Source organism: Podarcis melisellensis (genome assembly GCF_964234715.1).
Source record: "Podarcis melisellensis genome assembly, chromosome: 7".
NCBI lineage: Eukaryota > Metazoa > Chordata > Lepidosauria > Squamata > Lacertidae > Podarcis > Podarcis melisellensis.
The window spans coordinates 61,174,820-61,444,704 of NC_138539.1; the positions used below are offsets into that span (position 1 = coordinate 61,174,820).

The following is a 269,885-nucleotide window of genomic DNA, read 5'->3' on the forward strand; positions in this document are numbered from 1 at the left end:
CTGTTTTGTGAAAAGTTTGCCTGTTTTTCTACACAAACTGCTGTTAAAGGCATAAGAGCATCCCACACTATCCGCCCCCACCCTGGTCATTGCCAAGCCTCCTAATTCTTGACACAGAGCAAAGGTTTTGTTATTAAGAGAAGTGGGATATACAATATACAAAATACTGTGTCCCTCAACTCCTGGAATGAATCTTGTAGCGTCTATAATGAAGCTAAATCACCACCATGAAGAAAGTCCAATGCAATAGTTAAAAATATTTATTTCTTATTTCTTATATGTTTACCTTAACAGACATAAGGCATTTTCCCTAATTTCATACAGAAATACATAAGACATGCATAGACCAATATGGCCTGTTTCAATGAATATTCAACATGGTAAATATAATGTCAGTTTCATGAATATAAATACAATATATAGATTAAAAAATATGCCACATCATACAAAATTACAATCCAGACCTTATTCAGCGAATTGTCTTATAGATAAACCCACTGCTATGAACATCCACTGCTTTTTCATCTTATTTTTAAGCCACCTGCTGCCATACAGACTTTCATTTCAAGAGATCTCGCCAATGCAGCATCTACCTCTTATTAGGATATTAGTTATCTGCATCTCCACATTACACTAAATGCTGTCAGATCTCCTCTTGCATTGAGTGTTCATGCAGTTTATTGTGTTAAGCTAAACTTCATTTCTGCCAAGCTCGTGCACATCAACCCCAAGCTTGCTTATCTGAGGCTGCAATCTTGTACACACTTACCAGGGAGCAAGTCCCATTGAGCTCAATAGGAGTTGCTTCCATGTTAAGACATAGGATTGCACCGCAAAAGCAGAAAGGCAGTGAGATCTACTTCCCAGGAATCTGTGCCGTCTTTAGGATGGGGCCTGTTAGCTTCTTTCCTTTGTCAGCACAGAGTGTAGAAGACCATTTTTATCCGCAGCCTTGAAAGTTCAGAAGGAACAAAATGGCGAGCTACTGGCATTTATGAATGATTAAAAAATAAGAGGTTGTAACAGATGCTTGAAGGTCACACAAAAAAGTTATAACAATACTTTGGCAAGAGTGCAACATAAGAGCATTTGAGGTAGAGTTGTTATATATGATGTGTGTCCTGATCAAAGTAGCACAGTCATTTTCCATTTTAATTTAAGTCAAAACGATGCAAGTCTTCTCTTTCAGATCTTGACCTCTTCATTTCTGATCTGCTTGATCCCAAAAGAGCTTGCATTATATGTTAAGAGAAGCCTGCCAAACCAAATAAGATCACTGCTTCAATTTTACCCTCTCTTAAGAAATGGGGCCCAGATTTGCCCTTTCTTCATCTGACAGCCCACCGAAAAAGAAAACCAGTTGAAGGGATGCTTTCTGACCCAACCCATTCAATGGAATTCCAAGAAGATGGCAGTATTTAACTGCTTTGTCATCTGTCCAAAGGGAAGATTTATTTGGGCCCTCCTCTACTTTCAGAGAGTTAATATTTAGAACAACACTCCTTGATCTTTTCCTGGAGTGGAATGTTAAGAAGTCAAAACAGAGCTTCAGCAATGCTTTGTCAGTAATTCGTGATGACTCGAGGATTAGGGTTGGTGATCTTTCCACTAAGACGTCGTCTTCAGGCTTTCCCAAATATTTTGCTTTTGATATGTTCGGTTATGCTTCATCTGCTTTGGTTCGTGCAGCCTGCTCTTCAGTTTGGCAATATTAAAAGACGCTTTGATACTATTACCGATGGTATCCAACCTGCAGAAACAAGAAACCATTAAATAAACTGAGAGACCATACATTCTGATCTTCCTATTCACATGTAACCCAGATTGTATAGATGCTTGTACATAGCAATTCTGCTACCTTTTCCTTCCCACCTTTTGAGATGTTAAACGAAACACACATCCACATACTCCTATACCAGGGTTTCCCAAACTTGGATCTCCAGCTGTTTTTGGACTACAACTCCCATCATCCTTAGCTAGCAGGACTAGTGGTCAGGGATGGTGGGAAATGTAGTCCAAAAGCAGCTGGAGACCCATTTGGGAAAAACCTGTCCTATACTAATTCAAGTTGATTCAATAGAACCCTAAAGGTCTACCATGTTGTATGGCAGGGAGCAAAGGGATGGTAGAAGTCTCACTTGCTAAATCCCTGTGTCAGTCTGCTGTTAAAAGCAGCAGCAGTTTCAAAAAGGAAGAATGACAACTAACCCACATTGCACCTCAGTTTTTATTATGAGAATCTGCCTCCATGTACATTAAATGGTGTATATGCAGTATATTTTGGTGTCCATATGTGGAACTCTTTTTGCCGTCATCCACAGTCAGGATTTAATTTATTGTGAGGACTGCATAGGCATGATTTCTCCCCTGAAGAGACTTAGCACTTTGAAGTGCCAAACCCATTTTGGAAGCAGGATATTTACATAAATTTATTAAATGGGATTACTTTCTGCAAGATAATGCTCAACATTAATCACAAAAGTAAGAGATCAATATGCTTCAGGTAAAGTTAAAAGGGAGGGGGAACACCATTTAGGGTCACTGCCAGTCTTGTCTGTGAGAAAACTTATTTCAGGCACCATATTTGGTGCTTAATTAGATGCTTGCATATGAGCAAAGTACATCTGCCAAGTCAGCCTAAAGGCAATTCAACTGAATGCAAATCTATCCGATCCAAGGTCCTGTTCCTAACACTTCCTGGTTTCCATGAAGCAGTCTGTTCCATACAATGAAGAAACTGTGAAGGTAACAGTTGGGGAAATGTTGTGGTGCAAAGATTCTATCCCAGCTACCAAAAGGCTTCACTTTCCCCATATTTTTAAAGAACTAAACACAGCTTATACCCTCTTGCACAGACATCTCTTTCACTCAACCCTTTCCCCCACAGGGTATCAAATAACAAACTCACCTTCTCATTTTCTTGCTGTTAGCCAGTTGCCTGAACGCACATTTCAATCCAAGCCCTTTGCAACCTCTATCTTTATGAAGATTTCTCCAGCCTTTCTCTGTGGTGGACTGAGTCCTGTTTATATTTTTAAAAGGAAAGAGCGAAAGAGGTGCAGCTATGAGGATATTTGCATGATTTACATATCATGAACAATTACATTTCTTTGTTTACCCTAGCTTTTCTCCATACTTGTCAACACTCCAATTTTAACTAGACAATAACCTAACATGTATGCTGGACTAAGAGACCAAACATCACTAATGAGTTTCCATGGCTGAATGGAGATTTGAATCTTACAGTATGTGAGTCCAACACTCTATATACCACTCTGGTTCTTGAGCTACACTTAAGCTTTTTTTTAAAAAATGTGGCCTTTTACATACACACAGGTTTACTCATGTATAGTATATTTATCCTAGTACAGTAATACTTCCGTGAATGTCCGCTTCGTCTAGCATCCATTCTGGCGAATGTCCGCAGCAAACCCAGAAGTACTGGAACGGGTTACTTCTGGGTTTGCCACTCGTGCATGCGCAGAAGTGCTAAATCATGCTTCGTGCGCATGCGCAGACGCGGCACTTTACCCTGTGTCCTTTTTGGCTAGCGTCCGGAGCTCCAGAAAGGATCCCAGTCACAAAACAATGTACGACTGTATCTAATAAACTGGAACCTAGCACTCAATTCATTATAGCACAGGTGAAAGAGGACAGAACAAACCAAAACGTACCAGTGTTCCTTTCCAGTCTCGCAGAAGCTTGTGCACTTCTTGTCTTTTAGGTTAGCACACTGGCATCTTCCATGTCTTCCAAGAGGTAAATCTCCCAGTGACCGCCTTGATCGGGAAGGACTCCCAAGCCCATATGGCACAATTCGCCTATCGAAGGGAGGAGAGAGAGAGAAGAGGGAGACAACTGTTTAATTTCACTCACAGAAATAAAAGTTAGGAGCGTTGATTTAAAAGGACTCTGGCCACACCAAAGGTTGAAACTCACGTTTGCTAATGACTCCTATCACACAATTGCATAGGCTGGTGGAAAAAGCAACACCAGTTTGCATTTTAGCAAATGTTAGCTGCCACAACTGAAACTTGAGGGAACCCATATTTAGGCTTTACAAATTTCATTTTCAGGAGCACAATAGTGTGTGACCAAGACAAATTGATGTTTGCAAACGCTGGCATCAAATATGTACACTTGTCAAGGAGTTGTCCCTACTTGAAGACAAAACCCAAGTTTGCTTCTGCACACTGTGTGAAACGTGTTAAAATTCAGAATTCAGTGTGCTGTGCGAGATGTGTTAAAATTCAAGATTCATTATGCATTATCAGCATGCAATGAGCTCTCTCCCAATTCAAAATACAAATAAGTTGCACCATTCATGTCTATTTAGCAATGAAGCCCTCCTTCCAATTATTACACTATTAAGGCAACTAATTAAAATGCTATTGGTGATGTTAGTGCCAGATGGTGGTTTTTAAAGATACATTTCAGCGCACTTATTAATGGTGCTTTTAATTATACAACACAATTCTTTGGACAAGAGCATTCCTGGCCTTTCTTTGCTAATCTCTAATGGTGATTAACCATGGTCCTTCCACACATTATGCTGAGCCAGCAAGGAGCCACAGAAAGAATTTTTGACTAGATTCTGTCTTAGCGGAATGTGCTCAAGATATTCCTCCCCCTCCCTTCTTGGCTACAATCCAGTAACAAATTTCAGTCTAACGCTGCAAATTATTTTGTTTCTGGGCGAATCAACTCTTTTACCCTACCCCAATGCACACACAATCCCGAAACAGAACAATTTAACTGGCTTTAACTTTTAGCCATTAAGCAGCCTAGTACAAATTCTTTTCAGAAGAATTTAAAATTTGTTTAGGACCAGAATAGCATGAAAAGCTGGAGTTAGTAAGCATGTTTATTCATAAGCAAACCTTGTTTCATATAATGAGCCACTACTCTCTTGGAAGTAAAATGCAACCCTCAGCATTCTTCATGTTACTTCAAGTCTTCTTCTTCTGTCATTAAGAAGCGTCCTAGAATATCCTAGGATGCACCTATAAAGCTACTTAAATCCCACTGATTTCAGGGATCACAGTCGCAACCATTAGGGCTGCAATCCTACACACCTACTTGAGAGTAAGCCCTTTTGGACTATGTGAGAGTTACATCTAAATCCACTAAAGGTACTATTAGTGAAGTGATACTTTCAGAAAGCAATGCCTTGATTTGTACTTTTGTTGCACCAACATGAAATGCTTTGGTGCTTAATTGCTTTAAAAAAATTATGATTTTTTTTTTCCCCAGCTGGCGCTATGCAAAGTCTAAGATACACTTAGCCTTCTGCTTTGTACCAGACTGGTGCTGTTATTATGGCCCATAGAGAGCACCAGACAGATGAGCTGAGGAGGTTACTTTAAAGGAGGAATTAGCAGGCTAATTATGCCACAACCGCAACCTCGCCGCGATAATAATAATAATAAAACTGCATTAATGGCTTAGTTCCAAGGAGGAGGCAGTACTCACTCGGGAGTGTTGATCCAGATGATGTCCAGGTGGCAGAAATAGACACACTCCTTATCCATCAGGGAAGAGCAGGAGCACCGCTTGGACCTGCGCAGCGGCCAGGGGGCGCTCGAAGGCTGCCTTTGGGCGCTCTCGGAGGCGCCGAGCTCCGCGTCTGCAGCATCTGCAGGAGAGAGAAAGAGCAGCGCTTGAGCGGCGCTTGTGCGAAGGGGAAAGAAGCCACGAGACAGGCAGGCGCTCCTATCGGAGCTTGGCCGGGAGGGAAGGCGCGCTATTCGGAAAGGAGACGGGAGCAGCTGCCATGCCTGCAGGGCAGCGCAAGGTTTAACAGGGACACGCGGCGATCGTCGTTACCGGGCAACTTTCTCCACGTGGCTGACAATAAAGACGCAGCTTTTTTTGACTGACGTTCTTGATCCGAGCCAGCAGAGGAAGGCGAAATCTAAGGGGGACGGAGCGCAAGGGCTTTTAAACCGGAGCGCTTCTGTTTTATGGCGCCATGCAAGCAGCTGATGAGTCTTAAATCCATTTCACACGTTGTTGGAGGAACCGCAGAGCCGGAGCGGTAGTTGCCTTGGGGATGCCCTCCGAGGGGGGCCTTAGACTCTCCACTCCACTCCACCTCGCTTTCCCTCACCTCCTGATGCTGCGTGACATAGGAACCAACTCCTAGGGGCCGAGGTCCCTTCGCCTCCCCAATAAAGTATTTGAGGGGGTCGCTAGCGCCCGCCCCAGTTGATGGGCATTGCCATTCAATTGTGCGTATGGCTTCTTGTGGAGGATCCTGCGGGACAATGCTTACCTGCCCCCCCCCCCCAATATTTTATTCAAGTTGGCACCTCTGGAAAAATCGTAGCCTAGCCTACTGGGAAGCAACCCTTGTATTCAGTGGGGGCTTATTCCCCAGTCTAGGGAGGGTAGCTCGACTCCTCGAATTCATAAAATCGCAACAAGTTCCATTAAATAGGCGAATCGAGAGTCCCTGCGCTTATTCTGAAGATGCTCACTAAGAGGGAAAATGCGATCCTGAGCATCTTTCGAATAATGTTTGTGCAGGGTAGGTATAGGTATGCTGCGGAGGCTAAAACGGAGCCAGAATCAGATCAGGTAAGGCAATTTGCGATTTCTAGGCAATGGACGGGCTAGTTGTACCTTTTTATTATTATTAGGGTTTACTTCCGAGTAGGCATGGGTAGGGGCAGGCCGCTTGTAATTCTCACCGGCAGCGGGTGCCCCCCAGATGCTCCGCATGTGGAGTTTGTGGGTGTCTTTAGCGTGCCAAAGTCTGTTCAAAGGAATGGGTTTTTAGGAGCGCTTAGCTCTGCAAAGGAGTGCGGTAAAACCAGGATGCCCTTAGTCCGAAATCCCATCCAGGTTACCTCCCCGGGCTCAACGTGTCAATGCAGAATTATTCGTAGAGATTAAACGAGGTCGAGAAAATCAGCTCGAAGGGATGAGACGGGGCATATAAAAGAAAAAAAAACCCTTTAAATAATCGAACTTTCGCAACCACAAAACCAGTAGCGGCAGAATACTCGTTTACTCTGTGTGCGGTGCACATGCCACCAAACATTTATCCGCCATAAGATCGCGCTAACTCTCGGAGGAATCTGGTTAAAACCAGCCACTCCGGGTTAACGTCCTTGTGGATCGCAGCCGAGGCGCTCCTTAACACCTTGGCAGCAAGCGAAGCGAAGAAGCCAGCGCTCAGGTAAAAGATTGGAGAGAGTTTCAGGCCAGTGACCTCAGAAGCCTTATCACTCTTCCTCGGCTGGACGCAGTCTACCAGCAAAAGTACACTCTTGACCTAGGCACGCTTGCAGTGGGAACTTGGAAAAACGGGAGTGGAGGGGGTAGGAGTAGCATGCATTATCCCCCCCCGGGGGGGGTGAAAACAAGAAAGAAAGCGCAGCGGATTCCTCAGCTTACCTGTGTGGCTGATCACAAAGAGCAAGGGAAGGATCAGTCGCGTGTAATCCATTCCGACGACTCTTCTGGTAAACCCAAGGCAAGCGAATGGAACTCTCCCTTTAAACTCCGTTTGCTCCCGCAGCAGGTTGCAGGTAGTGGCCGAGCGACTGTGCTTGCTCGCCAAGGATCCAAGGAAGACGAAAGGACTCCGCAATCCGCTAGGCAGCAGTGAGGCTGGGTCTCCGTGTTGCAGCGAGGCTCCCTGCGAGCTTCTGCCCGCGCTGGCTCTGGGCGGCTCCTTTTATACCGCTCCCCTACAGAGCGGAGTAAACAGCGCTCCTACTTTATTTTATCCCGAGACAATGTTATTGTGTCATTAGTCACCGAGAGGCAACGTGCAGAGCGAGATAAGGGCAGGCTCGGGAGGAAATCGCTGCGAGCTTCTGAGGCAGACGCCGTCTGGCAAGGCAGGGGCAGGGTTGCACAGGAAAATAAATACCCGGAGCAGACCTTTCGGAAAGACCGAAATCCCGCGGGCCAAGGGCGCCTCCAGAGCGCGGCCGCCAGGGGGCGCACCGCCGCGGCCTCTGCTGCGCCTGGGGGGCTTTGGCCCGCTGCCCGTGATTAGAAACGGCAGTGGGATTGCTTTCGGTCAGGTTTTAAAAGGCGGGAGGCGGCCACGGGAAATTGCCCCCCAATATATGCAAAAGAAAGCGATGGTTTACTACCTTCAATTCTGTGCCTAAGTTAGCATTTATTCAGCGGGGGGAGGGGTTTCACTGCGGGGTCCCTCAAGATATTTCTGGACTCCCATCACCCATGACCATTGGCCATGCTGGCTGGGAGACCAGCAACACCTGGAAAGCCCACCCTTACCCCCCTGCGTTCATTAAAGGGACCCCTGACCATTAGGTCCAGTTGTGGCTGACTCTGGGGTTGTGGCGCTCATCTTGCTTTATTGGCCGAGGGAGCTGGCGTATTGTTTTCGGGTCATGTGGCTGGCCAGCATCACAAAGCCGCTTCTGGCGAACCAGAACAGCGCACGGAAATGCTGTTTACCTTCCCGCTGGAGCGGTACCTATTTATCTACTTACCTATTTATCTACTCTAGAGAGCCAGTGTGGTGTAGTGGTTAAGAGCGGTAGTCATGTAATCTGGGGAACCGGGTTCGCGTCTCCGCTCCTCCACATGCAGCTGCTGGGTGACCTTGGGCCAGTCACACTTCTGTGAAGTCTCTCAGCCCCACTCACCTCACAGAGTGTTTGTTGTGGGGGAGGAAGGGAAAGGAGATTGTTAGCCGCTTTGAGACTCCTGAAGGGGAGTGAAAGGCGGGATATCAAATCCAAACTCTTCTTACTTGCACTTTGACGTGCTTTTGAACTGCTAGGTTGGGAGGAGCAGGGACCGAGCAACGGGAGCTCACCCCGTCGCAGGGATTTGAACCGCCGACCTTCTGATCAGCAAGTCCTAGGCTCTGTGGTTTAACCCACAGCGCTACCCGCATTAACATTCGCAGCTTGCACAGCAGCCTTGAAACGGGAGGAGGGACCTGTGGCCAGTCCTGCTGCTATCATGACCAGTGGTCAGAGATTATGGGAGTTGGGCTCATTCAACCTCTGGCAAGCCACAGGTTCCCTGCATTTTTAGCTCATTTCAAGGCTCCAGGTCCACTCATTGCATGCGTGCCTGGGAGTATACAGTTGGATAGTGAAATAAGAACTTTTCATGAATAAAAAAAAATAATCTTCCCAGATCAGACAAAAGCTCCATCCAGTCTGGCGCCCTGTTTTCGTCAGTCGCCAAGCAGCTACCCTTGGAAACTCGGCAGAAGGATACAGAGAGGGAGCTATCTTGTCTTGGCTCCAGCATGTAGCAATCCGAGCGACACGGCCTCTGAGTACAGACGGCAATAGTTCCATTTTTAGCTAGCATGGCGAGGGGTGGGGTCTAATCCCTGTGGATTTGTCTAATCGCCTTTTAGCAACCAGCTACACCAGCTACCACCACTGCAGTTTGTGGTCATGAACTCGTAGAACCACAGAATTGTAGAGTTGGGAGGGACCGTGAGGGTCATCTAGTCCAACCCCCGGCAATGCAGGAATCTTGTGTTCAACGCGGGACTCGAACCCACAACCCTGAGATTAAGAGCCACCGGAGCTATCCCAGATCCATAAACTAACTATGCCTGGTTTGTGTGGCGTACTTCCTTTTGCTCATTCTACAAGCAATTTCTTTGTAAAGAAGGAATGAGATGGAGGCAGCATCTGCCCCGCTTTCGATGTGCATTCGAGACCAGAGTGTATTAAATCCAAGGCCTTTATAACAGGTGTGGTTCACCTGTGGCTCTTCAGGTGTTACTGGACTCCAGCTCCCGGCAGTCCCAGCCAGTGCTTTCAACAACCATGGGAGGTGTTGGGAGGATGGGGGGGGGAAGGTTCCCCCAGTTCTGGTATATTGCAATGGGAGAGTTTTTTTTTTATTAATGGCAAATCGGCTAAAACGTTACTAAAAATGGAACTGTACTTAAGAACATCAGGAATGTCCTGCTGGATCAGAGCAAAGGACCATTTAGCCCAGCATCCCATTTCTCACAGATGCTTGTGCGAAGCCGAGGGCTAAAGCATTCTCCCCACTTGTGAGTCACAGCAAATCAGAGGCATTCAGAAGTAGTGCATGGCCAACATTGCTATTAGCCACTGGTAGCCTTTGTTCCATGATTTTTAAAAAAATATTTCAAAAATTGGCAACACTACTGCATGAAACAAGAGTACTTCTAACCTTAATCTGTTTTCTGTGTGATAAGCATGTTTGAACTTGCCAAGTCTGTTGCTTAATGATGTGCCATATTTTTTTATGGTGTTTGGGGCTGCTTCCAAGATTTCTTATTTCAGGAAATGCATCTACAATCCAAGTGAATCATCAATGCATTTCTTTTCTTTTGGAATGCATTGGGCTTGCTGGAGGAAAGACTGTGCATTGGCAAAGGTATTTTTATTGCACAGCAGTGTATGAATATTAGACAAGGAAGGAGAAAAGGCATTTGTGGGTTTTTTATTATTATTTTGAAAAGGGTTACATTTGGATGATTATAAATATTTTGTTTTGAAACTACCAATGGGTGATGTTGGGGCAATTTGCTAGGGGCTCCAATAGCAGCAATAGAGCCCACTGCCCTAAGACCAAACCTTGAAAGAGGCAGTTAGTCGTTTCCACCAGTTACTACACTATCTACCTCTCTGTATGGCTCTAATTAAATGGCTGCAAGTTCTCTCTGGTTTATCACTGTGGTATTATTCCTCCTCCACTGTCATCCCAGCTTCACCTTTATATTATTATGTGATGTAATCAGGGCCTTTTGCAGCTGAAACTCACCAGAACTCAGCTCCATCGCCTCTCAGATGGGCGCATTGCCATTCTAAGAGGAGAAGTTTGTAGTGACCGCAGTCACTTCTTTTTCTAGAAAAATCGCACTGGATGTTCTGCATGTTACATATTATACAAACTATGGTGGAGAGAAGGCTTAAACTGCTGCTCCACACTCACTGTGCCCTCCTACCTTTAATTACATAAAAAGACCCACAAAATGCTTGAGAAGGTCACAACTAGCACTTAACTGTATAATCCAGTTTCTTACCCTCCTGCCACCTCAGTGCGCTCTGTGTGTGTGCATCCTGTAAGTTACAAGTTCTTGTGAAGCTGGGTTTTTTAAAGTATTGTTTTGATTTGCAAAGTTCTCTACTTCAGCATACATAAGGAACCCTCAAAATTTGTAGGGGCCACTACCTTCTTTTCCAATGACCGTTTTGCCTCCATAGCAATAGGGCAGGGATGGGGAAGCTCTGACCTGCAAAACTAGTCCAGTCCTCTTCATGAGCCTTGCACATCTCCCCCAAGTCATGCTTCCACCACCTGACTGGGAAGAAAGGGGAGCAACTTTAATCTTTGTCGCAGACTGGTTGAGAAAGTTTCGCCCAGGGATGGAAAACCTGTGGCAGCTTCAGGTGTGGTCAGACTCCAGTTCCCATCAGTCCCATCTAGTATGGTTAATGGTCAGGGGCGGGTGGGATGGGATATGTAGTCCTGCAGCTTCTGGAGGCTCACAGGTTCCCCACCAGAAGCCTCCTTCACTTCTAGCTCCTCTCCCAAAAGGCCATGGACAACCACCTGCCCCGCAGGAAGAATCCTTCTGACTTATTACATGTTGCTGTGGCTGTGTAGGTGTGCGTGGTGCGTGTTTTAACAAGCTCGGAAGGATTTGTATTCTGAAATACAGGATATAAATAACTGGGGGTAATAAAATGAATTGAATGCCTTGATTGTGGACTGCCCACAATGTTTGGCCACTGGGGGAAATGGGGATAAAGTGGTACCTCAGGTTAAGTACTTAATTTGTTCCAGAGGTCCGTTCTTAACCTGAAACTGTTCTTAACCTGAAGCACCACTTTAGCTAATGGGGCCTCCTGCTGCTGCTGCGCCGCCGGAGCACAATTTCTGTTCTCATCCTGAAGCAAAGTTCTTAACCTGAGGTACTATTTCTGGGTTAGCGGAGTCTGTAACCTGAAGCATATGTAACCCAAGGTACGACTGTACTGGCCTAAAGCGCCCTTTGCTCTGATTCAATGGGGCTCTTCTTTTGATCTTAGCAACTTGAACATAGTGCAATGAGAATAGTCTGGCCTGCTAATTCATGCAGAATCATAGCTGCTGTTAAAGACAGCAGCAGAGACTGATGGAAAGGCTACAGTCTTAATTACCCCTGAGCATCCTTTACTTTAAAATTGTTATCTGGTTGTCCAAAGATGGCTATTTCCCCCACACCCACCCTGCTTTTAATGAAGCTACTTCGGCCACCTCCCCCTCCCCTCTTAGCCCTTGCTCTTGTGCTTTGAACAGCAGCCTGACATTGATAGTGTAGTGTGGTGGTTAAGACTGCTGGACTAGGACCTGGGAGACCAGGGTTCAAATCCCTCCTTCGGCCATGAAGCTCACTGAGTGACCCTGGGCGGCTAGCCCACCTCACAGGGTCGTTGCGAGGATAAAAGAGGGAGGAAGAAAAATATGAAAGCCACCTTATGCCCCTGGCAGGGGGTGGGATAGAAATGCAATACTAATAATAACGATAATAAAAGATAAATTGCACGGGGGGGGGCAATGTGTAGGGGAAACGAGAAAAAGTAACCGAAGCTCTCTTGCGTGGTGGGCAAAAGCCCAAATCTATTGTGCTCCACTGCCTCCCACCCCCATTTCCAGCTGGAGATCCAGCTGCTCAAAAGCTTTGCCCATGTGGTCATTCCAAAGTGCCATAGTCTTGTCAGTTTGCATCACTTTCAGGGGGATGCTCACCGTTTGAAAGCCGGGCCGACTCCCCCCCCCCCCAAAAAAAGAAGTAGGCTGCCGTGGCCTGCTGCCATTTAAAAGCTCAGGCCCTGCAAAGGCAACGGCTGTAATTAGGTACCGAGCTCCGCAGATGTTTGAAGTTGGAAGAATACCCATGTGCGGCCTTGCTCGCGAGGGCGGGCCTGGAGCCCGGGAAGCGACTTCAAAGCCCCGCTAATCCCGCGAGTCTCCTCACGGAGGTGCTGCAAGGAGACAATAGGTGAGAGAGGAGCTTCAATTGGGGGACAATTGGCCGGGGGGGGGGGGAAAGGAAAGGACTGACTGACAGACACCCTAATTATGAGGGGATGAATGTTCCCCTGACTTGAGGGAATGAAAGAATAGAGAGTGGTTTCAAAAACACCGTGTGCATTATTTCGAGCCTTTTCAGGCAAACAAAAGGAGAGCGGGAAGCTCCAGAATTCAAAAGAAACGCAGAGATAGAAAGGGAAACCAAAAGCGGGGCTTAGCTGCGTTGCTGCATTGCACAGAGCGAGCAAAATGGCCACGGGGCGGGAGAGGTGTGGAAACAAGGGCTTATTATAGCATGTATGGTTCAGGTTTGGCTTATCCCTCTTGTCACTGTTGTAACTAAGCCTAAGTACAGGCAACTGAAGGAGTCACATGCTTCCCTCCCTCTTTCATTTCACTACTTGTTTTAGATTGTAAACCTGTTGGGGCAGGGACCTGACATACCTGATATTTGGAAGGTGCCTGTGTGTGTGTGTGTCCTCCCTACCTCTCTCTCTTATACGGGGGATAAAGAAAAAAGATAAAGGGGGAGGCTCCAAGTGGCCTGATCTCTCTTGTGAAGTGATTGCTGCTAAATTGCAAACTATTGGAAGGGTGCTTATCCAAGGCAGCCCAGGCCTCCTGAGCCTCAGAGGTCTTTTTGGTCTGCATGAAACATCTGTTTACGAGAGAGTCAAGTTCTTAGGGCCTTATCTGTCATTATATGTCAAGAGCTATTGATGGCTCTATATTAGTCTCTTTAAAAATGGGGTATAACTGCTATGATTCTGTAACCTGTAACTTGCATTTATCGCTCTCCACCTGCATACACACACACACACACACACACACACACCACACTCTGTGGAGCTCCTGTGCCTTTTAAGATTGCAGGTTGAAGCAGAAAGGGAGCTGCCGAAACCTTCCTCCATCACTGTGTTTGCCTCATTAGCTGAATACCTGCTTGTGTCACAAGTATTTAAAGGATGGGGCTTGCCAGAGAAAGGTTGGCATCACCAGAACTTAGCCAAATAAATGTATTTATGGAAATATGGAAGGGGTGGCAGGGAGTGGGGGGGGGGAGGAAATTGACACTCACTCTACTCATATACCATGTTTATCCCATGCCAGTGTGCTGATAAGGCACCATGTTGTTCTGAAGCTATCTGCTCAGCCTTTGAAAACCCCAGATGTAATACTGTGTTTCCTTGCCAGCAAGTATGTTTCTTCCCACATATGCATTCTTGGGTGATATCTCTTTAATGCTAATTGCATTCCTCCAGGACCACAGACGAAAGGATGATATACCTATTGTATAAGAACAAGACTATAACCTGCAGGATCAGGCCCCTGGCCCACCCAGTCCAACATCCTGTTCTTATAGTGGTCAGTCAGATGCCTGTGGGAAACCAACAAGGTGAACATGAGCAGAAGAGCCTTCTGCCCTCCGGTGGTTTCCAGCAACATTTTAACTGTCCTAAATATTCCAACATTCAGCTTCATTGGATGCCTATGAGTCCATGGGCGTAGCCAGGATTTATGTTGGGAGGTTTCCCTGAAACCTATCTTGGTATTTCCCCTCCACGCTCATTGGTCATGCTGCCTCTCATGCTTGCTGCAGGAAGCAAAGAGCTAGTTCTGCCCCCACAGCAGGAAGGTAGGGAAGAAAGGAGGATGGAGAGAGCAGCAGTTGAAGTTCTGGAGTGGTAGACCAGCATGCAAGAGCCGCTGTACCTTTTCTCATGGCTGTAGAGCAAGGCTGGCTCCCCAGATGCTCCTGGACTATTATTATTCATCATATACCTTTAGGCGCCAGGCAAAAACATTCCTTTTCAACCAGGCCTTGGGCTGATTAACATATACCTCTTTTAAATGTGTTTGTAGGAAGGGAGATTGTTGGTTTGTGGGTTTTGTTTTGTTTTTGCATTGTAAGGCTGCCTGTCATTATGAGCTCTCTTTTTTTAGGCCTGTGCCTGCTATTACGATATGCCTAGAAAAATCAAAAGATGCTATTCAAGAGACTCTGCTTTAGTGAATACATCAGGCCACACGGTGGCGCTTTGCTCTAAACTTTCATATTAGCAAACGGAACAGAGTCAATGCAAGCTAGAATTTGGGAGTGCATCAGCAGAGGTGGGATTTGTTTATAGCGCTTTTATTGATGGGATGTGTGGCACTGCCTTCTTGCCTTGCCCATATGTCAGAAGATGATGGGAGAGAGGATCTGATAGGTCCCTGGGTGTTTATAGCCAAGGGCTGATATCCAACGTAAAATATATTCAGAGGAGACCCACTGAAATCCAGCAACTTTGAGAGGTAGTATGGTTTGAGAGTTGGACTAGGACTGCAGACACCCATATTTAAATCCCCACTCAGCCATGAAGCTCACAGTGATTTCAGGCCAGTCACTATCCCTCTGGCTGCCCATAACACGCAGGGTTGATGTAAAACTGAAAAAGGGAAGAGCTAGTGTGTACTGTTGTGAACTCCTTGGAGGGAGGGTGCGATATAAATGCAATTAATTGTAATACTTTAGAGAAAGGCACTTTGGAGAGTGCTAAAGTACATTTAAAAGGCTTGTCACGGGGGATGGCGACATCATCCGACAAGCTGGCAGAATAATCTGCTCATTGAGCCTCCACCTCCTCTTTTAGCAGCGGTTATATGTCTTCTGGTTAATCAGTCATTTGCCACAGACGTTTTCAGACCCTGGGAAACTTCTTTAACCCAAACATGCACCTGGGGATTACCTTCTACCATAAAATTGTATGGTGCTAGTGCTGCTGTCAAATTGCACCTTAGATCAGGCTGGGAGCCTGTAGCAGACCAGTGTATGCCAGGTACAACCCAGTTATTGATGCCATACCAAACAGAAGGGAATGTTTTAAAACAGAAGCTGCCTTACCGCAAGTCATCTAGCTTGGTATTGTCCACACTGACCTGCAGCTGCTCTCCAGGATTTCAAACTGGGTTTTTCCCAGCCCTACATAGAGACGCTAGAGACCTGGGACTTTGCAAAGTAGATGCTCTACAGCTATTTGGCCACAACACATTGTTGCTGGCCACCATGCAGCTAGGTGGGTCACAAATTGCCCAGACCTGCAAGAAGATCCAGGGGACACTCTGTATTGATGGGACACATCATGGAGAGGATGATCTCCAGTGTCTGTCCATGAGGCAGGGAACGTTCTGTCCCAGAGCTAATCATCATCCAAAACAGACCAGGAATGAGCCCTCCGATTTGTCTGTCTGGTTGATCTTGTGGTAATGGCTTTGCATGGATTCTGGTTTGCTTTTCTCCTGGAGGCCTTTGACCTTCTAATCCCCCTGAAATAATCCTCCCCTTCCCCCTGTCTGTTTGTTTGTTTTTTCACTTCAGTGCATTTTGAAGAAGTTCGCAGTTCCTTCTTGGATAGCCCTAGGTGTTTATAAGCCCCCATTTTGGCTCTTTTGCTCACACTAACTGGTAGGGAGCCTGGTGGAAGGAAGCAGAGAAGGCTGTTTGAGGCTGTCTCTTGCAAAGCCGGCATGTGGTTGAAGTTCTGTACATATGTGGTTTTAAAGGGATTAATTTCCAGTGCTAGTCCTGTTCCGGCAAGTCATCTAGGAATACTGAACATAGATGTGCAGTGTGCATGTGTCAGATTACAGCAACAGCCCTTCCAAACCCCTAATCTTGTTGAAGATGTTAATAGACATTGCAGACCCTACAGGTGTATAAACTGGATGGATGCAATTAGGATCCTGTTTGTTTGTTCTGTTTTGCAGAGTCCCTGATCGCATGCGGGGACTGTTTAAAAAGCCTTCTACTGAACATATATAGGGCAGTCTGGGGTCTGCTGTCCTGATCCCAGTCTGCCCCCACCCCTCCAAGCATAGTCTTTTGTCCTTTTTCTTCTTCTTTAGAACACACTTTGAAACATAAAAAAAAGTCCAGAAGGCTTTTTATGATTGTCTGCTAATGCTGACTTGTTTATTTTGGGTGTATGCTGCCTGTTACCATCTGGTTTGTACTGATTATATTTTATTATCCTAGCTGTCAGCCACTTTATGATTTTTTTAAAAAAGAGATAAATATGTAAATAAAAAAGCAGGGCTTTTTTCTCTTCGATGCCACACCACCACCACCCCATGAAGCAATTGACTAGCCACAGGGTTCTGGCTGCTCACCGTGCATTCAGTACTGTGCCCCAAACTTGTGGTGCTCCTTCCCAACTGCTATTAGACAGGCACCCTCCATGCTGAACTTCAGGCACATGACTTCAGACCCCATGTGCATTATACGTTAAAGGCAGTATCATACCATTCCAAATAGTCATGGTTTGCCCCAAAGAATCCTGGGAGCTGTAGTACCTTGGTAAGGATGCTGAGAGTTCTTAGGAGACCTCTATTCCCCTCACAGAGCTGGTTTAATAATCCGTTCCTCTTCCCAGGTAACTCCCAGAAACCAGGGCAGATTACCACCATATCATCTCATAAAATCCAACAAAATAATTTAAAACAAATGAAAGACTGTGCGTCAGAGGTTGCCCCACAGAACTCTTTAGCTGTTAAGGACCAGGGTAGAAAGTTGCATCTTAGCAAATGACAGAAACTATTTAAGAAGGATGCTTGATGCACCTCTGTGGGGAGAGAATTCCACATTTTGGGAGCTGCCAGAGAGACTGCACTCTCTTCCATGCTGCCCAGAGTGGAGGAATTACCAGGAGGGCACCCTCTGCCCATCTTGACACCTGAAATGGTCTATAGAGAAGGAGGTGGTCCTTCACAAAGGACCAGACTGATGCAGAAGCTGGGGAAGGCCAGTGGAGTGTAGGAGCGGGGGGGGGGGGGAGGATTCAAATTTTCTGTTTCTCATTTTTCCAGTCTTAAATGTGGTTTTCCACATCAGTTTGTGATGTATTTTTTAAGTCAGTGAAAATCCATCTACATTTGAGTGTGGATACTTCCTAATATGCACATTTTATATGCAACTTTGCCAAATAGAGTTTTACAAAGTAATTCCCCCCTCAATAAGACTGGAGAACTGCACTGCAAAAATTTGGAGCAGTGTGGAATTGTGAAGGATGGCTGCGTTTCAGTTCATGTCTTGTTTTGGAAAAGAGCAAATTAAGTAAGTTCACCTTTAAAGGTGACCTGAAGCAAATTTCTCCCCCATCCCTAGTAGAAGATTTCTACTATTACCACTAAATTGTGCCATGAAAAACAGACAAAAAGCAACAATGCCACCATATTAACTGGTTTCTCCAAATTTGAGAGATGGGGGAAAGACGCACATGTATTCCAGACTGTATCTCCAGCTTTAGACTTAAACTAATTTTTCTGGCTTGGATGCTTTCTGGAGCTTTGTGTTTTGAAAGTTTTAAAAATAATTCTCCCCCAAATGTTCACTCAAGCCTGCAACTCCATGAATGAATTTAGAAGGAACCTCTGCTCCCCAAGCAGCTGCTCATTTCTTGAGTGCTGCAGGGGATCTTATTAAAAAAGAGTACATTTACATGAGAGCTGCTACTGCGGTGCTTCTTTAAAGGTTTGCGGGGGAAGAGGTCTGTGCTGAGCTTTTTTGACTGACCAATTATTTCAGAGGCTCAGCTCTAAGAATGACTGCCTCTGGATCCAAACCTCTAATGATATTTGAGATCAGCAGATGGGGTCGGGAATATAAGAAACACCAAAGAAACATATACTTTTGATCTCACACCATCTGAATTGATCGGGTCTCATGTTTCTCAAGCCAGTCATGTCTTATTGGTAAAATAAGTTGACCCAAAAAAATGAGTTGACAAATTATGAATGGAGAAAAAATTCCTAACATATAGACACGAAGAAGTGAGGAACAAGATGCTCCCAGAAGGGAGTTAGATTCACAAGGCCTGAATCATAAACTACCACATTTTGCTGTCTGTGGGTTGTATTCAATGTTGCACCAAGTCACTGGTTCTATAAGTGCAGTTTTCCCCGATCCGGAGCATATGTGTGTGGGTGATGCACAGGGTGCATCAGTGGGAGGGGGTGATGGTCCTATTGCTCTAACATAACTATTTAGGCAGATCCTATGTCCATTAATATTCTAGGATCAAACACCCTTCCGTTTAATACTCCTATCACATTCAAAGTTAAGAATCGTCTGGATTTACTTGTGCTCCCAAATGTTAAGAAAATCATAAGCTAAGGATTTGGCCTTCACTTTGGCACTACTAGGATACGTCCTGTTCCACCTCCCAAATTATGCTCCCTTGCAGATTAGGCTCCATGCATGCACACTTTCTGCCCTGCCTTTCCATAGAAAATGCCTAAGAAAATGAAACTGCACAATAAAAAGTTACCAATCAAGATAACAACAAACACAATATGCAATAATACAGCAAAAGCAAGGTAACAACTAGGAGAGCAGCAGCTAAAACGTCAAGCTGTTTGCTCAATCCCTCCAGAATTGCAATCTTCCTTTTTATTTGAGGTGTTTCTCCATCTGCCCTGAGGGAGGTCCAGAGGGTGGCAGCACGAAAGTAGGCCTTTTCGGTGGTGGCTCCCTGGTTCTAGAATGTTCTCTTTAGGGAGTCATTGGCTACTGTTAGATGCTAAGCAAAAACATCTCTTTTCAGTCAGGCTTTAGGCCTTTAACTTGGAGAGTTTAGATATTGTGGCTTCTTTTAGTGGACGGGATATGCTAGATTGCTTTTATTTATTAAAAAATGTTTTTAGCTTTTGCTTTGTTTTAGCTTGATACTGCTTTTAATATTTGTAGTATATTGTAAGTCGCTTTACATTTTGTAAAAAGAAGCAACATGCAAGTAAAATTAATAATAAAAACGGTAAGTCATTATGACAAAAGCAGCACCTTCTTGTGATACAAGTGACTTCGTACAAACTAAGGTTACTTATCTCTTTGCAGCAGCGGTGAATCAAACAAGCCTTAACATTTGACCTTCTTGACCAAAACAAACCTTGTATTACAAAATCAAGCTAAGCATGCCTGGCTAATGAACTCATCTTGAGATAGGCTTTTCCTTCCCTGAGTGAACTTTAGGAATGCAGCATCTTTTCCCTTTTTCGCTTCAGAGGGAATCACTGTGTGAATATTTCTACACTCAGCTGCATCAGAGTTATTCACAACTTGCTGGCCAAACCTTGCTGTCTGCCCCCAGACAGACCCATATTAGTGTAATCCTGGGAAATTAGTGGTGGTTCTTTTTAAAAATCTAAACATCTGGTAAGAGTCCAGAGCATCCAGATAAAAGGCAGTTCCACTGGATTTTTGAAGTTAGATGATTCACACAGGTAGGGGTAGATGAGTTCCTTATTTCTCCAACCTAAAATTTGTTGCCCCACATTTCGAAAGCAATTCCTGATTTTTGAAAGAAACCATCATGAAAAGTAGTCAGCATTTTAGTGCAAATTTCTCCCAGTAAACACGTTTTTATATGCAGTTTTAACTAATATAGCAATATATCCATTAAAAGGTGATTTTTCACAATTGTAATGCATTTTGTTTGTTATTTACACAAATATATGCATTTTACTGCCCCTAGTCTCTGTATTTTTGTGCACATTGTTTGGCTGGAGAACTACATCACAAAATTGGGAGAAGTGTGGATTTCAAAGGATTGGTTTGAGAAGTGGCTTCTCATTAAAATGCAAGCACAGTCACATTTCTCTACCATCTTTCTTCCTCCTCCCTTACTTTGAAGATGGGGGTTTCCTACATATTTTAAGCACTGCAAGTAATGCATGACTGCTGGAGCTATGGGAATAGAATTAAGCTAGGGACCAAAGGCTGCATGCATGAAACTAAACCCATGCAAGAGAGAGAAATTCTTCTGTTTCAATGTTCAACAAGTGCTGGAATGGGTTCACTCCTAAAAAAGAATGATCACACATTGGGGGCACCCTTCGACTGGTCTTAGACCTGCATTTTCAGACCTCAGTTGCAGCCAGGCACCACTTTCTTTCATGTGTGTAATTAGCCTGCATCTTATGGCCTCAACTGTGATACATTTTTGGTGAAAAGTGTTGCTGCTGTTGCTCTTCATGAAATTTCCAACTTTATTTCACAAAGGCGAGAGGCTGTAACTGCAGTTTCTAGGATAATCAAAGATTAGGCATTAGTGGCAGATTTCCCTTATCATCTTTAGCAATTCACAAAGGTTATGTAATATATGATATAGAAAGACTCCCCCCCCCCACACACACACCTGCAGTCTACAAATCTATGTGATGACTATTCACTGTCTGCTCCTTCTGGGATAAAAAGTTGGTGGGACTACATGCTTCCTACTGACTTGCATCGCTGAATGAAATAAAAAGTGCTTTCAAAAAGGAAATACATTCTTATTGTCTAAAATATTCACCTGTGAAAGGCTCTTTGGAAACTACAGGGGGATCTTGAGAAGATTAGCAACTGGGGAAAAAAGGCTGCAGCAACATGGTTTTCATTTACTCTTGTGAATGAAAAAAGTGAGACACAAAAGCTGTTCTTTTCTTTCTAAACCATATTTTAATTTAATAAAACATGGCTTTATGCTTCTGTTTGACAGCAAACATAAGAAAAATAACACGAAGTTTTTTTCATAGTCACAAATGTAAATATGCTTTCTTGTGACTGGCAGGCTTCAATTAAAAATAGCTTTAATTTTACTTAAAGAACCAGTACCTCGAATATGAAAATTAGGAGACTTATGTCCCTTACAAGAAAAGGAACACTTGTTCCTTGTGAATGTTTTTTTTTTAAAAAAAAAAGGTGGAAAGAAGGAAAAATGCCGCTACTGAAACCACTGCTAATAGACAGTTCATCCATTTTCTAAAGCTTTTAAATAACCTAATGGTGGGGGGCGGCTCTAAGTGGGAAGTTGATTTTTTCTTGCTGGCTCACTTGTGTGAAGAAGGCACAACTTGAGCAGTGATAAAGTCAGTAAACAAAAATTTTACTGAAATAATTCAATAACACAGATACGGGAGTTTGTTTTTAAGTGTAAAGCTAAAGTCATACACAAGAAAGATGGACAGACCCTTTCCCCAAGACTAATATGGATACAATAAATATGGAGTTGTACATACTCAAATCTGTACACACAAACTTCGCCCCACAGCCATAAAAATTTACATTTAACAGTGCAACATATAATTTAATCATTTATTTCATCCGACGTAAGATTTTTTTATTTATTTTGTTTTACTTACGAAACACAAGTAACTACTTGGTTTTAATATACATATAATATATATATAATTTTGACAATCTGTACAGTATTCTAAACATAAAACTCCAAAAAAAGGCACAATTATCTATACAACATGTACAAAAATGGCCGGAGCTGACAAGAAACAACAATTATTGGTCAAAAATTCATGATTGCACAAAGATTAGTAATGAGTTTGTGTCAGAAAAAAAATGTGCTTTAAGTAAAAGGGAGGTTTGCAAGAAAACCTGTAAGTGTTACTTTAAAAAACAAACGAAAAACAAACACGCACACACACACACAACCCAACGTAAATCCAAAAAACCCTAGGTTTCTATTATAAGTCTGTCCTCATCGTCGCTGCTGCCGTCACTAAACTCCACAGTATTTTGCCTCTCGGGCAACCCTTTCCGCCTATGCGCTTGTCTATCTAGAGAGACAGTCCTATGTCTGGGGCAATTGGGTAAAACGTCAGAATTCACCTTCATAGGAGGCTCTGAAACAGAAGCCTGTTCGACCTGAACAGAATTGATATTGCACTTTGGTTTCGTATGACTCTGTGAGTCAGGCTTTTCAGTGTCCAGTTTACCCGGGCTATCGTGCCGTTGGTACCCGCTTGAAGGATCAGCCTCCAAATGACTTTCAATGCTGTACTGCTGGTCGGCGGGTCCCACCTGAGATGATGTAGCACTGGTGACTGGAGCAGCAGCAGCATCGCCAGCGACACTCGCAGGACCCTGATGTGGAGGAGTTTTGGAGGCCTTGCTACTAGAAGCTGGTGTTTCTGGAATGCCCTGCCCATCTGCAGTCACAGGGCTGACCGAAGGGATTAAAGTCGGCAGTGCTATGTTTAATATTTGCAGACCTGGAATGTGCGTCTGAGGGCTTGAGTTGCTCTGAGGGGAAGGGTTTGCAGTCAACACTTGTAGGCCTACGGCATTCAGCGTTAATCCCGAAGGGTGTATTTGCGGAGTGATGTTGGTGTTCGTCAGGCCTAAGATGTTCACCGTCTCCATGCTCAACGACGGAAGAGGCTGCAGGGTTGGTGCGCTCAGGCTCTGGATTCCCGGTACATTGATCTGGCCTATTGGGATGCAAGGAACAACGCTGTTCACTTCAGCAACGCTGAGATGATTTGCAGTGCCGGACATTGCACATGCTGGGTCGCCAAGTGCACTTGTAGTTCTGTGGATCACGCTAACGGCGGGAATAGTGAGCTGTACCGGCCCAGCCTGAATGGGGAGGAAAGTCGAGTATGTGGCCAAGCCAGCAGGTACCACATGGATTCCCCCCACTGGAATCATCCCGTAAGGGGTCTTGGTTTGTTGCTGCGAGTGCAAAGGGAGGTGGCTAAACAGGTGAGTCTGAGGAGGTGCTGATTTCATGATCTGTTGCTGATGCTCCTCAGGCTTCTGCGGTTGCATCTCTGGGAAAGGCGAGGCCATTGAAGGAACAACCGTGGAGGTTTGTGTACTCCGGTCAACGGGTGGAGAAGGAAGTCTTGTAGAAGTTGTGCTCTAGTGTAACAAAAAGAATAATATTTTAAAAACCATCAATAAGAAGATACAGCCAGTTCAACATTGTCTAGCTTTATTTCTTAAAATGTGAAAGCAGCCAACCACAGGAGAGTTGGGCATCCGCTAAAAAACACACCTCCCTAAGTGCTGCGTGTTGATTATTTTTGACAGAGTCTGCTGGGTATCCTGTGTTTTAGTTCCATTTGTGGCTCTTCTGCTTTGAACATTTGGAGCATTCTTTGCCCTTGGCAGCCCAGATTGCTTCCTCTATTGGCTAAAGTAGAGCCACCTTTGTTTCAAGTTAAATACAAAAAGGCCCAAACCATTCTCTCCCTTCCTCCATCCCAACGCAGCTCAAAAACCTCTTCTCTAAAAGAAATAAGTTTGCTAATATTCTACTATTGTTAAAAAAATTACAAGTCAGAAGGTGCTACTTCAGTGCATTTGATTTCCAAAGAGTCACCTAGGTCATGCAGATATAGAGCAGCTTTAAAAGTACTTCTATATGGTATAGTTTTGCATGCTCGTGGTTCTTTGCATTGCTAGCTACGACAAAATTCAGACTCTTTCCCCTTATATTGCTGGCAATGGGGAAGCTCTGGTTCCAAGCATGGGTCAAGCCTGGCTGAATAGTAGTTTCTGAGTATTTATACATATATATATATATATATATATATATATATATATATGCAGGTTTTGGTGTCCTCGGGTGTCTTCCCGTGTAAAAGTTGGGGTGTCTAGGCGACGTTTCGACGAGGTCTCACTCGTCATCTTCAGGCTGGTGCTTTCGGCTTCTTGTTACTGGAACAGAGCAGGATCTCAGTGTTTGAGTTCCTATAAATACTGTTGAGGGGGTGTGGTGTATAGCCTCCAATGTTCTGGGCAGAGAGGAAGTTCCCAGGCTAGTGTGCCTTTTCTTCTTTTGTTCCTTAATTACTTGAGGGATATCTTGAGTGATTTCTTGAGTGATATCCTGAGTACCACTTAGGTGGGTCATTAGGTGTGGATTAGTTGCTAAAGTCTTTGTGTCTTGACCTCTTGAACTTTGTGAAGAGTTTTTCTGAGAAGATGGCTGTACTGCACTTAGTTGTGCTCTGGCTTGGCTTCGTGTATAGGGGCGAGCTGTGGTTTTGTGGCCTGTGTCAGCCAGATCTGTGTAGGGATTGCAGGGGGGTGCAGCATCCGGACCCAAACCCAGACCCTCACCAGACCCAAACCCAGAACCACACCAGACCCAAACCCAGACCCTCTCCACAGATAAATTACAGACACCATCCAGTAGCCAAACCATGGTGGCACCTCCGGATGCTGCACCCCCCTGCAATCCCTACACAGATCTGGCTGACACAGGCCACAAAACCACAGCTCGCCCCTATACACGAAGCCAAGCCAGAGCACAACTAAGTGCAGTACAGCCATCTTCTCAGAAAAACTCTTCACAAAGTTCAAGAGGTCAAGACACAAAGACTTTAGCAACTAATCCACACCTAATGACCCACCTAAGTGGTACTCAGGATATCACTCAAGAAATCACTCAAGATATCCCTCAAATAATTAAGGAACAAAAGAAGAAAAGGCACACTAGCCTGGGAACTTCCTCTCTGCCCAGAACATTGGAGGCTATACACCACACCCCCTCAACAGTATTTATAGGAACTCAAACACTGAGATCCTGCTCTGTTCCAGTAACAAGAAGCCGAAAGCACCAGCCTGAAGATGACGAGTGAGACCTCGTCGAAACGTCGCCTAGACACCCCAACTTTTACACGGGAAGACACCCGAGGACACCAAAACCTGCATTCCTGTACCCGTGAAAATCTACGAAAGCATATATATATATATATATATATATGTATATATATATGTATAAATACCATTAAAGACTAAATACCATTAAATTCACTGTGCCAACGGTCCATGGCTAATGCACAGAAGAAATTGAATCGTGCAGCCCATTTTCACTGAAATCCTTCTAGGCCAATGTACTTAACAGACAAGAACACGGCTAGCATTATTTGCCTCCCAGCAATGAACTTGGAAGTGTGTGTGTTAATCTGCTACATGTGCATTACTCTACCAATGGCTACTAGCCATGATGGCTATGTTCTGTCCACTGTTGGAGGTGGTATGTCTCCGAATACCAGTTTCTGAGGATCAGCTGTAAGGAGAGCCCTGTTGTGCTCATGTTCTGCTTGTGAACATCCCATATGGGCATCTGGTTGGGTCTTTTGCAGGGTTCGAGTTAATTCTATACTTTGTGCAATTGGTGTACAGATTACAGCTAACACAAGTGAACTAAATTATCTGCTCACCTTGGAAGTTACTGTCGTAACAGTAGGAGCAATAGCAGAACTTCCCAATGCTTCTTCTGGGTAGTCCACGTACATCTGATGGCATGGAGACTTGGGAACTGTCTCAGAGGAGACAGCAGGATCTGTGCTTGTTGCTCTGTCTTGCACATTTCCTTCGTTTGCTTCTCCGGGGACAGCTGTAACCAGTGGCCCTGAGCTCCTGCAGTCCGACTGCACTGTACTAAGTACCGTCATCTTTGTGAGAAGTGCTTTGGGCAGCCCATCCATAGAGTCTGTGTGAACACCAGCAAAGCAATCTGCAATTCTGATTTCTTCATCAGCGCTTGAGATCTCCTGAGAAACATTTCTAGATGGATGGTGTTGTGGGCTGGCTGAAACGGAGGGAGTGGCAGATAAAACTGATTCAGCTTGGCTGTCTTCGTCGTCATCTTCGTTATCATTGTCGTCGTCATCTGGCCCTTCTGAATCCTCTGCATCAAATCCGGACCGATCATAACCCAGCCGCTGCTTTTCACCTATGAGAGGGCAAAATTAAATGCACACATTTAGAGCCTAGTACTGTAATGTTTGAAAATTATAACAAGAGGATGTAGTTTTTTTCATTTCCCAAATTAACTGCATGTTATTGCTCTTACACCATTAGTCACCCCATTCAGTAGAAGCTCATCTGCTATTAGACCCCTTAAAAAAATAATTAAAAGTGCCCAGCACAAAACCCCTGAACCTAATTGTCTATAATCTGACAGGCTTTGCCAACCTTGGAGAAGCTACTTTGACTGCAAATTTCATTCATGTCTGCCAAAAGGAAAACAGTCATCTTTTTTCAAATTATTATTTCCCAGTAACAAATTGGAGGGGGGCAGAGAGGAGAGGGCAAAGCCTTGTTTCCCCAGGGACAGACTCTGGATCAAACAACCCAACAGTGCCTTGGACTGAGATGGGCTGTTTCCCAAAGTACTGAGCAGGGGTTCAAACTCTGTGGTCTGTGCACACCCCTAACAGGTTTGCACTCATGCATTTGTGAATATAATTTCTGCACATCATGTTTTAGCTCCCTTATATGCATGAGCTGGAACAAGCCCAAGAAAAGCCCCCTTTCTTGGTCTTCCTCCTCCTGGGTGGTTGGAAAAAAGGCTTCTATGGTGATCAGCTTCACTTTCCATAAGCCATGGCCTATCGTAATGTATGAATGAGAGATCATGGTTTACAACAAAGTCTGGTTGGTTAAAAAACCCAGCTTCATATCCCATGTTTTTCTAACTTTCTTTTTTTTTTCCGCTGAACTACCTGAAATGTAAAGAACTATTGCTGTTAACAGAAAAGTTACTAAGGAAAGCAGACTGAGAACTTTGCTCACACAGCAGAAATGCTTTCACAACCAAAGGCCAGGAACTTATAGATTTCAAGTAGGAAGCGAATTAAGCACAGGTTTCAATGTTTACTTTTCTCCCCTACAGCTTTTAAAATTTAAACCTCACTTTACCAAGAAAGAAAGAAACCCCAAACACCTTAATTTGTAAGTTTTTATAGTTCCCAGGTGCTCAAGCTCATTGTATACAGGAACCACTCACAAATCTATTCTAGTGACTTTTAAGAGACCATAAAATATGGATTTGTAAATGATGGGAGGGTTGTGATTTTCTACAGGTGTTGCAAATTACAACCCAGAACAAGAAGTTTTATTTAAATTGCTTGTCCTCCACAGTGTAACATGTGACTGCATTCAACTGACAATCAACACATTAAGTACAGCAACAGTCTACATGGTTGCTTGGAGAAAACAAGAAGGAATGATAAAATATTTCAATTTGAATTAGCTAGGAGGGAAGTTAAATTACAACAGCTGGGGGAAAAGACACATGGATCCTGCACAATTGAGAAATGGCTACTTACTGCTCACAAACCTAATTCTAAATCATCTGAAATGATGAAATGACCTTTACGTATACTGCTACTTGTATCTGCCATGACAATTCTGAAAATAAGAATAATCCTTTAAATGCAGCACTGTTGGGCAGCAGTAAGTTGTGAAGCTCTCTTCTTGCTGCAGGTGTTTCCACTGATGTCTATAATAAGCTGCTAATAATGGTGTTGGAAGACTTTGAAGCCTTTTCTTCCCTTCCCACTGCCAAAGCAATCCTTACAGCAGAGCTAAAAGCATTCTGCTTAAAATTATCAGCAAAACATTAACGGCTTCTGTTAAGCATTAGCAAAGATTGACAAACACACTTGTGTTCAAGATATGGTACGTATACAAATGGATAAAGCAAATGGTGTAATATAGTACTCATGTCTCTTACATTTTTCAACTATTTTGATAAAGCTCGCAAAGCTTTATTCTGTATTAAGACTCTTTGCAAACCTCAGTAAATTGTGGCATGCTATTTTTTTAATTAAAAAACCCCATGGAAGTGGAATCAAAACTTTTAAAACACTGTTACCCTCATTTTATATAGCCATTAAAACATAAAATTACCTACAGAATATCAAAATAAAGGTGTACAGCTACCAAGAACTATTTCATTCTGTATTAGTAAAAAACACGTCCACTGCAAAACACTTGACTGAACAGCAAAAGAGCCGTGAACAAGACAAAAGAAGGATCAGGCGATGGAAAAGTAAAAAATGGCAGCCCTATGTTTAATCCTGACATACCCAGCCAAATACAACTGGCCGGTCAAGGAACATCACAAAGCGTATTCTCTCCCTCCCTGCTCTTTCAGTAGTTGTGGCTATATTATTTAGACCCAACATAGTGCCCTCCATAAGTTGCTGGACTCCAATTCACAATCAGCATGCTCAAGATCATGAGCTTATGGATAAGGGTAAGGTTTTTACTTATGTTTAGTATAAAATATACATTTTTAAATAAGGGGCAATGATGACAAACTTCCAGAAGAATAAGTCAAAGAAACTTATTAGGCAGCAGCAGTCACACTAGCACCAGCAACAACGGCACCAATTTTGGAACTATCCTTTGAGGAGATAGAACTGGACATGGTGTAACACCCAATTTAGCTGATTGTAAATAAGTTGGTATGTCTTCATATCCTCTAGTATAAACAACATCTACTGTCATGGAAAGATCTTCTCATCCATTGTTTTAGGCTTTCAAAGCAGGCCTTTTGGAATCTCAGAATGGATACTTTGGCAGCCATGTCTATTCTAGAGACTGGTTTTGGTAATACAGGAGTCTTTTCTTTCATACACATTATTGAATATACCTAACCACTCAAGATTACACTTACTTTTAAAGCCTACTGACCAAATTATTTATTTTGATATTATTATCTTTATTGCATCACAGACTTGTACTGACATCTGCTGGGGAAGCCCAGACTGGAAAAACCTAAAAGCCCCTGATGATTAATAGGCTTTGATGTTCGCCTTGAAATGATAATAAATAAAGGGCTTGATAGCTGCAGAAACACTTTTTCATAAAAAGGAGTTTAAAGAGTTGTTTGAATGACTCCCTACTGATTGCTCTGTGCAGGCCTGCATTAAACAACCCAAGCCCTTAGTCTCCTCCACCGCTGTCTGAGCACCTGGCAGATACAGATCTCCCTACATAACTGTCTTGGTGGGGAATTGCAGCATACCCCTTATCCATAGCATAGGCTATTGCTGAAGCTACAAATAGGGTTATCTACAATGGTACCTCGGGTTAAGAACTTTTAAAAAAACCTGGTCAGAGGGTTTTGTTTAACTGCCAAAGTCCTTTTGTTAATTTATTGCTGCTACCTCTAGATGCCAGTAGCTCATCCTCTAGGATGCACCCACTGGCAACTCTAATAAGTTGAACCCCCTTCTCATAATGTCACTGATTGCCTTCCCAAATGCATTTACATGCAAAATACAGCTGCCTTCATATCCTGCCAGCCATATGTTTCCATTATTCAGTTCTCCTCCATTGGCCTCATCCTTCCTTTTTGGCCAAAATGCAAGAAAATGGCTGATTCCACACTCCTGCGCTGACAATTTTAGGGGGTGGCGGCAATGTTGAGGTATGATGTAGCAGCAGCTCTTTGAAGGTCAGACCATTTCCCCTAGCTTCCTAACCCTGCAATAAATCTATAAAAGTCTTGTGGGCCACAATAGGGACACTAAAAGGGCCTGCTAAGTCTCCTGGGCCTTAGGTTTGACAGCTCTGCCCTAAACATTAGGAAATCAGTTTCCCTGATAAGCGTCTTTAAGCTGTGATCCTTAACATACTTACATTGAAGAATGTCAAGTTCTACCAAACAGGACATTCCCCCTCAAAAATGTACATAGGATTGGGGCGTTAATCACCTAATTTAGAGGAACACATAATGAAAACTTGGGCCAGCACTGTGAAAACTGATATCCCTAAGCTGAAGTATGTCACACTGAATGGTTCACCTGGTCTGACAGCATAGTTCAGAAGCCAGCATTCCAAACATAGTAGCCCTGTATTTTGGGCGTAAAGGGCATTCTTTGGATTAGGAGATGAAAGATGCAAGAGTGATTTGGAACATAAAAGGTGAAACTAAGTGGTATTCACCAATACCCAAATGGTGGCAAATCCAAAAACAAACAAAGAACACCGCCACAATCCACCCAGCCCAGTTGCCATAAATCCCCAATTCATATAGTGCTGAGAAGCTTCGTGGAAAATAAATGGAATCGGTAGAAGTGTTGTTAAAAGAGCTTCACATAAATGCTCTCCACAAGCTATATTTGGCCCCTTCTGCCAACTGTCTCTGGCAAACTCACATTCAAATTCTGTGCAACCTACCAAGTTTAGAATTAAAGCTATTACACTACACTGCCTTTGGCAGTGAAAATCAAACAACAGAAATCCGAGTGTGTTGGAGGCAAGTTGATACGGTTGTTTTAATTTCTATTATGGTTTTAACTGCAGTCTGTTCCAGTCAACCCAATATTTTGCTACTGGGTTAGAACTCGAGAAAGGAGATACTCAAGAGTTTTATGTATCAGTGTATATTAATAAAGCAAAATTATTAACATTTTCATCCACTATGATGATGAAGTATTGCAGGAAGTCTAAAAGCTTCCAGGATACTTTAAACTATAATTGCCTCAATAAAAATACTGGCAGCAATTCAGAGAATTGCATGTGCAGCAGAATCAGATGGTTGGCTGCGAACAAAGAACTTTGAGAGCAAAAAGCCATTCCATAGCTTACAGTGGGAAAGCTCTAACTATGATCAAGATCCTCATCTTGTCAAATTGTGACCATTGCAAGCCCTCCAATATCTAACACAGCAAACTTGAGAAGGAAGCTAGTATTTTTTGCCTTTAAGGTAGAGGTCTTCTTGCGGAGTCATGAAAGTGCCTAGTGGGATACTTTTCAGAATGCACTGCTTCTATGGTTTGCCCACTTGTTTTAAACTACAGGTATCGTAGTGACACTGTAGCCGAGGAGGAACAGCTGCTTGCACCTGACACCTTGGGATACATGCACAGGTATTTCCCCCCAAATCTCACAGGAAGTCCCCAAACCATTAAAAAAGATATGGAGAGTTAAACAGCAGTCTCATAGTTCTGTAGCACAACTGTCTACTGCATCAAGTGGAGAAGAAGAAGAAGAAGAAGAAGAAGAAGAAGAAGAAGAAGAAGAAGAAGAAGAAGAAGAAGAAGAAGAAGAAAGCCTAATGATCAATACAGCAGAAATCCAATGGGCCCAGTGGAAGTTTTAAAATATATGGAAAGTATTATTTTATGGCCCTTCACCTTTTTGTCTGCAACCTGGGAATCAGAAAGATGTTGAAAGTGACAAACATTAATGTAAACAATGTATTGCTGTTCCTGAGCATAGGAGTATCCATCGTTGGTTGGGTGTCTCCTCTTTCACCGCCTGATCTATTGTGTTGTACCCTCTCTTCTTTCCTCTCTGAGTTCTCCATTTCACACACACACTCCACCCTCCCAGTTACCTGCTATTGTTGCTGCCTTATTTGTGCTGAACCTCGTAACTGAAGGGCCTATAAATTAATTGTCAAATTACAAAGCATGACTGCTGCCCTATTACTTCTATCAATAAAACAAAGTTCCATTTGCACTGTAAAAAGGTAAAAATTGCTGAGTGCACTAAGAAGTTATGCCAATCGAGAGAACACCTCTCCTACATCTTTAAGAACCGAATTCACATCGATTCATAGTACTCTGCTATTGGCTGCCAAGAAAGACCAAGTACATTAATTTTTTACCCCTTCTACCTCTTTCAAATCACATACACCACTCCACAATAAACTATTTAACACAAATCAGAAAAATACTTTAAAGGTGGGGATACCCCCCCAGAACAGAAGCAAAGGTACCATATATCATACTGACAAAAGCACACACCAAACTAACTATACACTGTACCCATGGTTTGTTCTTGGTTTATTGTCCAGGAGACCTAAACCACAAGCCTGGATTCAGATGACACTCTAAAGGCATGGCTTATCTCAGCACAGTGCAATAGCAAGACAACTAAGGAGGAACAGAGTGGTCAAAGTCCCCACCTTGGAGGCCTAAACATTTACAAATTGTGCTAAGCCATACCTTGGTTGAAAGTTGGGTTAGAATGCAAACCTAATTTTAATGTCCTTATTTTATTTATTAAATTTCAAAAAGGTCAATAAAATAATGCAGGTCTGAGCATCTTTTATTACAACCATGTAATAATACCCCATTGTTATGACAATATAATTTATTTGAATGAATTAGAATGCTTTTTTCACAGATAGGAACTGTGTCGTTTATATAACCACCCAAACAAAAATGTGATGCGACATGTATCCTCTTACATACTCTATTCTTCTCCAGCATTCTGGGGATTGTGCCAGTTCTCCAATTAAAATTCAGTGCACAGTAAATCCTACAGAAATCATTGCAGATGAAGAGTGCCTGGTCTACATGAAGTGGAAGAGTAGACCATACAACTCAAGACTTGAGGTGGACAATGCAATTTTTGAATGCTCCCCTAAGAAAGAAAGAAAATCTACTACCTTGGAGATTGAGACTTATCCTTTCTATGCTAGTTCTTTACTAGTAAGGAAATTAAAAACAACAACAACAAACCCACAAAGGATAATTCAAAATCAGTATCCCCTCCCTCCTCTCCATCTCCTAAAAGCAAACAAATCTGCAGCCAGAAACATCTAAGCCCATTCAATTCTGTTAACTGAGAATTCCACCACCTTATTTGGGGCTTGTGAATAAATAAGATAATTATCTGCAAATCTGGCTAATGTATTCCTCTAGAGTTTTACATGGATGTAATCAGACTACCCGCACTAAAAGGCTGAGGCCCAGTATAATGAGCCAATTGATACACATATTCCATAGTGCATAGTCCCTCTAATATGTTGTGGGGACACGATCCATTTGTATCTGCTCCAATAACTGAACAGTAAGTGAAATGCATAGGATCTGTTCAGATGTTAATTCTACTCCCTTCCCTTTGAATCTCTGTACATGGCGACATTATTAAGTGTAGAATATATTGGCTGAATTGAGAGATAATGAACATGAGTTCTGTTGTGATTCAAATGAAATCGGGCTTCAGAGGAATCTCATACACATACATATGTAGGATCTCCTGGTACCGACACTACAGTATATGCGCATAGGGACTGAGAGGACAGTGGGATCCCAAATATCTTCTAGAACCTTATCATACAGGGGAAGTTAGTAGGTGAGTGATAACTGATAGGGCCTGTTCTGTGAAAGCAATTTAATAAAAGGTTTGAACAGAGGAAGGAAAATATTTAGAAAAGAAAAGCAAATACATGAAAAGTTCTAAATATAAAAAACTGAATTTTTTTACCGTATTCTTCTACATCCTGATCATCTATTGATCCTATTGAGACTCCCAGATCCATGCATTTTTTGCTATGTGCCTTGGACTTCATATGTTTTGTCAAGTTTCCTTAAGAAAAATCAAACAATGCACATTTTTACCAAAACCACATGACCGTAACATTCACCATGTCACTTTCTGCAGCCAATGACACTTGGGCCATTATTTATCTATTATTTTATTTAAAAGGTTAACACAAAGCTTTTACAAAGCTTCCAGAGCAGTCTGTATCAACATAGTTTATACACATAAAATATATAATAGCATGTTAAAAATCATTAAATGCATTTGAAAATTGGGAGAATAAAAAATGGCCTTGGGTTGTATCCAGCTAAGTTATTGTACGAGCAGAACAATTTCCGCTCATGTGGTGGAAATTCCCTTCTCACTCCTCCTCCTGGGTGGCCCTGCAACCCCCAAATCTGTTCTGGGTCCCTCCCCCAACCCTCTGGAGCAGATGGGGGGAGGAGTGCGAGGAGGGGAAGAGAGGGAGGGGAAGTTCCATTGTGTGAATGGAAGACCTGCTTGTGCAATGACTTCGTTGGGTTCATCCCTTTGGCTTTTAAATAAAGTTAATTTAGATTCAGCTTGGCTTTGAGGATGGAACTAAGTGCAGTGGTAGACAACATGTCTTAACACTGAAGGCTATAACAGAGAAGGTTGCCTGGTCAAACTATTGTATACATTCCTAAGAACGATTGCATTAACTCTTCTTTAAATGAGGATTTTCAAGATGTAATATAATTTAGGAAAACAAGTTCCAATTTGCATTAATAAATAGCTTCAACAGATGTTCTGCTATTTTCAACAAAAGGCAACATTGTAAGAGTCCACAATGATCTAAGAGACAAATAGTGGTAAAATACTTGCTAGGCACATTCTCTTCTGACATTCTGCTGCTGAATGAACATATACTAAAATGGCAGAAGATGGATGTGGTAAGAACTGATGTAATGGTGTGTCTTGTTTCTCCCATGGATACAAATAGAAGCTCTAAAAGAGTTAATATATTTGATATCTTGTTTGGTGACTTAACAATGAATGACAGTATTGTTCAGAAAGTCAGAAAATGGCTTTTGCCCGATGGCTGCAACGTCCATTTTGTTAAGTACATACATAAACAGTAAGTTTGAGCTTGGCCAGAATTTAACCAGGAAGCTAGTAAAGGAAGGCAGCAAAGGCTACATACAAACCATTTTTGTGGCACTTCTCTTTTGGAATAGTTTCATTAGATTGTACTGAGAATGGCAGTGTAATAATTCTAAGAACAAATCTTACAGTGATATGGATATTAAATATTACAGTGATATTAATCTACAATCGTATGAAATGTACAGTTTATATTATATTTATGTTACTTATATGCCAATCTTTATTATTAATATTGACATGAGGAAAACGTCATTATGTTGAAGCCCTGATATCTATTTCATCAAAATTAAATCATTTTAATTTATTTTTTAATATTTAGGCTTACAGTTGAGCATATGCACACAAGCATGCCATTAACACCAGTGCCTGCTAAATCTGCTCACAGGATAATCCATGAGTAGAGGCAGAATGATTTAATACTGAGTTCCTAGTATACAGAAGAGTTGTACAATATTCGTGACCTTTTATTTATAAACATCTTAGTAAGGTCAGCTCAATGAAAACTAAGAAACAAGGTAAACAGTGGCTTTTCCAAGCCTGAAATAATGAGTATGTGACAAATCTAGAATCTGAACCTATTTGCATAAAAATGGTATCTCAAAACCATTTCTGTAGGTATGTCTGCTTAGCAGCTGTACATGCTGCCAATTAAAACACAATGTGTCCTTGAAAAAGACAAACTTTCTCTCTTCTGGGACACATCCTTGTCCCAACAACTGGTGATGCAAACTTCACAGCCTTCATTGGCCTCATAACTATCTGGGTACTTGGGCAAGGCATCATCAGTCAGGAAGGAAAAGAGAAGTCAGTCAAATTCACAGCAGTATGAAACTCAAAGGCGGGAAATGTTAAAATGCCTTCCTGTGGGATGTACTGTATGCATCTACTACCTTCCCTGCAAAAGGGCTTTTGACTACTCACTCCCCCCCGCCACGTCCTACCTCCCACCTTGCCCAATCTGATCTAATGAAGAGTTCTGGAGAACTTGAAAGCTTGCATTTGAAAGTGTTACATTTTATCTGGTCTAAAAAGGATATTGCCCCTACTCTAGGTTTTGGAATATTTCTTATAAGCCAACCCGGCTCTCCTTTTATTTTTGCAATTTATTTAAGTTCCCACAGCTTTATTTCATACTTCCAACACGCTTATTGGAAAAGCAATTGTCAGCAGGTGAAAAAGAAAATCTGTGAGTCATGACAAGGTCACTTACCTTTAGTTTTGAAGGAAAAATTGCAATAGTTGCAGTGATAGGGACGGACGTCTGTGTGCGTGCGAATATGTTTCTTCAACATACTGGGCTTTTTACAGCGTATTCCACATTCTTCACATATATATTTTCCTCTTCCTCTCCCACGAACATAGACATATTCTTCATTTGACTTGTATCTAATTTAATCAAAACATACCAAACTATTGCAAACGACAGTGCATTACAGGTCAGGACAGGTTACACACCTAATTTCGGGACACAGGAACCACCCACCCACAGCACTTCTGTCTTAACAGGATTCAGCCTTTCACAGCCTACAGACCAGGGGTCAGCAAACCTTTTCAGCAGGGGGCTGGTCCACTGTCCCTCAGACCTTGTGGGGGGCCAGACTATATTTTGGAGGGGGGGGGGGGATGAACGAATTGCTATGTTCCACAAATAACCCAGAGATGCATTTTAAGTTAAAGCACACATTCTACTCATGTAAAAACACCAGGCAGGCCCCACAAATAACACAGAGATGCATTTTAAATAAAAGAACACATTCTACTCATGTAAAAACACGCTGATTCCCTGACCATGTGTGGGCCAGATTTAGAAGGTGATTGGGCCGGATCCAGCCTCCGGGCCTTAGTTTGCCTACCCAATGCTACAGACAGTCCAACACCTTAACAGCCTCTTCTGATTCCAATAGAATGGTGAGAGGGAGCCACATATCATCAATGTTTTGATGGCGTCATCCTCCAAATCCCTGGATGGCAGCTCCCAGAGGTTTTATATAGACGTTAATTAGCACAGGTAGCTGAATGGACCCATGTGAAATCACACATTCTAAAAGCCGAGCAACAATATCCTAGTACTAGTTTCTGGTAGAGATCCTGGTAAGAGCAGAAACCACAGTTACGGTTTGCAGGTCCTGTTTTCTAATCACAATGCGTTCCCAGGAAATTGTTCATTAGGTGAGCATTCACAAAACAAGCTGACAATTTCCGTTACAGTGGTACCTCGGGTTAAGTACTTAATTCGTTCCGGAGGTCAGTTCTTAACCTGAAACTGTTTTTAACCTGAAGCACCACTTTAGCTAATGGGACCTCCTGCTGCCGCTGGAGCACGATTTCTGTTCTCATGCTGAAGCAAGGTTCTTAACCTGAAGCACTATTTCTGGGTTAGCGGAGTCTGTAACCTGAAGCGTATGTAACCTGAAGCGTATGTAACCCGAGGTACCACTGTATTTCCAATGGGAACATTTCTAATCTATGATCTCTCTCCCCTCCCCCATCATGGTTTCGTCCTAAAATGGCTGCAGCCAACCAGCAAAAAAGAGGGGGAAACTTATTTGCCTGCACTCTCCTACTCCTTGATGTGTCTGTTCTCTCTCCCACATCCCTCTCTCCATGGTTTCTGCTTGAAAATGTTGGAGATAAGCAGTGTCCAGTGCACAGCGGAATGATGAGAAGTATGAGCCAACATGCTCTATACTACTTTATTTACAGTTCAAAGCTGGTAAGTTACAGAAAAACATCTTCCCTCTGCCGGAGCAGAGAAAGCGTCATCTCTCCTCAAAAAGCACGGAGAGAATCACAAACTGAAACTGCAAAGAACAGTGAAAAACAGGAAACCAGTGTACGTCACATCCAGTCTCCCATTCCCGTGGGAAAACCTCCAACAGTACAGACTCTGTGGAATGTAAACATTGTCTTGTGACAAGCCCTTCGCTGCACAGAGAAGAAAGCAGAAACCAACATCCTCCCCCTTTCTGTGAACATCTCTGGGCAGCGTGTTCGTACAATATCAGTACAAACCCAACTTCTGCACATAGGTACAGTGTTGATCCCTTGATACAATCTTGGACAATACATCAGCAGGAATTTCATTACCTGGCATATAGGACACCGTTACGAGTCCCTTCTGAATACGTTCCCTAGCATGTTGCAACTTCAATTGCAAGTGCTTCGTGCTTTGCTTACAACCTTCAGAATTTAGCAAAGCCAAACATGCTTTGTTGTCCTGGTAAACCTGGATTGGACATTTGACAGGAATTTTCATGTCTTTGCACAATTGTAACAACCATTCACAATCCTTAAGTGAATAAGACAGTGCATTCAGTTCAGCTTCACAAGTACTTAAGCTAACTGTTGTTTGCTTCTTGCATGACCAATCAAAAAGACTCTGATTGTACTTATAGCAAACTCCAGACGTACTTTTCCTGTCTGTAGTGTCACTTCCAAAACTTGCATCTGCAAATATCTCAAGACCACCAGACTTCTGATTGTTAAATCTCAGTCTGTAATGCATAGTGCCTTTCAAATACCGCGCTATGCGTTTCAGAGCTTTCCAATCCTTAACAGTAGGATTGTTGACTTGTCTGCTTAGCAAATTACAGCTAACAGCAATGTCTGGTCTTGAACATCTGGCAATGAAGTTTAGCTTGCCTAGCACACTTCTGTACAGTGTAGTGTCAGAAAATGCTTCTTCAGTGTCATCTACCTGATAACCTGTTATCATCGGTGTGTCTACAGGGTTAGCATCCATCAGGTTTAGTTTGCTTAACACATCAGCAATTTTCTGTGACTGGTGTACTAGAATGTTACCATCTTGATCTCTCTCTATTTCCAGAGATAGGTAGTTGTTTACCTCACCAAGATCTTTCATGTCAAAGTGCTCTTTCAGTTGAGCTAGGGCGTTATTGTACATTGTGACATCTTTCCAAAAGAATAAAAGATCATCAACATAAAACAAACAATACAGTTTCTTTTGCCCCTCCTCTTTGACAAATACACATGGATCAGATTTCCCTTGCTTAAAACCTAGAGAAAACAATACTTCAGTGAGTTTTGTGTGCCAACACCGAGCACTTTGTTTGAGACCATAAAGGGACTTTTTCAGAGCACAAACAAATCCCTGTTTTACCTGTACGCCATCAGGTGGAAGCATATAAAGTGATTCATTTAGAGATCCGTACAGAAAAGCTGTATTTACATCATGGTGACTAATGTGTAGATTTTCCTCTGCAGCTAGCTTGAGCATAAGCCTAATGCTCTCATACCTCACTGTGGGTGAGTAGGTCTCGTGATAGTCTTCACCTGGTACCTGTGCAAAACCTCTGGCTACCAACCTGGCTTTGTGTCTGACTATCTTGCCATTTTGATCAGTCTTCGCTTTGAAGACCCATTTGCTTCCAAGCAATTTCATTCCTGGAACTATTGGAACTAGTTCCCATGTTTTGTTCCTTTCCAAGGAATCAAGCTCAGCCTTCATGGCATTTAACCATGGCTCAGCTTCCTTTGAATCCAAATCCTGGATTTCTTGGAAACTTGAAGGTTCAAAAACCTTCTTGGAGCTTTTAACAGCTGTTACTGCTATCTTAGCAAACTCATCAGCAAATCTCTTTGGAGGTCTGCCTTTTGTGGCTCTCTGTGACCTACGAATTAACCTTAAGTCTTCAACACTCTCCTCTTCCTTCTTAGGAGAAAAGTGACCTATTGTGAAGAATGGTTCCTCCAATTCTTGATCAGAGCTTTCAGAGGGTCGCATAGAGGCTTTCGCACTCTTGAAATCCTCTGAATCATCTGATTCAGTTTCAGACTCAGAATCAGAACCTTCATCAGTGGGTGTGGGTTGTTGTGGTTGCTTTTGACTATCCTCAGTCTCATCACTGTCATCAGGATAACATTGGAAAATTCCCACATTCTCCCCCCACTTGGCATTGTACTCAACACTTCTTGTGAGCTTAATTTCCTTTGAGTCAGTCATCATTATTCTGTAAGACCCTTTCTGATAACCTAGAAAGATACCATGCAATCCACGCTTGTCTAACTTGGAGTTTTGTGGTGAGTGAACCCACATGTCAGAACCAAAAATTTTCATGTGTTTGATGTATGGCTTCTTGCCAAACATCTTCTCATAGGGGGTACAACCAATCGCTGAAGATAACCTGCGATTATAACTGTAAGTGAAACATGAGAGAGCTTCGGCCCAATAACTCTCTGGAAGATTTGCATCATGCAGCAAGGTTTTTAACCCTTGAAGCAATGTTTGATTTGCTCGTTCCGCAAGTCCATTCTGCCATGGCGAGCGAGGACTAGACAAATCGTGTTGAATTCCTTTCTCAGCCAGAAAAGCTTCAAACTGCTGAGAAGTGAATTCTCCCCCCCGGTCAGTGAAAAGAATCTCTATCTTCTTACCATGCACATTTCCCAACCAAGCACAGAATTCCTTGAACCTAGGAAAAGCCTCTGATTTCTGCTTGAGATTGTACACATAAATATACCTGGAAAATGCATCAAGAAGAACCATGAAGTACCTATTTCCACCCAAAGAGGGCGCTAGTGGTCCAACCAAATCAGCATGAATAATTTGGTATGGTTCTGTAGCTTGCCTACTAGACACCTTACCTTTCGCAGCCATTTTTACCTTGTTTGCTGCGCATGCCTTGCACTTCATGTGGTACCTGCAGGGTTTAATAGTCATACCTTCAACCAAGGCAGGCATTTTAGATACTGCCTCAAAATGCAAATGACCAAATTTTCGATGAAAATCGTGAATACATTCTGCATGCAAACTTTTGTTAGAACCTGCAATGCAACAAGTGTCATCTTGCACAACATCATCATAATACAAAAGAAACAAATGATCAACAAATTCAGCATACAATTGATAATCATTTTTCTTGGTGATGATGCATCTATTGTCTTCTCAATCAGCTGTCCAACGCTGAGCAGATTATGTTTCGCATCCGGCACATAAAGAACATCCTGTATCGATAAGTCCAAACTGTGAAGAACAACAGTTCCGTAGCCTTTACTGGGGATAGTGTGGTCATCCGCCTGGTGAATTGCACCTTCCTGCGGTGTAAAAGACACGAACAGTCGCTTATCGTTGCACATGTGATGCGTTGCAGCTGAATCAACAACGAAGAAAGATCTAGACGTCTTCTGGACCTCTGCAACCTTTGGAGCGTAGCGTGAGACCATTGCCTTATGCTGCGTTGTCCTGGACACCGGACCTTTGCCTTTGCTCTGGCCTTTTCCACGCGATGAGCTTCCGCTGCGCTGCTCTGTCTTGGCCCTGGGGTATTTGCATTCCCTCTTCATATGGCCTAGACGTCCACACGAGTAGCATTTCACTGCCTTCAAAGCTTTGGCGCCATCTGGTGGTTCCACTGCACTATGGGATGAGATCTGTGAAGCCTCCCCATTTCCCATGCAGCCAGCACCCCGCCGATCTGCTTCATTCTGAATCATGGCAGTATCACAAGCTACTGTGAGTTGAGCATTTGGCTGATCAGTGGTATCAAATTCCCCACTTGCTTCATCCAGCCTTCTGCAGCTAGCCATCATGACTTTGGCAATTGCCTCCTGCATCATCACTGTTGCTTTAAATCAGACTGCTTTATACATGCTGCGTCTGTGTACAGCTGCTTCAATCCAAAGGCAAATCAAAACAGCCTCTGCTTGTGAGCCTGAGCATCTTTGCTTATCTGCAGCTGCTTCAAACTGCATTCCCAAAGGCAAGTTCAATAGCGAAAGTCCCCAAGTGCTTTCTCTACTGCCCTAATTCTTGCTGCGTCATGTCTGCAGCTGCTTTGAAACTGCAGCATTTCTAAAAGTTACTTTCACTTTCCCAGCCATCCAAGCCACTACGCTTGTGCCGTGGAAAAATGGCTTTAAAAGTTCAAAGTCCAGCCTTAAAGCCATTAATTAGAAGCTGGCAGGCTGCCCGGAGCAGTAGCACATACCTTCATCAATCATTTTGACGCGCAGAGCAGATACTGTGCGATCCTTGCCTCTGCCGCTGTTCCGATGCTTTGCCGGCACTTCGTTTCTGTGCTCCTTTGTTCCTTTGCCAGGAGCCCGACGTCTGAAGTCCAACCTCAAAACACTGCATTTTTCTGGGCCCATAACCAAATGTTGGAGATAAGCAGTGTCCAGTGCACAGCGGAATGATGAGAAGTATGAGCCAACATGCTCTATACTACTTTATTTACAGTTCAAAGCTGGTAAGTTACAGAAAAACATCTTCCCTCTGCCGGAGCAGAGAAAGCGTCATCTCTCCTCAAAAAGCACGGAGAGAATCACAAACTGAAACTGCAAAGAACAGTGAAAAACAGGAAACCAGTGTACGTCACATCCAGTCTCCCATTCCCGTGGGAAAACCTCCAACAGTACAGACTCTGTGGAATGTAAACATTGTCTTGTGACAAGCCCTTCGCTGCACAGAGAAGAAAGCAGAAACCAACAGAAAATAGTTGCCATTGACCAGTACAAACAAGTAAGGAAGGGGGCAAACTCTGGTTGTTTGGATATCTGGATCAGCCATGCATGTAGCGATGTTTGGGCACAATTCTTTATGTTCAGTTAATGGAATGTGCAGATATTGAGTGTTCTGATGGTGGGAGCTGCATGCTCCTCCAACCACCACTCCCAAGTCAGTGCAGAACAACACCATTGTCAATATCATCAAAAGCCACTGAGAGGTCAAGGAGAACCAACAGGACGACACACCCTCTGTCTCTGTCTCAAACGAGCTCATAAATCAGGGCAACCAAGGCTCAGACTACAGATGGCAACTTACTGTTTTGTTCTAAATCACCTATGGCCTACAACGCAAGTAGTCATGATCTGGTTTCACCTGGTTAAATATTTGTAGGAAATTAGTTGTTCAGAGCTAAAGCTCTTGGTGTTTTGGTTTCCATTTGGGATATTTGACTCCAAGCTCACTAAAAATTCAGTTTGAAGAATTAAGTGTTAAAACACCAGGAGAGAAAAATAGCTATGTGGATGGGAGATTTGACATCACAAGTGCTGAACCAAGGCCAGGGATGGGAGGCAGGGGATACTGTGGAGCAAGTAATTTCGAACATACCAAACCATTTTGACTAGAATCTGGATCACGATCTAATCAGGTTCACAATAACACCTTTTTCTACTGAGCTACCAGGAGATAATGACTTCCATACAAAATATTAATAAAATATTGCATTACTTTTAAGGGGGATACTTACCCTCCATCAAATATTTTCACTCTTCTTGGCTCACTTTTGGCTAAGGAATTATCATTATCTTGATCAGTGCTTATTTCAGAGTTTTCTTTATTGCTGAATTCCCTTGCTGCCTTTTGTTTAACTAATGCCCGCTGAAAAAAATGTAAATTGTTACGTTTCTTATTATAAGCAGATTAAGGTATCTACTGAACTAGTATTGCTAGTGAGTATCTGGCAAAACAGGAGTTGAAGATTACCATTTTCAGGCACAGTTGTTTATGTGTTGACAATACAACTAAATTTTATTTTTGTGACAATTGCTACACCCAATTCAATATGCTCAATAGAGGGAGAACAGGAAGAGAAAGTAATTACAAAAATGTTTATATGGTTATATACTTGAAAGAACATGTGTTTATGTTTTTGCCCAGAAGTAGCTGTCTGTACATGATTTAGGAGTTACGGGGGGGGGGGGAGAAATTCCCCAATGCAGTTTTTCAAGCTTATATCTACTGCCAGAGAAAATTAGCATACCAGTTGTATAAGAAAGTAAAATATGTTTAATATACTGCATTTAGGCTATACAAATAATAATAATAATAAACAGTTTGTTCTGCATCTTTCAGTCTGTTTTACAGCTCTAGAGTTTTCAGTCTAGCATCTATCTTGGAACCCCTCCCAAGGACACCCCCCCGAACATGCTCAGTTCCAACCCTCCTCAAACACATTTGAATTGGGGCTACTAGGTAGCAACCACATAAAAGTATCTTACACTCCTTCCCCTTTTGTTTATACTGTCAACATATACCGTAATCTATATATTGGCAGTAAGAATACAGAAGGCAGTGGGAAAAACAGAACAAAAAAATAATTATTTCCTAAATACGAGACATTTGTCTAAACCCACAAATTCCCTTATTTTTATAAATGCAACCTCTCCCTGGGCTTGGGGATTCTGTCTGAATGGCATAGTGTAACTGTGAGTGTTTCTGGCTCATCCAGATTTTCTATCTCCGAGTGTGTCTCAGAGACACACCTGAAACAGTTGTACGATCTGATGCAGGGGCTGTGGACTGGCATAATCAATGTGAAGTCTTGCCCAAGGTCATTATTATCATTCCCTTGGGTGTGAGGGTGCTTTTGAAGGAGCATGACGGATAGATTGACAAGCACCACACCACTGTACTCCTGTCTCAATCTGCTAGTCTATTTCTGGCCACCACACATAAACTACATGCTAATCTCTTCATACAATGCCAGGATGGACTTACACAACAAATTCAGCACAGCAGAAATTGCGTAGTACTGGTAGTACAACTACCTGCGAGCCCAATAATATTCATCCATCCTGGATAGCCAATGACTCCCTACACTGATAGTTAGGGTGTTAATATGTGCTCTCCCCCCCCCCCCCGGTAATCCATCCATTAATTATCTTCACCCTCTAAATAACAGAGAATCTTGGCCAGTCACCCGTTTAATCTTTGCTGGATCGATCAGGCATGTGGATAGCAGTTCAACAAGAAAAATAGTTTCAGTAGGCTGAGGTACTGGCTTTGATCTATCTGGCAGTGGAAATCTGCTAAGGGGATCAGCATTACCCAGGGCTTGACCTGGCTTATATTCAAATTTGTAGTCCTATGCAGACAACGTCAAGCCCATTTCGGGATTCTAGCAGACAGCACTGGCTTGTTCTCTCCCTGCAGACCCTGAAGAGGTTTATGATTGTATGACAAAACACCTGCGATCTAGATACGAATGGGATTTCTTTTCAGCAGAAAACACTGCTAACTCTTTACATTCTAGTTGTGAATAGTTTTCTCCCCCTGCTAAGGCCAGTGACCTTGATGCAAACTAATGGAGTGTTCTGATCCAGTAGGAATTTGGTGGGCTAAAAGTGTTTCTTGAGAAGAACTGGAACCTGTTTAAGTCCTCCATGCTCCTTATTCCTTATAATGCCCACAAACAACCTCCTTTGTCTTGTGATGCTTTGCCATATGAAGTTCTTGATGGTTAATATAATGGATAAGGATAAGGATCTTGGATGACTTAAATAGGTTCCATTTTTGCCTTGTGGCCACTAGGTGGCAACCACATAGCATTCTCCTTGATTGACGCCTCCCCCCATTTCTCTTTGTACTGGACAAACTCTACACTGACAAGCATTTATCAACTGAAAACTAATCCTTATAATCCCTCCATGACTGTAAAATGGCCAATTATTTGTCATTCAACAAACCTGTTGAAATTAATAGACAAGTAATTTGAATCCATTTATTTCAATGGGTCTAGTCTGAATATCAATAACACTGGCTATCTCCCCATGGACTTGCTATGCATCCAGCATCACAAAACTGTTTATGAGACATCTAGTGACAACGTAGACAAGAAATCCTGGTTTGTTGGATTCAGCAGAATAGGTTATCATGGATTTCCATCTTCTGAACAGATAGCGGAAAGATCACAGGAAGCATAAACCTCAAGTCAATGTAGAACACAAACTTTTGATGCCTTGCAGCGAATTAGACATTAAGTGCCAACCATACTGTACACGTTGTATATTTCAATGGTATGACTTATACTGATGGGGCTAGCTGTGAACATCAACTAGGAACATGCTCTTTTTGCTGCTGCATAGCTGATGTCACATATGACATCAGGTTTGGGGGAAATGGTCTTGTGGATTAAATTAGGATCCCCATGGGCCTGAGGTTCTCCACTGTTGGATTATACCAACCAATACAGGAAATTTCATGCAGCAATATATAAGCTTTAACAACACTACTGAGACTTACACATGGTTTCAGAAAATGAAACATCACAAAAAACGAACTGTTCATGTAAAGCACCAGTAATGTTCATTTTTACAGCACCTTGTTAAGATTCAAGTAATCAGGGCAAATATTTTTAGGGGTTACTTGACCAGGCTGCAAGTGTTTTACGTTGACTATTTTGGTCAACTATTCCACATCTCAAATAAATTTGTCTTGAGCATCAATAGCTGATAACTTTTCAGGCCAATACAGAGGTGGTTATATTCCTTCCTCATCTCTTAAATACTATGAATGGGACAAAAATTAACTGAACAAATGAAGCCAGGTTTTTTTTGCTTAACAAGGATTGAAGCAAGTTACGTTAAGTGAGGAATTTAATTAATCTTCGCTTCAGCTAACATTGGCTCCAACATATCCAAAACTGCATGAGAAAAGGCTACTTCATTCAGGAGATGATATGTGTGAGCCACTCCTGATCTCAAAGATTATGTCTGAACAAGCTCTGTATACAAAATTAAGATTTTGCCCACCCCAAAATTCTCTTCTGCATTCATGGTCCATAGCTATATTTTATAACTGGTTACAATGCTAAACATTTCCCTGTTTGCATTCTGAAAAACCCTTAAATAGTTGCAATGACAACAGATGCACAGTCTTTAAATGTGCATAGTCAGAAGTGAGATCTGGAAAGCTTCGCTGCTGTTCATACGCATCAGACTACCACACTTTTTTTTCTGAGGTAGGGGAAATTTATGTTGGATGTGTACTTGAAAATCTCTCTTTAGAATCTTAAAGACATCTGCTTTTAGTCAGACAAGCTTCTACCATTTAGGGATGTTGAAAATATCTTACAAATATGAAGCTTTGAAAATGGAAGAAAAAGAATCTTACAATTATTTTTTCGCATCTCTTTATTTCGAAGCTCACATGTTAATATTAACTGATAGCTTCTAGTTTCAGCTGCTTGATATTAGCAGTACCAGTGAAACTTTGTCATCCCAGCTATCTGGAAAACATAGCTAGTGAGAAATTTGGCATGTTCCAACCAAACTTGTAAAAAATATGTTTATCTGATAGTGAAATACAACAAAGGCCCACATTCAAAGATACAGCATATGGCTCTGGCAGAAAAATTACAGGTAGTTTCTGAAAGAAGGTTTTTCTCCATTTAGAGAAGCTTCAAAACAGCATTTTTTATAGATTTATTTGAAGGAAAGCTTAAATTCTCTTCTTCCATTTTCAGACTTGCACTAGGAAATGAACTAATGATGCCCATTATCAATAACTGTGTTTTACTGCTAAGATTCACCGGCTCTTGTACTCTGGTGAACATCTAGAGCTTTGTATACGCAGGGCCTGCCCTAGTCTTTTCCAAAGTCAAGAAATACTCCAAGTGTACAATGTGAATTTCCTATTGCATTTGTAGAGCATTTCTATCTAGGCTTCTGGACCTTGTGTGAGGTCTGGTCATTCCTTCAAAATCCCTAAATGGAACATCCTACTACAAGGAAATACATAGTTTTAGATGCTACTCCTCATGTTGTAAGATCTGCAGGTGAAGTATTAGACTGGGTCAGAAAATAATAAACATAAGCGCAGAAGAGAGGCTTATTCAATGGAAGTTCCACAAGTGACAGATTACATGATGTAAATACAGTTATTGGAATATTAGATATTGGGATGAAGTAAATATAAAAGGATGGATGGGGATCATTGGATCCAGGAATTCCTTCTGTGAGTGCAAGTGAATGAATGCAGAAAGGGATTTCACTGTCCCACTAGTTTTCAAAACCTAAAAATCCAACTTTGGGGTTTTTTTTTAGGATCAGGCAGGGATTTCCATTCATCTATTCTACCAGCTTCAAAATTAATGCCCACATTTCTCTCTAAAATAAATTCTATTCAATAATACTCCCCCTAAAATCTTCTCTCTTTATACAATTTTTCTTCAAGCCAATGCAGTACAGTACTATAATAAAATGTAACCTTCATTAAGCCCCAATAATAAAATATTTTAAAGAAAAGCAGCCCATGCATGCTTTTTGTTGCACAGACTCAAAGCAGAAAGTCAATCTTGTTTTAGCTATATGCACAAAACGCCTATTGCATTTTAGTGCAACTAAAACTTTCCTCTTCTCTGAGGTTCATGTAGCTAAACCTCTTGACCCCAATGAAGTGTTCATACAGAAAACTCCTCTGCAGTTCTGACATGACAGAACACTGCTATTCCTAAAGGATCTCAGTTATGTGTCACTGTGTGTAGGCCTTGCCCTGTGGGGAAATGAGCTGTGAAGAAGTATGAGACACCTTAACATTACATTCCATGAAATTCAATAGAGAAATTTTAAAGAATAATATTAGCTCTTTTGGGAATTTCAAGTGTCCAAACAATATCCAAAAGCTCTTTGCAGAAGCACCTGGCTTTCTGCACAATTTTTAAAATTAGGATATGGCTTTCATGAGATGTGATAAACCTCTAAAATTTTAGCTAGGTAAAGATAGCTCAACATTTATATAGTGATGCAATAAAGCAGTATTAACAATGCACCAACAGAGTTCAACGAGTTTTCCTCCCAAATGCAAATAAGTTATCCTCATTTTAAAGAGCTTATATAAATACTTTAGTATAAACACTTGAATTCCCCCCCTCTTAAAATAAATGTTTTATGCATAGTACCTTAAGTAAGTTGTTCTTCCACTTGCTTGAGTAGACCAGTATGTCGGATCTGAAGTTGGTACTTATTGCTAGAGTATAAGATGGTTTTCCAGCTTTCTGTTTTGAATTCAGAAGGGAAAGAGCAAGTTTTGTCGGCAAACCAAGTGGATTGGGATTGTCAGGACTGACAGACCAAGAAGAATAAACTGAAGTCTTTTGGTCATTTTGCAACAGGTGCACAGGCTTCCTTTTTAACAAGTAACACCATGTAAAGTTTGTTGTAGTCTTTAGGCTTGGAAAAGATAATCGCTGTATATCATCCGCATTCACGACAGACAAAGCGGCTCCAGATTTTGCTTGGCTCAAAACACTGGACTGCTTATCATCATTCACTTCTGGGGACATCCTCTCTTGACTGTTATCTGGAACCTTTAGAAAGGAAGTCTGAATATTCAGTGAAGTAGATTCAGCTGACTTTCTGACTGCAAACCTTCCAGTTTCAGAGATCAATGGGTTATCATATTCTAAAGGCTCCTTTATGAGTGAAGAAGCCCCACACCGAGCAGATTCAGCTGAACCAGGCAGCAGATCTGGCGCATTACCAGCTCCAGTGCTTTTATCATCTTGATCTAATGAGAAACCTTCTAGGGGCTCAACTGTGCAGATCTGCCGCACTAAGAGTGGCTTTTTTTGCTTGTTAGATTCGCTAGCCTTTACGGTCAAAGGATGCAGTGACATAGCACCTGTAGTGCAAGCAGCTCCACTTTCATCTTTAACACGCTTCTGGTGTTTTTCCATGGCAATGTCTAAACTATTGGCTGGCGAGAGCATGCGCTTACTTGAGGCTGTGGCTTCCTGCTGAGGGAAAAGTCCACCAACTGGCACTTTCTGAATCATATTTGAGGACCCCAGGGAAGCTGAATTTTTGCTTTCCGTCTCACAAATCAGATTTTCAAACACAGATGCTGGCTGCGAACTTGGCAAACACCTCAGATGATCTTTGTGGGATTTTGGCAGCTGAGTTTGATCTTTGACTGTTGGCACTGATGCAGTGTTTATTTTACAGAGAGACTGGTTTACCTGATCCCGTGTCACCAAAATTTGAGGAAGGGGTGCAACAGCAGCCAAACCATATGATGGAATATTACTGTGAATGCGCACAGGGATGAAGGGCGCAACATGATACATTCCACCACTGCAATTATCGGGAGCAGTTCGTTGCAAGGGTGGTGCCACATATTGCTTGGACACTTTGTCGTTCAGTTTGGTATGTATTTCTAATGAAGACCCAGTCTGCTCTGTGCCAGCTGCACCTGGAAGACCTAAAGGATATTGCTTTCCTACGTGCAATGCTTTAACTTGAAGCTGATATTTGGGAGCAAAACAGTCTTCTTGCATACTATGCTGACCAGCAACCATGCTCATGCTTTTCTGAGTTCCAAGTGCTGATCCCTTGAAAGCTGATTGGGAATACTGACTGAGTGAAGCTTGCTGACCAGGATGATGTAAACTAGAGCCTAAAGACCGTTCACTAGAAGGCGGGTTAAGAGAGTTGTTGCTCTTCACTGACTGTGATTCACGCAAAGGCTTGATGTAAGTCTGGGGGTGCTGAGAACTTGAAGACAATTCCTCGGGTTTCCCAGATCCCTGCAACCTCTGCAAGGACACTGAAGAAGTATCTGCTGCAGGACTTATTTGAAAAGAAGTACTTGACATGATATCAGGCTGATTCTTTTCTGGAGCAATATTTAAAGATATTTGTCTTACAAGGGGGCCCCTTCTCCTTTCTAACAAAGGTACATGTCCACTGCCAGATGTCAGTTTAGAAGTAGAGATCTCTAGAAGTGAGGCAGGCTTGGATGGAACTGCACTTCCACAGTCAAATGACTTGCTTCTGTAATCGGCAACTTCCATGGACGGCTGGGTGCAGTTAATTTGTTCAGAAGCAGCACGCCGCATTTCTCTGAAATGAGGACCAGGCACACTAAGCGTGTTTGAACTTGTAGGAATTGTAAGAAATTCCAAGGATTTATTTGTAGGCTCTGCTTTGGAAGCACTCTCATTCTTAGATACATCATCTTTATCAAAAGAAGTTGAGAAACTAGATGCACGTGACAAGCTACTCTCCCGACTGAGACTTCTAGAAAGCGTAGATTCAAAGCTCGACTCAGCAGAAGAATGCTCCATTTCAGCCAAGCGAATTCTTTTCTTTTTTGGTGGAAGTTTTTCTGTGGGTAGCTTTGATAAGGTTTCACTACGCTGCGGCCAGTTAAATTTTTCCGTCTTGTCCTGATCACTGCATTGGCTTTCCTGATCTCTATCAGGCTCCTCTGTCACCAGTATTTCAGGAACCTGGATGTTATGCTGGCGAACAAGTCTTAGTGGTTGCATTGGTGCACTCTTTTCATTAGCAGTGACTTGACGTTCATGCAGCTGAACTCTTGAGGCTTCTGCTACTTGAGGACGGTGGGAGGCACTCAGGAGAGAATGCTTCTCCTCTTGAGCCATAATGGTACTCAAGGAATGGAGCTTCACAGCTTTGTTAGCATCCTGAAGGGAAACTGGCGATACCCTTTCAAATGAATCTGATTTTTCAAATGAACTAGGTCTGCTTAAGGAGTTTGTGTGCTGAATTACTGAAATCCCGGCCCCTTGTCTTTTCAGTTCTTTTTTTTCTGGTGCCACTGGAACAGCCTGCTTCTCCCCATGCAATGTCATCTTTGGCCCCATAGTCTGCTCTGCGCCATGAGTCTCCAGCTCATCTTGTGCCAGTTTTTGTAGGGAAATACTACGTGAATCTAAAGCAGCGGCAGTGTGTTTGGAGACACTGATTGTATTTCCGAGTTTGTTTTGACACTCTGACCCAGCCATGCTCTTTGACAAACTACTACTTGTATCATTTGTCTGCAGTTCATCATCATCATCTCCCACACTTTTCATTTTCCTCCTTTTTCTTATCTGAGATGTCTGCTCCCAGACACCGGTTGAAGTGGCAACTCGATAGTGAAGAATTTGGGGTTGTGTACTGTTCAAGACCGTCTTGTGCTCAGAATCTCGTATAGCTGCCTTGGTTTTTGGTCCATGTAACTCTGAACAATAGAACTTTTTGTGGTTTTCGAAGTTTTCCAGTTTTCTGTATCTGTTTCTGCAAGTCTCACACTCAAACATTGTCCCTCGGCCTTGCTGTGACTTTTTTTTATCCATAGTTGACCCTTGTACAAATGATTTGCTTCTTGACATTAAAAATTCACTTGATGTGTTGCATCCATAGCTTTCATCTACAGATCGTGTTTGTCCAAAAGTGTGCCCTTCACTGACCGAAGAATCTTCTATTGCTGCTTGCCGAACAAGGGTGCGAGGGTGTCCGCCTTGGAGCTGTGGAGTGGCAGGTCCTGGCACAAAGACATCATCATACAAGGAGCCAATTTTATCATCAAAAGACTGACTTCCACGTAGGGGGTGAGGGGGAGGTATTACATTTGTAGGTACAGCTGAATAACTGGTAGTTGGCATAGAATTACTTCTGGTTATAGGTAAACAGTCAAGAGTTGGTACAGACAGCAGAAAAACCTGCTTTGACTTCTCAGTAGGTGTAAAAGGAGACTTTGGTATATCAGAGCTTGAGCTAGTCCTTCTACTCATAGGCTTTAGGTCAAACTGAAATGAGTCTTTAAAAATGTAGGATTTTGGAGAATCAATACTACCTCTTCTTGAAAGGGATGTTCTCCGTGGCTTCACACTATCCAACTGTTTGTCATCCACTACAGCCTCATTATCAGATATTATCTTTGAAATGCGTTCTTCAAGCATTTTTGTGGCCAGAGGTGGTCTCATCTGGCCAGATGAAAGCAAGGTCTTGTCAGCACAAATGGTTTGCACAACAGATGCCACAGTGGTGCTCATTCGTGGCACACAACTTTTACTTGAGTCTTTTTCGGAAGAAGGCAATCCTTTCATAAATGGAGCTGGTGGACTCATGGTCTGATCTGCACTTTCTGAACGTGAAAAGTAGCCTGAATCAGTGCTACCTAAACTTCTGGGGCTCAAGAGACATTTTACTTGCTGATCCTGAGAACAATCTGTCGCCTGCTGTCTTTGTAGTTGCGCGTGTATTGCTGTCCCTACAGGGGTCCCAAGCTGTTCCTCGGAAACGCTTGTTTCAGTTTTCTGATGTTGCTTAGCATCTGATTCATTTACCAGCACATGTGTTAAATTTGGTTTCACATTTGTTACTTTCAAGTCCCCTTGTTGTTGTGTTTTAGAAAGTGTAGAGGTGGGATCTGCTACTTTGGGGCTATCTGATCTCAAAGGAGATACATTAACAGGGCAAACGATCACCTTGGGTAAAGCTGTCCTTGGTTGCACAGATGAGTCCTGAAATGAGGAGTCACCCAGCATACATTCCGGATTTCTTAAAGAAATGGGACTACCTTTGTGCAATGAGTCAGAATTGGAAGGTATTTTCACTACATGCACAGGTTCAATTTCTAATGATCCTTGGTCTTCTTGTCTTTCATCAGCTGTGCCCTCATCATCACTGTCACCACTTTCTTCCACATCTGAATGGATGCTAAGTGCTTTGTCAGATTCATGGGAGAGAAACCCACTAGAATCTGGCTGGAGGACAAGTCCAAGTTTGATAGCATGAGCATGAGACTTTTTGTGCTTATACAGATTGCTTTTGGTCTTAAATGAAAATCCACAAGTCTCACAAGGATATGGTCGTTCTCCTGTGTGGGAGCGGATGTGCTTTAGGAGAACACTGGGCTTGGCACAAGCCCTGTTACAATACTCACAGACATATTTCCCTAGTTTTTTAGGCTTCTGGACTTTTAGAAGGTTACATATTTGTTCTACACCATGGCTGACAACTGAAGCTATCTGGGCTGAGTTGTACAAGGGAGCTATAGATAACTGGGTGGTAGAGCTAGAGGGGTGAACTGACAACGGAGATTTTGCTACTAGCTGGTTTTGAGGAAAAGCCTGAGTAACAGAGGATTGGGGGCTCATTATTGAAGAGGTTACTGCTATGCTGTATATATTCTGGAGTTTGAGATTTTCCAGGTTCGGCTGTTGCACCAGAGAATTAGTGAAGCCCTGACATGGAGCAATTTGTTGGTTTTGTTGCCCAGCTTTAGCAAGAACTTGCTCTTGTGAGTGATCAACTGAGGGCATCTGTGCTTGTTCACTCTTCCCTGATGTTGCTACATGCACAGTCTGTGAAGTGCAAGGAAGAAATTGAGATCCAGCTACAAATTCTGGCTGCACCAAAGCAGCATGACTTTGGACACTCAGTGTATTGGATGTGAGACAAGAAGAGGCGCTTGCAGTTTTATTTGGTCTCAGTTTTTCTATCTGCATCCCACTGAAAGGGCACTCTTGTGCTAAGGTGTTCAGCTCAGGCTCCATAGCTTTCAGTAAGACATCGAATGCAGTATTTGTACATGAGGATGAATGACTACAATCAACAAAAGTAATACATTCATTATTGTCAGCCTTGGCTGCACTTGAGCTAGTGGAACCCTTCTTCACTGGTAAGTTTAACTGGGATGAACTGTGGTCTTCTACTGGCCATTTATTCAAGTCCAAGGATTGAGGTAACAGAGACAATTTGGGGTGCACCGAAGTCTCAGATTTGGACGTTTTAATAGCTACCTCACTGCTAAGCACCCCCTCATTTTGCTTGTTTTGTTTCCCATTCTGCGTTGCCAAACTGTGCACTTCTTTAAGGAGCTCTGAAGTATCAGGAAGGATGTTAGACAATGAAGAAGGCTCTTCTACTTTTTCTTTAGGCTTTGCCCGAGCTGGAGTTCTCAAAGGCGATTTTGGTATTTTCGTCAGGTGATTCTCAGTTACAATCTTTTTACGTTTCACACCTTTAACTGTGTCCGTGCTCCCTCTTGTAACAGCCTTGGAGATTTCTGTCAAACACAAAGAAATAAAAGTCAAATGGTAATTCTGCAAATATTATCAGCATCATTTACATAGTACTTTCAACATATTAAATGTTACCCAATCTTTACCCACACCTATTTAATGCCATTCCATTTAGCAATATAGGAACTGAGGCAGAAGATAGTAATTTGCTCGAGAGCACCTAAAGTTCGTGAGTCTGAGCCGAGTTTGAATTTAATACAGCATTTCACTGAACCACACTAGTTTTAAGTACATTCTTAATTTACAGAATTTGCTTCAGAGACCCCTCCCAAACTTATTTCAGTTCTTGTACATATTAATTATATTCCATTTTCATCATGTTTTCATTACCACTATACAAACCATTTGCTCAGTTAACTGCATTAAATATGAATGAAATTCATTAGGATGAATCTTGGTCCAACAATGTTCCCTCCTCATCTTGTCTCTGGGTGTGCTCAAGAGTAACTCCATTAAAACCAATGCTTTCCGCTCACAATTAACTTTATTGATTTCAGTGGATCTATCTTGAGTGGGTAACATAGATACTAGTTCACAGTTTGGACACTCTGGTCCTTGGTCCCCTCCAAAATCTATTATACAGGCCCTAGGGCTGGTGATATATTGATAAGATTGTCCAAAAACGGTTTGAAGTCCATATTGTGATATTGGTTTCATAATTTTTGACCTGTCAATATATTGTGAATCATGAAGTGTGTGGGTGTGGGTGTGAAAAACCGTGAAACCAGCTAATGCCTTTACATAGCTCCATACTTATTTTGGACATTGTTATATATCACAAAGTTCAGCTGGTGATATATCATAATGTTGAAAACTGTTCACCTCTACACAGTTCCATCCTTATTTCAGGCATCATGATATATTGATATATCACAATGATTAACTGGTGAAATATTGTGATGTTGAAAACCAGTTATCATTCAGCCTTAATGGGCCCATCTTCAGCACATGGGACTGTTTCTAAGCTGCTCTATTCAAATGGAATACTTCGTCAACAAGAAATACTACGGCAGAGATGGGGAACCAGTGGTTCTCCAGTGTTGCTGGACCTCCACCATCCTTGATGGCTGTGACTGCTGGGAGCTGGTGTTCAACTATATTTGGAAGGCCACATGTTCTCCATTTCTAAGAGAATACAAAACATAATTCTGCAACCAAGTCTTCATTTGAGTCAGGTGGGGAAGGCAAATATCTAAAAGTCATTCGCACTTCTGGCCTCTAGACCTTTAAAAGAGTCACTTGAAAACATTTGAATGGAAGTGTTTCTTTTGTTGAGACGTTATTGTACTCAGCAAAAATCAATGCATTTGTGTATTCTTTCTTCATATTTAAGACAGAATTGTCAGAATAGCTTTGAAAGATTAAGTGCTAAATTAAGCACACTCAGTGTGTTTTCTTCTTTATTGTCAAAACAATCCCAGCTCTGCTGGGTCTGGCACCCGTTACTGATTTACTGAGTAGATTTCAGCAGTGAGAGATTTAAAGCATATGCACTTACAAATGTTATGTTTTCTTCAAGAATCATCAGCAGAAATTAACTTCTCCATTCAGACAAGAATTTAAGAGCAATGATCTTGAATTAGAATCCTATGCAAATGGTATGCAAATGACTAAGGTACTGAATTTAGATGGGGGAAAGGCAGCTGGAACTGGATATCAAACAAGTTGCAGGAAGACATGGCCACAGTGAATACAACTGTGGACAACCCAATGCTTCTTCCTCAGGCACAATATGTTTCAGCCTAGAAAACATGTAAAGTTGAGTAGTCAAAGGAATGAGGACAGACTGAAGTGGGGCAGCAATATACAGATTCACCCAACAAGAAACAGAATGGTATGAATCATAGAATCATAGAGTTGGAAGAGACCACAAGGGCCATCGAGTCCAACCCCCTGCCAAGCAGGAAACACCATCAGAACACTCCTGACATATGGTTGTCAAGCCTCTGCTTAAAGACCTCCAAAGAAGGAGACTCCACCACACTCCTTGGCAGCAAATTCCACTGTTGAACAGCTCTTACTGTCAGGAAGTTCTTCCTAATGTTTAGGTGGAATCTTCTTTCTTGTAGTTTGGATCCATTGCTCCGTGTCCGCTTCTCTGGAGCAGCAGAAAACAAACTTTCTCCCTCCTCTATGTGACATCCTTTTATATATTTGAACATGGCTATCATATCACCCCTTAACCTCCTCTTCTCCAGGCTAAACATGCCCAGCTCCCTTAGCCGTTCCTCATAAGGTATCGTTTCCAGGCCTTTGACCATTTTGGTTGCCCTCCTCTGGACACGTTCGTTTGTCAGTGTCCTTCTTGAACTGTGGTGCCCAGAACTGGACACAGTACCAGAATGAAACCTGACTGAGACAGAAGGAACAACCAGCTTACTGTAGCCTAGTTACATTGGGAAAACTTAATACCTTTCAAGAATTTATTTTGCTTTTAAAATTAAGCTATGATCTGGGTTAGCAGAAATGGACAACAGTACATATTCATGCTTGGAGAAACCCAGTGATGTATAAAATAAAGGCTTTGATTACCTAGATACCCTTTAAAGTATTAGTTATCTTTATTGGGCCATCACTGCCAATGTGGCACTAAAATAAAGGTATTGCTGTATGTAGAGGTAGCTAAGGCTTATGTAAGTTGTGCCCTACTAAAAGTGCAAAATAATATAAGTTATTCCAGGCGATGGATTTTTATTCAGTACTAACAAAATGCTGTAAGTTATATGTATTTGGAGGGAAGGCTTATATACTGCTGGCAAATCACATTGAACTTCCTTATGCAACCCATGTCAATGAGAGCCAGGCAATCCAGTGTCAGATACAGAGAGCAGGTTTTGTGTTTAAACCTGGTAATAATTTGCAATGTAAAAGACCATAAACTAAGGGCTGATTTCACTTTTTGTGCTCTGGGACATATAACCAAATATTCAATATATGCTGGCCCTTACAAGATGTTTGGAATCAGGGGAGAATGTGTCTCTTAAATTTAAAAGCCCCGAAGCTGTAGATTGAGCCCTTTCTGGCAGCTGCCTCAAAAGGGTTTATTTGGGTATATGTGTGTTTTTAAAGAGACATATACACAATTCAATGCTAATAACCTTACGCAGTGACCTCAGGTTGGAGACCTTAGCTTCCTTCCCTTTCAGAGCTCCGCAAAAAATTCCCTGTGATGATCATTTACCAGTAACAGGTTTTTAGGACACTTGAATGAAAATGGTCAAAATTTAAATTCCAAATCAACGCCCAAGTTTCAAGATTGTTGGATGCCGATGATGGAAATACAAAATAATCAGTACAGAACATGGTAGTAACAACATCAACATATTACAAGCAGCTAAAAGTATTCCAAGCAAGTTCAAAATGACGCAAATATGGAGAGAACTTTAATAATTATTAAGCTAAGTTCTTTCAGTCCATTTAGCAAGAATACTTTGAGGATAAGGTAATAAGATTGCATCATCAACAGCTGCTTAAAATTTAGGGAAGATAAAATTATCACAGTTAGTTATTAGTCATTATAGCTAAGTGAAATCCCCATCTTCTTAGACCTTCTGCTCCTGAACAATTTCTGGTGGACAAGAACAAGGGAGGCATCTGTTGGCTACTGTGGGGAACAGGAGGTCGGACTGGGCTAGTCAACATGGTGCCCTCCAGGTGTTGTTGGATTCACATTCCCATCAGCCACAGCCAACATGTCCAATGGTCACGAATGGCTGGCCACTGTATCTGCAATGTGAGCTGATGGTGGCCTTTCATTATTAGTATTATTTGCATATCATTATTTATCATCATCATTATTATTATTATGGGATTGCTGGAGAAAGGCTGCAGGAAGAGAAACAGTGGTGTGTTTTACCTTTCTGTGAGTCTTCTGTTTCATTAAGTTCTTTTTGTGCTTCTTCAATTTTGTCTAATGAAAACAAAAAGTAAATCAGAAAAAGAGGGGAAAACATACTTTGATCACAAATGGTTTTAATTTCTTCCCTTCACTTTGTTGAATAAACACCAAAAAACCCACCACCCTCTTTTTAACATTATTGAACAGTTTACCCATCCTCATATACAATGCGAACACTGTTCGTTGGAGCTGTAAGGAAGGCAACCAAAATGATTGATGAACTGGAACAACTACCCAATGAGGAAAGTTTACAAGGCTTGGGGCTTTTTAGCTTATTATTATTATTATTATTTATTTTTATTACATTTCTATCTTGATCTCCTCCCCACCCCCCGGGCAAAGGAGCCTGGAGAGACAAAAGCATAGACAAAATGGTAAGTGGGGGGTATTGTGGAAAAAGTAGGTAAGTACATAAATGTGAAGGCCCATAAACAAACCAGGAAAATTGGTTTGCCATCTATCCACCCCAAATATTCTGGATTATTTTCCAGGCCTTCACATGTCTAGACAGGGGTATGCTTTTTCATCTCACGTAGTACTTCTTCACACAACACATAGTAAAACTATGGGATTTCCTCCCACAAGGTGTTGCGATATGTACCAACTTGGATGGCTTTAAAAGGGAATTAAGACGCGCTCATGGTGGATAAAGCTATTAATGGCTACTAGTCATGATGACTATATGTTACTTCCAGTGTCAGAAGCAGTATGCATCTGAATTCCAGCGGCTGTGAAACGTGAGGAGGAAAGGGTTATTGTGCAAACAACCTGCCTATGGGCTTCCTGTGAGAAGAGAATGCTGGACTAGATAAGCCTTTGATCTTATCTAGCAGTGCTCTTATGTTCTTAGGGAAAACCATCCTACTCCGAAAGCTTAGGCCATGCAGCCCATTTAAAACTACATTAATATTAATGTCAATTAGTGCAGCCCATTAGTGGCTATGCTTCTGGCTATAAGTGTATGTCTGAAGAAATAGGGCTTAATAATGTATCCATGAAAATACTCAGGCTGTAATAAAAATCCAGGAGGCAGGGGTTTCACGTTAAGGAATAATCACAAAGACTGATGCTATTGAAATACATAATGTGGGTGGGATTATGCGGTGCTTTCAGAGGATGTAAAAGATCAGAATGTGACAAAGGAAAATAGGTGGTTACAAATATATGTAGGGTTCAAGCAGTTTGGGATTTCAATCACTGATACTTAAACTACTGGAGTAAAATCTTCAAAGTCTTAGTCCTGAAAATAAGAGGTGTCAGAAGTTAAAGTTCCTTACATCTGGATTCTACAGGAAAATGTTACCAGATGTCAAAATTGCAAGTAAGATATAAACAGTGGGAAAAAGGAGAAAAACTTTAAAAGTTCTCTTCTGCACATCTTTGAAAATCTAAATGAACATAAGGTTTAAATCAATGCCTCTTTTTCTGAACGAAACAGCGGGAAACTCCTCAAAGAAGTCCCTGTAAATTTACTTGGAAAAGGTCAGTAAACGCTAGTATACTCAATCACATTTGTTCTGGTATTGCCCAGAGTGACCTCAATATATTAACATACTGATCTAAACCTTCACACTGGCACAGCATCCCACTTCAGGTTATGGTATCAGCATTGTTGTAAGCATGTCCTCATTGTAAGCACTTTCTGGCTTGATCCAGAACCTCATTTAATAAGAAAGTAATATTCTGACCCATCTGTGTTCACTGAATATTAACTATCTCTTTCCTGGTTCCAATTATGGCAGAGAACAGATATGATGAAAAGTGGGTTAGAAATAACAGCATCATAGAACTGTAGAGTTGGAAGGGACTCCAAGGGTCATCTAGTTCAACCCCCTGCAATGCAGGAATCTCAACCAAAGCATCCATGACAGATGCCCATCCAACCTCTGCTTAAAAACCTCCAATGAAGGAGAGTCCACAACCTCCCAAGGGAGTCCATTCCACTATAAATAATTAAAAATAAATAAATAAATAAATAAATAGCTGGCTACCATTTTTTGTTGTGTATGTTTTCCAAGTGCTTTTGCCCCCAAAGGGCTCCCTTTCTCAGTGACTTTTCAGCACTCCTTGCGAAAATGTTTAGCTTTAAAGTGCCCTCTTTCCTATTACAATAAAGTGACAGAAGCTTTGTTTTGATCCAAGCCATGGGGTTTCTAAATAGTTCAGCGAACACTTCTGAATAAACTTTATTATTCCTTATTATTTGATTTTCTAGTTGCCTTACAGTCCCTGTTCCAACTCATCCCCATGACAACCACAGAGACAGGTTGCTATCCTTTTCATATCACCTTACAGAGACCAAAGAAGACTTGTTCAAGGTCATCCACAAAATCCCTGTCTGAGCTGGGATTTGATTCAAGACCAGGCACTTTTGCTGTATATGCTGTTTATAATCTCATTTCCAGAGTATGTTGACACTTATAATTTTTATTATTTTAGATTGTGGTAGATTGCGGTAGTGGGGAAAAGACTGTTGAAGATTTGGATTTAACAATTAAAAAGTTTTATGAACTGTGAAAACAGACACACTACCTGTAGAGAAGATTATAATTTGGGATAATCCAATCCAGCAAAAGGAAACCATACCTCAAATACTGATGTCCACTGTGTTTCAATATCATTGCAGGTGTGTAGGGCAGACACAACAACATTACATATCTGTTCAAAGCTCCTTATACATCACCAATGATTTCTGATGGCAGTCGAGAGCACAACCCATTCCAAAGTGGTCGTCACTTAAAAACAATTAGGGTACGGGGGAGCCATTGTATTGTGATACCCGAAGAGAGCTAATTTTACCCTTATTAAGGAAATTACCTGGCCACTCAGAGGAAACTTATTCTAAATGCCTTCTTGCCAATAAAGATCAGGATATCATCAGGCCTGCTGCAAAATTCTGTTTTATAGCTCCAAGGACAAGACAGGCTGTGGTGACAGTGATGGCCAGCGAATGAGTACTGATTTTAATCACTGGGATACAGATTTTAGCTGAAGGAGTGTTGTTTTTAATGTAAATAAGTTTATAGGGGAATTTTAATTACATCTGCTTCTTCATGCGGATGTGGCATAAGTTGTTGTTGTTGTTATTGCTGTTAATTTGCTGTCTGGTCTTTGAACGCACTAAGGATTGATTGATTGATTGATTGATTGATCAATCAGGGGTAGGGGACCTTTTTATTGTATTTTAGTGTTTTGTTGGAAACCGCCCAGAGTGGCTGGAGAAACCCAGCCAGATGGGCGGGGTATAAATAAATAAATAAATAAATAAATAAATAAATAAATAAATAAATAAATATTATTATTATTATTATTATTATTATTATTATTATTATTATTATTATTTCAGTCTGAGGGTCACTGTCCCTTCTGTGAAATCTTTCAGGGGCCACATGCTGGTGGGCAGGCATAAACAGCAAGCAGAACAACAAGTGTAATTTTTATATATGTACAACACACTCTCTCTCTCTCCTCCATTCAAATAATCAACAAGCATTATCAGAGTTCATTCTAGCCAGGTTATGGGTTACTTCACTTGGCTTGTGAAGGAAGGTCAATGCAGGGTGTGGTCTGGGAAAAGCTCTTTTACTGTTCTTTTGAATAATGTCCAACACTTTGGTACCCTTTACCTGTATGTGTTCTAGGATAAGTATATCAACAGTAGAGCAATAATTTCACTTCACAAGTCTTAATAATGATGCTGCTGTGCTGGTATAGCCTTTGTAAGTGTCATTTTATCTCGGCATCCTTTTGTCAACTTGCTCTGAGGTTTTTATGTTGTATGTCATCTGTCTTTCTCGCAGACCGTCTGCTGCCTTGTTCGTGATTTGCCATATTATGCTTGTGAGTTCAATTTATTTATCTCAGCTGAAAGAATTTAAAATCAACAGAGGCACATCAGTACAGCTTTCCAGTTTGCTGACATCAGTTTTCTGGCTGAACCTCGAGCACTGGTTGAAATTACTTCTGAGTAGCCATTTAGAGGATTGCACCTTCCTTTTTATCCATGTAAGCTCTAGACCTAACATACACCATGATGCTAGTGTTCAAAATTTGAGTTTGTAAGTTTTTTGAGAACGACCTTTGGCAACCTGGCACCTTCCACATCTTTTGGACTACAATCTCCAACAGCCCTAGCCAGCATGGGTTGGTGAAAGCTGTCCTTGTGTTTCCAGCAGATAGAACAAATTACACTAGCAGTAAATAGGAACAGTAAATGAGCAAAACACATACAGTACCTCCAGCTTCCAGTGCCCATATCGCCTATGCCAAATTGTAAGGATGACAATTGGTAAGAAAAGGTAAAAGATGTATTGGGAACTGCACTTTCAAACTAGCAGACTAATGAGCAAAACAATTAGTCTCTAAATGCTAATTTGTACTGCTAGACAAACATTTGTTATAGTTAAGGACAGAAGCCAAGGAAAAATGTGTCCCCCCTATGTTCCGTATTTCTGCTTGTGACCTTGAATGAACTCTATACCAGAAAACATGTGGACTGCCCACATAAGAGCTAATTTGCAGCCGATAAGCATAATCATTCAGAGAGAATTTGAGAAAAGTGGACTCGAAAACTTGACTGAACTCTGAATCGGAAATGTGGAATGTTTTGGTAACATTTTTGTTGTTGAAACAATGACAGATGAAACTACAATTTCTGGGAAAGCTGAACAGCAACATTTAACAAGTAACTAGTCTCATATATACAAGTTATTTAAAGCAACAAAAACAACCTAAGCAGACCATTGGACACAGGCCAGTGACGATGATACCAATGTAACTATGCTGTCAAAAGAACTGGTCTTATATGTGATCTTGGTGACCAGAACAGTAATTGCAACTCAAGGGGAAACAGCTCAAAATATTACACTGGACGCTTGGTACCACTTACTGTACTCTGGAATAAATCTATAGTGGAGGAAACCATGCATAATCTGAGATTTTGAAAAGGACTAGACGCTCCAGACACTTTTTATTCCTTTATGACACACACACAGCAGAATCATCGTTTTCAAGACAACCCTCATCACAAGCCTGGCAAATCCGGAACCAGACTTGATGATTTGATAAAACTGATAATCTTTACATGCACTTCATATGCAACTACACACTCTACGTGCCTATTTCTTAGTTTTGTTTCTCATCTTTTAATTTCTGTCTGCTGTTAAAATAAAATGAAAAAGTTAACGAAAAAGAAAAAAAGACAAATCACTGCTCATTCTCATTGGTTTAGAAATGGAAACTGCAGCATCTCCCTGAAAGACACTGTGTCTGTGTTAATTGTTTTTTAAAATCTGAGGACAAGCAGCCATTGGGCAAACGACATGGTAGCAAAGGTCACTAGTTGAATCATTAGATTAAGACATCCATTTACAGTACACAAGTAGCATTACATAATGGCTTTACTTCTCATTACTGAGAGCAACTCTTATTTGTTTCCCAGAATAGGATTTGTTACTATATTCAGTTCAGTAAGATATTAACTGTGGCAACAAATGTTTTTAATTGATAATTTACTTTAATATTATTTCAATAATATAAACTACTCACAAAACTTCAAGGGGGGGGGGTCCACACATGATAATGTATCAATCTATCTCCTAAATGACAAGTGTTTGAGAATAATGATATCTGGATGATTCCCAGGCTATAATCATGATTCCACTTGAGCTCATAGGAGTTCTAACATTGATTACAGTAGCAATAGGAATGATTCTTTGGTGTTTAAGAATGCACAACCAGGATGTACATCTGTGCGGGTTCCTTCCTCTGCTTACATTTGCTAACTTATTTTTAATGATATAATAAATCCTATTTGTGAAACCACAGGAATGAATTTCTTGGTGACACTGTAGTCTCTCCAAAGCCAGGTAAGCTACCTGCAAAATGTGTAAACCAGCAAAGTAAAAACAAGCAATGTGACTTTTTACACGGAGCAGAAGGTATCAAAATGCACCTACAGAGGTCAGGCAGGCATCTGCACAATTTATGATGGAAAAATTCCTACACGTGTACTGGCATATTAATGATTTTGTTAAGTATACAACCTCTGTTACTAAGATGGTCTCATGTCTCTGTGCTTTAAGATTCAAGAGTCTGGTTGAGCTTGTATTCAATTAGCAAGAAGGCTGTCGTGATTTCTGGATTCAAAAGCCTTCTCTGTCCTACTGATAGCAGGTTCATCAGGCCCCACATGGATTGGTAAACTCATGATCTTCTAATTTTTCAGGGTTCTAAGTTCTGCCTTATGTCAAAGGTTCTTCTGAGAAGATGAATAGCAAAAACTTGTCTACCACTTAGGTCTTAAGTATCAACTTTTGGTACCTTAATTCTTGAAGATGTTGTCCTAAGGGAGAAAAGGATGTTGTTTTTAAGAACTGCATAAATAGCCTATCTGAAGGCTTAATTATGTTTTTGATGGTGGAGAAAATTAATTAGTACCTGTATAGTTTCATGGGAAACTGTGTTACAGTTGGCCACGATCACAGTATTATTACATGTTTTGCCCACCTTTCCTCCAGGAGCTCAAGGTGGCTTACATGATTCTCCCCCTCCCCATTTTATCCTCACAACCACCCTGTGAGACAGATTAAGCTGAGAGACAGACTGTGAATGGTCTCAAATGACAGCTGAGAGGGTGTGTGTGTGTGTGTGTTTGAATCCTGGACTCTAACCACCACACTAAACTAGATTTGAAATATTTCATACGTAATTTTACATAAAAAATAGTCCCAGTTGGTACTGGGTGGCCTTTCAGGTGGAGTTCATTTTCAAACACTAACATGCCATATAAATGTGATATTCATCCATACAGCTTCCCTTTTCCCTATAGAGAAGACAACTTTGCTTTCTAATCTGAATATATATTATGCAACCTACTTGATAACAATCAAGTGCACAGCACAGACGTATCTTACAATCCTACTAACACACATTAAAGTTACCTTGAAAACTGGTTCTCAGTTCAATTTTATTAGCATTCAAGAACATACACCAAGCAGTCTCCAACCTTTCACATATGAAAACGGGAACTCCTATATTCAAATGAATGGGGCTAGAGTCTATCAGCCCAGTTTAGGCCAATAGTAGGCTGAACACAAAAGCAGGCCAGAGAAAATCCAGGCTTAAACATGCCAAAATCATCAAGTGGGAACTAAAAGCACAGACAAGCAGGTGGTTCATTTTATTAACAAAAGTTGCAACCCATGTAATTTGGATTTCATTTGTCTCAGTGGAAACATATGTTTGGGCACCATCAGAATTATAAATATACAGTATCTCACAAATGCTTTACAGAATAGCATGGTAGGCATAGTCAGTTCCTTTGTGATGCCTGCTTCCTGGGCTTTAGCTACCATGTGTGTTTATCAGTACAAAAAAACAAAAATGATTTTAAAATCAACAGGCCCTTGGCTTGCTATAGCATCTCCAGGTGAGAAGGGTGGAGAACCACCCTGCCAAAATTAGGCAGAAAGGAGGACCGAGGACAATTGCATGTTGAAGGTGCATCACAGAGAGCCCACCTAGAGCAAGTGGAAAGAGAAGGCCTAATTCTATGAATCTCACTTATGGAATTTCTTAGGGGAAAAGCATATTTCTAAGAGGAAAGTATCAGATTCACTATGATTAAAGTGGCTACCTGGCAAAGCTAAATAGTCCAAATCAAGAATCTGCCAGCTATTCCGTACATGAAATAAAAAGGGCACTGACTATTTTGGAGCCTTTTCAGAGGAATATTTTACTACTTCAGTGTTCTCCCCCCCCCAGGGTAAAACTGTAAATATTTGTGTAAGCTTCCCAGAGCCCTTCAGAATAGCCCTATCAATTAGTCTAAACAAACAGTTGTGTGCACATAAAGCAAGCAAAGGTTTCCATTAATGACATTTACATCTATATCTTCCATCCCAAAATGTTCCAAAGACAGGACAGAGTGAAAGAAAATGGTGCATCAGGCCAATATCTGTAATTTTATTGTTGTTGTTAAGTTATTAACCACCTTAAGTGCAGTTTTTGTAGAAAGGCAGAGTATAAGTTGTAACAAATTAAGTTATGAAGGAGGAGAATTACACTGAGTACATTTCCCTATCCTACTATAAACATACATAGAAATGTTATTACTGCATTTGGTCCACCCCAGATAGGTCACTTTGGTGTTGCAAACACAGCAAAAACCACAGGGGAGGCAGCAGTTATGAGTTACCAGTCTCTGCAGCCACAGTAGGTGATATAATTCTTCATTGGTTTGACTTCACCCTCGGCTGTATGGTCGTCTCTCAAGACAGACAGATGCCAACAAAAATTTGATGCTATTCTTGGTAATCCAGCAAGGTGTCAGTGGTCTGGTTTGCACATAAACCATTGGTTAATATTATGTATGAACCTCGCCCAGCAAATTAACTTTGATTTATTAGCTATGGTTAAGGCTTGCTTGTTAATCAAGGCTTGCTGGTTGATAAACTTTCGTTACAGTTAACCGTAGCTTAGCATTTTGAGAACCCAGACGTCCTCCTTACCTATGGCTAAGGAGCTGTCACCACTCAAAAGCGATAAAAGCTGTGATGGAAGAGTGGGGGGATGATGATGATGATGATTACTACTACTACTAATTGAATTTATACACCATCCTAAACCAGGAGGTCTCAGGGCGTTTTACAGAACAAATTCAAACCACTCTCAAGGCTTGACTGCTCTGGCTGCTGTTTTTAATTATTATGTGATGTACAACCTGAGGTTTAACTCTGGTTAATATTAACTACGGCTAACGTTTACCATGGTGTTGTTATGTGTGAACCAGGCCTGAATCTGCTAGTCACCCAACCCTCCTTACTAACAGACCATCGGGAGGAGCTTTCTGGCTTAGCATTACAGGCATGTGGCTACCCCCTAGCCACAATGATAATGATATTTGCTTTAGTCAAATATGCAGGGGTTTCACATCACTGGCCACTACCTATATTTTCAGATGCTTGGTAATTGCAATCTAAACGGAGTATTTAGAATTGCACTTTTAGTGATTTGTCACAGGTTGAGGGGAAACAGATGGGCTCAAACAGATGGTGCTTCAAGAATATCTTGAAACTCTCAGACCGTCAAGATGCATAGGTTCTCTATTTTCAGCAAGTGCTCCCCCATTCAAGGGACTACATAACCATAGTAACGAGCCTGCTGACTAGGTACCACCCAAAGCCTGTCTATGCAAGTGTCCACAGAAAAAACCTCATCCCTCTATTCTTCACAATTACTTAAAACCTTGCACAATGAGCCTTTCCTTTTCTCCCCATTCATTCTAACCGGCAAATACGAATTCAAACATATTTTTTAAAGGTCCAAATGTTTGCAAAAATAACAGAAATTGTTAAGCACAAATTGTAAAGGGGGTGGGCTGGGAGAACCCTATGGCAATCATCTATTTGTTAAGACTAATGCATTTGGTGCATTAGATTTATGCCTTTTGCTTATTGTGTTTTGTATTTGAATGTCTGGAGCACACAAAGCCAACACAGTGTCCTCTAGATATGCAACTGACCATGCTAGTTGGGCCAGAGGAGACTTTGGAGTCCAATAATATCTGGAGGGCAACACATTGTCTACCCCAGGCCTAGGGATTCTTCATGCTTGCTTTAATTCTGTTTCTCCAAACAGGATTTCCTACACCATTGTGCTAGTATTTATATTTAAAAAATCAGAAGATTAGCTTCCCCCCGCCACCAGTCATACATAACACACTGACAAAACATGTTCTCTGAAGCCTAAACAAGAGATGGTTCACGTTAACCAGAATATAACTTGGATCTAAATCCAAGTGTAGTGTAGTTATTATAAATTAAGACTTCTCCCATATCTATCAAAGTATTTGAAAAAGTTGTAAACTGCATGTATAACGTGCATGTTTTACTTAAGAGCTAGGATTTAAAGGCTATATTTGTGTACAATACAGGAATTAAAGATGGTATCCAAAACAGACCTGACTGCAGAAACAAAGAAACCTGTAACACCTTAGATTTACCACTAGGAGTCAGCTTTGCACAGGTCAGAATGAGCACCAGGCTCTAATGTACCTAATACATGAAAAATAGTGAATAAGCTAATAGTACTGAGCATTTAATTAGAATTTTTTTGTACACAATTCTGTTGTCTTCCTAGTGCTCTGGAGAGATTATCAGTCTACACCCGACTGAGCTCTCTTTGCCAAGAAAACTCCTCATCTGGTAGAATTCATATGCCAATTCAGAAGCAGGTCATGTCCACAACTTAGCTTAAATCTGCTTGAGACAGAATGCACAAAGTTTGCTTTGAGACTAAGTAACTTGCCCAGTCTGGTACAGGAATAGTACTGGGGCAAAACTGGTTGTTTCAGGTGCAGAAAATTCTCTTTGCAGGGAAGAATGGGGGTGCTTAACTCTTCCCCCGTCAGGCATTAGTGCTACAGATTGGTGCTGACCTCGCAACATAGGTACAGAACTTGGGGGAGAGGCAGCATTTGGGAGAATAAAATGTGGCAGGGATTTTTTTTTTAAATCCCAACTTTTCTCTGCAATGAGAAAAGACTTTCAAGCTAATGCAGCCTTCCTCAACCTTGGCCCTCCATATGTTTTTGGCCTATGACTCCCATGATCCCTAGGTAGCAGGACCAGTGGTCAGTGATGACGGGAATTGTAGTCTCAAAACATCTGGAGGGCCGAGGTTGAGGAAGCCTGAGCTAATGATTACATCCCCAAACATTGTAATGTGTAGTTTGATTTTGTTACGAATACTGCTGCAGTTCTATTTATTTATTTATTTATTTATTTATTTATTTATACATACATACATACATACATACATACATACATACCCCGCCCATCTGGCTGGGTTTCCCCAGCCACTCTGGACGGCTCCCAACAGAATTAAAAGGCGATAAAACTACAAACATTAAAAACTTCCCCAAACAGGGCTGCCTTCAGATGTCTTCTAAAAGACAGATAGTTGTTTATTTCTTTGAAATCTGATGGGAGGGCATTCCACAGGGCAGGCGCCACCATCAAGAAGGCCCTCTGCCTGGTTACCTGTAACCTCACTTCTTGCAGTGAGGGAACTGTCAGAAGACCCTCGGAGCTGGACCTCAGGCTGAATGATGGGGGTGGAAACGCTCCTTCAGGCTGTTTAGGGCTTTAAAGGTCAGCATCAACACTTTGAATTGTGCTCAGAAACGTACTGGGAGCCAAAGTTCTTGATGGTTACATTTCACATGATGGCCAGCAAGCTGAACAAAACATTGGACCTATACTAAAACCCCAATATGCTACAAAGGAGAGGTTATTCCTAGGAAGAACACTCTTGTTCCTAAACCCATTTCCATAAGAGTCTCACTAAAGCAGTAAGTTACTTAGCAGCAGCTGTTACATGAGCACACTATGAATGTATGTGTACTAGCTCTAGCAGAATCATGGATGCAAGTACATTATCCCTCTACTGAAAGCATCTCTAGCTCTAACTGCCACCATAAGCATTACCACAGCCTCCGCAGCTCCTCCATCTATGGCTTCAAGGTTTCTCCTTTCCAGGGGCTGATGAGCTCTGGCATCATGAACAGATATCAGAACTCCAAACGTGTGCACACATACACAAGCATATATTTATAATGGAACAATAAATATAAAAAACTTTGACACAGGTGGCTGAGCCACCAAGTTTCTGAAGCTGCTCTAACCCTGATCACAGCGAGCCTGAGGAAAAGGGGAAGGAATGTAAACGTTTTTTTTAAAAAATGCCAGCAGTGTTATGCTTCTTTACACCCAAAAATAAAAATGTGGAATATCGTCTACTAAGTCTTATGAACACTTTGGGATAATGCATGTGACATCATCACTGATGTTGTCTGACATGCTTAAAAAAATGTCAAGCCTGCTAGAGTTGTTTCTTAGAATGGGTGGTTTTATTTACACATGTACAGGCAAAAGTGGGGCTCAAAAGCATGAATGGCAAGTAGTATAGTCCAGGACAACGCAAGATAAACCTAAAATTGTCACAGGCTCTTTTTTGCTTTTTTGTTGTTGTTCTTGTTGCTACTTTGCCATTTCTTTCTCAATACCAATGTTCTTTTCTATATGTACATACAAAATGGTAGCACTTCCATGCATCTGATGGGAGTGCGCAAAGTGTATGAAGAAGGGGATTCTAGTGCACAAAAGCTTTTGCAACAATCTATTTGTGTTCAACACGCCACAAGCCTTTGTTGTTTTAATATGTCATGGAGAATGCCATGCTAGAAATCTTCTCCCTACGAAGTCCAGTGTGTGTAGGGAGTCTTTTCAAATGGGAAATTGCTCAAGAATTCCAAAGTGGTAGTGAGTCTCCCAAGGACTGTACCATGCAATTTCTGTACTCAAAAGTACAGATTGTCTTTTGCCGTTGGCAGAAATGGGAAAGAGAAGGAATCGTGTTGGCACTGCATTTAATTCCAGGGGTGGAAAAGGTAATATTCTGTTGCAGTTGCCACTGAATTACCCGTGCTTCTAGAAGGCCAAGATGTAGTCACTCCCTAGGCACTCCCTTTGGCTGATTAGGTTCCCATGCCCTTTTAAATGTGTTTGTGGGAAGGGATAGGGGGGTTATTTGTGTGTGTGTGTTTGTTCTTGTTTTTATTATGTATTTTGTGTTTTTATGTTGGGAACCATCCTGAGATCTATGGATGAAGGGTGGCATATAAATTTAATAAACAAATAAATCATAAATAATAGGGTAACAATCACCAAATAGAATGTCTAGTTGCCATTTTGAGGCCAGCTGGCTCAAAAGTTGTATTTTTCAATACAACTGAAATATCCCAGATAAGATTCTAAATGATGTGTTGTTAGTGTGTGAAAACAGGAAAGAGTCAAGGATCCCCAGGCATGCACCTCCAGATGGTGGAAATGTCAGGTGCCATCCTGGCACCCGGGAATCTTCACTTGGTCACAAGTGGCCAATAGCCAGGTGCAAAATGTGTCTGGTACCTGGCAATTTTGAACAGTGTCTCAAAGTGATTGAAAATATAGTAATATAAATAAAATAGTTACAAATATAAAAACAGTTAAAACAATTGCTTTTATAAACAGACTTTGAAACAACAACAGCACACGCTTAAAATCAATTCAAATCCCAGTTGGGATAAGGATTTTAAGAGGTTTGTTGAATGAAGAATACTTTTAGCACGTGCTGAAAAGGCAATAAAAATGCATGTGTAATATGCATTACGGGGGGGGGGGGCGTGTTTCCAAAGGATAGCTGCTGCCACACTAAGGGCCTGATTCTGACATCACACGGAATATACCTCCTGAATAGGATGGTATTTGCAGAATGCCCTCTCTTGCACAAGGCAGCAATCAGTTGTGTGTGTAAGGGATGAGGTGATCTTTTAGGCAAGATGCTAGTGACAGGAGTATCATTCATCCACTAGTGGAAAGGCTCTCCTGAGAAAACATGCATTTTGACGTTTATATCCTACCTTTCTATTTAAAAAAATTAAACTCAAGGTACTTATCAAACATAGAACTAAAACTAAAAACAAATGAAACAGGAATTATTGGATAATATAGGTTAGAGGCCACCTTAGGGCTTACCCTGTGGTTGCAATGGAGGCAAAGAAATGCTCCTTCCCTGTCACCATAGTACCTACACAATTAGCCAGCAGAAGCTATTAGTTGTCCTGTGGACTTTGATAATATGATTGACTAGGAGCTCTTCTTCAGGAAGACATCTGCAAAATGTGGGGGTTGCATTTTAATCTCCTGAAAAGGTTATTTTCCCCTGTAACTGATGAAAATGTAGGTACAGAATGACCAAATTTAACTTTCATGGTTACAAAAGGAGTTAAAAGTAATTGGTAGTCCAGTATATGAAATGTGACAATAGAGTGGAAAACAGCTGGCTATGAGAGTAGATTGAAGGTGCCCATAACTTCCAACTCTTGATGGGCATTTTTATGGTCTGGTCCAAACCTGCGTGGAAGACCTCAAGGAAATGCAATTTTCTATTTGATTTCCAGATTACCAAGTAGTAATCTTTCTAATGCAACTTATAAGTGTTACCATTGAAATTTAAGCTTTAGCTGAACAAAACAAATCGCAACAGAATAAAAATATGAAGGGCAACAAAGCCCAAACTGATTGCTAAGCTGAACAGAACAAGATGCCTGCCTCTATTTAACAGTTTATGATGAGTGGGTTGTTGTTGTTTTTACTGTCACTTCATTAGCAGTGTATCTATATAATCAGCAATGTTAATTTGCATAAGCAATATATATTTCGTATTAGACTTTTTGTATATGTTCACAGCTAAAGCCAAACCATGGCCAAAGAAGATGCCAACTTTATCTGTAACAGTACATATTCGGCTTAAAAAACCCAGTTTATTACAACATATGTCTAAGTCTTTTCATTACTTTTACATCATACAATTTTTTTCACTCTTCTCCTCCAACTCATTCACCAGGCACACCCAACATGAACTAAAACAGACTGTATATGCAATAAGTATATGATGAAGTATTATTTTCAACATGGTTCATCAGATCTTAGTTTTAAAATATTTCAACCATGTTAATTGATTAAGGCGCCCTAAGCATCAAGGCATCTTAACAGCTCTCAAGGCAGTATTCCATAGAGAATGTGCATGGAATTCCCTTCAGACAAGTTTGCAGGCTGGCAAAGGATGGAGAGCACAATCTCTCCCACCTTTACCAGCCCGTGGCTTCTCTCCTGGCCTCGGAGGAAGAGAAATAGAACATCATTGGATTGGCCAAAGAGCAATGGATTGATCTGCAAGTCAGTTGTCAGCTCACTGAGCTTTTATGCTTATAAATGAAGTGGGCTACTGAGAAGGCAGGCAGTGCTCCATGATTCCTCCATATAACTTTCTCAAACTCATAACAGATGAGACATGAAATTCCTAGAAGACCCCGTTTATTAAGCTGATCGCTCATTATCTATTTGACTTTCTAAAAAATTAGGTCAACAGCCTCCCCAAATGATGATGTAATCTAGAGAAACACCTTGACCAATTACCCTTACGTGGGAGGAGATGGACAGATGGCAGGGAAAGTATGAAGTTCTTATCAACTCTGACCTGGCTGTGCTGTAATTAGACTAGGACATAAAGCATTTTCTTAATTGTCCAATCAGTACCACTCACTCATCATTCTAATGAGTGTTTTTCCTGTTCCAGGAAACAGGAGTAGTACATTTTCCACGTACTTTTTGCTTACCCTATGGGTCAGAGTATGTGATATGCCTGTATTGACTCTTCCCCACCCCTTTTCTTTTGACCAATGTAATTCTGGGTCATGAATAAACCGTTGGCATGGATAGAAATGTCAATCTTTATGAGAGATAATTTGGGCAGCAGTCAGTTGTGGCAATGCTATTTTAATTTAGGTATGCTAACCATGAGAAATTTGCAAATTTCCCTACTATGTGAAAGGCTAAATTAAAAGGACACCAAACCCCTGTGCCCCACAAGTACCTTGCAAATCAGTAGTAAGATCTCCAACAAACTGAAGTTTCACATGCCCCTATATGAATTCAAACTTTAGCAAAAGACTCAGATTTTTAACTACTAAAAATAAGTACACTTTCTTCATGTTCCACAGAATAAGAATATTTTTGGTCACATTTTTGCTTTTAATTCACAAATTCTATCAGCACTTTTTCTGAAGAGGCACTTCAGAATTTGAAACTTTGGGAGTATGTTCGGGTGTGTATGTGTGCAAGAACTAGATTTCTAGCTTCTTAAAATGGCCTAGAGAATGGCAAGTGCATTGACCCAGGATGACAATATTTGTATGGAACACTAACCAGGCACTTTTTGTTTCTAAACTATAGCAAATAAATTCTCTGTAATTATTTGTTTTTCATTAGGTCATCATGTAGTCTAGGTACAATTTGTTGTTGTTTTCTAATTAAGATGAAGTTCTAATACGTTCTGCTAGAATGCCAGAATTCACAATTTACTATTTGCTACTCAATCTCAATTAGATCTGCAGAACTACCCCTTCAAATATATAACATGGACCAAGGGCCTTCTACAAATCCATTAAGCTTCAGAGGAACTTTGGAACTAAATCAGGAGATGTGTCATGCATTGCTTCCTTTCCACAGGAAGTATTTACTGAAATCCTACACTGTCAAAGGTCACTGTCAAACAAACAATTCATTCTTTGCTTTCAGCTGCATAGGCCTGCTGCAGCCAAAAATAATTTTAAGGTCAAGTAACACAATCTTGATTTTGATCCATTTGCCAAATAACTCCCATAACCCTAGCTAATATTCAGTCAAAAATACTTAACAAGAGATGTATTCCAAGAAAAGCTAATATCAGAGAACCGTGTGTCCTTAACAAGCGTTGTAGTAGAGTATCCTGGCTTTGGAAAATGTTATATTTAAAACTTAATCTTCCAAAGGTAACAATATAAAACAGACAAACTGGAGCTGTAAAAAAGGAGCTAGTCAATAAAAATAAAGTGGTGCTATGCTTCATAGAACTACAGCACAATATCCCCCATCACATCACTGAAGCAGAACAGTTGGATATTAACCTTTAAATAGCTGGAAAGAATTACACCACCAAGCACCAACCCCCACAGTATTTAAAATGGTAATATTCCTAATACTAGTTTTATACTTGAAGATGTATCTGCAGAAGCGATAAATCTGATTGTTACTTAAGTAACTTGTTGAATGACAAGTAAAAGCATACATTCTGCTTTTAATACAATTATCTATTAATAATCTCACTCTCTTTACTGTATCATTCCACCATAACCAAACTGTTCCTTCTCTTCTCTTCCATACTACCTAGATCATGAAATATTGCATAACACTACTGCAATAAATCAAAGAGTTTGTGAGCCACCTTCTTGCTAAGATTCATGCACCTTTGTCAACATTTATTTCATCCTTTTAGAAGTATTGTATATTAAGATCTTCAATATGGCTGGAGTGGCTGGGCAAAAAGTAAAGCAACTTTGAACATTTATTTATTGTTTATTTATTGCTAGATTCTTTTTCATCTTCTTTCCAGCTATAAATACCACCTATTTTACCGAGAGAATTTCAGAAGCTACACTTGTTACTCTCCCTCGCTATATATTACATATACACACTGCACAAATTCAAATAACACTTTTGACATGGAGCACTGGAAGGTTTCGTCAGCAAGCAGCATGATACTATTTCAAAAAAATTTAGTACAATGAAGTCCTACTAGTGACTGTTTATATATAGACAGTGGATTAATCTCCACTATGCATTTCACAAAATCACACCTGCGCTGTCTACAATATATCTCAATATTTGTAGTAAGGAAAGCAAAAGCTTTCAATATCCAGGATAAACTGTCTTTCAAAGCTAATATGCTTAACCTGCAGTTTCAATCACACTGGGAAAAGATCGGGCAATTAATTGTCACCAACAGGAACAACAAGGTTATAACTAATGTACAGTAAAATGTGCTCTCAAGATTATTGCCCACTACTCCATACATTTTTTCATCCGATTGCCACCATTCCATACCATTTTTCATCTGATTGCTATAGGATTAATTTAGTGTTTTGCATTCACTTATATAGCAAATGAAAGTGGTATGAATTTGTCATATGCTTCACAGGTTATACCCAGGAATGCCCAAGCCACAAGATATGAAGAACTGATTTTGATTAACATCAAAAGAATTGAAAAACATTCCTAACTAATTTTAGATACATAAGGCCATGGTTCTGTTGTTGTTTCTACTGTTACTATTTCAAGAGATAGCTACTGGAGAAAAAGGTTACAGGGAAATAATTCCTCCAGACTCATAATAATTTTGAAGGCAAGAATTTACTCACGACTGGTGAACTCAGAGCTTTAAAAAGATCTGATTAGCAACAGCTATTCTTGTTCTAATGCCCAGCCAGAGCCCAAGTATATGACTGAAGAATTCAAAAAATGACCAGAAAAACTTACCAAAGCAGACAAAGCCTTCCTCTGTTTCTTCTTCCATTCATGCTACAAATCCCTCAATGACTAGCTCTTGGACTGACACAACATTTGCTGCACTGAGATAGTGTTTACTAACAGCCTCCACATAAATAGAGATTTATTTCAGGTTACGTGCACTTATATTACAGCATAAAACTTTCACTATAGGCAATTACCAAATGTAGCCTCTTACCAGATTGAAAACGATTAAACTATCATCGTAAAATCTGCAGATTTTAAAGTTTGACCATGTGACAACCAAATCTATAACAAGTACAAGATAGAGGCGACATAGGTGTGTTCTCCTTTTCCTTATACCCACGACAATATTGCAAACTTCTCCATTTTACCCAAGGAATGCAACATTGTTTAAGAGACACCCACCAACACAACAATTCATAATCCTCTCCCTTTTGAAACTAACTCATATCCACGCCTTTATTCCTTTCCCCATATTCTATTACAATAGAGCATTTGAACAGTCACATTACCCAACAGCTGACAGGTCATTCCCCATTATCAGTGCCATAATACACCTGAATTGCCCTGCCACATCTCATGCTATATTCGGAGAGCAATTCTAAGACGTAATCTCTCACAGGCTTAGGGATCCTAGGAATCCTCCCCCGCTATCTCTCCATGGCAACAGTAGCTACAGTAGAGACGGTCCACCTCTTACGCAAGCGAAAGGAATATGAAACACTGCCAAGAGGCCACAAATGCCAGCAGTCAAAACATTACCCTCACCCCTCCCTATTTAATTGTTGCCTTAAAGAAACAGCAGTCTATTTCTTTTTGTTTTCTTCGGAAACGCACACACAAATCTGCATTTGAGCAGAAGGAAGAAAGCATACCAAAAGATACTTGCAAATTAGGGCTGTAAGCACTTTCAAAGTAAATAAACCACGTAAAGAGGAAGAACTCTCCTCCCAAAACGCTTCCAGAAATACACTTCCCATCCTGAAAGAAACACTTGGGTACCAGGCGCTTCAAATCAAATATATTGTACCCTTTATGTGTGATTATAATATTAATGCAATCTACTATAGTGTGTTAAAAGATTTCAAAGCACAAAACCAGAAACTGCATTTATATTTTAACTTGACAGAACAACACCTACTGAATTATTATTACACTCCAGATGTTGTTGGTCTCCAGCTCCCATCAGCCCCAGTCAGTGTATCCACTGGTCAGGGAGTGGTAGAGAACATCTGGAGAGCAACAGATTTGGAAAGGTTGAACTTGCAGACATCAGATGTTCTCACAAGAATTTGCCTAAAATAGAATGTGGAGAGGGAAGTCCCAATTCACATTGTAATTTACCTACAAAAGATAGTCTGTTCATTCTCACCTGATGAAAATAAACTGCTCTCATCTGGCCACTCATTATCTGACCATACTTTTCCCTATTAGTCATGAGTATTTCGTTTATTTACCACTTTCATTTTTGTGAGGGTGGAGTTGAAGCAAGGCAGTGAAGCAGAAAGGAAAAAAACTGGAAAAAGAGAAGACAAAGTTGTCCAGTGTACAAGATCCTATATTCCCATACTTAAGTTGAAATTCTGGGAGTAAGCCCTATTGACATGCTTCTGAATAGACATCAATAGGGCTGTGGGTGCTAACCCAACAAACTGCCATGGTACTGACCCACAATAAAGGCCCTGAGGGACGCGGGTGGTGCTGTGGTCTCAACGACTGAGCCTAGGGCTTGCCGATCGGAAGGTTGGTAGTTCGAATCCCTGGGATGAGGTGAGCTCCTGTTGCTTGGTCCCAGCTCCTGCCAACCTAGCAGTTAGAAAGCACATCAAAGTGCAAGTAGATAAATAGGTACCCCTCCAGCGGGAAGGTAAACAGTGTTTCCATGCGCTGCTCTGGTTTCGCCAGAAGCGGCTTAGTCATGTTGGCCACATGACCCGGAAGCTATACGCCAGTAAAGCAAGATGAGCACCACAACCCCCGAGTCGTCTGCAACTTGCCCTAACAGTCAAGGGTCCCTTTACCTTTAAGAACGACCTTATATGGCAGAAGTGGGAAAGTGCCGCCTCATCAGCACTAACTGGGCTCACCATGTCTCGCAATTCAGTTCACAAGACAGTTTTTGACAGGCCACAGGTGCACAAATAGAAACTAAAATTTGAAGAAAACCCATGAAGGTGTTATGCATGTGGAATTGCTTGAATGTGATTTAAATTCATGTTGCCACATAATGCAAGGAGCCTTAAAAATGAAATATTTTTATGGCTTCGGTGCCAGTACTGTCAATATGCTGATGACACTCAGCAATCTCTCTGTGTGTCATCTGATTAACAAATTACATGAAGCTTAATCTAAGATCCTATTCACATTTCCAAGGGCTGATCTATATTATAGTTTACTGCAGAAAAGGATGAACATTCCTGGTTCCTCAATAATTGAATTAGTTTCTACTGCAATGGTATGCACTTCCTTGGAGTAAAACCCACTGAATATTTCTAAGTAAACTTGCATAGTCATGAGGTGGCAGTATACCTGAGAAGACATGGCCTGGCTAAACAACTGATTTGGAGAAGAATGTACAATAATTGGAAGCATGTACGTACACCATAGGTTCAGGTGAGGTCAGACTCAAAAGTCAGCTCTTTGTTCAGAAGTATTTGGCTCCTAAATGCAGTTTCCAGCAGCTGGAAAGATATTAGGATGTCGTGGAAGAAAAGTTTGCATACACCAAACCACAGGCAGACACAACATGAATTAAGCAGGTCAACTATGGCAAGCTGCATTCTACCACAAGTAAGTACATAAATATATATAAAAGAAAAACGCTTGGCTTTCAGTCTGCATCCATCTCCCAAACTACATGAATACACAAGCATGCCAAATTTTAACAGAAACCTAGAACACCACAGCAAGTTATGTTTTCCTCCATAAGTGAAAGTACAGTTTTGACACTTTCAAGACAATCCTCAACACACACACATATGTCAACACACACAGAATTTCCTAGAATCCTAGAACTGTAGCATTGGAAGGGACCCTGAGGATCATCTAGTCCTACCCCCTGCAATGCAGGAATATGTAGCTGTGCCAAATGGGGATTAAATCTGCAACCTTGGCATTATCAGCACCATGCTCTAACCAACCGAGCTTGTATGTTTAACCTAAGCATTAGGGTTTTCTTCTTCAGTTAAGAAAAATAGTTATGACTCCTGTTACTCTTCAAATTCACATTATTTCTCTTCAATACGACATTTATTCTGAATTCATCTCTTTCATATTCTGCAGTAAATGCTTAAGCCTCAGTTCTGGGGCAATTAAGTTCTTTGATCACTGCCCTCAGTTTAAACACTAAACAGAGGCTTTAAACAAACACCCATCTTTATACATGCCTCTCACAGAGATAAGGTTAACACCATTTTAATATCACAAAGGAAGTTAAAGGAATAATTTCCTAACCTGTGCTCCATTTACCCACCTAAACACTTGTTCCTTTTAACTCTGCCAGCTGTTATAACACTGTGCTGCATTTCCCCCGTTAGTGGAAAAATATAAAGAAAGCAGACAGGTATTGCAGTGTGGTTCCTGACCAGGAATTGCAACCCTGTGCTATGCTGGATACCAGATTCTCACTCCCTATCTGGCTCTCCTGCTTCAACTGTGCAGCATTTCTACATTTACTCAACCAAGGAATTGCAAGCCACTACTATGATAGCTTTGGCAATGGGTCTTTCCTTAAAATCTGAACTTGGAGGGATTAAAAAGTCAAAAAGGCTGAAGTGAAAGAATACAACCCCCATAGTACTTCAAACAACACATAAACAAAAGGGCAAGCAGGTACAGTTTACCATAGTATCTGTCAGGTCTGACATAGTATACAGATAACCACAGTATCATCTATTATTATTGCTTTGTTGAAGTCTATCTTAATGAATATTATTGTAAGGTGGAGCAATTTAGAATATTTTTTCATTGTATTGACAACTTCATGTATTGACACTGACAAGTTTTATCATCACTAAAGTTTATCACCTTATTATCGAAGATTTCAAAGCTCTCACCCACTTCTGAACATAAACTGAAAAGAGTTATGCCCTTCTATTCAGATGAATGGTCAAATCCATTAACACACTATTTACATTATCACTTATCCCAAACAGAAAGGAAGGTCATTCAACAGGGCCTAATCCTAACAGGCCAGGGACAGATGGTGCCCTCAGAACAGGAAGGCAAAAAAATCCAAACTTCTGTTGCTTCATATTCAGAGCAAAGTTTACTCATGCTGATAGAGTCTGCATACCCTTAACTATATGGGTTGGTAGCCTGCTAAAAAATAAAAAGAAATCAATGTTGGTGTTTTTACTCTACTCCCTTTATTACAAATATTAATGTGTTACTGATAAAACCTGCTTTGTTTTATTCTGCTTCTGTTGACAATTCTTGCATTTATTTGTAATAATGTTCTACTTGCAGGCTTTAAAATATTTAATATATAAAGCTTTTATAAAGTTATTTTGAGGCCATGAAACATTGTCTACTCCACACAAAGAACTAAAAAGGTTTTGTGATGCAGAATCAGCAAAGAAGGCATCTTTTACTATACCAACATTTGTTTGTTTGAAAAAAATCAGCATAGATACACAGAATTAAATGAACAATTTTAAAGTATGAAGATATACACATTCAGTCTTGCAACTTTTTTGCGCTAGGAAGAATGTTCATTCTGCCTGATGAAGAGTTTTACCCAAAGATCTTTAAATAGTTGGTTGGCCCAAAGCACTATCATTCATACAAATCATGAAGTAAATTAGGTAGAAGGAAGCAAAAAGCAGACCAGGAGGACTGCCCATTCAATAGAAGCATATTTATTAAATTAGATTACATATGTTGCCAATGCAAGTCCAAGATTCATAGCAGTTGTAGGAGTTGATGCTTTCATGAATACATAATAGGTTCTAGTCAGTGTATTGCGTTTTTGGATCACAATTCTATGCATTGCTTAATTGAAAGTAAATCCCACAGGAGTTCAATGATGCTGAATCCCAATTTTAATTATAAAGTTCAATGAGATTTACTCCCAGGTAAATGAGACTAAACACTACTGCAATCAGTGGAATTTACTTTGAGTAGACACGCATAGGATAGCACTATCTAAGATAAAATATAGGTATGTCTATGAATTTTAGCATCCCAACAACTCTACATTTTAAAGTAAGTTTTACCTTGGGCATATTAGCCAACTTAGCCAAGTCACTCCATACCAAGAGGAACTGTATAATTTTGCTAAAATTCCTTCTCAATTGTTTCCAGCAGCCTTGAAACCATATACTTTTGGTCTTTACATAACTTCTGAGAAGGAAAACAAATTTATCTTTCCTCGCTATAGCATATGATGATTCATTACAATATTACTTTGTCAAAACAGCTGTTTGGTGAAAATGCCTTCCGGTGAATTTTTGCGTTATCTGCCAATATCTTAACCATACTGGAGGTGCTCTTGTAATCTCTTGCCCAAAAGATGGCGTTAAATTTTCTGTCAATGGAGAGCTAGTATGTGGAAACATCAATTTGTCACAAACAAATTGTGGATAAAGAAGAGGAAGCTGTTACAATAGAGATGAATGAGCCAGTCCAGCAGACTTTGACTTTAGGGTTCTTGAACTTCTTCACCATAGCCACACAGCACACAGCTGTGTCCTAAAATAACCCTTAGTTTTCTGCAGATGTCCCAACAATTGCTGAATATAAGATAGTCATGGGACATTAGAAATATTATTTGGCTCCCAAGATTGAAGCTCAAGAAGATTCTTAAGAATTTGATGGAAAGAAGCAAGGCTTATGAAAGATGAGCCTAGGCTGTAAGCCTGTGCCCCTTCAATCTTGGTGCATGGAATTGTCACATATGCAGTTGGGCCCAATTTTTGATAGTCCCATGTAAATACTGTTTCCGCCTGTTATGCAAATCCTTTCTAAAACAGTCTCTCCCTGCCCCCCACAACCCGTATCTTTTAGACCTTGCTTTTATAACTAAACTTCTTTTACCCCAGAACAGCTGTACAACATTTAAGGAGTCAAGTCAATTGTTTGACAATGAGGCTGCTGTTGACTTCTAAAAATAATAGTAATAGAATCATAGAACTGCAGAATTGGAAGGGACCCTGAGGATCATCTAGTCCAACCCCCCTGCAATGCCGGAATATGCAACTGTCCCATATGGGGATCAAACCTGCAACCTTGGCATTAACAGCACCATGTTCTAACCAACTGAGCTACCCAAGCTAGGAGATACTGCATTTTAGCTATTTCCTTGAAACAGAAGCCCTCAAAAAACAAAAACTTGTTAATAAAGAATATTCAGTTTGTTATTTTTTTAAAAAACTAACCACAACCTGGTACAAAAGACAAAGTCATACCCAGAAACATCCTTTCAATCTAATATAGACACACTTAGCACTACCAGGAACAGTTGAAGCTTTAAGATACTGTTTGCTGCTATGAAAGATTTCATGCCTGCAGTACCTAACATTCTATGATTCACAATGACATTAACATTAGGGCTCCCTCAGACTCTCCTCTGAATTAGATGCTGTCAGCATCAGGCATTCCAGAAATCAATGGCTGTAACCACATTTGCAACAAGGAGCTCAACTTCAGTGCGCATCTATATAGATATATATAAAATTACTGAGTACTGTTTTCTCTTTCCCCTCCTACTCTTTATGAAAATAAAAAAGATGGTGCTCCTACTAGTATTTATTTGCAATATTTTAATGCCATTTCTACAGGTAAATCTGTCAAGGCAGTTTAAAAACTAAAAACATAAAACCACTTTATACAGTGGCAGGATAGCACTGCAGTTGGTGTCCAGGGCAATCTCTTCCCTCCAACATAATGATAGGCTTTTCTAAAGGTCAAAAGTAAATAAAAACCTGTCTGGTCAGTTAAGATCTCTACTATAGCAACAGTACATAGCAGTGGGGTGCATGAGGGGTCTTTTGAGGGGGATGAACCTTATTCTCCCCCCCCCCCCGCATCCTAGCTTCCACTGGAGTATCACTCACCCTCTTTAAAAATCAGATCCCACCCTCTACCCACTTCTCTGTCTTACATATAAAAAGGGCAGACTGGTGAACAACCAACCATGTCCACCCCAGAGTCAAATGGAATTTCAGACCCAGCTATAAGACATTTAAATTATTCAGACACAAAATACTTAAGTGTTTGAAAATTCTGGTCCACCGGCTATTAAACATCCCCAAACAGAAATACAGTATACAGAAAGAAAGAATTTGGATTCTTACATTTGTTTTCCATAGTATGGATCCAAGAACAATAATCAGAAGCTGCATGCTTAACACACTAAGCAAGTCTCTTTAAAGAATATATTACATATTTTAAATATTTCATTCTGCATTGGCCATCTTTCCTTCAATCAATACACAGAACTTCCCAAATATTTTAATCGCACCAAGCCTAGCCAATTCTTGGAACATTTGATTTGCTAGCAGCATATTTTCTTCTAAGTATAACTTTCTACTTGAAAAAAGAACTGTTCCATGCAATCAATCTTAAAATTGACACAGAACTGAACACAACAGCACTGAGCCCAACATTTTCCACAAGCTATACAAATACTTGCTTCTCAAGGCATAGGGCTGGAGACTGTTTCGCAAATTTGGTGACAAAACAAGTTATTGCTTTGCAATGCCCACAGTACTAAGAAATACATTGTAGGTGTGATTGTCTACAATTTTGCCTTTGAGAAGAGGCAAGTTACTGCTTCTAGCGTTCCTCAGTCTTTAAGTTAGTTTATATTTCCAGTGTAGTCCACATAGTTGAACAAGTTCCCCATTACTCTTCTGCATCTGGGCTGCCAAAGTTTCAGGTGCTACAAGAGAACACAGTCATGCTACTAAAAACAGCTTTCGGTTTTCACCAGCAGATGTATATGTCTGTGTGACATTATATTTTAATTGGCTGGAAGAAATGCTGCCATAAGTACTGCTCCACTACTTCATCTGGGTGACTAGTAAACACTAGTCTAATTGTGTGCTTTTGTCCTTTCGTCCAAATTCCTTGAAAACGAAAGCAGTGATGGGAAGAGGTCTATTAAATTAAGATTCCAGTAAAGCTCAAGGTACTCCTCCCACTAACTACAGAAATTAGTATGAGTAGCTTCTACCAAATACCCTCAGGCTAAAAGAACAGGAGAAATCGGTGAAACAAGCCTTGCTTTATAAAACAAGAAATACAAATGTAAGACACTCTCAAATTGCACCAAGGTGATAAATATCTAAGCAAGTGCTTTTCATAAATACCCAAGAGAAAGAGTTATCTGCTTTTTCACAGAAGCAACAGATAATGGAAATAAAGACTCTGCAAAGTGCTATGCCAAGCTCCTACAATGATGTAAAATGCAGGCTGATCCTTAAAAGCAGATACAAAACACAAGGAAGATTGGCAAAGGGCTAAAGCTCAGAGATAGAGCACATACATTATTTTCAAAAGATGTCAGGCTTGATTCCTGGCATTTCCAGGTAGGGCTGGGGAAGACCTCTATGAAACCCTGGAGAATTTTTTTTCAATGAATCTGGGGACACTTTTCAAATTCAGTAGGAATGATAGGATTTTGTCAGGGGACTGATTTGTAAATCCGGGGACTGTCCCCGGGAAACGGGGATGTCTGGTAACCTTATGCTATGAAGCATATTCCAACAGTTTAGCAGATGACTGGTTTGACAGTTTGCAAGTTACAACCTATAAGGGTAGATCACAAAGGTTGGTCAGTGACTTCAATGCTATTAAGAGCTGTCTTCCAGAAAGCACATACTAAGTTGAAAAAGTTCACACTCTCAATTTGCATGCATCATAACCACATTGGATATTACATTCATTTTTGTTTGTTTCAAAACATCTGAGTGATGCCGATTTTTCCTCTGCCCTACTTGATTTAGGAATTGTGCTACGGCCTGACTGTTTTGCCAACAACCTTTTACTCAAGGTGTTACAAGAGTTACCTACATTTAGATACAAGTCATAATGACACAAACCTTTTGGGTGAATTTATACAGAACTAAATTTGATGATATGTGGCAAAGATACAATATGGAAGCAGCCATTTGCATGGAATGCTTCAAGTCCGACTGTACACAGTAATGTGATGAAATCACAGTCTATATCAATAATAATAATAATAATTACAACAATAATAATAATTTTATTATTTATACCCCACCCATTTGGCTGGAGTCTTGCCAGACATCTATAATGTGGCAATGGATTCAGATGAACAGACACAGAAAAAAATCTTATGGTGGCTTCACTATCACTACTGCTTGTCTCTCATTTCTTGACCACCAGTAATCCTGGCCCTAGCCTACAGCTTCCCAGAATGTTGGTGCTTAGTTGCCTCAGGAATCAGCTTTGTTCATATTTCTAGCGTTGAGTTTGGTAAAAATACTGCAGCGGTGTGAAGAAAGAAATAGTCTGCTAAGACTGCTGATCAAAAGGATAAAATAAAATAAAATTCAGTACCCATGGCTAACAAAGCCATTCTAAGTACAGGTTTCATGAGTGCCCAAGATGGAGCCGAAAAGAACAGTAGCATATCCTAGCTCATACTCTTACTCACTGAACTTGGTGAAGGATTTGGAAGGAAGAAAAATCTGAAAAGAAGCGACCTACTTTGTTAACTTGTAAAATGCTTCAGTTTTCAGATCAAGCTACTACAACGTATAAGGGGGGAAAGTCTGCTCAGGCTCCCAAGAGAGACTTTGCACTTTCCAAATAAAATTAGGTAAAAACTCAGTATTATAGCTCCACATACAGAGTAAATTCAGTACAGTGGTACCTCAGGTTAGAGACGTTTCAGGTTACAAACGTTTCAGGTTACAGACTCCGCTAACCCAGAAATAGTACCTCGGGTTAAGAACTTTGCTTCAGGATGAGAACAGAACTCGCGCGGTGGCTGCGCAGCAGCAACAAGAGGCTCCTTTAGCTAAAGTGGTGTCTCAGGTTAAGAACAGTTTCAGGTTAAGAACAGACCTCCAAAACAAATTAAGTTCTTAACCCAAGGTACCACTGTATATAAAAACAGAAATGGAAAATTTGTGCCATTGTGGAAGTGTGCAGAAGCAACCTAATATATTTCTATACCCATTTTGGACATCTGCATGCTTCCCCACAATGTTAATTTATCTGAGTGACTTACAAAAAACAATAAATGGTGTGTGTGTGTAAGTGTGTGTGTGAGAGAGTGTGCTTTGCAAGAGCTTCCAAGGACAGATTTTAAGGTTCCAGGAAACTAAACAGTCCCAAAGGGTTCGGTTCAATAAAGGATCTGTGCAATCCATGAGCTTGCCTAACCAAGCTCTGACAAGTTTCCTGATCTAACAGAGCTAAAGCTTAAGCAGCGTCCTTTTCCATAACTCCCTCTCCCAGATCACCCAACCTTCCTACAATTGCATGGACTTGTAGCCAGACACACAAAGAGTCTATAAAGTACTCTGCCTAAATCATGGTTAAGTCAGGTTGAAAACTTGTCCAAGCTTGGTCAGAGCAGTTAAAAAATCAGAGTTTTTCTTGGCTCTTATGGGACTGTTCAAGGACTACAGAGTTCCCAGGTGACTTTAGAAAATCAATTTTGGGGGGCTTTTGCTCAAATGTTCAGAAACTGGACAGGTGTCATGAGGGGATGCTTTTCAACATCAAAACCTAAAATTAAAAACCAAATACAGTTTTGTCTTAGCTCTACTACACAGGATGCAGGCTGGACCTTTCAGTTGCCCAAGGCAGTGATGAAAAATCAGAACAACTAGGTTAGGCATTAAAGATAGCATTTCTGTAATTCTCCCAAGGCAGCTATGAACAAAGCATGCAAATGAAGTCAGAATCTTTTCAAACACTTTCAAACTGCTCAGCCTTTAAGCAATTAAAGGAAACTATAGAGGCAAGCAACAGCTCTATAAAACCACAAATACACTCATCCTTGATGTGCTTTTTTTGCAGTTCTATTCAGAATCCCATGAGGTGCTGATCTGTCTAAAGTCACCTAGTTATGAAAAACTGCCCACATGAGAACATTTTCAGCTATGCTATCAAAAGAGAGAGACCATCAATTCACAACAAATACATTTTTAAAAAATGGACACAGATTTATCTAATAAAACCCTAGAGAATGCACTTCTGAAAGTAATTTCCCCTATAAAGTAATCTAAAAAAACAACCACTAACATGCTTCCTCTTATTTTCTGCCTTTTTTCCAGCATGGCAAAGGGTGGTATCATTGGTCATGCTTTCCTATATTCTGGTACTGTATCTGACCTCCACACTTGATTACCATGGGACTGCAGTTGAAGATTGCCTAGAATCTACAGATGCATTTTGTACTACCTGAGATTGGATTGGCTGTTGGGAACATATATTTAACTTATGCTTAAATAGCTCCACAAGCTCGTTTCAAAGCACTACTGTTTACCCTTAAAGTCCCTAAGCGGCTTGGGATACAGGTACCTCCTAAAGGACTGTCTGTTTCTACATCAAGCTGGAGAGGTCCTTCTCTGGGTGCCCTTGTGATCAGGGAGAAAGCCTCTTCGGCTGTGTCATCCCATTTGTGGAACTCTCCCTGGGGAACATCACTCAACACCTACTTTGATGTCTTTTCATTGCCAGGTACAGATTTTTTTATTTATCTTCCCTGGGCTTTATCACCCAAGGAGTTTATCACTTGGTTCTTTTTACACTACACTTTTGTTTTGTTTTATTGCATTTCTATTATTACTTTGTAAACTACCCTGGACATTTAAAAAATAATAATGGTACAGAAGTCCAATAGGTAAACTTTTGAACCAGAAGACTAAATAGAGCCATACATACAGACATGAATAAATTGTGGAGAGCTGCTGTAGAACAATGAAATAAATAGGAAAGGATCAGTGTATATTAGGGGCATGCTATTCGCACAGCAATTAAGGTAGTGAAGGAATGGTGGCCTGTCAGATGTTTTTGGACAACAACTCCAGTTATCCCTGACCACTAACTATGCTCACTGGGGCTGATGGGAATCCAACAACATCTGGAAGACTGCCACAGGATCCTCATCTATGGGGTAGGGAGCAATTCACCACTGTGAGCAACACTGCCTAAGAAACAGCCAATGAAGAGAATATAATATTATTATGGGAACCCCCACACCCATCCTACATTGCTAGTGTATGTAGCAGTTCATGAATGTACCTTCTAATAAAATGTTCATACCTACAACAATATAAAAACCCCTGAGTACTGTACTCTCCATAAAATCGCAGAAAGTACTCTCCAATAAATCCTCAATACATCTACCATATAATTCCCCTAGATCAGGGATAGCTAACCTGTGTCCCTCCAGGTGTTATTGGACTCCAACTTCCATCAGCCCCAGTCAACATCTCCAATGGACAGGAATGATGGGAGTTGTAGTCCAACAACATCAGCAGAGCCAAAGGTTAGTCACCCAAGCCATAGATCATGGCTGGAGTATAAATATTTAAATTCTCCAGGTCTCTCCAGATTTTATCTTCCTAGTCTTGTGGGATCTGGAAACCTACCGATGGAAGGAAGAACTGCTACAGCATTGCTTTGTAAGACCAGCATAGTGTCAAAGTGGTTGGCAGATTTTTATCTCCCTAAATAAGGCACAAAAAGACACACATGGACCCAAAAACTCAGGCTAGGAGGCAAAGAGAAAAGAGAAATCTTGGGAAACCCATCAGCTGGTATGTAAGGGGTCACAACATTGGGAAAAAATGCAAAGAGCAAAGTTAAATGAGATTTTCTCCTCCCTTCCCCTCATTCCTCTCTGTTTGCTTTGCTACAAAGTTGCTGTTGCATAAGCTTCTGCTGAAAAGGTCAGGGAAGTTCCACTACTTCAGCTACGCATCATATTCTACAAGGAAGAAAACTGTAATGACTGTGCTTATATGGCAGGCGAAGTTCACCATTTAGAAAGCAGTACTTAAATGAGTCTTCAGAGAGAGAAAACCCAACTAGCATCTCAAAACACGTCAAACAAGTAACATAATAAGGAGAAAACCAAATTGGTCAACTCTTGAGATTCTGGCACCACACTGGCTACTCCTGCCCTGAATTTTTGCATATTCCTTCTATCCCTTTGATTTTTAGTATTTGCTGTTTATCAGCATAGTTTTAAAAGTGTTCTGGGAACCCACACTTCATTTATAATGGAACAGAATCAACTATTTGATTCAAGAGGAACTAGATGTTTAGAGACAAAATTTGGATAATTTCTCAAAAATGCCAAGAGTCTTTCATTTAGAAAAGGCCCTCCCCCACCTTGCCACCCTCAACTGTCTTTGTTACTATTGCCAATGCTGAGTTTCTAAAGCCTGAGGGAAGGAACACTGATTAGTTATAGTACTGGCTCAAGAGACACATTTGCAGCAGTGTTTACTAGAAACGCAGGATTCAAATTAACATGCAGGTACAAGTCCATGACTGTATCTAGCTGCCTGTTTCTTAAACTGTGAGGTGAGCCTCCCTAAGGACGTATGAGTAGTTGCTAAGCAAAGAAAGAGAATGAGGTAGAAAAAGGAAGAGAATGCAAGAAGCAGATTCCAGAAAATATATAGGGGTGGAGAATAACAGAAATAGATTCTCTGCTAAAAGAACATAATTAGGGGTATAAGGAACTGCACTGCACAGTTGTCTTTCCTCCCCATCAGAATATGCAAATGACTGCCATTGACTGTTCATGATCTCCAGCTCTCCCATCAACTACTGCCTGATTCTTTTCAATGGCAAATTATGGGAACTGAACTTGGGGCCCTCATTATGCTCCATGTCCTATGCAACTGGTCTAGTTGCCATGGGGGGGGGAGGACGGCAACACTTTTATTATTTTGATAAGCATGAACTAATACACAATTCACATAAGTGACACATTGTTAATAACACATTTTTAACAGAAAATGTTAATACATGTTTAATTTGGTGCTTACAATAAAAATATTGCTACCATACTACAGTATTCAAAACACTCTACTCTTCATTGTTAAGCTCCTTAAAATATTGTCTATCCTTAACATATACTTGGAGGCTTCAAAACATTTCAGTAATCCTTGAGTGTCAGCCAGGCGCAAAAAAAATGGCACCCAAACTTTTTGAGGTGCTCGCAAATGGAGAAACTTTAGGAGCAAAATGCGCCTGGTACCCTGCTAGCTTCTAACCCTGAATGGGGACTAGGATCCTTGCAGGGCAAGCTAGTTAAGAGGTTCAGCCCATGTTAAGACCTGCTGAGATGAATAATACATTTCTTTCCATGGGGAGTCCTTGTTTCAGGGTCCCCTTGATTGAGCGGTCATGTCTTGCTGAATGAAGATGTCTCCTGGCTATCTGAGTCTCTGTGCATTTGCTGGTGTAGCCCCAGTTGTCCCCACAGCTAATCTTAAAACCCTTAGCAAGCCCCACAGTAGGCAAAAGATTCCTGCACTGCAGGGAGTTGGACTAGATGACCACTGTGGTCCCTTCCAATTCTATGGTTCAATGGTCCTGGTTCTGACCTTTAAATGGAATACACATCAGAGATGTCAGCACTATTTAAATTAGCCCTGACTAGATTTCTATTTTTTGTACTGATGCCCACATTTAGCACCATGAAACTGCCAGTTCCGGATATGTAAACAAAAAAGGCTTAAGCAAACAAGGCAAAAGAAAAGAAAAAAGCATCCTTCATCTCAATGAAGTAAAAGTCAAGAATTTGTTTAGTATCATTTTGCTGTTAGAGTTAAATTCTTTACTTGTGTTGTATCTTATATTTTATTCTGTGAACCATCCTGAGATCTTTTGATGAAGGGCAGTATGATTGACAGATACACACACACACACACACACACACACACACACAATGTTTTCTCAAGAATTGAGAGATGGCCCTATGGAATCCCATGGCCAATCACAGCTTTCCCACAAGTTGGGGGGTCAAATCTGCAAAGAAAGATTTAAATAGCAACACATGACATTTTCCCTACGTGTGTATGCCAGGGTGTGGGAGAATATCAGCACAAGGACCTATACAAGCACTTTACACAAGCCTATTTTGCACTCTATAACTTCGTTTGTCTCAGACACAATTAAAAAATGAATTGGCAAACACAGACAATCTAATATGGAATCTAACCCCTTCCTATGGAGATTATAGAATTCTCCATACAGTAATCTTTAGGCCCAGTGCTGCCCTTAAGCTATATTGTACCTAGGAATATAGCATTTATTTTTTTTAAAAAAGAACAAAATAGAGAGAAGCTCCATAATCAATTCTGGTTGTTGGAGGTGGGATGATTCTGACAGAGACTGCAATTGGAAAGGGTTAACACTTCCCTCCCCAGTTGCAGAGGATAGCAACTATCTGGGGTGCAACACCTTTCCCACATAAGCATTTAGGAATGAAAGCTTTATTGCTATGGGGGGGGGGGCACGGAGAAGCAGCAAGGAGGGGAGGCTGTGGGACCAGACTGGCAAGCCCCACAGGCTGCATTCAGGCCACTGAAAACCCATCCCTCCCTTAGAAGCTGCTTAAGCAGCAGCGCAGCAAACATATGTTTGTTCTGCTGCTGCTAAAAAGCATAGCAGCAGACTGTGAGACTGTTGCCCAGAGTTGTTTACAGATAGTTAACCTTTCCTGGAATGACATACATTAGGATATTGCGGATCTACAGTCTGGAACAAACATCATCCTAATGCAAAAGCATATTCTTTCCTCAACTGCAGACAGGCCTTTAAGTGGCACCTCTCCCTTGTGTTCTTTTCAAGGGCTTCCTCTTCATTCCTCATTTCTGAGAAGGAAGAAAACAAAAAGCAAGTGTTTGTAGGGTTTTAGAGAGCACAGACTTCTTTTGCTCTACCACATTAACACTGGAACTGAAACACTGATTATTTCGGCTTTCCCATTTTGGAATGAGGGCTTTCCTTTGCTCCCTGCTTTTCTATCCTATATTCCCGATTCAAAACAGAACCACTGTGCTATAATTCTCCAAGCCACCCAACGCAGAGAGTTTCTACTAGTACAAAGTTTTCCTTGAATATTCGGGGTGATCTCAAAATATACATACTTATTGACTCTCTTCAAGAAAATGACTGTTAGAAAGGAACTTGAGGTGCTTTCTTCGAGCCTCAATGAGGCTTTTGGACTCTTGATTTTCCAAGTTTTCATTAAAAAAAGCCCATAAACTATTATTGGTCAGGAAGTTACTTAGGAAATTTAAATTTATTCTCCGAATGTACTTTTTCCAATTCTCAGGGAAAGTGTTACTCATTATTTCTCCAGCTTCACTACCAACAAAGCCTTTACGATTCTCATGAGGCATGAACTGCAAAAAGAAACCACCTTGTTAAAATTTTGCAAATGCTTTTTAACTCTTTCCCCAGTGTTCTTGATTAATAAAACCACTGACTGTTTAATATTATACCTCGTTTCATAACAAAATTTCAGTGGAAAACAGAAGGTCTTTGAGACAAATTGTACGCAGCTTTGAGAGATATACAGCTTATGCAACAAATCCACAAAGAGTCATAGGGCTAGCCTGCATGACTTCAAGCTACCAATCTATTATCAGGGGCACAAGTGCTACAGTGACCATCACACTTTGCAAAACTGACTCTATATATCATACAAGACACAGGCAGAGATTTTGGGAGATCAATGGCATTACAGGCACAACTGCTTTGACACAACACCTGTAGGGGAAAAAAGATCCTCTCATTTATATAAAACTTTGTTACAGAACCTAAAAGCCTTGAATATTTATTGTGGCATAAAATTTCATAGACTACAGCATCTCACTAGTTTACAAAAGCTTATGCAAATAAATAAATAAATCAGTATTTAGGATGTCAAAATGCTAAGTTGTTTTTGCTGCAAAAGACAAATACAGAAACCCATCTGAAACTCATTTTACAAGTTATTTAGCATTGGAGTTCCGCTAATAAATATTCTCTACCCACTAACTACCATATTTTTTGCTCTATAAGATGCACTTTTCCCCTCCTAAAAAGTAAGGGGAAATGTGTGTGCGTCTTATGGAGCGAATGCAGGCTGCGCAGATTTCGCTGAAGCCAGGAGAGCAAGAGGGATCAGAGCGAAAAATACCTATGAGACTAGCAGCCCCTCCTAAAATCTGGACCTCTGGCCCATTTTAATGTTTCACAGTCCCAGTTGGCCTTGGCATTGTCTTTTGAAGTAAAAGGGATATAGAAATTTAGAAGTTTAGATATAGAAATTTAAAAGAATGAAGATCTTCAAATCACATGCAGCGTTAACATTAAAGTATCCAGTCCAGGACAACTTGCATAAGAATGGATGTGAGGTAGTGGCTAGGAACATGAATGATGACTAGAAATACTCATCTTGCGTCTCTCCTCAGACATGCACCACTGATCTCAGGGAAGCCACTACGCCTCTCAGCTGCAGCACTCCAGGATGACAACGCTGTTATACACATCAGCAACGTGTTTAACACTCCAGTGATGCCCATGAAGTGCTTGGAGCTCTTGGTAAAATGAATTATACAACCTGTATTTTTTAAAAAAACCTGTTCCTGTTTTAGCCGTGCATCTCAGCTCTATCCTTCCCATTGAGGTGCTATTATTCATTCATAGTGGTGAAAGAGACACCCAGTTCTTCCCAGCCCTTACGTTGCCTCTTCACACACATTCTTCTGGGTCCTGAGATCTGGCCTGAAAAGGCTCTATGAAAACAGTACACACATGTCAATATCTGAAATAAAAATATTGATCCTAACAGGACTAAATATTTCCCTCCAGACTGAAGCACAGATTTTGCAATAGAGCCTAGACCTGATCCATTGGAAGCACAGATGGGGTTGCATCAAGATGTTCTACAGTATGTTCACTCCAAAACTGAAATATGTTTATACTGGAATCAGACTGCCAAAAAGAGCCTCCCTAGCTTTAATATTAAACAACAATATTTTAAAAAGCCCTTGTCTATATAGGCTGCCAGTATACATATATATATTTCCCCATGTCATGACATTTTTTCAGCTTTTGCAATATACATGTTCTCTTTTAGCTGAGTGTTAACGATGCTAAATAAACGTTAATTTATAGAGGCAAGACTGGCCAAGTAACATGACCAAAAAAACCTGGTATACTGTACTGATCAAATAACGGCCCACTGGCACACCTAATCCTTCGGACGATTTTTGCAACCCACTCCACTGTCCTTCCTTTGGTACACAGTGAAGAGTTCAGCCAGTCCAGGATCAGTATTTTTAGTCTAGGCAGCACCATGCCCACAAAAAGGGGCAGCCTTTTATTTTGTTCGGGGAATAGCACTACCCAGATTACAAGTGGTGCAGCAATCCCTCCTGCTGCTCTTAGTATGGACAGTGCTTCTACCAAAGGAAACGAAATATTCACTGTAGAGACTTGCTCATCTTTTCCAGCCTGCCGGACACTAATCACAATGCCACAGATGCTTCTGGGCCACTGCAAATGCTTCCACTCAACCCTAAAGCAGGAAGCACACTGCTTCTCAAGAGATGGGAGTACAGTCCCATGCAAAATGACAACACTGCTACCCTGTTCTCTGCCAAAAGGAGCTGAGGAGAACACCAGCACCACCAGCAGGCATCCTGAACAGATTGGCCTTTGTTCATCCAACCTCCCAGGCTGTAGGTGTATTAAACTTATAATAACTATACCAGAGAGGTTTATGTTACAGTGAAATTAAATTCTGAACGACTGCAATGAATTGTTCACCAGTAATGGGCATATTCACCAACAAATGCGTATGTTCTGGTGGAAACCTAGATTTGTAGGATCTGGAAGGGACGCTGAGGGTCATCTAGTCCAACCCCTTGCAATGCAGGAATCGCAAACCTCAGATGGAGGAGAGTCCACCAGCTCCCGAGAGAGTCTGTTCCAACAGCTCTTACTATCTTAAAGTTCTTCCTGATGTTTAGTCAGAATCTCCTTTCTTGTAACTTGAAGCCCTTGGTTTAGGTCCTTTCTTGTAACTTGAAGCCCTTGGTTTAGGTCTCTTCAGAACAAGAGAAAACAAGCTTGCTCCATCGCCCATGTGACAGGCCTTGAGATATTTGAAGATGACTATCATATCTCATCTGTTTCTTCTTTTCCAGGTTAAACATACCCAACTCCCTCAACTGTTCCTGGTAAGGCTTGGTTTCCAGACCCTTGATAATCTTTGTTAGCCTCTTCTGCACACATTCCAGCTTGTCAATATCCTTCTTAAATTGTGGTGCCCAGAACTGGACACAGTATTCCAGCTACGGTTTGACCAAGGCAGAATAGAGCAGGACTATGACTTCCCTTTATTGGGACACTATACTTCTGTTGATGCAGCCTAGAACAGCATTCACTTTTTCGCTGCAGCATCACGCTGCTGACTAAAGTGAAGCTTGTGGCCTACTAAGACCCCTAGATCCTTTTCACATGTACTTGTGGCAAGCCAGTTGTCCCCTATCTTATATTTGTGCACCAGGTTCTTCCTAAGTGTAGAACCTTACATTTGTGCCTACTGAAATTCATTTCATTACTTTGAGCCCAATTTTCTCTCTCTTTTAAAATAAGATTTTATTAAAGCTTTATCAGAATACAATAGGATAAAAAACCTAATCTAAAGGGCTTTTTTATTTATTTACTTGATTTAGGGGGGCACCTGCCACCACCACCCCAACTACGCCCATGCATCCTTCTCTAAGTGCTCACAGACTGACTGGTAAATTATCTGTTCTAAGACCTTTCCTGGTATTGATGTCAAGCTCACCAGTTGGTAGTCACCTAGGTCTTCTTTTTTCCCCTTTTTGAAGATGCCTCCAGTCTGCAGAGATCTCACTCGTTCTCTAAAAATTCTCAAAGATTGTAGACAGAGGCTCTGAGATTACTTCTGAAAGCTCCTTTAGTACCGTTGGGTGCAGCTCATCAGGCCCTGGAGGTCTGAATTTACTGAAAGTAGCTAGGTGTTCCCTTACCACCTCTCTTCTCCTATCTTTGGCTGCAGCTCCCTCCTTGCCTCGGTTATTCTGTTATCAGCAGGTTGGGCATTGCTTTCCTTTGGCCAAAGACAGAGCCAGTGTAGGTGTTGAGCAAAGATACCACCAAAGAAGGTAGAATTTTAACAGTTTCTCTTAGCTTCTTTCTCAGCAGCCCAAATAGTTACCATTAAATAAATAAATGCAAATCAGTACATACATATCAAAATGCATACATACAAAAGGACATGACTGGGTTTTTAAAATGCAGATATTGTAACAACACATGCTAAAGTGAGGACTAACTGAAGATAGGATAAATTCCTAATTCCTGAATGACCAAAGCAGCAGGAATTCTCACTTTTACTCTATTTGGTTGGTTGTTAAGTTGCTTTGGGTTGCCCTGGGCAAAAAAAAAAGAAAGCAGCTGACAAATTTAATCAATCCATCAATCAATTAATAAAATATTTGCATTCTGTCAGATGCAAATAGCATGCAGTAAAAGAGGCAGTCTACTACCTACATGAGGGACACGGGTGGCGCTGTGGATTAAGCCACAGAGCCTAGGACTTGCTGATTAGAAGGTCGGCGGTTCGAATCCCCGCGACGGGGTGAGCTCCCGTTGCTCGGTCCCTGCTCCTGTCAACCTAGCAGTTCGAAAGCACGTCAAAGTGCAAGTAGATAAATAGGTACTGCTCCAGCAGGAAGGTAAACGGCGTTTCTGTGCGCTGCTCTGGTTCGCCAGAAGCGGCTTAGTCATGCTGGCCACATGACCCGGAAGCTGTATGCCGGCTCCCTCTGCCAGTAAAGCGAGATGAGCGTCGCAACCCCAGAGTCGGTCACGACTGGACCTAATGGTCAGGGGTCCCTTTACCTTTACTTTTTACTACTTATATACAACGGCTCTTAGAAAAGATGACGGTGCACTGTACACTCAATTTCTAATGTGTTTAATCAGTCATCACTTTTCATATTCCACTGCTATTTCACTCCATGTTTCCGTTTACATCCACATGTATATATGACTGCCAGCTTATGACTACACTTTATGCATCTGATGTCACGGACTCTAGTCCACATAAGCTTGTGCCATAATGAATTTGGTAGTCTTTAAGGTACTGCACTACTCTGTCGTTTTATATTTGACCTTACAGACCAATACACTTAAGTCATTAGTTCAGTCTCGGGGATTAGCCGGTACAAGTGCTGTACTTCAGTCAGAACCTTTTAGGCCAGTTAGATTTCATTAACTCAGCAGTTATCTTTAGACCCAAGAAACAGCAAACAAAACAAAAAATACTGCAAGATCTGCAATCATCAATAAGAAGGCTAACAAATACTGGGTTTTGGCTTTAGCAAGAATATTTTGCACAATATCCTATGACGTACAAATGGAAAACCTGAGAAATTTGCTTTCCTTCAGCTCGGCCAGTATTTTCATAGAAAAAAAAGTAAAACTGCGAATGAAGCGGAAAATGAATTGATGGGGGAAATGACAGCAGAAAATGTTCACTTCTATTTCAAATAAGAATCATTATACAAAAGTTTCTTATTAACACTCAAGTATATATTTACATAACTCTCTAAAAGCAATTTATTATTTTGAATAACTGGGTATTTATATAAATTGCTCTAAATGACTGCATACTATAAATGCTATAATGTTTTCATGATTTTAAGACAAAAGTCTTAGGCTATAATCAGGATTATATACCGCATAGAATCTGAAAGAATGTGCAAGAACCTTCTGTTGTAGCAGAATTTACCCTTTCTTAACCTAGCAGTTCGAAAGCACGGCAAAGTGCAAGTAGATAAATAGGTACCACTCCAGCGGGAAGGTAAACGGCGTTTCTGTGCGCTGCTGTGGTTTGCCAGAAGCGGCTTAGTCATGCTGGCCACATGACCCGGAAGTTGTATGCCGGCTCCCTCGGCCAATAAAGCGAGATGAGCACCGCAACCCCAGAGTCGGTCACGACTGGACCTAATGGTCAGGGGTCCCTTTACCTTTACCTTTACCCTTAACATTAGCAAGAGATAGAATATTATTGTTTTAATTCTGTAAATTGGAATAGAGGCTAAGGGATAGTGATTTGCCTCCAGCTATGCAGACGAGCACCAAAAGCCAGAAACAATGGGCACCTCCAAATTTTACCTGGCAAACAAGATTGCTTCAATAAATGCTGGTGTACATGGAAGCAAGCCTTTGGGATGTAATGGGTTTGAAATTTAGCAAATGTAAAGTTAGAATCTAAACTGACAGACTTCTGATGAAGACCTTATGGTGAGTGTAAGATATTCCTATAGGATAAGCAGAAAGATCCCAAAAATATTATAAAATACTTGCATTCAGAAAGGATTTTTAGTATCAGGGAAACTTGTAAACAAGTTTTCTCTAGTACAGTGACTATTTTAGAAGTACTTCGTGCAGCCTTCCTGGTTTTATTTATATTATTAGAACAAATGCAAGCTAAAAAGCAAAATGTTTAAAAGGCAAAATTAAGAAAAAATAGTGTCCTACTGAAGATTAAAAAATCCAAGTTTATACGTAATCCACTTACATTCCATTTTGCTTATCTGACACACCTTCAATTACATGTTTTCTTGGTCTCCTCCGATTAATATAAAACATTGCATCCTTGTTCACTTAACAACTTTAGCTCAGCAAAATATGAACTTAAGACCTTTTTTAAAGTGTCAAGTTTACACGTTTGCCACTTTCAAAAGCAATGAAATGCAAGTGCAAAACTCCACTGGGGTAGCATTAAGTGTCAACCTCCTAAGTGCCTATGGCTAATATCCTAATCACATTTACTACAGAGTAAGCACCAGAACAACACAGTGGGACTTACTTCTAAGTAAATATAGATTGCATTGCACTGAGTTTATGAAATAATGTCTTAATTCGTCAGCTGGTATCATGAAAGCATTTGAGACATAAATGCAGTATGAGGAACCTAAATGTGACACATAAATATTAATGAAAGCAAAGGCTGTTAACAGAGATCCTAAAAAATCATGCAAATCTGCTTATCAGATCCAGTTATCTCAGTTGATCTTCCACAATACACTGTTCTCAGAGTGGCCAATATAATCAGGATTTGAAAAATCCTAGGTACCTCAATAGGCAGGTAAACTGGTAATTTGGAAATATTCATTTGACTGTATGCAAGGCACGTAGCTAAAAATGGTACACTTGCTGCCTGTGAAACGGAAATATTTTTCCAGCTCCAAACACAACGTATGTTTTGCAATGTTCCACTGACAGAGCAGACAGTGCCCCACACCCCTGTTCTCTGACTGACAGTGCTTTTAATCCAAAAGCTAGGAAAAACTGGCCACAAAGACCCTTTCCTTTCCTTTTTTTAAAAAAAAGATGGTGCAATATTCATGCTATGTGGCTACAAGTAGGTTCAAAAGCCAAAGAACCACTTCAGTCCCTATTAATATCCCATATGCCCATAATATTTAACTCACAATATATAAGTATATTTCTGAATGGTTCCACCCTAGGGACTTGAGGCAACTTACAGTATATTAACAATACAATAAGGAATGTGAAGTAAGGTAATTAGTTGCCACATAAAACCAGGTTAAAACTACTCCACTGTTGGTTAGGCTCCAATCTTCACATACCAGGCCAAATCAGAAGTTACATCACTTTTAGAAGATGCTTGGATTCAAACTCTAGTAAATGCCCAATTACATTTAAAAGCAAAGTGATTGTAAACTGGGGTTGGAAACCCTTGAGAGTTTTATGTAAGCTGCTGGATCCTGTGAGAATTCAGTGAACCACATCTTCACTTAAAACACATGCCTTGCTGTCCCAAATGGTTACAGATTTCAGCATGGACACCTTGCTGAAAATGTTGCCCAGGTGTTGACAGTATACGGTGCAGTGAAAAATCCTAATATCTGAGTTACAGTTACACAGAGCAGATGGCATGTCCCATCTTTATCTAAGCAAAATGTCAAAAATAAGAGATTATACAGTGCATAAACATTACAGTGGCATTAGAGGCACAGAGATTCACAGGTGAAAATGTTTAGAATCAGAGTGCTAATCTCAGTGAACAAATTTGGGCCCAAGTTTATACCAAGAAGATTTGCTCAATTTAATGAATGACAGCTTTAGAGCAGCATGGCAGGAATAGCTTTTGAACATTAAAGTGACTGGGAAGGTACAGGGAATGCAACCAGTAAAAAACCAAGCTTTGTAGATGATTTTCTTCCATCCTTCAACACAATTTTTCACTGCAGTTACTTAAATCAACTACCCAAAATTAATTTAAGATCACTGGCCCTAATCTGGAGAGCTGTGTGTGTGATGTACCTAAACACTTAACACATGTTCAAGGCTAATCAGCCAGACCAAGAGGAAGAAGGATCTAATTTAGTTCCCCCCATCCAAACAAGGAGCTGTGTCCACTGTCAAAGCTGACAGTACTGAAGATCTGCAACTGCGTGCATGGCTACTAAATCCATCAATGGGAACTGCACATGTAGCCAATCACTGCTGAATGCAAGGCCAGGAAATCTTATAAAAATCTAGGTGACTTTGGTGGCATGTATCCTATCATCTTTGACTCTTCCTTCAGCACAGTTTAACTGAAAGCTGGATGGCTTCTGAAAACAGCAAAATCTATTTCAAATGCCACAGATGCTTCAAGAAAAACATTAAGAAAGCTTATACTCAGTAAATGTCAGGCCACATACCTGTTTGGACTTTAGCAGAAACCTGTGACAATTTGGCACTTTAATAATTACGCTTTTTTTAAAAAAAGAAGTTACATCTTATCACCAAGACCAGAGAAGTGATAAACTATCCCATTATCATCAGTGCAGTGCAGTTAAACAGAACCTACTTCATTAACATGCATGGAAAGTTTCTACCAGTCTCCACAAATTTCAGGCTACTTACTATGAACCAGCCAATAGAAACACAGAAGAACCAAACAGATAAGGGAAAGAGAGAGAATTGGTATTTCAGCTACCTATCATCCATGTGTGTAAAATGCTATGAAACTGAAGCTGGATCTAGGAAAGAGCCCATGTTGAAAGTTTTGAGTCTATGTGTTTGAAAGAAATGGAATTTGGATGACACTGCTAAAATGTAATTTAAGTTATTTAAGCCCAATGATTTCAATGGGTACACTATGAATATGACTTAGATATCATTCAATGAATATTTGTTCCAAATTATTTTAAGTACAATGATCAGTACAGTAAATGCAAGCATTTCTACGCTGCACTTTAGCCAGCCTTCACCAGGCAATTCACATCAACACAAGAAAAGCAATCTAATTTGTTAAAGTCTATGATGATTTGATTTATTATTATTATTATTTGTGTATTTTTATCTTACCAAAGCAGAACTCTTTTCTTACCTCTCAGATTTCTAGGATTTATTTGTTTTGTTCGAGGCATTCTCATCCAGTCATAGGCGGTTTTCCAGAAGTGGAGAATAGACCGAAAGCAGCTCCATAAACATGCCAATGGGGTCAGTTAATCCACATACTGGGGGGAAAGATGGTAAGATTAGGCAAGGTGATAAGCAGCAGATCTAGAACTATCATATTGATTTAATGAATTTACCATGGGCTGCTATTAATCACATTAGACTGGGTTAAACTTTTTACACACACAAAAGTCACTATTTCATACTCACAAGTTCAGAAAGAATATTAGTGGTATGCAAAATCATTTAGAAATATATATCCCAATCAACTACCCCGCCCCCCAGTAGCATACAAAGATTTAGAAAAGCCACAAAATGACTAAAAATAGAACTATGGCATTATTCTAGCTTTACCACTTAACATGCTTTATTTATAAATACTAGGTCACCCGCTCAAGTCAGGACCATGGTTTAAAACCACACTTGCAACTTAGCAAATACATTAATCCTGACTTACTAAAATCAATTATTTAGAACATTCCCAAACTGAGTCAACTCTTTTGGTAAGAACTGAAATAGTTCTACTTGTTGCAATTCATAAATAATGTAGTATCTGGATAGGCTAGCCTATTTCCACTGTCATTGAGCTATGCCTTGGCCTTCGAAACTTAACAAATTCAACTATAATCGTGCTAAAAATGTAGTAACTCCCTGCTCAATTGGACCAAAGGGTCATCAAATCTAGAATACTCCTTCCACCAGGCATCTGTTTGACAGCTTTTGGAAGCTCCAACAGGGCATGAAGGAAAAGTATTTCTTACAGCATCTAAAATGTTGTGGTCCAAATATTTACTATATAGACCTAATGAGGTATCCAACTCAATCATACAATTTTGTCTGGCTACTGTTTTCCAGCATCAACACTACCCCAAGACAAGAAGTGCTGACAACCAAACCCAGATATTCATAGATTGCATACCCTATTGAGCTACAGCTTTTCCTTTAAAGTGCACATGCGATAGGTGACAACGTGAGTCTTTTTTCTCTGGAAGGGTCCCTGTGCCTTTAAGAGCTGCAATAAGAAGCAAGAAAAAGGTGTGATGGAGAAAGGTAGATCTGAAGAACAGAATACCCTAGAGATAACAAGCTGACAAATGAAACGAAGTAGGATGAATTCACTATATATAAATTTTGAAAACAAATAATTTTTAATATTTATATACCACCTAATGACAAAGTTCTGACCAGTTCACAAAATTTTAAAACATAAAATACAATAGGAAACAAAAATTTATCACAGAATAAAACTAGCAACAGAGAAAGACATAAGTACAACAAATGTAAAAAAGCAGAAAAAGAATATTCATGACTGGAAAATGTTTTCATCTGGCACCTAATAAGGTCATCATGTAAGCACTAGGCAGACCTCTCTGTGGGTGCAAACCCTGAAAAGGCACTCTTTTATAACTTAGAGGTAAGCAAATATTTGCTTAGAAGCACATTCATTTCTCACTTAATACAAATACTCATTGTTTTGAAGGAATACTACTCTAACCCACACACCCTGTCACAGAAACACAAGAAGAGCCCGCTGGATCAGATGGTCCCTTCTAGTCCACATCCTGCTCTCACAGTTGGCTGATGATACCTGCGGAAAGCATGCAAGCTGGACATGAGTGCAACAGCACTTTGCTCACCTGTAATTATAATACAGGTAAAAATACAACAGCAACATATGTTGTGTGTAAAAAAAAAGTCACAGGATCGCTGCTTTGTAGATTGCTAGGCTCACCCTACTAGTCTTTGGACAGCATGTTACAAAAAGTTAAGAGGGCTCTATTTATGGGTAATAAGTTGAAAGAGGAAGGTCTCGGAGGAAGACAGAATGTCCTTTTTTGTTTTTGTTTTAAATGAATGAGGGCTATAAGCAGTCAACCTGAAAATAATCAAGCAGGATGGCCAATGTCTGCACCTAACAGGCACACGGTCACTAACATCATGCAACATTTATTCATGGAAAGGACTGCAAATATAACATGTATCCGACTCCTTTCTCTTGGATGCTATTCCTTTTAGCTGGATGAACCATTTTTATTAATCTGTAATGCTTAGAATAGTAAAATCTTTGCAAAATGTTTAGAAAACTGGGTTTTGGCCTCCAAATCTACATAATGAACAAACTGAGGGGGAACTCAGTGTCCCTTGTTCCCTGAAACAAATGTTGGGAGGGGCAGCTCCCCAATCATAGTAGTGCAGGGAAGAGAGAGTGGTATTGCAGCTGGCTGCACAATTCCCAGTCTGAGCAGTATAGCAGAGATTATCCTTTTTCCTCCTCTTGTTGAAGGGGTGAAGAAAAAAGCCCTGGACATGTCAACTGTTCACCCTTTCAATGTTTTAATTGATCAGAATAGTTAAAAGGTGGACCAGTTATTCAATGTTATTTTCCTGGGGCTAGGCTGCACTAAGTTCCCCAAACTCCCTTGATGGGACACACACTCTTTCTCTCTCTGTCCCATTACTCTGTCGACTGAACAAGCCCCCAACCATGGAGACTCCCATTTTGTGTATGGGTAGATCTGTTCCACAGGGGTACTGTGATGTCAAAAACCTAGAACAAATAGCAATGCCTACAAATTTCAGCTTCCTACTTAACACTCAGTACCACTGGTTAATCAAGCCCAACTACTGGATCACCAGCAATTAATAATAAGAACTGGCATATGTTTGCCTAACAGTAATAATTCAGGGGTGTTTGAATACAACATACAAAAAGCACATTACATAATATTTACACTTTAAAAGTAGTACTTCCGTCGGCCACCAGCAGGATCCTCCTCCCACCTTCTCTTTTCAGACTCTGGGAAAGCATAGCAGGCGCAAGACAAACAATCCTTTTAAATACGAAGAGATCAGGGATCTCTTTTTCCGTATTCATTAGTTGGGGGAGGTCAAAGGGAAGGACGGGAGAGGAAACCCTGCTTTGTTTAACAAGACAGTGTTACGGAAAAGATGGAAATGAGAACGAGAGAGACGCAATGACGGCGGGTAGCCCTGTGAGCAGTACTGTTGCAAAGGGAAAAACATGAATGAATAAAGAAAGAGGGTGGAGCTTGGGAAAACCCCTCTGCAACGCTGCACTGAACAAAGCACAGCACACATGCCAGGAGGTGGAGGAGAACGAGTGCAAACCGGGACCGACCCAAGGGAGGGGAGGGATCAAGAATGCCTTCTCACCACAACACAGCAAAGCCCAGGCGCGAAAGCCTACCTTGCAGGATTTGCAAGCGCCAGCGAATACAAACGCACGCAGCCGGGAAAAGGACAGGAGCAAACAGGAGCGTGCACGCAAATGCAAGCAAACACAAACCTCGCCAGCCGGAGCCGCCAAGGCAGGCAGGCAGGCTTCTTCCCGGGCCCATCGCTTTCGCCACCCATCCCCCGACTCTCCCCTGCCCCGCAGCGCTCCTTATTAAGGGAGACTTCGTGGTGGGCTGCGTCTGCCCCCGCCGTTGCAAGCAGAAAGGGCTCAGGAGGCGGCTCTCCAATCTTATAGCGAGGATGCTTGCACAGCGTGCGTGCGCGCCCGGGTCCCTGCTTCTCTTTCTCTCCCCCTACCCCGCCTTCCACCACCCTTCCTGGATCCCCCAGCAAACCTGCTCAGAAGGCAGCCGGAGCTGCTGCTGCTCTTGCTGATGGCGGCGGCGGCGCTGGCGCGAAGGAGCAGCGGCCGCGGCGGCAGCAACAGCAGCAGCTGGGAAGCTCGGCGACCCCTGCGCGGCGGCGGCGTCTGGGATCCTCCTCCACTTGACAACCTCCAACACAAACATGACCCGGCGCTAAACCCCCCTCCCCGGCATCCTCTTCTTCCTCCCCCCCCCCCGTCTCTCAGACGCACACACACACACAGTCTTCACCACAACCTGATTCCGCACAGACACAAACACGGCAGCGCCCCCGCCCCCACACGCGCAGGAGGAGCACCGAGATCCCTCTCTCTCCACGCAGCTCCTGAGCATGTCAAGATGGGCCAGCGAGACGGCTGTCCTCGTGAAGGGGAGAGGAGGGGGCCTGCAAGTGGGCGAAATCCCCGGCAGGTGCCAGTCTCCAGCCCATTGTTCACCCTCCACACCCGGTTCTGATCCGGCGTCAGGTGGCTGCACCGCGGGGCCAGCTCTGCCCTCTCTTTCCTCGGCAGCCCCGGGGCCCTCACCCAAAGCGGAGCCGTCGAGGAGGGCATTCATTCTTCCCCCTTCCCCACGACAAGTCCAACCCCCCCTCCGAGCTTCTCCCTCCGCTTTCGAACCTCACAGTCGCCGCGTGCCTCCGTTTCCCTCACCACATACACACGTTCAGTAGTGTCACGCGCGTGTCAACTCGGCTCCCGCTATCTACACAGATAACAACCCCTGCACCTCGCTCCCCCTGAGGAACGTTTCAGAAATAAGTCTCTCCACACCCGAATACTTTTCTTTTCACTCCACACAGCCTCAAGTGCGAGTGCACCCACTAGTGTTTTCCTCCCCTCAGAGAGACTCCGAATATCCCGCCATTTCGCAAATACTCTACGCGGCCGCGCTTGGATGGAAAGCCTCCCCCCTCCCTCGTTCCCAACCTTCCTCAGGGAACTTGTAATTCCTCTGTGGGGTACCCTTCGCCCAGCCCCACAGCGCTGACCCCCCAAGAGGGGGCTGCCCCCACCTCCCTCTGACAACGCAAAACCACCACACACCGTCGCCGCCCCCTCGCTTCCATCCTTCGCTTCCCCAACCCCAAATTACTCAAACCCACCTTCCCAGCCCCCCAATAAACCTCTTCCCCTCCCCCCTCAGAGAAACCCCGAGATGTGAAAGGGGTGTGTGAGAGGGAGTAAGATACTGTTGTGGGGGGGTCACACTTAGGCACCAGGTGAGAAGCAAGTCCCTGATAACAGGGGTCGGGGGGGGGAGAGAAGGTGAAGAATGGGGGGGCATATGTGGGGCAGGCACCGTGTTGCGGGAGAAATAAGGGTCTGGGCACCCGAGTTTAAGAGATAAAGGGGAGGAAGGCGGTTGTAGGGACGAACAAGCTGGAGTAGTTGGGGGGTGAGATGTGGGGCGTTGAAGGAAGGGGTCAATGGGCGGAGACGCGCCGGAAGGCGAGGGGGGCTGGGCAGGTCTCTCTGCTGCTGCTGCTTCCCCCTTTTTTCTTTCTTCCTCCCCCCCCCCGCCCCGTCTCTCCGCGCCCCCCGCCACCCGCGTTACAAGGAGGGGAGGGAGGCGAGCGCGCGACCGGCGGCTGCACCTCCGCCCCCCCCGTGGGGAGGGGGGAGGGGTGAAAGGAGGGCGAGGAGATAATTGGAAAAGGGGGTTGCTTTACCTTCCCTCACTTTCTATTGCAGGAAGCGGGCCGGGTGACGTCAGCGGGTCTCCCGGGCCCCGCCCCCTTCGCCCTGTCTGCCTCGCCGAGGAGCGAAAGGGGAGGGGCTTGGCGGAGGGAGGGGGAGGGGTCGCCGAGGGGGTTTCCTTGTTTCCTCACTCGGGCGCGTCGAGAAAGGGTAGAACCGAAACTAAAAAGGAAGAAGAAAAGTTTATAACAGGAAGGAGGGGGGAGGGGGGAATTCCTTCCTAGCCCGTCCACTTCCGCAACGCAGAAAGGTTTCAGAAGCTTCTAGCGTTTTCACAGCCACGCGCCCCGACGCTGAGGGAAGTCTGGTTAGGAGGGTTGCTGGGCACCTTCTGGGGCTTGCAATGCCCTCTGATCAGGTGTCTCGCGGCACCTTCAGACTGATCATTGGCGTCTTTTTGGGTTAGTATCCCAATCCCCCCCCCCGAAAGTTTTTATTAATTGGTTCTGGCCGCCTCCACTTCTTTTCAACAGGTATCCCCATAGTCTGCCAGTATTGTTTTAAACGAAGCAAGTGTTTGTACTGAAGATTTCTAAAGGATTAAGGCATTAAAAAAAAAACCTTAACATGCAAACTAGTTAAAAGAACATAAATAGTGTTTTGCTAGATCAGATTAAAGCCCACCATTCTCTTTAAACAAGAAAGCCCCAGTCCACAACTGTGAACTACAACAGTGGGGAGGGGTGATTGTTTTACATGCATAAAATCTAGCATAGCCTTGAGTTAAAGGCATAGGATTCCATGCTAGATTTTTCAATGGCACAACATGGGGAAGAGCAAAAGATCGGAAATTGTGGAAACACTGAAACACCAGTGGTAGGTGCCAGCATTGGGTAGCTTCTGCTGTTAACATCAGTTATATCTAGTACACTAAAAATATTGTAACTCACCTTGAATGTTCAAGAAATGAGTGGGATACAAATCAAAATAAGTAATAAACAAGTATGTCATTTGATGCATTATAAGGAAAATGTTAGGAGTAGACAGCAGGCTAATCACACAACCCTGTGTGGCACTTATATTTGAATTAATGCTCCCACCAGACAGCTGAACCAGGAAAGGATACATTTGTGAAGCTGAGATCAGATTAGGCCAAGTTTGTAAGGCCTTGGTGGACAGAAATTCAGAATCAAGGTGAACTGTGTCAGACCACAAGACCCATGACTCCTGACTACTGGCCAATAGGAGTTGGAGGGCACCATGTTGGCTAGCCCTGAAAGTGAGAAACTGTGTCACGCAGTACCTAAATGTTTATGCAGGTGACCCCTTTATCTTAAAACATGGAACAGTTCTGCCCAATGACAATTTTGAAACCTGTGCCAAACTGCAGTGTCTACACTGCAAGATTGTCAGGTTCTGAAGCGAGAGGCCCCTAGACTTTTCTGTTAGATCACTGTTTCCCAAACTTGGTTTTCCAGTTGTTTTGGGACTACAATTTCCATCATCCCTGACCACCAGTCTGCTAGCTAGGGATGGTGGGAATTGTAGTCCAAAAACAGCTGGAGACCCTAGTTTGGGAAACCCTGTATTGGATCAAGAGCAGGCGATCTGTGGCCCTCCAGATGTAGCTGGACTCCAACTCCCATCAACGCTAGCCAGCAAGGCCAATGGTGACATCTGATGGGTACTTTAGTCCACCCACTTCCAGACGGCCACTGGTTCCCCATTTGTGTGTTCAACCATAGCACTCCAGAATATGAAAAATATTCTGCAAAAGGAAATACTTCCCTTCCAGTTCATGTTGCTATTGTTGAAAGGGGAGGGCACTTCCACAGACTTTTAATATCCTGCTATTAGTGCCTTCCAATATTTATTCTGCGTCAGCCATATCTTAGAGACAGTAGAGTGGACCATATTCTGTTGCAGATGGTGCTAGCTTCAAATACCACAACAGAGTGAAGTCAGATAAGGCATAATTTCTGCAATTGCCACAGCTTCCCATTGCGACCATCACAACCAATCCCCTTCACACAGAGCACATGTCATGGCATTGGTGTAACCAGAAATTATCTTTGGGGGCGCAGGCCTTTTGTTGTGGGGGGGACAGAACCCAGCTATCTGTGACACAATTGGTCAGTTAAGGATTTTTATTTACCTGATTTAGGGGGTCAGCTGCTGCCCCCTATGCACCCCTCTGGCTACACCCATGTGGCATGGCACGTTTCCTCCAAACACAGTCCAGCTGCGCTCCCTGGGTCTCCCTTCCCGGCCCCAGCTAAGCGGGCACAGGATCGCGCTTCGGAGACCCTGACAAGTGTTCCTAAAGTGCACCCACCTCAGTCAGGGAAATAAAGGCTTGAAGCAGTCAAGGCAAAACCTATCCGCGCCTTTCTGTCCCGCACCTTTGCCTAGAGATCGCAAAAGAGGGTGGGGGGGAGGCGGACGCAAAATCACCCAGACAAAACTCGACGGGCAAAGTTCTTCCCAAGTAAGCGGAGCCTCCCGCGCAGATGCCCGTCGCACGCCCCCCTGCCGAGGCCCGTCCCTCCAACGCAGCCACACGCGCACCCTCCCATGTATGCACATAGCTGGGGCTGTTGCTGCTGACGCGGAGATCCCGGAGGTTCCTCCTTGTTGCTGCTGGCGGGTCATGCAGGCTGCGTCCCTCCTCCTCCTCCTCCTCGCCGCCGCGCCTCCTCCCCCTCCTGCTTCCTCTTGCCCTCGCTGGGTTTTCCCGTTCGCTCCCAGCCACGCTGAATCCCCTCCTCCTTCCCGTGGCAACAGACCGAGCAGGCGGCGGCCAGAAATACACACCCCACAATGCAAGCGGGCGCCTCGTGGGTGAGGGCGCGCAAAGCCCGGGGCCCCCACCACCGCCACCCAACCCCCCTCCCGCTCCCCTCCAGCCTCGCCCAGCCCCGGGCCGCGAAACGCAGAAATAAACTCACCCCGGGAACAAAAAAAGAGAAAGGGAAAGTCCGCGCTGGGTCTCGCCGGGGAAGTTTTCACAGAAAACGAGCAAAGCCGAAGGCAGTCCCCTCCGCGCTTGGAAGTGGGCGTGAGAGGAAATACGAAGGGGAGGCGCCTAAGGCTCGCTTTTCTCTCTGGCTCGCTCCTAGCCGCGCTTGCTCCCCTTCTTTGGCCCTGAGCGGGGTTTCTTGGCTGCGCTCATTTGATTGGTTTGCACCCTCGGCTGTTTCTAGGGATGGAGCGAGTCGGGGGGCGTCTGGGGCTGTTTCTGCGGCTTCCTTCCAGGGCAGGAGACGAGGGGAGCAGCAGCGACGAGAAGTCCTTGCTAAGCAGAAAGCATTGTTATTTTTCAAAGAGAGGATTCCTGCAACCCGTTGCCCCGGGTTTGCAGCCGACTCGGTTGCATGATGCTAACGGCACTAACACTGTTTTAAGAGTCATCAGATCATATATGTGTGTGTGTGTAGAGAAAGAGAGAGTAAATTAATGCTGGTACATTTCTAAACAAATCGCAAAAATTTATACAAGGGTTTACATTTCCACCCTTTTAACTTGCTTAAAATATTATTTTATCCTATCATTCTGCAAAATGGCCAAGGCACCTAACAGCACCCAAAGCAAATAAAGGGATAATTTATTTCAAACTTTTATTCTGCCCCACCTCCCCACACAGATTTTGCATGGCATAATGTGATTTATTTATGCCACCCCAATCTCTGAGTGGGCCTAGATTCCAGGGGTTCCAGCTGCTTACCCAGGGTCTGTGTTTTTTTGGAAATGAGACACAGTGGATGCTCTGTTGTCTTTAGGCTACATGGTTTATTTACACATGTATACAGCCTGAGCCTACAATGGAGGGGTTCAAAGCATGACACTCCAAGAGGGTCCTGTGTCTCCCATTGCTGCAACCTCCAATTCAAGCAGGCAGCTCACATTGTGCTCTGGTTCCCCTCTCCAGCTTGCTGCGTTTAACAGACTGCCACTATTTTTCCTCCAGCCCCCATCATCCTCGACTGTGATCCTAGGGACTAATACTCTCCTGCCAACTCTAAAACTCCACTTCAGAGGCCTTTGTCTTTCTAAATTATTCTATGTTAAGGGAGGCCCTCTCCCCATTTGCTCTCTGGCACAGAGACCATTGCCAGGCTGGCTCCTGGCTTGTATTTTAACATGCTAAATCCAGCATCTTGCACCCAGGAATTAGAAGTGGGGTCCAGGCACCCCACAAACTTATAACACTATACTGTTTTGGGCCAAATGAAATCTTGGTGAATCACTGCCAGTCACTGTAGACCAAGTATTTTCGACCTTTTCCAAGGACCCACTCTTGAACCTAACATGCATTTCTGAATCTTTCCCCATGTATTTGCATGATAGTAGCACTCCTGTTGCAACCCACCTTGGATCAAGCCACCAGTTAAAGACCATTCTGTTGTGGACAATATTGAGCTAGATAGACAAATGGTCTGACTCAGTCTAAGGCAACTTCCTACAATAACTTGCAGTGATTCCCAACACCCCTCTCTCACACCCCTCTCTAGAGAAGTGTGATTTTCTGCATGCAGAGTAATGTTCTACTACTGAGCTTCCATGGCCATTCCTGACTAGTTTCTGAGTAGAAATGGTTAGGATTGCACTGTAAATTAATTATATATATAGTTATTATAAATAAAAGTGGATATGTACCAGATTATCTCTGGTTAATGCATGCATGCTGGTGTTACCTTTAAAACCCTCTACAATTTAGGGTTAGTCACCTGAAGGATTCCTTCATATAAGTCTGCTCGTACATTAAGAACAACTTTGAAATCCCTGCTTGTGGACCCACCAATACGATTGGTTATGTTGGTTGCTAGGCACAAGAGGCAAGGTCTTTTTTAGTGGTGATCTCCCACTCCACCTCGACTTTGGAATTCCCTCCCTGCTGAATTGTGCCGGCCTCTTCTATATAAGTAAATGGACCATCAAAACTCATCTCTTCCAGATTGCTTTTACTTAAAATATTTTAGGTGTTGATTTTTGAAAATGCTTCTGTATAAAATGGTTTTATACTAACTTACCGAACTGTTCCTGGTTATGCTTTTGTGTCTGCTCCAATCCTGGAAAAAAAACCCCATCTTAATTGTACCTTCTCTATATAGGAGTATAGGTTTACCTAGATGGGTAGAATAAAATCTGTCAGTTTCAGACATCCCATAACATCTCAACACTTATTCTCTGGTATTTTGGACTGACTGAATTTTCCTGATACTGTACAATTAAGCAGCCTGTTGCCATCAATAAATGGGCCCAATCAGAACCATAAAGGTCTGTTTTTGTCCCTGCATAGAGAGCCAAGCTCTTGCCTTTGTGCAAGACCCAGCTCAGTGTTTGCATTAATCATACAGACTGCTGTATTCTTTCTCTCTTGAGCTAAGCCCTTTTCAGGTGCTCCACCTCATGTGATAACCTGTCGCTCGTCACATTACAGTTGGCATGCCTGCAGCCCTCTGCGTGCTCAATCCCAACTTCTGCAGGAGCGAGACCTTTCTACTTACGCAGGCCCCCCTTGCAATTCAGAACCCATCTTCCAGGGTTCTGAATGGTACAGGGAGCCCCCACAAATAGAACAGGCTTCCTGTTGCAGAGGTTCAGCCCCAATGCACAGAAGGCAGGGAGAGCAGCCCCAGTGACAGGGTGGTGGAGCGGCCAGGGAGTATGCTTCTATTCTCATTACGGTAATCAGGCAGGAGGCGGGTTGGGTGGGGGAAAATAGGCCTCAGTCTAGTCATGCTCTTTTCTGTTTTGTTGGGGAACATTTTATACACTGATAATTGTAAATCTCCAAAGTGAAGAATGAGTTCTACAACATAATTCCGTTTATTCAAGAGGCTCAAGAGATTTCTCAAGGCCTTCACATGAATAAAGTAGATTAGGATTGCTCTAGACATACGATTTGAAAAATACTTCCATTCACATTTTTTGAAGTATTATGGCATTGAGGGTAAGCTTCATCGTGTTAGGCAGCTTTGAGACTGGAGGCGGGGAAAACATGAGGTTACAGCATTTGGAGGTTATCGTTTAGGGGGAAAGACAAGGGGACAGGATAGAGGTGCATATTATTACACATGATATCGAGAAAGCAGAGATTGTTGTTGCTGGCATTTGTCGGTCTCGAGAGACAATGGAGTGTGCCTCTGGGGGTGAAGTCAAACTGCTGTGTTAGCAGCACCAAAATGACCTCCCCAGGACGCAAGCCCGGGCAGTGTGTATAGAGGTCCTGGGCTGCCCAGATGACATTGAGGTGGTCCAAAGGAAAGCAGAGCAAGACACTTGGCACCAGCTGGGCTGCAGGAGTTGCTGGAATGAAGGAATCCACTTCAGATTTGTGTAGGTTTTACTCCTTAGTCTTATCTTCTCCTGAAGATATCCTGCAGGGCAGCAGAGGTTTAGAGTCAGCGCAAGGAGCTGCTATCGGGTGCTGCATGAGCACTCCATCCTTAAGCAGTACTGTATGAAAACACTCACCACCTATAATAATAATTTTATTGCTTACACCCCACTCATCTGGTTGGGTTCCCCCAGCCACTCTTGACCTAAGGATCTTTTAAAATGGAAATGCAACATTAAAAAGTACACAAGCATTGGAATTCAGGTAGCCGTGTTGCACTTTACTATAACGTCAGAAGCAATATTGAAGACATTCCTATGAAACATAACCACCAGCCATACAGCATTCACAGCCTCAGTGGATGCACTGGATCTCTGAAGGATTGTTTTTCCCCCAGCAACAAATTTAGAGATGTGTGCAACAGGCAGGTTGATTTATAATTAATTTGGCATCTCAGATTAATCTTCTTGATGTCTGCTGGACATCCAGAAAATCAATCTAGGATTTTGAATTAATTATGAAATTAGGTCAGCCTCATTGAATCTCAGGGCTGATTCACACACAAATGTATCATCACTCAATTGCCCGTATCACAGGGAAGGTGGCATCAGCTGATACTCTGCAGTGTTAGCTTCACAGTGACAAGTGCATGTGGAAGTCACCTCTTGATGTTGCAGTTAGTAAGAGAAGGCTGTATGTGAACTATCTCAGAGATTACATTTGCGTGTGCCCAAGACTGAAGGCATCTCATCAAAAACTATCTTTACAACACAGACCAACCTACTCTTGACCCCAGTCCCACAGTTTATGGAACATCTGATGCCCTAAGAATGAAGTGGGCCCAAGCATTACATTAAAATATACGTTTGTATTCCTTTAATATGAATGGCCTGTTTAAAAAAAACTCAAGACCTTACACAGCATCATTTTCCCCTGGCAATATTCAGTCTTGTGTGGAATTCACATTTCTTGTTTTCCAGTGTTTTATATTTTATCTCTCAGACCTCCACTGATTTTTCAAGGTCTATAAACTAGAATTCCTCTGAACTTCAGCTTTTCCGTTCAAAAGCTCACATTTCTGTCTGTATTCATGCCCATATAGCATCTAACACAGCTTACTGTACTTTTTAGCCATGGCATTTGTCTGGCTTTTGTTTGTTCAAGTTACTCAATCGACAGGTTCCTCAGCAGGTTTTGTAGCATTTCAGTGCACTCAGAATGTATCCAGTCCAATCATCCACAGTCCGTACCAAAAACATTAGTAAGCTATAGTATTGAGATGATAATGTGTCAGATAGAGGAGATTTGGGATGCCCAAAGATTGCTATGACAGGAGCAATTTAAATATATTTCCCCCATGAATTTTTTAGAAAAATCATTCTGTGGCATTGGCTTAAAACAGTGTTTTAATGCTATACTTTGCTTTCATCTCTTGACCAGACAAACTCATCAAGTGCCGGAAGATAAAATCATTGAGCAACTCACAGAAAAGCCCCAATCAATTCCACAGAAATCTTGTGACTTCAGTAACCCATCAAGATCAAAATCTGTTTGTCACAGCATTGATTTTTCTTCTGCATGTGAACAAGGAGAATGATTTTAAAGCTGTAGCAGGGGCAAGGGAAAAATGGCTAGACTCTTCTACCATATTTGTAATTTTCATTAGTCGGGCACTTAACATAGTTGTGATAATGGAAAACATAAGGCAATTTTTAAGTAAACGCTCCTTGTGAAATGCCAGACATGCAGAGAAAATGTATGTTTCCTGTTACAAAATTAAATGTTAGAAATGAAAAGGTTTGCAGCCTATCTCTCTCAAAGTGAAATGCAGGCCCTAAATGGGTGTCTTGCTGTGGTCTGTCAGAAAGTGGTAATAAGCTGTTTTGAAGGGTTGAGCCTGCATGTTTGTGCCATTTCCCACAGTTTGTGTTATAAAGCTGCTAGCTGGTCTTCAATTAAATAGAGAGGGGGAGTATTAAAGCACCGTACAAGTGTATGATTCCATTTCAGACCATCTTTGCATCCCTTTCTCCGTAACTGTTAATTTATTGCAATGATTTAGTACCCTGACAGTTTTACTACACCTAACATTTGTTACTACACCAGTAATACACTCAGCATTGTAACGGACACAGATGAACCCCACCATCCTTGCCCTTTAGGCTTCTGAATCTGATTCAACACTCTGCTATGCACACCTTTTATTGCTTTGCATTGTATTTTTAATAACGGCTGATATTCACCTGCAAGCAGAACAGACTGCAAACAGATTGAGGCTTCTCTTTTCTTTCTTCCCTGCCTTGAATCTCCCATGTGATCTCCCAAAACCTGTTCTAGAGGGTTGGGGTGCCTTCTGGAGCAGAAGCAGAAGGCCCATTTCATGAGTGGACTTCCACTCAAATCATGTTGGTTATCTCTCATTCTATTTTATACTTTTTGTTTGGGTAAACTACCTAGAAAACATATTACTGGGCAGCCATACCTATATAGTATGTAAGTAATTTCCTACACACCCAGACCTTTTTTTAAAGTTAGATTGGCTCTCAAGTTCAGTTCTGTTAACAGACAGGCAGTGCCCCTCAAAGTCAATAGGGGAAATGGGTAATAAACTTTCACCAATGCCAAACCGACCTCCCCACCTTAGCTATTCAGTTGCAGAAAATTGTGCAGCCAAGGCAAAGTGAGCAGTCAAAGCAGGAAGCAATGCCCCACTTTCTATAAACATTCCCTGTAGACTGGCTAGAAATTCCTGAACTAGTTTGGCTACCAGAATACAAGAAGGCTTCCCATAGAAGCCAGGGCTGGCCCATGACATTTTGCTGCCTGAGGCAAAGGACTAGATGGTGATTCCTTGCCCGGTACCCTGCCCACATATACATTCTATGGGTAGCATGATCCAGCACACCTGTGTGAAGCATGTTACTTAGGGGACATGGTCAGAGACGTAGCTAGGGGGGCAGGAGGGCATACTGGGCATCACTCACCCAGGGGGCTTCACTTACTGCGGGGCCTGCAGTGCGCCCGAGCCACCCGTCTCTCCTGGGAGTGACACAGTGGCTCAGACACCTGCAGGCTCCGTGCTGAGCGGGAGGCAGCAGGCGGACTCCATGGACCCTGCCTTGGGTTGCCTTGCCCAGTGGGTGCTTGCCCTGCCCCTGGGCACACGCACCACCCCAGGCGCCCAAGTGGCTTGCTACATTGCTGGGCATGGTCGTAGCCACGGTTCAAGGGAGGCAGCTGTCCCCCTCCAAATTAATAAATAAAAATGCTTAACTAAAAGTAGAAATAATCAGAATATTTGAAATACTCTCTGAGGTCACTTAAATGATGGCGTGGCACATTCTAGTGACACAACTGACAACCCAACTGAGCAATGGGCATGGCTTCTGTGAACTGACCAATCGTGTCACAGGTGGCTTGGTTCTGGAAGTTTATCATAGTTTCTGGCATTTTCTCTTAAGAGTGTGCACCTACAGGGCTTGTCTAGAAATGACTAAGTTTCTCACAGCCTATTTATACTGCAAAAAACCCTCAGACCTCAGCTGATGATATAGTTCAGTTTATTCAAGTTCACAATTTGGATCAGTGCAGAGCTAATGTTTGTTGTGAACCAGTGTTTTATTTCATTATAGTGTAGTTTCCTGGCTATCATTGGTGTTCTAACTCCAACCATCAGCCTACCTAGGACATGCCAATTGTTTTGAAATGGATATTAAAAAGTTGTTTACTGCCTCTCCCAACATAAATCCTGGCTGCACCTATGTTAGGGGGTGCAAGACAGGTTGTGTGGCTCATACAGTTCTATCCTACAAGAGAGGGGGGGGAATGGCCAGGGGACATGGGAGAAACAGACAGGTGGCTGCTGCCCCTGCCCCACATTACCTGCCGCACGAGGCAGTTGCCTCCCTCTGCTAAATGATATGGTTTACCCTAATAGAAATTGCTAGAATCAATAAAGGGCATGATGTGTTTGTCCACAGACAACTTTCCAGGTCATGTGGCCAGCATGACTAAACCGCTTCTGGAGCAACGGAACACTGTGGGTTAAAGCATGATGAGAAATTGAACTCAGCATATAAGATCAATTTAGAGAAAAAGTGTTCATAACTTAAGTCCTATGTTTCATTTAGAAGCTGTGAGTGGGAAATGGAAAAGAAACTACATTTGCCACCCATCCCTTAATTTAAAATAAAATGAAATCAAAGGACAGAACAGATTGCATAACAGCAGCAAGCATACCAGACGAGGCAGTAAAAAACCCTGGAAATTCCTAGCGGAAATACAGCAGGTAGAAAATTTAGGAAGTCAAAACTTAAGTAAAACCAAAAAATGAGCTAAATTCTCCCCTCGGCTTTACCTTTATGTATCTCTGAACTAATCACAGTAATGAGCATTAGGAAGCTCATTTTAATGTTTAAGCTAAATCAACCCACCCAATCAGTATCAGAAATATCAAGGAAGAGGAATCTGTGGGCAGGAAGAAAGCAGCATTCTGAGATCAGCTTTGTATGAGAAACAATGGGGTCAAGTCGACAAAACTATTTTCTACAAGTGTTTATGTTACGTCACCCTTGTCTTATATATCTGTATGAATACCTAGAAAGTTCATGTATTTGTAGGGGACTGGTTTGGCTTTTGGAGAAATTCCTGGTGCCCATGATGTTTAAATTCTCATGAGCAGACCAATAACATTTCTGACATTTTCAACTCTGCTGGTAATGACTATTTAGAATCAGCCAGTAGTCTTTTTATAGCATAAAGCCAGGTTAAACAATTTTCCTGCAACAACTCCTGTTGGTACCTAATGATGAGCAGGAGGAACAAGTTACACTGCCATATCTTCAGCTGAGCCGGAGTTGGGGACTGGCTGAGCTCAGCTGAGCCAAGTCAACTCAGACGGAAATCTGCTGTATACTAAGCTACTCATCCCAGTGGATCTTGACATGGGATTGCTCCCTGAGCCTCTGAGAAAGCTCCTCTCTGGATGCTCATCTACTGCCACTTGGAAAACACAGTGAAAAGATGACATGACTACATGCTGGCTTAATAGCTGTCAATATGTCAAATTACCTTTGATGCCCCTTCTAGGTGTGCTCAGGACAGGAGACCTGTTACCCAGCCCTCCTTACATTTCTGATCAATGGGATCCTGTGGGACAGCTTAACCTGTTGGGGCAGAAGTGGCTGTTCCACAGTCATTAATACAACTTTCCATGTGATTGTAACATTTTGTAGAGTTATATTTTGTTTGGGGTTTTTTAGACAGAGAGGAAAGACCTTAACCAACCATTCTGTGACCTTATTATGTCACATGTATAGAACTGGCATTGCAATGTATGTCCCCTCCCCACCCTCCAAAATGAACCAATGGTTTTAGAAAATCGAAATCATGAATGCTGATAGGCACTTATGCCTGATTCAAACTCATCTTTTCCCAATACAGCTAAGTGCTATTGGGTAACAGTAACTTCTACCATGGTTGGAAATTTCCACAAGTGTTTGGAAAAGCAGTAGGTCACACAGCAGAGTAAGATCATGTGCAGAGGTTTGGACAGAGATTGAATATTATGCAACCACAATTTTCCTTACTGTACATCCATAACTGCCAGTTTCATACCATAACTGTAGTAATGATGTTGGACCACAAGCAATTGCTTTAACTGTGCAATTATGCTCATAACCACGTGAAAATGTTTTATGTTAATAAACTGTTAATTAAAAGCAGCAGAGGGAACTGCAGGATACAACTTACATGAACTCACGAAAATATGTAACCTTTGACAGCTATGTTTCTAGGGCTGCAGCAAATTTTTGCCTAAGAAATTTTTCAGGTTGAAAGGGAAGCTTACGGCGGACAGAAAATCTTGTGCACCATGCCCTTTGCTTGCTTGTAGTTTCTCCTAATAGAATACATTTTTAATGTTATGTTTACTAATATATTCATTTTTAGGCACACTTCCCCCAATATTCTTTTGTGAAACATTGCTTGGCTGGAGAACTACATTGCAAAATTCAGATAAGTGTGAATCCAGAGGATATGGCTGGATTTCAGTTCTCATATTATTTTGGAAAGTGCAGATTTGATAGATTTGGCTTTAAATGGAAATTGAATTGACTTTCTTCTCCATCCCCAGTCATGACAAACTGAAGTCTGTTGATTTCAGTGCGCCTCCTTTGAGTACGACTTTGTCAGATATCACTCATTGTATTCAAATATTTTCCCGTTATCAAGCATGGTGTGTAAATAGTTAAGTGATTTAATGACATCACCGACAAGTAAAGTCTAGAGTTCCATTATGTCATCCGCAGAATATTAATTTCCAGTTTACTCAATTTACATTGGCTATACGGTATATTTGGTTGGAGCTATTACATTTTGTCAGTTTAATCATACTGGTTTGCCTCTGGTTTCCAAAAACACATCATTTCTGAAGTATGAAACAATGCAGATATCAAGCATAATTTGGATTGGTATGGAAACCTGGCTGAAAATTAAAATTAAAAAGTGCACGCTGTTTTCCACAGATCATCAAGGATGTTCAGAATTTATCAAAGCTGTTTAGCTACGAATGTGCTTTCGTATAAAATTCTATACCATTGCAAACGGTGTCATCCTAATTGAACGGTGGCAGCCCAAGCTGGAACACAGATGTTAATGGGAGATGGTGGCCAAAAGCAAGAGAAGATAATGTTATCTGTCTCTCTCCCTGGTAACTTGTGATGTACTGAGAGTTTTCCTGCCCCTGTGTTGCTTCATGGTCTGCTGTTTGTGAGAAAGGGAAACTGGGAGTGTGTTGATGTTGGGTGTTTTACTGCATATTGTTGTGGGTGGTGGAAGGGTAGAAGAGAAGAAGGGGCTGATACTTCCTGGTTTCACCCTCAGAATGGCTGTACTCATGCAACTTACAAATGCAGACCAGTGAAGGGTGTACAGTAGCAACTCATTAAAACACACAGCTACAAGAATGGTGCCAATGTGAAAAACATTAATTAAGTTTAGAAATACATAGAGTGGATGCAAGTGTTCACTAAACTCCTGGGGAAGTAGATAATTTACCTCCACAACCTCAACCGCATAATAAATCCCCCAATTCAAATCTCTTTAGACTGTGACTCTCAATAGATTTCTAAAAATGTACACTTACGGAGTAAACAGAATGCCTAATGGCTTCCAGCAGCACATCAGATTTGTTACACTTATGGGAGGTCTGGCTATCAAATATTCATGCCTGCAGCTCTTATGCAACACTAGGAACTTTTTCACTTGTGAAATAAATAAAAAAGTTCACCAGATGTAGGAGATAAAGGGATTGTTTTATCTGACATGGATGACCAAGTTTTCTTATGGATTATTAATGTTGGGAAAACTCTGAAGGCATGAGCTAGCAAACATTGCTCTTACAGAAGTCCCCATAATGAGGTCTCCTTGGCAGGTACATAAAGGTAAAGGGACCCCTGACCATTAGGTCCAGTCGCGGATGACTCTGGGGTTCGGCGCTCATCTCGCTTTACTGGCTGAGGGAGCCAGTCTACAGCTTCCGGGTCATGTGGCCAGCATGACTAAGCTGCTTCTGGCGAACCAGAGCAGCGCACGACAGCACCATTTACCTTCCAGCTGGAGCGGTACCTATTTATCTACTTGCATTTTGACGTGCTTTCGAACTGCTAGATTGGCAGGAACAGGGACCGAGCAACGGGAGCTCACCCCGTGGCGGGGATTCAAACTGCCAACCTTCTGATCGGAAAGCCCTAGGCTCTATCGTTTAACCCACAGTGCCACCCACATCCTTTTGGCAGGCACACCCACAGCTATATTCCTAATGCAAACAAACAAAAGTAACAAATAATACCTTTCTAGCTTCATGTAACATGAAAGACATCTGTAAGTCAGCCGTTGCTCATTCTGCTAAGAAGAGCCCAATCGCAAGGTCTTGCCCTGATGACAGCTCTACTAAGCAGTGATCCTGGGTAGGGAAACTTCCATTCATGGTCTGACTTCAGGCACAGCTGCCCACGGTCCCTGCCTACCCCAAACCTCTGAAACCTTCCTTCCAAATTGACATTTTGCATTCCTCCTGCTCAGTGCTATTTTTCTAGAAAAAGGGGTGCCAGAACTCACCATGATCACCTGGTTTACCGAGGAGCTCCGGAAAATGAAGCGGGACCTCAGACGGCTAGAGCGAGTATGGCGGCGTGCCCGTGACGGAGCTTCAAGAACATCTTATAGGGTTTTTATGAAAACCTACGAGATGGCTGTGAAGGCCACTAAGAAGTCCTACTTCTCGGCCTCCATTGCATCCGCTAGCTCTCGCCCGGCGCAATTATTTAGTATAATTCGGTCTTTAACGTCCCTCGAAGGACAGCCAAATTTAAATAACAAATTGACACACAGCTGTGAGGCATTTGCGAGCTTTTTTGCGGAGAAGGTCTTGTCGCTCCGCCATGACCTCCCTGCCAATTTGGATACAATAAAGGAACTGGAGGCCCCTCGACTGTCCTCGGGTCCAGTATTGGACCACTTCGACCGGATATCCCCAGCCGATGTGGACAGACTCCTCCGAGCTGGAAAGCCCACCACCTGTCCTCTTGACCCGTGCCCGTCTTGGCTGATTAGAGCGTGTCCAGACGAGGTGCGGGCCCTCCTGGGGGATATCATCAATTTGTCCCTTGGCACGGGGACATTCCCAGGGGAACTGAAGGAGGCAGTGGTGCGCCCGCTCTTAAAGAAAACATCATTAGATCCTTTAGATCTATCCAATTACCGCCCGGTTTCGAATCTTCCGTTCCTGGGTAAGGTGATTGAGAGAGCGGTTGCTGAACAGCTTGGTGGGTTTCTGGATGAAACATCGGCTCTGGATCCATTCCAGTCCGGCTTCTGCGCTGGCCATGGGACCGAGACGGCTCTGGTTGCCCTAACAGATGATCTTCGTAGACAGCTGGATCGAGGCGGGTCGGGGCTGCTGATTCTTCTAGATTTGTCAGCAGCTTTTGACATGGTCGATCATGAACTTCTGGACCACCGCCTTGCCGACGTGGGGATCCAGGGCACAGTCCTTCAATGGCTGCGCTCGTTTCTCTCTGGTCGGGGACAGAGGGTGGCGCTTGGGGGGGAATTGTCATCGCGCCACTCCTTGGTGTGTGGAGTGCCTCAGGGTGCGATTCTCTCCCCGATGCTTTTTAACATCTTTATGCGCCCCCTCGCCCAGCTTGTCAGGAGTTTTGGGCTGGGCTGCCATCAGTATGCTGATGACACCCAACTCTATCTGTTGATGGATGGCCATCCTGACTCGGCCCCAGACACACTGATCAGATGCTTGGAAGCTGTGGCTGGATGGTTGCGTGGGAGCCGGTTGAAGTTAAATCCTTCGAAGACAGAGGTCCTCTGGCTGGGACGGGATGATATGGGACTGAGGGGGCAGCTCCCATCTCTTGCGGGGGTGCAATTAGTGCCAGCACCGTCCGTTAAGAGTTTGGGTGTAATCTTCGATACCTCCCTCTCCATGGAGGCGCAGATTGCAGCTATTACAAAGGCGGCATTTTTTCATCTCCGCCAAGCTAAGCAGTTGGCTCCTTACCTCTCTCGCCCTGACCTAGCTACTGTGATCCACGCGACGGTCACCTCCAGACTGGATTATTGTAACTCGCTCTACGTGGGGCTGCCCTTGAGACTGACCCAAAAACTCCAGCGGGTGCAGAATGCCGCAGCGAGACTCCTTACGGGGTCTTCGCTGCGAGATCACATTCATCCGGTGCTATACCAGCTGCACTGGCTCCCGGTGGAGTACAGGATCAGGTTTAAGGTGCTGGTTTTAACCTTCAAAGCCCTATACGGCCTAGGACCCTCGTACCTACGGGACCGCCTCTCCTGGTATGCCCCACAGAGGAACCTACGGTCTTCAAACAAAAACACCTTGAAGGTCCCAGGCCACAGAGAGGTTAGGCTGGCCTCAACTAGAGCCAGGGCCTTTTCGGCTGCGGCTCCAACCTGGTGGAATGCTCTGTCACAAGAGACAAGGGCCCTGCAGGACTTGACATCTTTCCGTAGGGCCTGCAAGACAGAACTGTTCCGCCAGGCCTTTGGTTAGGGCGCAGCCTGACTCCCTCCTCTGGCAACCTTTACAAAACTTTATGGCTGCCATCAATCTTGATTTTAATTAATTTTTATAATGTTTTTATAATGTCGCACTATTTTGGTGTTGTTAGCCGCCCTGAGCCCGGCTTCGGCTGGGGAGGGCGGGATATAAATAAAATTTATTATTATTATTATTATTATAATGGCAATGGTGCCCACCTGAAAGGTGCCGGAACTGAGGTCTGGTGAGCTCTGGCTGAAAAAAGAAAAGCCCTGCTCCTACTCCATTTGCCAGTTTGGTAAAGGATTACTGGACCTGAGTCTGCAGCTATTTAACTCTGTTGTCCAAAAGAACAAGCCCATCTTCCATAGTGAGTGAAATATACTCGGAGTCGAGAGCGGATTTCATGCTCTTTATTCAGCTCATAGTGGTGAGGAGGAATGGAAGTTCCCCCAGCATATCAGCTTTATATACATTATTTACACAATGGGCCCTACGTGATTGGCTAATTCCAGGATTCTCCTGTAGGCCAATCAGGTTGCGGATTCACTTCCACCTGGAGCTGGATTGGGTGGCTCCTGTGGACCAATCAGACTGCTGCATTCTAGACCCTATTGTTCTAGGACCAATCAGACTGCTGCATTCTGAATCCTATTGTTCTAGGACCAATCAGACTGCTGCATTCTGAATCCTATTGTTCTAGGACCAATCAGACTGCTGCATTTTGGATCCTATTCAACTCAGTACATAACCGTGAGGTTTATAACTACCACCTTATTTCTGGCAAGAAAAGGCCTGCAAATAAAACCAGGTGGAAATTAAGCAGCAAAATATATCCATCATCTTATTTTCCTGCCATTAAATGGGACTTGAGCTTTCCCATAAAAAAGAAGTGGCAACTTTCCTAAATCAGCCTCCTGCTGAAGCCATTGCATGAGAGCCATATTGGGGAAGAGGATCGTGCAACTATTTCCACAAAATAGTTAACACTGCAGATCGGTAATCCTCCATAATCTGAAATATTGGCTCTGTGCCAAACCCTGTGCTTTCATATACCTCTGAGGAAATTATGGCCTTTCAGTTTGTGGAAAAATAGAAAAGCTTTCTTCCCCTCTTTCTTTAATAAGTAAAATATCAAGCATTTTGCACAAAGCAAACTAATCACCTAGAAGAGAAGGCAAAGTATGCAAATGAACCTTTCCGCATGGCTGGGTAGGTCTATTCAAGGTACAGTTGGGGACAAGAAGTTGATTTTGCCAGAATGTATAACTATCTCATCCTCTCACTTTTCCCACCAATAATTTAACATAAATGATACGGTATCAAAAGCACAAAAATGCATTAATCTGTGCATTAACAAAATAAATCCAGGAAATAGATCAAAAGTAGTGGTTTTTAAAATCCAGGCAGGATGATATATATACCAGCATTGTCAGGATTTTAAGCCTGAGTTGTAAACATTTGCATATTGTAAACACACATACACCTCTGCAGATTTGAAGTTTTAATTCAGTTTGGTCAAATCAAATGTTCACAATCAGAGCTTTTTTCCATCCAGAACTCACTGGAACTCAGTTCCAGCACCTCTCAGGTAGGTGCCAATGCCATTCTAAGAGAACAAGGGAGGTGTTCATGGTCAGTTCTGGCACCCCTTCCCCCAGAAAAATAGCACTGTTCACAACTCTGGTTACTTGAAATCCTGGCATTGCCTAAAAATGAAGATCTTAAGAAGTAAGGAGACCCTTCATTTTTCTTCTAAAGGGTCATGGGTAGGGGAAACCTATGACCCTACAGATGCTGTTGGCCCTCCCATTATCCCCAGCCAGCATGCAATGGCCAGGGATTATGGAGTTGTAATCCGACATCTGGGTAGACGGGTTCCTTACCCTGATGCTGTTGTACTACAGCTCCCATCAGCCTCGGCAAACATGGCCAATGATCTGGGATGATGGAAGTTGTATTTTGGCAACATCTGGAGGGCCAAAGGTTCCCCACACCTGCTTTAGGTTAATTGAGGCCCTGCAGCCTGAAATAAATTAATAAATTTAGATACAAAAAAATGGAGGAATCCCAAAATGGCTTCATGTAAGGAATGGATTAGTTGACTATGACAAATAGCATACATGAAGCAAAAATGTAAGGTGTGCAAGAAGTGAGTGTGTAAAGAAGAACCTGTTAAAGACTGGATAATTTTTATTTTTGAAAGCAATATCATTTGGATGCTCTAATTGTTTACTTAAAAAAAATAATATTAGGCATATTTGTAGCCAGTCCTTAATCAGAGTTCAGGGCAGAGTATAATGCAGAATATAGAAACTACTAATTACATATTATTAGTTCAAAGCAGATTTTTTTAAAAAAGACATCAACAACTCTTTGCAATATATTTAGTTTATAAATACATGCTCTTTTGCTGTTACCATTTGCTTTTTTGAAAAGAAAGAGTTTCCTTGGTTGCTAAGTAAAGGCAAACTCTAAGTGGACTCCACCTTTGCCTATATGAATACAAATATGAATATTCATGTGTAGGAAGTCTGGTGGGACACAACCCAAAGGATAGTATTAGACTCCTCCAATCAATATAACTCACATCAAGAACGTGGTGTGTATCTGACAAAGAATGTTCTAACCTACATTCATTCATGCATAATTTTTTGCCTTCCTTAAAGTTGGCACATTTGGTGAAATGCCAATGAAACAGACCCCACTCACACCAAATATGTAATGAACTGTAGAGATAATAAATGCTGTATATAGTCAAACCAAAGACCACAATATTCTGGCACAAGGCACATGCAATTTGAAGGGGTTGTTAATTTCAGCACTGCATACTTTGGTATCGCTTTGACCATTGTTCAGATCACTGCAGTTGTGCCTGGTTCTGAAGAAAAAGCAATGGCGACAATCAAATCACATGCTTTCCTGCGCAACAACTGAAGAGAAATAGTTTCGTCATGATGACTCAGCAGGCTTTCCCGTCCAACATGTTTATTCAGCATTCTTTGATGGTTCCTTTCAGTATATTAAACAACAGAACATGCATGTATAAACTATTTATTTTGCAAGGCAGGTTCATATCTCAGTTGTGGCAAAATACAGTGGTGCCTCGCAAGACGAAATAAATTCGTTCCGCAAGTCTCTTCGTCTTGCGGTTTTTTCGTCTTGCGATGCACGGTTTCCCATAGGAATGCATTGAAAATCAATTAATGCGTTCCTAGGGAAACCGCCTTCAGACCAGGTCCGGGGACAGTCTGTCCCCGGACCTCTTCTGAAGGCTGGGGGGCGCGGGCTTCGCAGCAGCGCTACGAAGCCCGGCGGCTGGGGCAGGTGTTCCCGCCCCCCCCTGCTTCGGAGCAGCGTTCCGAAGCGGGGTGGCTGGGGCAGGTGTTCCCGCCCCCCCGCCCGGCTTCGCAGCAGCGCTACGAAGCCCGGCGGCTGGGGCAGGTGTTCCCGCCCCCCTGCCCGGCTTCGCAGCAGCGCTACGAAGCCCGGCGGCTGGGGCAGGTGTTCCCGCCCCCCCCACCCCGCTTCGGAGCAGCGTTCCGAAGCGGGGTGGCTGGGGCAGGTGTTCCCGCCCCCCCGCCCGGCTTCGCAGCAGCGCTACGAAGCCCGGCGGCTGGGGCAGGTGTTCCCGCCCCCCCCACCCCGCTTCGGAGCAGCGTTCCGAAGCGGGGTGGCTGGGGCAGGTGTTCCCGCCCCCCCGCCCGGCTTCGCAGCAGCGCTACGAAGCCCGGCGGCTGGGGCAGGTGTTCCCGCCCCCCCGCCCGGCTTCGCAGCAGCGCTACGAAGCCCGGCGGCTGGGGCAGGTGTTCCCGCCCCCCCGCCCGGCTTCGCAGCAGCGCTACGAAGCCCGGCGGCTGGGGCAGGTGTTCCCGCCCCCCCACCCCGCTTCGGAGCAGCGTTCCGAAGCGGGGTGGCTGGGGCAGGTGTTCCCGCCCCCCGCCCGGCTTCGCAGCAGCGCTACGAAGCCCAGCGGCTGGGGCAGGTGTCCGGGATCTCTTTTGAAGCAAGCGGCTGCGGAGAGAAGCGATCTCCCCGCAGCCGCTTGCTTCAAAAGAGGTCCGGGATCTCTTTTGAAGCAAGCGGCTGCGGAGAGAAGCGATCTCCCCGCAGCCGCTTGCTTCAAAAGAGGTCCGGGATCTCTTTTGAAGCAAGCGGCTGCGGAGAGACGCGATCTCCCCGCAGCCGCTTGCTTCAAAAGAGGTCCGGGATCTCTTTTGAAGCAAGCGGCTGCGGAGAGAAGCGATCTCCCCGCAGCCGCTTGCTTCAAAAGAGGTCCGGGATCTCTTTTGAAGCAAGCGGCTGCGGAGAGACGCGATCTCCCCGCAGCCGCTTGCTTCAAAAGAGGTCCGGGATCTCTTTTGAAGCAAGCGGCTGCGGAGAGACGCGATCTCCCCGCAGCCGCTTGCTTCAAAAGAGGTCCGGGGGCAGCGGGAAGAGCTGCCCCCGGACCTCTTTTGAAGCAAGGGGCGGTGGGGAGAAACGATCTCCCCGCCGCCCCTTGCTTCAAAAGAGAAGACCCGCTGTCCCCGGGGCAAGCTTCGTTTTGCGAAGCAAGCCCATAGGGAAATTCGTCTTGCGAGACAACTCGAAAACGAAAAAACCTTTCGTTTTGCGAGTTTTTCGTCTCGCGAGGCGTTCGTCTTGCGGGGTACCACTGTACTTGGATTTATGCAGAGCAGACCTATTCTTGAGTTACTGTGCCTGAGGAGGCATAGGTCTTGCCTCCAGTGTAGCACTATGTAAGCCTCCTGTCAGCACAAGGATATCTGCTTGCACAACAGGACTTTCCTCCTCTCTCCTTCCCCAGCGTCACCCCTAAATCCGTTCTAGGGTTCCCCCAACCCTCTAAAGCAGACACACGCAAACTCCGCCCCTCCAGATGTTTGGGACTACAATTCCCATCATCCCTGACTACTGGTCCTGTTAGCTAGGGATGATGGGAATTGTAGTCCCAAACATTTGGAGGGCTGGAGTTTGCCTATGCCTGCTCTAAACCACATTTGGGAAGGTTGCAGAGGGAAGAGATGGAGAGAAACGCCTATTGCACAAGCAGGTATCCTTGCGCTAATGGGATGAGGGAGTTTCACACTGCCCATAGGCCTTACTGGAAGTCCCACTATGCTGGTGGAATGCAAGGTATGCTTCTGGCACAAAAGGTATCCAGCAGAACACTCCCATTCGCCAGTGGAAGAATTCCGTCCCATTCCTCTGTCCAATTAAAACCCACTTTGCTGTCTGGGCAGAAGGCTGGGACTTCCCCGCAAATGGCAGAGAGGAACAGGTGTGGGTGGAGGTGAGAAGAGAACAGTGACTCAAGAGGGGAAGCACCAGTGGCAGCTTCCTGACACTCTCATCTACATTCAGGAGGTGTAGACAGAGCAGACATTTCCCAATAAAAAATAAAAATAAATGACCATATTATCTGAAGAGAGGGAGCTAGGATAGCCAGAAATTTATCCTTTAATACACTAAACACATCTGTGGGCCTAGACAAAACAATGCAGCTGTCCAGTGGGTTAGACAGCAGTGCAAAACAACATGTGAAAACAATATTTATCAGCATTTGAAAGACAATTGCTACTACAGCTGGCATTACTCTCATACTATTGTAGTGGCTAGAGTGTGACCTTGTGATAAATGCTGCTCTTTGTGTTCTTCCTCCTACCCACAATCACTTAAGAGGCGAAGGCTTCTCCTCCCTTCACTACCAAGGTGACCACAGGCAGTCCACATTTGGTGCAATGTTTCTAAGTTTACCCATCTCCCCTGCCTTCACTTTGGAGGGGAACGAAGACCACGAGGAAAGGGATTTGGCCCAAAGGGTGTACTGCCTGAGTTAGGTTCTCCTGCCTCCCATGAACACTTCAGAAGGAAGGAGAGGGCTTACCGCATTTTATCTCTGAGGCAGCAGAGATGATTTTGCTGGTCCTTACATTGGCTGAAGTAAGTAAGCATTCCCTGATGGTTAAAGTAAGGCACTTGTGGGGTGCAAGCCTCCTTATATTTTCATTTAATGGTAGCAGGTGGAAATCTTCTTCAACCATTCCTTCATCCTATGTACTAAACAGAAAGGAAGCTATGAATAGGATAAAAACAACAACACTGGGACCCATTTTTCTTTTTTATTTAAGAAAAAATAGCTGGCATTTTATCATAAAAAAACCAAACAAAATCTCAAAAGCAATATACAAAACAGAAACCAATCTGATGAAAACCTATTTAAACTATATTTTACTGTTCCAAAAATAAGTGACAGAAGCCCAGGATTATCCTTGTGAGAAAGGTCTTCAACAGGTGCCAAATTCTTCTCTAGAATGCTAGAACCTGTTTAAGCTGTTATTTGTGGTCACACAGGCAGGGCTTTTTTTCAACAGGAACTTGCTGGGCACCACTGCCATTCTAAGAGAACAAGGGAGGGGATGTGAGTGGATGACGTCAGCATGCCGAGCAACATGCTGACGTCATGTGCGCACCTTGTGCACAGTGCTCACCCCATGTGCACACGTCGCATGACGTACTAACGTTAGTCACACGCAGACCGCAGGGCAGGTGCAAGTGACATGGGCACAATGCGCAGGCTGCGCAATAAGGTAAATATGTTGTGCAGCATGCACATCTGGCTGCTGAAGATTTGGGGGACCTGGCCCCCTGGTTGAAAATTTTGGGGAGCCCTTGGCCCCCCGGTCACCCTAGATGGTGCCTATGATCAGGTGCAAAGGAGGAGAAATAATTCCTATCTTTGACACTTGGCTAGAAAATAAAGAGTGCAACAGGTACAGCTTTTTTCACCAGCAAAACATGAATGTAAGAAGAGCCTGCTGGATCAGGCCAGAGGCCCAGCTAGTCTAACATCCTATTCTCATGGTGTTCAACCAGATGCCTGTGGGAAGCACACAAGCAGGCCAAGCTGAGCACAACATCCCTGCAATTCTCCACCAAGTTGCACTCATCAGTGTTTGTCTTTTCTGTACAACTACTAAAAGCTCTGACCCTTGGCCATGCAGGCTGGGGCTAATGGGAACTGGAGTTCAACAACACTTAGAAGGTCACAAGTTCCCTATCCACGTTCTAGAGTGAGAAAGGGGGGGGGTAAACACAGAACAGACAGTAAAAAAAATAAAGCAGGACATTTCCATTTTGCAGGCTGGTGTCAGTGGCTTACTTTGGGCTCTCAAATTTCAGCGGCGCCCCGTGCAATGCTAAAATTCAGCCCTCCACGTCCCACTCCATCCTACGGCATCGTGGAGCCTCCTGCAGCATGGCGCCCAGTGCGGTCGTGCTACCCTAAAAGCGCATCTGCTGGTGTTAATTGTGATCTGAAAATGACTGATAACATGTTAATAATTGGCAAGGGAAAAGTTCGGACTCCTGGGTTCCTGCTCCAGCATATATTTTTGGTGTGCAGTATTTGAGTGATTAAGTAATCCTACACCTCAAACATAAAACAGGGCTATCGGTGCCTAGTCTCACAGAGGTAATCATATTCATGGGATTCATGCATTGTGGCCGTACGGCTACTCAAGCTGAGCGCCAGATACAGACGCTCACGAGGAGTAAGGGCAGAGAGCCAGCGGAAAGCTCTTATTACAAACAGGTGAAACCCAGATTTGTTTCAACATGAGAGGAAACTGAATTCAGCCCAGCAGTAAGTTGTCCCAGTGAACTTTGCTCAAGGTGCAGTAACCAGGGGGAAACACAACACCAGTGGAAATCCCCTCTCACTAAAAGGAATGAAGGCTCTTTAAGTGTTTAACCACAGTGCTGTGTCAGAAAGAGGAATGTCCCAACTTAGCTGAGAGGATCAGCTCCACCCTGCGGTCTGCAGTGAGAATTTCAACCCTAGCTTTGTGAAGCTAGGGACCTCTGTGTATGAAACCCCGTACCAGGCAGCTTGGCGAACTCCAGAGCGACAGCTTGGGAGACAAACAAATGGCTGCATTTCAGCAGAAGTCACAAACATCTACGAGGGGGATTTTGCAAAATAAGAGCATGCCTGACAACTTGCTGACACAATCTTAAGAGACACTGTTGAAGCAGAACTGTTACAAACAAAACTAAATGCTATGGGTTCGTATCTGAAAGCAAAATAAAATATAATAAATAACCTCATCTCTTTTCTAGGTGCAATTATAGCTACAATGTTTTGGCAAAAGTTTTCCTATCACTGTTAAATGACTGTAAAACTATTAATATTATTATTTTAAGGGCTTTTTAAAAGGCCCTGCACAAAATAATATCATGTTTAAAATATGTATTTAATTCTACGGAGAGAACACATTGCAATAAATGTAAGAGAAAATACTGCAAATACAAGATTTCTAAGGCTAGTATCTCTAAAGCACTTTCAAAGTAATTATTATCTAATAAAAATGGTCTCTGCGAAGCATTTATTGCACAGCACATCATAAATAAACAATTAAATCATAAAACTATGAAATATAATTTTAAAAAGTAGCATTAAGTGTCTGGGTTTCCTTAGAGTATGATTACTGATTAAAGTTGGATATCAGCCTTAAATTAGTACTGCGCTAAAAATTATTCGGCGTTGTCCATCAATTAACGAGAAAAGAAATTGATTTTAAAATTATTAAAGGGGAGAGAACATGCTAGTGAAATTTTCATGGGTGGCTGCAGGGAAATGTCACACATACTTCTGAGGTGGCCAAGGGTGTTTGTTTGTTTGTTTCATAAAATTTATACACTGCTTGATTGTAAACAAACAAACAAAAAAACTTTAAAGTGGTTTACAAAAAGATAAAACAAAGTCACGAAAAAAAATAGATAAAACAAAGTCACGAAAAAAAATCACCACTACACTAAAATGGATTAAAATTACCTCAACTTTCTAAGCATCTGGGTAAAAAAGTAAAGGTAAAGGGACCCCTAACCATTAGGTCCAGTCGTGACCGACTCTGGGGTTGCGGCGCTCATCTCGCTTTATTGGCTGAGGGAGCCGGCATACTAAGCCGCTTCTGGCAAACCAGAGCAGCACACGGAAACACTGTTTACCTTCCAGCTGGAGCAGTACCTATTTTTCTACTTGCACTTTGACATGCTTTCGAACTGCTAGGTTGGCAAGAATGTTTCTAGCAAGCACCAAAAAGAGTACAGTGAAGACACCTGCTTGATCTCAACAGGTGTGGTTCCACAGGTGCCACCACACTAACTGAGCTCTTATAAATGTAGAACGAGTGTTATGTGACACTAGTAGTGCCAATTCATTCTTTCATTTCGCCAATTGAAGTGGCCAAGTGGACACACGTAGGGTAAGGCAATCCCATAGGTAAACCGGTCCTAAGCTGTTAAGAGCTTTATATGCTAACAGTAACACCCGGTACTTGGCTCAGTAGAAAACTGGCAGGCAATGCAACTCCCTGAGCATAGGTGTTATATGCTGACAGGGCCTTACTCTTGTCAGCAATTGTGCTGCAGCATTCTGCACTAACTGTGCCTTCCGGATCAAGCACGAGGGGAGCCCTATGTAGAGCACACTGCAGCAATCCAGTTTTCTAATTACCAATGCATGAGCTGTGGTGGCAAGGCTTTCCTTGTCGTGGAATGACCGTAGCTTCTATCTTTACATCCATTCAAATATGCCGCCATTGGCTGAGTGGGACGCCAGACCAGCTGATTTGCAATGGCTGCAGAAGAAGGAGAAAAGGGAGCATAAACAAGAGTTCCTGTGGTACTTATAAGGAAGTGACAAAGTCTTACGTGTCTGAAGATGAAGTAGATGTTCTGGCAAAAAAGAAGAAGGTACTGTATTTTAATATGGTTTGGACAGCTAAAGTTTCGAAATGAAGGACTTTCGTGTAAATACTGTCCCTGGATGCCTGTCATTTAAGGACCATATTTACATGAGTCTAATGCGCCATTGAATCTAATGCGCACCTCAATTTTCAGAAACTTGAAACCCAAAAAAGTATTTGCTGGCAAATGTAAATGTGCCATTGAATCTAATGTTTCACAACATAATTTGGCCAAAAAATTGAACATTAGAATCAAATATATACTGTACTTAATACCCAAACCTAAACAGTCTAGTTTTTCCCCCTCTCATTTTTCCAACAGCATGTTATCAGCTTTCCAATTGCACATACAGTGGTACCTTGGGTTAAGAACTTAATTCGTTCTGGAGGTCCGTTCTTAACCTGAAACTGTTCTTAACCTGAAACACCACTTTAGCTAATGGGGCCTCCCGCTGCCGTGCTATTTCTGTTCTCATCCTGAAGCAAACTTCTTAACCCGAGGTACTATTTCTGGGTTAGTGGAGTCTGTAACCTGAAGCGTCTGTAACCCGAGGTACCACTGCATCTTTCCCCAATGGCCAAAGGTGGATTTAGGGGAGCATGACCAGTGCTGAGCTGAGAAGGTGCCACAGGGGGCTCTGCAACAATGACTTAGAACGGGAGGCGAGAGGCAATGGGGCATCAAATGTGGGTGTTGCACAGGGCGCTGCTGTGCCCAAAGCCCACCACTGCAACTGCACACTCAAAAAAACCTGCTTGTGGACTTCCTATGGGTTGGCCACTGTGAGGAGAGGATGCTGGACTAAATGGACCTTTGGTCTGATCCAGCAAGTTATTCTTAGGTTCTTTTTGGTGCTCAAAATTTGGCATTGCCACTGTGGTTCAGTATCCTGGATTAGAGCTCTCATTGCACCTGAACCACTGAACAGCTTTCATTAGAAATAAACTAAATGACAGGATGTTGTTCTGAATCCCTGACTCCCACACATTCACTTGTGTCGCTGTGATCATTTCCTGGGGGGGGGGGGCTGGGAGGAAGCACTTTGGTACAATCTTCTAACCACTTTGAGCATCTTTTGCATGGTTTTTAGCTGTGACTCACACACTCCTAAAAGCGCGTGGGGGAGGGGGATGCAATGCAACAGCATGTGTACGTTATTGACTCTATTTTCTTGGCATGAGAATTGCAGGTGAAGAGACTTAATCACCAACTATGGGGGATCCGCATAACAAATTTGCAAAGGAGGAGCGAACAATCAAATTAAGAAGATTCCCTTTTTCTTTTCTTCACGAGGAACAGGAGGTTGCTGGCAATGCATTGCTGTTCCACTTTCCCTTCCATAAGTAGGAGAGTGCTCAAATGCTGCAAACTTATTGTTGTTGTTTCAGTTTTGGTCTTCTCAGATCCATTTCCCGTCTTTTTCACCCCCACAATCCTCAGCCTCATTTGCTGATAGTTCCGATTGGCTGTGTGACAACAAGACATGCAATTTTGTCCAGGTCACCACACCACGACACCCAACATGAGAGGCGGTGGTGGTGCAGTGGTCAGAGTATTGGACTAAGACCTGGGAGATCAGGCTTCAAATCCCCACTCAGCTTTGAAACTCACTGGGTGACCTCGGACCAGTCACTCACTCTCAGCCCAATCTACCTCACTGGGTAGCATAAAATGCTGTGAGAATAAAATGGGGAGGGGGAGTACTATATATGCCACCTTGAACTCCTAGGAAGAAATGTAAAAATAAAATAAAATTTTATTTTAAAAATTGTCCATGACACTCAGAAAGAAAATCACAGCCAACTGCATTTAACAGCAGTATGAGCAAGCAAGGCTAGGGAAAGTGAGGCCAATGGATAATGGCACCACAAGGATGCGAAGCAGTAGCAGACAAAGGAAACAAAATGAGCAGAACAGCCTTGAAATGATTAATACTTTTCAGCATTTTGTCCAAATGTGCTCCTTCCCAAGCAGCTATCAAAATCAGCGACCTGGCAGACCCATGCCCCAAAACATTTCTGAGTTCCCTTTTGGCTCTGAAGGTTTCACTAGGCATTGCCCACATAACTAGAATATTTGCAGGTCTAGACACTTGTTTCGCTTCTTCTAATGGAAGCAGAGATTTGCTAGATGCCGGGATCAGTGTCAATTATTGTGCTTTTTCTGCAGTTGTGCAGTATTACAGGATACATACAGCCCTGCCTTTGGCCTACAGGGGAGAAGGAGAAGTACCTGGCAATGCACCTCCGTTCCCAATGATTCACAGATGTTGCCTGGTGGATCTGGTCACAGGTGTGATACAAATTTGCCGTGATGTCCAAGTGCTACAAATGCTCTTCCCTCCTAGCTTCGTTCTTATAGCAAAGAGGCTGTTAGGCTGTTGCAATCCCGACTTTGTGTTCCATTTGACCAGACAGAATCATCTTTGACTCTTCTGACAGCTTGCCAGTTTCCAGAGAACCACACAAGAGCGAAGACATTGCTGTATTAAGTGACCACACTTGTCGGTCCAAACACAAGCTGGCTGGCAGGTTTAATTTTTCGGCTGTCTCTGACAGGGCCACTTTAAGTTCTTACTGCCTTTGTCGGTTTGCATCACAGAGCTAGCATTGTTTAAATGCAGCACGTTATTTCTGGCCTGTGTGATTCAGAGAGCCCAGCCATTCACACAGAGAAAGCTACAGCATGCGTATGCCACTGCCTCTTATTTTCATGGCATGGGAATTGCCGCTGAAGGGGACTAATCATCAGGTACGGCAGATTTGCTACATAAATTTGCAAATTAGGAGTAAACGATCAAATAGCTTCTTGCAGCTTTAAATCGCATGGCTCCTGCTGACTTTAAATGGGAGTTTGTGCCATGAAATAATAACGTTCCTACAGTTGTAGAACACCTTTATGCGGGAAAATAATCAAACAGCGCCGCACGCTTAACTCACCAAGTTGGCAGACTATACAGGCTTCTGTTTGCCTAAGAAAATAAAATGTCGGGGGAGCCCACGCATAGGCATTTCATATTTGCAGGAGTGAGGGTAGTACCTAGGCTATAAACCACTGGGAACTTAAAACACATAGCTACACTACCACACCCTCCCACATTTCTCTGATGAAAATAGGGATGTCCTATTCAATAATAATAATAAATTTATTATTTATACCCCACCCATCTGACTGGGTTGCCTCAGCCACTCTGGGGGCTTCAATATATAAAAGCATAATAAAACCCGAAACATTAAAAAAAATCCTCTACAGGGCTGCCTTCAGATGCCTTATAAAGGTTGTATAGTTATCTCCTTGGTTTGGGGGGGGGGTCACATAACTCCATACCCTCCAACATTTCTCCGATGAAAATAAGGATGTCCTAAGGAAAAGCGGGACATTCCTGGATCAATTCAGAAACTGGGACAGCTTCTGTAATTCTGTAATTCTGGGACTGTCCCTGGAAAATAAGGACAACTTGAAGGTCTGCACAACAAACTTAAACTGAGTTAGCCGCCATGCTGTCTTATTAATAAACCTTGGGAACTATAGCTCCATTTGGATAGCTAGGGACTTCTATTAGAGAACTCAGCACCTTCACTGAACAACAGCTCAGGATTCTATAGGGAAACCATTACAGCTAAATTTATAGAAAGCCAATGTAAGTCTGTAGTGTACATATACATACTGTATATGCCCACCAAAAGGTCTGTCCCACTTGATGCCTGCCTGATTTACACAAAAAAGAATAGTGCAATAAGTCTGTCAAGCCATGCTGAACCCCACATCCTACTCTCCTTGTCCGCATTCTATTTACGGCATTTGCATGGAAGTTGATACTTCAGAAACCAGGTACTCATTCACTGGAATTCCCTTGATACAGTCTGCCTTTTATGAGGGCAGAGAATACAGTGCACGATGTATAAAATGCATGGTATAGTGTCCCCATGCTTGGTTTGCATATAGAAAGCCCATGTTAACATCTCTGCTCAGCTGTGAAGCTTACTAGGTGACCTTGTGCATGTTGCTATATCTCAGTCCAACCCAGCCCACCAGGTGGTTTTGAGGCTGAAATGGTTTTCTATATATTTTGGAGGAAGACTGAAATATAAATGAAATTAATCGTCAGGTAAATTCTACTTCTGGGGTAGATCATTTTAGCTGCAAAAATAAAACGCAAAGTGAGGGCCCATTCTGTAGTGGTATGTAAAGTAATTAAAATTAAAAACCAAATTAATACAGACTTGCTGAGGAACGTGCAGCTTTTCACCTGCCACCCAGTGAATCCATAGCCAAGATGAGTTTTGACTGAACTAATTCCACACTCAGCATTCAGTCCAGTAGGCACTCTAGGTCTCCAATTAATTTATACTTAATAAAATGGGAATTAAGAGCAAAATGCCCCTTTCCAACTGTAATTATAATCACTTCTAATTTGACTGCAGTTATCACTGGCTATATTTTCTCTGGGCATTAACTTCTAAAGCACCTCGCTTTCCCAGATTTCACAAAACAGTGGATACAGACAGTTCAAGATGGAAAGGGAAAGCAGCTCAGCAGCCAGGGAAATGCTGTGCAACTGTGGTTCTGATTCTTGGGAAATCAATGATGGCCATGCATCCTCTTTGAGGCATCTACTTTTAAGAGTCCAGCTCTTTAGAAGCTGCAAATAAACAGCCAAGTGAACTCAAATTACATTTTTTAAAGGGGGTGGGAGGGGTGAAAACAAAGTCTTGCCAAACACCCCATGGTTCATTTTCTCCTTGGATAAAAAGGAGGCGGGGGGGGGGGTGGAGAGAAGGTGGGAGCAGATTGCAACATAGCTATGAAATTGCTTTAATAGTCTCTGAGGAAACAACTGCAGTAAAAGGGGATTTCTTGGAGGGCCAAAAAACTTTATAACTTTGGCTCTGTCCAAAGCCTCCTGAGTGGATATGGCTCTCACGTCTTTGCTGCAGCATTAGAAACTCACATTCCTATGGGGGCACCTTTGAAAAGTTGGGTTTGAGTAACTGGCCTGAGGCTAGAAGCTCACTTTGCTGTGTTTTGTGAAAATCTTGTCATTGAGAGGACACTCCTGGAATGTCCTGCCTTGAGTTGACAAATACCGAATGACAATGAAGTTTCCTTTGGTTACTTGATTTACCCCTCCCTTGCCTGGCACCTGATGTGGAATGGATTCAGATGACCATTTGAGAGTCAGTGCATCCATAGTTTGTACATTTGCAATAACCCTGTTCTCACACTGAGGGTTCTGGAGATGATTCTTGCCCAGCTTGTAAGTTGCAATCATTTGTTCTGCAATGGCCTGTCCTTCACTGGAAAGTCTGCCTGTAAACTGACCATGACAGTTTACCCTTAAATAAAATACTTAAATGTTTCAGCTCACAAAGGATCTTGCTGTACTTATTACAGAATAGCTGAGACTCTGCATTATTGATGACAGTTATAGGAGCATAGGAGAAAAATAGTGCAGCAAGCACACCAAACAGCCTTATATTACGTCCCATCTAGCCCCATGCTGTGTCTACACTGTGACTAACAGTAGAGCTCTAGGGGTTCAGGACTATTTCCCTAGTCCTCCATGGAACTGAAGCCATGAACTGAACATGGGACCTTCTGCATATGAAGCATGTGCTCTGCTATTGAGTTACATGAATGCATGTACAGTGGTACCTCGGGTTACATACACTTCAGGTTACATACACTTCGGGTTACAGACTCCGGTAACCCAGAAATAGTACCTCAGGTTAAGAACTTTGCTTCAGGATGAGAACAGAAATCGTGCGGCGGCAGCGGGAGGCCCCATTAGCTAAAGTGGTACCTCAGGTTAAGAACAGTTTCAGGTTAAGAACAGACCTCCAGAACGAATTAAGTTCTTAACCCGAGGTACCACTGTAAATGCATGGCCACTAGAGTCAAAATGTGTCTGCTCCCCATTCCTCAATTTAACAAGGAATGGGTGGAACCATCTGGTTCTGTTTTGCAAAGTTCTGGTGGGCGGGGAGCAGAATGAGATCATTCCACTCCAATGAAATTCTGGAGTAGACCTTAGAATCAGGACTGACTTGAAATTCACTCTACATAAACATCTTGCTGCCTGTGTCAATGTCTGACAGAGTGGGGAAAGGTATGTTCTAGCATATCCAGGAGCTATGTTAGACCCTCTTCCATACAACAGCCAGATATATTGGCAAGAGAGTCTCCTTTAGGGGCGCCACTTGCGCATTTGAAAGCAGCCCTGTACTGGGTAGTTTTTAATGTTTGATGTTTTGCTGTGTTTTTATTACATTGGAAGCCACCCAGAGTGGCTTCTGCAACCCAATCAGATAGATGGGGAATAGGTAATAAATTATTATTATTTATCAAAAAATAAAGAAAATGCATTCTCCACAAAGGGTCAGGTCAGGTCAGGGCAGATCAGAAATATCCCAATAAGTTTAACATACATAATTATTAAATTCATATTTACATAAATACATGCATATTTTAAATAAAATAAAGATTATGTTTCTGCCTACCCAAACCATACCTTTACTTTTTTACCTTTTCTGGTTTACATTATATATATTAAAAATTAATATTGCAGCAAACCCTTTTGCCAATTTGGTAATAAACCAGTGTAAAGTTGTTTGATTTTAAGAGGGTCAGATTAGGTCACAATTTCTACACTTTTTGTAGTACGCAAGTGAACTTGTAAGAATTCTTACTTTTCTCTTAAAACGGGTCTGCGCATCTCAGAATTGAACATGAAAGTACAATAAGACTTACGTACATCAAAGTTTAAGGAGACCCATTTTGTTTTGGCCTTTTGTATTCCTACTGAGCTTCATTCAAAGATTTAAATATATTATCCCCTGCATGGGCACACCCAAGGGGGGCAGGGAGGGGCAGCTGCCCCCCATCAATAAAAAAAAGACACAGCAAACTGAGGTTCTGCTCTCCCCAACAAAAGGCCTGCCCCCCCACAAAAATCCAGGCTAAGCCCATGATCCCCTGCGTAGCTTTGCAGAGATACAACAGCAGATATAATAAGTGCCACTCATAAACCTTTCCCTATCTAGCTGTGGAGTGCTTTGATTCCCTTGGCATGCTTATTGCAAAGAACTAACACTGCTAATTCATTAGGTGGCAGTGAAGTTCTTTCTTGCTGCAAGGAATGCTGTGGATAAAAATCTTTTTTACAGGCCTTCCTAGGTCATGTATCTCCGCCCCCAAGTACAATGCAGTTAGGTAATTAGAGCCTTTGGACTTAATAGCCTTATCCGCCCTTCTTAATTTTAGTTGGCAACATGTACTGCATCCTTTCCTTTAAAATGTGGTAAGCCTTGGTATGTTCAGAGGCTCTCCTGTTCATTCCCCTAAGGTGAACCCAGAACCTCTGCCCCAAAGTACTGCACTGATGGCATCAATGCACACAAGTCCAATCTAGCACCAGTAACACCCTCTTCTAGCCCTGGATAAGAGTACAGTGCTACCTCAGGTTACATACGCTTCAGGTTACCGACTCTGCTAACCCAGAAATATTACCTTGGGTTAAGAACTTTGCTTCAGGATGAGAACAGAAATTGTGCTCCGGCGGCACGGCAGCAGCAGGAGGCCCCATTAGCTAAAGTGGTGCTTCAGGTTAAGAACAGTTTCAGGTTAAGTATGGACCTCCGGAACAAATTAAGTACTTAACCCGAGGTACCACTGTACCTTGCTACAGGGGATATGGTGCCTAATGCATTTTTTTAAAGCCAGAAAATACATGAGTCGAGCTCTGGAAAAGAGCAAAGGGCACAATCCTAAACCCACTTACATTTGTCTTACTTTTGAGGCAACAGGTATAGAATTGTGCCAACAGCTTCTACCTTCTTGGTAGTGACACCGACCCTGTACAACGCCTCCCATCAGATGTCAAGGAGATAAATAACTATACAATTTTAAAAGAAACCTGAAGGCAGCCCTGTATAGGGAAGTTTTAAAAGTTTGATGTTTTATTACATTTTTATATCTGTTGAAAGCTGCCCAGAGTGGCTGAGGCAATCAGAAAATGTCCCAGGGCAACACAAAGATGCATATATTTGGAATTTCCAAAGGAAATATTTTTGCCATGTTTAATCCACTTTTGAATTTTGGACAGAACAACAGTTTGTGCAAGATGTCTCTCCCTTCCTTCCAAGGTCTTGGGAACTGATCACAAAACACTAACACACACACTTGTGGGAGTGAAGTGAATGTATGTTCTATGATTCTATTGGAGGTTCTAATGGCCATCTGTCATGGATGCTTTAGCTGAGATTCCTGCATTGCAGGGGTTGGACTAGATGACCCTTGGGTCCCTTCCAACTCCATGATTCTATGTACCTGTAATGTTGGATAACCATGCATTTGATGAAGTGGACTTATTAGTTTTTGAGGTGTCACACAAGACTTTGTTGTTATAAAAGTTAAAGGGCTTTTGATGCCATTTTAAAGGAAGACACAACGTAAAGCAAAAGGTGCCAAGTACACAGGAAAACTAATAGTACAGTATTGTAAATACGGAGCTTTAAAAGAAGTACTGGTCAGAGATGGGACTGCGGTGGACACAAGGGGCACCAATTTGTCGGCACAGTTGCAGCAGGACACTAATCTTACTTTAAGATATGCTTCTGATAAAATGAGAGTGCAGGAGAACTATTAAAAAAACAGCTATGAGACTTGTAGGCCAATAACAAATAAGATGCTGCATCACATGACATATTGTTTTTCCTAACCCTTTTCTAGACTTGGTAGTGAGATCCTCAACTGAAGATGCCAGTAACTGAGCTAGAGCTTCAACTGGTCCAGACCCAAGATCTACCTTTGATTCCTGAGCTGCATCACGGGACCGCCTTTCACATTGGATTTATACTTAATACTGGTAATAATGCATGTTATTAATCCTAAAATAGCAATTCACTGAGCAATATACATAGTGTTAACTCAGAATTACTACTAAATGAAAACCAGTGCTGCAATGTGGCAGGAGAAAGGCACAAGCATAAGATTGGTCAGAAATATGTATCTTAATAAATAATAAAAAATATGCCTTTCTCCTGCCACATTGAAGCACTTGTGGAAACTGATAAAATGAACATCTCCTCAGAACACATCCTAGTCTAGACACACATGCACTGCCCCTTTTCGGTCTGGTTATCTGAAGCTGGAATCCATTCTTCTTTGGTGATCACTCGTTGCCGAGTAAGATTGTCTTCCATGAAAATGGTCATCGCAGTGAGTCCGTAAGTGACCATGGAGGCCAGTTCTGGATCCATACATCCTTCCACAGTGGGGAAATAGGTTTCCGGGTGGGAGTTGATCATGGTGAGGGTTTGCCAAACGTGCCTTCCTCCTAGCTCATTTCTCCTTTTTGCCCTGAGTTCATGCTTCTTCAAAGTCCACAACATCTTTGGTAAAGGCTGTTCTCCAAGTGTTTCCCAGTTATAAGTACTACCCTGTACATTTTTAAAGATTTGCCTTGAGAACATCTTTAAACCTCTTTTGTTGTCCACCATATTTCGCTTTCTATTCTTAAGTTGGGAGTAGAGTAGTTGCTTTGGAAGACAATAATCAGGCATCTGAACAGACGAGTCCAATGAAGTTGATGTTGATGTTGAAGAATCATTGCTTCGACACTGATCTTTGCTTCTTCCAGTACACTGACATTAGTTTGCCTGTCTTCCCATGTGATGTGTAAATTTTTTTGGAGATGCTATTGATGGAATCTTTTGAGGAGTTGGAGATGGCGTTTATAAGTGATCCATGTTTCGCAAGTGTAACATTGGTAGTACAATGGCTTTGTAAACGAGCATTTTGGTTTCCCTGTGAATGTCTTGGTCCTCAAACACTCTGCACTTCAATCGGGAGAAAGCTGCACTCGCAGAGCTCAGGCAATGCTAGATTTTGGCATCCATGTTGGCCCTTGTGGAAAGATAACTGTGTTAGGATATTTCCGTTCCACCTTAAACAGGGAGCAGGCTGTTGTTTGAGTCACAGTCTGCGTACTTTCGGCTCACAGGAAGTTTGTTTTGTACATAGCTTTTGTTTCTCTTTCTGTGCCTGGACATTGAAGCAGGCAGTCATGTTTTTTTCTTTGTTCTGACCAACGCTGAATAAAGTTGTAAATAATGCTCTCCTAAGTGCATCTTTCGTTGTATGAACTCTGCTGATAGAGTGTGCACGAGCCCTGGAATGTGGCAAGCTATTTCTGAGGCTTGTGTCGCTAATTGACTGATACTGCGTTTCTACGGGAGGTTGATGGATCGTCCGGAGACGGCATGGGGGCATGATGGCCTTTGTCTCCCTGGCAGTATCCCAACAAACTGCCCAGGTAGGAAATGAGGTCAACATTTTCCAACGTTACAGCATTAAGTTGGACTTGTGGCACTGCAGAAGGGTTGTTTTGTGCTTGCTGATGTAGTACTTTGGTTTTTTTTGGATACTGAGCAATAGGTCAAGCTTCCGTAAGCTTCTTGTATTCTTCCTTTAGGCTTCCTGGTACTATCCCCAATAGAAAACCTTCTGGTGTTTTCCTAAATGAATATCTAAACATTTTTTTCATTTTGTTATATATTATTTCCCAAAATTGTTTGATGTTTATACAATTCCACCATATATGTATCATAGTACCTTTTCCAGTGTTGCATTGCCAGCAAACATCGCTACAATTTTTATTCATTTTTGTTATTCTTTCAGGTGTTAAATGCCATCTATGTTGTATTTTGAGGTAATTTTCTTTCAGTATATAACACATAGTGAATTTCATATCTTCTTTCCACAATTTCCCCCATTGTTCAAACATAATATTTTTCCCAATATCTTGTGCCCATTTAATCATTGATGCTTTAACCAATTCATCCTTTCAATTCAAGACCTTATATTTATACGCAAGGCTATTGATTGCGGAAAAACTGGAAAAGTGGTATTGTACCGAGAAAAATAGAGTGGCTTGCCAAATTATTGGAGTACTACAATATATCCAAAACAATGGGAGAAATTGGAAGGATCTCAAAAGAGAAGATAGATAGGGACTGGAAGGTGTTTAAAAAATACTTGCAAAACCATATCAAAAAATCAGAACTCCTATTAGAATAAACAAGTTCCGTTTCAAACACTGAAATACTGAATAAGATGGATAACAATGTGTTATAGAAAAAGAAGTATGAAATTAGGCTAAAGGTGTGTGAAAGAAAGTAATAGAAGTGGAAAGAAATTGCAATTGAGTAGATTGGAAGTCTAACACAAAGGTGGGGTGAGGGGTGGTGGATGGTGATGGGAAAAGGAATTATTTGTGGGATTGAGTGTAAGTATGTTTGAACACTTTTAAGGATTGTATGAAATGTATGTTTGTATGCTTGTATATCTGTAATATATGTGTATTAATGATGAACTATTTTAACAATAATAATAATAATAATAATAAAATAATAATAAGCTTCCGTAAGCTTCTTCGAAGATATTCAGGATGGTTTGGAGGTCATCCTCTGAGTGTGCGCACACTACATTGTCATCAGCATACTGAAGCTTTATGATGGAAGTTATGGTATCCTTACTCTTTGCTTTCAGCCCACTTGGATCCTAGTCTACACATTCCTTATAGTGCCCTTTTTTGGTCTGGTTATCCAAAGGTGGAATCCAATATGGTGGCAACAGCTTTGCTCTGACCCACCTAGTATGGGCTTGTGATCCACCTGCAGGTCACAACTCACTTGCTGAAGACCAGTGAAGGGGGCTTGAGCATGAAAAACATACTCTACATCTAGCCCAGGATTGAGTATTGTGACTGGCAGTGATGCATTACGGTCTCAAGCAGAGCCTTTCAACTAAAGGCCACAGGATGTGTGTGAAAAGCATGTGCACCATAACTGAGCTATAGCCTTTGACCTGTGAAACAAAAATTCATTCCCAAAAACCGACGAAAGAAACTTGTAGGACAAGTTTGCTAAGATCAGGCTCGCTGCTTATTGAGGTCAGCTGAGAGAAGAGGATGCTTAAGTGGAGCGCTTGAACAAATGAAGAGTCAGGCTGTTTTAATCAGAAAGAACATGGGAGAATTCAGAATGGCTGAGCAAAATATTGATTTGCTAGCCCTGAACAAGCTTTCTCCTTTGATGATTAATTCAGTGACTAAAAATCTATAAGAACAGCCAGAATTTGCTGGTAGGAAGAAATCTGAAGCATGTGACAAAGAAATCTAGGAATGTTTGAATGCTGCACAGAATGGAATTCTTTGCTGGGAAATTAAGAGAAAATGCAAAATAAACTTTTTTAAAAGCCAGCCTTATTCCAACATCAAACAGACCACAATTACATGGCCAACAAGCAGGGTAGACAGCTGGCTGCCAAATCAATCTTAAGAACATGCTTAAGAACAACCTAATCTGTTGAAATAAACAGTCAATGTGTCCTAATGTGCAGGCGTGCCAACCTGAATAAAATAGGGGGGGCAGATGAGCCCCACCTTGCATAATCGATCAAATTATGCACACCATTTGAATGGCAATGCCCATCAACTTTTTTTTGTTTTTTTAATTATTGACTTAAGAAAATTATAGACAGCAAAACGAAGAAGCCTAAATTAACATTGCCTTCTACCGATAATAATAACAACTATTCAAATAATGAAAATACTAAAAATACATTGACTTCCCCTTTTGAACTTCTATTCTGGTTACAATATATTACTATTCTATAAGAATCTATTATATCCTTTGCTGTCCCATATATTATTTTATTTCCCATATTCAACCTAACCTAACCCTCCCCTCCTCCCCACTGCTTCCCTTCACCTGTGTGAGATCTTCCCATCATAATATTTCTTTCTAGTTGCTTTAATAAAATAGAGTAACATGAAAACTGTTAAATTATAATTACTTCTTTTGCCCTTACACACTTAACAATTGCCTATTAAGAGTTCTGCTTTAACACCATATTTCTTCATGTATTCCCCTATGCATTCCCATTCTGTATAGAATTTTTGATTGGAGCAGCCCCTGATTGATGCAGTCATTTTTGCCATCTCGGCAAACTCACAAATATTAAATTCTGTCATTTGTGGTACTTTTTCTGATTTCCAATATTTTGCCATAAGTATTCTTGCAGCTGTGGTTATATACAAAAATATATTCCTTTTGTCCTTGGGTGTAGTGATCAGGTGGGATTGCTATGAGGAATTATAACAAATATAGAGTAAGCCATCTGTGTCAGCAATGAAAGCATTGTGTTGACTGGATTTAAACTATTTTGATATGATTCTTGATCAATCCACACTTCTGCATCCCTGTTCCATTTCTCTTTCTTGACCAGTCAGGTACACTGCCAGTTGCTTTGCCAGGCAGGCATCCTGGGTCATCAAAGACAGTGGGCAGTTTCTTTGATGTAGCTTTTCTGATATGTTAATCTTAGGATGCAAATCTTAGGGCTAGGACACAGGTATCACATAAAGGTGATAATGATTGCTGTCCTCCTGGCCATCCTTCTTATCATGTATATTGCTTGTTTATTACCTCCCAGGGTTGCCAAATGCACTCCTTTGTAGTTCTGTTTTATTTACCCCATGCTTAATTAGTTTTGGTAGTTTAACTTTGTCTCCACGTGGGGTTTGTTGAAATGCTCAGAAGAAATCTGATTGGTTCTTATGAACACTCTGTATAAAGTTCTTTTGTGAATAAAACGACCTGGGCCGAGTGGTAGAGAGAGAGAGAGATTATTATACGCACCCTTCCCAGAGTCTTGCTGGTTCAAGCCTCTGTGTGTATTCTTATTAATCAGAGTTCAATCCTTCCTTTACTTTGAGAACGCCTCACTTGGGTATGTCATTTGTTAATAAACTCAATAAGTATGACTCTGGTTTTTTTGAAATAGAGCTCCTGAGGATCTTTTTGATCTCCTCATGTATCTCACTCCAAAATTGTCTTACCACCTTACATCCCCACCACATATGGTATAATGTCCCCACCTCTTTCTTGCACTTCCAGCAGAGGTTTGGATGCTTTTTGTAAATTTTTGGAGTGGGCTCAAATATTTTACTGGGGGGGGGGCAAAGGGACCTTGGTCCCTAGGAGTTGACTCCTATGCTAATGTGTGTACAGTACATCCTGTTATTAAAGATAAAGAACATAAGAATAGTCTGCAGAATTACTGAGAAACCAGAAACCAGCAGAGCCATGAAGTACTGAAACGAAATGAAACTGTATGATTGATTGTGGAATCTAATGTTAGAAATAACTCAGCACTGAAATGAAAACATGGGACTCATTCTTGCATGTAAATGCACTGGCTGCATTTAGACCCTATGATGCTTCAATATACATGTGAAGTAAGGGGGGGGGGAGTTGTTCCTCTGAGCATCACTTTACTTCCCCCACCCCTAGCCCCACATTGAACAGCATTTCTCATTGTAATGCCCATTCATCAAATTTTAAGGGCTTCTTTTGGAGCTCCTTGCAACCTTTTTAAAATTATTTTTACCATCCTGGACAATTGGGTGTCATCAGCAAACCTGCCCTTCTCACTGCTCACCCCTAACTCCAGATCATTTATGAGAAAGTTAAAAAGCACCACTTCCCTAATGCAACTCCTTGGAGAAACTCATGTCTTAATATCTCCTTTGCGAGAATTGTCCATTTATCCGTACACTCTGCTTCTCGTTATTTAACCAGTTACTGATCAATAAGAGGGCACTTCCTCTTATTCAACAACTCCTCAGCTTACTCGGAAGTCTTTGGCGAGAGAGCTTTTTGAAAGTCCAAGTACTGTACTGTGTTACTCCATCCACGTGCTTACTGATACCATCAGATGAATCTAAAAAATTGGATTGCAGCATTGCATGGGAAGTGCATTTCATAACAGCATTCTTTGCCTTAGCAGAGAGCAATCCAAACTATGAAAGTTCTATCTTTCATCCGCCCAGAATCAGCAGGCAGGGTTGGCAATGCATGCTGGCTTTGCATAAGCTCCATATGCAATACTTATTCTGTGAACCACCCTGCGATCTTATGATAAAGGGTGGTACAAATCAGTGGCGTAGCGTGGGCGGTGCAGGGGGGGCCGGCCGCACCGGGCGCAACATCTGGGGGTTAGGGTTAGGGGGCGCAAATCCATGTGTTAGGGGGTGCAAATCCACGGGTTAGGGGGCGTAAATTACTTGCCTTGCCCCGGGTGCTGACAACCCACGCTATGCCCCTGGTACAAATATAAATCAATCAATAAACACAATGCTGTGTATTAGGCTTCCTTTGCCATATTTAAGCAACCATCCGATAACTCCACAGTGATATCTATGAACATACATATCCTTGCTTATGTTAAGGATGTGTGAGCTATATCTACAAGTTATGGATAAAAAAGATGCTTGACCCTCACATCCTGGGAATTATCATGCTTCTCACAGCACTTCCACATGAGATGAAAAACTGACACTTGTTACGTTCATAGCTCAGCACTAGAAAATCCCTTAAGCTGGGCAGTTGTATAACTAACACTCAAATCTCAAAACCACAGCCTCCATTAGGTGTGTATGGACTTACGAGGTATACAATGCAAACAGTGTTAGAAATTCAGATATATCAGCTAGGCACAAATGTCTCCTTAAGCCAAGGTTACAGTCGCCAAAACATAATGTCTAGTTGCCATTTTTGGGTAAGGCAGCTCTAAAGTCTTATTTTTTAAATGACGTACTGACTGTCATTGATTCTCAGTTAAACATCTGGCTAGTTCAGATGACAACCTTGGGCTAGGTTAAGAACTTTGAGAACTTAAAGAAAAGTCACTTGATCCAAGGTCAGTCCACATATATATTGGCCTATTCCTACTTCTTTTTCTTAATGGCGATACAGACCATTCATAACATAAGAACATTCTTCACAACTGTGAGTGGGGCAATGGTGTGGCGCGAGTGAAAACAAGATACAACAATTACCGGTAACTAAAGCTCAGGATGCACAGAAAAAGCTCCTGCTCAGGATGCACAGAGAAAGCATTTTGGTTCCTGAAATTCATTCCAACCATGCAGATTAAATATATCTGATAGAATTCTACAGGATGGAGTATTAGTGCGTCAAGACCCAATGATCCCCAGGCATGCACCTCCAGATGTCAGGTGCCATCCAGGGTCCTGGGCATCTTCACTTGGTCACAAGTGCAAAATGCGCCTGGCACCTATCTAGTTTTGAACACTGAACACAAAGGCTAACATTTGGGGGGGGGAGCTCTGATAGGCTGCATGCTCTGTTAGTCCTCTGAAAAAGTCACAAAGCAGTGAATAAATGCCCCTGGCACAGAATGGGCCTAGTAGTGATGGCCTGCTTTAGAAAATCTTTGTATCAGTACAATGTGCAACTGATATTATCTGGAGCACTCCTGTTAGCCATGGGCTGCTTCTCTCCACATCCCCCACTACAACTATATTCCTCTCTGGCCGCAGTGTCTGGAATTTAATGTGATTAGACAAACAAGCGTATAAGCAGCAGCTCAGTTAAGAGGAACACCTAAGCTCTGTTACCCATGACCTTTGTTCCTTCAGCCTGCTCTTTAAGGCAGTGTTTCCCAACCTTTTTTGGGCAAAGGCACACTTGTTTCATGAAAAAAATCTCGAGGCACACCACCATGCCAGATGGGGAAAGGTCACTTTTTACTTATGTAAAAAAAAATAAAAAAATAGTAACAGCATAGAAGGTAATGGTTATCTCTTTGATGTCTGATGGGAGGGCATTCCACAGGGCGGGCGCCACTACTGAGAAGGCCCTCTGCCTGGTTCCCTGTAACCTCACTTTTCACAGTGAGGGAATTGCCAGAAGGCCCTTGGCACTGGATCTCAGTGTCTGGGCTGAACGATGGTGGCGGAGACGCTACTTCAGGTATACTGGACCGAAACCGCTTAGGGCTTTAAAGGTCAGCACCAACACTTTGAATTGTGCTCGGAAAGGTACTGGGAGCCAATGTAGGTCTTTCAAGACTGTCGTTACGTGGTCTCGGCGGCAGGTAGCAGCGCTCACAGCTTACGGACTGCACCGTGTAACAGGTGTCTGGCCCAGCAGCCTAAGGCGGACAAGCCACTGAAACAGGCATTCAGAATCCATTCATTTCATAAAACCTGCAGGGCTCAATCTCTGTGTTTGTGTATGTGTGTGTTTCTGTTTTGCCCAAGGGTCTGGGGGTGGGAGAGAGCTCTTTAGCATGATGCTTTTAAAACAATTAAATTATCAACAAACAAACCTGATGATACGAATAGCAACGTCAAGTGCTACGGGGGGGGGAAGGGGGCCTACTCGGAAGTAAATACTGCGTCCAGGCGCAATTAGCGCTGATTTAAGGTGCACCAAGACTGCCTAAAAACCTCACCAAAGATATGCAACAAAGCGCTTCGTTGCAGAGGGGAGAGTTTGTGCACCGTGGAGGCTGGAGGGCTTCTATTCTACATGCGGGGGTTGGGGGGGCGAGGAAAATGTGCTCCGTGGGGGGGGGCGGGGAAGGCAAGAAAAGGAGCTGAGCTCTAACTATAGGCTCCCACGCTTGAGCACGCCCGACTCGGTGGGGCGGACCACCCTCTCTCCTGGAGGAGGAGGAGGAGGAAGAGGAGGAGGAGATTCCCATCCACGGCGTGGCCTCCCGCGCTCCTGAACGGGAAATCTCTGCAGCCCAAGACTCTCTGCGAGGCAGCTCCTCCCTTCCTGCCTTGAGCCGCCGCCAGCCGCGCCCCCCTCCCCAGTTATCTGCTGCCTGCCAAGCCCCGCCCCTCTTCATTGTCCTCCCCTTCTGTTTATTCCCCTTCCTCCATCCCTCGCTTTTTTCCCTCTCTTTCCTTTTTTAAAAAAAATATTTTCTCTTCCCCTTCTTTTTTCCCACCCTTTCTTTTTACTCTTTCTCCCCCCCCCCTCCCCGCCCTCCTGGGTTAAAGGATTTGAGCAATGGGTCTGGAGGTGGAGCTCGTCAGAGGATTAGCCCGACTCGCCCGCCTCCCTCCCACGGCACACTAGGCAACGTCCGGCGGCACACTAGTGTGCCGCGGAACACCAGTTGGGAAACACTGCTTTAAGGTTTACACCTGCTTGGCACATTCTGAAAATGTGTTAATATAAGATGCCAGCATGGATGGAGTTCAAGGAGAAAGCTAAGCAAACCAGGCACCAGGCGCCCACATGGAATATTGAGAGTGTCACTCTGCACATGTTTCCTGGATGCCAACTCAAATAAAATATGGGGGGGGGGGAGGCCAGGTAAGCCCCACACAGTGCAACAAACACACACACCATTTGAGTGGCAATGCCCATTAACCTTTGGGAGGCCCAGGGCCCTCAAGTACTTATGGGGTGGGGCGAAATCCTCTGAGTCCCACTGTGTGGCTCACTTTCAGCCCACCATGCACAAGACCGCAAACCCTGGAAGTGTTTGTGAAAGCCCAAAGCTGCAACAGGTCTGGGCTGCTACTAGCAGACCTCAGGTCTTCATTCACCATATCCAAAAGTGTGCCTAGACCAGTGGCTTTCAACCGGTGTGCTGTGGCATCCTGGGGTGCCTTGAATGATGGCCAGGGGTGCCATGGGCAACTCTGGCCTCTGTCCCTCTTTCTTTCTTTCCTTCCTTCCCTCCTCCGATGCCTTCTCAGGTCTCCCGAAGGCTTGCACAGCTGTTTGTTGCAGCATCCCTGGCCATAAGCTCTGGCAGGCACCTCTCTTTGGGGCAGGGCTGGGGGGGGGGTGCAGCTCAGAAACTAGGGGCAGCAGCAGGCCAGAGGACTCCCAAGGAAAGGGGAAAGGAGGCTGAGGGAACACTCCACAAAGGAGGGTGTTTGAAAAAGGGTGAGAGTCTGCTAGCTCTGCAGGCAAGGGTTGGCATAACTGGGTCCCTGAGCCCCACAGGGATGCTGCAGAAAGAAAGTTGGTCAAGGGAGACGGTTGAAAACCTCTGGCCTGGGCTACTGTCGCAACAACAACAGAGACTGGCGAGGCGGGTGGTTGTTGTTTTAAGCAAAGCACCTCAAAGGAAAACTTCGCCATGCCAGTAAGCTAGTGATTCCCACGCCTCCAGCTCCACTCCCATCCTCTAAAACATGCGAAAACTTATGCAACTCCGGCCCTTAATCTCCCCGAGTAATCTGGAGGGAGAGCATATAAATCCAAAGGTCGAAGCCTGGCCTCACGTGAACGAACGGCAGCGGCAAAGGAAAACGGGAAGGGGAGCCAAAACTTCGGCCGCTGCTGCCAAGGTGATGCCCGCTGACTAGCTTCCCCGTTCGGCTTCCCGCGGCGGCGAAGGAGGAGCCGCTGCCGGTTCCCCCACCGCGCGCGCCATGAAGGTCTCTTCGCTCTTCCTCTTCCACGGCCTCGCTCTCGCCTGGTACGTGTTCCTCGTCGCCTTCATCAGCAAGATAGGGACGGGACCTGGCGAGAAGAAGCCGGACAACATCGTCGCCTACGGCGGGCCGTGGAAGTTCCTGACCGTCCTCGACCTGGTAAGCGGCGCGCGCGGAGGCCGAGCCAGGCCTTCCCCTCTCGCCTCAGTCTGAGGGGAAAGAGGGGGCGGGGGCTTTCGCTTCCCGCCATCGGCGCTTCAGGAGGCCGGCGGCGGTCCAAGGGCAGCTTGCGCCTGCTGAGGGGGTGGGAATCCCCAGGAGGAGGGTCACGGGGGTCCCCACGACCTGGGCTAGAGTTACACGTTTCACTAGCCTGAAGCCCCTTAGCCATCCATTGAAACTAGGGGGCGGGGGGAGAGGGGCGGGTTTGAAATACGTACAGCGTGGGTTGGGGTTGCCACCTGTATGATACAGGATCGTCCCGCATTTCCAAGTGAAATGTTATGTCCTGTATTTGTTACAGTTTTGAACTGTATTTCAGGTTTGGTCTTGTCTTCTCTCTCTCTCTCTCTCTCTCTCTGCCAAGTTGCGGGGTTCCTCTGCAAATGCATGCATTTGAAACTCTGTGTGAAAGGTCACTGTATTTAAACTCTGTGCAGCAAAGCAGAGGCAGATTTGCAATTTCATTGTGGGGGGGTGCGGGGGTGTGTGCGTGTGCGTGCATGCCTGGGTGACAAATTCCAGAGGGGCCGTCCAGTTAGGCTGCAATAGATTGCAATGGGTTGCTCAGAAGTCACTTCAGCACCAGATTGGGGGGGGGGGTCGCCTACCCCCCTGCCCTGCCGTGTATTTTGCCAGAGCAAAGGTGGCAACCCTAGCAGGAAATAATAGAATTGTAGAGTTGGAAGAGATCCCCAGAGTCATCTAGTCCAACCCCTTGTAGTGTAGGAATCACAACTGAAGAATCTTGTGATGGATGGCCATCCAACCTCTGCTTAAAAACCTCCAAGGAAGGAGAGGGAATCTGTTCCACTGTGGAACAGCTTTTACTGTCAGAAAGTTCTTCCTGATGTTTAGTTGGAATCTCCTTTCCTGTAACTTGAATCCATCAGTTTGGGTCCTGGCCTCTGGAGCAGGAGAAAACAACAAGCTTGCTCTATTTTGCATGCGACAGCCATGTTGGTTACAGCATGGTGCTGGTAATGCCAAGGTTGCAAGTTTGATCCCCGTAGGGCAGTGGTTTTCAACCAGTGTGCCGTGGCACCCTGGGGTGCATGGAAATGGTGTCAGGGGTTGTTGTGAGCAACACTGGCCTCTGTCCCTCTTTCCGTTCCTCCCTCCTCTGATGCCCTCTTGCATCTCTGCCTCCCAAAGGCTTGTATAGCTGTTTGTTTCAACAGCCCTGGCTACGAGCTCCCCAGGCAAATGGTGTCTCTGGGGCTGGCCAGGGGGTGCTACCTGCACAGCAGGGGGAGGGTGGACTAGATGATCCTCAGGGTCTCTTCCAACTCTACGATTCTATGTGGGCAGGGAAACAGAACACTTTTCCTGCCCCTGGTTTCCCACCAAAAAGACTTTTTAAAAGCCACCCCAGTACCTTGCATGAGTTAATTCCAGTGTCAAGAGACCATCTGGGGGGGGATCCACTAAGCTGTGGATAGTGTGTAATAGTAGTAGTTGTGCAGGAGATGTGTTGAATCCTCCACCCCATGCTGCAATTTAAATTATACATACCCTCCACAATTTCCTAGGGATTCAGAAGTGTACCTGGCTGGGTCTCTCTCCCTCCCTCCCTCCCTCCCTCCCTCTCCATGGGTCTTTGGCCATCAGGTCTAATTTGCTCCCAAAGCCTGTGTTAATGCTTTTGCTTATGTTCATCCCTTGCTGTGCAGGTGCCTCTGCCTTTCCTGGGCAGTGGTATGGGATGGTGTATAATCATCTGGAGGGCTATAGATCCCCCCCAAGTAAAGTTTCAGAGGGGCCACTGTGTTAGTCTGTTGGAGCAGGAACAACACTAACAGATCAACACTGAAAAAGCAGATTGCTTTCTGTGAAAGCAAATGCCAGAATAAAGCTCTTAGTCTTTCAAGTATCACAAGACTCATTGTTGCGGATTAAAATACAACACTGAAACGCAATGTGTGATATGGTAGGGAGTCCAAAATCTGTGTTCAAAGGCAGGGGAGACGCAAACTCCAAGGCACAGGTATACCTAAGGCAACTCTTTGTGCCTTGGCCCTTTTTCTGCTGTTGGACTGATCATAAAATTAGGAAGTCTCTGCTAATGTATACCCTACACTACTATTTTTCTGCAGTTGAACACTTTGCAATTGACACATTTTTTTTACTTTTTTTACTTTTTCAAAGCCAGATTTGTGACTTAAGCTAAGAGGACAAAAACATATTGCACCCCTTCATGCTGTCTGTGTAGTTTAAGGGTGTTAGGAGTTGTAGCTCTGTGAGGGGTAAACTACAGTTCCCAGCTTTTTTAAGGAAGGCATGTACTTTAAATATATGGTGTGGATGTGACTGTCAGTGGAGGCCTACCCATTGGAACACCTCGCTTTATGCTCCAGAACACAATTGGCATAAAGATTAAACTTATCCTCTCTGAAATTTCACGTATAATGTTGTTCCTTCATTTATTTATATTGCGGTCTCTCAATGTAACTTAGAATATTTTATTTCCTTTGTGACCTCTGCTAAGGCTGTGTACACATCACCAGCTTACAATACAGTTGGCCATTTCCCCCCTCAATTCCTATTGAAGCTGGTTTGGCGAACAGCACATCAAAATGCAGTATTTTCTAAGAAATGACAGGATGGAGCTGGATTGTGACTAACATTGTGTGTACACCACTTTCCAAACCAGAAGTGGGATCACAATGGATGCAGAGTAAATGACAGTGTGTACACAACTTTAGAGTCTGTCTATAGCTGTACTGCTACCTTGCAGATAAGCTATAATACTCCCTAGAGGTGATTTTTTTTTTTTTTAATTAGTGGATCTTTGCACATTCATGCTAACAAAGATACTTATTTCTCATAAAACATTATATAAGTCTATTAAACAATACAATGTTAAAGTTTACCACCCAAACTAATTTATTAAAACACTCTCAGTAAATAAGATAGATATAGCTAGTGCTGTTTTCCACAGTGCTGATTCATGGTTCACCCTGAAAACTGCCTTCTTAAGAGTTCATTGAGGTGTGTGAAATTAAAAATGGATGAAGATCTTTTCATTAGCTGTAATTAATTTAGGTTCTGCAGGCTGTTTACTTCGGGATCTCCTTGCTGATTGACGCGCTGGTACTAATGAAGCAACTGCGAATTGCTAAGTCCATGTTCCCCTTCAGAGACTTGATCTTTGGCAGCCTGGCCTTTCCTACCTCCATGGTGAGTTTCAAATACACATAATCATCATCATTATGCCACTATTAGAAGACAAGCACTAGTTACGTTGGAAGGATTGTTCTGAGCCAGCGATGCTTTAAGTAATGATAACTCATGAATGATAGTACATTATTACTAATGATAATTCGTTAAGGATAGTTCATTATTACTATTATTTTATTGATACTGTAATAGTAGCAGTATATATAAACAGCATATATAATTGCTTGAAAGACACTTAGTGTGTTATAGAATACAATTGGTTCATGTTTTCAAAAACCAAGCAAGGCAACTGAAACACAGAAAGAGGGTTTGATTCCTGACATCACATCCAGGTAGAGCAGGCAAAGGCCCCATCTGAAATTCTGGAGAGCTGTTGCAGATCATTGCAGACAATATCAACCTAGATGCACTCTGTATCTCTATATATAACTTCCTATGTTCCCAATGGATATTATCTGCTGCCTTATCAGGGAGTGGGTGGTGCTGTGATCTAAATCACTGAACCTCTTGGGCTTGCTGATCGGAAGGTCAGCGGTTCAAATCCTTGTGACAGGGTGAGCTCCTGTTGCTCTATCCCAGCTTCTGCCAACTTAGCAGTTTGAAAGCATACCAGTGCAATTAGATAAATAGGTACTGCCGTGGCGAGAAGGTAAATCACATTTCCGTGCACTCTGGCTTCCATCACGGTCTTCTGTTGCACCAGAAGCGGTTTAGCCGTGCTGGCCACATGACCTGGAAAGCTGTTTGTGGACAAATGCGGCCTGAAGCGAGATGAGCACCGCAATCCCATAGTCACCTTTGGCTGGACTTAACCATCCAGGGGTCCTTTACCTTTTTTACCTTTTTTTAATCTGCTGACTTCCAAAATCCAGATAAGCACCTTAAGGGCCATTTAGCATCTTACAACATGCAACAGAAGGGATATGTGTGGGTGTGTTTATACTCACACTTCTGTTTTCTGCTGCATGTTGCCAAAATATGCCTGAACTGAATCTCAGCCTCAGTTAAACACATTTCATTTGAAGAGTCCCATGTTTAGTATGAAAAAATAATTCATGTGTAGCTATGTAGTAAAGTAAGCATCAGACACTAATAAAAAGGTAAAGGTAAAGGTACCCCTGCCCGTACGGGCCAGTCGTGTCCGACTCTAGGGTTGTGCGCCCATCTCACTTAAGAGGCCGGGGGCCAACGCTGTCCGGAGACACTTCCGAGTCACATGGCCAGCGTGACGAAGCTGCTCTGGCGAGCCAGCACAAGCGCAGCACACGGAAACGCTGTTTACCTTCCCAATATAAAGCGGTACCTATTTATCTACTTGCACTTAAGGGTGCTTTCGAACTGCTAGGTGGGCAGGAGCTGGGACCGAACGACGGGAGCTCACCCCGCCGTGGGGATTCGAACCGCCGACCATGCGATCGGCAAGCCCTAGGCACTGAGGTTTTACCCACAGCGCCACCCGCTTCTCGTTCAGACACTAATACTCCACTTTAAACCTGTGAAAATGCAAGCAAGGAAAGTCAGGTAAAATTGAGACAATTTCTTTTGGCGAAGCTCAAATGAGCAGAGTGTACTGTTTCCAAAGCCATTTTTTTCTATTCCCATAGAGGGATCACCAGGTGTGAGGGATCACTAAGGGTAGAGAGGGACTTGCTTCTGTTTATAAACAATGCTTACTATTTTTAGTAGGAGAACATCCTTTCTCAGCTCCCGTGTCCCTGGTTTGCTCTAATGTGGACTCACACTCAGTAGAGAAAACAAGGCCAAGAAAACACAACTGATGCTGTAATTATTTTTCTTGTGTTGAAATGCACCCATTTCAACACAAGATTTCTCAATAGCTAATATTCACTTCTTCGGCTTAAAGCCTGTTCTTAATGAATGAAGGCGATGTTTGTTGTTAAGCCGCTTGGAGAAGCAGAAGATAGATCTGATCATCATCAAAGACAGAGACTGTTCTACTGTTAAGCAAAGTGAGGCGACTGCCTCAGGCAGCAGTTACAGTGGGACGGAGGCAGCAGCAACAGCCCCCTGGCTGTTCCTCTTACCCCCTCCCTTCTGTCATTCTCCTCTGTGGAAAGACAGGCTTGGGTATGCTGTACAGCCTGTCTTGGCCCTTCCAAACTAACCAGCTGCCTAGCAAAGGACACTATTCCATCACCAGTGTTGAAATAAGTTTAATTGGCTTCTGTGCATAGAACAGAGATGGGGGAAATCTTGTCCTTCACCTTATGCAGCAAAAATGCTCAGGCCATTTCTGATAGAAGGGTTGAAATCACAGTTCTCTTTCTCCCCATCTGGTTATTGTTCATTCTATAAAGACCTTACTGGCTTTCTCACCCAGTGGAAGGGCCCGTTGCTTGGCAATGGCGTCCATGCTTTGCATCCTTGGCGTCTTCAATATAAAACAGATCCCAGACAGACCAGCTGAAAAAGTGCCACTGTATATGAGGTCTGAATAGATTTCACTGGGCTTTGTTGATTTTTAGCCCAGAAAGCAGCTCCTGGTGGTCTTCACGGCTTTCCCTTTTTCCCTGCTCATGCCAGTCTTTGCCAAAGATAACAGTTGAAGCTTTCCCCAAGGAATCCTGGGAAATTGTAGCTCTGGGAAGGGTCTACTACAGCTCTCCTACTTTAAATGCATGTTGCGGAGGTGAGAGAAAAGTAACAAAATTCTTCCCTAATCGAACATTGCAAAGGAGAGAGCATCCCTAGGAAAAGTAATTAGACAACTGCTTGCATAGGTGTTTTTTTAATGGGTAGTGTGCTTTTAATCATACAGCACTCTTTGTACCCAAATAGAAGGCAATCAAGATGATTTTATAAATGCATAATTATTATTAGTTGTAGTAAACATAATCTGAGCACAGTTCCTGTATTTCTGAATTTCAGGACTTTGGGGAACATTGAAGTTTTCAGGAAGTCTGTCAGTCTAGTGCTATATATGTGTTAACTGGCTTTGATTGCCCAATGTAGGAAGAGTAACCCTCTGGACTGCTCAGGGACACTTGATATGGCCAGCAGGAAGAAACCCCTCTCCGCCCTCACACATTCACTGAACATGTGGAGAAAGTCATGTGAAGATTCATGTTGCCTTTTTTTTTGCTACGGGGGCAACCATTTAAGGTGCATCCAATTGTCATATGGCCGCCAACACATGGATCCTTTTGGGCCCAGAAGAGGGAGGAATGTGGTAGGGGAGTAACAAAGTGGAGAGGGCTTATGCACGCTCTGCCAATGTGCGCAGGGGCCAGGAACAGAACCCCCTCACAAAATGGTTGTCGCCTGTACATCACATTTTCCAGGACTAAAAGCTTATGTAGGTTCTGTGGCCCAGAGTTGGTTACATCACTAAATGATTTCTAAAATAATAAAATACATACTGTTGTGATACTGTTTGAAACCTTGCATAACTGAATCCCAGGCCCTCATTTCACAACTCATTATTCTGGAGTGCTGTGACAGGAAGAAGCTTGCCACAGTCCTCTATCTGAGAGAAGTGGAAAGTACTTTGTTAGATGCTTGTGTTAGATAAATTCATCACCTTTTTCTTTTAATACTCTGTTTCAGACAGTGTTTACGTTGTTTTGGGCACTATACCTTTATGATCGGGAGCTTGTTTATCCCAAGAGCCTTGATGCCCACCTTCCTTTATGGCTGAATCATGCTATGGTGAGTAAAATGTAAAGCAACAACAGCAAAATGGAACTAAGGCAATTTGCAATAAATATTCAAACATTGCATGATGGATGCAAGGGAAAGCAGACATGATCCAGCCAATTATGCACTTTTAATTCCTACTGATCTCGGTGGGAGAGTCAATATATACTTAATCTCTCTCATCAAATTTAATAAGATGTGCTTACGGTAACTTTGGCAGGAACATGCCCAGATTCTGCAAATTTTTATTTGTAGCTTCCTTGCTTTCTCTTTAAGCCGAGACGGGCAATGAGTGGGCATGTGAATTGCTAAAGAAAGCCTTAAAGCATAGGGGAAAATATCAGTGAATCATTGCTTGCCAAGTATAAGTCAATTGAAAGATGTGAAGTCATTAAACGGGGTGGCAGGATGGGGTGGGGAGAGAGAGACACTTTCTAGGTTACTGCAGTGCATATAAAAGAATGAGAGTGCTGTTGCTGTAAACAGAGTGTTATACAATGCAGAATGTCTGGGAATACAAATGAATGTTTGGTGGTTTTTAGAACGGAGTAAAAGAATCCAAAAAGGTATGTAGCAGGAGCTCTCCAGTCGAGCAGCAAATGTGAGTAGAAACAACAAGCAGCAGTGCAAAAATGGTGGCTGGCTGACTCCTGCAGCTTACATTTTAAATTTCATTTTTAGCCAAAAACAGAAATGAAAGGAAATGTAGGGGGTGGGGAGGAATCTTTGCTGCTCTGGGCAAAGATGCTACCAGTAAAATAGAAACTGTGGGTATATGCAGAATTCACGACATGTCCTCTTGGGAATAGGTGGGTGAAAAAGTTCAGTATGAATCATAAGAGCCTAAATGAATGAAATAACCATCATACTCAAGACGTTCAAGCTTGATTCTATCAACCTTCCGTAGTGAATGAGGCTACTGGCTCTTACTCAGGACAGTGCTACGAAAAGATCAATATTCCTTGCAGTGACAACCCAAATTCTGCCTTTATCGTCTGCACAAATGGGTTTGTTTGCCTCACTCGCTCCTCTGGAATGCTAGTCATGTGGAAGAAGGGCAATGAGTCATAAGAACCAAAACAAATGAAACAGCAATCTTATCCAAGACTCGGCCTGGATTCCCTACTCAGTGCCATTATAGGCTACTAACATAGATGGGTGCTACATAAAGACCTCTTGACACGCTATAATGTTAGTTTCCTCTAACATTATCCTCACACCAGCAGAGTATGGCATGGTGGGACTGAGCCACCTCCATTGGCACATGTGGAAAATCGGTGCAGGATAGCAGCCACAAGCCTTATGAACCTGTTTAAACAAACAAAACAAAACAAAAGTCATAGCTTAAATCTTTTATGTTTCCGAGAAGTTAGAATGAGCCCATTTTTCAGCAGTGATGTGACACTCGCTCAATGGGCAAATCATTCTGCATGAATTATTCAACCTAGGCATGGAGCTAAATGATGGATCCCTTCAGCTAACAATTGTTCTTTCCGTGTTTCCTAAGGAAACCATAAATTTCTAAGCGATTCAAGTTCCCTTATGAACAAATCTGTGAAGTTTTGAAGGAAGCAGAAGAGTTGAGAAGAGCTGAGCACCATCACATTGCCCCAAACTTGCCTTACTAGATAACCGCCATGTGCCAGTACAGGGAGAAGGAAGGCAAAACATATCCCCACGTACGCTTGAACTTGATTCAACAGAACTTGTTCACATCTGTGGATAATCAGTAATATTTGTATGGGAAGGGTTGGGGTAGGGAAAACCTTCAACCTACTGTGATGGTGTTCTTCACTTGCTAACTGTTTACGTACTTCATCTGTAAGAAAAGGAAGTTTCATACCTACCAACACCCCCCCATGCATATTCAGGGATGGGACCTGGCCTCCTCCTGATGCGACATTTGCGTGCCAGAGCCCCGTCCCAACAGACATGGTGGGAGGGGGGACTGTAGAGGCCTCAGTCCCATAGTGCCCCCTAGGGAATGTTGCATGCATTGTAGAATGCCCTGACTGTGAGCGATGATGGTATGGCTCATCCAGCCTGGCCAACACTCCATATTAACTGACTGTGTGCCACTTCCCAGAATCCTTTGCAGCGTTCAGGGGTTCTATAGCAGACCTGCAGAGACACCACCAGTACAGGCAATTCTATCTGGAAAGCATTCTCTAAGGGTTGGACATTTGGAACCACTGCCTCAGACAAACGTGGATTCCCCCAAGAAAACCTTTTCCATTCAATATTTATATATACAGTGGTACCTCGGGTTACAGACGCTTCAGGTTACAGACTTTGCTAACCCAGAAATAGTACCTCGGGTTAAGAACTTTGTTTCAGAACAGAACAGAAATTGCATGGCGGCAGCAGGAGGCCCCATTAGCTAAAGTGGTGTCTTGGGTTAAGAACAGTTTCAGGTTAAGAACGGACCTCCGGAACAAATAAAGTTCTTAACCCGAGGTACCACTGTAAACTGAAACTGCTAGAATCGTATTATGCCATCTCAGTAAGGGTGGAAAACTAATATGCTTTCCCTCAGAAATCAAAGCATTTAATTAACATGTATCAGTAAATAAATCAAAACAAAGTAATACAGAACTCAAAGTAAAAAAAAAACTTTCATAAGCGGTCGGAACGTAATACAGTATTTTAAGCAACCCATTCATTAACAGCAAAATCATTACATACAGCTTTTGTTCAAATTAGTGGGTTTGGGGTTTGGTTTTTTAGAGTGAGGGAGGGGGAGGACTGAGAAAGAATGCCTTTTCTCCCCTCTCTGTGATAATTGTTTTCCTTTTTCAGTTTCACTTGTTACAAGTGAAGCTGAAAAGAAAACTGTTAATGGAAAATACAAGAATGAGTCACTGTTTCCAGCCATTTTTGCCAACCCTTGGAGATTGGTGTCAATCCAGGCCTAATTATTAAGACTTGCTTTTTAAACAGGTTTTTTAAATTATTTGCTTAAAGAACAAAGCTTGCATTTATTTGAATGAATGCTAGATTAAACAATACATTATAGTGGCAATGAAGTTTAATTGCCTTTAATGACTCATGGTGTGCGATGTGACTAGAGTCATATTAAAAATTGCTATGAGTAGGGACCACTTTGCCTGAGAAAAAAACAAAATGCATTTAAAGGGCTTTCAACTAGTTTTAAGTTGCAGTATATGGTCCATTACTAATGCCATTGCAGCAGTCAGCTTTCCATTGTCTAGTAAAAAGAATTCATTTAGAGAGCTAATTGAAAGCCAGTGGCAAATGGAAAGCTTTGCAATAACTAGTCAATCATGCAGTACTTCTGTGTTTTGCAATAACAGACAAAACATACGATGGTTCTAGAAATAGTACAATCGCCAGAGCCAAGTGAACCTAAAAATATAGAGCATGCACTGCGGAATGACAGGATATTATTATTATTAAAATGCACCATCTATCTATATCTGTACAGTGGTACCTTGGTTCTCAAACTTAATCCGTTCCAGAAGTCCATTCCAAAACCAAAGCATTTCAAAACTAAGGTGTGCTTTCCCATAGAAAGTAATGCAAAACGGATTAATCTGTTCCAGACTTTTAAAAACAACCCCTGAAACAGGAATTTAACATGAATTTTACTATCTAATGAGAGCATTGATCCATAAAATGAAAGCAATAATCATTTTACTGTACTATAAAGTAAATAAGACAGTACTGTAGATGATAATTTTTTTTTTAAAAAAAAAACCTTACTACACCGACGATAGTCATTGTTTGGATGGGGGGCTTTTATCCATTTCCATAGTCACACATTCATTCAGTAGCTGAACTGGGTTCCACACAGTCACAAAAACAAATTAACTGAAAAAGCCTCAAAATCAAAAACGCAAAATAAATAGCAAAAACAAAAGTCCAAACTTAATCTGTTCCGGAAGTCTGTTTGACTTCCGAAATGTTTGAAAACCAAGGCGCAGGTTCTGATTGGTGCAGATGCCCCAGAAACAATAGCTGACAGCTGCATCAGATGTTTGGCTTCTGAAAAACGTTCAAACACCGGAACACACACTTCCGGGTTTTCGGCATTTGGGAACCAAGGCTTTTGAGAATCAAGGTACCACTGCATAAGCTAGTTCCCTAGCCTCTACTATTGGATCATGGGGACCTTAAGTGAGCCGTACCTTCCTATTTTCTAGGGGAAGTTACATATGAAGTTGCCTCTAGCTCAGCATTGTTCCATGGGTAGCCAGTGTGATGCCTTCCAAATATTGGACTTCAGCTCCCATCAGCTTCAGCCAGTATAGTCAATGGTCAGGGTTGATGGGAGTTGTAGTCCAGCAGCATGTGCCAGGCACCACATTGATTACTCCTGGTCTACACTAACTGATGGATCTTCAGGGTTTCAGAGGTGTTTCAGCCCTACCTGGAGAAGCTGGGGTTTAACTTGGGACCTTGTGCATGCAAATCACATGTTCTACCACTGAGCAACGGCCCTTCTTCCTTGTACATGCTGAAAAGGTGAGAGCAAGATATGGCTATAGCAGCAGTGCACACATTAAAACTCTCTACTGTTGCCTTACCCTAATAGCTCTGAGGCTGGGGTGTGGGTGTGTTAGCTATTCCCCGCCCCTTCCACCTACTGTTACCAAGTTGGCAGCATTGCCAAGGAATGAAGGCACTCAGCATAGGGTATCCTGACTGTCAAAAGCAAGGGTGGTGCAAAAGTCTAGGTTAGACCAGGGGAAAGGGTGTCTCCTTTCCTTGATGCTATGGGACACAGCCTCTGATATCAGGAATTCCCCTGGGAAAGAGCAGAGGTGCTAAAATCCAGGCACCTGCCAGCTTCATGAACCCCATCTCCTTTCTTCCTGAAAAAGACAGGCCCGGTAGTATATAGGACAATGCAACCCTCTAAAGCAGGGTTTCTCAGACTTGGGTCTCCAGCTGTTTTTGGACCAACTCCCGTCTCCAAGCAGGACCAGTGGTCAGGGATGGTGTGGATTGTAGTACAAAAGCAGCTGGAGACCCAAGTTTGGGACACACTGCTCTAAAGGAAGGGATATCCCCTAAAATAAGGCACTGAGAATCAATAGCAGAGTTTTTGTTTTAATCCTCTGGTTGAAAGAACAAAAAGCCCATTGTCTTTGCCCCAGAACGTTACCACATAGAACATTCAGCCAACAGCCAATCAGGACATTGGCTGAAAGACTTGCATTAGAAAGGCCAGGCCAAAGCTCTGTACACCTTATTGTAAGCAATGGTGAGTTTCATAAATTCAACACGAGTACAATTTTGTGTGACGCACTGTATTTTCTTCCCAGCACACTGTTATATTACCATTGTCCCTGATGGACCTCTTGATTACCCCACATCGTTCTCCATCAAAGGGAAAAGGGATCAGCGTATTAGCAATTGGGGGTGCTGCCTATGTCTGTTGGTAAGATCTTTGTTTTTTTAATGAAGAAAGTCTCTTTCACATGATGCTTTGGCATCCCTCTTTAACAGGCAGGAAGCCGAGAGGGAATGCCTTCTCTCACCTAGTTATTACATGCAGCCACAAAGTCCTCTGTTGAAAAGACGGTCCTTGCTTAACCCTGCTGAAAGAAATCCCGACTATGCAGCTACAATAGACTCCTGATCAGACTTTAGAGAAGCTTTGGAACTGTTGAACAAGTGCATTATACAACCATACATTAGGCCTCATGAGGGGCCTTTTTAGCCTAATCAGATCCTAAACTTAATGAGATTATTCATGCCGCTTATTGAAATTCCTTTCCCATGCACGAGTTTGCTTGCTGTGATTTGTGCTGTCTATTAGTTTGGCTGTTGTGAGCATGGAGCAAGGCCTCTTCAAGATTTCCCCCAGAAAACTCGCTTTTAAAAAGGTGTCCGTATTCCAGAAGGAATGGAACTTCTGGCCCATAGGTGAAGCTCATCCTAATGCAATGTGGCAGTGTGATCATGGTGGGGGGGGGGGTTGAATGTTATCCTCTGAACCTGGATGGAAGGCCTTGAATATTCTTAGCCTCTGCTGGTGCCCAAGCCCTCTGCCATTCAAGTCTGGTGTTGGATCCCAGACAAGAGTATTTAGGGGCTGAACTACCTCCTCAGAACTACCTCTTTACCCCCCACCCCTTTACCTAAAATTTACCATGTCAGACGACTTGCATTTATGTGTTTGCTGTTTTCTTTCACTAAATGGTGTTCCCACATACAGATCTGCATAACAAAACATCTGACTACCCCAGGCAGAAAAAAAGATCTTTTAGGTGTTTGTGTACCTGTGAATAAATGCAGGTGTGTTTAAAAAACCCCAAAAACCAATAATCTCACCCAAGCTATTGGCCCCTTAAAGTGTCTTCAAGGGCTAAAAGCAGCTGGGGCAGGGTAATGGCGGCAATTTTGGGAAAGAAACTAGAACACCTTCTAAGCTAGAACCCCATGACTGCATTTCTTCTTCTTCTTCTTCAATGTACAGTTTGAGCAAGCCTTTTAAATGTTTGTCCTAGCTTGTACTTTGGCCCTTAGATGCCACATGCTTCCCAAGGAAATGGCAAGCCCAGCTGGGATGCTATGTTCTAACTTAAGATGTCCAAACTAAAATGCATTCTTTTCTAGGTTTCTGTGGATTTACTCGGTGACTGGGAAGTGGGTGTACCCTCTCTTTGAAAAGCTAAGTGCACTCGGCATAGCTGCCTTTTTTGTGGGGAGCACTTTCGTCGTTCTCTTTTGCTACAACACAGGAGAATTCCTTGTCCGCATGATTTGGGGTGAGTCCAGTCTTGTAAACAAATCCTCGAAAGTTACCATTTTAAAAAATTAATTTGCACATGTTCTTCTCTTATACATTGGTGGCACATCGAAAGGTTAAAAAGGGAAGGGAGGAAAGAAAGAAAATAAATTCCCTTGGCTTCTCTCAGTTCCCTGCCTGGTCACTTGATTCTTATTCCTCACAGTTAAATCAGGGCTAGTAGAACTTGCACATTCACTTGCCAGGCCCTAGTTGTAATTCCCCCCCCCCCATGGGTGGTGGGTGGGTCCAGTGCTATAAATGATAAGAAGACATTGCACTGAGGCTAAAAGCAGAAGTGAACTAGCAAGCAAGGTTAGTAATAAGCAGAAAGCCTATAGTCACCATGCATGCAGGTGCATATGTGAAGAGGCAAGTTCTGGTAATTACCATTTTCAGAGGGAGGCTATCCCTGGTCATGTGTTCCTGTATGCATGATAGAGATAAGATGCATGGAACAAACTTCAGTCTTTCGCGTGGTCAGTAAATGTGCAAAATCACCCTAAAACTAGATTATTATGGACCATGTGCCAGGGAGTTAATGGGACCCCCCAACCAACTTGGGGTTGCTGAGGTAGGTGGTCTGTCTCTCAGTTGTGGATAAGATTGCCTGTTCATGGGGGAAGTGAGACCCCCCACACACACCTTGGTTAGCAGATAATCTTGCTGCAGAGCTACTCTGAAACGGGAGCAAAGGGCACTGCCTCTCCCAGTCTCTTGTGGCTCACCAGCAACACTTTCTCCTGCAGCTCACTCTTACTTCTAGTTTGGCAGTGCAGAGAGTGGCTGTTGGCTCCGTTCAGGGGCCAGATTTTGCTCCAGGGCTGTCAGCTGCTGGCCCCGAAGTGAGTTCACTTCTTTTCCCCCAGTACGGAACAAAATCAAGTTGTGTTTGGATTGTTATCTTTCATCTCACCAGTAAGCCATTTTTCTTCTTTTGCTTATGCCATTTCACAGGTGACTCTGTAGTAATACTTGACATTTACAAGAAGAAAAGCAAATGAAACTTGGATGATGCCAGAACGAAACCTAGATGAATTAAGAATGAAGCCAGCAAAGTCAAGCAAGAAGATCTCTCCGTGCAGAACCTTCTTGTATGCTTGTTCAACACTTTGTGTCTTCCAATGACGCTAGATTCTAAAAATAACTGGATTCTGGGGATGGATTTGAGGGTCTGCCTGGGCGGATCCCTTTCAGGATTCCAGAGGATTAATTTGATTCCAGAAAGCTTAAGATGGATCCCCAGGCACATCAAGCCACAGGTGTGTTGCATGCCAATTAAACAAGTGGTACATACCTTAGGACAGAATCCTCCAAGGCTGCTACAAACTGTCTGGAGTGGATTGCTTCAGTCCTATCAATGAGCCTAAACTGCACTGGGAGAGCCACAAGCAGCTCCTGAGGCCTTGGACCTTCACACTTGTGTGTTATGTTGTTATGGAAGCTGCAGTCATCACAATGCCGTGCAAATCTAGATGCCTGTTGCAGCTCTTCTGGTGGAGACTGGACCCTTCTCCCCTCTCCTGCACAGAGAGAGAGATGGGGAAGAGCCTACTTTGAGAGGAGTGCTGCAGACATAGGAGGTTTTTGGCTTGTGAATGACTGCACCAATGTGATCAAGACCCTTGGAAACCCCTGCGTAGGAAAGGCTAGACTTTAGGTCCTGGAAGACCTGATTCAGAACCACTAAATTCAGACTGACAAGGGCTGCCTATCTTTAAATGAATCTTTTGTACTATATCATGAAGACTAACCTGATGGCATAATTTCAGATGATTAAGGAAAAGAATTTACAGTTGCAGATTAAGGAAATGCATAGCGTCCGGTGCTCAAGCTCAATGCCATAGGATAAGCATTCATCCTTAATGATCTAAAGAGCGGATCTGCTAAGTGTCCAGTGAAATCAGCATGGCTGCAGCTTGAAATCCGAATTATTAATAGGCATTTACAAAAAACAGTAAAAAAAAGTTAATGAGATTCCTGACATTTACATGGTTTCCTCTTTTGAGTTTTAGATGTGGCACTCCTGAATCAAAATAATGTAATTATGTTTAACATTATGTTAACATGAGGGTTAACACAAATCTCTCTGCCACATTTTCCATTCATTTACTAATCTCACTTGCTAGTTTATTTCTGTTATTAGCCTTGGCGTCTTATTAAGTCTTATAGAACTGGAGCAGTTCTTTGAAAAGGTTAATAAAAAAAATAAATGAACATGACCCATCGTTTCCTTCAGTGGTCAGCATTCTCAAGCATAAAAGACAGTGCTGTTATTTTAATGGTGTGGTGATTGTAGCTTTTTCTTTTTTGGATTAGCATAAATGGGCTTGTCATGGTTGTGGCCAACAAACTGGGCACAACCGTGACCAGGGGTGTAAAAAGGGGTACTTTAATGACCTGCAGTTTCTTTCCTGCCTTAGGAATGTGATACCCATCAGTATTTGGGAGCAGGCACCTAAAGTCTGTGGCAGCTTTGAAAATGAGACAGACAGACGTAGAGACAGCTGAGAAAATTTTAGCTAGCCTGGAAATTATGGGGAATACTCTGTTGCTTCGGAAAACCTGGTGCAGAATCAGCAGTTTAGCTGTCTCTTTTCACAAGTCTGCTTGCTTTCATTAGGCTCTGCTGGTATAATTCCAAAAAAACCAAATACGCCGTAAATATCCACCATGCTCTCTCCCCACTCCAAAGGAAGTGAAACCATGAAGTGTTGCCCTATATTTTTCACCTCTTAGGTAAGTGGAGAATACTTAACCATATTGATTTTGTTACGTGTTTTCTCACCGCGTGACAGTAAATACGTAAAAATGCACACACACACACCCTGGACCACAAATTGGCTAAAGTCACTGGGACAATTCAAAAAACAGTCAGTATCTCTACCGCAGCAGAAAAGTAGGTGGATCTGAAAACATATTACAAGAGCTTCGTCCAGTTCCACAGTATTTTACCAGGAGAGGAATTTCAACCAAAATAGCACAGAGATGCCATAATAACAATAGCATCAACACTAATAAAAATAAAAAAATCAGAGAAGTACCAAGAAAGTCCAACCACCATTCAGGGGGTTCACATTGTGAATCAGGATATTCTTCAAGAAAAGCTATAGGGTCGGGGAGATCTAATTATAGATCACTAATCTCTTCTTTTTTTTAATCAGCCGAAAAACAACTAAAGTTAGGATTCAGAATTTATTTCAGTTCTGCGCTTCTTTACATTTATTTATAGCTGTATTCTCTCTGCCTAAGTGTGGAACCCCTGTATAAATTAGAAGTTTTTATTGAACAAATGCCCACACACACAGCCTAGAGCTGGGCATGAATGCTTTCGTGATACTTGACTGCTGCCTACAGTATGAAATCTGATAATTTAAAAAACTGCTCAGTAATTAAATTAAAAATGAACAACATAGGAACATAGGAAGTTGCCTTATACTGAGCCAGAACACTGCTCCATCTAGCTTAGTATTTTGTCTACACTGACTGCCAGTGACCTTCCAAGGTTTCAGACAGGACTCTTTCTCTACCTGGAGATGCTAAGGATTGAACCTGCGACCTTTTGCATGAAAAGCACTTGCTCTGCTACTGAGCTACAGCCTTGCCTCTTCTTATTAACTGAACCCAGGGCTTTTTCTAAAAGTGGTGAAAGAGGAAGCGTTGGGGCACCAATTATGGAGGGCAGGTGGACAGGCTCCCTGCTCTTCTCAGATCATGTAGACTTCTCCTTCTGGAATACCAACATTTCTGGTTACTATAATGTATACAACATGCGCCCACCCAAACAAATGCTCTTAAGAGTGTGGTGCCATTTTGCAACGTACACTTGAACATTGAATATATATTGAAACACAGGCCTTGGATTTTTGTTGAAAAGAGCTCCCCACATCTCTTTGTCCTTCTCCTGAAAAATCAGCAAATGAAGGCCTTCAAAATTTCAGCACAAAATAATTCTGATATAAACAAAATGTAATGGTGTGAATATTATGAAATGAATGCTGGGGGAAGCAGTGTGAGTCCAGTGAAATTATTTAGCATTATTTAGCACCATCTTCTGGTGAAATGATCGTATTGTGGGGTTTTGGTGTGTTTCTTTTAAAGCAGAGACATCCTATTTTGCTCTCAGGCTATTTAAATGCAGATATACAGCTACTTAGGCCAGGGAAGGGAACCTGTGGCCCTGCAGCTGATGTTCAGCTCAAACTCTGTCCCAGCCAGCATAGCCAATGCTCAGGTGATGGCAGCTGAAGACCAACAACATCTGGAGGGGATTAGGTCCCCTTCCAACAGGCTAAAAGCAGCACAGTCCTAACTCAGTTTGAAAGAAGTTAAGTCCTATTGAATACAGGGCTGGTTTACTGCCAGGTAAATGGGGGAAGGATTACAGCTTTGGACACTTTATACTCCCCTCCATGAATCATATAATCTGAGAGCAGGTAATAGTCACTTAAAATAATAAAGCAACACATCAAAAAACAAAACAAAAGGGAGAATTTAGAAAGCTGTGCATTAAAAAAAAAAGCATGCCTGCTATTGTTTGCAGACAAGGCTGCTGTTAAAAGCAAAGCTTCAACAACAACCGATGGGAAAAGGCTGGATGCATCTTTTCCTTTGGACTGATTGACATGGAAGTAGGGGGTGTGGTGACAGACAGCAGCCAGCAAAATGTCAGAAAAGCCCGCCTACCAATGTGCTTCAATGCATCCAGTTGAGCAATACCTATAGAGAAACCAGCAGCTGCTTTCACACACCAGACACCTCTTAACAATTTTCCAGCACATAGTGCTTGCTAGAGATCGCTCCACCTGGATTATGCTTTATCTTGAGCTCTCCTTCCTCCTCTCCTCTCCTATTTCCCTTTTATTTCTCTTCTTTCTGGTCTCCCTACCTTCTTTTCTACCCCTTGCTTTCTCCCCTCTCCTCTCCCTGCATCTTTGCAAACACTGAGGGAGGAGGGCAGCATGTTTCTTCTTCTTTGGGGATCACTCTTAGCTGAGTGGGACACAGGTGGCGCTGTGGGTTAAAGCCTCAGCGCCTAGGACTTGCCGATCGAAAGGTCGGTGGTTCGAATCCCTGCGGCGGGGTGCGCTCCCGCTGCTCGGTCCCAGCGCCTGCCAACCTAGCAGTTCGAAAGCACCTCCGGGTGCAAGTAGATAAATAGGGACCGCTTACCAGCGGGAAGGTAAACGGCGTTTCCGTGTGCAGCTCTGGCTCGCCAGAGCAGCGATGTCACACTGGCCATGTGACCCGGAAGTGTCTCCGGACAGCGCTGGCCCCTGGCCTCTTAAGTGAGATGGGCGCACAACCCCAGAGTCTGTCAAGACTGGCCCGTACGGGCAGGTGTACCTTTACCTTTACCTTACTTAGCTGAGTAAGATCGTCTTCCATAAACACGGTTTAACAATGAGTCCGTAAGTGACTGTGGAGGCCAATTCTGGATCCACACGTCCTTCCACAGTGGGGACATTGGTTCCCGTGCGAGAGTTGATCACGGTGTGGATTTGCCAAGCGTGCCTTCTTCTTAGCATGTTTCTCCCTTGCATTCAGAGTTTGATTGTCTTCAAAGCCCATGACACCTTTGGTAAAGGCTGTTCTCCAACTGGAGCGCTCGTAGGCCAGTGTTTCCCAGTTGTACTACTTTTTTTTTAGATTTGCCTTGAGACAGTCTTTAAACCTCTTTTGTTGACCACCAGCATTATGCTTTCCATTTTTAAGTTTGGAATAGAGTAGTTGCTTTGGAAGACAATAATCAGGCATCCACACAACATGACCAGTCCAACGAAGCTGATGTTGAAGAATCATTGCTTCAGGCAAGTCTGACCTCTGCAATAGAGCCTCTGGAGTTTGAATGCTTCCAGACTGTGGGCCCTTCCAGACTGTCACTGTTGTAGGTGGGATTCAGTCCTATGCTGGCAAGTTCTGGTTGTGTAATTATGGTTGATTGTGAAGAACTGACCTGGACCCTGCAATCATCATCCGAGGCCCTTGTTTGTGTGCCTCCTCCACAAAAGGCCTGGAGGGCGGCAACACAAGAAGGGGCTATTTCTGTGGTGGCTCCCTGCTTGTGGAATGCTCTCCCCAGGGAGACTCACCAGGCACCTTCATTGTAGATCTCAAGGTGCCAGTCTGTATAAGTGCCTGCCATCAGGTGATGACTCCAAAGGCAGCTGATCATTCAATAAACAAAAAATGCTATTCTTCAAAGAAAAACACTTTTTAAAATACAGCTACATTTATGTAGTCATCATCAGAACAGCTTCAGAAACTAAACAAGACTGCTGTTCCTTTGCAGCCCCAGGTGCTGAAATGCACCTCCTCACCTAATGGGCCTCCACAATAAATCAAGAGCTTTAGCTGATTCATCTACTAAGCAGGGCTTCCCAAACTTGGGTCTTCAGCTGTTTCTGGACTACAACTGCCATCCTCCCTGACCACTGGTCCTGCTAGCAAGGGGTGATGGGAGTTGTAGGCCAAAAACAGCTGGAGACCCAAGTTTGGGAAACACTGGTTGAGACTAAAACAAGACCTGGCCCAATAAGAAACATCTTGGACGTTCACAACAGCTACATATTCTAAACAGCGCTCTGCTGCCAGTAAGTGGAACAATGGCCCTTGTGCCTAGCTCAGAGAGCTGCCAAAACCAATATTTAGTGCTAATGTGTGTGCTCCCACTCCTGGCTTAGGGACAGCTCTCGAAAACAAAAGGCTTCTAGAGCTGTGTAGTCCTTTGTATACCCCCCCCATCCCGTGCATCTTAATCCACACACAAGCCTCTTTTTCAAAACCCTGGTTATAAATATTCACAGAAGCAAGGGGGGGTGGGCAGGAGGAACAAGGTGACAATCAAAAATCTGTAAGAAATTTATTATATTTATACACACACACACACACACATATATCTTTAACACAGAGAATGCTCGGCTCACAAAGGCCAATGGAAATGCCTTTACTTGGCCCAAACAATTCTGGTCTTGTGCTCAAGCATATGCAGTCATTGCCCTGCCTACACAGTAACTTGGCACTTGATGCTGCGGCCTCCGTGCTGAGATCTGCACATTTAATCCAGGCAAGCCTTAAAGCATTTGTGCTGATCCCAGTATTGTGACCAGGCCATGCAGAATTCCCTGAAAATTCTGATGGCCAATGGGAAAGATAGGAAGCTGCACTGTCCATTTTCTGACTAGTGGCATAGCACGGGTTGGCCACAGGGGTGGTTGCCTCAGGCACAAAATGGTTTGGGGTGCAATTGAAACAGCTTCTCCATGCGAACCAGGAAGTGGCCTCTCCAGACAAAGAACAACTCTTCTTTTATTATCTTTGCAGCTACAGTCTTCTGGGTGACACAGGCAGTTGAATGCACATGCATAGTCCATCCCCATTCCCCTCCCTCTCACCCCTACTCTGCACAGCTCCAGGCGCTAGCAACCCACGCTACACCACTGTTTCCGACTACTTTCCCACCTACTCCAGTATTAAGGGGCAGGTATGAGCCCCACCATTTGTGTTGTATCTGTATGGGTGAGGATTTTTTTAAATTAAAAAACTAGGTTGCATCTGGTGTTCGTTCTACTCAGAACGGATGCACTGAAATGAGTGGATGTGGCTAAATAAATAAGTAATGGAGGCCTATGAGTTTCAATGGGCCTGCTCTGTTTGTTGGTGGAAACATAGGTCTGTTTCTGAGTTGCTCTGTGCTCTCTCTGTGTCTTGAGTTTTGGGCTTTGAGCCTCCCTGTATAAAACGAACCTCTGTGTTCTGTTATTCGCTATAATTGGAAATATACAAATGTCTAGAATTCCCCCACCCCATTGGCCAAAGTGGATGAAAGTCCAGAAGACGAGCCCTGTCTGAGTCATTCATTCTTAACCTGAAGGTTCATTTCCACTGGAATGTGCATGGTTGTCCTTCAGATACGTCTCGGTGTGCGAAGCAGCTTCTTCCTGTTTGAAGCGGTCACCATCTGCTGTTGTGGAGAAACATTTCCTGCACGTTAGTTCCAACCACCTGAGTTCATGCAGTGCTGCCTGCAAAGCTAAGCAAAGGGGAAATGCTTTTGAGGAAACACATCATACGTCATTCCTAGAACGTAGTGTCATCTGTGATGGAAATGAAGTTCTGGCCAGCTGCAGATAAAAAAGTATTCCCTAATTTTTTATTTTTTAAAGAAACCTTCCATTCCACTGCCATCTTTTAAAATCAGGGATGGAGAATGCTGCTGGACTCCCATCAGCCCTAGTCAGCAAGGTCAATAGTGAGGGATGATGGGAGTCGTTGTCCAACATTCAGATGCACCACAGATTCCCTATCCCTGATTTAAATAAAAGATGTTTGAGGCTGCAATCCTATACCTACCTACTTGAGAACAAGTCCCACTGAACACAATAGACTTATTTTTGAACAGACATGTATATTGCAGCAACAGGGGGACCACACACACCCCAACAGCCCAGGGGCACTGACTCCTGGGGGCTGAACCCCATTGAACCCTCTGATATTTGTTAGTGGGGGACTGAGCCCCCTCAATGTTTGTCTAGGTGTCATGCACAAGGTTCCAAGGAGGGGAAGAAGCCCCCAGCCCTTGGTGGTGGCAGGAGGAGGAGGAGGAGATGGAGGAGGGAGGAGCCACAAGCCATGAAAGCCGAGCTGCTGCGTGACAACCAGATGTCAACATCTGGGCTTCACACACAATGTTGAAGCCCACACAATGTTGTGACATCGTGCATGGCACCTGGATGCGATGTCATGATGTCATGAACCACTACCAATCTCTTTCCTGAGTCAGCGCACCTGCAGTAGCTTATGTACTCTCATCTGATGGGTTGTGCGCAAAGAAGCTGAGGCTTCTCCTACAGAGAAGCCGTCGCTGCTCTTTCCTCTTCAGCCCCCTCCTGGTCCTACGAGACAGTGGGGTAGGGGGTGGGAGGGAATTGATTGGCCCATCCCTCACCTGAACAGACTCCAACACGTCCTGCTCACCCATTTCCAACAGCTCTGACCATTCCTCTTCCCCTTTGCCCTGGCTCCTGCCTCACGGCTGGCACCAAACCCCATAAATAGCTGGCCACCTCTCCTGGGTCAATCCCCAGACCTCCTGCCTCTGTCACACGCTCCTCAGAATCACTGCCTCTTAGCCTAACCTACTTCACAGGGTTGTTGTGAGGATTAAATGTGGAGGGGGAGAGCCATGTACACTGCCTCGAGCTCCTTGGACAAAAAGGTGGCTTTAGATGCAACAAATGAAGAATATAAATAGATAAATAATATGACTCAAGGCCAGAAGAATTATTTTGGTGCCTGAAGCAGAAAACCCCGGAGGTATCTCATCCCCTCCCAGTAAAAAGACAACAGCAAAATATGAAACAATTAGCCATTTTCTGCCCTTTCGTGACACCCAAAACCAGCCACCTGAGGCAGACACAACACTCTTGAGTAGTAGTAGGGCTGGATTGGCAAACCTGCTTTGCTCAACCATTTTATGTTCCCCCCAAACATTGCAGAAAACTGTTTGCAAGAGGATTGCATGGGCAGGATGTGCCTTGGCCCAGTATACCTGAAGGAGCATCTCCACCCCCATCGTTCAGCCTGGACACTGAGGTCCAGCACCCAGGGCCTTCGCAGTTCCCTCACTGAGAGAAGTAAAGCTACTGGGAACCAGGCAGAGGGCCTTCTCGGTAGTGGCACCCACCCTGTGGAACGCCCTCCCACCAGATGTCAAGGAAATAAACAACTACCTGACTTATGCAGGCAGCCCTGGTTAGGGAAGTCTTTAATGTTTGATGTTTTGTTGCTTTTTTATATATTCTGTTGGAAGCCACCCAGAGTGGCTGGGGAAACCCAGCCAGATGGGCAGGGTATAAATAATAAATTATGATTATTACAATTGCAGGCGCTCTGGTGAGGTAGTGCTATTCACCTGACTGCTGCTGTTTACCAGGAGATAGCGGGAGAGGCAGCGGCAAGATTGCCTTTGCTGGTGCATTGGCCCCACCTTGGCCTCCATGCTACCCTGCCCCTCCCCTTCTACCCCCCAGGAAGCAGCATCAATGCATCTTGATGGAGGTCCAACCGCCCACTTACTGTGTGCCTGTAACCGCGCAGTCAAACTACTGCCCCTGTGCATTTCAGTTGTTGGGTGTGTAAACACTAGTGCAGACAGTTTGAAGATCAATCGAAACTTTCACTGTCTGTTCTCGCAGGGTGCAATTCGGGGACCCGTTTGTTTATTTATTTTTAACCTGGGCCCATCTGCTGAGCAGGTTGGGAGAACAGATTTGCGACCAGAAGGCTACATTCGCATACTCCTTTGAGGCCAATGTAAATAACGCAAGGCCTAAGCCAAATGGATCTAGCTATCCCTCCCCTGCGCCGCCCCCCGCCCCCCATAATAAAAGGAGAAGTTCCTGTCATTTTGCTTTGCTTGCCCTGGACCCCAGGTCTTCCATTGTGTTTGGAAAAAATCACAGCATTCCAGCACAAAGAAACAGAAAGCTGCCGAATGCCAGCCAAGTCTTTCAACAATCCTCTGCAAGAGACTTGCTGGCAGAAGTCAACCCAAGGAGCTCCCCCTCTCCCCTCAGGTTTCCTGCCATTGTTATTGCAGAGAGACTGGAATTCCACCTAAATGGATTTGACCCTTTTGCTAAACAGCCAACACATTTTTCCCTGATTACTATATTCCCGTTTTACGAAGGGGACACGCTGCGTGTGGAAGAGGAGGAGGCGGAGGCTGGAGGGAGAACCATAACCTTAGTATATTCTTAGACCTGGGCTTTTCCAAACAGGTCATTGTTGTTCTTTCTTCTTTGCATCAGAAGAGCAACAGCTCGCCCATCTGGCCAGGAGGAAAAATTTCAGCCTGCCTCTCAACAGCGGACCATAATGCGGGAGTCCTGTGCATGGTGGAAAATGCAGTGGCCCTCGAAGTTATGATCATTGGCCACAGTCCTGGAAAAACAGAAGCACCTGCCCATTGATTTCAAGGGGAGAAAGCTAAGCACCTACTCTCTGATTTTTAAAAAAGTCAGTAGGAAGTATCCCCCCCATTCATATTTGTGTCCTGGCTTTCTTACACCCTGGAAACATAGCAGGAATGAATGGACCTGTCAGTTTCAGTTAGTTTCTTATTTTCCCAGCCTTAATTCAGTTCTCCATATTCCAGAGGTTTAAAAAAACAAATCCTCATGAAAATTCATCAGCCTTTCAGTGCAAATTTCTTCTCATAAACACATTCTTGTATGATGTTTTGACTATGATGCACATTTTTGCAAGCAATTTTCCCTAATCGAACACATTTTTGTATGCTATTCTCACTAATATATGCACTTTGTGCACATTTTCCCCAGTAAAAACACTTTTCATACATATTGTTTGGCTGAAGAACTGCCTTGCAAAATCAGAGATGTGCAAATCTTGAAGGATAGCTGTATTTCAGTTCATGTATTCAAGAAGTGCAAATCAAATTTGGTTTTCATTAAAAAACCAAAATGAGTTTTTCCTCCATCCCAAAACCTGAGGAAGTTGATTCCCATGTGGTCTCCTGCACTGGTTCAAAAGACTACTTGCTGGAGGTGAAACCACTGCTTTGCCCCCAAACTGAACCCCTCACTGAACCCCCCCCCCCAATTAAATGCCATTGCATTATTAAACTGTAGCAGCACTGTTATCTTTTTCAGAAGTGTTGGTTCAAGAATCCAAACAGCTGAAGTTGTAAAGGCATTTCAATATGAGGGAAGTGTTTTAGATTTATGGTATGCTCACCCTCAAACTGGCAATGAGAACCAGAAAACCAACCGAAAGGGTTTTTGTGTGTGTGAGATAATGCTGATATCCAAGTGAAACAAAATGTAAGGGGTCAACAGCGAGTCATCGCACAGCATGAAAAATTCATTCTGAGGTCGATGACCATTTTCTCCATTTCCAAGGTTATTAGTAGCATGGAGAACACATGTCAGAAAAACTGATGCTGCCAAGTCCCCTTTTTCTTCTTAGCCCTGCTGAAACCAATAAGATTGCAGCGATAAAAATCTGGGCCCTTTAAATAATTTTTTAGAAGCTATTTTCTTGTCCAGCTGGTGGAAGGGATAACGAGGGTCACGTCCTTTAGATTCTCTTTTATTTTCCTTTGGTACAGGATGAGTTCAATCAAATGTGAAATATTCAAACATCCCATCCAAGGAATCTGAAGAGCCAACACAATGCACTTTGAGCCAGAAACAATGCCTCGCGTCCGTCTCTCGGGTGCCTCCTCTCTCCACAACAAGCCTCGTTCTGTCTTGGCAGGGTGCACCCTTGCAACTCCCTTGTCAGAATGTCAGATTACATGTCGCTACAGAAATAAAACTTGATTCAGCCGGCCAGATGGTGTACTGGCCGCAACAGTCCCATGGTGCAAGCCCTGCCAAGCTAAACTGACAACGAACTTTCTCCTGTCCTCTTTCTCTGTAGTGTGTGCAGTGAAGCTGCCCCTTATGCATTTGCTCGACCTGGTGAATTTCGTGATCAGGTGATGGCTTCCTGCAGACGCCACCAGAAGGTCTCTTCTGCTCAATGGAGCAATTGGGCCTTCAGTTCTGTGGCATCTGCCCTTTAGAATTCCCTCCCCTTGAATAGCAGACTGGCGAAATCTCTGTGGGGCTTTTTTTGGCACCTCTTTCAACAAGACTTTTAAATTGAGATCTTCCCCAGCCTACCTCTGTATTGGAATTGTTTTTTTTTTTAATTATTTTTATTTTTTTAATGCTTGTTTGCCACCCTGAACTCCTTTGGAAGAAACGGCAGGATATAAGTTCTGTAAGGAATCCTAATCATTAACCTGTGTGGAAGTAGCTCTTAAATCTGAACGGTCTCCCTCCCCATTTAAGAGCAGGCTAGCTACAATTTTTCTCCAGTGTTGCTGCGACTGCATTGGTCAGTCTTAGCCTGAGTTTGGAAGGAGCTCTCTTCACCCTTCTCCTCCTGCATCTGCTGCACTCTGTGCATGTGTGAAATTCATCATTGTCTCCCCAATAGTTCCAAAACCAGGAACATAAGCCTTTCCCCTTGCGTGTCTGGAACCGTGCGTGCATGTGTTTCACTAAAACTTCCAAAAACGAATGCCATTCTTCCTTGCCAGGCACCACACAATGCTTTCCTGAGCAGCAGGGATTTTCTCTCCCCCACTTTTCAGCAGCTTGAATCTCTGAAGGCAGAACAGGATGTCAAGAGGACAAGAACTCAAATGGTGCTGGCTGGTCAGGAGAGGCTGTACAAATCAAGAATGCAGCACCCCCCAACCCCCAGGGAAATTATTTACGCGCCTGGACCATAGGATAAACCAAAGGCCTGGCTTTAAGCAACTGCAACAACAATGGGTCACATTCCAGAAGAGCCAAAAACAAATGCTGCAGCCAAAGAACGAACGAACGGATGAAAATACACTCAAGCATACAGGCAAGCGATCGAGGATCTCTGTCTGGTGATCATGTTTGGCGCAATCCAAGAAATGAAACCTAAACCCCATGCCAGGCCTTCCCAGCAACTGCAGCCCTTCAGTGTGTGGCAAAGGTCCCAGCACGGCTCAGCAATTTGTAGCCTCCACGTGCTCAGCCCAGGAGTGAAGGGGAAAACACAATGTTCAGAAAATCTTCAGCATCCCTGGAAAACCTGGATCACCCACTCTTTGGACTATTTGTGTTCCTTTGGTCATGTGATGCCCACTGAGTATTAATTTCCAAAGGGGAAGAAAAATATTTTTGGGTTTGTTCCCATCCTCCAGGAAAAGGAAAGAGCAGAAACACTTAGAGGTAATTAATGTAAACTTATTTCTCAGTTCTGGAGCTGATCTGCGGTATCTCCCTTTTAACATTTCCATCTTTGTTTCTTTTAATGGTTAATCCATAACTTTTGCAGATGTCAACTTCCTTTCATTGATTATCTATATGCTTATAATAAACAAAGGCTTGATTCCAACCCAAGCTTTTTCTATTTTCATTATTGTGAAAATTATTGAACACCGCTGCTTCCCTTGAGCATGCAGACTTGGATGACCTAAATCAGAGGCCTTCTGGACTACAACTCCCATCAACCCTCACTGTTGGCCATGCTGGCTGGTGCTGATGGGATTTGGAGTCCAGCAAGATCCCTTCCGTGACCTAAATCAGTCAGCTGTGCTGATCTTCTCAAAGCCTGTGATTCAAGAATATAATGTGGTTGCCATGTCAAGCAGGATAATTATGCCTCAGTATCTTGGAATGGGACTGTAGGACTTGGCTAGAACATAACTTGTCATTTAGGAGGTCAACCTGGACTCCAAAAGACAATCTATATCCTGAAGAAATTGATTGTTCTGGAGGATTTACATGGATCATAGAATCATAGAATTGTATGAAAATATGTTGATGCTGTAATTATCAGCATCATAGTAATTGTTACACCAATCTTGTGTCAGAATTGTGGCATCTTGCCTGATACAACATATTCAAAAGCATCCCATCATTCTATTGATCATCACGTCCCTGATGTAAAAAAAACTGTTAAGAATTTCTCTCTTTCACTACTTTATTTTTCACTTTCTCAATGGAGGAGAATATTTTCCCAAAGTGAAGTGGGTGAGTTCACTATCTACTACACTTGGTGGATAATCAAATCCATTCAGAGTATCGGAAATTCTTCCTGAAGAGCTTTAAGCACTCATTCAGTATTATAAACATATGGCGCAATTGATAAAGCACGTGTGGTTTCCTGCTGCTCTTACACAGGTCATCCAGATGTTAGGGAACAATAGCAGTCATCTGTCGAAATGAAGGAATGAACATTTAAAAATACCCAAAAACTGTGGGGCAATGACAACATATTTCTGATGCATGAAATTATTATTATTTTCTTGCACGTGGCAGCAGAATCTAAAGGGCAGAAAGCACCATAAGTAAAATACTGTAAAGGTAAGGTAAAGGTACCTCTGACCGTTAGGTACAGTCGCGGACGACTCTGGAGTTGCGATGCTCATCTTGCTTTACTGGCCAAGGGAGCTGGCGTTTGTCCTCAGACAGCTTCCGGGTCATGTGGCCAGCATGACTAAGCCGCTTCTGACGAACCAGAGCAGCGCACATAAATGCCATTTACCTTCCTGCTGGAGTAGTACCTATTTATCTACTTGCACTTTGATGTGCTTTCGAACTGCTAGGTTGGCAGGAGCAGGGACCACACAACAGGAGTTCACCCCATTGCGGGGATTCGAACCGCTGCCCTTCTGATCGGCAAGCCCTAGGCTCAGTGGTTTAGACCACAGTGCCACCCACGTACGTGTAAGGTAAAGGTAAAGGTAAAGGTACCCCTGCCCGTACGGGCCAGTCTTGACAGACTCTGGGGTTGTGCGCCCATCTCACTTAAGAGGCCAGGGGCCAGCGCTGTCCGGAGACACTTCCGGGTCACATGGCCAGTGTGACATCGCTGCTCTGGCGGGCCAGAGCTGCACGCGGAAACGCCGTTTACCTTCCCGCTGGTAAGCGGTCCCTATTTATCTACTTGCACCCGGAGGTGCTTTCGAACTGCTAGGTTGGCAGGCACTGGGACCGAGCAGCGGGAGCGCACCCCGCAGCAGGGATTCGAACCGCCGACCTTTCGATCAGCAAGTCCTAGGCGCTGAGGCTTTAACCCACAGCGCCACCTGGTCCCTACGTGTACGATCATGCAAATAAACCTTCAGCAACCATCTCTCAAGAAAGCTATTCAAATTATTGTTGTTCTGTGGTGTCTGTTTCTGTGTGTTATATGCTTGCCATGAAAAAAGGATGATCCATTCCAAATCAGATTAAGATATTTATATGATTAGGGTTTTCTTGATGATTTATTCATTCTATTTTCCCCCATTGTAATGATGATGCAATATGACTGACTGTTCCCCCTTTCTGCCCAATTTCAGTTCCCAGCTTCCTAACAGAGGGATGGATTTCTTGGACCTTCAGTCGTGTGGGTGGGGTATCTGACAAATCACCCCAGGCAAGACTTCTCTTCCACTCCTGATATTTTGTCTTAATGATGAGTTGACCATAACTGACATCTGACTTGCTCCTGCCTGATGCTCAGTGTCTGGGCTGTGAGAACTTGTGCTTCTGAAGCATCCTTGGCATATGACCAAACAAGATGGTAAATCCAGCCATATCCCCCATTAAGTAATATGTTTGTGACATGTTAAGATGGAAAGAGAAGGTCAGCTTTCAGTTCTTATTCTATAGTTGTCAGGAAAAGATCAACTAGTTTAACCCGGTCATGACCCATCTCCTGTTTGCAGGAAGTAATTGGACAGATAGTATTACAGGCATTCCTGCTTCCACACAGGTGTTGAGCCAGCTGCTGCTCCCCATCTGGCAAGGGGCTAGCAGACTGAAGTCTGAATCACCCACTACAGAAGTTGTTATACCTTAGGAAAAAAAGTTGGATATTTTCTCTTCCTAGTAGGGCAGCAGGAAGAACTGTGGCCAAATGACACATTATTACATCAGGGAGAGTCAATGGGGTGCCCTCCAGTTGTTGTGGGACAACATCTATCGTCCCTGACCAGTGGTCATGTTGGCTGGGATGACAGGAACTGGAGGCCCACACAGCTTGAGGACACCATGTTGGCTGTCCCTGCATTATTGAACACAGCCATGTATGGTATATATTTTATGTGTTTCCTTTTTCCATCTGAAAGCAGACTCTGATGTTTGACTCAAAGTTGTCCCTAGCAGCTGATATTCATATCTGGATAACCCTCTTGAAACTGTAGAAGCTCCAGAAAGATTTGCCCATAAAAAACCTGTACATTTAAGAAGAGGGCTCTGGGTTCTTGAACTCCCTTCTGTGCTATGTTTCCTTTCCATGGATAAATCTTTCTTTCTTTCTTTCTTTCTTTCTTTCTTTCTTTCTTTCTTTCTTTCTTTCTTTCTTTCTTTCTTTCTTTCTTTCTATTTATTTATTTTTACACAGGGGAGCTTTCAACAAGGATTGAAATGGTGCAGAAACAGCAGAGCTCTGTAGTCCACAATATTTCTGATTGTGCAGACTTTGGGTCACTCCAGATGGGAGATTTATTGCGGATGTATTTGTGACACAATCATACTGTATGAGTAGGGGATTTTTTTCTGCTTCAGTTTGTTCTGCAATGACGCCCCAATGTCACAACATTATTGCTGCCTGGCGAGGCACTGCAAAAGCAGCACAAAAATAAGCCAGGACTTACTTTTGTGGTAATAAAAAATTACAGGATTTCAGCAGAAAGTGGAAGGATATTTACAGATTGGAAACAAAGCAGTGTGACCATACCAAAGCATCTGAAGGCACGAAGTGTATTGAAAGTAGGACAGTGTGTGACCATCCTGCTAGCACCGTGAGCACAAATCATCATGGATAAGCAATAAAAAGGGACATATGGAGAGGTCCTAGCTCTCAATACTGAATTGATGCTTCTCTGGGAGTTCATTGGAAACAAGCCTCAAGTGTGCCATGTCACAAGACAAAACACCTGGAAAATCACTATTCCCCATTCAGATGGCCTCTGGGGGGGGGGTCCCATTTTTGTTGCACTTTAGTGCAAGTGTACTCCTCAATTGGGGAATAAAGTGATTAACATTAGGGAAGCATTACAGAACTAATAAAGCAGAATGTGTGAACAGTCCAGTATAAATCCACCATGAATATGTTTTTGTAGCACCAGTGATATGTTCCAGAATGCACCTGCAACCCCACCCACACAAAAAAACAACAACGTAACAGTGTGAAGGAAGCACAATAGTTTCCAATGGCATCAAATTGGTTTTCAGTGGAAATGAACTAGCTTAACTGGGCATGAGTTGTAACATCAAGCCTCACAGAACAAGGCTTGGGCAATAGCTACCTGTTTGAATACAGAATGTTCTGAGCATCTCATTGTCTTTCTTATCATCATTATTTATAAAACCACTACATTAATATCCCACTGATGTTCTGAAGTGTGCCCCAAAGCCTCATTCAGAGAAATGATCAAGAAAGTACATCTAGATCTTGCATTTCCCAACTACCAGCAAATGTTGTTCTGAAACTGATAGGAAGAGTCAGCCCTGTTCTTTTTGTTACTTGACAGCAGCAAGACCTTGCCAGATCGCCCTGGGCTTCCCTTGGAAGTTTCCACAGGAAACTTTAATGATGTTTACCGAACGGATTCTACAGGTCGTTCTGTCCAAAAAGTTAGGAGCAGGACTTCTGCAAGTGCATGTTTTTATCGGAGTCGTAAGGAAATAGGTCAAACTTCCAAATAATTCTTTTTAAAACCATCTGAGAAGAAACGTGAGTGGGAGCAGCAACAGAAAGATGTTGTGTAGAGCACTTCTGTTCTGAATACTCTATTCCGTTCCTCCTCACCATTCTCCATTCCTTCAAAGACAGCATCCTGCATCCAGTGAGCATGCTCAGCCCTCTGGTGGGTCCCTCTGCTTAGTACCCCCCCCCCCCATTTTTGTTCTTCAGCAAACCTGGAGGTTTCTCCAAGCCAGCAGATGCCTCTCATCTAGCATGCAGGCGGTGCTGTGTGGGCTGCATCAGTTTATGCACTAAGAGGAATTAAGAGTTTGCTACTGGTATATATAACCACCCAATTAGATATGATAAAGTGAGATATGGTGATAAGCAGCGCTTTGTTTCTTTAAGAAAAGAAGGTGCTGGTACTCTGGGCAGTTGCCCTGGGTGCAAACTTTTCTCAGGGTCAGGAAAAACAATTACATGCAATTACATGTCTTACTGGAACTTCATTAAGATCTGGCCATGCTTGCTGGGGTTGATGACGGCTGGAGACCAACATCTAGAGGGCACCTCACTAGTCCTGTCTAGCATCATCAAGAACTGCTTGGAGCACTTCTGCTGGCTGAGAGGTCAATGGCTCTGAGGAAGAGGACTCCCTCTAGTGGTGCTATACCTGTGGAGGTCCATGCTGAAGAAGGCTGGTCAGACCAGGACACTTACAGGTTTTTCACAGGCTGTTAAAGATTTCTATTGGTTCATTACTAATGGAACTTATTAGTCACTTTTACACAGTCTTTTGGGTGAAAAAGGAAGCAGCTGATAAGGGTGGGTGTTCCATCTGTCTCAATGACTCCTCTGGGCTTATTCCATTTTAATATCTGTTAAGAACCTGTTTATAGACTAAAACAGTGGGATGTAAACTGCAAAGCCCTTGAGGTATTTTGAGCAGGTAGGGTTTAATGAGAACACACATAAAGAAACAACAGAGTTATCCTAGGTGTGGAGAATAAGAACATATAGCTCAGTTGGTAGAGCATGAGACGCAATCTCAGGGTTGTGGGTTCAAGGCCCACACTGGGCAAAAGATCCCTGCATTGCATGGGGTTGGACTTGGTCCCTTCCAACTATCAGGTCAAAGACCCATCTAGCCTAGAATTCCATTCACACTTGTGGCTCCAAGAAGCTGAGACAGTGGCCACACCCCAGGAGCAGCTTTGACTGGCCAGCTAAACCAGGTGAGGGTAGCCAATGTGTCTCAAACCCTCAGTGAGTTAGGGACTTTCTCTGCATGTGAACACAGGCTCTGGAAGATTGAGCGGACGAAACCAATAGGGTCCAAGAAAGCTGGTCTCGTCAAGAAAGCTGCTGTAGAGGGAAGTGAGGGGCAGGTGGGGCTCTTCAACCTGGGAAGGTAGTCCATCTAGAAGGTAAACTCTGGTCCTAAACCTCCACTGCCTTGAGGGACATCTTCGGGAGAAGGCTAAGGAGTAAACCCTACACAAATCTGGAGTGGAATCCTTAAGACAGCTTGATGGCGCCTTGTACGCCTCCATCCAGCAACCAGATAAGCTGGTGCCAAATATATTGCTCTGCTTTCCTTTGGACTACATCAGCGAGGCCGAGGAATGAGAGGGGGGTCTGGTCATCTGGGCAGACCAGGACCCCCATGCACACTGCCCAGGCTTGTGTCCTAAAGTCACTACAGTGCTGCTAATGCAGCGGTTTGGCTTCATCCTTAGAGGTGCACCCCATTGCCTGTTGAGACAGACGGAGGCCGCCAAGAGCTGGATCAGGCCAGTGGTTCCTTTAATCCAGCATCCTGTTTTCATGGTAGCCAGCCAGGTACCTATGGGAAGCCAGAAAGCAGAACCTGAACACAGCAGCACTTTCCCTACTTGCGATTTGCAGCAGCTGGTATTCAGAGGCATACTGACTCTGACAAGAGAGGTGAAATCTAGTAGGGCTCTTCTGATGAAGGCACAAAACGTGTTGAAAAAGATGAATCACATTGTGACCGAATCCTGTAGGAGCACTGTCACTACATAACATGCAAACTATTCAAATAAGCTATGAGATGAATAGGAAGTTCAGTGCCGTGCATTTGATGAAGAGGCAAAGTGCACCACCTAGTGACAGATCTCCTACCCTACAGAGCAAAATGCTTAGTTAAACTGATCAGTTGAAGCTAACAGGTCCTCATCATTTTTATTATTCAAATTGCCCACCAGGCATGTTATGTACCTTTGTGTAAAACATCTTAATAGTCAAATCAGTTTGTCATCTACACGGATGCTCTACTCAAATGTAGACTCTTCCACATAATTCCAGTAACCACTACTTATGCTACTGGAAAAGGATCCCTACCTGCCAAATTGGCTGTCCAGCCTCTGTTTATGTGCTTTCATTGAAGGAGGGTCCCCACCTCCCACTATAGACTACAGTGGTACCTCTGGTTATGAACACTTCTGATTACGAACTCCGCTAACCCGGAAGTAGCTTCTCCTTGTTGTGAACTTTGCCCCAGGATGCAAATGGAAATCGAGCGCCAGAGGCAAGCGTGCAGCGGGAGCCCCCATTAGGCGAAAGCATGCCTCAGGATAAGAATGGTTTCAGCTTAAGAACGGACCTCCGGAACAAATTAAGTTTGTAATCAGAGGTACTACTGTATTCCGAACAGGAAGAACTGCTTTACAGTGGGCCTTTATCCCAAAATTTAATCACAATCTGCTTCTATGCTATTTCCACCCTTTACTTTTAATCTTGCCTTCTGAATCGAGAACAAATCTGCTCCATCTTCTTGTTTTCTCCCTATTTTGAACCACTGTCAAATCAATGCCACTCACAAATGGCCATTTTGTTCCAGAATTCGATGCAAAACTGGGAAATTGGTCTGTACAATTTTTTTGGAACCACGTGACATATTGAATGAACTCAGCATGGAAAGAGAGAGCCAATATCTCCAATACCACCTCTCCCCACTGCGATAATGGTCCTAGATCACCTAACAATCAAATAATGGACATGGGTTGAGATTTTGTGTCTTGGTACCTGCTTTACGGAACATTTCCCTCAGAGCTGAGGCCCTTGCTGGAAATGTTTAGGTAGCAGGCAAAGACTTTTGGGGAAGATGACACATCCTTTTGTTCTTTTGTATGTGAATTGTCCTTGGCTATTTTTATTATTCATTGCATAGATTATTAAGATGTAATATGAACTCCCCTTGAGCACCAATTATTAGAACTGTGTTTAAATGAAGTTAAAAGAATTTAACGTGTAATACTTTAAGATTTTTCAAGAAAAGCAGCTTTAGGTCACCTGGCACACTATGCATTTAAATTACACACTTCCAAATCCTGGGAACTAGTTTGTTACGGGTGATAGGAACTATACCACTAGAAGGGGTAAATTACTATTCCCAGATTCTTCTGGGGGTTGATTTAAATGTATGGTGTGCATATTGCTTGGGGGTGGGGTGGGTTCTCCACCCCCCCAATCAATTTCAGGGAGTGAGCTGGGGGGGGGGTGTTCCATAGTGCAAGTGAAGTCCTTGCACAGGGCTTCTGCTGATGGGTCTCCTTGGGTGAATCCTGCCTATCATAATGGAAAATACCAAAGCAATTCCTTCAAAGTAAAAAAAGGAAACATTTCAATGGAAAACATTTATTGTTCAAGAAGTTATTTACAGGAAATTATTTACATGGTAGTTTGTACAGACTGAGAAATTTAAAAAGCTGCTTTTATAAAAAAATATACATTTACAACATATTATACACAAAAACGTTTTATCCCTTTTTCTTTAGAGCTAAACTATTATATAAAACATGCAATATACGACAACACATTAGGCAGCATATATCTTAAAAGGATAATGAAAACATTACCTTTGTACAATATAATATTCTACAGAATATGAACTTATAATTTAAAAATGGTCCTTCCCATTTCAAGAGTTCTTACCTTTTGGTCTGACTCCACAATTCTCACCTGGGCAAACAAGCATAAAAGCCACATACTGCATGCACTTCAGTACACACCAGCACACCCATTCATTTCAATGAAGGAAACAGCTCCTTCCATTGGATCAGACCCACACTATTTTATCTGTGTTTTACAAATGCAAATAAAGTTTCATTCATGTATGTTTTTCCAGTTGGAGCAGAAGAAAGGGAAACATCCTCATTCATTTCACTATTCCTAGACACACAGATTATTATTATTTTAACCATTACCCCAGAAGTCACACTGTTTTTTGTGTGCTCATTTTTTGCTGGGGGGGAGGGAAACAGGTAAAGCAGATTAGAAGCAGCCTTTTTAGTTGGGCCACATGCTGCAAACAAATTGTAAATGACAAATAGCAATTTCCACGTTCCCTTGAGGCTCTTCATAAATACAGCTAACGGACTGATGCTTACTTGACAGAACAATCTCATAAGGAAATATCACTTCCCTATATCAAAATGTGTTCAGCATAAGTGACCAAGGCTTAAGTATCTTGTGGTATGTACATGTATCAAATAAAGCACATACACTCCCAATGCCATTTCTACACAGAAGTGATGCAGGGACATAAAACAGCTGCATGTGCAACATATTTGCCTTCCCTAACCTTACATATTGTTCATTTGTCAACTTGCTAGTGCAAGATGTCAGTTAAATAAAGACTAAGGCTTTTCACACACATTACTCTTTATTCTGCATCAAGTGTGCTCCTACTGCTAGTTTTTGAAGCCACATTGCCCACAATCCTTATCTATCCTGTAGCTGATTAAGCAATGCTGTGCTTTGATACATTTCCCCCAAAACCAGCTTTGATCAGAGTACTTTCCATCAGCTACAGCAGGTGGTCCAGCCATGCCCTTATATGGACAGGGATAGCCTAACTACTATCCTCAATGCTCTGGTAACTTCTAGGTTAGATTACTGCCATGTGTTATACTTGGGACTGCCTCCAATGATGGTTTGGAAACATCAGCTGGTGCAGAATTCAGCGGCCAGGTTGCTCACTATGGCAACATGATTTGAGCATATACCGCCAATCCTGGCCCAACTACACTGGCTGCCAATTAGTTTCCTAGCCCAATTCAAAGTGCTGGTTTTGACCTATAACGCTCAGGACCACAGTATCTCAAGGATCACCTCTCCCCTTATGAACCAACCCCAACCCTGCAATTATCATCCAAGGCCCTTCCTTGTGTGCCTCATTCATGAGAGGTCTAGAGGGTGGCAATTCAAGAATGGGCCTTTTCTGCAGTGGCTCCCCACTTGTGGAATGCTATTCCCTGGGAGGCTTACCTCAGGGGTTGGCAAATTAAGGTCTGCGGGCTGGATCCAGCCCAATTGCCTTCAGGATCTGGCCAACAGACGGTCTGTGGATCAGCGTGGGACGTGAGAATTCTGTTCATTTTTTTCCTCTGCCGCCATTTCCCCCTGCACCCCACCAAGGGCTGCCAGGCTATGGCCATCAGCCTGCCTGTGGGAGCCCTGGGGAAAGAATGCAAGGAGCCACCGCTGAGGCACTGCAAGCATGCTACCATGAGCTCCAGCCCTGCAGAAGGGGCTGGGCGCATAGTGAAGAGGCAAAGGTGGAGGGTGGCTGCAACGAGTCCTGGCCTGGCGGGCCAGCACCCAGTGGACCTGAGCACAGCCCGACGAGAGTCCTCGAGGCCGAAGAGCCAGGGAAGGGCTCCTGCTTCCCCCTTCCTTGGAGAGGGGGAAGGGGCCAGGGGTGCTCAGATCACGGGTCTGGGAAGGTACGCGCAGTGGCTGGGGAGGAGGACTACTTGCCCCCTTTGCCTCTTTTTCCAGCCCCCCTCCCCCCTTGCCACTTCTCCAGCCTGCCACAAGGTCTGAGGGACAGTGAACTGGCCCACGGCTAAATAAATTTGCCGACCTGTGGCTCACCTGGTACCTTCATTACGTATCTTTAGGCACCAAGCAAAAACATTCCTCTTCTCCCAGGCCTTTGGCTAACTAAACAATCTATGGCCTTTAAAACTTTGGGGGAGGGGGGTTACTGGTTTTGTTTGTTACAATACTTTTTGTGTTTTTATATTGTAAACTACCCTGTGATTTGTGGATGAAGGGCAATATAGAAATTTAATATAAACAAACATTTTTCCTCCATGACTGAATCACTTACTCAGCAGCTTACAATGCATAGAATGGTATTTTCTCCTCACACTGCAAACATTTATTGCAGTTGTGTGTGGAAAAAATCACTTGATCATTGTGTTGAGCAATCACATACAGAGCAGGGAGGATTTTAAAGCAGCTTATAACCAGAATGCCATTTCATGTGCAGAGGCTATATGATTAGCCTATAATTTTCAGTGCCATATGGAATTGAACAGGTGTCTATGATGCACCTGACCAACAATTTCTGGGATCATTTAGAACCTCTCAGAGAAAGCTACAAGGTTTTCATTCCTTTCTCTCCAAGACAAGAACTTCTCCCCCAATTAGACAAATTTAAGGGTCTGAAAAGAGAATTGTTCATAAGCATCATGGAGCAAAGTGGCAGATTCATGCTCTTGTAAACGAAAGTGCACAAACTACAGAAGAAAGCCGTATATGAAATCATTTAGTAGCAATTGCCAGACATATGATCCAGAATGCCTTCAGCATTGCCAATGATCACTTTAGAAACATCGTAGCCAAAACTCAAAATAAAAGTGTTGGCTTCAAACAGGTAATGTCCCCATTTCAAACTTCAATAATTTTATATTAACTTAAAATAAGTTTTAACTTTAAACTGTGTTCGTCAAACCTATGTGGTGGTTTCTCAAATGTGTCCGGACACTTTCCTCACACAAATCTTTGAAGTAATTGTACCAATCTGATTTGCATAGAATAATGAAGAAAACCTGCAGTTTGTTATATGTTGGGAGCTTTCTCCAGCTTGCCCCACATTCTTTAATCTCCAGCTTTTGTAGTCAACAGAAAATTAACTATTTCACACATTTTTTGCTTGTTACCGCTTCACTTGTTCATCTTCATTAATCTGAATGGAAGAGGAATGCACTTGCCTCAGGAGCCATACAAAAAGCCATTTTTTCCAATATTGTGGCCCTTATTCATTGTCTCTGCACCTTCAGTCACAACTGAGTGCTAGTTTGGAAAACCTGGAGTTCTATGAAGCATTTTTTTCAGAACCAGTTTGTGTCTCATGTTTGATCTGGAGCACAAGTACAGAACATGCAGTTTTAAGGCTGCAATCTAGTCAAGCTCATAAGGAAAGAACCATATAGCAGTGAGGCTTCAAAATCTCTCAACTACCCACAGTAGCAGTAAACATGAGGCCTGAAGTAGCATCATATTTATAAGGAGAAGTCGTTGTATGTGCTTGTTGGATCTGGATCCACTTTTCTCTTATTTGCTATAGGGTTGAAATCAATGTGTCTACTCTAAGCATGACTAAGTCTGGATGTAACCCATTGCGTGCAATTATGCAAGAATTTGGATAAAATGCTTAAAAACAATGCCTTAAAATATTAGGCTTAAACGTATTGGGAGGGGGGGAGGCTTAAGAAAATTGACTTATCCATGCAAATGGATAATAAACTTCAAACATAACTAATTTTAAAAATCCGTTTAATTATACCGAGAGCTGATTGCTTGGTTATACTACAGTACAACAAAAATATGCAAGCTTCAAGTAAAAATAAGTTTATCATACTGAAACAAAATATAGCAAAGTGCAAAACTGAAGAGGAAACACTACTGCTTTCCTCAGATTTAATCAAGAAAAATATATTTAAAATGCTATATTACAGATAAATACAATGAATACTTAACCACCTCTTTGGTCCATATGTTCATAAATTAAGCCAACATAATGTTACCTGTGGTTTTGAACAATGAAAAGTTTTCTAAAATGTCATTGCTAAATATGTTAAGAGATCAGTTCATGAAACTTAAGCTGCCTTAAAAATAAAAAAAAAACCTGCAGATTATCTGGAATTTAAAAAAACAACAACGAAATTTTCAACTGCTCTCAAACAGTAATTCAGTTCATGGTCAAATACTGGTATTGCATAAGCTTTACACTGGATTCTTTTTAGAATGCTTCCAAGTAGCATGTTCAATCACTTCCTCAGATAAATTTTTGAATATTGGTGTAGATTTCCTTCATTTCCTGTAGCAGCTGAAGGCATTATTTTAATTCTATTCATACAAAGGGCATTTCACCCTTAAGTAAAGCACACCACTCTAAACTTGCATGAAAGAAGAAACCCACCCTTTTTAGCATATGAAAAAATGGCCCTAGTAACACTACTCCTTACACATTACTTTCAAAACCGAATACAGAATATTGCTATCAGAAACTTTCATTTGTTATTTCATTGTTTTTTTAAATATAAATTGGTTTTAAAATGCAATAAACAACTAACTCTGCTTCAAAATACAAATGTAATGTATTCTATTCAAAGGCATAGTGCCATACTTATCCTTGGCTACAGCACATCCTTTTAGTATTCATTACCAAACAGAGACTGAAAGAGAAGATTTTATTTACCATTTTTGATAGAAAAAGAGTCATTTTATACATTGATCTACCGTAAAACACAACTCATTAGCTGAGTTCAACGAGTCATGATCTACGATTGCTTCCTGTTACAAAGCAGTTCTGGGCAGATCCTTTTCTAGATGGCCACTCAGAACCTGCTGTATTGTTGCTGCCCAATGAACGTGTTGCAATATTTAACAAAGTGCATATCTAGCCTTTAAGTTATTCCTAACCTAACCTTAATACTGATGGGATTTGTTTCGCATGAAAAGTGTAAGTTTTGTCAGAATGAGGCAACCACAAACAACATAGGAAGCATCTGAGCCTCCAGTACAGAAATACATTTCTTCATATAGCCCTAAAGTCAATTGACTTAGAAATTTACATATATAGTCTTCATAACTACTTCAGTACTGGGGCCTGAGAAGTGTTTGCTTTGCAGCTTCATTACACCACTACACATAACACTAGACATCAGACAACTTCACATACAACATTCACAACAGTATCACATACAGCATGTTCTGATGCTCAATAAAATATGAAACCAATATGGAGTTTTATAACTCCAAAGGCTTGAAGATACAGTGCTTAATATTTAAGTCAATAAAAATTATAATTAAAAAACAAAAACTTTTCTGCATTGACTTGAACTGGGGCAGGTAGCACTAGTGATTTCTCCAAGTTTTTTCCTATTATTCATTTTAACACCACTACCACAAGCTATCATCAAATGCAAGCTAATGGCAGAGACAAAACAGGAGTAAGTTGACAATGGACTAGAAAATTCCTTCTAACATATACTCAAGGCACTATAAATTAAAATAGCATTTTATACTAGTGTAGGTTTAGAATGTGCCTTGGCTTTTAAATTAAATTACCTGAAACAAAGAACAAAATATATCAATGTTTCTTTAAATACCTCCTAGTATTAATGCTATTTCCTTTCCCCTATGACTTTGATTTAGAGTCTTGGGTGAGCACAAAGCTTCCATCTTTCGGTATGGCAAACAAAAGTCTGCAATAACACAACCGTGAAGAAGCTCCAGTTATACATAGGTCCTTGTAGGATAGCAGCCTATCACTACAACTATAAGAATGAAGACATAATAATAATGAATGTCTTAAGTGTTATCTCTAGACCAAAGTAGGCAAAATAGCCTCTAGTGATAATTTATTAGTATATACAACTACAAATTGTGATTTTGCCACAATATTTAGAAAGGTTGTGGAACAAAGCACTGTGCTGTCAAAGTGTTATTGCTGCAGTTATGATTTCTGTAGGCATTAACTTCTGCTGTCATGACAACCTGTGGTCATACACCCAGAAGGAAGGTAGAGACATGTACAGACTGCCAATTTTCAACAGAAAACTAAGGGCTAATTCACAAATTGTACTCTGAGTGAAGGAATACATAGAATCAAGCCCTACTACCACCTGTATTAGAGCAGCCAAAAGTAGTAGAAAAGGCAATGTCAGCTAAAGTCGTCCTCTCTTACTGCATATGCCTTGTTTTTCCCAAGTTCCCAGCAAAGGGATTCTTGGCTACTGCCACTCTACTTAGAGAAGAGCACCAGCAGCAGAGTGACCGAGGTGCTGTTGAAAAAGGTGCAGTGGTTGAGCAGCGACAATATCTAGCAATTTCTGGTAAATGCAGAATTGGGTTCTCCAGCCACTACCACCTGTACTGGTTTCCAGAAGTAGGGAGCCTGCTCCCTTCTTTCAGCTCCTAATACAGGCATGTTTGTGCATGCTGATTACATGTGCATACTCACTGAAAGGACAGTGTGTGAATCAGCCCAAAGATACAATTAATTCACTCCTTCCCAATACTTACATTTAGATGGTGCCTTGTAGTTTCTCTCTATTCACTTTATAACATGTTACAGTAAAGACATTACATTCACACCACTGCTGCTGCTCTTGCTAAAACAACACACACAGAACAGGTCTACTGGAAGCTAAGCATATGAAAGTCACATATAATCATCCCCAAATTATCTCAAGGTTGGGAAATAGGAAGATTTTAAATTCTCTCCCTTTTGATACTGATTATCTACTAGAATAAACATTTGTTCAGAATCCTGGCATAATCATATAGAAAAACTGCATTTTTATTTCCCCATCTATCTTTGACTTACTTTAGATAAGACCATACTGTAAACACATACTTTTCAAGACTTGTGGCTCCTCCTGGTCTTAAAATAGCGTTACTGAATGTTTCAACAATCAAGGTCAAAGCAAATATATTTTCGGAATAATGTAGGATTCCTTTTGTAACCTTTTTTAGACATCTGACCCATACAGCCTTTGTTCCAATCCGTGACCATGAATTTGAGACATACCATAACTTGATAAAATAGCAAAAGCATAACATAATGTTACTGAAAGGCTGCTTTTAGTGAATGTGACATATCCTAATTAAATCCTTTCATAAGGAGCTCCTATATTGGATCAATCACATAAATCCTTTCATAAGGAGCTCCTATATTGGATCAATCACATTCATGTCCTTACCAGACTGTTGTTTCCGTCAATAAATCCCGGCAATGCTAATAAATTCAATACTCAAGCAGCTTTCTTCTCCACAGGCTTGATAAATTTCTTAATTGAGATGGAGTTAGTTATTACAATAATAAACAAGTGCCTTGTTGGTATTCCTGAAATTTTTTTGAACTATGTTTGCTGCACTCAAATACTACACATTTAAATGGTCACACTATCAATATTTTTTAAAAAACAAAAACAAATCAATTTTGCATTTGGCACATTTATGACCCATTCTTCAGAAATGCCCATGTATTTCCCCCAATACTGTTACGAACAATGATCACATCACCATTTGCCCGATTAGCAGCTTCACAAGGTGCTTTATCTTGCAGCTTCTCCTAAATTGATCACACCTTGCCTGTGACAGAGGCACATTAGGTGCAGTGCAGTAGTGTATCATTTTTGGACTCTAGAGGGAACTCCTTTCTAAAAGGGCGGAACCTCTAGGTTTGAAGTCTACATACCAAATATTTCTCCTTGCAATTCAAATCCAGCAGCTACTGGAACAACTTCTGGGAAGCTTCACTGCAGACCATTTCCTTTTAGAAACCAAGTTTTCACAGAAGTTTCAAAGTGTAGCAAGAATTCTCGAGAAGGATATAATTAGCGTTAGTACAGTCTGGCCAATTCCAAACACCAGTGCTTGTAAAGGAGCCATGCTTTTTCCAGCTACTCTGAAAATTCCAGCTACTGCTGCACCTAGAGAATCACAAGGAAGGGGAGAAATATGAAGTTACCACACAAAAATAGTAAAAGGTTTGTATTTTAAGACATTTTAGGACCAAAATTTTCAAATGTTACTTTTTAATTACAGTCGGCCTGATCCCTCTAATATTAAGGATTTGTAAGTCCCATTGAACTGAATGGGAGATAAGTATGTTTAACTCTCACATTCAAATTAATGGGTCTTGAAAGTGCTTATCTTTAGCTAGATTGTGTCCAACATTTTGTTGTAAGCCTGACCAGGGGGCTATATAAATGTCACAGATAAATAATAATCAAATAAACTAGTAGTTTACATGCCCTATCCAAATGCTAGTATTTGCAAGGCTGACACTGTGAAGCTTTAAGTTAGTCAATACTGTGTTGGACTTTGGTCTTCTCCCTGAACTTTCCTAAAAGAGAACCTACTTCTACAATGAACATTGATGGTGCAGTATCAATAAATTTATTTTAAAAAATTTAAATGTCTAGTAACACCTTAAAGACCAACTAAGTTTGCTCTGGGTATAAGTTTTCGTGTGCATGCACACTTCTTCGGATGCATGCACACAAAAACTTATACCCAGAACAAACTTAGTTGGTCTCTAAGGTGCTACTGGACAATTTTTAAATTTTTTAATTATTTCGACTGCGTCAGACCAACAAGGCTACCTACCTGAATATATATATACCCTGAACCACCAGAAACAGACATTGTGGTTAATAGCCGTTGATCACATCCTCCTCCTCAAAATGTATTCTAACTAGAGATGGGAATGTCATGGGGAGGGGGGGGGGGAAACCCCCAGGAAATTATATATTTTTTCCTCCTGTTTTTTCTTCCAGATGACACTTCGGGTTTGAAGGGGGGGAAAGGAAGAATAACATTTGGTGGGACAACACCAGACGGGAAAACTACAGAATATATTTTAATTTTATAGTAAGTGAAATGACAAGGGTGTTTTTCACTCAACACATTCATGAAAAATTTTATGCAAGGCATTAGAGAATGCTAATTTGTGTATACTGTAGTCATATACCACATTCAAATCCAAGATGTGTTTCTGCACCTAGAATATTTTCAGTGTTGTATAAAGTTACACTTTGTATTTAAATATGATGCTATCCTTTAATATTGAGACTAAATGGAAATTTCTGTCCAAATGACACACAATTGTTTTAGCAAACAAAAGAGTGTTTCTGTTTTCAACTCCCCGCATCCTTCCCAAACAGGAAAAAAAACTATTATATATTTGCTTAGTATAAGGTGCAGCTCTAATATTGGGTAAATTTTACATTTTATTTGTAAAAATGGAATGTCTTTATACTTTCTAGTCTAATTCTTTGTGTGCTTACCAGGGAGTAAAGTCCGGTAAACGTAAACATGCTCTGCAACTGCCATAAATATGCCAAGTTTTACAATGGTAACTAAGTTAAAAATGATGCATTTTATATTGTTTAAAAAGTAAATTAACTTTGTTTTATAATATATTCCAATTTTCTCCAACATCCCCCCCCCCTCAAATGTATGCCTTTTTCTGAAGGTTTCAACATTTCTGGAAATTTTAGATCTTTAATTCTGTTGAACATTAACCACTCACATAATGTTAGACCATGGTTTGTTTAACAAACCAGGAGCCAACAACAAATTGACCTGCAGATGACCAAACAAACCATGATTTGATTTGTGAAAGCTTTGTTGTTTTCCAGAGGCTCTCGTCTCAAGTCTTTTGTAACTTAATGGGAGTCTGAGCTGGGTAGCCAATCAAATCATAGGTTGAGAAGGATTTAGGTAACACCAAGCCATAGTTAAGACAAACAAAAGATCGTAAGTGAACTTAAGCCATGCCTTAGAACAGAATTAGTTGGCAATTAACAAACTATAGTTAACCTCCTAAGTTCAGGGTTCAAAGAATCAAACAAAACATGGTTTAAATAAATCACAATTTCATAAACCACAGATTAGCATTATGTGCTAACCAGGACTTAAGTTTCCACAGCTATCTGTTAACAAGCTCCAACCAACATCTGACAGAGGAGTTAAGTGCTGCAGATTTTAAAAGCTTGTTTTAGAATATCACCCTGCCTCACCCTGGGAAGAAGAAGGGCTACTACTACAGGGAGGCTGGCTCCGTGGTGGCACCCTGCTTCTCTTCCTCCTAAAGCTGAGACATGAAAAATCATTGCTGCCAATTTTATATGGCCCTTCCCTCAGCCACTGAACAACCCCAGCAACTGTAAGCCTCACAGAACTCCAGTGTAATGAACCAAAAATCATTTACTACAATAGCTAAAAAATAATCTTCAAAAAGAAGTATTTGAACATTTTAAGACTTACTGGTTATCATCGCTCCAGTCACAGAACCCAGAAATCCAATGCTGACTGCAATGATAGAGATTACTCTCCCTTGTCTATGCCTCTGCAGCATCACAAACATTAAAACTCCTGCAGCACCGTGGACAAAGAGAGAGGAGAAGAGAGCCCAGAGGAAAACCCAGTACCACATTTCTGGAAGAAAGCAATCAAAGAGCGGGTTAATGTTTGAGAAAAAATAATTAAATCAAAGAGAAAAAAATCATTGCATATTTTGAGGAATTATAAAGAGATACAAAAGCATGCACAGACAGAATACTTATTTAATAACTTTATTCTACTTTCTATAATGTTGTCCACTGCCCATTTCTCTGCACACTTAAGGTCCTCCTATTAACAAACTATTTTGAGCAAATTTAAAACGCTTCAGTTTTTTAATCTATGTTATACTTATAAACAATTTCTGACAGCTAGCCAAAACAAATTACCTTAGAGGGAGCAATAAGTAAATACTAATCCCTTCTGAAATTTTACTGGTCGTTCACCTTTAAACATGTCAGCATCTCTAAAAGTAGCAAGCTGCCAAACTAAGGGCTTTTTTTCCTGATGTTGCCAAGAATATTTAAGTTACGAATACATTGCTTCCAATTGTTATCAAAGTGGAAACAATATTTAAACCCTGAAGAATGGATGAATGCTACATAGCAGCTATTCAGACCAACTTGAAATTGTGAGGAAATTCCAACAATAGTTTTTATCACTGAATGTCCTAAATAACCAAATTTATCTTTCTAGGACATATTGTACACATGCTGGATAAAAATAGATTTTGTTCTTTAGTGTTAAATGCAACTAGCACTGAGAAAAAGTGTCAAAGTTGTGAAACAATGAAAGCAGAAACTAGCTAATTGAGGGAGAACTGATTCTGAAGCAGTGCATGCTCTCAAAAGGAGACAGAATTAGCTGTATAAAAGGCAGAAATCTTTCACCAAAGGAAACAATTCATAAAACTATGTATTGCATCACACAGAGACCTATGTTAGCCAAAGGCTGCTTTAACAAAACTTACTTCAGATCACACAGATAGCTCTCAAATTTAAGTATTATATTATACTGCATGTATCAATTTCTATTCCATTATGAACTGCCCTGAGGTCTGTAGATGAAGGGTGGTCTACAAATAATAATAATAGTTTATACTATGTCTGGTTTATTTAAAAGTAGTCTAAATATATCCCTCATATCTCTTCATTCAAAGAACCTTGAAAAACAAATAATGTAAAACACACCAAACAAAAACAACATACTTGCTGAATGCTTCCTTGGCAATCAGGCAGGGAAACTTTCCAAAAATTTGGTTCCCCACCCCTCTCTTTTAGTTGTTTAGAATACAATTAACTAACAGATAAAATGTAAACTAGCACTAAAAATTTGCAGTTATTTCCAAGAGAGAACCATGGAGGGTTAGCTAGAAGTACTATATATCAAAACTGTTAACAAGTGTTCACCTTTGTGAGCTGGAGCCATAGAAGCTGAAATCCTCATGTCCCAAGACCCAGTGTGGTATATTGGTCAGAGTTTTGGACTAGGGCCGGTGAGACCAGAATTCAAATATGCAATCAGCCATGAAACTCACTGGGTGACCTTGGGCCAGTTACTGTTTCTCAGCTAACTTATCCCATAGGGTTGTTGGGGGAATTAAATGATGAGGAGAATCATGTACACCACCTTGAACTTCTTGAGAAAAATGCTGGGATACAAATGCAATAAGTAAGTAACGGTGAATCATGAGATTTTAGAAATTAAATGGTACCCAGTGAATCCTTTATAATCCTGACCAAGTTGCAGGCTGCTGTGGCTGCAGCATGCACTGCCAGTCTTCATATGTCCAGACTAGTTGATTGGGCAAGAAAATAGAAGACAATTTCCCATACAGTATTTGCATGTTGACAGCAACAAAGAGTCTTTTGGCATCTTAAAGCTAAAAAAATATTATAACGTAAGATTTTGTGAACTAGCGTCCACATATCAAATGGAATGGAAAATGAGAGTCAGGATGGAAGTATGCACTAGGGCAAAGAACATGTGAAGTTCATATATATGCTAATCAAATCTAAACTGGCTACAGACACACAAAATAGCTATTAGAACTGTAGTGGAAAGCTCAGTCTGTGTGCCAAGATAGGAAAACAGGACAATTCATCAAAATAAATTAATATTGAAATAAGTATGTTGCGTACCATTTATGAACAGACAATATAATGCTATTTTATTTAACAAAGTGTATACATTGTTTCCTAGATAGAAGACTTCTAAGTAGTTTAAAGAAAAAAACCAAGACCTTCATTAAAAAATGATAAAGGCAAAAAAATATAAATTAACATGTTTAAAAATATTAATAAAACCAGTAATTTTAAAATAATATACATTAAAAAATTACATGTTTGGGTAGGTTTGCTGAAGCAAAAAGTTTTCAGCAGGCACCAAAAACAATAGGGAAATGCCTAATATAAATGAACAGGGAGTTCCAAAGACTATGCACTGCCTGATGTGGTAGTAAGTAGCGTACTGTGCCAGTAAAAATAATGACATTTTGGTTTTATACACACTGTCACTGGAACACCACATCTAATCCATTGTTTATTGATCAGGGCCATTGTATTCTGTGAAATAGTACTAGAATCAGGTATCCAATACTCATGTTTGCTAGTTTCCATAAGTGAACCTTCTTTTTACTAAGAAAAATGCTTCAGATATGATTTATTATGCAGGCAAATAAATATCTGTGTCCGGTGGAGTGCTGAATAGCTAGATGCATAAAACTTATACAGCACTTTTACTAAGTGCTCAAAAAGCTTCACATAAATTAGATCAGTAATCATCCTAACTGTACTACCAGAAAGACTAGTATGATTACAGATGGGGAGCTCAATCTGAGAATGTAAGAACAGCCCTGCTGGATAAGACCATGAATCACATTACTGTGAGCATCCCAATCAGATGCTTTCAAAAAGCCTACAAAGAGGGAATGAGGGCCACAAGCTCTTCTTCAAGGTTTGTGGCGGTTTGTGGCAGTCGGAGGCATCCTGCCTCTGAACCCTGAGGTTCCACATTTAAATATCATTGCTCATTGTTGATGGACCTATCCTCCAGAAATCTGCCTAATCCCTTTGGCCAGTGGCCATCAACACATCTTGTGGCAGTGAATTTCATTTAATTATGCACTGCATCCATCAATCTACAACTCTAAAGGGTTCCCATTCTGTACACCTTCGACCATGCCATCCACATAGCCTTTTACACTGCAGAATTTAAAAGAGAAAATTGTTTATATGGTTCTCTCTATGCATGTGCAAAGACACTGGGTAAAATCACTTAGGTTTACAGTTTTGGGATCATATCCAACTCTGTACAAGCTGACTTCTGCTCACACAGAATCTCCTATGCTTTCCCCACTCCTTAAATCTGGAACAGATTTTGACGGTGCACTGGGAGCTGTAGGACAGAAGAGGAAGCCCCACCATGCAGGTTAGAGTTTGTTCTGCTTGTGCAGCAGCAGTGAATGCAATTCTTAGCCTACAACTGTGCACACTTCTTTTGAAGTCAGTCCCATTTAACAAAATAGGATTTACTTCTGAGTCAACAGAAAAGTCAACTACCAAGCAAGGCTTGGTAGTTACTGTGCAAGGCAGTGTTTCTTTACAAGGTAAAGAGCAAATGTTCATGCTCTTTTAACTTCATAATTTTAACTGAACACATTAGACAGTCTGGGTACTTAGAGGGCATGAAATAGGAGCAAAAATGTAGCTTTTCTAGATGAAGAAGCATAGCAAGAGGAATGTCACCAAATTGAATGATTAAATCAGCATACATTTTAGTATGAATTAAACAATAGTTGTGAAGAAATATATATTTATATTTTTGATGACACATACATGCACTGGAATCTTAAAACAGGCTTTCACTTGCTGTGTAACAAAGCAGGGTGTGCACATCTTCAAAGGCTATGCTTGTCAACTAGAGTTTAAATGCTTGTATTAAACATAATGTATATTTTAACAAGGTCTGTTGCTTCACTAATGGGGGGGGGGAGAGAAAGGAAATACATTTTTAAGTGCCCCAAAAGTTTTTAAATTAAGGCAACATTTAGTTGATCAGACAACATAAACCCTGTACCTGTTTGGTATGAGGTCCTGCAGGAAATACCGGGATCAGATGTCACAGATCTGAACAGCAGCATTTTTTCAAAAAGGCCCAGGGACATCCCAGAAGGAACATAGGGAGACAGGTGCACAGTCAAGTCCCTTGGGTTATCGGAGCACCTCATAGATCTAAGTCAGAACCTGCAGCTACTCTGACCTCCAGCCTGCGTATTAAGCTCCAACCTAATGCCATCCCTTACTCTCCATTTATGATGCCACGCACGTTTTCACCTGCCCTTTTGAACCAGAAGCCACTTTACACCCACACGTTCCCGGGTACCATTTCCCCTGCCCTGCTCGAGTGTGTGTCCCCCCCCAGGCTCCCCCCCGCAAGCCTCTGTCGACACCTGGGATGGGAGTGCCTGGAACCTCTCCCCTCCCTCCGACACAGAACACAGGCCGCTTTTCAAACCTCGCCCGCCCCAGCCTCGGAACGCCTCCCCCGCCCGCCCTGCGCCCGGGCCGTTACCGGTGAGGTGCCGGAGCGAGGTGCCGTGCGCCCACAGACTCAGCACCTGCTGGACCGACAGGTTGATCATGCTGCTGTCCCCCGCCTCCGCCTTCATCCCCGCCGCGCTGGTGGAGGAGGCGGCGGCCTGGCCGGCTCCGTCGTCGCTGGGCCGCCTCCCGGCGAGTCGCGGCTGGCTCCGCCACCAGTCTCGGAGAAGGCGAGGCCGGGCTCCCGAGAGGACGCTGCGGGCCGAAGGGGCGCGGATGGGGTGGGCTCCCCGCGGCGGGGGAGACATCGAGGACGGCAGAGAGACGAGCCAGGAGGCGGCGGCGGCGGCGGCCCTCGCTCTCCGCTTCTCCAGCGGCGGGACGCGCGCCGAGGCCTCCCTCAGGGCTGGCAGGTGCGGAGAGCCCCGCGGTTTGGGGCCGACGGGAGGAAAGGAGACGGAGGCAGTTGCCGGGCGGCGGCGGCAGCAGCAGCAACGGCCATCACCGCCCCCTTCCGAAGCCGCCTTCTCATGGCCTCCTCAGCTGCGAGGGGAGCGCGAGAGGGGGAGGTACCCGCGCGAGGCGCCAACGGGCAGCAACCGCCTCTTTTCCCCCCCCCTCACAGGCCGGACGGCCGACCAACGGCTACTCGGCGCGTGCTTGAGCACGAGGCCCCACCTCCAGCCAGCCTCCCCCGCCCGACGGGACACGTGCGCGCGCGAGAGAGACGGCTCCTCCTCTCCCCAACCAGGCGAGTAGGACGCACGCGTACCAGCCAATGAGGGAAAGAGGGCGAACTGACGTTTGTCGGGCGGAGCTATTCGTTATATAGTCAGTTGGGGGCGGGGTTTCGGAGGGGGACAGAGACGCAACCGGTCTCAGGTTTCCTTTCAGGCGCTGTTATCTGTAAGCCGCGGTGTTACCTGTCATCACCGCTCGGAACAGCCGCCGTTTCCCGTTTTAACATTTCGCCTGCCTGCCGTTTGATTTACCCTGACGCGAATCTCGTCAGGCACAGAGCTCGTGGGGCGGACGGTCGTCTCGCGCGCTGCGTTAACGCTAATGGTGCATTTCTTGCCCCTCCCTCCTTCCAGTAACTGTCAGGATCTCCTCCTGCTTCCTCACAATCAGCAAATCAAGTTCTCGAATCCATCATCATGAAGCGAACCATTTCGCAGACTGTGATCCTCTTAACACAGCACTTCGTCTCCCAAAGGTTGACCAGCCAGGCAGATGCTGTGAAAATGTGATCTGTGCAATAAGGATGCTGCCTGGTTTGTCCTCAAGTATGCAGCTATCAGATTACACTGCCTGTAAACATGAAGGCTCCATGCGGCTTATCATATCTGATATGGCAAATTGATTAAAATAATTTCTATATGCCTCCTAAAGTTACCATGGCTGTGTCCAACAACTTAGAACAATCTTTAATAAACATAGTACATGTGGCCCAAAGGAGCTTCAAGAGGCTCAGCCATCTCTTTGATTTTTATGTGACCAAAACTCATAGCTTTCAACTTTCAGATTTGAAAATAAGGGATCAGCAGCCTCACCTGTCCCGGGGAGCCTCGAAAATAAGGGATCAGCAGCCTCACCTGTCCTGGGGACAGTCTACGGGATATCTAACAATCCCGGATAGCAGTGGGAAGCAGCTGGAAATGGTGCTGGAATAAGGGAATTTCCCGCAAAAAAAGGGAAGGTTGACATCTATGACAAAACTCTAATAACAGAAAGTAGCCTAAGGGAAAAGTTTGAAAATATCCCCCTTCCATGGTTGCTTGTGTAGGGCCTACTTGGCCTTTTTAGCTAATCCAGGGATCAAGGGCAGTGTAACCCGTAAAACTGTTGAGTTTTGAACATTCTATATTAATGAATTATAAGACCACTAAAAGCACAGTGTTTAGTATTTATAAAATTCTTATGGAAGCATATTTTGGACATGTTTGATGCCTTAAGCTTCTATGGGAACAAAAGTTGGAACAATGATTAGAGTTCACTATGGGATAAGTCCTCTTTCCACTCACTTTTAGTACAGTACAGTATAGAGAAATCTTGCTGAAATTACCACACAGGTGGTACTTGATGCCACCCATTAAAATGCTTTAAAGACCATCGGAGTATAAGCATTTATATTTGCCATATCTAAGGAACAATAAAAACTGTTACATCATATAAGGCCTTGGTTAATAGATAAGGTTTTATTGTCCTACAAAATAGTCTGTTGATAGACATGTGTGCTATCAATTTGTCTAGCACTTAAAAAAACAACAACAACCTTATTAGCTACTGGCTATCTCCACAAGTTGAAGCAAATTAATCGTTAAGCAATATTTACTTTTGCTTGCCTGGGAGTTAAGATGGGATAAAAGGTGCAAAATCATGATGAGACTGCTTCTCAATACACCTTTTCACTGATTTTCAAAGCAAATAGACATTATCGACAGAATTTTACAGGCTTACCCAGAATGTTATCTTGCCTGAGTGCCAAAGCTAGAGATGCATGGACAGAAAAATAAATCTAGCTAATATATTTTTGTACTTAGCGCAGATTTGTGATCTGCAATAGCACAGGGCTGGTGGTGGCATTTGTAGTGTGCCATGCCCATGCCCATGTGCATTGTGAATGTGTGTGTATAAACATTGTGTAATATCACAGATGAGACCAGTAATTTGACCCATTTTTTTACAGTGCAATTGACAAGCTTGCATGTGGGTGTGTTGGTTTGCCAGGTGCTATGCAGATTCGCAGGGGCGTAGCCAGAGGGTGTGGCAGGGGGAACTGCTACCCTAAATCAAGTAAATAGATATTACTTAACTAATTGACCAATTGCAATGCAGATAACTTAGGTCTCCACCCTATAACATAAAGCCCCCCCCCCCCCATAAATCCTGGCTATGCCCATGCAGATTAGCCAGGCCAGAACAAAATCCAAGTCTTTCTCCCTGGGTTGAATGACTTATTGCTGTATCTCAGGTCATCTAGCAAATAGTTCAAATGACTCCAGCAGCTTAAAGTCTTGACAGGCTCTGGAAAAAGCACAAGCAGGGATGGGGAACCTGTGGATGTCCAGATTTTGTTGGACTCCAGCTCCCATCAGCTCCTGCAGCATGGTCAAAAATAGGAGTTGTAGACCAATAACATCAGGAGGGATAATGAGAATTATATAGCAATATATGGAGAGCCACAGGTTCTGCACCACTGTTCTACAGCTGGAATGAGAAAAGAGGCAGTCACTTAAGGCTGTGGCAGGAATAATTCTTACATGGCCAGCTGCTATAGCATGTTAAAGACTATTACACAGTGCTTGATTAATGGCTTTTGTTTTCAACAGAGGGTCAAAAGTTGAAAAATAGTGCTGCAGCACATTGATTAGGTGTCTCCTACTCTGAGCACTGTGACCCCATAACCCAATACTAAATTCTACTCCCACTGGCAAAAGGGTGACATAGTCAAAGATCCAAATCTGTTTGTGTATAGTTACTGTTATCTCACCTGTGTCCTTTACAGTGTAATATTATGTACCAGCTGGAATGCTTTCATTGCAGCTACCTATACACAGGCATATCATGGAAATATGCCACTGCCAAAGATTTGATACATAGATTTATTTATTTATTTACCTTTTACAGAGATATGCTGAGATATGAGTTGGGCTCCGAAAATGAAATTTCACTTGACAACGAGGGTTGGAATTCTGTCTAGTTTTAAAAGTGAGTAGAAGTGCCACCAATAAGGCGATGCGAAGACAAATCCTGGTAAGTAATGAGAGGTTTAAAATTGAACTACATGCTGAGAAGAAGTATCCTGCAGACTCAGTTAGATTAAGCCATGGTTGGTGCAAAAAGATCTCAGATTGCACTAGAAGTACAGGGACAGAGAAGTATTGTTCTCTACAGTGTAACCTGGAACTTGAAACAGGAATATCTTACATTGAGAGGGTCATGAAGATGCTCTCTATTAGTCAAGATGCATAATGATCTAGTTTGGAGGCAACAGTACATGAACATACCTCCATGGGGCAGCCAGTGTGACACCTTCCAGGTGTTGCTGGGCTCCAGCACCCACCAGCCTCAGTCAGCATTGTCAATGGTCAGAGATAATTGTAGACTTTTAGACCAATAACATCAGGAGGGCACCAGGTTGACTACCCCTATTTCATGTATTTTCACTCAGTAGTGAAAAGAAAACATCTGATCTGAAGCAAATGAATAAAGAGTTTGTCAAGGGCAGAGTTAGGCTGTTAATGATCTCTACTGAGACGCAAACTATAAACAAAGTGCTCCCAAACAAAATCAGGGAGAGGGTAAATTGCACTAATTATTCGAACTGGGAATAGATTGTTAAAATGTTTTGACTATAAGAAAAATATTCTGCACCAGCCTCTTGATCACTTTAAAGATATGTTATGCAGTCACTTAAAATAAAATAAAAACATCTCTCCTGAAACAGCACATATTGTAAATTTTGTATGCTGTTATCAGCAGAGAACAACATCCATCAGGTACCCATACAACTCAGGCAACAATGTTCCACACAACAATTTTAATGGGAACAAATGTACAACCCAAGCTCTCATTCATTGCTCCCAAGTGCTAGAGAAGAAGAATGTGGCTCTACCACACTAGTTGTGGAGGGATGAGTGGCTAGGTAGACGAGAGGAGAGGAAAGACATTCAGCATATGTTCTGTAAAATCTTTATGTCAAAATTTGTTTGGGTGGCAGAATCCTCTGTCGCTGCAGGACTATGGGAAAGAAACACCTCCAATGCATTAGCAGTGGGGAAAACTAATTCTTAGTGATCTTAAGGGTGTCTGGTACCAAAGCATGGGAGGACATTTCCCTTTTCCTAAGAGGATGCTGGAGACCTTTTCCCTCTCTTCCTAAGGCTATGTAAACAATGGGCAATCTCAGGGGAGTTATCTCCTGTCATTATATAGTGTCCATTGTCTCTTCCTTCCCTTAAAAGCAGCCTGCAAAGGAGTTTTCAGTTGGACCTGTGGCACAGTTTAGCACCCCCTGCAAGCTTTGTGGGGTGATTCACGTTAAGGAAGCAATGTGGAGGGGGTGAAGGGAGGGGGTGAAAGGAGCTTCTAAGGAGATCCAATTCTGGATCCCTCATGTGACATCTAGTTTTTGGTGCTGGTCTGCTATCATCTGCCTCATCTTCCATTGGACTTCAGAGACCCTAAGGGAGATTTGAAGGAAATAGCATTCAAAAGAAATCATTGAGGGGTTGAGATACACGCTTTATTAAAAAAATGAGTTAGTGTTTCTGTTCCTATGTGCATCCAGAAAGGTGTTTGTTGTGGGATTTCTGCCCATGCATACAGTGTCCTCATAATGTTGCCTATCTTCCCCCTGGCCCAATTTAATCCAGATTTGCTCTTTCCATGAAAAATTGAGTAAGTTAAAATGACAACAACCCAGCTATTAAAACCCATTTGTGATATCTGAATGACGCATTTGCTGTATTAAACCCCAGTTTGGAAGTAACAGGTGACAGTATTTACAAATATACTAGCAGTACCTAATGGAAGCACCTAGGCATTCCTACAGCAGACACCATAGCCACCAGACTTGCATTGAATTCCCAGGGAGAGCTACTGCTCCACAGAGATGTTTCAGCCAACCCACTGCTCTCTCCTAATTCAAAACTGCATGACTCTCAGAACCACACATTTAACTGAGACTGAAAGTCAAGCCAAGTTGTTGGTCACACAGTAAATCACATATTGGATACATAACTGTTTTGCTGGCTACAATTACACTACAATCTTTCTGGCATCAGGTTACAAAATGTTTATTTACCCAGCAATTATGTGACCTCTGTTCAACTTCAGTTTTGTTTTGGTCTTTTGCTGCCTCTCAATCTTATTTTTGTTTAAAGGATATTATGTTGTTTTCTTAATAAAAATATTTAAAAAAATTAAATATATATATAAGTACAAATTAGAAAACATACATATTCACAACAAAAGAAAATACAAAAGAAAAAGAAAATACATCTAACTAAGGAAAAAAAATTAGAATATTTTGTCTCTTTTCATATTTACAGTTATTTATACCTCTATAAAATGCTATTCACAATAAAGCAGTGGAATGAAAGATAAGATATCAGAAAAAAGAAAAAAGAACAAATAAAAAATAAAAAATGAAGAAGTAAAAGAAAAAGATCGTGGGTGAAAATTTTAAAAAGTAGGTAAGTACTCACAATACATAGTCATTTCCCATCTATATTTATAATCAATTGTATAATTTCATCTTGTCCTTATCTACCTTAAATAAAGTGTTTTTCTTATATTTTTATGACTGGACACTGCACTGGAATCCATTAGATGAGAGGTAGTCTAGAATTGTTTTAAGCAAATAAAATCAAATTGCTTAATCCATTTGAAACCTGTAACAACTACTATTAAGATGAGCAAGGTTTCAAGGCAACCGTGACATATCCTCCATTGTTACACTACTAGATGATTTACCAGATGCCTTTGGTAGGAGTAGGCCTTTGAGGGGAGAGAGAGAGAGAGAGAGAGAGAGAGAGAGAGGGAGAGTGTTACAGAGCAAGTTGGGGAGTTAACTCATTAAGGAGTTATTGCATGAGAGCGTTACTATGTAAGTTACAGAGTCATAGTATTAAGAGTGTTGCAGTGTTAATAGGGAAAGTGATACAGAAAAATATCTTTTGAAATTTAGGTAGGATTTCTTAGTGGTTTCTGTATTCTGGTTCTATAACTATCCATGAAGACTCAGAATCAGATGAGACCATCCTTTTCCTGTCATGGCTGGATTATTTTCAAAACATTTTCCTTGTGATCAGTTTAAATGCTTCAGGTAAATTGGCTTGCCTTTTCTTTAGTGGACATACTCAGAACAGGGGCATGTCCATGTTTTGGAGGGGCTTTTGACAAGATGTCCTCAGTGTGTCTAACTCCTTGCTGCATTCTCCACAAGCTGCTAATGACAGGTAATTCATTAAAAAGCTTGAAGCGTTAGGTGCATGAAGACACTGCAACCCTTCTCCCTGCTCTGTCCTAAGTTGCCAAAGCTTTGGAACTTCATAAAAAGCAGCATGCCAAGGACGAGTCCTCCAAACTTAGGAGGATTTCTTTCTTCCAAATAAAGAGCTCTGCAGAGATGGAGAAGAAAATCAATTTCTGGCATTGCTGCTGAAAGTCCATCTCTTGGCCCGTATGTTTGAGCCCAAACTCTGTGTCATTTTTGAGTGACCCAGTGCAGTAGGAATGGAAAGGACTGGCACAGATTCCTCAGGTAAGGAAGTTAATTAAGCTGATGGAGAATTGTTGCAAGGGCAACAAGAATCTGCCCAATTGGGCAAGGAGGAGGCATGTGTCTGATTCAAGAAGAGTTCAGAATACTTTCACTTGACTTGCCATGGAAAGAGGCAGAGAACACTTTCCTCGCTGCCTTTGAGGTGAAAGCATGGCACTTAGTTAATGTGGTGCAGGGGTCTCTAATATGAACAATTAGTACATTAAGCACTAAACAAATTGAGGTTACAATCCTATAAACACATCACTGCTAGTGTACCCAATGACATGTTTCTTCAGGAGTAAGTGAGACTTCTGAGTATAGAAGCATAGGATGGGTCTTTGGTTGCATGGTTTTAAGAGCAGTGATAATCTGTGCCATTAGATGGCAGTATTTTACATTCTATAGTAGTTGCATCTATGCTGAGCTTTTTTCTTTTAGAGACCCATAGCTTTCTTGACTTAAAATAGCATCCTTCTTCTGGTATTCATTATATGGAAAATCTCAGCTGTAAAGACTTTTTCCATCTTTACAGAAAGTACAGGCAAAGATTTGTTCCAAGGGTTTGGGTCCATTCCCCCCCCCCCCCGGCTTTATGATTGTGTTAATCACTTTAAAATTAATATAGTAAACCTCAGTTCCATGCAAGTACATTATGAAACCTGTTGGCTTTAGCAAGAATGGGGGTCATGGGACTGAGATAATAAGAAAGTAGGGAGGAAACCCTTGCTTCATACTAATCTGCTTTGATAGAGTAGAGAATAAAGGAATGGAGAAAGAGATGGGAACAAAGCATATTCAAACATTTCAACAATAAATTCTATTGCAATTCCCTGCTGCCATGGAGTTCCTGTTCTCTATAACTTGAATGGTGAAGTGAGTGCTCCTTCAAAGGGAGCAAATGACCCAAACATCCAAATGTATGTGTAAGTTGTGGGAAGATGCTCCTTTCATGCATGCTGTGGGGATTCCAGCTTGCATATGTTGAACCCCCTCCCCTGCCAGTAGATTGTTTTACATGGACAGAATTAAACACCATATGAACATCACTGGTACACTATTAGAGTGTTGTTGCTGTGCTATAGAGAAAGTCAGAACTGAGGAAAGGTTCAGCCACAGTTATGTCCTTTTAAGACCCATCTGGATAGCTCAGTTGGTTAGAGCGTGGTGCTGATAACACTAAGGTTGCAGGTTTGATCCCTGTATGGGACATCTGCATATTCCTGTGTTGCTAGAGATGATCCTCCGGGTCCCTTCGAACTCTACAATCCTCCGATTCTATGATCAATGGAAAGGTAAGAATGTGCTTAAGAGTGCAGTCCAAAACACACTTATTAAGGAATAATCTCCATTGGACACAAAATATCTCTCTATCTCTATCCAGGGTCAAGTAAAAAAATGGGTCAGGTAAAGCACATTAATTAAACTTATAAATACAACAGCCAGTTGCGACAATTTCTGTAAATTTACAGTGGCCATATCCAGTCAGTTTACAAGGCCGAAAGCCAGAGTCATAATCAGTACTTTGAATTGTGCCTGGAAACAGACTGGTAGTCACTGAAGCTGTTGTAACATGGGAATCTTATGCTTCCTATAATAAGCCCCAGGCAATAGTCTGGCTGTAGCATTCTGAACTGACTGAATTTTCTGAGCACCCTTCAAAGACAGCCTCATTTAAAGGACCTTAAAAGGTAAAGGTAAAGGTACCCCTGCCCGTACGGGCCAGTCGTGTCCGACTCTAGGGTTGTGCGCTCATCTCACTCTAGAGGCCGGGAGCCAGCGCTGTCCGCAGACACTTCCGGGTCACGTGGCCAGCGTGATGAAGCTGCTCTGGCAAGCTGGTACCAGTGCAGCACACGGAAACACCGTTTACCTTCCCGCTATAAAGCGGTACCTATTTATCTATTTGCCCTTAAGGGTGCTTTCGAACTGCTAGGTGGGCAGGAGCTGGGACTGAAGGACGGGAGCTCACCCCGCCGCGGGGATTCGAACCGCCGACCATACGATCAGCAAGTCCTAGGCACTGAGGTTTTACCCACAGCGCCACCTGCGTCCCCTTAAAAGACCTTACAAGTGCTTTAAAATCCAAACAAGTTATACCTAAGGCATATGTCACTCTGGCCAGCATAAAAGAAAGTTCACCACCTCTTTGTGTCAAATTTGGCCCTGTCCAGTATCCATCAATGACAATAGTGCCAGCATGATCTTTAGGGTGATAAATGGGATGAATATCACACCTCTCCAGTCCCCCCACCCCCACAACATTATTGCTTATCATACAATTAATTCAACTTATAGTTAAGACCTTAATGTGTTGGCATCCTGAGGGAGCAAGCAAAGCATCAGTGATGGTAATACAGAGCCGGATCTTAGTTAATGTTTCTATTTTGAATTTATGTAGGGTGACTTTGAAACATTCTTAATTTTATTTTAAATTAGTTAGCCCTCTGGCCCATTCAGGAGATTTTTAAAACTAGTCTTTTCCCTGATTGTTTCTAGCCTGAGGACAATAAGTTAATCAGTGTTTGGCTATTTTTCACATAACATTTTCCCCCACTATTTCCTTTCCCTAGTCCCCTTAATCCCAGAAATATCAAGTCTAATTCTACCATTGTTGTCACTTCATCTCCCCCCCCCCTTTTTGCCAAATGCCCACAATCTCTGTTATTTATGCTTGGATTTTAATTTACTGATAGGACAAAAACCTTTTAGAGCTGTACTTAACATTTTTTATTGATTGCAGGCTACTATATGGTTTTAATTTGCATTCCAGGCATTTTTAAAACAGCTTTAACATGCTCTTGAATTCCTGTCATTCCGTTTTGTTTCTTTTCTACTTGAAGGTGCGATCTAATCTTTTCTGCCTTTGTCCTCCCCAACTAAATGATTGAAGGGGGCACTGTGGAGATGTCTAATTTGGAAGCCCTAGTTAAAGGGCTTGTTTATGTTGTTGATTTAAACCATTGGCAAGAAAGCCCCAGGACCAAATTCTGCCAGCAGCTGAAGAGGAAATTGCTGATTTCCCCAAGTACCTCTAATGAAGGAGAAGCCAATATAGTTATCTGGTTCTTTTCATTGTCCACACCCCTCTACGAAAGCACATAATTTTAAACAAGTCCCCTATTACATCCCCACTGGAGGTCAAAAAAGCATGACCAGCAAGGTTATTTTGTTATGCAACAAAGCTACATTTACAAAATAATTTAGGGTTCAATTTTAAACTTGTGAGTCATAGATTAAGAGGCCATCGGATTTGGTGGAAGCCCTGCTATGCTGACAGTGGCCGACCTCATATGCATATGTGGTTTCCACATATGCATGAAGGAAGCCTTCAAGCTGGGCATGAGCACATCAGCACCTTGCCCACCACTCTGCCAGATACACCAGTGGAATGACTAACATACGGTACAGTTGTGGGTGAGACATGGGTGGCATAGTGGAAGGGCATATTTATACCATATCCTAGCAATCATCCAGGACATCCTGGGCAGCTTCCACTGGGCTCTGCTTGCTTAGGCATGGGAGATGATGTCTTCACCTAGGAGCAAATATATCTGAAGGCTTAAAAAAAATCTGACAGGGCCTCCCCTTCTAGTGGCTCTGTCTCCTAGAAAGAGCTGTATGCTGCCTTTAAAGTCACATGTTCTTGCATGGCTATGGAGCAGGGGAAGCTTTTGGGGAGTCATTCTCAGATCTGAGGGTGATGAGAAAGCCATACCATCAGGCTAGGCACTGTGGTGTCAGAGAATGGCAGCAACTAGTTCAGAATCTAGGTCCACTTCAGGCAAACATTGGGGCCCTATCACTAGGGATATGACAAAAATGTCTTCATGGAAGTCTAATGCATAACTCCTTGAACAGAAGAGAACCAGACAGTCATTTTTTCAGTGAATATATATAGCCAGATTATTGTTTTCCTCCCAGCTTTTTATTGCCTGGTCTTCAGACCCACAGACAGGACCACAGACTTTCTGAATAGATTACAAAGGGGAAATGTCTCAGCACTTGCCTTGGTCAGACAGAAGCCTGGAGCAGGGAATGATGTAAATGATTGGTCTCTCCATTCGTGAGGTGTGTATACATTCTATTCAGTTTACCTCATAACTAAAAAAAGAAGCTGACAGATCTGGAACACAAAGAGAAGGAAACAGCCCAGATGTTCTCATTATGGTTACTATTTAGGAGCAAACCATGATATAATGAAGTTCATACCAGCCAACATTTTGCAAATAAAAATAGGGCCAGGCTTGGAAGAAGCATCCCAGTTTTCATAACAAATATCACCCCCTCCACATTATTAAAGGCTCTTCAGTGCCTGATGTACAGTGCATTGGTTTGTTTTGCAATAGCCTATCTTCCACTGTATAGACAGCTCTGAGCCCTTAAGAAACACAATACCATTAGTCCCCTTTGGGTTCTGCCCCTTTCTCCTTGCATTTCACTCCTTCCATCTGTTTGGTGCTTTAATATCCTTGTGCCTATAGGTCCATATACTGTATAAGCCTTAAGAAGTGCCCTGCTTGATTAAGTCAAGGGCCCATCTAGACTAGCATTCTGTTCTCACAGAGGCCAACCAGATGTCCATGGATGCCCACAAGCAGTACCTGAGTGCAATATCTCTCTTCCCACCTGTAATTCCCAGCGGCTGATATTCAGAGATAAGACAAGATCAGAGGCAGATTTAGGGCAGTGCGACTGGTTCTTCCGCACTGGGCGCCAAGCCTAGGGGGCGTTGCTGGGCGTCACAACTATGAATTGAGCAGAACAGAAGGCAAAAGGCATGGGGGTGCTAAATTTTGGCCTCACACAGGGCACAGTTGAAAATTGAAAGACCAAAGTCTACCCTTGACAAGATGTATCCTACTATCCACTGGGGCATTTGACCAGGAATTTACCAGGGATAGGGACAAAACCTAGGCTCTCCTACAGATGACCTATTTATTGAATATTCATCCTGATTTACTGCACGAAGCTTACACAAAGCTTCCATTACATTGGTTTTGATTTGTTTGCAGGGCTATTATACAACAATTCATCCTGATTTGTTTGCGTCTTGCTAGTAGTTACTTGTTCATTCCACAGTTCTCAGTGCATTTCCCCATCACTTTCCTAACTGAAAGAAGTATATTTTCCAAGTGGATTTGTTGTGCTAGGGCAAGAGAGCCACTTAATCCACCATAATTGTGCAAACTTAAACTTCCAGTATGTACCTGAATCCTTCCCAGAAAATTCTGAAGTCTGCAGGTGCCATAGGAGCAACCCTGTGAGGAAGGTCGGGACAGTTTGAACCTATGGAAGCAGTATGCATGTAGAGATTTTATTAAATTATTATTATATTTCTCACATAAATATTACTCTGCCGCCAAACGGAGTTAGGGGAGTTGGGTGTGAGCAAACCATTTATTTGGTAAACTGAATAAAAAGGAAAACAGTATTTTACAAGCTTTGTACTTATTGCATGATACATTTCTGTGTAGTGTTTGTTTCTACTAAGCTTGCAAAAACTGTGAAACAATGTAGTGCTGCACTCTTGGGGTTGTATCCAACGAAGTTATACACAGAGTAGACCCACTGAAATTAATGAGCCTAAATTAGGCATGGTCTACTCTGAGTAGGACTAGCATTGGAGATACCCTTTAATATCTAGCGGCCCTTTTTATATGACTATTCTCCAAAAAAGGCAGTCAGTTGTAAATTGTTTTAAACAAACAGGCCTGCTGGATTTGTCAATACTTGGACAGGCATGATATCAATCACAAACTCAGCAGGATACTTTTCGGGCTCTTAAGATTTCTTTAAATTACAAGAGCATTCCATTTACACGCAGCAGCAGACCTTTTAAAGGGCAGGTTTAATAATCCAGGTCAAGCATATTTTATGCCCTCTTAGAAAAAAAAATGTGTTAGAGTGACTGAGTACCAATATTCAGGGTAGCGATAGATCCTACTTTACAGAGGACAGTGCTGTATTCAAAGGGCTGTCAGAGAAGGAGTGCTTTGTTTGAATGGCTGCTTGGTCCCAAGTCCAGTTTAAAGATAACAAACCTTAGTAACTGGGACCTTGAAATTGCCCATCAAATGTTAGCACCTAGATGGCAGACTGAGGAGGCACCCAAGTCACCTGGTCACATTCTTCCCCACTTCTGGTGAGAGGAATTGTAATTATATTTAAATTAGCTTAATTATTTCTGAATTTGCATCTCTACATATACATTAGTATATGCAAGTTTTATGCAACCTGTATCCTCTTTTATTTCCTGTTATTTGATGATGTGTTGAGTAGTCAACAACATGGTGATGCTTAGAATAACCAAGCAGCGTTTAATGACTCCTTCTCCTGACAACTAGACAGAGGCCAGTCTTAGAAAGATATGAGGTTCCTCAGTGTTCATCTGGAGAATTTCTACACTTGTGTTGCTTGGAGAAAGAGCTGTTGTGCTTGCAGGAATGTCAAGTTATATCCATGATCATACAATTGTAGAGTTGAAATGAACCCTGAGGGTCATCTAGTTGATCCATTTTTCTCAGATAGGTGAGAGCTCAAGGATGGTCTCTTCATAGGATGAGAGCATTCTCCTCTTTCTTCCCTATATCCCAGGACTATGCCAAAGAATGAAACAGATTCTGGAGAGAAGCACTGCCTGACAATATCAGATTTACTATCTTAAATTATAGAGGGGTTGCTGTATTAAATCTTACAGCAAAGACAACAGAGATTCCTATAGTACCTCAAAGGCAATTTGGGTTACCCACAGAAGTTTATGCCACAACAAATCTATTAATATTTAAGTTCTCTCTGGATTGTTTTTTTTAAATATTTTTAGTTAGTTTCTGTTTCATCCTTGTGAAAAAGCCTGAAAATTTGATTGCCGTGTGCAACAGTTGTTCAAACAGTAGCTTGGATCAAAAGCAGCTCTTATTTATTTTGTAAATGTGGCACTGGCATTAATTGCTGTAAGTGAAGTGTTGAGACCAAGAGGGTGGTCCTTGGCTCTTCACGAAGGATGACCCTGACTGCCTAAGTAGAAACAGTGGAGAATGTTTGTACTCTCCGTGGGGTGATGTCAAGCCATCAGTCACTCTCTCAACTGTTAGCAAACAGGGGCCCAGCAGCAGAAAGAACTAATATATAGCAATTCTTATTACTCTTTCAGAGCATCCTAATTCATATTACCTCTGGGTTTAATTTTTAACCATTTGACTAAAAAAACCCCAAACCATCTCTGCATAGAAATAAGAAAAAGAAGTATTAAAATGTGTGAGCGTGCCAGTTGATTTTCCCTGGTAAGATTTATCAGGAAGGCAGGCTAATGAAAAGCTTAATAGGTTAGATCAGCAGTTCCCAATTATCTAATTACTGAGGACCCCCCTACTTTTGGCTTTCAAAAGCCAAGCCAATTTTGAAAATGGTAGCTTGATAACTCTGTAGTAGTTACCTCTGCAAAGCAATTTTATGAACAGAATGTGAGGTAGCCCCTAATAAGCAAATATTCCGATATCTCACAATGTCTGAAATTGGAGATCAGGCGTGGGTAATGAGGGAAGGAGCAGCCATGGAGATCAGATGGTGGGAAGGAGAAGAAGCAAAGTCATCTCCACTGAATAGTTTGAGTGGGAGGGGATGGGGATGATGGGTGCTTTAAGGTGCTGTCAGCAGGGCAGCCAGCAAAGATGCATATCCACTGTGGCTGCTGTTGTTTTCTTGCTGACTGAGAAAAACTGCTCTGCCTCAGTGCCCAGGGGAAGGTAGTGCCATGGTGCCTCGAAGTGAGGGTGATCAGCTGCCCTGTTCTCTGTCAGTGTGAGGGAGGCAGCACCTCACAATCGGCTTCCCTAGTCTCCCTCAATGTGGGGGAAGGCAGCTCAGATAGCAGTGTTATCGGCTTAGATCATTGTGCAATATCGGCGGTGCCTTGAAATCAGCTGCCCTACTCTCCCTCAAGTGAAGAGTGATATATTGCTGTGTATTGCCTGGTCAAAATTGTTACAGCGGTGTGATTTCAAAAACAGATTTTTGCCAATATATTGAAAAATTGCACAGTGCTAAAACAGAGCATAATATTTGTGATATTACCATGCAGAATGATTTAAAAAATTAGATAGGGGAAAATCGGAATTTTTTAAGAAGCTGCACGAGATTATGCTGGACTATTTGGACTATAACAACATTATCATGTTGGGAGATATGAACGGTGTCGCCTCAGTGAATATGGATAAGTCACAAAGTGCTAATATAACGAAAGATGGCAGGCTTCCAAAAACCTTTTTTGAAATGACTGACAATTTGGATTTGATCGACATATGGAGGATCAAGAACCCTCTAGGGAAAGAAGGAACTTTCTTTTCTGAGGCCCATATGACATGGACGCGAATCGACCAAATATGGATAACTAGAGGGCTGGCACCTAAGACCAGAAAAGTGGAAATCTGCCCAAAAACCTGCTCCGACCACAACGCCTTGAGAATGGAATTGAGACTAAATACAACCGGATCGTTCAGATGGAGAATGAATGACGCCTTGTTAAGGGGTCAGGAGATTGTTAAGAAGGCCCAAAAAGTTTTAAAGGACTATTTCGAAATAAACTTAAAGACAAATGTGGAAAAAAGAATAATTTGGGACGCAAGCAAAGCAGTGATAAGAGGGTTTCTAATACAACAGAACACGATTAAAAAAAGACTCTGGAATGAAAAGAAGGAGAAGATCTTGGAGAAAATAAGAGAAGGAGAGAGAAAACTGAGATCCAGGCCTAAATCAAAGGAAGTATTGAGAGAAGTGAAGTTTTTCCAGGCACAATACTCGAAACTGATAAATCAAGAGGTGGAATGGAAAATTAAACAAATGAAACAAAGATCCTTCGAATCTGCAAACAAATGTGGAAAATTGTTAGCCTGGCAGTTGAAAAAGAGACAAAAACTTAACACAGTTACAAATCTAGAGATTGAAGGGAGAATGGTTCAGAAACCCGATGAAATTAGAAGGTCCTTTCAGAGATATTTCAAAGAACTCTACTCTCAAAGGCCACAAAAAAGCTTAGAGGTGGACCAATTTGTTATAACTAATGGATTACAAAAAATACCCCAGGAAATGAGAGCAACCCTGAACTGTAATATTACAACCCAAGAAATTGAATGCGCCATTCAGAACCTCCAACTGGGCAAATCTCCGGGACCTGATGGGCTTACTTCCAAATATTATAAGGTACTGAAGGACTCATTGACACAACCATTGCTGGAAGTTTGTAACCAGATTATGGAGGGGAGGAAGGCACCGGAAACGTGGAAAGAAGCTTTCATCACGTTGATTCCAAAACTAGAATCTGAAAAAACTCAACTTAAAAACTACCGTCCTATCTCACTCCTAAATGTGGATTACAAAATTTTTGCAGACATTTTGGCAAGTAGGTTTAAGAAAGTCTTAAATGAAGTGATTCATAAGGACCAAGCAGGCTTTCTCCCTGGTAGGCATTTATTTGACAACACAAGAAACATCATTGACATTTTGGAGTTTTTACAGATTAATTCAAACACAAGAGCGGTGTTGATTTTTATTGATGCGGAGAAGGCCTTTGACAACATTTCTTGGCTGTTTATGAAGAAAAATTTGGAAAGGATGGGAGTAGGGCGGGGGTTTGAAAATGGAATAGAAGCAATTTATTCAGAACAAAAAGCCAAATTGATAGTAAACAACGTGGTGACAGAGGAGTTTAAAATTGAAAAAGGGACACGACAGGGGTGCCCTCTATCTCCTCTGTTGTTTATTTCAGTCCTGGAGGTGCTACTGAACATGATTAGAAATGACCGGTTGACACAGGGAATTGTGGTCGGAGAGAAACAATATAAACTGAAAGCTTTTGCAGACGACTTGGTATTAACATTACAGGAGCCAGCCTCTAGCACTAAAAGAGCGTTAGAATTAATTTCTGATTTTGGTCGGGTGGCGGGATTCAAGCTGAATAAACAAAAAACTAAAGTTCTAGCAAAAAACTTGACAACTACTGAAATAGAGGAGTTCAGAAAAGAAACAGAACTAAATGTGGTTAAAAAAGTAAAGTACCTAGGGGTGCACTTGACCTCCAAAAATTTGAATTTATTTAAGGATAACTATGAGAAATGTTGGTCAGAGATAAAAAGAGATCTGGAAACATGGTCAAGATTAAAACTTTCCTTGCTGGGCAGAATAGCTGCTATAAAGATGAATGTATTGCCGAAAATGCTATTTTTGTTTCAGTCCCTCCAGGTCGTGGATAAGGTGGAATGTTTTGGAAAATGGCAGAGGGATTTATCTAAATTTGTCTGGCAGGGCAAAAAGCCCCGAATAAAGTTTAAAATACTAACAGATGCGAAAGAAAGAGGGGGGTTTGCCCTGCCGGACTTGAGGTTATATTATGAAGCTGCAGCCCTCTGCTGGTTGAAGGATTGGATTCTATTGGAGAACACCGACGTCCTTGACCTGGAGGGATTTGATAATGCTTTTGGGTGGCATGCATATTTGTGGTATGACAAGGTTAAAGTTCATAAATTGTTCAAAAACCATATTGTCAGAAGGGCAATTTTCATGGTCTGGTCAAAATATAAAGACTTATTGGAGAGTAAAACTCCGAGGTGGCTCTCACCGATGGAGGCCAAAGCACGTAAAAGACTCAATATGGAGGCCCACTGGCCTAAATATTGGGAAATAATTGAAAAAATTGGAGATAAATGGAGGTTACAGAGTATGGAAAAGTTAAAAAACAAGGTGCGAGATTGGTTGCATTATGCTCAAATCCAGGAAGTTTTTAAAGCAGACAAAAAAGTGGGTTTCCAGGAGGAAAAATCGAAACTAGAAACAGAGTTGCTTGAGCCAAAATCTAAGCTAATTTCGAGAATGTATAACTTGCTGCTTAAATGGAACACACAGGATGAGATTGTCAAATCCTCTATGATAAAGTGGGCACAGGATTTGGGGCATAACATTATGTTTGAAGACTGGGAAAGGTTATGGAACACCGGAATGAAATTCACGGCATGTACTGCCTTGAAGGAAAACATTATGAAAATGATATACCGGTGGTACATGACCCCAGTCAAGCTTGCAAAGATATATCACCTGTCCGATAATAAATGTTGGAAATGTAAGGAAGAGGAAGGGACATTTTTACACCTCTGGTGGACCTGCCCGAAAGTGAAGGCCTTCTGGGAAATGATACATAATGAACTAAAAAAGGTGCTGAGATTCACCTTACCTAAGAAACCGGAGGCCTTCCTTCTGGGCATGGTAGACCAGAGGATGGTCAAGAAAGATAGAACTTTCTTTATGTACGCTACTACAGCAGCGAGGATTCTGTTGGCAAAGCACTGGAAGACACAAAATCTACCCACATTGGAAGAATGGCAGACGCAGCTGATGGACTATATGGAACTGGCTGAAATGACTGGCAGAATTCGAGACTCGGGAGAAGAAGAAACGGAGGAAGTTTGGGAAAAATTTAAGGACTATTTGAAAAAGCATTATAAGTTGTATGAATGTTAAAAAATGCTCCTCTCTAGGAAGGTATAGCTTCAGTATCGGCAAATTTCTGAATTGATAAATAAGACACTATAAGACAGAAGTGAGGTAACGAAATATTTTTATTGTGTGGAAATTAAAAATTAATGCAATTGTATTGAAATGTTCACATCAGATAACACGATAAAATGGAAGATATATTGTTATGTATAAAACAAGTTAACAAATTGCTGAGGTTTTGGTTACACAGGGAATGCAGTGCCCGGGAGATGGGGGGAGTCCATTGGATTCATGGAAGTATGTATTTGAAAGTGGAAATTTGTTTATTAAAAACCTAATAAAATATTTATAAAAAAAAAAAAAAAAATTAGATAGGGGAAGACAAGGGATGGGGCTGCAGACACCTTGAGTGCGCTCTGCGGATCCCCAGGTGTCACCGAGCCTCTAATTGGGAACCACTGATTAGATGAAAGGTAGCTGCTGCTTTTCTAGGAGCCAAGTTTAAGTAGCACAGGAGGATCAGCCTGCTCTGGGTGGCTCTTTATTACTAACAGTGTTCTCTTGCGAGAAGATCTTTTGATGTGCCTTGTTCTGTCAAACTCAGTAACCTATTCATATGATACTCTGCAGCTGCTGTAACTTTTTTCTCTCTTTTAAAAACCAAACCACAAAGGTTTTGTTCACATCTCCCCATACAGCTATTTCCCTTACGCTGGTTTTCATCACTTATCAGGGTTGACATTTATGCAATATAGATACTGTACAATTAAATGATATTTATAACAGTTCACCAACCACGGTGTTATCCAAATATTCTTAGAAATATTTCAGAGAACAAAAGGATTGGTCTCTGTTGTGAGGACCGAATAATCAAAAACTTGTCACAAAAATGGATAAGGGAACAGAAGTAGAGGCACCATGGCTAAGGTGAAGTGCAATTCTTTCAGTTACACATTTTTAGTTACTGCAGACTGCAGGATTTTGATCTTCCTCCTTATTTCCAGTGATATAACTGGCTCTTAAACCAAGAAGAAGTTCTAGGGAAGTTAAATGCCCTACAACCAGACAGAGCCAGAGGTTTGACATCATAGCCCCCCCAAATGCTTACCTACCCATGAAGGCTGGGAAGGACAAGGACAATAAGGGAGTTCCTAGCCATGTTTCTCATCTGCTTACCTAGCTGGGTTAAGGACCTGCTCTATTCCAATTTTCTTGTAATGCCATTGTTGACTATCTCGAGTCTAGACATGCACACCCTTATGCGCACAGCAGAACATGGTATTTTGTGTGTTTGTATGCTGAAGGGAAACAAGAAGAATGGCTGTAGATAAGTGGTAGAGCACATGCAAAAAGTCCTTGGTTCAATCCATAGCATTTCTGGGTTAGATTGGGAAAGACAGTTGTCTGAACTCCTAAAGAGCCACTTCCTGTCAGAAACAAGACTGAGTTACATGGACCAATGGTTATTTACCTACTGAATTTATATACTTGTTCATAATGGTCATTCCAGTGTATTTTGCAATGCAAATTAAAACAAGAGAAAAAGCCCCAATGATAATGGAATCACACAATTAAAGTCAATATACAAATAGCACTATTTAAATAACCATTAAAACATCAGAGAGAGATTTATTTTTAGTGATTAAAATACAGTATCTTTCTAATATCTAAAATGCCTAAAAGAATAAAAATGCCTTAAGCTGATGTCTAAGAGATTGTACAGAGCATTCCAAGCAAGCCTCCTTGGGGGCAGGATTCCATAGATGAGAAAGCCCTCTGCTTTGCTTTAGTTGTTTGTTTGCAAAAATTTCCATGCTTCCAGCATTAAGAAGAAATATCATGGCAATGAAAAACATAAAACCAACAGTACAAAATACAACTTAATACATTAACATAGCTGGATCACCCCCTCAGGGAAAGCCTCTTTGCACAACTGAGTTTTAAGGCAGATTCCTAAATGCCAATTCTGTAGGTGTACATAGCTGTCAAGTGTCCCTTATTTGAAGGGACAGTCCCTCATTCCAGTGCCACGTCCCACTGCTGTCCCTTATTGATGGATGTCCCTTAAATGATGTCCCTTAAATTTCAAAGGAAGCAGCTCCTCTCCCTCCCTCCCTGCTGGCCAGGGAGGAGGGAGGCTCCAACTGTGTTGCTCGGCTGTGTTGCTCACCCAATAAGAAGTCTAAGAACGACTGGGGGGTGGAGCTTGCATGCCTTGTGTGTGGCTAGTTAATGCAAGCTGAGGTGTTTTTTGAATGCTGGACCCCATTTTGTTGCATGTGCTGCTGCAAACTTTGCAGTGCAAAGCCAGGCCGGGGAGCCATCTTAAGTTGAGGCTGCATAGGCCTTGTGGTGCATGTGATTCAGATTCTATTCAGTTGAACCTCTGGTTACAAAGTTGGTTGGACAGTGTTCTCAAAGCTACCCAGCAAGAGTTTGACCAGACTGCAGGAGGACAGGAAGACTGGAGTGCCTGGAACAGGTGAGGCTGCTGGTCCCTTATTTTCAAGGCTGCTGGTCCCTTATTTTCAAGGCTGCTGGTCCCTTATTTTCAAATCTGTAAGTTGACAGCTATGCCTATGTACCTTGGAACACTTTCCAAAGGGCAGGTGCCACCACACTAAAGGCACTGGTCTTAATGGACATAAGACAAACCTTGCCACCTGCTTGACCTCAGATGGTGGTGGCAGTCTGAAAAGAGCCACAGTAGAAGATCCTGGTGTTCAGGCAAGTTGATGGAAGAAGGCAGTCCTTGGCTACTGAGTTGTGAAGGGTTCTAAAGGTCAAAGCCAGCATCTTGAATTGGAGATAGAAACTAATAGGAGACCAGTGTGGATTTCCAAAATGGTGGTGAGATATGTTCTCAGCATGCTGCCTGAGTCAAACTTCAGGCTGCTTTATTTTGAACTAATTGTAATGTCCAGACTGAATTCATGAAAGCCTCATGTACAATGACTTACAGAAGTTAAAGCAGGATGTTACCCAAGTTTGGATCACCATTGCCAGAGTCCGTGTTTGAAAATAGTGAGAATATGAACAAACCACAAATGCTCTCTGTTTAAAATCAGGATTATCAACACATCACCCATTAATGTAGTGAAGCAAGCCCTAACCAAGTAACTACACCAAGTAATGTGGTCTACATCTGGGACAGCATCATGGACAGCATCATTCAGCACCTCACAGGAGGAGAAAGCAGGGCACTAGCCTATGTGAAAACAGCCTAAGATGAAAAGGACTACAGAAAACAAGCAAAATGGATAAGTGACAGACAAAACCTTTGCACACCCCTGTCACTGATGTATGCCATCACTAGGGATGGGAAAGAAATTTGATTTAGTTCACATTTAAAGGGGAAGCTACCTAATTCACGCATTCTAAAACAGGATGAGAACTGAAACACAACCATCCTGCAAAATTCACACAACTCCAGATTTTGCAGTGCAGTACTTCAGTGAAGTTGTGTGTACAAAAATCCATTTACTAAGGTAACATATGCATAAAGATGCATACATTAGTGACCACAGTACACACAATGCATCATATTAGGGATACATTAGGCAAAATAGCGTACAAAGCCGTGTGTTGCACCCAATAATGCACATGAATTTTCACAAGGACTTTTTGAAATTTTTTCCAACAGATGTGGAAATATAGTGAAATGAACTTAAGACCAGAAGAATGAGAAACTTAAATTGACAGATTCCCCCATCCCCTAGCCATATATACCGTATTTTTCGTCCTATAGGATGCACCGGCCCATAGGACGCACCTCGTTTTTTGGGGTGGGGAATGAATAAAAAAAAATTATTTCCCCCCTCCAGCCGCGGCTGCTGCCCCAAGCCTTGCACACGCCTGCCCGAAGCACGGGGCACCCTCCGGAGGGCTCCGCGTGCTTCGGGCGGCAGGCTGCCACCCCAAGCCTCGCGTGCCCGGCGGGAGCTCCTGCCGGGCGCGCAAGGCTTGCAGACACTCGCCTGAAGCACGGGGAGCCTTCCTGCCGGGTGCGCAAGGCTTGCAGACACTCGCCCGAAGCAAGGGGAGCCCTCCGGAGGGCTCCCTATGCTTCGGGCAACAGGCTGCCGCCCCAAGCCTTGCGCGCTCGGCGGGAGCTCCTGCCGGGCGCGCAAGGCTTGCGGACAGCTTCCTGAAGCCGGGAGAGCAAGAGGGGTTGGTGCGCACCGATGCCTCTTGCTCTCCAGGCTTCAGCGAAAGCCTGCATTCGCCCCATAGGACGCACACACATTTCCCCTTCATTTTTGGAGGGGAAAAAGTGTGTCCTATGGGGCGAAAAATACGGTAATCATACTGTGGCAGTGCTCGCTCCAGGATTTGGGGGGCCTTTGGACACACTAAATGCTTCCCACAGATTTGAAGAGTTGGGACATGCAAACTTAGGATTCTCTTAGACTGCATATCTGATTTTCTTTGATAGTTTTTACCAAAGTAGAAATGCCACCATAGGGTGGTGATGGTCTTGGGAACTTCACAAAGGCCTTGCCACCCTCTGGAGCTGGTTCTGCTCCTTGAAGTCACATTCTGTATAAATGTTACCATGTTTTGTTCAAGATCATAGGCAATGATTACAGTAATTATTCTTTGCAAAAAGGAATGTAGAAAGCTGCCATATATTAAGTCAGACCATTGGTCTAGCTTGGAATTGTCTACACCATTGTTTCCCAAACTTGGGTCTCCAACTGTTTTTGGGCTACAGTTCCCATCATCCCTGACCACTGGTCCTGCTAGCTAGGGATGATGGAAGCTGTAGTCCAAAAACAGCTGGAGACCCAAGTATGGGAAGCACTAGTCTATACTGACTAGCAGCCCTACCTGAAGATGTGGGAGATTCAATCTGACACCCTCTGCATGCAAAACAGATGCTCTACCACTGAGCCACAGCCCTTCCAAAAGACGGAATTTCCTTTTAATTTTATTTTTAAAATTCCTCTCTTGTTCTTGCACTATTTGGCTATCTCTCAACTGCTTACTGCTGCACGGCATTGGTAGACCTCATGGAACAGATGGAGAGCTGCCTTGAGGTAGGGGTTTTTTTTGGCTGCAAAGTATAACAATTAGGCTCTCATAAAATTAGTGTCTTACTTTTAGGGCTGACACCTGGCCCGCATAATTCACATCAGCTTCTTGAAAAGAGTAATTGGATCAGCCTCTTGATAAAGACATCATCAGGTCCTGCTGAGCCAGAGGCAGACTCAGCCCATATCCATGCTGCCTTGAAATAAACTGCCTGGCTACATATTATGTATCATAGAGCTACAGCTTTGTAAAGCCTGGGTTTTAGAAAAGGGCCAGGCAGGTGTAACCAGACAGATTATGTTCCAGCAACATCAAAGAAAAGAAACATTTATGGAATAACCACAGGCTGCAGACGTTTTCCTGAAGCCCTGTCTTCCTTCAAGGTACTGTGTACAGTGGGCTATCAGATTTCAGTTTAGGATGGTGGGAGGCCAGCTCCCAGTGATGTCACAAGGAATTTGGCCTGTGATTTTTTGTTAAACGAACAAGGTGCAGGCCAAAACAGGCAGCAGGAGAGATCAATGGCAGCAGCCTCAGCTTTCCTTCTTGCCTCGGCTTAGTAACATCTAGTTGCAGAACATAAGAACATGCCTTATACTAGATCAGTCTGTTTATCCATCAAGCTCAATATTATCTACTCTCTGTGTCGTATGTAATGATGTCCCTTGCCTCAATGGAAGACATCTTTGATCCAGTGGAGATTTCCACCTTTGCAACTGAGATGGAAGTTATTTAAATTTATTCTCCTTCCCTCTGCACCTTCCAGGCCACGCCCCCACTCTTTTCTGAAGAATCCTCCTGCCCTCTGGAGTACATGGGAGGGGCAGGCTGCAGGGAGAAGGCTAAATTGCCAAAAAAATCCCTATTTTGCTCAAAAGAGCACCCACTCAAAGAGCCTGCCATCAGTGTGAGGGACACCATTAGAAGGGCAGTAGCTCTCTAGGGTTTCAGACAGAGGTCTTTCTGAATTGCAACAGATGCTGCTTTTTTAAAAGACAAACAAACCAAGATGTCTGGGATTTGATTTAGGTCTTCTACATTGAAAGTGTGTAGTCTAACAACAATACAATGGATAATAATTTATTAGTTATATCCTGGTCTTCTACTAATAGTGCTCACAGCAGCATGGAGCATAACCACAAAACCACATCACAGAAGCAATGTAAGTATAACTAACAGCTCAATTTCTAAAAACAACCACAAAGAACACACAATAATACAACTGAAACTTAAAAACAACCCAACAATATCAGGCTTAAAAGATGTTATACATTAAAACTAGCAGCAATGACAGTGTTAATAGCCTTTCAAAACAAAATTGTCTTCAGTTTCTGATGTAAGAGGAAGACCAATGCATTTCAGTTGGGAAATCTTTCTAGAATCATGACCCCACCACTGAAAAGGCCCTGTCTCTTCACTTATTATCCAAATGTGAAAAAGAGCAAGTCCTCTGACACAGATCTTCATTCCTAGGCAGGTGTATTTGAAAGCAAGTGGCCCTTTCAAATGCCTTTCAAGGGCACTTTGAACTGAACTCAGAAGGAAACCATGGGAGGAATGGGGGTGCGGTGGGTGGACTGTTCCCCTGGGAATAGCTAGCTCCACTTCTCCCTGCAAGCACTAATACATTTTGGATAAGTTACAGATAGGTAGCCGTGTTGGTCTGCCATAGTCAAAACAAAAAAATTTCCTTCCAGTAGCACCTTAAAGACCAACTAAGTTAGTTCTTGGTATGAGCTTTCGTGTGCATGCACACTTCTTCAGATAGTGAAGAAGTGTGCATGCACACGAAAGCTCATACCAAGAACTAACTTAGTTGGTCTTTAAGGTGCTACTGGAAGGAATTTTTTTTGTTTTGACATTTTGGATAAATTAGAGCCTGTAGACTGGCTTGCAGCTCCATGTAGAATGCACTAATCCTGTCTAAAGATAACTGAAGCAGAAGCTGCTAACGTCAAGTTTGTGTAGCAACTGAAGCTGATTCAAGGCACTCCACACAATCTCCTCCACCTGAGCATCTAAGGAAGTGATGGATCAAGGAATGACCCCCAAGCCACATACCTTCTCCTTCAAAGCAACTGCTGTCCTATGCAGAACATGTTGATCCACCCTACCTAGATTGCCAGTTTTCATGACAAATAGTGTCTCCATCTTGCCTTGTAAACTGTCACCTATCCTGATCTGACTCCAGATAATTATTTCTCACTTCCACTGCATTCCTGGACCAGTCATTGGGAACAAGAGGAAGATGTTCGTGCCATTGCCTACTTGTGACATCTCATTGAAAACTTCTGGATGACTGTACCCAATAGTTTCATGGAGGTATGAAAAGCATGGAAGACAAGGTGAAATCTTGTAGTATCACACAAGCCACAGGTCTACCATTCAGTTATCACCCCTTCTTGGGTGGAAGAAGATGTGTGTGTGTGAAGATGTATCACACAAATTTTTCACTAGACCTTCATGTGTTGCTGCTCTCAGGCAACCATGTAGCCCTAATAACATCTTGTTTGACTCTCAGGCTTCAGCTCAAAAAACAAATATGTTTGCTAATGTTCTGAGTATTTTTCATGCTTGTTGACAACATGAGATGAAAATGCAGAGGCTGTTGATGATATAAAATCTTATGCAAATTCCACATTGGTTTACCAAGGGAGTACTGTATAGCAACCTCGTGATAAGAATTGAAGGGCAAACATATTCCAGCATTTCTGTGTGTTTACATTCACTTCTTTACAGATATGCTTGAAATAGCAGGCATAGTTAGGATTCGTCATCAAGTATTTGGAAGGCAAATATTTTCACATTGCCTGAGATGGTCAATCTGATTCTGAGCTGCACCACTTCAAACTAGGTGTGGGTGTGTTTGGCCCATACCATTTTAGAGGACGCTCTATTAGCCCCAAATATCTCCAAAGCAGCCCACTTTGGTTTGGGATTTGTCCAAACCAAATGCATACCCCTGGTTTGAAATGGTACCATTCAAATACAACTTGATCATTCCGGGAGTTTCCTCAATTCTTTTCCCTGATGTCCCCAAGCCACCCAAGAAAAATAAGCTATGTTTCGCATCAGTCTTCCTCAAGATTCTAGCTTCTGATGAGTGGTTTTTCTTGGGGGGCAGGGGGAAGAAAACCTTTTTGAAAAGGAATCAAGGAACAGAGGACATGTAGTTTGGTTCTCAGTGAGAATTTGGTCCAGTATTATTGGCCAGCAAAAAATGACCCTTCGCAATTTCCCTGGAGTACACAGAGAAAAAGCCAATGCAAGGATGGGAAACTTGTGGCTTCCAGCCAGCCTTCAAGACTAATGTTCAAGGGTGATGGAAGTTGAACATTGAAGGCAACAGGTGCCCCACCCCTGCCTGAGTACAGGAGAAGCAAGCAGAAAATGTTCTACAATGTAAATGCTGCTATGAAAGACAGCTATAGTTCAGGATGAACCTACTCATTGTACCAGAAAACTGATGTATCTCAAACACATGATTCAACCCTTCATTGCCAAACCATGCACTCACCCAGGCTACATCTCTGTCTCTCTCAATGCTGAGTTTCTTCTAGTTTTGGAGTCCAGATGGGGGAACAGTTAAACACACATGTAGTTCAGCTGCCCTAAATATGTATGTCATTCACCAACTTCTGGCTTGTAATGCTGCCTACTTTCAGAGATGTTTGCAAAATAGATAGTTGTACTAGTAAAAGTAAACATCTTTAGAACGATGGAAGTATGCTTTCATTGTAAAATCCTAAGCACACTTAATTAGAAATATTAAGTTACAGGCTTGGAATTTCAAATTGTGTGTAGCGACAGATCCAGAGCTATTTGTGTATATCTTTTCTTACAAGGATGAATCTTAAGGCTTAAGATGCATGCAAGTGTTGATTAAGGCTAGTTGTTCGTGAATCTTTTCCAGTAATCAGGTACCCTTTGAAGACAGGTACTTTGTCTCAGCAATGAAACAGACACAGTACAAGTTACAACCATTCTTTTAAGTACAACTAGCACATTTCTTAAGATACAAAGAATCCTTTAAAGCTACGCTCTTCCTCTGGAGATTATCATCTATAAACCTGGGCTCATACTTGCATGGTATCTTTACTCTTCCTTCCTTTTCCAAAATTGAAATACGTTACATTCTGTTTTCTTTGATTCCTTCTTTTCTTCTGTTTGAATGCAGTGGCTAGCAGGTATTTTGCAACTCTTTCCTATAAAAATGTTATGCTGAACTGAGCCCATCATAACATTTACAAAACATAGGGGGTGAATGGTAAGTTTATACTAGGAAAGAGACATGTGACATATGGAGATGACATGGAACACATTTTTTCAGTCCAGTCATTCTTCTGTTTCTGAGAGTTTACCAGGCGTTGCCCACATACTTCCAAGCATTTTCTTCGCAATGCTGAGCTGAGAGTCTGAGGAACCTGAATCTGGCTCCCAGTATCACCTCCTGCATTTTCTCTGCACTAGCCTAGCATCACAGCACAGTCCTGACCATGTGTTTAATTCAGAGTTAGTATGGTATAGTTCACTCCATCAGGTCAGGAATTATTTATGGGAGTGAGTGTAATGTACGCATTTAAATTTACAGCTTCAAATATGCTGCCTTTAAGTCTTCATGTAAACAAGTGCCAAGAGCAAACAGATGCAAGCACGAAATCCACAAACCTATGTAATCATCAGGATCAAACACAGTGAATTATGTTGTTACTGCGAACAACGTGCTCCATCAATCACTGCTGCCTTCAAAGAAACCTTTGCCATGACCTCAACAGAGCACCTGTTCTAGCTTTGATGAGATGAAAAACGGTCATTAGATCCACAGCTATAAACTTCTGTGTACTATTTCCACCCCTGATAAATTCTGACCACATAAAACAATCCAGCCTGTCAAAATGCTAATTAAAGAAATGAATGGAAAGCTCCATATCCTGCCCCTAACACGGCTTTCGTCTCATTCCTGTCGACCCAATAAAAGTGATGTTAGCACCATAACCTTTCTTTGAAATTATACTTAACACTACATCATCTAATCCACTCTAAGTTACTGCCTTGTGATATTTTAATGAAGAAATAAAATGCAACTACCCACACACGTGCACTAGTATTTTACAGGCAAATATACATTTTGGGCATGGCCAGAAATCCCACCTTGCTTAGTCTGGAATTTGCCACATTGAATAAAAGGGGAGACTTCTGCTCCCCCTTTCTGATGTGTGGCTCTTCCAGTTTGCAGACTTACATTTCTTAGTGCCACTTTGATTCTCTCCATCCTTGACATTTAGAAGGGTTCAAGTGTGTGAAGGAGCAGAGGCGGATTTAAGGGAGTGCAACCGGATTGGTTGCATGAGTGGAGAGCTTCGGGGTGCTGCAGGGGTTGCCACAACTATGATGTAGAATGGAAAGCAAAAGGCAGGGGTTGCCAAATTTGGTGTTGCACAGTGCGCTGCTGAAATTTGAGACCCCAAGGTCCACGACTGGAAGGAGGCATTTTTTAATTCATTTCATTTATAACGTTTATATACTTCCAATCTAACTAGCTTATAAGCTTATAAAAATGCAAAATACCACCCAAACATTTGACTATAAAAACAACACATATACAATAATGCAAGTCATGGATTGATGTAGATAGATACGTTCAGCCAGCACAAACACAGGAGCAGAACATTAATTTAAAATCAGTAAGGGGAAAAACCTTACGTGACAGCACCTTAAATATCCTGTACTCAGGGCTTTTTTTCAGCTGGAACTCACCAAAACCCAGTTCTGGCACCTCTCGTGTGGGTGCCATTGCCATTATAACAGAACAAGGGAGGTGTTTGTGGTGAGTTCCAGCACCTCTTTTTCTAGACAAATAGCACTGCTGGTACCCCTGTGGATCTGGCAGTGATTGAACTTGACTCCAATTTATCTACCCAGCAGGTGGCAGCAAGCAGCACCTCTGAAAAACTGAGAGTTGCAATACCTGATCCAGCCAACAGGAACTGCAAAGCACAACTCCAGCTGTTAGGATAGCTTGAAGCATGCGTAGGCAAACTAAGGCCCGGGGGCCGGATTTGGTCCAATCGCCTTCTAAATTCGGCCCATGGATGGTCCAGGAATCAGCATGTTTTTACATGAGTAGAATGTGTGCTTTTATTTAAAATGCATCTCTGGGTTATTTGTGGGGCATAGGAATTGGTTCATATTTTTTTCCCAAAATATAGTCCGGCCCCCAACAAGGTCTGAGGGACAGTGGACCGGCCCCCTGCTGAAAAAGTTTGCTGACCCCTGGCTTGAAGCCTCATTTCCTGCTTGAGCAGAGCCTTGGGTTTCTGTTGACAGGGTTCCAAAGAAGTTCAAACACTGGGGCTATGCTTAGCATATTAATTGAAATATGAGACTAGTGGAAGCCAGCCTGCTTACTGAGATGACGTGGAATTTGAGCCAATGATAAAATAAGTTCCATCTGATGTAAGTGGTTACACTAACTAATCAGAAATTATTTAGAAAAATAGTTCCTAATAGGTCTGAACTTCCGTGACAATAGCCAGAAGAGTTGGTTATTGTGGAAAAGGGATTCAACTTATAAAAGTAGTTGGATCTAAAACCCCTTTCATTTATTCCCAGCAGGGTTGCAGAATTCCAGATATCTCAGATCGTGCTGTTGGTCTGTATCTAATCTAGTGGTTCTACAGGTAGCTCAAGAAACAAAACAGAGCAAGAGCAAAGAAAGAACAATGCAGAAACAAGCCCATATTTCTCATTGTATTTTTCCAATTCAGACAGGCAGGCCATGCCTGGTATTTGCTTGTCTTTGCTTCTCGTGGAGTCAGGATGGAATCTGATCGTATATTGTTATATGCTGCCAGGACTGGTACCAGGAACCTTCCATTCCCAGTGCACCTTCTCCATTTGGTGAGCTAGCTGCCCGGAAATGCCAATTGACCATTGAAGGGGGAGGTACAAATTTCAGAATCAAACCACAGTGTGGAGAATCTTCCTGGCAGTGACTTTGAATTGGTCCCACCCAGCCAGGTTGGTCACCAGATCCTCCTGGACAAAGACCATAAAAGGCTTTCTGTCTGGGCTGGGAACTTCCCTGAGCAACAGTGTATTCCTGGCTCTGGTGCATTTCAGTTCTCTGATGCTGGATCACCTCTGCTCTGACTGCTATACCTTGACAGATATCGCTCAGGCCTTCTGAGCCGAGAGTGGCATCAGTAGCAATTGGTTCAACTCTGAAGTTGACTGGCTGCTCAGTCACTGATATGAATTGCTTGCTAGAGCATGGTCCTGTGGGTCAGAATAATAAAGATGGAGAGCTACTCTATATGCTTGTAGTGCAGCAAATTTAGACTATATGTACCAACCATGGTGCACATATTTAGGATTAGTTATAGATGCGCCCATTCCTTCTTTGTTGATATCTGTGTCCAAGTGCCAGATAGGGAAACATTGGACCTGCAGGGCTGAACGCCCAGTGGCGTAGCGTGGGTTGTCAGCACCCGGGGCAAGGCAAGTAATTTGTGCCCCCTAACCCGTGGATTTGCGCCCCCTAACCCTAACCCCCAGGTGTTGCGCCCGGTGCGGCCGGCCCCCCCTGCACCACCCACGCTACGCCACTGTGAACGCCAGCTTAGTTCTGCCTCTTGATCTTTGCTTTTCTCCTCCTCCATTCAAGCCACCCTTAAAAGATCAGCTTGCGCAATCACAGAATCACCCAACTGGAGAGTTGGAAAGGACCCTGAGGGTCATCTAGTCCAACCCCCTGCAACACAGGATTCTTTTGCCCAATGTGGACTCGAACCCACAGCCTTGTCAGGATGCTGTCAGTGGCCCCCGGCTGGTTGCCCAGGAAAGTATAAAGGGAAGGGAAGGTTTTTTTACAAGCCTTTTTTATTTCAAACTTTACAGAGAGAGGCTATAGAACAGGGGTCAGCAACCTAAGGCCCACGGGCTGGAAGTGGCCTGCGGAGATCGTTTGATTGGCCCACAAGCCACCCTCGAACTGAGTTGCCCACTCACGCGCTGTGCTAAACCGGCGCAGCACAGTGTGGGGGCTCGCTTCCATGGCACCGGAAATTGCACCTGTGCATGCGCAGACGCTGGAAATTGTGGGCACGCGCATTCATGCGCATGCACAATCCAGCCCACAGGGGGATCTCCATGGGACCGATCCGGCCCAGGCAAGATAAACCTTGCTGACCCCTGCTATAGAACCCAGTCTCTTGGATAATGGCGTTGTCCCGAGTGAATCTCCACTCCCCCTTCTCTCCCACTTCCTCATTCGTTGTCATCATCACCTCCTCTACAGGTGCTGCTAAATGCCCTCTGCCTTCGAACTCTTTGCTCTCTTACTTTTAAGGCTCACTGGGTTCTGGGAGATGGTGGGTCTGAAATGCTTTTTAGTGACAATGTGTCAGCCAGCTGCTGCTCCGGCTCTGCCTGCTCCTCCTCCTCTGATTCTTTCCTAACTTTCCCCCTCATCTGCCTCTGAGCTATGACCTCCCGCAAACCACTGTTGTAAATCTATACTATTTTTCTCTTCCTCCTCCCTGGAAGGGTCAGGATGGGGAGGCGGTTTCCACCACTCCCCCTCCTCTGCCCAGCCACTGACATCACCCCCATCTCTAGTGTCCTTCTCCTCTGCCCAGTCCCTGACAGGCCCTGAGATTAAGAGTCTCATGCTCTACTGACTGAGCTATCAACAGTAAGAGAAATCATATCAGCTTATACTGTAGAACCAACAGGCGATCTGTCTGAAATGCCTGCTACAAGGTGACAAGAAACATTCAACAAAGAGACACACCCAGATAGCCCAAGCATGTAAAGTACAAGAGAGCGAAGTTATCTTGTGTTAAGGGGAGCTTCTGCAGTGTTTGCATTCCATATCTTTCTTGATTTTGAAAACAGACTTGGTTAAGTGTTTGCAAACATTACTTTATAGCAGGGATACCCAGTATGGTGCCTTCCAGATGTTGTTGGACTTCAATGCCCATGAGCCTCAGCTAGCACATCCAATGATGCGGGATGATGGGAGTTGGAATCCCACAACTTCTGAAGGGTCCCATGTTTGGCCCCCCGCCCCCGCTTTATAGATCATGTCCAACCAGGACAAAACAGCATAACATTTAGTAGATTCCCTAAAGTGAATTAGGCAATCTGATTTTCACACAGATTGAATGAATGTAAGTCGCAGGGCAGAGCCTGCTTCTGCAATGCTCTCCCCTAGTCCTGCTTTTTCGTGTTCATGATGCACAATTAGAATAACTGAGCAGGGCTCATAGAGTCTGTGAAGATAACACATAATATTATTTTCAGGTAATACATGTTTACAAGAAAACCAATCAGTTGCAGTGCAAGCCATGTATGTAAGTATGTAAGTGCAAGTATGTACTGTGGGGAAAAACCCCCTAAGTGAAATGGGGCTTAAGCACAGGTAGGTGGGCATAGGATTGCAGCCTAAATTGTCTTTAAGGTGTCCATGAGCTTCCTAGATGACAATCTCAGTTTTCTTATTATTCCGTCATACCCATGCTGAGAGATGTTGCCAAAGAATGTTAGCGCTTAACAGTACTGCTAGATATTTGTACATACACTGGTACCTCGGGTTACAGACGCTTCAGGTTACAGACGCTTCAGGTTACAGACTCCGCTAACCCAGAAATAGAACCTCGGGTTAAGAACTTTGCTTCAGGATGAGAACAGAAATCGTGTGGCGGCGGCAGCAGGAGGCCCCATTAGTTAAAGTGGTGCTTCAGGTTAAGAACAGCTTCAGGTTAAGAACGGTCCTCTGGAATGAATTAAGTACTTAACCCGAGGTACCACTGTATTTATCTGGGTTTGTTAAAAAAATAATCTGCCAACTGTTGCCTGTGTAATAAAAAAACTTAATATCTGACAAAAGATTTGGTGAGGGTTGTTTCCAGAGATGGTTGTGTATGTGTGTGCCTCTGTTACCATCCAGCTCTCACACAGTAAAACTAAGCTAAACCAGATGACTTTTTTTGGGGGGGTGTACAAACTGACCTTATAAGCCAAAGGGAACTCTCCTCCCAAACTCTCTTTGAGGGAAAGAGAAGATGGGGCTGACTTTCAGCAGGCACAGCATGGAGACCACACAGGAGGAATGGGCTGCAGAGAAATGTTGCTCTGGTTGCACAACTGCCAAACGTGAGATCCTTTGGTACATGTGGAGAGTGCAGAAACAGCTTTGGCTCTGTGGAATGTGAAGCTGTTGGGCAGCCTGTGTTCTCCATGTATACCATATGGTTGTAGATGTCTTCCAGGACCGTGGCACTTTCCAAGGAGGCAGGATCCTTTCTAAACAGCATTATAGTCTGTGAACCTGGACCTCGCAGATTATATTCTGCCATACTGTTATCATGCTATGCTGCAAATACATTCTCCAAGTTGGGATATCCACACATGAGACCGAGGTGTAGTTAGTCCTGTTGTACTCAGAGATTTTACGCAGAAGTATGTCTCTGACTGGATTCGGTAGGGCTAAGTCCCATGGGTAGAATGATCCATGTGCTGTCATTTCAGTAGGAATACATAGGATGCTGCAGAAATCATATTTAGGTGTTTAGTATACTTATATACCTCTTCATAGCCCCAAGAAACTCTCAAAGAGGCTTACGAAAGACAGTTATAATAAATATATTCAAGTCTGGTGTCCAGAACAGAAATAACAAGGTGTCCCTAGGGTGCCAGGATTATCCGAGTTGACTGGCATCTCCTGTCTTCATCTTTGGTCTTCCATGTCATTGCCCTCTGGGTACTACTGCTGAGTGGGATGAACTCTGGGGCCAGAGAGTGGCTCTGAATAGCTGGAACTCCCTCAGCCCATGATGGAGGTGAATCTTCTTTTGCTGGCAGCTGCCAAGCAACAGCTCTCACTGAGAAACAAATCAGAATACTTCAGAAGTGCTGCTCAAGCAATGCAAAGCAAAATAGCTGGAGATGTTCAGATTAGGCCAGTGGCACAGCTGGTGCAACAACATCTTCTCACAGTGGTCAACCAGATGCCTGTTTTGTTTTGTTTTGTACATGGCTCAGTTTTTTTGTGATATATAGTTGTGTTTTGGTTTTATCTGTTTTTTATCCATGTTTTGTGAAATTTTATTGAATGTTGCTGTGTTTTCTTATTTTCGTGTAAGCTGCTTGGAGATTTTATTTTCTCAAGCAGTACATTTAAGAAAGAAAGAAAGAAAGAAAGAAAGAAAGAAAGAACGAAAGAAAGAACAAAAGAACGAAAGAACGAAAGAACGAAAGAAAAAAAGAAAGAAAAGGCCAGCCTGTTGCCACCTTCTCCCAGCTCTTTGCAAAGATTTGTGGGACTGGACCCTGGTCAAAAGATTCCCTACCCAAAACATCCAATCAGCAGTTGAGGTGGAACACAAGTTCTGGAATGAACTCCTGGAGGAAGATCAGAAATGTCCCTCTTTCTCTTTCTTAATCTTTTGATACCTATGGAAAAAGTCTCCCGTTTAGGAATGCCTTGGGAAGCAAATGCTGGCTTGCTGTGTGGGTTCCCTTTTTGCAGCTGTCTTGCAATTCTTTTCTAAGTGGATTGGTTTTTATTAGGGTTCGAGTGTGAGGAACTGCAGATTCCATTATCATCTGCCAGCTCCCTCAAGCGCTGGAGAAGCAGACTAAAAAAAAACCCCTATAATGCAAGTAAATAAGCGCTGAATAGCTTGTTCCAGTTATATTTTTAAAAAAACAGCATTTGGGAGACAAGGTTGCAATGTGCTTGTTAATCCCACCTGCATTTAAAGGTTTGGTGCTGTTTTACAAACACAGGGTTTGGGGTTCATTTAGCTAACCTAGGAATCCTTGGGTTTGTAAAAAGCACATAGATACAGTACAAACTGTATGGAGGCACACTCATTTCATCCCTCTAGCTCAGTATTGCCTACACTGACTGCTCTCCAGGGTTTTTGACAAGGAGCATTTCCAGCTCCATTGAGAAATGCTGAGGATTGAAGTTTGGATCTTCTGCCAGTGCGCTTTGTCCATTCCCCATAGATTTTCTTCATTCTGCAGTTCTGCATTCCCATGTATAAAAAATAGCAGAGCAAAGCAAGAGCTCCTGCTCCAGCCGTGCACTACAACCAGGTTGTCTACAGGAAGTGGCAAATTCTCCAGCTAAGAAGGATGTTGGCAGCTGCTTCCTGTTTTCAGACACGTTTAATAACATACTTGACAAAGTCATTCATAAACAAAGCAAAATGAACAGGGATAATCTGATGCAAAATACTTTCTCCTCCTTCTCTGGTCTTCTGGACCCTCCCTTTTTCCCAGCTCCTATAATTTATTTGCCATTATGTACTTCACACTGGAGACCTAACGGAAAGCAAAGAGTCTATGTTGATCTTCAAAGGAGGCTTCAGAGAGATGTTGCCTTGATGGGAGAACCTTTTTGTCAATAAATGCCTTTGAGGAAGGTTGTCTGCAGGTGAAACACATGGCGCTGCTTTAGATATTCACAAGAACTATATTTGGTGAAGACTGATTTCATAGCACCATTTTGAGTTCCCACCTCTTCCTTCCCTTCCTTCTAGCCCAATTTCTAGCACATTTGTAGTTTTTCTCAGTCTGAAATTGCTCATCCTCAGCATTCTAGCTCAGGGGTCAGCAACCTTTTTCAGCTGTGGGCCGCTCCACCATCCCTCAGACCTTGTGGGGGGCCGGAATATATTTTTTGGGGGAGAAATGAATGAATTCCTATGCTCCAGAAATAACGCAGAGATGCATTTTAAATAAAAGCACACATTCTACTCATGTAAAAACATACTTGCTGGATTGAGAAGGCGATTGGGCCGCATCCTTAGGTTACCTACCCCTGTTCTAGATCCAGCCATCCACAAGGTTATGGTGTGGTTATTTGGCAGAAGGAAGTGGTGATTGATCTTGGTATACACCCACCCACATCACTGGGCAGGTGTGAATATAGCCCTCATTGCCAGGACCAACTCCATGTTTTCAAATAGACACCCTGCAGGATAATGCAGAATCAACCTGCATTGATTATTTCTGGAATGAAACCAGTTTCTCAATAAGTTTTTTTTCAGGGGCAAAATATATGCAGAAATATTGTGTGTGGACTACATAGAAAAAACAAGTACTCCTAGAAGTACTGTATGCAGCCCAAATCCCCATTTTGCTGGGATAACTAGGTGAGAATTTCTTTTCTTTCTTTTTTGGATGAGGGAGAAAATAAAGATGGGTATTCAATACCAGCCAAACAGGATGTTGTAGATTACTATGCTATGAACTTGGATCCTTTCTAGTACAGAGAGGGATTTTTTTAAAGCTATGGTCTGTTTGGAATGCTGAAATACAGGCAAATGCTAAGGCTGCCAGATAGATTCCTGAACTCCCTGAGCACTATGGCTAGCTTAATTGTTTATGAATGTGTGTGCCCCTCAAGATGCTTGATGGTGGATTTGCTCAGTGCTAGTTTATTCTATATTCTGGCAGATGTCTTTTTTTTGGTGGGGGCAGGAATCACTGAAGATGAAATATAATTCTGTAATCTTGGATCAAGAATTAGCATCGCAGCAGAAAGCATTATTAGCTGACTTTTTTAAAAATGGAAAGAACACAATACAGTATATTGCATGTTGACTACAGCCTGGAAACAAAGAAGCAATATGCAAAAACCACATTCATGCATAAATGTGCATGTGCACACACATGTTCATTACAGGACTGCCCTGAAACAGTTGCAGCAACAGAAGTGTTTTGCGGGTGGCATATAAGGCGCAAGGTGGATTTCTAGTGAATTGTGCCCCACATGTTAAAATATCTGAAAAAATATAGTATATGATAATGACAGGGGTCCAGTAAGGGGAGGGGCAGAGAGTCAATCCTTGTTTGCCCCCCTGCCCCATTCCCTGAAATCTAAAAACAGAAATAAGGCTTTTGACTTCAAATGTATATTTTAACATTTGCTGCAACAACATCAAACAAACAGAACAGAAACACCCAAACATATTGAGAAGATAGCTCAATTGGTAGAGCATGAGATTCTTAATCCCAGGGCCATGAGTTCGAGCCCCATGTTGGGCAAAAAGATTCCTTCATTGCAGGGGACTGAACTAGATGACCCCCATGGTCTCTTCCAACTTTACAAGTCTATGATCCTTCCATCTGTGCAAGCATCTCTGCATGCCAGATGGGAAGATCCCCACTCCACGCGTTGTGTGATGTGCTGGGGGTGCTCCTGAACTTGGGCCTTTCCCACCAATATTCTCCACTCCTGTTTCATGTTAGCCAGGATAACAAAACAGAACCTCCATCAACAGAACCAATATACTTCTGAATATCAGATGCTGGAGAGAGACAAAAGGGCAACATGTTCAGGACCTGCTTGTGCAGGTCTTCATGATCTGCTTGCAAGCATCTAGCTTAGATTTCAGGTGAGCTAGTGAAAAAGAGGGCAGGGCTTCAAGAGCTGTGTAGAAGAGGGGACCTCAATAGGTTTGTACCTTCTCATGCAAGCCAAACCTTCTGAAATCCCCTCTTGCACATGGCTGTTAAAGCTGTTACAGCCATCCTTTTTACCTGCCCACTCTATGTGGGACTTTTGGGAGCAGTCCAGCCTGCAACGAAAGTGAAATGTTCCTGTTCAAGGTTCCAGCTAGCTAGCCACACACTTTTCCAGGATGCTCCATGCCATTCTCCCTCTCTGCTGGGGCTTCTGCTCCCTTTTCTCTGCAACACTCTGTGGTCTGTGGCCACTTGCTTGCTTGCTTTAGTGATCACTTGTAGCCGAGTAAGGTTGTCTTCCATGAATATGTTCTTAACAGAGGCCACTAAGGTTGCTATGGGTCCACCCCACCCACTTTTAGGGTGTTTTACCCCTTAATTGTTATGTGCTTCCACAAACTCAAGCTTTGAGTTTATTCCAAACTTGGTAATGTGGCTCCCTGCTTGGGCACGAATGCTGCTGCTTTGGCTAAGAAACATGATGGACTGATTTAGCGACCAGGGTTTGGAATGAGTGAACAAATGTCAAAGCACAAGATCCTGCTGAGGACTTTGGCGCCATCCGGCTTTCCCTTTGACTGTCCTGGTTTTTTTCTTTTTCTTCCCACGGGGAGACAACGGAGGGGCATTGATACTGTTGGGCAATCATACAACGTTAGTGTAGTTCCCCTATGATGGAAGGTGAAAGTTCTAAGAAGGAGACCCTGGCAGATTTCCGACAAGCCACTCATTGTGGGAACTGGGATCTGATCTGGAAATAATTAGATGCCCTAGTCAAAGGTTAAACTGTGGAGGTTAAGTTGCTGTACTGCTGGAACAGAGTGCCATTTGCGGATACATTTGGAAGATAGTTGGGATAGTAAATAGTGATTCCAAGCAGGTAGGTTGTCCATGGTTTAAAACCAGTTTCCTGAATTTTAAATAGCACATTCTCATTTATTTTTTAATTCATTTTATTGCAGGGATCACTGGGTACCAGCAGCATCCCTAGGGAGGGGTTAGAGTGCTGGACTTTGGTACTGGGGAGCCATTTGGGGGCACAGCGGAGGAAGGCAGCATTAACCCTTCTCCACAACACACCCACAATGCAATTAGGCTTGGGTGGGGAAATCCCTATTAGATCCAATAGTATTTTCTAAAAAGCTTAGACGCAGCATAGGAGGCTGTCTTTCAGAGGCTGTTACAGAGCCTGGGGCTGGGAAGAAACCCCATTTGGCCATGCCTACTTTTGTTATGGCCAATCAGTTTGGGGCCCCTAGAAGATTTGTGGGAATGTAGCCCTTGGCTTGAACAAGGTTCCCCAACCTCAGCCATAGAGAATCTATTGGAAGTGTTGCACTGGAGGCTGATTTGTCTGCATGGGAAAGAATAGAGACAGGTACCTTCAGGTTTCCTAGACTCTCTTTCTGACCTAAAATGTGCTAACTCACCTTTCCTCAGTTGCTAGATACACTTAGGGCTGCTGACCTCATTTCCTATTTCCTCCTTCATCCACACCTCAAGAGAGGAGACGTCTTTGGGTCTCACCTACTAAGATGCTTCAAGACATCCCTGCCGTTTGAAAGAACTGGGGATCTTTCCTATCCAACTTGCATTTCCTGTATTAATCATAATTTTCTCTCCCTCCCGCCTGCCTGCTAAATTCAGAGTCTCTCTGTGATTATATCCAGGGTAAAATGTGCTCCTCCAACATGAATTCAGTACAGTGGTACCTCGGGTTAAGAACTTAATTTGTTCTGGAGGTCCGTTCTTAACCTGAAACTGTTTTTAACCTGAGGTACCACTTTAGCTAATGGGGCTTCCCACTGCCACCACGCTGTCATCACATGATTTCTGTTCTCATCCTGAAGCAAAGTTCTTAACCCAAGGTACTACTTCTGGGTTAGCGGAGTCTGTAACCTGAAGTGTCTGTAACCTGAAGTGTCTGTAACCTGAAGCGTCTGTAACCCAAGGTACCACTGTATTAAGTTCAACATCTGCTGAGTGTTTTAACACCAACAGGTTGGGCATCCATTTTATTTTATTAGCCTCAAAGACCTTCATTACACAATTTTCTTTATGTCTTTACCTCTTCAGAATCTTTTAAAACTGCTGGAACAGTTTGGCCTCCTGTCGCTCCAAATGCAGACAAATGGGACTTTGAGGAGGGTGGGGAATTACTCAAGCAGGGGAAAACTTAACTTGTTCAGTTTTATTATTGTTGATTGTCAAAGTATGTTTAGGGGCATTGCAGCCCATTGCCAGAGACCCCAGATATACCACACTGCCACATGACTGAGGATCTATCATTATGCTGGAATCTTGAATAATGACAAATCCTCAGTCATGTGGCAGTGTGGTATATCTGGGGTCGCTGGCAATGGGCTGCACTGTTCCTAAACATACTTGGACCTAGAAGACAGTAATTGTTCAGTAGCTACCCTCTTGTAAGCTAATGACAAATGATCCCCCGTTCTTGTGTTCACCAAGGTATCCATCTTCTGGTTTTGTTTTATTTCACATCTCAACATGGTAGCGGTTATATTTTTAGGATTTGTTTTTATGCTTGGTGGTTTGATTTAGGATCACATACCCATGACATTTGAATTGGTGGTATTAAATGTACAAATTGCTTCCCCAAATCTACATGCTTCAGAGGGATGGTTGGTTGTTGTTTCTTAAAAAATGACAAGCATAGGAGTCCTAAATTGTTTGTGACAACTAATCCTGCATATTGAGTGCTTTGAATTAAAATATGGGCTCTCTAGCAGTTTATCACTTTTGTGATTGAAGAGTGCCATTTAGGTTAAATGTTTGCATGAAGCAACCTTATTAAGCAATCCAGTGTGGTGTAGTGGTTAGATGTTGGCGTTTGACATGGGAGGCCACGGTTCAAAACCACACTCAGCCATGAAGCTCACTGGTGACCCTGGGCCAGTCACTGCCTTTAAGCCTAATCTAACTTACAGGCATAGCTGTCAACCTTCCCTTTTTTGCAGGAAATTCCCTTATTCCAGTGCCATTTCCCCCTGATTCCCGCTGCTATCCCGGATTGTTAGATATCCCGTAGACTGTCTCCGGGACAGGCAAGACTGCTGATCCCTTATTTTCAAATCTGAAAGTTGACAGCTATGCTTACAGGATTGTTGTGTAGATTAAATGAGGAGAGGAAGACCCATGTATGCCACGGTGAGCTCCTTAGAGCAAAAAGTGGGATAAAAATTCAAATAATAATAATATTTCCCAGAAGGGGTGACAGAGGCATGGTTAGCATCTTGCAACAAAGGAGTCTTGTGGTGTCATAAAGCTTGCAACATTAATTTATCATCTATAAAACCAGTGCATGTAGCTTATGCACATATAAAATGTACTAGCATCTTATAAGAAGACTACAGTAATAATATTTATTTTAATTTTTTTATTGAATTCCTCCCCATGGAGCCTGGGGCAGCAGACAGATAGACACTTAAAAAACAGAAACAAAACAGAAACATTCTAAAACTATCTGGAGGTTGCCAGGAACAGTATTCTTCAGCCAATAAATGCCTGGGTAAACAGAAATGAATAAATAATAAATACAATAGAAATTATAGTAGTAGTAGTGGTACTTCTTAATTATTTGTTTATTGCATTCATATACTACCCTTTTCTCCAAGGAGCTCAAAGTAGTGACTGTGGTTCTCCCCGCTCTTCATTTAATCCCTACAACAACTCTGTGAGGTAGGTTAGGATGGGAGTGAGTGACTGGTCCAGTAAACTTAATGGCTGACTGGGGATTTCAACTCTGGTCTCCCGGGTCCTAGGCCAACACTCTGACCACTGATACCACACTGTTTACCTACTTACCTGCCTATCTTATTTTTTAGGTTTTTCAATATAGCAGCATTCATGGCATAATAAGCCTTTTCTATTCACTAGACAGCTTCAGAAGGTACTTTCTTAAAATCATTCCATAAAAAGCATCACATTTCTTCCTAAACAAAGGCCCCCTGTCTGGTAATTGTTAGTCAATTCTCTTACATAATCTTGCTTGATGTTGCAAGCTCCTTTGAGTACGGTTCACCAAGGGCAAGCAGCATTCAAATAGATTTTAACACCCGCCCACACACTTCTCCGTCTTCCATCTAAGAAAGCAAGAGGCTCACAGCTCAAGGACACTTTCCTGTTAGGCAAAATGTCTTGAGGAGGGTGCAGAGCAGAGCTGGTCAAGGATGAGGGCCAGATAGAAATCCCTTGAGGGATGCACCTGGCCACTGAGATACTCCACCTCACATTAGAGGTAGGATCTGAGAGATAGTCATCAGTGGGGTACTTAGCTATCCGCATTTGATGGTTTTACTGCAGGCTCCCTCTCTAGATACCACATGCATTATTTTGCCTGCTTCAAAATGTGGCAAGCCATCCCTGCTGTGCCCTGCTGCCCCTGCCCCAGCTTCTTGCTCATTCTGATGACCCAAAGCTCTGAGAGCACTACCATAATCCATTGGTACACAGTGGTACAGTACCTCAGTTTTCAAATGTCTCCGTTGACAAATGTTTCGGAACTCAAACGCTGTAAACCTAGAAGTAAATGCTTCAGTTTTCAAATGTGCCTCTGAAGTCAAACCAGAAACGTGGCTTCCATATTGAGTTTTCCATATTGAGATTTCTGTTTTGAGACTTCTGTTTTGAGTTTTCAGTTTTTGAACATTTTGGAACTCAAACGGTCTTCCGGAACGGATTACGTTCGAAAACCGAGGTACCACTGTAGATGTTCCTAAAACATAATTCTATGTGGTCTCAAACTCAATGTGTGGGTCAACCCATCTCCCCTTCCAGCTCTCTTAGGTGGTCAGCTAGCAACTATGGCCTCATCCAGAAGTCTAGCCTAGCCTAGGACTAGAAGTAACTATTGATTTGGCCTCCCTGGGTAGAAACATCTCCTTAAACTTTAGTTGTCCATGGTAGAAGATCTCTCTCCATCACCCCTGCCCACCAGCCACATTTAAGTCCATTGATGGTAGAGCCCTAGTAGAGCCATCAGAGGACTTGCGTTCTGTCTGGTAGTTTCTGGGCAGTAATAATAATTTATTACAGTTAAGGTGTTTGCCACTGGATGCTAGGATCAAATGACAGTAGGGTCAGTAACTGATCTCCAGGCAGATTTGGCCTTTGAAAGAATGGCTTCAGTGTACAACAGAAGAAATTACGGGCTTCCCAGCTTTACAGTGAATATAATACTTTATCTATGGATGCAGTTGCACATGGGTTAATCCCTCTGGGCTATTAAAGGCTAAGCGGTCGTTTGAAGGCAATCAGGTCTCAAGCACACGATGAATTCATGGAAAGCTGCTAGATTCCAGGTGGCTGGTTATTTGATGGGGGAGGGGTGCATTTAAAGGATTACCAAGGATTGCTAGTGGAAAATGTACACTCAGTGGAGTTTTGGAGTTAACAGGGATGTTTATATGCACATACCTTCAACTGTTAAGACCCTTCCGATTTGCTTTGAAGAGTTCCTCTCTTGCTGTTTAGAACAGGGGTCTCCAACCTGGTGCATGTGGGCACACAGGTACTCACAGAAGCCTTCCTTGGAACCCACAGGCCCCCCTCTACCACCACCAAAACATTCTGTTGTAGGAATAGGCTGTGGCATGTGCTTGGCTGCAGGGTGTCTGTGCTGCCCATTTTGCAAGTATGCTCACTGGCCCCCAAAAGGTTGGCAATGTCCCTGGTTTAGAAGCAAAGCAATTTTGTGGAATATGGCACAGAAATGTTTGGGTGAAACCATGGCATTGTAGGCTGGATACTGGGAATCATTAAGTCACATACACAAAGAGGGAGGGGAGGGAGGGAGTTCTAACAGAATCACCTTCATAGGATGGGCAATAAATACTATAAATCAATATAATAAATAAAATACTCCACTTCTTCAAAAAAGTGGAAGTGTAGCACTAAGGACAGCTACACCTGTGGTGATTGCACCACTTTGCTTTTTCAAACAAACAAAACCAGATTTTCTACAGGCTGAGAAAATATGGAGGAAACACAGGGAAAGCACAGGAAGGTGGCAGTCGATTGACAGGGCACCCCCTCCTCAGGGTATTGCTATTTTCAGGATGGATTAGTTCCCATAGTAGCAAATTCTGGTGGCACAAGTAAAGTTGATTTGATGCTCTGGGGCAGTAAATCTGCTTTCCTCGAAAGGGTGCTTTTTTGCTATAATGGAAAAATTATGGGGAAATGCAATGGAAAGATTGGGATAACAATTGCACCATATAAAACGCCCCTACAAACAAATCAGAATGAATGCCCACTGAATAGCCGAGGCCATCTAAGCCCCCTGAAAACTTTGTGCAAACAAATTGGGGGAATGGTCAATAAACTGGCCCTCTGCAAGTGACCTATGTAGGTGCCCCATAAGAAGTGAATGAATGAAGCATAGCAAATCCAAACTAGATGCTTAATGTGCAAGCACAGTCAGTGAAATTAGCCACTGTTCCCCCCCCCACCTACCCGCTGACAATCAACACAACTACCTGCAACTTTCATGCCTGTGACAGGAAATGCAAGTAGCAGAACATCATCTCAACATCTAAAAGCAGGAGGAAATAAAACATCTGTGGTTTCCCTTTTACATTTTTTTAAAAATAAATGCAACAATCCATTGGCCTCTGAAAATGAAGTGTAAACATTGGTAGATTGAAAGGCTAGATCCCTCTCTGCTTCCACTACTACCCTTATAGTCTCTGTGCAATCCCTGAGGATCAGTTGTTGGTTGGGGCTTGTAAAGAACTGCTCACTGAACAAAGGATGAACAAGTTAAATCTGTTATGATTGATTGGGCAAGAGATGTGGGTCACAATATAATGGTGGAAGATTGGGAGAAGTTATGGAAGAAAGGGGTTAAGTTCACGGCATGTACTGTATTAAAAGAAAATATTATGAAGATGATGTATAGATGGTACTTAACCCCGGTGAAACTAGCAAAAATCTACCACACTAATGATAATCTATGCTGGAAATGTAAAGAGAAAAAAGGCACTGTTTATCATATGTGGTGGACGTGTCCCAAGGTGAAAGACTTCTGGGAAAAGATTTATAACAAATTAATAAATGTATTTTTCAACATTCTTTTTAAGAAACCAGAAGCCTTTCTACTTGGAATATCAGGACTGGGATTCCCCAAGAAGGATGTCAGAATGTTTTTGTATGCCACCACAACAGCAAGACTTTTATTAGCCAAAAATTGGAAATTGCAAGAAATACTGACAATAGAAGAATGGCAGATGAAGATGATGGACTTTTCAGAGCCGGCTGACCTGACTGGAAGAATCCACGACCAGAAAGAGGAGGAAACACAAGAAGATTGGAAGAAATTTAAAGAATATTTAGTGAGATATTGTAATATAAGATAATTAAGAAATTCCTAGAAGTAACAGATTAGGCTAAGGGATAGAAAAAGATAAATTATAATGATTATTATGGATTACAATTGGAAGTAAGAAGAAGAAGTCTGTAATGAAAGAAGATATTGATGCTATAAATATGAAATTGGGAACTGCTAAATATGTGTTATGATGAAATTCAGATTGGAAGGTGTCGAGGAAGTCTTTTAGCAATGTAAATATACCAGGCAATAAGAAGAAAAAATTCTCCTTTTATTTTTTGTGTTTTTATTGTTAAGTTTGTATGTTGTGTCAAATGTAATTTTGTGTGTGTGTGTTTATGTCTGTGTGCTATAAGAGAAAACCAATAATTTTTTTTGGGGGGGGGAGTAAAGGACTGCTCACTGCGCTATGCTAACCGAAAGAACCATTTGATTGTCACTTGCAAAAAGTCTTTGCAGTGCTTTTAAGCCCCCTTTGGCTCAACTGTAGCTCCCCCACACCTGACATCACATATGGCTTGACCAAGATGACCTAGCAGCCCAGATGGGGAGGGTTGGCAAGTCTAATATCAGGAACTGGAGTCAGGTGTAGGTCAGCAATAAACAAACGTGATGTCAGTGAAGTTAACTCTTCATAGAAACCCAAACAGTGCAGGCCAAGTGGTCCCAGCAACACTTCCCAGTAGGACTTGCCCCACGAAGGCAGTTGTGACGACTGAAGGTCCTCGCCTTCCCACAGCTGCTTAAGTCCCCTCCTCTTCATGGTTCCCCCCAAGCATTCAGAGACTGTGTCTGCATGCAGCCAATCTCTTCTCTGCTCTTTTCATTTCTTTGCATGTTCTGGGAGTCTGATTGTGACATGAAGGGGAGATTCCCTTCAGCAGCCTGCCTCCACTTAGCCTCTTGCTCCCCCGCCCTGCTTCGGCCTCTGAATCAGAACTGCGCTCTGCTACAGCCTCTTTCTGCTCATTAAACCCTGTTGCCTCTGCAGCTTGCGCCACCTCCTTCTCTCAGTCCTCTCCTTCTTCTCCCTCTGATCACTCATCATCATCCCACCACCAGTTCCCTGGCTCTGAGGCTTTTTCCCTTGGGGGGTTCCCCAGCTGATGCCTCCCTCCCCTCCATCCAGCCAGTCTATGACATCTAATCAGGTTAGCAGGCAAAGTTTCCCCACCACTGTAGAGTTTGTGAACTGGTAACTTAAAGCAGCCAAAGTGAGCACATGGCTAGGAAGGAAAGAAATTAATTGGTGAACAATTAACCCCAACATAAGGGGAGTCTTATCTGTTTTGTTGGTTAATGGTGCAATAGTGAGGTTTGTGAGAGCTTTCGTTTCCTCTCCTTGCAGATCTGCATGTGCAATGACATTGGGAGCAATCTCTCTCCCCCCTCCCCTCTCTCACACACCGGCTATTGCCCTGATCCTGCAACCAAGATCAGTGCATATGAGCCGAATGTAATGGTCACTGGCAATGTGAATATACACACACCTATCTCCATAGGGATGCTGATTTTTGTTAAACTGTCTGGATACATCTCTTGATAACAATTTGGATGTGCCTCTACATTCAGGGCCAAGAGTTATTATGTGTGACTAGTTGCTCATGGTTATAGCTAGATCAGGGCCCCAGGAATTTTTAAAAAATAATTACGTTGTTATGAAAATGCATAGACTGTTTAGTGGAAGAAAATCTGAAAAAGTAAAGCAAGCCAGGGTTAAGTTTAAGACTCTGTAATTATTTTCTCCAGGCTGGTAAAATGTCATCCACTTCTTCCACAACCAAATGCCCTCCAGATGTTTTGAACTCCAGCTCCCATCAGTCTCAGCCAACAGAGCCAATGCTCAGGGGTGATGAAATTGTAGCCCAAAACATCTGCATGAGCACCAGGTTAGGAAAGGCTGCATTTGACCTTTGGGGTGCACCATCAACCCCTTCCCCTTGTTCATGTCACAACAGTACATAAATTACTTGTACTGCTGCTGTCCTTTGTGAGATTGGGGTGCAGGGCAGCAGGGTACAGGAAGAGACAGAGATTAAACCACATAATAACATTTGCAGGCACATTGTCCACGGCTGCCAACATCTGAACTGTTGCCTTGATGTGGGATGATCACAATGGAAGGGAATGCAAATCATAACAGTTAATAAGGTGGGGGGTTGGTCTTCTTTAGTCCACAAAACTAAATCAATGTTACGTTTTGTTCCCTGCAACTAAACATATATGATAAATGTGCAGCTCACATAAATGGAATGCATGGAATCATTGACAGCAGGAAGAGTATAAATCGTTTATACAATATTCCCCATGATTTATTGTTCTAACAATATACATTCAGCAGAACATTATGAAGAAAACTCAGAAGTCTCAAAGATGTATTTACAATTCCAATGATTTTTCAAAATATGATTTGTTTTTTGATTGCTGTTACAGTACCTAAGAAAAACTCATTAATGGTGAATAGTTGTTATTCTTTTTGATAGCAGTACATAGAATGTGTGGCTAGTTTTTTAAAAACTAGAACATGTGGCTAGGTTGTCAACCCCCATCACACTTTATTTTTGGTGGTTATTGGTTTCTAACCCCCAGTGAATTGTGCAACTCTCTAGATCAAATTGAAATGAAACATACTGTGGCATAAGTTGAGGGTTATTCACTTTCAGTTATTTCATTGCTATTTTTAATTATATATGTTGTTGTTCTCATTGCTAGTGACTTTCAGCAATTTCTCATGGCATGGTAACATACAAATAAACCTGATGATGATTGTGATGACTAGGGAGTTTCGTGATGTCAGAGACACCATCGCATCCTGACTTCCCCTTCGATGCATATTGAAGTTAGAAACAAGTTTCTAACTTATTTCTCCAGTAACTGTTTAAAAAGAAAACTGAGAAGAAGAGTCCTTGGGCCACTCAAAAGTGTCTTAGGAACTGAAGCAATCCTTGTGCTGCTCTTGTAGCATTATTCACAGATGGTGGTTATAGTGGTTGAAGTTAAGCTATGCAGTACTTGAGTTACAGGACAGCTAGAGAGGCCCTGTCCCCATTCCTTTCATGAAACTTTCATTAGCTACTGCTTTTAGAAGGCATGAATTTGCTAAAATTGTGGGGAGTTTGAGATGGGGTTTGTGGCTACCATTAAAAGATCTCCTCTGCCCCCCTAAAAAACAAACAAACCCAAAGCACTGGCATCACGTGAGAAAACGTCTTCTCTCGGACTCTGCACTTTGTGGTGAAAGCCTCCTGTTGACTTCTCCTAAACAGGCTGTTCTAAAAGCCCACCCACCCATTTTCTCTTATACATTCTGGGCAAAGACTAACATACACTTCTGAGTAGCATGTGTAGCTTTGGAAAAGATTATAGTTTTGGACACATGTCCCAGCCTTTCTCTCACACAAAAACCAGAGACTGTAAAAAATAAAAAAAATAAAAAGGGCTATTATTAAGCTCCTGAAGAGGGTAGTTTCAATATATTCAAGCAGCTGGCAGGACATTCTGAGGCAAAGTCCGAAGGAGCCAGCCTTACTGTGGTTATACGGCTTTCTAACTGTTACATAACAATTTAAGTACCTATTTCTTAAACAGATCTCATGGCTGAGTGACCACATTCGAACCAGTGTATTGTTGACGGAGAGAAAGCCAGTAAGCTGCAGTTCTGAGAGAATAATACAGGACGATTTTACTTAGAATGCTGATGTATGCTGCTAATATTTATATCAAGTCATTAATCATATAGGCCTATATTTGTGTGTGTGTGTGTGTGTGTGTGTGTGTGTGTGTCTTTGTGGAAATTGCATCTGCTGAGAATACACTCAGCAGATTCTTCCTTGGGAAAATGAAGGAGCCATTATGAATATAAGGGGAGGGAAACATGTTGAGAGATTTTTTAGAAAGGCTAATTTCCTATGACGAACCAGAGGCTCTGTTAAAATACTGTATACCCCAGGCTGCTTCCAAATGAGGTGGCCACAAGTGGTCTATTTCTGCATGTGGCAACCACAGATCCATTTCCTACATTGGTAGATTTTTTGATTTCCTAGCCTGTGCTTCCTACTCATCACTGTTCTGTACTGAAGTTCTCACCCTGGGCCAGCAGTGGGATACTGTAGATAGTTCAGGTCCACATATGCAAATAAGGGATCAAAAGTGACGTTCAGTGATTGGATAGTTACAGAAAGTTGTTACAGTTACGTTGCACTGGAGCTCTGTATGAGCAGGCTGGCTGAACCCTTCAGTTCAGTTCTGTTCTGACCTGTGAATAAACAAGAGCTCTTGGGAGAATTGCTGTGTCGTCTGATATGTTCACCCACAACTTAACAATCACAACTGGTATACTTGCTATATCAGAGCAGCAGTTACATAGGAGAAACACAAGTTGATGCCTGAATGGGAAAGCTGATCAATGTACAGTGGTACCTTAGGTTAAGAACTTAATTCGTTCCCGAAGTCCGTTCTTAACCTGAAACTGTTCTTAACCTGAGGTACCACTTTAGCTAGTGGGACCTCCTGCTGCCGATGTGCTATTTCTGTTCTCATCCTGAAGCAAAGTTCTTAACCCGAGGTACTATTTCTGGGTTAGCAGAGTCTGTAACCTAAAGCGTCTGTAACCCAAGGTACCACTGTACTTGATAAAGCTTTTGTTGTTTTAAGGTAGGCAGGGAGTCTGTCTGAAATATGGAGGTTAAGGCTAGACAGATGGCTAAACCAGCATATGATCCATTGGTAGTATCTAACCTGCCATTCAAATTTTGCACCACGGAGGAAGCCAGAGGAACCCACTGCAGGTCTTCTTCTTCGTGTCTGTTTTCACCCTGACTTCTACAACGGGAACAAATGCACTCTATGTGAGGATGGCCAAACCAAGGTCACCGAGAATCATACTTCTAAATCCCTAAATACTCCTAAATTGCCTTAACTACTCTCCCAGTTAGACTCACATCTCTTTCATAAGGCAGGTTTGGGAGGAGACACTCATTTCTACACACAGTAGCCATTGCTATTATTTAACTGGGGAAACATCCAAGGGGAGATTTGGAACGAAAACGTGGCCATGAAAGGCAATAGCGAGGGAAAGCTGAGTGCTCTTTTGGCAAGAAAGTCAGATTTGTACAAGGGTTTTTGCTTTGCTTTGTTGAGCAACACTCGTTTCAGTACATTTAAACCCTCTATTTTGAGAATGGCGGAAAGGCAGTGACTCAACAATGGCATCCTCCAATTGGTTCTGCGAAAATCATGCTCAAACGAGTTATGGTATTCCCTCTTTAATCTACTTATTTGATGGCTTCCCTTCTCTATACCGAGTGCCTGTATTAGACTAATTCCTTGCTAAATGGAAGCAAAATGAACTCAAGTGACCCCTTTAAATCCAGACGGAGTATTTTAAGAAACTGAATTATTGCTCCTGTGCCATGGGAAGGTAACTGATACATCGTTCAAGCATCCTGAATGTAATGTATTTTGTCTAACCTTTTGTCTGGCCCAAAGTGGATCCAATTCATCATTTTGGATATAACTCATTTGGAGAGAAGGAATAAACTCTCAGGAGATAGGTGAAACGAGATCACAAGCAAGCCAAGATTTACCAAAAGGATGTTAAAAATAACTCTCATACTGTGTTATGAGCACCTGCATTTAGCGCCCCTCCCATATTAGATTTAAATTATACTAAGTTAAAACCAGATCACAAAGAAATGATAGCCAAAAAAAATCTGCCTACTGATTTAATGGGAAATGCTGAAGGCCTCTGTGCTTAATATGGTTTTGTTGTTAAGTTAAATTGGCACAAGGCCAACAGACAGTACTGTATAGTGTTTAAGGAATAACTTCCTGGAAAGAAAAATGTAGATACAGTTTATTTGAGCACCAGCCCTGCCGTTAGGTAGACTTAGGTGGCTGCTGCAAGCAGCTGATTTTGAGAGTTCTTAATGGATAGCAAATAGTTAGTTACTTGATTGATTTACTTAGGCTGCAATCCAAACTCCCCTTGTGCCAGGCTGAAGGGGCTTTGGACTGGGTGGAGATGCCAGTATATGTGACAGTATTGTTGTTATTGCTTTTATTCTTACACACCACCCCAATCTCTTAGTGGTGTGAGATTACAGAGGACCAGGCGTTTACCCAGGGTTTGTCTTACCTTTGGAAATGAGACACAGCAGAAACTGTGCTGTCTTGATTATATATTGTTTATTTGCACAGTTTGGACTGTCCTGTTATTTTATTAATAACAGATAGTGAGGAGGAGAGAAGCATGTGGGCTTTTCTGCTTGGGTGCCAAAATAACTTGGCCAGCCTTGGGTGCTATGCAACTTGATTTGGGGTTTGTATGTGTGTGGCATTCACCATTCTGTCTCAGGAAACAAAATGTCCTGGGAACCTCTGAGCAGTGTCAGGAAAATGTAAAGAGCAAGGATGGTCCATCATACAGTTTGTACTATTCACAGGGAAAAGGACAAGGAGGCTGGGTGGGTGGCGCTGTTGGTGTGGCTTCAGATTGGCTGCAGGAAGCTCCTGCAGCCAATCTGAAGCCGCGGACGCCTCTGGGTGACACCCCTTCCTTCCCACTGAGGCAGCCACGTATGGCCAAGAGCCAAGTGGGAGGAAGCGGTGGCGGTGGGGAGGTTGCCTCCACCGCCCAGGCAAGCGGCATGGGCTCTGTGCCCTGCGGACCCCTGGCCGAGGCAAAGGACGACGACGATGCTGCCAAAGATGAGGCAGCAGGGGGTCCTTTCAGGAGAGGGTGGGTCCAGCCCCCCACATGGTCTGAGGGACAGTGGACTGGCCCCCTCCTGGAAAAGTTTGCTGACCCCTGCTTTAGGCTTCTGAATACCTCTGACACTCTGGCCAACATCAAGGACCTTGCTCCTTGTTTGAATCATGGGAGGTCAGGATTTGTGGTGGTAGCGATAGCATCACTGTGAACATAAAATCAGGTGGTCTCATTTGGTTAGGAGGCATCTAACATTGCCAGGTTGCTAGCTTTCTTTCTAATGTATCCTACGTGGTTTCTTGGAAGATAAAATGAAGAAAATCCCATGGGTTGGTTTGTTGGTTTGAATTCCTTAGTGCAGGGGTGTGGAACATAATATCCAGGAGCCAAATGCATTTTCTCCCCCAAGCCTCACGATCTGGCCATTGGGACAGTCGCTAAGCCACACTCCCTCCACCACCATATTCTCAACTGGCCTGGTTCAAACCTCCATTTAAGTATTTTTGCCTGACTGGAATGTATTACTGAACTCTGATGATGCCTCTTGCTTGCATGTATGATGGACAGAGAGGGGTGTGTTGTGTGTGAGTGTGCGTAGAAACCAGCCTATTGAACAAAGGTAAATGTTCCGTTCATTGCTCCACCCATTTTTGTATCTGGCCCCACCCACCAGCAGCATGTGGTCCCCAGAAGGTTGACTTGGTCTGAATGTGGCCCTTGGTTTGAAATGATCCCCCACCCCTGCTTGTCAGGATGTAACAAATGAAATCCCCAGGCCATGAAACTGAAGTTTTGGGTATCATTGGATCTCCGTTTTCGGATAAAATACAGGCTGAGATTTTTCAAGAATGAGTGATCCCTGTATAAATTCATCACACCAGTTATTTCTCCCCTTGTCATTACAATAGACGTAATGGAAAAATTGCTTATCCATTCCCTTGTATTGTGGGCACACGTTCATGAATGAGTCTGCTTACATAGCTCAGGAAATCAAGCAAGCGGTTTTCACTACTCTGCCATTTCCGAACACATTCATCTTTCTGAACTTCCTTTCAAGTGAATTTGAGCAAACTTGCTTGCAGCTAACCTTAGCCTACAGTGCACACATAGCTTTTGTCTCAGCTCACCGCCTCCTGTTGCAGAGACTTTTATTGGTCACAGTGTTTTCTCCCCTGATCCAGTTCCTTCAGTGGAGACAGAACATTTTAGAGAGGACAGAAAAAGACCTCTGCCGTGGCAGAGCGGTATAATGGTTAGACTGATTGAATCTGCAGTCTCCAATGAAGTTTACTGGGTGAGATTGTACCTCATCCTACTATACATCAGTGGCTTGGATCCTGACCAGCCACCTGCAAACAGAAGGTGTCCTTTCATTTACAGGGGAAACACAATGGAGGCTTATCCATTAGAGCAAATGGGACAGTGCCCCACCAACCTCAGTCTTCCTTCAGCTAACCTTCACCTGCCTGTCTGATGTCATGGACTGGCTGGATGCAGAGAAGTGGTGGGAGGTACCAGCTGGGGAACCCCCAAGGGAAGAAGGCTCAGAGCCAGGAGACTGGTGGTAGAACAAAGATGAATGGTCAGAGGGAGAAGAGGGAGCAGAACTGGGAGGAGGTGACAGAAGCTGAAGAGGTAACAGGATTTAGTGAGCAGGAAGAGTCTGTGGCAGATAGCAGTCCAGAATCAGAGGCAGAAGTGGAGGATGGAGAGAAGGGGGTCGAAGAGGAAAGATGAGTCCAACCAGGGCATCTCCCCCCTCTGCTGTGACTAGCTCCCTTTCCCCCTGGTCTCCCAGGACCCGAAAAGGTATGAAGAGGGCAGAACAGAGACAGATAAGGCAACAGAGTCTCAGATTGCTTGGGAAGGACCAGGATAGTGGAGGAAGAGACTTAACAAACTGTGGGAAGGTGGGGACCTTCAGTCCCCACAACTTCCTCATAGGGGCAAGAGCTACTGGGACAAGTTGCAGTGCTTTTTAGGCCTAACCTCCTGTCTTGTTCATTTGAATCGAGTTAATTTCATAGATGTCATTTGAGTTATTGCTGGCCTGCTCCTGACACCCATGCCTGACATCTTCCTGCTAACAACCAGTCCAGGGGTGGGCGTGGCTTGTCAGCTTCATCTTCCTTAGTCTCAGCATTGCCTCTGTTTAACTCAGAAGGGAGGAGGATGGGGACAAAACCAGCATTAGTTGGCCCTATCTCTCACTGGCTCCAGCTCCACCTTTCCCATTGGAGATGGGAAGTGTGCATTCACTTTAAACCAGAGTTTAGTTTAGACATTCCAAACAGGCTTAAATCCAGATCCAGTGCCATGAGCTGTGATTCTGCAACAGCCTTTGAAAAGACTGATCCCTGCATTTTCAGAGAGATGCACTATGTGGATTTGAATGGTTACTTGAGTGGGGCTGGGGATAGAATCTAGGTTTCAGCCAAGACAGATGTTCTTTTACCTTCAGCAGGAGAATTTCCAAGTTTCAAAACCAGTGATTCCCAGTAATCTACAAATTTGTGGATGCATGTGTGTGTGTGTGTAGTAGTCGTAGTAAATGGCATTTAAATGTGTAAATATTTAAGTCTGGAATGGAGATAGGAAATTTTGTTAAGCAGCTACATTTTCCCCTCAGTTTTTGGAAGTCAGATGAAAAGAAAGGAGGTAGTTGGCTCCTTCCTCCAAATACCAGTCCATTTATCTCTCATGGGAAGTGCAGATTTAGTCTTTTGCATCCAAACAGATGGGCAAAACCTTTGCCAAGCAAACAGTTTTCCTCATTTGCTGGGAACAAGAAAATCAGACACTTTTGTGTGTGTCTGTATGAGTTTTACTATCTATAAAAGAATCTACAAATGTCCCAATGCATTTAACGGCATCAGCTATAGATGCAAAGAAATGGACAAACTTGGAAATGATTCATGTTTATATGTAGGCTGACAAAAAACAACAACCCCGAATTTCATTTGCTTCAAATGTAGCAAGCCTAGAACAATTGTTTTCATGTTCTCTATGTCTCGTGTTTTTGATTCATCCTTGTTAGGTCTGCAATGTTTAATTCATTAATTGGTTAGATTAATGCAACGAGCATTTTATGTGGGTAGAATTATGTGTTGAATCAAAAGCCAACCAACAACATCTTTCTTTGATGGGGGGGGGGGGGGCAGGCAACGACCTCTGCAGGCTGTCAACATAAGGACATAAGAAGAGCGTGCTGGATCAGGCCAATGTCTCATCAGTGGTAAATCAGATGTCTGTGGGAAACCCACAAACAGGATTCGAGCGCAAGAGCACTCTCCCTTCCTGTTTTTCCCCAGGAACTGATATTCAAAAGAATTACTGGCTCCAACTGTGAAAGCATAGCATAGCAATAATGGCTCGTAGCCATTGATAGCCAAATTCCTTCATGAATTTCTTGGATCCTCTTTTAAAGTCATCTAGGCTGGTGGCCATCACTGCCTCCTGTGGAAATGAGTTCCCTAGTTTAACTCTGCACTGCATGAAGAAGTGCTCTCTATTATCTGTCCTGAATCTTCCAACATTCAGCTTCATTGGAGGTCCACGAGGTCTTGTGTTATGAAAGAGGGAAGAAAACTTTTCTCTATCCACATTCTCATGCTATGCATAATTTTATAAGCTATCCAAGAATAACAGTAGTATTTGGGGGGCGGGGGAAGGGAAAGGTAGACCTAACTTCTAAAAGCTAAGCTGTTTTATAGACATCTACTGTGTTCTTCTATTAGTCATTCCCACTGAGAAAAAATGGAAATTACTGGACAAATTAATAATGAGCAGTAGTGACCGCTGGTGAGCTTTTCTCCAGTTCCACACATAATAAATAAACTTATGTAACTATATTACTTCTTGCAATCTGGGCACTGTACTACTGTTGATGCAAATTAGAATTGCATTGACTTTTTAATCAGCTGGATTATGTTTATTTTATGGCCTGATTCTTCCTACCTAAATACAGAACTTGACATTATCAGCTTTGAATCCCCCCCCCCCCAATTTGGGCTCAATTCTCCATCCTATCAGGGAGCTGTAGTAGTGAGTTTCCTGCATTGTCAGGGTTAGACTAGATGACTCTGAAGTTTCCTTCCAGCTCTATAATTCTTTATAAACATGATTATTCTGTGGTCATTATAAACTGCTTGATGTGCTGCTCAGCTTCCCCATTGATACATTAAATGGCTATTTGGCTCATAATTTGGCAGGCTTTAAGATGTTAGCTAGGTTTGAGCTAGGATATCATTTGAAGGTGGGAATAAGGAAGCCCCCTCTATAGATTCAACACAAGTTGGTGACTGAGATAACTTGCAACTGGCAGAGAAGTTCAGCAGTGAAGTTGGCCGTTGGCTGTGGCAAGAGCAACAGAGCAACAAAGGCAGAGCAAAAGATGTCCATCAGCCATCCCAAGGTCTCAGGCTACAAGAAGATGAAAAGACATAAAGAATTCTGCTTCTGTGATATCTGAGCCAAGGAACCCACCCGTGGGAAATCATATTGGACTGACCAGCAAGAAGAGCTAGCATGATCCCATGCAGAAATGAGACAGCTGTCTAAGGATTCTGTATCCAGAAATATTAGGTACTGGGAAAGTTTAAGCCTCTCTTTCAAAAGCTACTGAATGATTTCAGGTCTCTGCAAACCAATTTATGTGGTTTTACTTTCTTCTTCTTAAAGAAAGTTTTAAAAAAAATATTTTTATTGAGTTTTACATAACCAGTTTGAATTCAAACATTGTACACCAACATCATCATTCAGGGTTCCCTGAATCTCTTGACTCTCCTCCGCTCTTCCACGGTTACCATTATCAATCTTTTTTTTTCAACTGCCTCCCTTATTTTCTCTATTTTTAAAAACAAAAAATATTTTACCGTAGTTCTTCATATATTGCAAACATTACTCAAATCCTGCCATCTTAAAGAAAGTTTCATTAGGCTAATTGACAATAATACACAGCATAGGCACCAACTCCATGGGGCTGAGGACACCTCAGCGCCCCCAAGTTTGTGGGGACGGGGCTGGGCCTCCCCAATATTGAGGGACCAGGTTTCACCAGGCCAGTCCACTGCAGGCCTCACGGCCTCCTCCCGAATTGCATGATGAGCCCCCTCAATTTCAGGCAGAACTCAGCACCTCTGATACACAGCTTTAGATTAAGTCCCCCCCCCCCCAAAAAAAAAACCAACAACTCCAAGGCTGGCTTCAGGTGCATTCACACAGGTGTTTTGTTTGATTCAGGGAGATTTCAACATGTGGGTAGGATTTGGGCTAGTTTTGAAATGAAAGAAACAGCAACATTTTCCAGCTTTACACCTACAGAAGACTGGACAGAGCCTCACAGACAAAATTAGGACCCTGCCAGGTCAAGTAGGGCCATAAGCCAGAGGTTGGCCATAATTTTTATAAATTATAAGATTTCAAGAACTAGCAAAGTTGTTTGCCATTTCAGTCTTTGAGCTCATGGAGCAGAGTGCTGTCTTCTTTTCAACACTCTCATTCCTGTACTGACGGATGGCAAACAAAAAATGAATGCGACAATGGTTTGTTTCTAGGCTCAGCGTAAGTCACACATTGTCACAATATGTAGGGGTAACATTCCCTTGAATTGGCAGCCACACTAGCTGAAGGGAGAAGCCCTTCTTTTAAGATCCTCCCTGCATCTCTGCAAGAATGTTCAGAGAATTTAATCTGAGTTTTGAATGCTTAATTGGCCATGTGGCAAGAAGAAGCTTTTCCTTCTCTGAGTTAACAACTGTGTTCCTCTGAACCTTTTGTTTCAGAGGCCAAAGGAACATTCAGAACAAGGAAATCCTGAATAGGAAACTAAATGTCACCATAGGAAAGAGCAGAAAAATCTGCCAAGAAGTCTAAACTGGATTTACTATCATGACTGATAATCGTCAAGAAGATACAAAACTGCAATGCTTACTGCATATTGACCAATTGTAAGTAGGACACCTCGCTTTCAGAGAGCTGGATAAACTATATTTTGTTTAATTTTAATTCATCCCATCAAGGAAATATTCTGTCCCCAAATTACATGCAAAACAAGTTGAAATGCCAGTTAACCTAATCAGGGATTCTACTTGTGGTACTGAATAAAGTAGTGAAACAGCAATGAAGCAGGCAAAGGCTGCCAATACTGAGCCATTTCTTACTCATAGTTTGGCCACTGCAGGAACACATGATTTGTATTGTAGATTCATGATTATTTGGTCTCCGTTGCCATTATAAGAGAACAAGGGAGGCGTTCATAGTGAGTTCCGGCACCTCGTTTTCTAGAAAAATAGCCCTGGTTGGACCCACTATTGGTCTCATCTGCTCAATCTGCCAGAGCCTGTCTTCACATACAGGGGAAGACCCAAACTCACTGAGCATTTGAGACCCATCGGCTACCCTCACCTGGTTTAGCCAGCCAGTCAAATTCATTCCTGGGGTATGACCGCTGTCACATGCTGACATCTTCTAGGAGCCACAGATAAGAGCTAGGTGCAAGGTGGGGACCAAAGGTGAACAAACTACCCCAAAAGGAGCACAATGTGTCCCCCCACTTGAGGTACTACCCCTCCCCTAATACACCATACACCCCAGAAGAAACAATATTGTCTGTTTTAAAGACCGATCACCTTTTTCATCTCCTTTTCTCAAAATCCAGCCCAATAGCTAACTGGTTAGGTTGCTTGAAAGTGGGCCAAAGAATAATACTATTATAATTGCCTGGGCCTTCTCCATAGAAGGGTTTCTACCAATAATTATCCTGAGGCCTCCTTGTTCTTATTTAAGCATTGCTGCTGTTTCAGTGCTTGGAAATAGTTACTGACCAAAAAACATTGACAGAGCTGCATTCCTGGCTCCAGCGCAAACCCCCTTGACTTAGCTGTGGGATTTTGTGTGAATACGACTGGCGTACTTGAGCATTTCTAAGCCTCATAATTATATATCATCAGTATTGCATAACATTTGCCCAAATGAGATCATTTCACCAATTAGGACATCACTGGGGAATGTCTCAGCTAAACTTTTTTGCTCAGCCAACCTTCAGATGAGAGTCAGGTACAACTGGTCCCTTTCAAAGATGTTTGGGAGGGAAAGAGACAGAAATAAAATGCAGTGGCATAGAGATAGATAGATGATAGATAGATAGATAGATAGATAGATAGATAGATAGATAGATGATAGATGAGATAGATAGATAGATAGATAGATAGATAGATAGATAGATGATAGATAGATAGATGATAGATAGATAGATAGATAGATGATAGATAGATAGATAGATGATAGATAGATAGATAGATAGATAGATAGATAGATAGACAGACAGACAGATGGATAGATAGATAGATGATAGATAGATGATAAATAGATGATAGATAGATGATAGATAGATAGATAGATAGATAGATAGATAGATAGATAGATAGAGATAGATAGATAGATAGATAGATAGATAGATAGATAGATAGATAGATAGATAGATATGTTGCATTGATGCATCCCTAAGATTTTTGGTGATGTGGACAAAGTTAGCAAATACTAACCATATATCTGTCTTCTTATGGAAGCAATTCAGAGTGCATGTCTGACCTACAAGATTCATAGAATCATAGAAGTGTAGAGTTGGAAGGGATCCTCAGGGTCATCTAGACCAACCCCCTGAAATGCAGGAATCTCTTGCCCAACGTAGGCCTCATATCCACGACCCTGAGATTAAGAGTCTCATGCTGTACTGACTGAGCTATCATGATTTGGAACAAACATTTTAAGAGACTGTCTATATAAAAAAGCTGAGGTGTGAATTATATAATCTGTGGCTTTTTTTCAACTTGAGAAACATTTATGCTGCTGCTATTATTATTTTATAATAACAAATTACACAGCACAATAAAGATAAAATCAATGGTTATGAGAGGGAGAGTTTTTAAAAACCAAATGGGAGTCTGCCCAAAAATAAAATAAAAGCAAAAGCAAAATAAATTGCATTCAGTATAATTTGAATAATCAAAAAATAATTTAACTAATCTGACCAATTTGTAATCTTGAACACTTGGATGTGGCCATTGACAACCTCTTCATTATGCTGGAACAGGAATGAATAGACAAGGCTTTGTTATACTTCATAACATTCATAGAATCAAAATTGTAGAGCTGAAAGGGATCAGAAATTGTTTTTTGGACGTGGACTCATGATAGGATTCCACTGCAGTTCTAGGAAATGAGAAAGTTGTAGATTCCTCATACGATATTTGGTTCAACTGGTGAATTTGGAACCACATGCTGGAGAAGCAGTGGAGCTAGAAGAAAGCAGCAGAGTCCAACTCTTACCCTGTGAGTGAAATGATCTGGTTTCTGGATCACCTTACATGATAAGGGAGCATAGTATTGTATGCTATCCAAGAGATTTTGTCGTCTCTTTCCAAAGAAAAAAAAGAGAGGACTCTGCGCACACTTTTTGAGCCTGAAAACCTGATCTGAAAAGCTGAAAGATGTGATATAAAGTATAGCTTAAACACGGCTTGCCTTAAGTTATGTCGTTTACATGATGAAAACATACTCTTCTGATGTTATTGGTTTTTGTGTTTTTTAAAAGAAAATATCTTTCATTGATGTAAAGCAAAAACAAAAAAAAAATTGCAGCAAGAGGCAATTTAATGGAGCCAGGAATTTTATTGAAAGATGCAGATCCCCTGGGCTTGTCTGGAAAATAAGAAACATGTTCAGAGATGATGCGTCCTGCAGGCCTTTGAGGTTCACAAGAGAAGGTCTACCAGGAGGTTTGTCTAGACTGAGAGTTAACCTTCTCGTTTGAAATGAGGAAAATAGCACCAACATTTTGCTTATGAAAGCATAAAGTGTTCTGTGTTTGATTAAGGATGTTGGGCGGGTGGGTGTTTTTAGCTCAGCGACACCACAGAGTGTTGTACTGTCAAAGAGGAGTACTGTCAAATATGTACAGAAAATAAACAGGAGATGTAATGCAGCAAATGACCTCTAAACATATGAGAGGGTTTAACAACCCTTGGCGTCTTCTTTCCAGGATCCAAGAAACTTTGATTTTTTAAAATAAAAAATACAGTTACGAAGGTTGCACGCCACCCCCAATCTCTGCTGAGTGGTAGCAACCTTCCAGGAGGTTCCAGATACTTACTCGGGGTCTTGTTTCCATGGGGAATCAAGGTGTGGCGAAGACTGCTAAGTCTTTAAGAAATATCATTTATTAACACATATTTACACTGGAAGTTTTCAGTGGAGGGAGTGCAGAGTTTACAGCATTTACATTCACATCTCAAGAGGGGCTTGGTCTCCACAGCTGTGCAGCATCAGATTCCAACACATCTCTGTACCTCTGTCAGGCTGACTTCTGACCCTCAGTCCCTGCATGGAGCCATCCCAAGAACTTTTCCCCCTCTGTCTGCTGGCACCCCTTATCCAGACCACTGTTTTTTCAAAAGGGCCCATTTTTCCTGTGTGACATCACACCTCTTGTATCCTCCCCCTCAGTGGCAGAGAATCTCTTTCCCTGATGATGGCTTTCACTGATGTGTTAATGCAGTGGTTCTCAAGAAACTTTCTCTGGGGCACACGTTTCAGAGTAAAAATTTGCTCACACCTAATTTTAAATTGATAAGAAATACATTGGAAAACAAAAAGAAACAGCTCCTAGCAGTGCCTGATTTATGACACATAACACAGCTACTTTGTAATACAATCATGGGGCATCTAGAAAGTATCAAACAATGCAGCTACATAGGAACATGAGTCATTCCCAAAATATAATATTGATTGTCCTTGAATCTTCCTGGCACACTTGCCATCCTCTCCTGTCACACCCTCTGAGAACCACTGTGCTAATGACTTGCTTCCAGCACCTTTTGTCATTTTCAGTACCGCTGCAGCAGGAAGGTAAATGGTGTGCTGTTGCACCAGAAGCGGTTTTGTCATGCTGGTCACATGAACTGGAAAGCTGTCTGTGGACAAACGCCAGCTCCCTCAGCCTGAAAGCGACATGAGCACTGCACCACATAGTAATAATAATAATAATTTATTATTTGTACCCCGCCCATCTGGCTGGGTTTCCCCAGCCACTCTGGGCGGCTTCCATAGAAACCAAAAATACACTAAAATATCACAGATTAAAAACTTCACTGAACAGGGCTGCCTTAAGATGTCTTCTGAATGTCAGGTAGTTATTTATCTCTTTGACATCTGATGCGAGGGTGTTCCACAGGGCGGGCGCCACTACCAAGAAGGCCCTCTGCCTGGTTCCCTGTAGCTTTGCTTCTCGCAATGAGGGAACCGCCAGAAGGCCCTCGGTGCTGGACCTCAGCGTCCGGGCAGAACGATGGGGGTGGAGACGCTCCTTCAGGTATACTGGGCCGAGGCCGTTTAGTGCCTTTGACTGGACTTAAGCATCCAGGGGACCTTTATCTTTACCTTTACCTATCCCAGGTAAGGCCCTGGCCTGGCATCTTCCCTTCAATGCTCCAAATACCAGCTAAATTATACCCCTTTACTAATTTCTAATATTTACTATGTCCAGCAGTTATGGGTGCCCTTGCACCCCTAAACTCTGTTACTCTAGATCTGTAACAATACTATTGGAAGATTTTTTCCCCCCTCCCTTGGTTCCCAGATATACTCACTGATCTGGCTTGCATGACTTAGTAAGCCAAACTATGGTTTCCTGGGATTTGGCTTAGCACAGGGAAAAGGCAGGAATAAGATGTCCTCAGTTCAGTATATATTTAGGCTTAGTTTCAGTAGCAGCTGAGGGCTAGAGGGTTTTCAGAGCAACTGCCCTCCATTACTGTACAATCTCTTGAATAATAAGCATTCCATCTGAATACAACTTTAGGCAAAGTTTCACCAGCTTTTGGTTTCATTGTTTGCAATATGAACCTCTTTTGCACAGATCACATACCCTCCAGCATTTCTCCAATGAAAATAGGGATGTCCTATTTAATGCTGATGGTGGTAATTTTATTATTTATTCCACTTACCTTATACCCTTTATAGCCTTACTAAAATACACTATGTCCACAGCATTTCCCAAGTTTGCAATTCCATTAAAAAACAAACCAGATTGGCCTGGCATGACTTATTTTTGAGAAACCCATGCTGGGTCTTAGTAATCACAGCATCCTTTTCTAAATGCTCACAGACTGACTGTTAAATACCAGGACTTTCCCTGGTATTGATGTCAAGTTCATTGGTTGGTAGTTACCTGAGTCTCTCCCCCCCCCCCTTTGAAGATGGGGACAACATTTGCCCGCCTCCAGTCAGTAGTGATCTCAGCTGTTCTTTAAAATAATGCATTTAAAGGAAACAAGAGAGGGTCAGCCAAACAATTTTGTTTTTGTGCTCCTTTGTTCAGCACTTCTTTGTTTACATGGCTCTGTATGTAATTGTGTGAGTCTTGATAAAATCATACAAACATTTAGCAGGACCACACCTTGCTCGCCTGGTCCCTGAGTAGTTGCTAGCAGCTCCCCCAAACTCTTTCTTCTGCACTTTGGCCTAAATGCCAGGAAACAAACCCAATAGGCAATAAAACACAATGGCAAATATCATTTTTGCAACCTGTTTCTCCCCAAACAAATGCTCTGTAGAAGAAAAGAACCGCTGAAGCCTTTTAATGAACTGTTTGAACAAACAATGGCTGGGGCCCAGGTGCTTGATCTAACGGGGATGCAAACTCACCAGGCAGCCTTTGCTGGGTGTTTGTTTCCTCTTGCAATTTGTACAGCTGCAGAGGGAGCAAGGGAGAAACAGGCTCCATCAGGAAGCCCTGGCTGTGGGGTGGAGGAATGCTACTGTATGTAGCATCTGGGCCAGAGGTACGGCATCCAAAGCAGCTGCTCAAAAATCCAAATGGTCCCACAAACTTTAAAAGGTTGGTGACCCTCAACCTGTTCATTTCAATGGGATTTCTACTGACTAGGTTCTTAAAGGACACAGGGCACAGTTCACACACATTTGTGTAAAATCTCTGTGTGCTATTATCTATGCATTGATGACTCTGGGAAATTTTGCCAGCGGATGCTGAGGTCTCACCGTGCCCATCTGTCCAATAAGCAAAGTCCAGAAGAATTAAATGGAGGAAGGAACAGGTCTGCTTCAGAAGACCAAGGGCTCAGGCCCCATAAGCCAACGCTTAACAATTCCCCAGCTATCAGTGCAGAAAGAATGGGGCTGGTTTGCTCTGTTTCATATCATGAGCATTGTTTTTATTTTGTAAAGTGTTGGAACAAGTTTATAAGTTGAAATAAAATATAAGTGTCAGCAACAGGCCTCTTCATTTTTCTTTTCTCCCTCCCTCTTTTCTCTTCTTGTCAGTAGTACTTCAAAAGAATGTAAGATCTGGTGCTCTGAAACATTCTCTTGTATGTGTGTTTTATGGATTTTCCACTCTCTGATACTTCTCAGCTGAGATCAGGCCACCTAATAGGTTTTGGGAATTGACAGCATTCTGATGCAAGAAACAGACAGAATAAAGTTCAAAGGAGAAAATATGCTTCTTTGCTGCTTATTCATGTGTTTTTAAAAATAGGATGTCTGCATTGTATAGCATCAGCAGGAATAGGATGACCCCGCCTGCTTAATGAATCAGAATGGTGCAAGGTCTTTTTGGATGAAGTAGGGGAAAGAAGGCTACTTTTTGGCATTGAAAATATGCATTAGAATACCAGGACCACACACACTCTCTTCAAATCAATCAGTAATCAGAACATGGACACCTCCTGCTTGCATCCCATTCTGGCACTCAGAAGCAAGGCATGCCTTTCTCTATATATGTTTAAGAGAGTCATGGAATCGTGATTTGGCTTTAGGTGAGATTTGGTTTTCAGGCAGTAGTGGCTACTCCACTGCAGATGTGCCTGGAGGAAGCAGATTATCTAGATCCTGTTTCTGGTTTCAGGCCCTGGAACAGTTTTAACCCTAGAACAGGCTTGGTCGCCCTGACTGGTCACCTTTACTGGGAGAGAAACAGGAGGAATGTCACGCTGTTGGTTCTCCGGAATGTCTCAGCAGCTTTTGATACCATTGACCATGGCGTCTTTCTGGAACAACTGAGAATTGGAGGAACTGTATTGTAGTGGTTCCACTTCTACCTGCAGGATGGCTACCACAAAGTAGCCCTAGGGAATGGTTGCTAAGCCCCATGGCTTTGGGGCTGTGAAGTCCTGAAGGGGTCTGTTCTGTCTCCCAAGCTATTCAACTTCTATATGAAACTATTGGGAACTGTCATCTGGGCATGTAGAGCACAATGCCAGTATATTGATGACGCACAACTCTATCTCTCCATTCCATCTGAATCATGAGAGGCCATGAATATGTTGGACTGGATGGAAGCAGTCAACAAACTGACACCAAAAAGATGGAGGAGGCACTGTAAGTGCTGGTGTTGTATCTGGAAAGTAGGTGGGTTACCTGCTCTGGAAGAAGTTGTGCTACCCCTGCCACTGGAGTCCTAAGTGGCTTCTGTGGCTAGAAGTGTTTATGCCCAGCTTAGGCTATTTTGCCAGCCATGACCACCCCCGGAATGGGATAGACTGGCCTCAGTAGCCCATACTCCAGTGAGTCTGGTGAGAGGGTCTGCCCAATGGGCCATGTAGGCTTTCCTTATGTCCTTACATTCTAGACTGGGGCAACAGTTCAGAAGTTGATCATACTGTAGATATTGGAATAGTTAGCAGCACCAGCCTACACACAAGTGTATACATTCTTCCCCTGATGTTGGCTGGATACAAAGGGCACAATTGTGCACTGAGCCTCTGTATGGGAATGTGCAGATTCTGTTCAGCCCTTCAAGTTTGTTTTGAGTGGCTAAGTTAAGCATCCTTTCATGGGTGGGTAGGAAAAGCCTGAGGCTACAGATTATCATGATGTTTTCTAATTGGGACCAAGTTAAAATAGATCTAAATCCCTAGCGCAGACAAAATATGCTCTCATACTTAGTGTCGGATAATAATTATGGTTTCTCATAAAAGCTGCTAATGACAGCTTGCTGTTTTGTGACCCAAGGGAGCATCTACTTTGAGTTGTTTCATGCACACTGCCTAAACAGCTCCAAAGAGACCACCACAATGTTGGGCTGTCTCCTGGCACAGGGAAGTTCTTTTGCTCCATCTGCCTACTAGCATTAAAAAAGATAGAGGAAAGCATGCAATACGAATGGACAGCCTCCCACCTGCTTTCGGCCATCCTTTCTCCCTCTCAACTTCTTCCTCTAGTAATGTTTCTCACTTCC

At 42.6% G+C, this 269,885-nt stretch overlaps 4 protein-coding genes and 6 long non-coding RNA genes across 18 annotated transcripts; 4 read left to right on the forward strand and 6 right to left on the reverse strand.

Annotated features, from left to right (window-relative positions):
* Positions 1 to 242: 242 nt before the first annotated feature.
* On the reverse strand, positions 243 to 7,814 carry EDN1 (endothelin 1). Its single transcript, XM_081918345.1, has 5 exons — positions 7,402 to 7,814; positions 5,473 to 5,635; positions 3,675 to 3,821; positions 2,909 to 3,022; positions 243 to 1,750 (listed from the first exon to the last, which is right to left on the reverse strand). Exons 1-5 carry the CDS (start codon positions 7,451 to 7,453, stop codon positions 1,609 to 1,611), a joined length of 618 nt encoding a protein of 205 aa, XP_081774471.1. The 5' UTR covers positions 7,454 to 7,814; the 3' UTR covers positions 243 to 1,608.
* Positions 7,815 to 21,890: 14,076 nt separating this feature from the next.
* On the reverse strand, positions 21,891 to 110,157 carry HIVEP1 (HIVEP zinc finger 1). Of its 6 annotated transcripts, none has more exons than XM_081918142.1 (10): positions 110,053 to 110,157; positions 102,761 to 102,853; positions 101,771 to 101,900; positions 58,394 to 58,447; positions 48,622 to 54,521; positions 43,192 to 43,322; positions 36,189 to 36,364; positions 33,794 to 33,895; positions 25,996 to 26,510; positions 21,891 to 23,683 (listed from the first exon to the last, which is right to left on the reverse strand). In XM_081918142.1, exons 3-10 carry the CDS (start codon positions 101,814 to 101,816, stop codon positions 22,493 to 22,495), a joined length of 8,115 nt encoding a protein of 2,704 aa, XP_081774268.1. In that variant the 5' UTR covers positions 101,817 to 101,900; positions 102,761 to 102,853; positions 110,053 to 110,157; the 3' UTR covers positions 21,891 to 22,492. The 6 variants fall into 6 exon arrangements, with proteins under 6 accessions (XP_081774268.1, XP_081774269.1, XP_081774267.1 ...); XM_081918143.1 differs by lacking the exon at positions 110,053 to 110,157 and adding an exon at positions 107,137 to 107,235; XM_081918141.1 differs by lacking the exon at positions 110,053 to 110,157 and adding an exon at positions 104,574 to 105,370.
* A 716-nt stretch (positions 110,158 to 110,873) lies between these two features.
* Positions 110,874 to 152,357, reverse strand: LOC309373827. The gene is made up of 6 exons (XR_014170198.1): positions 152,229 to 152,357; positions 129,407 to 129,579; positions 125,003 to 125,125; positions 119,196 to 119,343; positions 114,564 to 118,609; positions 110,874 to 113,484 (listed from the first exon to the last, which is right to left on the reverse strand). It is a non-coding gene; the product is annotated as an uncharacterized lncRNA (long non-coding RNA).
* LOC309373848 lies at positions 149,449 to 151,397 on the reverse strand. The gene is made up of 2 exons (XR_014170234.1): positions 151,281 to 151,397; positions 149,449 to 149,780 (listed from the first exon to the last, which is right to left on the reverse strand). It is a non-coding gene; the product is annotated as an uncharacterized lncRNA (long non-coding RNA).
* A 41-nt stretch (positions 152,358 to 152,398) lies between the features above and the next one.
* On the forward strand, positions 152,399 to 168,580 carry ADTRP (androgen dependent TFPI regulating protein). Its single transcript, XM_081918336.1, has 6 exons — positions 152,399 to 152,704; positions 155,810 to 155,944; positions 159,512 to 159,613; positions 164,890 to 165,005; positions 166,187 to 166,338; positions 167,316 to 168,580. The coding sequence occupies exons 1-6, from the start codon at positions 152,543 to 152,545 to the stop codon at positions 167,360 to 167,362; spliced, it is 714 nt and encodes a 237-aa protein (XP_081774462.1). The 5' UTR covers positions 152,399 to 152,542; the 3' UTR covers positions 167,363 to 168,580.
* Positions 158,103 to 159,505, reverse strand: LOC309373879. The gene is made up of 2 exons (XR_014170266.1): positions 159,325 to 159,505; positions 158,103 to 158,652 (listed from the first exon to the last, which is right to left on the reverse strand). It is a non-coding gene; the product is annotated as an uncharacterized lncRNA (long non-coding RNA).
* On the forward strand, positions 159,620 to 163,301 carry LOC309373865. The gene is made up of 2 exons (XR_014170252.1): positions 159,620 to 161,867; positions 162,005 to 163,301. It is a non-coding gene; the product is annotated as an uncharacterized lncRNA (long non-coding RNA).
* Positions 168,581 to 173,725: 5,145 nt separating the features above from the next.
* TMEM170B (transmembrane protein 170B) lies at positions 173,726 to 203,944 on the reverse strand. Of its 4 annotated transcripts, XR_014170173.1 has the most exons (5): positions 203,334 to 203,944; positions 198,687 to 198,857; positions 196,111 to 196,345; positions 174,142 to 174,390; positions 173,727 to 174,085 (listed from the first exon to the last, which is right to left on the reverse strand). XR_014170173.1 is itself a non-coding variant. In XM_081918349.1 (3 exons), exons 1-3 carry the CDS (start codon positions 203,608 to 203,610, stop codon positions 196,215 to 196,217), a joined length of 579 nt encoding a protein of 192 aa, XP_081774475.1. In that variant the 5' UTR covers positions 203,611 to 203,944; the 3' UTR covers positions 195,851 to 196,214. The 4 variants fall into 4 exon arrangements, 1 of the variants encoding a protein (XP_081774475.1); XR_014170172.1 differs by having other exon boundaries at positions 173,726 to 174,390; XR_014170174.1 differs by lacking the exons at positions 173,727 to 174,085; positions 174,142 to 174,390 and adding an exon at positions 180,907 to 181,126.
* Positions 203,945 to 204,014: 70 nt separating this feature from the next.
* Positions 204,015 to 204,757, forward strand: LOC309373845. Its single transcript, XR_014170231.1, has 2 exons — positions 204,015 to 204,053; positions 204,397 to 204,757. It is a non-coding gene; the product is annotated as an uncharacterized lncRNA (long non-coding RNA).
* A 55,108-nt stretch (positions 204,758 to 259,865) lies between these two features.
* LOC309373863 lies at positions 259,866 to 264,484 on the forward strand. Its single transcript, XR_014170250.1, has 3 exons — positions 259,866 to 260,215; positions 261,415 to 261,579; positions 264,311 to 264,484. It is a non-coding gene; the product is annotated as an uncharacterized lncRNA (long non-coding RNA).
* The last annotated feature ends 5,401 nt before the right edge of the window (positions 264,485 to 269,885 follow it).

Excerpts from the sequence above, each read along its gene's own strand:
- EDN1 (XM_081918345.1), bottom strand. The coding sequence starts at position 7,453 with ATGGATTACACGCGACTGATCCTTCCCTTGCTCTTTGTGATCAGCCAC. Across the intron at positions 3,822-5,472 it reads ATCTGGATCAACACTCCCGA|GCGAATTGTGCCATATGGGC; the intron begins GTGAGTACTGCC and ends TCCCTTCGATAG. Across the intron at positions 1,751-2,908 it reads AACAGCAAGAAAATGAGAAG|GTTGGATACCATCGGTAATA; the intron begins GTGAGTTTGTTA and ends TTGTTTCTGCAG.
- HIVEP1 (XM_081918142.1), bottom strand. The coding sequence starts at position 101,816 with ATGAGAATGCCTCGAACAAAACAAATAAATCCTAGAAATCTGAGAG. Across the intron at positions 43,323-48,621 it reads GGAAGAACAACTTACTTAAG|CGGGCATTAGTTAAACAAAA; the intron begins GTACTATGCATA and ends CATTTTTTTCAG. Across the intron at positions 36,365-43,191 it reads GTGAAAATATTTGATGGAGG|ATACAAGTCAAATGAAGAAT; the intron begins GTAAGTATCCCC and ends TGATTAAATTAG.
- TMEM170B (XM_081918349.1), bottom strand. The coding sequence starts at position 203,610 with ATGTCTCCCCCGCCGCGGGGAGCCCACCCCATCCGCGCCCCTTCGGCC. Across the intron at positions 198,858-203,333 it reads CTCGCTCCGGCACCTCACCG|AAATGTGGTACTGGGTTTTC; the intron begins GTAACGGCCCGG and ends GCTTTCTTCCAG. Across the intron at positions 196,346-198,686 it reads GACTGGAGCGATGATAACCA|GTGCAGCAGTAGCTGGAATT; the intron begins GTAAGTCTTAAA and ends GTGATTCTCTAG.
- ADTRP (XM_081918336.1), top strand. The coding sequence starts at position 152,543 with ATGAAGGTCTCTTCGCTCTTCCTCTTCCACGGCCTCGCTCTCGCCTGG. Across the intron at positions 155,945-159,511 it reads TGGCCTTTCCTACCTCCATG|ACAGTGTTTACGTTGTTTTG; the intron begins GTGAGTTTCAAA and ends ACTCTGTTTCAG. Across the intron at positions 159,614-164,889 it reads TATGGCTGAATCATGCTATG|CACACTGTTATATTACCATT; the intron begins GTGAGTAAAATG and ends TTTTCTTCCCAG.